Consider the following 259,813-nt stretch of genomic DNA (forward strand, 5'->3'; position numbering starts at 1 on the left):
CGCTTGACCAGACTCCTACTGTTCTGAAGGTGTTCTGGCCAGGTGGTACTAAACAACGCTTGACCAGACTCCTACTGTTCTGAAGGTGTTCTGGCCAGGTGGTACTAAACAACGCTTGACCAGACTCCTACTGTTCTGAAGGTGTTCTGGCCAGGTGGTACTAAACAACGCTTGACCAGACTCCTACTGTTCTGAAGGTGTTCTGGCCAGGTGGTACTAGACAACGCTTGACCAGACTCCTACTGTTCTGAAGGTGTTCTGGCCAGGTGGTACTAAACAACGCTTGACCAGACTCCTACTGTTCTGAAGGTGTTCTGGCCAGGTGGTACTAAACAACGCTTGACCAGACTCCTACTGTTCTGAAGGTGTTCTGGCCAGGTGGTACTAAACAACGCTTGACCAGACTCCTACTGTTCTGAAGGTGTTCTGGCCAGGTGGTACTAGATACCCCCATATCATTTCCCAGACCACGCAGCATAATGTGCCGTTAAAACGTGGCTCTGGCATTTCGTAACCCAAACAGAAGACGAAGGTAGGAAAACAAACCATTAAGAGAGACTAAAGCAGATGTATCTTTGGCTCAGTTAGAGGGACCTACCAATATCCCTTCATGAGATCAAACTGACGATTTTGTATTTGTATTTATTAAGGATCCTCATTAGCTGCAGCTACTCTTCCTGGGGTTTATTATGGATCCCCATTAGTTCCTGCCAAGGCAGCAGCTCCTCTTCCTGGGGTTTATTATGGATCCCCATTAGTTCCTGCCAAGGCAGCAGCTACTCTTCCTGGGGTTTATTATGGATCCCCATTAGTTCCTGTCAAGGCAGCAGCTACTCTTCCTGGGGTTTATTATGGATCCCCATTAGTTCCTGTCAAGGCAGCAGCTACTCTTCCTGGGGTTTATTATGGATCCCCATTAGTTCCTGCCAAGGCAGCAGCTACTCTTCCTGGGGTTTATTAGGGATCCCCATTAGTTCCTGCCAAGGCAGTAGCTACTCTTCCTGGGGTTTATTATGGATCCCCATTAGTTCCTGTCAAGGCAGCAGCTACTCTTCCTGGGGTTTATTATGGATCCCCATTAGTTCCTGCCAAGGCAGCAGCTACTCTTCCTGGGGTTTATTAGGGATCCCCATTAGTTCCTGCCAAGGCAGTAGCTACTCTTCCTGGGGTTTATTATGGATCCCCATTAGTTCCTGTCAAGGCAGCAGCTACTCTTCCTGGGGTTTATTATGGATCCCCATTAGTTCCTGCCAAGGCAGCAGCTACTCTTCCTGGGGTTTATTATGGATCCCCATTAGTTCCTGCCAAGGCAGCAGCTACTCTTCCTGGGGTTTATTATGGGTCCCCATTAGTTCCTGCCAAGGCAGCAGCTACTCTTCCTGGGGTTTATTATGGATCCCCATTAGTTCCTGCCAAGGCAGCAGCTACTCTTCCTGGGGTTTATTATGGATCCCCATTAGTTCCTGTTGCCAAGGCAGCAGCTACTCTTCCTGGGGTTTATTATGGATTCCCATTAGTTCCTGCCAAGGCAGCAGCTACTCTTCCTGGGGTTTATTATGGATCCCCATTAGTTCCTGTTGCCAAGGCAGCAGCTACTCTTCCTGGGGTTTATTATGGATCCCCATTAGTTCCTGTCAAGGAGGCAGCTACTCTTCCTGGGGTTTATTATGGATCCCCATTAGTTCCTGTCAAGGCAGCAGCTACTCTTCCTGGGGTTTATTATGGATCCCCATTAGTTCCTGTCAAGGAGGCAGCTACTCTTCCTGGGGTTTATTATGGATCCCCATTAGTTCCTGTCAAGGCAGCAGCTACTCTTCCTGGGGTTTATTATGGATCCCCATTAGTTCCTGCCAAAGCAGCAGCTACTCTTCCTGGGGTTTATTATGGATCCCCATTAGTTCCTGTCAAGGCAGCAGCTACTTTTCCTGGGGTTTATTATGGATCCCCATTAGTTCCTGCCAAGGCAGCAGCTACTCTTCCTGGGGTTTATTATGGATCCCCATTAGTTCCTGTTGCCAAGGCAGCAGCTACTCTTCCTGGGGTTTGTCATGGTTCCCCATTAGTTCCTGCCAAGGCAGCAGCTACTTTCCCTGGGGTCCAGCTAAATTAAGTCAGTTCATACAATTTTAAAACATTACAATACATTCCCCAGGCCCCTACTCCACCACTACCACATACCTACAGTACTAAATCCATGTGTATGTATAGTGCGTATGTTATCGTCCGTGTGTTTTTGTGTGTGTGTGTGTGTGTGTGTGTGTGTGTCTGTTTGTGTTGCTTCACAATCCCTGCTGTTCCATAAGGTGTTTTTTAATCTGCTTTTTTTAATCAAATTTTACTGCTGCATCAGTTACTTGATGTGGAATAGAGTTCCATGTAGTCATGGCTCTATGTAGTACTGTGGAATAGAGTTCCATGTAGTCATGGCTCTATGTAGTACTGTGGAATAGAGTTCCATGTAGTCATGGCTCTGTGTAGTACTGTGGAATAGAGTTCCATGTAGTCATGGCTCTATGTAGTACTGTGGAATAGAGTTCCATGTAGTCATGGCTCTGTGTAGTACTGTGGAATAGAGTTCCATGTAGTCATGGCTCTATGTAGTACTGTGGAATAGAGTTCCATGTAGTCATGGCTCTGTGTAGTACTGTGGAATAGAGTTCCATGTAGTCATGGCTCTGTGTAGTACTGTGGAATAGAGTTCCATGTAGTCATGGCTCTATGTAGTACTGTGGAATAGAGTTCCATGTAGTCATGGCTCTATGTAGTACTGTGGAATAGAGTTCCATGTAGTCATGGCTCTATGTAGTACTGTGAGCATCCCATAGTCTGTTCTGAACTTGGGGACTGTGAAGAGACCTCTTGTGGCATGTCTTGTGGAGTATGCATGGGTGTCTGAGCTGTGTGCCAGTAGTTTAAACAGACAGCTCTGTGCATTCAACATGTCAATACCGCTCATAAATAAAAGCAGTGATGAAGTCAATCTCTCCTCCACTTTCAGCCAAGAGAGAATGCATATCATTAACATTAGCTCTCAGTGGGTTTTGTGATGAATGAGCCATCTGGAGCTGAATGGTGTTTGACCAGATTCAATGCTCTTTCACAGTAAACAAATTGACAACAGACTTTCAGCACGCTGATAGGGAAGGACATTCAACAAGCACAGCACCTACACAAATGACTGATGATTGGCTGAGAGAAATTGATCAATACATATTGTTGATTTCATTCATGTACTGTTTGTAACTACCCTGGTAGGTTGATTGATAACCTGAACCAGGCTGCAGGCACTGGTTACAGTTTGAAGCTCTCTCTTAAGTAGGCAGTCAGATGAGAGCCAGTCAATATTTAACATCACCCAGAAAGTATACCTCTCTGTTGAGATCACATACACTATCAAGCATACTGACTGTTAGCACTTGGTGGTCTATAGCAGCTTCCCACCAGAATGGGCTTTATGTGAGGCAGATGAACCTGTAGCCATATTACTTCAACAGTTTTTAACATGAGATCCTCTCTAATATTTACAGGAATGTGGTTCAGAATATAAACAGCAACACCTCCAGCTTTGGCATTTCTGTCTTTTCTGTAGATGTTATAACCATGTATTGCTAGCACTGTATCAAAGGTATTATCTATGTGAGTTACAGAGATAGTCAGATTATGAATGTCATCTGTTACAAGCAAGTTATTGATTTCATGAACCTTGTATCTAAAGCTACATATGTTAACGTGGGCTATTTCTAACACTTTTCTGGGATGCTTGATTGTTTTTCTTGCTTTACTGGGAAGCTTCGTAGAGGTAGACATGCTCAGGTTATTTTTATTAGTGCAGGGTGAGATGCACACTGTGGACTTCCTGCTAGGGCACACCACATCAGTGCTAGCAGCATAACTCTGGTTCATAGGTATATGATTACTGTATAAAACAGCTGTAGGATCAGCAGAGGCATTCATGGAGGTAAGAGGGACAGAAATCAGGTTACTTACATTGCGTCTTCTAACGCCTCTGGGATAATGTACATTTGCTGAATAATTATGATGACTCAGCGACACAATGGTGGGGATTAACAGAGCTGGGCTTGGGTCATTGATCAGTCGTGTCTCAACGCGGCCTAATAATGCTGTGAAAGGATCCAGGAACCCAAATTATTTGGGTGGATCCCATCCTCCGTATATAAAATAAGCTTTGTTACCAGAAGGAATTTAAATTGTCAGTAAATGTCACACCCACAGAGCTACAACAGTCTGGTAGCCAGTTATAGAGGGATAAACGTCTGCTGTAATGTTCAATAGTCTGGTAGCCAGTTATAGAGGGATAAACGTCTGCTGTAATGTTCAATAGTCTCGTAGCCAGTTATAGAGGGATAAACGTCTGCTGTAATGTTCAATAGTCTGGTAGACAGTTATAGAGGGATAAACGTCTGCTGTAATGTTCAATAGTCTCGTAGCCAGTTATAGAGGGATAAACGTCTGCTGTAATGTTCAATAGTCTCGTAGCCAGTTATAGAGGGATAAACGTCTGCTGTAATGTTCAATAGTCTCGTAGCCAGTTATAGAGGGATAAACGTCTGCTGTAATGTTCAATAGTCTCGTAGCCAGTTATAGAAGGATAAACGTCTGCTGTAATGTTCAATAGTCTGGTAGCCAGTTATAGAGGGATAAACGTCTGCTGTAATGTTCAATAGTCTGGTAGACAGTTATAGAGGGATAAACGTCTGCTGTAATGTTCAATAGTCTGGTAGCCAGTTATAGAGGGATAAACGTCTGCTGTAATGTTCAATAGTCTGGTAGCCAGTTATAGAGGGATAAACGTCTGCTGTAATGTTCAATAGTCTCGTAGCCAGTTATAGAGGGATAAACGTCTGCTGTAATGTTCAATAGTCTCGTAGCCAGTTATAGAGGGATAAACGTCTGCTGTAATGTTCAATAGTCTCGTAGCCAGTTATAGAGGGATAAACGTCTGCTGTAATGTTCAATAGTCTCGTAGCCAGTTATAGAGGGATAAACGTCTGCTGTAATGTTCAATAGTCTGGTAGCCAGTTATAGAGGGATAAACGTCTGCTGTAATGTTCAATAGTCTGGTAGCCAGTTATAGAGGGATAAACGTCTGCTGTAATGTTCAATAGTCTGGTAGCCAGTTATAGAGGGATAAACGTCTGCTGTAATGTTCAATAGTCTGGTAGACAGTTATAGAGGGATAAACGTCTGCTGTAATGTTCAATGCCACGATTTAGCGAGGGCAGGGGGACAGATATTATGAGGCATTTGTTGGTGACAAGTAGAGACCCAATCAGTTATTTCAAAACCATATTCTGCTGTTCTGACCTGCCCTTCATAATGCCATTCGACCCCACATGAACCATGACAGTGTCAGCCCCAGGTGACTCTCTGATCCAGAAAGTGGTGGTTCAGGCTGTGTGCAGGACACAACAGCCAGAGGGACAGAGCTCTGATCCAGAGAGTGGTGGTTCAGGCTGTGTGCAGGACACAACAGCCAAAAGGACAGAGCTCTGATCCAGAGAGTGGTGGTCCAGGCTGTACCCAGGCAGTTGACTGACTAGGCCAGGGAGAGGTAGCTGGAGGGCCATCCACAGCCATGGAGGGAACACCCAAGCCCCCGGCAGAAGACAGCTGGTACAGGGCCTCAAAATGCGATTTGCACGTCTTATTAAGTCTGGAAGCGGGAGAAGAAGGCAGGGGGCCGAGAAAATGTAAACAGTACTTTCAGGTGTCAGGCAAAATGTAACCAGTACTTTCAGGTGTCAGGGTAAATGTAACCAGTACTTTCAGGTGTCAGGGTAAATGTAACCAGTACTTTCAGGTGTCAGGGTAATTGTAACCAGTACTTTCAGGTGTCAGAGAAAATGTAACCAGTACTTTCAGGTGTCAGGGTAAATGTAACCAGTACTTTCAGGTGTCAGGGAAAATGTAACCAGTACTTTCAGGTGTCAGAGAAAATGTAACCAGTACTTTCAGGTGTCAGGGAAAATGTAACCAGTACTTTCAGGTGCCAGGGAAAATGTAACCAGTACTTTCAGGTGTCAGAGAAAATGTAACCAGTACTTTCAGGTATCAGAGAAAATGTAAACAGTACTTTCAGGTATCAGAGAAAATGTAACCAGTACTTTCAGGTGTCAGGATACATGTAACCAGTACTTTCAGGTGTCAGGGAAAATGTAACCAGTACTTTCAGGTGTCAGGGCAAATGTAACCAGTACTTTCAGGTGTCAGGGAAAATGTAACCAGTACTTTCAGGTGTCAGAGAAAATGTAACCAGTACTTTCAGGTATCAGAGAAAATGTAACCAGTACTTTCAGGTGTCATAGCAAATGTAACCAGTACTTTCAGGTGTCAGGGAAAATTTAACCAGTACTTTCGGGTGTCAGGGAAAATGTAACCAGTACTTTCAGGTGTCAGAGAAAATGTAACCAGTACTTTCAGGTATCAGAGAAAATGTAACCAGTACTTTCAGGTGTCAGGGAAAATGTAACCAGTTATTTCAGGTGTCAGGGAAAATGTAACCAGTACTTTCAGGTGTCAGAGAAAATGTAACCAGTACTTTCAGGTGTCAGGGCAAATGTAACCAGTACTTTCAGGTGTCAGAGCAAATGTAACCAGTACTTTCAGGTGTCAGAGAAAATGTAACCAGTACTTTCAGGTGTCAGGGAAAATGTAACCAGTACTTTCAGGTGTCAGGGTAAATGTAACCAGTACTTTTGGGTGTCAGGGAAAATGTAACCAGTACTTTCAGGTGTCAGGGAAAATGTAACCAGTACTTTCAGGTGTCAGGGAAAATGTAACCAGTACTTTCAGGTGTCTGGGAAAATGTAACCAGTACTTTCAGGTGTCAGGGGAAATGTAACCAGTACTTTCAGGTGTCAGGATACATGTAACCAGTACTTTCAGGTGTCAGGGAAAATGTAACCAGTACTTTCAGGTGTCAGGGAAAATGTAACCAGTACTTTCAGGTGTCAGGGAAAATGTAACCAGTACTTTCAGGTGTCAGGGAAAATGTAACCAGTACTTTCAGGTGTCAGGGAAAATGTATGGAGTAAAAAGTACATTATTTTCTTTAGGAATGTAGTGTAGTAAAATAAAAAATATTCAAAAATAAAAATAGTTAAGTAGAGTTACAACAAAAAACAACTTAAGTAGTAGAGGTCGATCTCTATTACGTAGTACTTAGAGTCATTTTACTTGAGTATTTTACTGCTCTTGGTATACAGACGCCAGTGATGACTTTCACTTTAGCGGTGATAAATTCAATTCTTTGAGGAAAAGATTATGATTATTAGAAAGCAAATTACGGACTCCTCTTTAAATCTACGTATTCCTTCAAAGCTCAGTTGTCCTGAGTCTGCACAACTCTGCCAGGACCTAGGATCAAGAGAGACGCTCAAGTGTTTTAGTACTATATCTCTTGACACAATGATGAAAATAATCATGGCCTCTAAACCTTCAAGCTGCATACTGGACCCTATTCCAACTAAACTACTGAAAGAGCTGCTTCCTGTGCTTGGCCCTCCTATGTTGAACATAATAAACGGCTCTCTATCCACCGGATGTGTACCAAACTCACTAAAAGTGGCAGTAATAAAGCCTCTCCTGACAAAGCCAAACCTTGACCCAGAAAATATAAAAAACTATCGGCCTATATCGAATCTTCCATTCCTCTCAACATTTTTAGAAAAGGCTGTTGCGCAGCAACTCACTGCTTTCCTGAAGACAAACAATGTATACAAAATGCTTCAGTCTGGTTTCAGACCCCATCATAGCACTGAGACTGCACTTGTGAAGGTGGTAAAGTACATTTTAATGGCATCGGACTGAGGCTCTGCATCTGTCCTCGTGCTCCTAGACCTTAGTGCTGCTTTTGATACCATCGATCACCACATTCTTTTGGAGAGATTGGAAACCCAAATTGGTCTACACGGACAAGTTCTGGCCTGGTTTAGATCTTATCTGTCGGAAAGATATCAGTTTGTCTCTGTGAATGGTTTGTCCTCTGACAAATCAACTGTAAATTTCGGTGTTCCTCAAGGTTCCGTTTTAGGACCACTATTGTTTTCACTATATATTTTACCTCTTGGGGATGTTATTCGAAAACATAATGTTAACTTTCACTGCTATGCGGATGACACGCAGCTGTACATTTCAATGAAACATGGTGAAGCCCCAAAATTGCCCTTGCTAGAAGCATGTGTTTCAGACATAAGGAAGTGGATGGCTGCAAACTTTCTATTTTTAAACTCGGACAAAACAGAGATGCTTGTTCTAGGTCCCAAGAAACAAAGAGATCTTCTGTTGAATCTGACAATTAATCTTAATGGTTGTACAGTCGTCTCAAATAAAACTGTGAAGGACCTCGGCTTTACTCTGGACCCTGATCTCTCTTTTGAAGAACATATCAAGATCATTTCAAGGACAGCTTTTTTCCATCTACGTAACATTGCAAAAATCAGAAACTTTCTGTCCAAAAATGATGCAGAAAAATGTATCCATGCTTTTGTAACTTCTAGGTTAGACTACTGCAATGCTCTACTTTCCGGCTACCTGGATAAAGAACTAAATAAACTTCAGTTAGTGCTAAATACGGCTGCTAGAATCCTGACTAGAACCACAAAATTTGATCATATTACTCCAGTGCTAGCCTCCCTACACTGGCTTCCTGTCAAAGCAAGGGCTGATTTCAAGGTTTTACTGCTAACCTACAAAGCATTACATGGGCTTGCTCCTACCTATCTCTCTGATTTGGTCCTGCCGTACATACCTACACGTACGCTACGGTCACAAGACGCAGGCCTCCTAATTGTCCCTAGAATTTCTAAGCAAACAGCTGGAGGCAGGGCTTTCTCCTATAGAGCTCCATTTTTATGGAACGGTCTGCCTACCCATGTCAGAGACGCAAACTCGGTCTCAACCTTTAAGTCTTTACTGAAGACTCATCTCTTCAGTGGGTCATATGATTGAGTGTAGTCTGGCCCAGGAGTGGGAAGGTGAACGGAAAGGCTCTGGAGCAACGAACCGCCCTTGCTGTCTCTGCCTGGCCGGTTCCCCTCTTTCCACTGGGATTCTCTGCCTCTAACCCTATTACAGGTGCTGAGTCACTGGCTTACTGGGGCTCTCTCATGCCGTCCCTGGAAGGGGTGCGTCACCTGAGTGGGTTGATTCACTGATGTGGTCATCCTGTCTGGGTTGGCGCCCCCCCTTGGGTTGTGCCATGGCGGAGATCTTTGTGGGCTATACTCAGCCTTGTCTCAGGATGGTAAGTTGGTGGTTGAAGATATCCCTCTAGTGGTGTGGGGGCTGTGCTTTGGCAAAGTGGGTGGGGTTATATCCTTCCTGTTTGGCCCTGTCCGGGGGTGTCCTCGGATGGGGCCACAGTGTCTCCTGACCCCTCCTGTCGCAGCCTCCAGTATTTATGCTGCAGTAGTTTATGTGCCGGGGGGCTAGGGTCAGTTTGTTATATCTGGAGTACTTCTCCTGTCCTATTCGGTGTCCTGTGTGAATCTAAGTGTGCGTTCTCTAATTCTCTCCTTCTCTCTTTCTTTCTCTCTCTCGGAGGACCTGAGCCCTAGGACCATGCCCCAGGAATACCTGACATGATGACTCCTTGCTGTCCCCAGTCCACCTGACCGTGCTGCTGCTCCAGTTTCAACTGTTCTGCCTTATTATTATTCGACCATACTGGTCATTTATGAACATTTGAACATCTTGGCCATGTTCTGTTATAATCTCCACCCGGCACAGCCAGAAGAGGACTGGCCACCCCACATAGCCTGGTTCCTCTCTAGGTTTCTTCCTAGGTTTTTGGCCTTTCTAGGGAGTTTTTCCTAGCCACCGTGCTTCTACACCTGCATTGCTTGCTGTTTGGGGTTTTAGGCTGGGTTTCTGTACAGCACTTTGAGATATCAGCTGATGTACGAAGGGCTATATAAATACATTTGATTTGATTTGATTTGATGTAGGAGCAGATTATATACAGACACCAGTAATGTAGGAGCAGATTGTATACAGACACCAGTGATGTAGGAGCAGATTATATACAGACACCAGTGATATAGGAGCAGATTATATACAGACACCAGTGATATAGGAGCAGATTATATACAGACACCAGTGATGTAGGAGCAGATTATATACAGACACCAGTGATATAGGAGCAGATTATATACAGACACCAGTGATGTAGGAGCAGATTGTGTACAGACACCAGTGATGTAGGAGCAGATTATATACAGACACCAGTGATGTAGGAGCAGATTGTGTACAGACACCAGTGATGTAGGAGCAGATTATATACAGACACCAGTGATGTAGGAGCAGATTATATACAGACACCAGTGATGTAGGAGCAGATTATATACAGACACCAGTGATGTAGGAGCAGATTATATACAGACACCAGTGATATAGGAGCAGATTATATACAGACACCAGTGATGTAGGAGCAGATTATATACAGACACCAGTGATGTAGGAGCAGATTATATACAGACGTCAGTGATGTAGGAGCAGATTATATACAGACACCAGTGATGTAGGAGCAGATTATATACAGACGTCAGTGATGTAGGAGCAGATTATATACAGACACCAGTGATGTAGGAGCAGATTATATACAGACACCAGTGATATAGGAGCAGATTATATACAGACACCAGTGATGTAGGAGCAGATTATATACAGACACCAGTGATGTAGGAGCAGATTATATACAGACACCAGTGATGTAGAAGCAGATTATATACAGACACCAGTGATGTAGGAGCAGATTGTATACAGACACCAGTGATGTAGGAGCAGATTATATACAGACACCAGTGATATAGGAGCAGATTATATACAGACACCAGTGATATAGGAGCAGATTGTATACAGACACCAGTGATGTAGGAGCAGATTATATACAGACACCAGTGATGTAGGAGCAGATTATATACAGACACCAGTGATGTAGGAGCAGATTATATACAGACACCAGTGATGTAGGAGCAGATTATATACAGACACCAGTGATGTAGGAGCAGATTATATACAGACACCAGTGATGTAGGAGCAGATTATATACAGACACCAGTGATGTAGGAGCAGATTATATACAGACACCAGTGATGTAGGAGCAGATTATATACAGACACCAGTGATGTAGGAGCAGATTATATACAGACACCAGTGATGTAGGAGCAGATTATATACAGACACCAGTGATGTAGGAGCAGATTGTATACAGACACCAGTGATGTAGGAGCAGATTGTGTACAGACACCAGTGATGTAGGAGCAGATTGTATACAGACACCAGTGATGTAGGAGGAGATTGTATACAGACACCAGTGATGTAGGAGCAGATTATATACAGACACCAGTGATGTAGGAGCAGATTATATACAGACGCCAGTGATATAGGAGCAGATTGTATACAGACACCAGTGATGTAGGAGCAGATTATATACAGACACCAGTGATGTAGGAGCAGATTATATACAGACGCCAGTGATATAGGAGCAGATTGTATACAGACACCAGTGATGTAGGAGCAGATTATATACAGACACCAGTGATGTAGGAGCAGATTATATACAGACACCAGTGATGTAGGAGCAGATTATATACAGACGCCAGTGATGTAGGAGCAGATTATATACAGACACCAGTGATGTAGGAGCAGATTGTATACAGACACCAGTGATATATGAGCAGATTATATACAGACACCAGTGATATATGAGCAGATTGTGTAACCCTACACGGCCACCATGTCTAGCATCCAGTGGGGTTCTTTTGAAAAGAATAATCACTGTAAGGCTAAATCATATTTAATAAACCTGACTATCTGACTCCATTTAATAAACCTGACTCCATTTAATAAACCTGACTATCTGACTCCATTTAATAAACCCGACTATCTGACTCCATTTAATAAACCTGACTATCTGACTCCATTTAATAAACCTGACTATCTGACTCCACTTAATAAACCTGACTATCTGACTCCATTTAATAAACCTGACTCCATTTAATAAACCTGACTATCTGACTCCACTTAATAAACCTGACTATCTGACTCCATTTAATAAACCCGACTCCATTTAATAAACCTGACTATCTGACTCCACTTAATAAACCTGGCTATCTGACTCCATTTAATAAACCTGACTATCTGACTCCATTTAATAAACCTGACTATCTGACTCCATTTAATAAACCTGACTATCTGACTCCATTTAATAAACCTGACTATCTGACTCCACTTAATAAACCTGACTATCTGACTCCATTTAATAAACCTGACTCCATTTAATAAACCTGACTATCTGACTCCATTTAATAAACCTGACTATCCGACTCCACTTAATAAACCTGACTATCTGACTCCATTTAATAAACCTGACTATCTGACTCCATTTAATAAACCTGACTATCTGACTCCACTTAATAAACCTGACTATCTGACTCCATTTAATAAACCTGACTATCTGACTCCATTTAATAAACCTGACTATCTGACTCCATTTAATAAACCTGACTATCTGACTCCATTTAATAAACCTGACTATCTGACTCCACTTAATAAACCTGACTATCTGACTCCATTTAATAAACCTGACTCCATTTAATAAACCTGACTATCTGACTCCATTTAATAAACCTGACTATCCGACTCCACTTAATAAACCTGACTATCTGACTCCATTTAATAAACCTGACTATCTGACTCCATTTAATAAACCTGACTATCCGACTCCACTTAATAAACCTGACTATCTGACTCCATTTAATAAACCTGACTCCATTTAATAAACCTGACTATCTGACTCCATTTAATAAACCTGACTCCATTTAATAAACCTGACTATCTGACTCCATTTAATAGTATAGTAAAACCATGTGCAATCAAGACTGACTAAGATCAAGAAATGGTCACGAGGAGAAAATATCTAATCAAATTAATTAAATCAGACCATAGTAACACCAGCCATAATGCAACATAGTAAGCCGTAAAACTCTGTTTACCTGAGTCATGTCCTCTGATATCTCCACTGAGGGGATCTCTCTGCTGTGCAGGCCAATGGGAGTGGTAGTGTGTTCACTACAGTGTCCCGTGTGGTCCTGCAGCTCCATGTCCTCTGTCCCTGACCCCCCTCCAGCAGAAGCAGCTCTCAGCACATGGCTCTCCTCTGACAGGTCCTCCTCCTCATAAGGAGCAGCACTGGGTTCACTACACACCGACTCCTGGGACGTCCAGTCAGCCTGGTCCACCGGGACACTCAGTCTGTTTAGAGCAGCGTCGCTCCCAGCACTCCCAGCCGTGTTAACGGTGTGAGAGCTAGCACCTCCTACCTGCCTTCTGTCTCCAACAGTCTTAATGGTGGGAGTGTTGGGGCTGCTGTAGGTCTGGTAGTCCTGCTGGGCCAGGGAGGAGGTGGGGGTGATGTCTGGGACAGAGGAACTCATCCTGTGGTTTAAGACATGTTCTGGACACACCTCAGTCTTACTGGTGTTCTTCCTGCCCCGTCGGAGGGTAGAGAGGAGGGGCTGGGCGCGATGCCGCAGGTGGGACAACACACCGGACTTCTTAGAAGGGGAGTCCATGGTGATGAGCAGGAAGAGGAGGAGAGGGTGTTGATAGTGCTCTGAGGTCTATCTAGGGTTTAACATCCATCACTGAAAGCTGTGAAATAGAGAGACAGGAAGACACAATTAGACTGAAACCAAACTGTGAACTGTATGTTGGTCATCATTACCACAATCACATTTTCACTGGTTAGTAGCTAACTATGAAAACTATCTACCGACTAAGACTGAGGAGCAGAGAAGGACTTGATTATTAGATCAAATACAAGGTCATGTTTTACATTAGATCTAGTTCTATGACTGCATTCACAATGAGATGAGGGTGTTCAGCAGACTAAACCTAATAGACTGTATTGGCTGTCGTTCATGTGACATCACAGCAGTCTGGCCCCTGGATATTCTTCCTTCCTTTCACATGTAAACTATATGTGTGTCATCATCCCACCACTGACAGCAGTCCCAATAGTTCCCTATTACAGTAGTCAAACTAGAAAGACAAAGTACAATAGATGAATCAGTTGATAAGAGCTCAATTTAATATGGTGCTAACCTCTACCTCTAGTCTGAAATCACTACTGTATACTGCTAACCTGCTAACATCTAGCCTGATATCACTGCTGCATGCTGCTAACCTGCTAACATCTAGCCTGATACCACTGCTGCATGTTGCTAACCTCTACCTCTAGTCTGAAATCACTGCTGTATACTGCTAACCTGCTAACATCTAGCCTGATATCACTGCTGCATGCTGCTAACCTGCTAACATCTAGCCTGATACCACTGCTGCATGCTGCTAACCTGCTAACATCTAGCCTGATACCACTGCTGCAGGCTGCTAACCTCTACCTCTAGTCTGAAATCACTGCTGTATGCTGCTAACCTGCTAACATCTAGCCTGATATCACTGCTGTATGCTGCTAACCTGCTAACATCTAGCCTGATATCACTGCTGCATGCTGCTAACCTGCTAACATCTAGCCTGATATCACTGCTGTATGCTGCTAACCTGCTAACATCTAGCCTGATATCACTGCTGTATGCTGCTAACCTGCTAACATCTAGCCTGATATCACTGCTGTATGCTGCTAACCTGCTAACATCTAGCCTGATATCACTGCTGTATGCTGCTAACCTGCTAACATCTAGCCTGATACCACTGCTGTATGCTGCTAACCTGCTAACATCTAGCCTGATATCACTGCTGCATGCTGCTAACCTGCTAAAATCTAGCCTGATATCACTGCTGTATGCTGCTAACCTGCTAACATCTAGCCTGATATCACTGCTGCATGCTGCTAACCTGCTAAAATCTAGCCTGATATCACTGCTGTATGCTGCTAACCTGCTAAAATCTAGCCTGATATCACTGCTGTATGCTGCTAACCTGCTAACATCTAGCCTGATATCACTGCTGTATGCTGCTAACCTGCTAAAATCTAGCCTGATATCACTGCTGTATGCTGCTAACCTGCTAACATCTAACCTGATATCACTGCTGTATGCTGCTAACCTGCTAACATCTAGCCTGATATCACTGCTGTATGCTGCTAACCTGCTAAAATCTAGCCTGATATCACTGCTGTATGCAGCTAACCTGCTAACATCTAGCCTGATATCACTGCTGTATCCTGCTAACCTGCTAACATCTAGCCTGATAACTGTAATCTGAATAAAGGGAAAAAGGCCATTCTTGAACATGGGGTGAGACATTCTTTCTGATTTTCTAGAGAAGCAGCTTGGATTTAAGTATAACTTCTGTATGACTGAAGCTTTTAGTGAGAGGTCTAATGCTTTAATATTTAATCATTTCTGCCCTCCGAATTCATATTCATTATATAAATAGGCCTGTTAAATTTTGTCTGGCTTGATGTTCCAAATAAAATTGATTAAAAAAAAACTGTTCGCTAGGTGTAGGCAAGACCATAAGCAAATAGGTAAACTGGGATATGACTAAAGAGTTAATTAGGGTAAACTGGGACATGACATATTATTTACCTTTCCATGGTAGCCTGATCTTATCTATGTTAGCTAACTTTCTATCAAAATGTATTGGAGTCAGATCATTTATTTATTTCAGGATATGTATACCGGGTATATCCACATCACCATCAGACCATTGTATTGGTAAACTACACAGTAATGTTAAAGTTGTATTTTTTGTGATCCAAAACGTAATATTTTGGTTTTAATCCAGAGAGGTTAGAAAAAGTATCTAGATCCTATATGAGGCTGTGGAGGGATTCTAATTCTATAAGTATCTAGATCCTCGTTGAGGCTGTGGAGGGATTCTAATTCTATAAGTATCTAGATCCTCTATGAGGCTGTGGAGGGATTCTAATTCTATAAGTATCTAGATCCTCTATGAGGCTGTGGAGGGATTCTAATTCTATAAGTATCTAGATCCTCTATGAGGCTGTGGAGGGATTCTAATTCTATAAGTATCTAGATCCTCTATGAGGCTGTGGAGGGATTCTAATTCTATAAGTATCTAGATCCTCTATGAGGCTGTGGAGGGATTCTAATTCTATAAGTATCTAGATCCTCTATGAGGCTGTGGAGGGATTCTAATTCTATAAGTATCTAGATCCTCTATGAGCCTGTGGAGGGATTCTAATTCTATAAGTATCTAGATCCTCTATGAGGCTGTGGAGGGATTCTAATTCTATAAGTATCTAGATCCTCTATGAGGCTGTGGATTTAAAAGAAAACATGAATCATCAGCGTACAGTGACACCTTTGTTTTTCAGCCCTGCATTTCTAATCCTTTGATATTATTTTTTGGATCTAATTTTAATAGGTAACATTGCGATGGCCATAATAAATAGATATGCTGATCGTGGACAACCTTGTTTAACTCCACTTGACAGTTTAAAACTTTCTGAGAAGCAGCCATTATTTACTACTTTACACCAATAGTAACTATACAGGATTTAATTGCATGGCCTCTAAAGGCACATTTAAAAGTATCCCATAAAATAAGGGGATCTGCTGTACCTATGTTATGTCTGAAAAATGCTAATACGTGTTATGAATGTGTTAATATACTATAAATGTGCTATGAATGTGTTAATAAATGTGTTATTGTTAATAAATGTGTTATGAATGTGTTAATAAATATACTATGAATGTGCTATGAATGTGTTAATAAATGTGTTATGAATGTGTTATGAATGTGTTCATGAATGTGTTATGAATGTGTTAATAAATGTGTTATGAATGTGTTAATGAATGTGTTATGAATGTGTTATGAATGTGTTAATAAATGTGTTATGAATGTGTTATGAATGTGTTAATGTGTTATGAATGTGTTATGAATGTGTTATGAATGTGTTATGAATGTGTTAATGTGTTATGAATGTGTTATGAATGTGTTATGAATGTGTTATGAATGTGTTAATAAATGTGTTATGAATGTGTTATGAATGTGTTAATAAATGTGTTATGAATGTGTTATGAATGTGTTATGAATGTGTTATGAATGTGTTATGAATGTGTTAATGTTAATAAATGTGTTATGAATGTGTCAGTGTGTTATGAATGTGTGAATGTGTTATGAATGTGTGAATGTGTTATGAATGTGTGAATGTGTTATGAATGTGTGAATGTGTTATGAATGTGTTATGAATGTGTTAATGTTATGAATGTGTTAGTGTTATGAATGTGTGAATGTGTTATGAATGTGTTATGAATGTGTTAATGTGTTATGAATGTGTTAATATGTTGTGAATGTGTTATGAATGTGTTAATGTGTTATGAATGTGTTAATGTGTTATGAATGTGTGAATGTGTTATGAATGTGTGAATGTGTTAATGTGTTATGAATGTGTTATGAATGTGTTAATGTTATGAATGTGTTAGTGTTATGAATGTGTCAGTGTGTTATGAATGTGTTAATGTGTTATGAATGTGTGAATGTGTTCTGAATGTGTGAATGTGTGAATGTGTTAATGTGTTATGAATGTGTGAATGTGTTATGAATGTGTGAATGTGTTAATGTGTTATGAATGTGTGAATGTGTTCTGAATGTGTGAATGTGTTATGAATGTGTGAATGTGTTAATGTGTTATGAATGTGTGAATGTGTTAATGTGTTATGAATGTGTTAATGTGTTATGAATGTGTTAATGTGTTATGAATGTGTGAATGTGTTAATGTGTTATGAATAGCCTAAGGACTATTAGTCAAGCAGTCAGCAGCAACATTCATATGGAAATGTACTGAGAATTAAACTGAGGAAGATTTATGTGATTGGCAGCAATCCCAGATGATGAATGTTGACATGCACTGACATGATGACATCTCAACACCAGAGAGACTAGAGCAGAGCTAGATCCTGCCACAAAGAGTAGAGCTTCTACGGATCAGAGAAACAGGATAGGCCGACTGTTTTTATATCAGAAGAACATCTTCTGTTTTAACTCTAAGAAATATAAAACAACTCAATTCATCCAATCAGGAAACACTGAGCAGAGACTAGACCTTCCATCATAGAAACAATATACTGTTTTATGTCCAAAAAACATTTCCACTTTTTTTGCAAATAAAATAATGAAATTCCTCATATTTGAAATGCTTAAATACATATAAATACAAAATCCATTCCCAAGTATTGAGTCCAAGAACATTTGAATCTAGATCAAGTTTATGATAACAACTGGCTGACATGAAGTGACACACCTCCTGTGTCTACATGGCTAGGCCTGGCCCCAGCCCCGGCCCTGAGTAATCTGCTGTGTCCTTGTGGACAGTGGAACACCTAGACTGCTCCCAAATGGAACCCTATTCCCTGTATAGTGCACTACTTTTAACCAGAGCCCATAGTGCACTACATAGTGAATAGAGTGTCATTTGGGGTTAGCCTGAAATAAGGGTCTTCGTTCCATTTCACCAGTATTCCTATATACACTGAGAACACAATGAATGATACAGTGCAGGAGCATTCATACTGCTGTTGTTAGTGTTACATTCTGCTAGATCTCCTTTATGTGTGTAATCTCAACATTCATACTGCTGTTGTTAGTGTTACATTCTGCTAGATCTCCTTTATGTGTGTAATCTCAACATTCATACTGCTGTTGTTAGTGTTACATTCTGCTAGATCTCCTTTATGTGTGTAATCTCAACATTCATACTGCTGTTGTTAGTGTTACATTCTGCTAGATCTCCTTTATGTGTGTAATCTCAACATTCATACTGCTGTTGTTAGTGTTACATTCTGCTAGATCTCCTTTATGTGTGTAATCTCAACATTCATACTGCTGTTGTTAGTGTAACATTCTGCTAGATCTCCTTTATGTGTGTAATCTCAACATTCATACTGCTGTTGTTAGTGTTACATTCTGCTAGATCTCCTTTATGTGTGTAATCTCAACATTCATACTGCTGTTGTTAGTGTTACATTCTGCTAGATCTCCTTTATGTGTGTAATCTCAACATTCATACTGCTGTTGTTAGTGTTACATTCTGCTAGATCTCCTTTATGTGTGTAATCTCAACATTCATACTGCTGTTGTTAGTGTTACATTCTGCTAGATCTCCTTTATGTGTGTAATCTCAACATTCATGCTGCTGTTGTTAGTGTAACATTCTGCTAGATCTCCTTTATGTGTGTAATCTCAACATTCATGCTGCTGTTGTTAGTGTTACATTCTGCTAGATCTCCTTTATGTGTGTAATCTCAACATTCATACTGCTGTTGTTAGTGTTACATTCTGCTAGATCTCCTTTATGTGTGTAATCTCAACATTCATACTGCTGTTGTTAGTGTTACATTCTGCTAGATCTCCTTTATGTGTGTAATCTCAACATTCATACTGCTGTTGTTAGTGTTACATTCTGCTAGATCTCCTTTATGTGTGTAATCTCAACATTCATACTGCTGTTGTTAGTGTTACATTCTGCTAGATCTCCTTTATGTGTGTAATCTCAACATTCATACTGCTGTTGTTAGTGTTACATTCTGCTAGATCTCCTTTATGTGTGTAATCTCAACATTCATACTGCTGTTGTTAGTGTTACATTCTGCTAGATCTCCTTTATGTGTGTAATCTCAACATTCATACTGCTGTTGTTAGTGTTACATTCTGCTAGATCTCCTTTATGTGTGTAATCTCAACATTCATACTGCTGTTGTTAGTGTTACATTCTGCTAGATCTCCTTTATGTGTGTAATCTCAACATTCATACTGCTGTTGTTAGTGTTACATTCTGCTAGATCTCCTTTATGTGTGTAATCTCAACATTCATACTGCTGTTGTTAGTGTTACATTCTGCTAGATCTCCTTTATGTGTGTAATCTCAACATTCATGCTGCTGTTGTTAGTGTTACATTCTGCTAGATCTCCTTTATGTGTGTAATCTCAACATTCATGCTACCTTTGTCACAGCCCAGAAGCTACTTAAATATTAGCCATGTATCAATAAAGAAATGTCTAACACTTCGGGCCTTCCATTAAAATGGAACCAGTGTTTCATGAACCTTATCCGTCTTCTGATAAACAAACAGCTAGAGTTCTAGTTTGACAAAAGGGCAACTTAATGTGAAGTGTTTATCCTTTGGCAAAAGCCTGGTCCCAGATCTGTGTCTGTTATTACCAACTCCACTTCTCATTGGACAAACATGACAATTTCATCAGTGGTGGAAAAAGTTCTCAATTGTAAAGATACCTTTATAGAAAATGACTCAAGTAAAAGTTAGTCACCCAGTAAAATTCTACTTGAGTAAAGGTCTAAAAGTATTTGGTTTTATATATACTTTAGTATCATAAAAAAACAGGTAGACCAGTTGAGAACAAGTTCTCATTTACAACCGCGACCTGGCCAAGATAAAGCAAAGCAGTGTGACACAGACAACAACACAGAGTTACACATGGAATAAACAAACGTACAGTCAATAACACAATAGAAAAAGTTTAAATACAGTGTGTGCAAATGGCATGAGGAGGTAAGGCAATAAATAGGCCATAGTAGAGAAGTAATTACAATTTAGCAAATTAACACTGGAGTGATAGATGAGCAGATGATGATGTGCAAGCAGAAATACTAGTGTTCAAAATAGCAGAAAAGTAAATAAAAACAATATGGGGATGAGGTAGTTGGATGGGCTATTTACAGATGGGCTATTTACAGATGGGCTGTGTACAGCTGCAGTGATCTGTGAGCTGATCTGACAGCTGATGCTTAAAGTTAGTGAGGGAGATACGAGTCTCCAACTTCAGCGATTTTTGCAGTTCGTTCCTGTCATTGGCAGCAGAGAACTGGAAGGAAAGGCGGCCAAAGGAGGTGTTGGCTTTGGGGATGACCTATGCTGCTATGGTGACCAGTGGTAAAAAAATAACTTCAAATTCCTTATATTAAGCAAACCAGATGGGACAATGTTCTCGTTTTTTGTTGAAGGACAGCAGGGGCTCCAACACTCAGACATAATTTACAAACAAGGCATGTTCTCTTTAGTGAGTCCTCCAGATCAGAGGCAGTAGGGATGACCAGGGATGTACTCTGTTTAGTGAGTCCTCCAGATCAGAGGCAGTAGGGATGACCAGGGATGTTCTCTGTTTAGTGAGTCCTCCAGATCAGAGGCAGTAGGGATGTCCAGGGATGTTCTCTGTTTAGTGAGTCCTCCAGATCAGAGGTAGTAGGGATGTCCAGGGATGTTCTCTGTTTAGTGAGTCCTCCAGATCAGAGGCAGTAGGGATGACCAGGGATGTGCTCTGTTTAGTGAGTCCTCCAGATCAGAGGCAGTAGGGATGACCAGGCATGTTCTCTTTAGTGAGTCCTCCAGATCAGAGGCAGTAGGGATGATCAGGGATGTTCTCTGTTTAGTGAGTCCTCCAGATCAGAGGCAGTAGGGATGACCAGGGATGTTCTCTGTTTAGTGAGTCCTCCAGATCAGAGGCAGTAGGGATGTCCAGGGATGTTCTCTGTTTAGTGAGTCCTCCAGATCAGAGGTAGTAGGGATGTCCAGGGATGTTCTCTGTTTAGTGAGTCCTCCAGATCAGAGGCAGTAGGGATGACCAGGGATGTGCTCTGTTTAGTGAGTCCTCCAGATCAGAGGCAGTAGGGATGACCAGGCATGTTCTCTTTAGTGAGTCCTCCAGATCAGAGGCAGTAGGGATGATCAGGGATGTTCTCTGTTTAGTGAGTCCTCCAGATCAGAGGCAGTAGGGATGACCAGGGATGTTCTCTGTTTAGTGAGTCCTCCAGATCAGAGGCAGTAGGGATGTCCAGGGATGTTCTCTGTTTAGTGAGTCCTCCAGATCAGAGGTAGTAGGGATGTCCAGGGATGTTCTCTGTTTAGTGAGTCCTCCAGATCAGAGGCAGTAGGGATGACCAGGGATGTGCTCTGTTTAGTGAGTCCTCCAGATCAGAGGCAGTAGGGATGACCAGGGATGTTCTCTTTAGTGAGTCCTCCAGATCAGAGGCAGTAGGGATGACCAGGGATGTTCTCTGTTTAGTGAGTCCTCCAGATCAGAGGCAGTAGGGATGACAAGGGATGTTCTCTGTTTAGTGAGTCTGCCAGATCAGAGGCAGTAGGGATGACCAGGGATGTTCTCTGTTTAGTGAGTCCTCCAGATCAGAGGCAGTAGGGATGACAAGGGATGTTCTCTGTTTAGTGAGTCTGCCAGATCAGAGGCAGTAGGGATGACCAGGGATGTTCTCTGTTTAGTGAGTCCTCCAGATCAGAGGCAGTAGGGATGACCAGGGATGTTCTCTGTTTAGTGAGTCCTCCAGATCAGAGGCAGTAGGGATGACCAGGGATGTTCTCTGTTTAGTGAGTCCTCCAGATCAGAGGCAGTAGGGATGACCAGGGATGTTCTCTGTTTAGTGAGTCCTCCAGATCAGAGGCAGTAGGGATGTCCAGGGATGTTCTCTGTTTAGTGAGTCCTCCAGATCAGAGGCAGTAGGGATGACCAGGGATGTTCTCTGTTTAGTGAGTCCGCCAGATCAGAGGCAGTAGGGATGACCAGGGATGTTCTCTGTTTAGTGAGTCCTCCAGATCAGAGGCAGTAGGGATAACCAGGCATGTTCTCTGTTTAGTGAGTCCTCCAGATCAGAGGCAGTAGGGATGACCAGGGATGTTCTCTGTTTAGTGAGTCCTCCAGATCAGAGGCAGTAGGGATGACCAGGGATGTTCTCTGTTTAGTGAGTCCTCCAGATCAGAGGCAGTAGGGATGTCCAGGGATGTTCTCTGTTTAGTGAGTCCTCCAGATCAGAGGCAGTAGGGATGACCAGGGATGTTCTCTGTTTAGTGAGTCCTCCAGATCAGAGGCAGTAGGGATGACCAGGGATGTTCTCTTGATAAGTGTGTGAATTAGACCATTTTCCTGTCAAAATGTAACAAGTACTTTTGGGTGTCAGGTAAAATGTACGGAGTAAAAAGCACATTCTATTTAGGAATATAGTGAATTAAAAGTAAAAGTTGGCAGAAATATGAATAGTAAAGTACAGAAACTCCAAAAAGCAGTAACAGACTGGCATCGAGGCTTCCTTTCAGAACAGAGGGACTGTTTCATTATATCTGTATTAGCATCACAATACTTCTGAGACAGGAAGTCTTATCCCTAGTGTGTTTGAACTTAGATGCCTTGAACAACAGCTTTCCTGGGATCATCTGGGAGCATTGTCATGTCCAGTCTCTTCACCACATGATGGAGAAAGTAAAGTCCTACTTTACAGCACAATCAAATGGACAGTAAAAGGACATGCCTGACAGCCATACACAGCAGGAACATAATCCACTGTAATCCCTGTAGAGTAGCGGGACCAGGCAGCTTCTATTATCTGAGCTGAGAGCTGTACTGTAGGGTATTACAGACCCTGTGCCCTGCTAGGACAGCACCTGCCCACTGCACCCCAGCTGCGGTTAGTCTCCAGAGAAAACAACCACTGGTCATTAAGCCTCTTATTCAGCCTCTGGGTTTATGATGCTCTTCAAATGGCACCCGATTCCCTACAGTCTTAGAACAAAAGATAAAAACTACAACCTAAAAGGATTATTCATCTGTCCCCATAGAACCCTTTCAAGAACCCTTGCAAGTAGAATTGTTTTGGGTTCCATGTAGAACCCTGTCCACAGAGGAACCCTGTCCACAGAGGGTTCTACATGGAACCCAAAATAGTTCTACCTGGAACCAAAAAGGGTTCTCCTAATGGGACAGCCAAAGAACCCTTTTGGATCCCTTTTCTCTAAGAGTGTATATGTCTCCTGACTCTGGTAACTATGAGGTAGGGGTCAGATGTCAGATCTGTCTCCTGACTCTGGTATCTATGAGGTAGGGGTCAGATGTCAGCTCTGTCTCCTGACTCTGGTATCTATGAGGTAGGGGTCAGATGTCAGATCTGTCTCCTTACTCTGGTATCTATGAGGTAGGGGTCAGATGTCAGCTCTGTCTCCTGACTCTGGTAACTATGAGGTAGGGGTTAGCTCTGTCTCCTGACTCTGGTATCTATGAGGTAGAGGTCAGATGTCAGCTCTGTCTCCTGACTCTGGTATCTATGAGGTAGGGGTCAGATGTCAGCTCTGTCTCCTGGCTCTGGTATCTATGAGGTAGGGGTCAGATGCCAGTACTGTCTCTGGTATCTATGAGGTAGGGGTCAGATGCCAGTACTGTCTCTGGTTTCTATGAGGTAGGGGTCAGATGTCAGCTCTGTCTCCTGGCTCTGGTATCTATGAGGTAGGGGTCAGATGCCAGTACTGTCTCTGGTATCTATGAGGTAGGGGTCAGATGTCAGCTCTGTCTCCTGGCTCTGGTATCTATGAGGTAGGGGTCAGATGCCAGTACTGTCTCTGGTATATATGAGGTAGGGGTCAGATGCCAGTACTGTCTCTGGTATCTATGAGGTAGAGGTCAGATGTCAGCTCTGTCTCCTGACTCTGGTATCTATGAGGTAGGGGTCGGAGGTCAGCTCTGTCTCCTGACTCTGGTATCTATGAGGTAGGGGTCAGATGTCAGCTCTGTCTCCTGACTCTGGTATCTATGAGGTAGGGGTCAGATGTCAGCTCTGTCTCCTGACTCTGGTATCTATGAGGTAGGGGTCAGATGTCAGATCTGTCTCCTGACTCTGGTATCTATGAGGTAGGGGTCAGATGTCAGCTCTGTCTCCTGGCTCTGGTATCTATGAGGTAGGGGTCAGATGCCAGCACTGTCTCTGGTATCTATGAGGTAGGGGTCAGATGCCAGTACTGTCTCTGGTTTCTATGAGGTAGGGGTCAGATGTCAGCTCTGTCTCCTGGCTCTGGTATCTATGAGGTAGGGGGTCAGATGTCAGCTCTGTCAGATGTCCAGGTCCAGACATACCTGATAATCTACTAGTGGATCATAATGACAGCGGGTCCAATATGTGTCCATCTTAATCTCCTCTTTTCTTTAGTGTCACTTCAGAGAGAATGTCTGCTTGGAAGAAATCAGTTTCCTGTTAATCCAGGACGCAGGGCGAGGGCTCTGACCCAGATGAGGGGATTAGAGGAGGAGGAATAAAATGTTGACAGAAACATAGAATAAAAGAGTGTGATGGATAGAGGGGAGGATGATGTTAGAGAGAGATTGGGACGGACAGGAGACTAGTGAAGGTGGGACTGACTGTGACCTCTATCCTGATCTGAATGCCAAATGGCACCAAATTCCCTAGTGCACTATTTTTGATCAGGGCTTGTAGGGGTCAGAAGTAGTCACTGTATTGGGAGTATGCTGTCATTTGGGCCACCTGCCTGTTCTGCTGTCAGATAACAGTCAGTCAACTCCAGACTGGTAATAATATCATCATACCATCCAACAATGCCTGAAAGGAAGTTGCAACATCCTCTACACATGCATTACAGTTGGAAGTAGCTAGTGACGAATGTAATGTAAAACGATCTCTTAACAATGCCAACACTGATCAACAAAATGGATGTCCATGGAAATTAAATTAACAATAATTACCTACATAAATACTACGTACATTTCTATACTGATTGACAGGTTTTACGCTACTACAGTGATCGCAGATCTTATAAATGCGGCCAGAAATATAGCTAAATGTTTAACAGTCTTTAATAATCATAATGACTATCTGACAGCAGTTCAACCATTAAGCTAACTGACAGCAGTATTCAGTTCAGTCACTAAGCTAACTGACAGCAGTATTCAGTTCAGTCATTAAGCTAACTGACAGCAGTATTCAGTTCAGTCATTAAGCTAACTGACAGCAGGATTCAGTTCAGTCATTAAGCTAACTGGCAGCAGTATTCAGTTCAGTCATTAAGCTAACTGACAGCAGTATTCAGTTCAGTCAGTAAGCTAACTGACAGCAGTATTCAGTTCAGTCAGTAAGCTAACTGACAGCAGTATTCAGTTCAGTCAGTAAGCTAACTGACAGCAGTATTCAGTTCAGTCAGTAAGCTAACTGACAGCAGTATTCAGTTCAGTCACTAAGCTAATTGACAGCAGTACTCAGTTCAGTCACTAAGCTGACAGCAGTATTCAGTTCAGTCATTAAGCTAACTGACAGCAGTATTCAGTTCAGTCATTAAGCTAACTGACAGCAGTATTCAGTTCAGTCACTAAGCTAATTGACAGCAGTACTCAGTTCAGTCACTAAGCTGACAGCAGTATTCAGTTCAGTCATTAAGCTAACTGACAGCAGTATTCAGTTCAGTCATTAAGCTAACTGACAGCAATATTCAGTTCAGCCATTAAGCTAACTGACAGCAGTATTCAGTTCAGTCACTAAGCTAACTGACAGCAGTATTCAGTTCGGTCACTAAGCTAACTGACAGCAGTATTCAGTTCAGTCAGTAAGCTAACTGACAGCAGTATTCAGTTCAGTCATTAAGCTAACTGACAGCAGTATTCAGTTCAGTCACTAAGCTAACTGACAGCAGTATTCAGTTCAGTCATTAAGCTAACTGACAGCAGTATTCAGTTCAGTCATTAAGCTAACTGACAGCAGTATTCAGTTCAGTCATTAAGCTGGCAGCAGTATTCAGTTCAGTCATTAAGCTAACTGACGGCAGTATTCAGTTCAGTCACTAAGCTAACTGACAGCAGTATTCAGTTCAGTCACTAAGCTAACTGACAGCAGTATTCAGTTCAGTCATTAAGCTAACTGACAGCAGTATTCAGTTCAGTCATTAAGCTGGCAGCAGTATTCAGTTCAGTCATTAAGCTAACTGACAGCAGTATTCAGTTCAGTCATTAAGCTAACTGACAGCAGTATTCAGTTCAGTCACTAAGCTAACTGACAGCAGTATTCAGTTCAGTCACTAAGCTAACTGACAGCAGTATTCAGTTCAGTCAGTAAGCTAACTGACAGCAGTACTCAGTTCAGTCACTAAGCTAACTGACAGCAGTATTCAGTTCAGTCAGTAAGCTAACTGACAGCAGTACTCAGTTCAGTCATTAAGCTAACTGACAGCTTAATGACTGAACTGAATACTGCTGTCAGCTTAATGACTGAACTGAATACTGCTGCCAGTTAGCTTAGTGACTGAACTGAATACTGCTGTCAGTTAGCAGTACTCAGTTCAGTCATTAAGCTAACTGACAGCAGTATTCAGTTCAGTCAGTAAGCTAACTGGCAGCAGTATTTAGTTCAGTCATTAAGCTAACTGACAGCAGTATTCAGTTCAGTCATTAAGCTAACTGACAGCAGTATTCAGTTCAGTCATTAAGCTGGCAGCAGTATTCAGTTCAGTCATTAAGCTAACTGACAGCAGTATTCAGTTCAGTCACTAAGCTAACTGCCAGCAGTATTCAGTTCAGTCATTAAGCTAACTGCCAGCAGTATTCAGTTCAGTCACTAAGCTAACTGACAGTAGTATTCAGTTCAGTCACTAAGCTAACTACCAGCAGTATTCAGTTCAGTCAGTAAGCTAACTGCCAGCAGGATTCAGTTCTGTCAGTAAGGAACTGCCAACTACTGGGGTCAGTTTTGGTGCAGAGAGAGTCTTTATGGCTGACGGCTTAACTACCATCACACAACAACTCCTATCATCACAACACTGTCCCTCACTATTAGCCAGGCTGGCCAGAGCAGAGAGGGAATGTACCTCCCTAATGACACCCTATTCCCTATAGAGTGCACTACTTTTCACCAGGGCCTACAGGGCTCAGGTCAAATATAGTGCACTATATAGGGAATATAGTCCCATTTGGGATGCAGACAGAGAGAGAGAGAGGGAGAGGGAGAGCTATCTACACTAATCCTGACAAACGGCTGCTCTATCATCCGTCCGTCCTGCAGAGTAGAGGCAGGGTGAGACGACAGTACAGTTGGCCCTGAACATCTGTCTCATTATGAAGGCAGTGTGTTGTGGCCATGCTGAGACCACACTAGACCACAGGGACGCCCTGCGTCCCAATAGGCATCCTATTCGCTATATAGTGCACTACGTTTGACCAGAGTGGTAGTAGTAGTACACTACATTGGGAATAGGGTTCAATTTGGGACAGAGAAGGGACAGGGAGAAAGCTAGCTAGCTAGCACCCTAGGCATATCAGCCCACCACACAGAGAGCAGGAGAGAACAGGACAAGGGTCAGAGTTCACACAGGGTCAGCACACCTTCTCTAGGCAGATCATCCCACCACACAGAGAGGACAGGAGAAAACAGGACATGGGTCAGAGTTCACACAGGGTCAGCACACCTTCTCTAGGCAGATCAGCCCACCACACAGAGAGAACAGGACAAGGGTCAGAGTTCACACAGGGTCAGCACACCTTCTCTAGGCAGATCAGCCGACCACACAGAAAAAACAGGACAAGGGTCAGAGTTCACACAGGGTCAGCACACCTTCTCTATGACCATACAGATAAATAAACAGATGAATGTTGACCTGGTGGACCTTGTTCACTGCCAAAAGCCCCAGTCCGAATGTACACATCTAATCTCCAGTGACTTCTCTAACTACATCATGCTTTAATGGGTTTCCTCGTGTGAGACTACTGTCTCCACAGGGATGAAGCCAGTCTGAGTTCACTACAAACAAGGGCTGTGAAATAGGGTTCATTTGATGTCACAACACTGTCTAATGTTATTGTAGGCTGTGGCTAGATGAGGTGTGCTAGCAGTGCTGGTCTAAAACACGCTATAGAGTCCAGACATTTGTAATGGGAGGACCTCGTCAATAACGGAGTCATTTTGATAGGAAATTCCTGTATGTGCCAAACCCCAACCCTGTATGAGTCCAACCCCAACCCTGTATGAGCCCAACCCCAACCCTGTATGAGCCCACCCCAACCCTGTATGAGCCCAACCCCAACCCTGTATGAGCCCAACCCCAACCCTGTATGAGCCCAACCCCAACCCTGTATGAGCCCAACCCCAACCCTGTATGAGCCCAACCATAACCCTGTATGAGTCCAACCCCACAAACCTGTATGAGTCCAACCCCAACCCTGTATGAGTCCAACCCCAACCCTGTATGAGCCCAACCCCAACCCTGTATGAGCCCAACCCCAACCCTGTATGAGCCCAACCCCAACCCTGTATGAGCCCACCCCAACCCTGTATGAGCCCAACCCCAACCCTGTATGAGCCCAACCCCAACCCTGTATGAGCCCAACCCTAACCCTGTATGAGCAAAACCACAACCCTGTATGAGCAAAACCACAACCCTGTATGAGTCCAACCACAACCCTGTATGAGCAAAACCACAACCCTGTATGAGCAAAACCACAACCCTGTATGAGTCCAACCCTAACCCTGTATGAGTCCAACCCTGTATGAGCCCAACCCTGTATGAACCCAAACCCAACCCTGTATGAGTCCAACCCTAACCCTGTATGAGCCCAAACCCTAACCCTGTATGAGCAAAACCACAACCCTGTATGAGCCCAACCCTAACCCTGTATGAGCCCAACCCTAACCCTGTATGAGCCCAACCCTGTATGAGCCCAAACCCAACCCTGTATGAGCCCAAACCCAACCCTGTATGAGCCCAAACCAGTATGAGCCAAACCCCAACCCTGTATGAGCCCAACCCTGTATGAGTCCAACCCTAACCCTGTATGAGCACAACCTTAACCCTGTATGAGCACAACCCTAACCCTGTATGAGCACAACCCTTTATGAGCACAACCCAGTGTGAGTCCAACTCTAACCCTGTATGAGTCCAACCCTAACCCTGTATGAGCCCAACCCTAACCCTGTATGAGCCCAACCACAACCCTGTACGAGTCCAAACCCAACCTTGTATGAGTCCAACCCTAACCCTATATGAGCCCAACCCCAACCCTGTATGAGCCCAACCCCAACCCTGTATGAGCCCAACCCCAAATGAGCCCAACCCCAACCCTGCATGAGCCCAACCCCAACCCTGTATGAGCCCAAGCCTAACCCTGTATGAGCCCAACCCTAACCCTGTATGAGTCAACACTAACCCTGTATGAGTCCAACCCCAACCCTGTATGAGTCCAACCCTAACCCTGTATGAGTCCAACCACAACCCTGTATGACTCCAACCCTAACCCTGTATGAACACAACCCTGTATGCGCCCAACCCTGTATGAGCCCAACCCTGTATGAGTCCAACCCTAACCCTGTATGAGCCCAACCCTAACCCTGTATGAGCCCAACCCTAACCCTGTATGAGCCTAAACCCAACCTTGTATGAGCCCAACCCTAACCAGGTATGAGTCCAACCCTAACCCTGTATGAGTCCAACGCTAACCCTGTATGAGCACAACCCTAACCCTGTATGAGCACAACCCTTTATGAGCACAACCCAGTGTGAGTCCAACCCTAACCCTGTATGAGCCCAACCCTAACCCTGTATGAGCCCAAACCCTAACCCTGTATGAGTCCAATCCCAACCCTGTATGAGCCCAACCCTAACCCTCTATGAGCCCAACCCTAACCCTGTATGAGTCCAACCCTAACCCTGTATGAGTCCAACCCTAACCCTGTATGAGCCCAACCACAACCCTGTATGAGTCCAAACCTAACCCTGTAGGAGCACAACCCTGTATGCGCCTAACCCTGTATGAGCCCAACCCTGTATGAGTCCAACCCTAACCCTGTATGAGCAAAACCACAACCCTGTATGAGCCCAACCCTAACCCTGTACGAGCCCAACCCTGTATGAACCCAAACCCAACCCTGTATGAGCCCAAACCCAACCCTGTATGAGCCCAACCCAGTATGAGCCCAACCCCAACCCTGTATGAGCCCAACCCTAACCCTGTATGAACACAACCCTGTATGCGCCCAACCCTGTATGAGCCCAACCCTGTATGAGTCCAACCCTAACCCTGTATGAGCCCAACCCTAACCCTGTATGAGCCCAACCACAACCCTGTATGAGCCCAAACCCAACCTTGTATGAGCCCAACCCTAACCCGGTATGAGTCCAACCCTAACCCTGTATGAGTCCAACCCTAACCCTGTATGAGCACAACCCTAAGCCTGTATGAGCACAACCCTAAGCCTGTATGAGCACAACCCTTTATGAGCACAACCCTAAGCCTGTATGAGCACAACCCTTTATGAGCACAACCAGGTGTGAGTCCAACCCTAACCCTGTATGAGCCCAACCCTAACCCTGTATGAGCCCAAACCCTAACCCTGTATGAGTCCAATCCCAACCCTGTATGAGCCCAACCCTAACCCTCTATGAGCCCAACCCTAACCCTGTATGAGTCCAACCCTAACCCTGTATGAGTCCAACCCTAACCCTGTATGAGCCCAACCACAACCCTGTATGAGTCCAAACCTAACCCTGTAGGAGCACAACCCTGTATTTTTTTTTATTTATTTAACCTTTATTTAACCAGGCAAGTCAGTTAAGAACAAATTCTTATTTTCAATGACGGCCTGGGAACAGTGGGTTAACTGCCTGTTCAGGGGCAGAACGACAGATTTGTACCTTGTCAGCTCGGGGGTTTGAACTCACAACCTTCCGGTTACTAGTCCAACACTCTAACCACTAGGCTACCCTGCCGCCCCTGTATGCGCCTAACCCTGTATGAGCCCAACCCTGTATGAGTCCAACCCTAACCCTGTATGAGCAAAACCACAACCCTGTATGAGCCCAACCCTAACCCTGTACGAGCCCAACCCTGTATGAACCCAAACCCAACCCTGTATGAGCCCAAACCCAACCCTGTATGAGCCCAACCCAGTATGAGCCCAACCCCAACCCTGTATGAGCCCAACCCTAACCCTGTATGAACACAACCCTGTATGCGCCCAACCCTGTATGAGCCCAACCCTGTATGAGTCCAACCCTAACCCTGTATGAGCCCAACCCTAACCCTGTATGAGCCCAACCACAACCCTGTATGAGCCCAAACCCAACCTTGTATGAGCCCAACCCTAACCCGGTATGAGTCCAACCCTAACCCTGTATGAGTCCAACCCTAACCCTGTATGAGCACAACCCTAACCCTGTATGAGCACAACCCTAAGCCTGTATGAGCACAACCCTTTATGAGCACAACCCTAAGCCTGTATGAGCACAACCCTTTATGAGCACAACCAGGTGTGAGTCCAACCCTAACCCTGTATGAGCCCAACCCTAACCCTGTATGAGCCCAACCCTAACCCTGTACGAGCCCAACCACAACCCTGTACGAGTCCAAACCCAACCTCGTATGAGTCCAAACCTAACCCTATATGAGCCCAACCCCAACCCTGTATGAGCCCAACCCCAACCCTGTATGAGCCCAACCCCAAATGAGCCCAACCCCAAATGAGCCCAACCCCAACCCTGTATGAGCCCAACCCCAACCCTGTATGAGCCCAACCCCAAATGAGCCCAACCCTGTATGAGCCCAACCCCAACCCTGTATGAGCCCAACCCTAACCCTGTATGAGTCCAACCCTAACCCTGTATGAGTCCAACCCTAACCCTGTATGAGTCCAAACCCAACCCTGTATGAGTCCAAACCTAACCCTGTATGAGTCCAACCACAACCCTGTATGACTCCAACCCTAACCCTGTATGAACACAACCCTGTATGAGTCCAACCCTAACCCTGTATGAGCCCAACCCTAACCCTGTATGAGCCCAACCCTAACCCTGTATGAGCCTAAACCCAACCTTGTATGAGCCCAACCCTAACCGGGTATGAGTCCAACCCTAACCCTGTATGAGTCCAACGCTAACCCTGTATGAGCACAACCCTAACCCTGTATGAGCACAACCCTTTATGAGCACAACCCAGTGTGAGTCCAACCCTAACCCTGTATGAGCCCAACCCTAACCCTGTATGAGCCCAAACCCTAACCCTGTATGAGTCCAACCCCAACCCTGTATGAGCCCAACCCTAACCCTCTATGAGCCCAACCCTAACCCTGTATGAGTCCAACCCTAACCCTGTATGAGTCCAACCCTAACCCTGTATGAGCCCAACCACAACCCTGTATGAGTCCAAACCTAACCCTGTAGGAGCACAACCCTGTATGCGCCTAACCCTGTATGAGCCCAACCCTGTATGAGTCCAACCCTAACCCTGTATGAGCAAAACCACAACCCTGTATGAGCCCAACCCTAACCCTGTACGAGCCCAACCCTGTATGAACCCAAACCCAACCCTGTATGAGCCCAAACCCAACCCTGTATGAGCCCAACCCAGTATGAGCCCAACCCCAACCCTGTATGAGCCCAACCCTAACCCTGTATGAACACAACCCTGTATGCGCCCAACCCTGTATGAGTCCAACCCTAACCCTGTATGAGCCCAACCCTAACCCTGTATGAGCCCAACCCTAACCCTGTATGAGCCTAAACCCAACCTTGTATGAGCCCAACCCTAACCGGGTATGAGTCCAACCCTAACCCTGTATGAGTCCAACGCTAACCCTGTATGAGCACAACCCTAACCCTGTATGAGCACAACCCTTTATGAGCACAACCCAGTGTGAGTCCAACCCTAACCCTGTATGAGCCCAACCCTAACCCTGTATGAGCCCAAACCCTAACCCTGTATGAGTCCAATCCCAACCCTGTATGAGCCCAACCCTAACCCTCTATGAGCCCAACCCTAACCCTGTATGAGTCCAACCCTAACCCTGTATGAGCCCAACCACAACCCTGTATGAGTCCAAACCTAACCCTGTAGGAGCACAACCCTGTATGCGCCTAACCCTGTATGAGCCCAACCCTGTATGAGTCCAACCCTAACCCTGTATGAGCAAAACCACAACCCTGTATGAGCCCAACCCTAACCCTGTACGAGCCCAACCCTGTATGAACCCAAACCCAACCCTGTATGAGCCCAAACCCAACCCTGTATGAGCCCAACCCAGTATGAGCCCAACCCCAACCCTGTATGAGCCCAACCCTAACCCTGTATGAACACAACCCTGTATGCGCCCAACCCTGTATGAGCCCAACCCTGTATGAGTCCAACCCTAACCCTGTATGAGCCCAACCCTAACCCTGTATGAGCCCAACCACAACCCTGTATGAGCCCAAACCCAACCTTGTATGAGCCCAACCCTAACCCGGTATGAGTCCAACCCTAACCCTGTATGAGTCCAACCCTAACCCTGTATGAGCACAACCCTAAGCCTGTATGAGCACAACCCTAAGCCTGTATGAGCACAACCCTTTATGAGCACAACCCTAAGCCTGTATGAGCACAACCCTTTATGAGCACAACCAGGTGTGAGTCCAACCCTAACCCTGTATGAGCCCAACCCTAACCCTGTATGAGCCCAACCCTAACCCTGTACGAGCCCAACCACAACCCTGTACGAGTCCAAACCCAACCTCGTATGAGTCCAACCCTAACCCTATATGAGCCCAACCCCAACCCTGTATGAGCCCAACCCCAACCCTGTATGAGCCCAACCCCAAATGAGCCCAACCCCAAATGAGCCCAACCCCAACCCTGTATGAGCCCAACCCCAACCCTGTATGAGCCCAACCCCAAATGAGCCCAACCCTGTATGAGCCCAACCCCAACCCTGTATGAGCCCAACCCTAACCCTGTATGAGTCCAACCCTAACCCTGTATGAGTCCAACCCTAACCCTGTATGAGTCCAAACCCAACCCTGTATGAGTCCAAACCTAACCCTGTATGAGTCCAACCACAACCCTGTATGACTCCAACCCTAACCCTGTATGAACACAACCCTGTATGAGTCCAACCCTAACCCTGTATGAGCCCAACCCTAACCCTGTATGAGCCCAACCCTAACCCTGTATGAGCCTAAACCCAACCTTGTATGAGCCCAACCCTAACCGGGTATGAGTCCAACCCTAACCCTGTATGAGTCCAACGCTAACCCTGTATGAGCACAACCCTAACCCTGTATGAGCACAACCCTTTATGAGCACAACCCAGTGTGAGTCCAACCCTAACCCTGTATGAGCCCAACCCTAACCCTGTATGAGCCCAAACCCTAACCCTGTATGAGTCCAACCCCAACCCTGTATGAGCCCAACCCTAACCCTCTATGAGCCCAACCCTAACCCTGTATGAGTCCAACCCTAACCCTGTATGAGTCCAACCCTAACCCTGTATGAGCCCAACCACAACCCTGTATGAGTCCAAACCTAACCCTGTAGGAGCACAACCCTGTATGCGCCTAACCCTGTATGAGCCCAACCCTGTATGAGTCCAACCCTAACCCTGTATGAGCAAAACCACAACCCTGTATGAGCCCAACCCTAACCCTGTACGAGCCCAACCCTGTATGAACCCAAACCCAACCCTGTATGAGCCCAAACCAAACCCTGTATGAGCCCAACCCAGTATGAGCCCAACCCCAACCCTGTATGAGCCCAACCCTAACCCTGTATGAACACAACCCTGTATGCGCCCAACCCTGTATGAGCCCAACCCTGTATGAGCCCAACCCTAACCCTGTATGAGCCCAACCCTAACCCTGTATGAGCCCAACCACAACCCTGTATGAGCCCAAACCCAACCTTGTATGAGCCCAACCCTAACCCGGTATGAGTCCAACCCTAACCCTGTATGAGTCCAACCCTAACCCTGTATGAGCACAACCCTAACCCTGTATGAGCACAACCCTAAGCCTGTATGAGCACAACCCTAAGCCTGTATGAGCACAACCAGGTGTGAGTCCAACCCTAACCCTGTATGAGCCCAACCCTAACCCTGTATGAGCCCAACCCTAACCCTGTATGAGCCCAACCCTAACCCTGTACGAGCCCAACCACAACCCTGTACGAGTCCAAACCCAACCTCGTATGAGTCCAACCCTAACCCTATATGAGCCCAACCCCAACCCTGTATGAGCCCAACCCCAACCCTGTATGAGCCCAACCCCAAATGAGCCCAACCCCAAATGAGCCCAACCCCAACCCTGTATGAGCCCAACCCCAACCCTGTATGAGCCCAACCCTAACCCTGTATGAGTCCAACCCTAACCCTGTATGAGTCCAACCCTAACCCTGTATGAGTCCAAACCCAACCCTGTATGAGTCCAAACCTAACCCTGTATGAGTCCAACCACAACCCTGTATGAACACAACCCTAACCCTGTATGAACACAACCCTGTATGCGCCCAACCCTGTATGAGCACAACCCTGTATGAGCCCAACCCTAACCCTGTATGAGCCCAACCCTAACCCTGTATGAGCCCACCCACAACCCTGTATGAGCCTAAACCCAACCTTGTATGAGCCCAACCCTAACCCGGTATGAGTCCAACCCTAACCCTGTATGAGTCCAACCCTAACCCTGTATGAGCACAACCCTAACCCTGTATGAGCACAACCCTAACCCTGTATGAGCACAACCCTTTATGAGCACAACCCAGTGTGAGCCCAACCCTAACCCTGTATGAGCCCAACCCTAACCCTGTATGAGCCCAACCACAACCCTGTACGAGTTCAAACCCAACCTTGTATGAGTCCAACCCTAACCCTGTATGAGCCCAACCCTAACCCTATATGAGCCCAACCCTGTATGAGTCCAACCCTAACCCTGTATGAGTCCAACCCTAACCCTGTATGAGCCCAACCCTAACCCTGTATGAGCCCAACCCTAAACCTGTATGAGCCCAACCACAACCCTGTACGAGTCCAAACCCAACCTTGTATGAGTCCAACCCTAACCCTGTATGAGCCCAACCCTAACAATGTATGAGCCCAAGCCTGTATGAGTCCAACCCTAACCCTGTATGAGTCCAACCCTAATCCTGTATGAGCCCAACCCTGAATGAGCCCAACCCTTTATGAGCCCGAGCCCAACCCTGTATGAGCATAACCCTGTATGAGTCCAACCCTGTATGAGTCCAAGCCTGTATGAGCCCAACCCTTTCTGAGCAAAACCCCAACCCTGTATGAGCCCAACCCCAACCCTGTATGAGCAAAACCCCAACCCTGTATGAGCTCAACCCCAACCCTGTATGAGCCCAACCCCAACCCTGTATGAGCCCAACCCCAACCCTGTATGAGCCCAACCTCAACCCTGTATGAGCCCAACCCTAACCCTGTATGAGCCCAACCCTAACCCTGTATGAGCCCAACCACAACCCTGTACGAGCCCAACCACAACCCTGTACGAGTCCAAACCCAACCTTGTATGAGCCCAACCCTAACCCTGTATGAGCCCAACCCTAACCCTATATGAGCCCAACCCTAACCCTATATGAGCCCAACCCTAACCCTATATGAGCCCAAACCCAACCCTGTATGAGCCCAACCCCAACCCTGTATGAGCCCAACCCCAACCCTATATGAGCCCAACCCCAACCCTGTATGAGCCCAACCCCAACCCTGTATGAGCCCAACCCCAACCCTGTATGAGCCCAACCCCAACCCTGTATGAGCCCAACCCTAACAATGTATGAGCCCAAGCCTGTATGAGTCCAACCCTAACCCTGTATGAGTCCAACCCTAATCCTGTATGAGCCCAACCCTGAATGAGCCCAACCCTTTATGAGCCCGAGCCCAACCCTGTATGAGCATAACCCTGTATGAGTCCAACCCTGTATGAGCCCAACCCTGTATGAGTCCAACCCTGTATGAGCCCAACCCTAACCCTATATGAGCCCAACCCTAACCCTATATGAGCCCAACCCCAACCCTGTATGAGCCCAACCCCAACCCTGTATGAGCCCAACCCCAACCCTGTATGAGCCCAACCCCAACCCTGTATGAGCCCAACCCCAACCCTGTATGAGCTCAACCCTAACAATGTATGAGCCCAAGCCTGTATGAGTCCAACCCTAACCCTGTATGAGTCCAACCCTAATCCTGTATGAGCCCAACCCTGAATGAGCCCAACCCTTTATGAGCCCGAGCCCAACCCTGTATGAGCATAACCCTGTATGAGTCCAACCCTGTATGAGCCCAACCCTGTATGAGTCCAACCCTGTATGAGCCCAACCCTGTATGAGCAAAACCCCAACCCTGTATGAGCCCAACCCCAACCCTGTATGAGCAAAACCCCAAACCTGTATGAGCCCAACCCCAACCCTGTATGAGCCCAACCTCAACCCTGTATGAGCCCAACCTCAACCCTGTATGACGTATGGTAATACCACCACAACAAGGACGGAGACGTTTGGTAAAACCACCACAACAAGGACTGAGACGTATGGTAATACCACCACAACAAGGACTGAGACGTATAGTAATACCACCACAACAAGGACTGAGACGTATGGTAATAACACCAAAACAAGGACTGAGACGTATGGTAATACCACTACAACAAGGACTGAGACGTATGGTAAAACCACCACAACAAGGACTGAGACGTATGGTAATAACACCAAAACAAGGACTGAGACGTATGGTAATACCACCACAACAAGGACCGAGATGTATGTATCAACCACCACAACAAGGACCGAGACGTATGATAATACCACCACAACAAGGACCGAGACCTATGGTAATACCACCACAACAAAGACCAGGACGTATGGTAACACCACCACAACAAGGACTGAGACGTATGTATCAACCACCACAACAAGGACTGAGGCGTATGTATCAACCAGCACAACTAGGACTGAGCCGCATGGTAATACCACCACAACAAGGACTGAGATGTACGGTAATAACACTGAATGTGACTAACACCACTACAGCATTAGATGGTAGTAACACCACTACAGCATTAGATGGTAATAACACCACTACAGCATTAGATGGTAATAACACCACGACAGCATTAGATGGTAATAACACCACTACAGCATTAGATGGTAATAACACCACTACAGCATTAGATGGTAGTAACACCACTACAGCATTAGATGGTAATAACACCACTACAGCATTAGATGGTAGTAACACCACTACAGCATTAGATGGTAATAACACCACTACATCATTAGATGGTAATAACACCACTACAGCATTAGATGGTAATAACACCACTACAGCATTAGATGGTAATACCACCACTACAGCATTAGATGGTAATAACACCACTACAGCATTAGATGGTAATAACACCACTACAGCATTAGATGGTAGTAACACCACTACAGCATTAGATGGTAGTAACACCACTACAGCATTAGATCGTAATAACACCACTACAGCATTAGATGGTAATAACACCACTACAGCATTAGATGGTAATAACACCACTACAGCATTAGATGGTAGTAACACCACTACAGCATTAGACGGTAATAACACCACTACAGCATTAGATGGTAATAACACCACTACAGCATTAGATGGTAATAACACCACTACAGCATTAGATGGTAATAACACCACTACAGCATTAGATGGTAATAACACCACTACAGCATTAGACGGTAATAACACCACTACAGCATTAGATGGTAGTAACACCACTACAGCATTAGACGGTAGTAACACCACTACAGCATTAGACGGTAATAACACCACTACAGCATTAGACGGTAATAACACCACTACAGCATTAGATGGTAATAACACCACTACAGCATTAGATGGTAATAACACCACTACAGCATTAGATGGTAATAACACCACTACAGCATTAGATGGTAATAACACCACTACAGCATTAGATGGTAATAACACCACGACAGCATTAGATGGTAATAACACCACTACAGCATTAGACGGTAATAACGTCACTACAGCATTAGATGGTAATAACGCCACTACAGCATTAGATGGTAATAACGCCACTACAGCATTAGATGGTAATAACACCACTACAGCATTAGACGGTAATAACACCACTACAGCATTAGACGGTAATAACACCACTACAGCATTAGATGGTAATAACACCACTACAGCATTAGATGGTAATAACACCACTACAGCATTAGATGGTAATAACACCACTACAGCATTAGACTGTAATAACACCACTACAGCATTAGATGGTAGTAACACCACTACAGCATTAGATGGTAATAACACCACTACAGCATTAGATGGTAATAACACCACTACAGCATTAGATGGTAATAACACCACTACAGCATTAGACGGTAGTAACACCACTACAGCATTAGACGGTAATAACACCACTACAGCATTAGACGGTAATAACACCACTACAGCATTAGATTGTAATAACACCACTACAGCATTAGATGGTAATAACACCACTACAACATTAGATGGTAATAACACCACTACAGCATTATATGGTAATAACACCACTACAGCATTAGACAGTAATAACACCACTACAGCATTAGATGGTAATAACACCACTACAGCATTAGATGGTAATAACACCACGACAGCATTAGATGGTAATAACACCACTACAGCATTAGACGGTAATAACACCACTACAGCATTAGACGGTAATAACACCACTACAGCATTAGACGGTAATAACACCACTACAGCATTAGACGGTAATAACACCACGACAGCATTAGACGGTAATAACACCACGACAGCATTAGATGGTAATAACACCACTACAGCATTAGATGGTAATAACACCACTACAGCATTAGATGGTAATAACACCACTACAGCATTAGATGGTAGTAACACCACTACAGCATTAGATGGTAGTAACACCACTACAGCATTAGATGGTAATAACACCACTACAGCATTAGATGGTAATAACACCACTACAGCATTAGATGGTAATAACACCACTACAGCATTAGATGGTAGTAACACCACGACAGCATTAGATGGTAATAACACCACTACAGCATTAGATGGTAATAACACCACTACAGCATGAGATGGTAATAACACCACTACAGCATTAGATGGTAATAACACCACTACAGCATTAGATGGTAATAACACCACTACAGCATTAGATGGTAATAACACCACTACAGCATTAGATGGTAATAACACCACTACAGCATTAGATGGTAATAACACCACAACAGCATTAGATGGTAATAACACCACTACAGCATTAGATGGTAATAACACCACTACAGCATTAGATGGTAATAACACCACTACAGCATTAGATGGTAGTAACACCACTACAGCATTAGATGGTAATAACACCACTACAGCATTAGATGGTAATAACACCACTACAGCATTAGATGGTAATAACACCACTACAGCATTAGATGGTAATAACACCACTACAGCATTAGATGGTAGTAACACCACTACAAATAACACCACTACAGAATTAGATGGTAATAACACCACTACAGCATTAGATGGTAATAACACCACTACAGCATTAGACGGTAATAACACCACTACAGCATTAGACGGTAATAACACCACTACAGCATGAGATGGTAATAACACCACTACAGCATTAGATGGTAATAACACCACTACAGCATTAGATGGTAATAACACCATTACAGCATTAGATGGTAATAACACCACTACAGCATTAGATGGTAATAACACCACTACAGCATTAGATGGTAATAACACCACTACAGCATTAGATGGTAATAACACCACGACAGCATTAGATGGTAATAACACCACGACAGCATTAGATGGTAATAACACCACTACAGCATTAGATGGTAATAACACCACTACAGCATTAGATGGTAATAACACCACAACAGCATTAGATGGTAATAACACCACTACAGCATTAGATGGTAATAACACCACTACAGCATTAGATGGTAATAACACCACTACAGCATTAGATGGTAATAACACCACTACAGCATTAGATGGTAATAACACAACAACAGCATTAGATGGTAATAACACCACTACAGCATTAGATGGTAGTAACACCACTACAGCATTAGATGGTAATAACACCACTACAGCATTAGATGGTAATAACACCACAACAGCATTAGATGGTAGTAACACCACTACAGCATTAGATGGTAATAACACCACTACAGCATTAGACGGTAATAACACCACTACAGCATTAGATGGTAATAACACCACAACAGCATTAGATGGTAATAACACCACTACAGCATTAGATGGTAGTAACACCACTACAGCATTAGATGGTATCAACACCACTACAGCATTAGATGGTAATAACACCACAACAGCATTAGATGGTAATAACACCACAACAGCATTAGATGGTAATAACACCACTACAGCATTAGATGGTATCAACACCACTACAGCATTAGATGGTAATAACACCACTACAGCATTAGATGGTAATAACACCACAACAGCATTAGATGGTAATAACACCACTACAGCATTAGATGGTAATAACACCACTACAGCATTAGATGGTAATAACACCACAACAGCATTAGATGGTAATAACACTACTACAGCATTAGATGGTAATAACACCACTACAGCATTAGATGGTAATAACACCACTACAGCATTAGATGGTAATAACACCACTACAGCATTAGATGGTAATAACACCACTACAGCATTAGATGGTAATAACACCACAACAGCATTAGATGGTAGTAACACCACTACAGCATTAGATGGTAATAACACCACTACAGCATTAGACGGTAATAACACCACTACAGCATTAGATGGTAATAACACCACAACAGCATTAGATGGTAATAACACCACTACAGCATTAGATGGTAGTAACACCACTACAGCATTAGATGGTATCAACACCACTACAGCATTAGATGGTAATAACACCACAACAGCATTAGATGGTAATAACACCACAACAGCATTAGATGGTAATAACACCACTACAGCATTAGATGGTATCAACACCACTACAGCATTAGATGGTAATAACACCACTACAGCATTAGATGGTAATAACACCACAACAGCATTAGATGGTAATAACACCACTACAGCATTAGATGGTAATAACACCACTACAGCATTAGATGGTAATAACACCACAACAGCATTAGATGGTAATAACACTACTACAGCATTAGATGGTAATAACACCACTACAGCATTAGATGGTAATAACACCACTACAGCATTAGATGGTAATAACACCACTACAGCATTAGATGGTAATAACACCACTACAGCATTAGATGGTAATAACACCACTACAGCATTAGATGGTAACAACACCACTACAGCATTAGATGGTAATAACACCACTACAGCATTAGATGGTAGTAACACCACTACAGCATTAGATGGTAATAACACCACTACAGCATTAGATGGTATCAACACCACTACAGCATTAGATGGTAATAACACCACTACAGCATTAGATGGTAATAACACCACTACAGCATTAGATGGTAATAACACCACTACAGCATTAGATGGTAATAGCACCACTACAGCATTAGATGGTAATAACACCACTACAGCATTAGATGGTAATAACACCACTACAGCATTAGATGGTAATAACACCACTACAGCATTAGATGGTAATAACACCACAACAGCATTAGATGGTAATAACACCACTACAGCATTAGATGGTAGTAACACCACTACAGCATTAGATGGTAATAACACCACTACAGCATTAGATGGTAATAACACCACTACAGCATTAGATGGTAGTAACACCACTACAGCATTAGATGGTAATAACACCACTACAGCATTAGATGGTAATAACACCACTACAGCATTAGATGGTAATAACACCACTACAGCATTAGACGGTAATAACACCACTACAGCATTAGATGGTAATAACACCACTACAGCATTAGATGGTAATAACACCACTACAGCATTAGATGGTAATAACACCACTACAGCATTAGATGCTAATAACACCACTACAGCATTAGATGGTAATAACACCACTACAGCATTAGACGGTAATAACACCACTACAGCATTAGATGGTAATAACACCACTACAGCATTAGATGGTAATAACACCACTACAGCATTAGATGGTAATAACACCACTACAGCATTAGACGGTAATAACACCACTACAGCATTAGATGGTAATAACACCACTACAGCATTAGACGGTAATAACACAACTACAGCATTAGATGGTAATAACACCACTACAGCATTAGATGGTAATAACACCACTACAGCATTAGACGGTAATAACACCACTACAGCATTAGACGGTAATAACACCACTACAGCATTAGATGGTAATAACACCACTACAGCATTAGATGGTAATAACACCACTACAGCATTAGATGGTAATAACACCACTACAGCATTAGATGGTAATAACACCACAACAGCATTAGATGGTAATAACACCACTACAGCATTAGATGGTAATAACACCACTACAGCATTAGATGGTAATAACACCACTACAGCATTAGACGGTAATAACACCACTACAGCATTAGATGGTAATAACACCACTACAGCATTAGATGGTAATAACACCACTACAGCATTAGATGGTAGTAACACCACTACAGCATTAGATGGTAATAACACCACTACAGCATTAGACGGTAATAACACCACTACAGCATTAGATGGTAATAACACCACTACAGCATTAGATGGTAATAACACCACTACAGCATTAGATGGTAATAACACCACAGCAGCATTAGATGGTAATAACACCACTACAGCATTAGATGGTAATAAGTACTTTGAATTTTAACAAAATGAAGTGCTTTATAAATAACATTTGATTGATTGAATAAGATGTTAACTTAAGAATTGTGGAATCGATGCTAGAAGTGCTTAAGGCTGTTCCGTTGAGTTGACACTACAGACGTTGAGCAACAGTCCAAACATGTCCTGTCAAAGAGGCATTTCTTGATCAATGTGTGTTCCTGTTCAGTGTTTAGACAGAGCTAGCTGCTGCCTGCTGGTTTAGGTATTTAGGAAACAGGACAGAGAGCATCATGGGAAAGTTAGCAGTTAACTTTCATCTCATATATGGCACCTTTCTGCCATCACGTCGCCTTAATTGAACATCCACAGACTTAAACATATTGTAAAATGTTTTGAATTATTTTTACAACAGATTTGAATCATAGAAGATTAAAGTGTGTTTGCTTGGTCCTTCATTACTTGTTGATTGCTTAACATTGTGTTTTAGAGCACTTTCCATAGACTCATGGGACAGTTACCAGATACCTAGAAAAAGGAACATGATACATTATATGATTTTATGGCAGATGCTAGATGCCATATGAGAATCTACATGACATGATTTTATGACAGGTGCCATATGAGAATCTACATGACATGATTTTATGACAGATGCTAGATGCCATATGAGAATCTACATGACATGATTTTATGGCAGATGCTAGATGCCATATGAGAATCTACATGACATGATTTTATGGCAGATGCTAGGTGCCATATGAGAATCTACATTACATGACTTTATGGCAGATGCTAGATGCCATATGAGAATCTACATGACATGATTTTATGGCAGATGCCATATGAGAATCTACATGACATGATTTTATGGCAGATGCCATATGAGAATCTACATGACATGATTTTATGGCAGATGCCATATGAGAATCTACATGACATGATTTTATGGCAGATGCTAGATGCCATATGAGAATCTACATGACATGATTTTATGGCAGATGCCATATGAGAATCTACATGACATGATTTTATGGCAGATGCCATATGAGAATCTACATGACATGATTTTATGGCAGATGCCATATGAGAATCTACATGACATGATTTTATGGCAGGTGCCATATGAGAATCTACATGACATGATTTTATGGCAGGTGTGCTTGTTTGGTCTGTTGAAGTATTTCCATACACACCAATGTGTTTACACTTTGTTTAAACACCCATGCTGGTATTTTGTCATGATGCACTTCAGAATTGATAAACCTGTTTTAGGGAGGATACCCGTTTCGAATTCTTCACAATCACATTCCTAAATTCCAAACACGACTTCGGCATTTAAATGAAATACAGGCTACATGGTATAAAAGTACAGTAGTTCTGACAACTTTTACAGCACATTGTTGAAGTCGACAACGTCACCAAGTTCACACCTGTACTGGACAGACTCGTGGAGGGCAACTCCAGACAGGTAACTTGACAATCATAAACGCGACCTGTAAAATAAAGTAACATCCCAGAATTTACCTTGATCTCCGTTGCTAAAAACATTCTCAAACGTCTCTATCCCATGCACGTCAAGGTTGGGGGATAGGTTTGTTGAAGCGAGAAACACGTCACATCTGCAATCTCCTTTAGCGTAGCGGTACTTCTGAACAAACGACGGGACTTCCTCGTCGAACACGGGAGCGCGCTATGAAAAGGAGCGCGCAGTGGCTTAAAGGGCGGTGGCGCAAACAGGTCCATGTTTGGCCGACGTTTAGAATAGGGGTGTATTCACTAGGAACCTTCTTTTACGGCTGCTGCGTAACCGTTACCAAACCGAAACAAACGGGTTGGGACCCACCTGAAGTTGTCCAATAGAAACTCTGGTTTTCATTGCGAAAGTTTTAGCAGCTGTTTACTATGATGTCGAATAGATCTCCTGGTGTGTATTCATGTTTGCCAAGGGAAGCCCCAAAACATGTACCCAGAAAATAAACATAATGTCTTTCTTCTCTATGCGTTTCATAATTTTCCTTCAAATTGGCTAGAGGCAGAATGTTTACCATCAGAGAAAGCATCAGAGCGAGCGAAACAGCACCCCTCGGTCTCTGTATGTATAGGCCATCTATCTGATGCTGTCTGGTCAGTGAAACAGCACCCCTCTGTCTCTGTATGTAAAGGCCATCTATCTGATGCTGTCTGGTCAGTGAAACAGCACCCCTCTGTCTCTGTATGTATAGGTCATCTATCTGATGCTGTCTGGTCAGTGAAACAGCACCCCTCTGTCTCTGTATGTAAAGGCCATCTATCTGATGCTGTCTGGTCAGTGAAACAGCACCCCTCTGTCTCTGTATGTATAGGTCATCTATCTGATGCTGTCTGGTCAGTGAAACAGCACCCCTCTGTCTCTGTTTGTATAGGTCATCTATCTGATGCTGTCTGGTCAGTGAAACAGCACCCCTCTGTCTCTGTATGTAAAGGCCATCTATCTGATGCTGTCTGGTCAGTGAAACAGCACCCCTCTGTCTCTATGTAAAGGCCATCTATCTGATGCTGTCTGGTCAGTGAAACAGCACCCCTCTGTCTCTGTTTGTAAAGGCCATCTATCTGATGCTGTCTGGTCAGTGAAACAGCACCCCTCTATCTCTGTTTGTAAAGGCCATCTATCTGATGCTGTCTGGTCAGTGAAACAGCACCCCTCTGTCTCTGTTTGTAAAGGCCATCTATCTGATGCTGTCTGGTCAGTGAAACAGCACCCCTCTATCTGATGCTGTCTGGTGAGTGAAAGCTTCCAGTATTTCTGCTGCAGTAGTTTGTGTGTCGGGGGCTAGGGTCAGTTTATTATATCTGGAGTACTTCTCCTGTCCTATTCGGTGTCCTGTGTGAATTTAAGTGTGCTCTCTCGAATTCTCTCTTTCTTTCTTTCTCTCTCTCGGAGGACCTGAGCCCTAGGACCATGCCTCAGGACTACCTGACATGATGACTCCTTGCTGTCCCCAGTCCACCTGGCCGTGCTGCTGCTCCAGTTTCAACTGTTCTGCCTTATTATTATTCGACCATGCTGGTCATTTATGAACATTTGAACATCTTGACCATGTTCTGTTATAATCTCCACCCGGCACAGCCAGAAGAGGACTGGCCACCCCACATAGCCTGGTTCCTCTCTAGGTTTCTTCCTAGGTTTTGGCCTTTCTAGGGAGTTTTTCCTAGCCACCGTGCTTCTACACCTGCATTGCTTGCTGTTTGGGGTTTTAGGCTGGGTTTCTGTACAGCACTTTGAGATATCAGCTGATGTACGAAGGGCTATATAAATACATTTGATTTGATTTGATTGAAACAGCACCCCTCTGTCTCTGTATGTAAAGGCCATCTATCTGATGCTGTCTGGTCAGTGAAACAGCACCCCTCTGTCTCTGTACGTAAAGGCCATCTATCTGATGCTGTCTGGTCAGTGAAACAGCACCCCTCTGTCTCTGTATGTAAAGGCCATCTATCTGATGCTGTCTGGTCAGTGAAACAGCTCCCCTCTATCTGATGCTGTCTGGTCAGTGAAACAGCTCCCCTCTATCTGATGCTGTCCGGTCAGAAAGAGTATGACATTGTTGCCGCCCGTAGCATTGAACGCAAGGCACGCCAGCGAGCATTTTGGCCTCCCTTGATAAAAAAAACATATAATAATAGCCAATCAGCATTGAGCTAAATTGAGTGAGCTGAACTGTGAATCGTCCTGGAGCACCAATAGAAAGTAGAAAGGGAAGCCAGTCTGGTTTTGGCTTCACTCCAATCAAATCACATCGAGAGCAAAACCAAACTGACAGAAACAACTGGAGTTGTTGCTTCTCGCACCAGAGTGGAGCAGCAGTCTAACCCCCCTGTTGGGGTCAGTGAGATGTAACATATTGTCTTTCTATTGGCGACCTGTTGGGGTCAGTGAGTTGTAACATATTGTCTACCTATTGGAGACCTGTTGGGGTCAGAGAGTTGTAACATATTGTCCTGTTGGGGTCAGTGAGTTGTAACATATTGTCTACCTATTGGAGACCTGTTGGGGTCAGAGAGTTGTAACATATTGTCTACCTATTGGAGACCTGTTGGGGTCAGAGAGTTGTAACATATTGGGGTCAGTGAGTTGTAACATATTGTCTATCTATTGGAGACCTGTTGGGGGCAGTGAGTTGTAACATAGTCTACCTATTGGAGACCTGTTGGGGTCAGTGAGTTGTAACATATTGACCTGTTGGGGTCAGTGAGTTGTAACATGTTGTCCTGTTGGGGTCAGTGAGTTGTAACATATTGTCTACCTATTGGAGACCTGTTGGGGTCAGTGTGTTGTAACATATTGACCTGTTGGGGTCAGTGAGTTGTAACATATTGTCCTGTTGGGGTCAGTGAGTTGGAACATATTGTCCTGTTGGGGTCAGTGAGTTGTAACATATTGTCCTGTTGGGGTCAGTGTGTTGTAACATATTGTCCTGTTGGGGTCAGTGAGTTGTAACATATTGTCCTGTTGGGGTCAGTGAGTTGTAACATATTGTCCTGTTGGGGTCAGTGAGTTGTAACATATTGTCCTTTTGGGGTCAGTGAGTTGTAACATATTGTCCTGTTGGGGTCAGTGAGTTGTAACATATTGTCCTTTTGGGGTCAGTGAGTTGTAACATATTGTCTACCTATTGGAGACCTGTTGGGGTCAGTGAGTTGTAACATATTGTCCTGTTGGGGTCAGTGAGTTGTAACATATTGTCCTGTTGGGGTCAGTGAGTTGGAACATATTGTCCTGTTGGGGTCAGTGAGTTGTAACATATTGTCCTGTTGGGGTCAGTGAGTTGTAACATATTGTCTACCTATTGAGGTCAGTGAGTTGTAACATATTGTCCTGTTGGGGTCAGTGAGTTGTAACATATTGTCTACCTATTGAGGTCAGTGAGTTGTAACATTTTTGTCTACCTATTGGAGACCTGTTGGGGTCAGTGAGTTGTAACATATTGTCCTGTTGGGGTCAGTAGGTTGTAACATATTGTCTACCTATTGGAGACCTGTTGGGGTCAGTGAGTTGTAACATATTGTCCTGTTGGGGTCAGTGGGTTGTAACATATTGTCCTGTTGGGGTCAGTGAGTTGCAACATATTGTCCTGTTGGGGTCAGTGAGTTGTAACATATTGTCTACCTATTGGAGACCTGTTGGGGTCAGTGAGTTGCAACATATTGTCCTGTTGGGGTCAGTGAGTTGTAACATATTGTCTATCTATTGGAGACCTGTTGGGGTCAATGAGTTGTAACATATTGTCCTGTTGGGGTCAATGAGTTGTAATATATTGTCCTGTTGGGGTCAGTGTGTTGTAACATATTGTCCTGTTGGGGTCAATGAGTTGTAATATATTGTCCTGTTGGGGTCAGTGTGTTGTAACATATTGTCCTGTTGGGGTCAGTGAGTTGTAACATATTGTCTATCTATTGGAGACCTGTTGGGGTCAGTGAGTTGTAACATATTGTCCTGTTGGGGTCAGAGAGTTGTAACATATTGTCCTGTTGGTGTCAGTGAGTTGTAACATTTTGTCCTGTTGGGGTCAGTGAGTTGTAACATATTGTCCTGTTGGGGTCAGTGAGTTGTAACATATTGTCCTGTTGGGGTCAGAGAGTTGTAACATATTGTCCTGTTGGGGTCAGAGAGTTGTAACATGTTGTCCTGTTGGGGTCAGTGAGTTGTAACATGTTGGGGTCAGTGAGTTGTAACATATTGTCCTGTTGGGGTCAGTGAGTTGTAACATATTGTCTATCTATTGGAGACCTGTTGGGGTCAGTGAGTTGTAACATATTGCCTACCTATTGGAGACCTGTTGGGGTCAGTGAGTTGTAACATATTGTCCTGTTGGGGTCAATGAGTTGTAACATATTGTCTATCTATTGGAAACCTGTTGAGGTCAGTGAGTTGTAACATATTGTCTATCTATTGGAGACCTGTTGGGGTCAGTAAGTTGTAACATATTGACCTGTTGGGGTCAGTGAGTTGTAACATATTGTCCTGTTGGGGTCAGTGAGTTGTAACATATTGACCTGTTGGGGTCAGTGAGTTGTAACATATTGTCCTGTTGGGGTCAGTGAGTTGTAACATATTGTCCTGTTGGTGTCAGTGAGTTGTAACATTTTGTCCTGTTGGGGTCAGTGAGTTGTAACATATTGTCCTGTTGGGGTCAGTGAGTTGTAACATATTGTCCTGTTGGGGTCAGAGAGTTGTAACATATTGTCCTGTTGGTGTCAGTGAGTTGTAACATTTTGTCCTGTTGGGGTCAGTGAGTTGTAACATATTGTCCTGTTGGGGTCAGTGAGTTGTAACATATTGTCCTGTTGGGGTCAGAGAGTTGTAACATATTGTCCTGTTGGGGTCAGAGAGTTGTAACATGTTGTCCTGTTGGGGTCAGTGAGTTGTAACATGTTGGGGTCAGTGAGTTGTAACATATTGTCCTGTTGGGGTCAGTGAGTTGTAACATATTGTCTATCTATTGGAGACCTGTTGGGGTCAGTGAGTTGTAACATATTGCCTACCTATTGGAGACCTGTTGGGGTCAGTGAGTTGTAACATATTGTCCTGTTGGGGTCAATGAGTTGTAACATATTGTCTATCTATTGGAAACCTGTTGAGGTCAGTGAGTTGTAACATATTGTCTATCTATTGGAGACCTGTTGGGGTCAGTAAGTTGTAACATATTGACCTGTTGGGGTCAGTGAGTTGTAACATATTGTCCTGTTGGGGTCAGTGAGTTGTAACATATTGACCTGTTGGGGTCAGTGAGTTGTAACATATTGTCCTGTTGGGGTCAGTGAGTTGTAACATATTGTCCTGTTGGGGTCAGTGAGTTGTAACATATTGTCCTGTTGGGGTCAGTGAGTTGTAACATATTGTCCTGTTGGGGTCAGTGAGTTGTAACATATTGACCTGTTGGGGTCAGTGAGTTGTAACATATTGTCCTGTTGGGGTCAGTGAGTTGTAACATATTGACCTGTTGGGGTCAGTGAGTTGTAACATATTGTCCTGTTGGGGTCAGTGAGTTGTAACATATTGTCCTGTTGGGGTCAGTGAGTTGTAACATATTGTCCTGTTGGGGTCAGTGAGTTGTAACATATTGTCCTGTTGGGGTCAGTGAGTTGTAACATATTGTCTACCTATTGGAGACCTGTTGGGGTCAGTGAGTTGTAACATATTGACCTGTTGGGGTCAGTGAGTTGTAACATATTGTCCTGTTGGGGTCAGTGAGTTGTAACATATTGTCCTGTTGGGGTCAGTGAGTTGTAACATATTGTCCTGTTGGGGTCAGTGAGTTGTAACATATTGTCCTGTTGGGGTCAGTGAGTTGTAACATATTGACCTGTTGGGGTCAGTGAGTTGTAACATATTGACCTGTTGGGGTCAGTGAGTTGTAACATATTGTCCTGTTGGGGTCAGTGAGTTGTAACATATTGTCCTGTTGGGGTCAGTGAGTTGTAACATATTGTCCTGTTGGGGTCAGTGAGTTGTAACATATTGACCTGTTGGGGTCAGTGAGTTGTAACATATTGACCTGTTGGGGTCAGTGTGTTGTAACATATTGTCCTGTTGGGGTCAGTGAGTTGTAACATATTGTCCTGTTGGGGTCAGTGAGTTGTAACATATTGTCTTTCTATTGGAGACCTGTTGGGGTCAGTGAGTTGTAACATATTGTCCTGTTGGGGTCAGTGAGTTGTAACATATTGTCCTGTTGGGGTCAGTGAGTTGTAACATATTGTCCTGTTGGGGTCAGTGAGTTGTAACATATTGACCTGTTGGGGTCAGTGGGTTGTAACATATTGTCCTGTTGGGGTCAGTGAGTTGTAACATATTGTCCTGTTGGGGTCAGTGAGTTGTAACATATTGTCCTGTTGGGGTCAGTGAGTTGTAACATATTGACCTGTTGGGGTCAGTGGGTTGTAACATATTGTCCTGTTGGGGTCAGTGAGTTGTAACATATTGTCCTGTTGGGGTCAGTGAGTTGTAATATATTGACCTGTTGGGGTCAGTGAGTTGTAACATATTGTCCTGTTGGGGTCAGTGAGTTGTAACATGTTGACATGTTGGGGTCAGTGAGTTGTAACATATTGTCTACCTATTGGAGACCTGTTGGGGTCAGTAAGTTGTAACATATTGACCTGTTGGGGTCAGTAAGTTGTAACATATTGACCTGTTGGGGTCAGTAAGTTGTAACATATTGTCCTGTTGGGGTCAGTGAGTTGTAACATATTGTCCTGTTGGGGTCAGTGGGTTGTAACATATTGTCTACCTATTGGAGACCTGTTGGGGTCAGTAAGTTGTAACATATTGTCCTGTTGGGGTCAGTGAGTTGTAACATATTGTCTACCTATTGGAGACCTGTTGGGGTCAGTAAGTTGTAACATATTGACCTGTTGGGGTCAGTGAGTTGTAACATATTGTCCTGTTGGGGTCAGTGAGTTGTAACATATTGTCCTGTTGGGGTCAGTGAGTTGTAACATATTGACCTGTTGGGGTCAGTGAGTTGTAACATATTGTCCTGTTGGGGTCAGTGAGTTGTAACATATTGTCTACCTATTGGAGACCTGTTGGGGTCAGTAAGTTGTAACATATTGACCTGTTGGGGTCAGTGAGTTGTAACATATTGTCCTGTTGGGGTCAGTGAGTTGTAACATATTGTCTACCTATTGGAGACCTGTTGGGGTCAGTGTGTTGTAACATATTGACCTGTTGGGGTCAGTGAGTTGTAACATATTGTCCTGTTGGGGTCAGTGGGTTGTAACATATTGGCCTGTTGGGGTCAGTGTGTTGTAACATATTGTCCTGTTGGGGTCAGTGAGTTGTAACATATTGACCTGTTGGGGTCAGTGAGTTGTAACATATTGACCTGTTGGGGTCAGTGAGTTGTAACATATTGACCTGTTGGGGTCAGTGAGTTGTAACATATTGTCCTTTTGGGGTCAGTGAGTTGTAACATATTGTCCTGTTGGGGTCAGTGAGTTGTAACATATTGTCCTGTTGGGGTCAGTGAGTTGTAACATATTGACCTGTTGGGGTCAGTGAGTTGTAACATATTGTCATTTTGGGGTCAGTGAGTTGTAACATATTGTCCTGTTGGGGTCAGTGAGTTGGAACATATTGACCTGTTGGGGTCAGTGAGTTGTAACATATTGTCCTGTTGGGGTCAATGAGTTGTAACATATTGACCTGTTGGGGTCAGTGAGTTGTAACATATTGTCCTGTTGGGGTCAGTGTGTTGTAACATATTGGCCTGTTGGGGTCAGTGAGTTGTAACATATTGTCCTGTTGGGGTCAGTGAGTTGTAACATATTGTCCTGTTGGGGTCAGTGAGTTGTAACATATTGGCCTGTTGGGGTCAGTGAGTTGTAACATATTGTCCTGTTGGGGTCAGTGAGTTGTAACATATTGTCTACCTATTGGAGACCTGTTGGGGTCAGTGAGTTGTAACATAGTCTACCTATTGGAGACCTGTTGGGGTCAGTGAGTTGTAACATAGTCTACCTATTGGAGACCTGTTGGGGTCAGTGAGTTGTAACATATTGTCCTGTTGGGGTCAGAGAGTTGTAACATATTGTCCTGTTGGGGTCAGTGAGTTGTAACATATCGTCTATCTACTTATCTTTTTCTAGTCTTGGTCTTGACTCCGTCCCTAAATCCTCATCCCCTTCCGGTCTGTCTTGACACCGTCTCAACCCACTCGCGGTCTCTGTCTCACAGTCTCCATCTTGCCCCCCTTGTGGTCACTGGCTTGACACCGTCTCGCCCCCCTCGTGGTCTCTGGCTTGACACCGTCTCGCCCCCCTCGTGGTCTCTGTCTTGACACCGTCTCGCCCCCCTCGTGGTCTCTGTCTTGACACAGTCTCGACCCCCTCGTGGTCTCTGTCTTGACACAGTCTCGACCCCCTCGTGGTCTCTGTCTTGACACAGTCTCGCCCCCCTTGTGGTCTCTGTCTTGACACCGTCTCGCCTCCCTCGTGGTCTCTGTCTTGACACCGTCTCGCCCCCCTCGTGGTCTCTGTCTTGACACAGTCTCACCCCCCTCATGGTCTCTGTCTTGACACCGTCTCGCCCCCCTCGTGGTCTCTGTCGTGACACCGTCTCGCCCCCCTCGTGGTCTCTGTCGTGACACCTTCTCGCCCCCCTCGTGGTCTCTGTCGTGACACCGTCTCGCCCCCCTCATGGTCTCTGTCTTGACACCGTCTCGCCCCCTCGTGGTCTCTGTCTTGACACCGTCTCGCCCCCCTCGTGGTCTCTGTCTTGACACAGTCTCGTCCCCCTCGTGGTCTCTGTCTTGACACCGTCTCGCCCCCCTCGTGGTCTCTGTCTTGACACCGTCTCGCCCCCCTCGTGGTCTCTGTCTTGACACAGTCTCGACCCCCTCGTGGTCTCTGTATTGACACCGCCTCGCCCCCCCTCGAGGGCTCTGACTTGGTCTCGCTTTAGGTGGTCTCGAACAGAACAGAAACCATTGATTGTTGAAAAAAATTAATTAGAGATGCATCATGAGTTCAACTGTTCTCCAACCCTGGTCTAAAACAGATTAAACCCTCCAACCCTGGTCTAAAACAGATTAAACCCTTCAACCCTGGTCTAAAACAGATTACACCCTCCAACCCTGGTCTAAAACAGATTACACCCTCCAACCCTGGTCTAAAACAGATTAAACCCTCTAACCCTGGTCTAAAACAGATTAAACCCTTCAACCCTGGTCTAAAACAGATTACACACTCCAACCCTGGTCTAAAACAGATTAAACCCTTCAACCCTGGTCTAAAACAGATTACACCATTCAACCCTGGTCTAAAACAGATTACACCCTCCAACCCTGGTCTAAAAACAGATTACACCCTCCAACCCTGGTCTAAAAACAGATTACACCCTCCAACCCTGGTCTAAAACAGATTAAACCCTTCAACCCTGGTCTAAAACAGATTACACCATTCAACCCTGGTCTAAAACAGATTACACCCTCCAACCCTGGTCTAAAAACAGATTACACCCTCCAACCCTGGTCTAAAACAGATTAAACCCTTCAACCCTGGTCTAAAACAGATTACACCCTCCAACCCTGGTCTAAAACAGATTACGCCCTCCAACCCTGGTCTAAAACAGATTAAACCCTTCAACCCTGGTCTAAAACAGATTAAACCCTTCAACCCTGGTCTAAAACAGATTACACCATTCAACCCTGGTCTAAAACAGATTACACCCTCCAACCCAGGTCTAAAACAGATTACACCCTTCAACCCAGGTCTAAAACAGATTAAACCCTTCAACCCAGGTCTAAAACAGATTACACCCTTCAACCCTGGTCTAAAACAGATTAAACCCTTCAACCCTGGTCTAAAACAGATTACACCATTCCGTAGAGGCACTGAATACAACCGTCAGAGAGATAGAGATGCGATCATTCTACCTCTGAACTAAACTGGAACCTTCCATTTGCAATGAGGATTCTACTTAACTATCAAGTTAAACATTGTTTATTGGCAAAATGTCAGACATTAAAATAAAAGTAATTGATTACAAATTATACAATATAGTAATCATATTCACAGTTATAACAATGTTATAATAATAACTATCTAACAATGTAATAAACAATAGAAAGCCAAACAAATAAAGTGGCAATAGACCCAATCCTCATCTAGACATCTTGCTGCTGGTTTTATAATCCAATGTCACTTACTGGTTGTGTCTCAAGATGCATCTTATTCCCTACACAGTGCACTACTTTAGACCAGGGCCCATGGGAGAAAGGGGGCCATTTGGGATGAGGCAAATTATAATTTTGTTCACCATTCCTCTTGAGTTGTGAGATTCAGACATTCATGGCGGAGTCTCAACCCTCGACAGAACCCTGGCGGGGTCTCAACCCTCGACAGAACCCTGGCGGAGTCTCAACCCTCGACAGAACCCTGGCGGAGTCTCAACCCTCGACAGAACCCTGGCGGAGTCTCAACCCTCGACAGAACCCTGGCGGAGTCTCAACCCTCGATAGAACCCTGGCGGAGTCTCAACCCTCGACAGAACCCTGGCGGAGTCTCAACCCTCGACAGAACCCTGGCGGAGTCTCAAACCTCGACAGAACCCTGGCGGAGTCTCAACCCTCGACAGAACCCTGGCGGAGTCTCAACCCTCGACAGAACCCTGGCGGAGTCTCAACCCTCGACAGAACCCTGGCGGAGTCTCAACCCTCGACAGAACCCTGGCGGAGTCTCAACCCTCGACAGAACCCTGGCGGAGTCTCAACCCTCGACAGAACCCTGGCGGAGTCTCAACCCTCGACAGAACCCTGGCGGAGTCTCAACCCTCGACAGAACCCTGGCGGAGTCTCTCAGTCCGTCTAGCCAAGACAGAGAGTCTGCTGCCTCCTATCCCAGTCTCTCAGTCCGTCTAGCCAAGACAGAGAGTCTGCTGCCTCCTATCCCAGTCTCTCAGTCCGTCTAGCCAAGACAGAGAGTAAGCTGCCTCCTATCCCAGTCTCTCAGTCCGTCTAGCCAAGACAGAGAGTCTGCTGCCTCCTATCCCAGTCTCTCAGTCCGTCTAGCCAAGACAGAGAGTCTGCTGCCTCCTATCCCAGTCTCTCAGTCCGTCTAGCCAAGACAGAGAGTCTGCTGCATGGACCTACAGCCGGGATTGGCAAGTCTGGTCCGGTAGGGCCCAAACACTTCTGTTATGAGCTTCAGTTCCTTTGGTTTTCAGCTAAAGAACCAAAGCGTTGCTTTGAGTCACAATCAAACTGAATGGAAACAAAGTTAGTTTTAAATCCTTCATTAACATTCAGGTTACCAGACTGTTTCAGACGTTAACCTTTTTTTGCAAAATAAAAAAATATTTTACCCTCAAAGACCAATTTTGTAAAGTTTAAAGACTTGTTAGAGGTCTGAGAGTCTGATGTGTCTACAGGAAAAGAAACGCCCAATAACTAAATGTGTCTATTATCTTGTCAAAGTCCTTCAGGCTGGAGTGGGGGGGCAACACACCTACCAGTATTACATATTTAGAACAGGTTTAGAACAAATATCATGCGATACGGCCGAACTGACATTCTTCAAACACTTTTTGTCAACCAGTGTCATGTAAAAATCCATAGAAATGATCAGAATAGATTCTCCTCTACAAAGACAAAAACACTCGGCACTTCTTGTTATTGTGATGCGTCTGTCAGGTGGACGTTTGGCTGGTGAACAGAGCAGCTAGTTCACACCAGTAAATACCGACACGCTCTGAGTTGTTGCTGGAACAAACTGAAACCAGAAACAAACCATTAGTAGAATGATGCTGTATTTAGAGATGTTAGTCGTTGGACAGTAGATGATATGTCAAGATGTGGATTATTAATACCAATATTGTCCGTCTTTCAATTGGACCGTCCATGCCCATTACAGACTGCTGGACTGGTCACAGGCTGCTGAGGCTCTGCATGTCCTCATGAGACCTTTCAATTGGACCGTCCATGCCCATTACAGACTGCTGGACTGGTCACAGGCTGCTGAGGCTCTGCATGTCCTCATGAGACCTTCAGTTCCTCATGTCCACCAGTCCAGAGGCAATGCATGTCCTCCTGAGATGGTCAGTTCCTCATGTCCACCAGTCCAGAGGCTATGCATGTCCTCCTGAGATGGTCAGTTCCTCATGTCCACCAGTCCAGAGGCTATGCAAGTCCTCCTGAGACGTTCAGGACTCCCACAGTCCTTCATCCATCCTTCATTCATTCATCCAGGAGACCAGAGGAGGAGATGATGACCGAAGGGGAGAGGAAGAGGTGGAGGCACCATGATGTCATTGCTGCAGATCAAATGTCTGAACACACTGACTGGAACAGCAGTAGGCCACGAAACTCACTGTGGTTCTGGATACGGAGACAGTGAGAGAGAGTGTGAGAGGAAAGAGCAGAGGGAGACAGAGAGAGAGAGCACATAGAGAGTGTGAGAGGAAAGAGCAGAGAGAGACACAGAGAGAGAGAGACATTGAGAGTGTTAGAGGAAAGAGCAGAGAGAGAGAGAGCACAGAGAGAGAGCACAGAGAGAGAGCACAGAGAGAGAGAGAGAGCACAGAGAGAGAGAACACAGAGAGAGAGAGAGCAGAGAGAGAGAGAGAGCACAGAGAGAGAGAGTGTGAGAGGAAAGAGCAGAGAGAGACAGAGAGAGAGACAGTGAGAGTGTGAGAGGAAAGAGCAGAGAGAGAGAGAGAGAGAGCAGCGAGAGAGCAGAGAGAGAGATGAAAGAGCAGAGAGCGACAGAGAGAGAGAGAGAGAGAGAGAGAGAGAGAGAGAGAGAGGAAAGAGCAGAGAGATTGAAGAGAGGGAGAGCAGGGTAGGGCAGAGAGAGAGAGAGAGCGAGAGAGAGAGAGGAAAGAGCAGAGAGAGGAAAGAGCAGAGAGAGAGAGAGAGAGGAAAGAGCACAGAGAGAGAAAGACAGAGAGAGAGAGACAGAGAGTGTGAGAGGAAAGAGCAGAGACAGAGAGAGAGAGACAGAGAGAGAGAGAGAGAGACAGAGAGAGAGAGAGAGAGACAGAGAGAGAGAGAGAGAGAGAGAGAGGGGAAAGAGCAGAGAGAGAGGAAAGAGCAGAGAGAGAGAGAGAGAGAGGAAAGAGCACAGAGAGAGAGAGACAGAGAGAGAGAGACAGAGAGAGAGAGAGAGAGAGACAGAGAGAGAGACAGAGAGTGTGAGAGGAAAGAGCAGAGAGAGAGAGAGAGAGAGAGAGAGAGAGAGAGAGAGAGAGAGAGGAAAGAGCAGAGAGAGAGAGGAAAGAGCAGAGAGAGAGAGGAAAGAGCACAGAGAGAGAGGGGAAAGAGCACAGAGAGAGAGAGACATAGAGAGAGAGACAGAGAGAGAGAGACAGAGAGAGAGAGACAGAGACAGAGAGAGAGCAGGGTAGGGCAGGGAGAGAGGAGAGAGAGAGAGAGGAAAGAGCAGAGAGATTGAAGAGAGGGAGAGCAGGGTAGGACAGAGAGAGAGGAGAGGGACTATTAGAGGGACTGGAGTAAAGTAGTGGTCCTATGAGACCTTCAGGTTTAGGGTCAGGGGTGGTTAGGTGTCAGGGGTGGTTAGGGGTCAGGGGTGGTTAGGTGTCAGGGGTGGTTAGGGGTCAGGGGTGGTTAGGGGTCAAGGGTGGTTAAGGGTCAAGGGTGGTTAGGGGTCAGGGGTGGTTAGGGGTCAGGGGTGGTTAGGGGTCAGGGGTGGTTGGGGTCAGGGGTGGTTGGGGTCAGGGGTGGTTAGGGGTCAGGGGTGGTTAGGGGTTAGGGGTGGATAGGGTCAGTTGGGGTCAAAGGTTGTTAGTTTCAGGGGTGGTTGGGGTCAGGGGTGGTTAGGGGTCAGGGGTGGTTAGGGGTCAGGGGTGGTTGGGGGTCAGGGGTGGTTGGGGGTCAGGGGTGGTTGGGGGTCAGGGGTGGTTAGGGGTCAGGGGTGGTTAGGGGTCAGGGGTGGTTAGGGGTCAGTTGGGGTCAAGGGTCGTTAGTTTCAGGGGTGGTTGGGGTCAGGGGTGGTTGGGGGTCAGAGGTGGGTAGGGTCAGGGTTAGCTACCTGCGGTGTACCCCAGCCAGAGCGGTCTCTCTGAGAGGGAACAGTTTGGGGTAGATGATGGTAAACATGGGCTGACTGCAGCGGTGACAATGTCCCAGGGGGCATTGGAGCAGGTCCAGAAGGCTTCTGGGTAACAGGAAGGGGGGCAGCAGACTCCGCTCTGAGAGACCAACAGGGAGAGAGAGAGAGGATAAAGAGAGGAGGAATATATTGACTGATTTTCCTCTATTTCTCCATTAAGGTTCTCTTTAACCACGTGGGACAGAGGGAGATTTAATGTCACATCATTATGACCAGGGGCCCCTCCATTCTCTTTAACCACCTGGGACAGAGGGAGATTTAATGTCACATCATTATGACCAGGGGTCCCACCATTCTCTTTAACCACCTGGGACAGAGGGAGATTTAATGTCACATCATTATGACCAGGGGCCCCACCATTCTCTTTAACCACCTGGGACAGAGGGAGATTTAATGTCACATCATTATGACCAGTGGTCCCACCATTCTCTTTAACAACCTGGGACAGAGGGAGATTTAATGTCACATCATTATGACCAGGGGTCCCACCATTCTCTTTAACCACCTGGGACAGAGGGAGATTTAATGTCACATCATTATGACCAGGGGCCCCACCATTCTCTTTAACCACCTGGGACAGAGGGAGATTTAATGTCACATCATTATGACCAGGGGCCCCACCATTCTCTTTAACCACCTGGGACAGAGGGAGATTTAATGTCACATCATTATGACCAGGGGCCCCACCATTCTCTTTAACCACCTGGGACAGAGGGAGATTTAATGTCACATCATTATGACCAGGGGTCCCACCATTCTCTTTAACCACCTGGGACAGAGGGAGATTTAATGTCACATCATTATGACCAGGGGCCCCACCATTCTCTTTAACCACCTGGGACAGAGGGAGATTTAATGTCACATCATTATGACCAGGGGCCCCACCATTCTCTTTAACCACCTGGGACAGAGGGAGATTTAATGTCACATCATTATGACCAGGGGTCCCACCATTCTCTTTAACCACCTGGGACAGAGGGAGATTTAATGTCACATCATTATGACCAGGGGTCCCACCATTCTCTTTAACCACCTGGGACAGGGGGAGATTTAATGTCACATCATTATGACCAGGGGTCCCACCATTCTCTTTAACCACCTGGGACAGAGGGAGATTTAATGTCACATCATTATGACCAGGGGCCCCACCATTCTCTTTAACCACCTGGGACAGAGGGAGATTTAATGTCACATCATTATGACCAGGGGCCCCACCATTCTCTTTAACCACCTGGGACAGAGGGAGATTTAATGTCACATCATTATGACCAGGGGCCCCACCATTCTCTTTAACCACCTGGGACAGAGGGAGATTTAATGTCACATCATTATGACCAGGGGCCCCACCATTCTCTTTAACCACCTGGGACAGAGGGAGATTTAATGTCACATCATTATGACCAGGGGTCCCACCATTCTCTTTAACCACCTGGGACAGAGGGAGATTTAATGTCACATCATTATGACCAGGGGCCCCACCATTCTCTTTAACCACCTGGGACAGAGGGAGATTTAATGTCACATCATTATGACCAGGGGCCCCACCATTCTCTTTAACCACCTGGGACACCTGGGCAATCTCAACCACACTGCACAATGCCCTAACCCATCTGGACAAGAGGAATACCTATGTGAGAATGCTGTTCATCGACTACAGCTCGGCATTCAACACCATAGTACCCTCCAAGCTCGTCATCAAGCTCGAGACCCTGGGTCTCGACCCCGCCCTGTGCAACTGGGTACTGGACTTCCTGACGGGCCGCCCCCAGGTGGTGAGGGTAGGCAACAACATCTCCTCCCCGCTGATCCTCAACACTGGGGCCCCACAAGGTTGCGTTCTGAGCCCTCTCCTGTACTCCCTGTTCACCCACGACTGCGTGGCCACGCACGCCTCCAACTCAATCATCAAGTTTGCGGACGACACAACAGTGGTAGGCTTGATTACCAACAACGATGAGACGGCCTACAGGGAGGAGGTGAGGGCCCTCGGAGTGTGGTGTCAGGAAAACAACCTCACACTCAACGTCAACAAAACTAAGGAGATGATTGTGGACTTCAGGAAACAGCAGAGGAAACACCCCCCTATCCACATCGATGGAACAGTAGTGGAGAGGGTAGCAAGTTTTAAGTTCCTCGGCATACACATCACAGACAAACTGAATTGGTCCACTCACACAGACAGCATCGTGAAGAAGGCGCAGCAGCGCCTCTTCAACCTCAGGAGGCTGAAGAAATTCGGCTTGTCACCAAAAGCACTCACAAACTTCTACAGATGCACAATCGAGAGCATCCTGGCGGGCTGTATCACCGCCTGGTATGGCAACTGCACCGCCCTCAACCGTAAGGCTCTCCAGAGGGTAGTGAGGTCTGCACAACGCATCACCGGGGGCAAACTACCTGCCCTCCAGGACACCTACACCACCCGATGTCACAGGAAGGCCATAAAGATCATCAAGGACATCAACCACCCGAGCCACTGCCTGTTCACCCCGCTATCATCCAGAAGGCGAGGTCAGTACAGGTGCATCAAAGCTGGGACCGAGAGACTGAAAAACAGCTTCTATCTCAAGGCCATCAGACTGTTAAACAGCCACCACTAACACTGAGTGGCTGCTGCCAACACACTGACACTGACTCAACTCCAGCCACTTTAATAATGGGAATTGATGGGAAATGATGTAAATATATCACTAGCCACTTTAAACAATGCTACCTTATATAATGTTACTTACCCTACATTATTCATCTCATATGCATACGTATATACTGTACTCTATATCATCGACGGTATCCTTATGTAATACATGTATCACTAGCCACTTTATACTATACTATGCCACTTTGTTTACATACTCATCTCATTTGTACATACTGTACCCGATACCATCTACTGTATCTTGCCTATGCTGCTCTGTACCATCACTCATTCATATATCCTTATGTACATATTCTTTATCCCCTTACACTGTGTACAAGACAGTAGTTTTGGAATTGTTAGTTAGATTACTTGTTATTACTGCATTGTCGGAACTAGAAGCACAAGCATTTCGCTACACTCGCATTAACATCTGCTAACCATGTGTATGTGACAAATAAAATTTGATTTGATTTGATTTGATTTGGACAGAGGGAGATTTAATGTCACATCATTATGACCAGGGGTCCCACCATTCTCTTTAACCACCTGGGACAGAGGGAGATTTAATGTCACATCATTATGACCAGGGGCCCCACCATTCTCTTTAACCACCTGGGACAGAGGGAGATTTAATGTCACATCATTATGACCAGGGGTCCCACCATTCTCTTTAACCACCTGGGACAGAGGGAGATTTAATGTCACATCATTATGACCGTTACACCATCAACCATTCAATGTGCTAGACCATCCAGTCATTCAACTTTAACCTTAAAGTTGAAAAAATAATGACAGTGGCATTGTTGTAGTCAGACAGACCACAGCAGTAGCAGGATGCCTGGGGGTTAGTGACAGACCACAGCAGGATGCCTGGGGTTAGTGACAGACCACAGTAGGATGCCTGGGGTTAGTGACAGACCACAGCAGTAGCAGGATGCCTGGGGTTGGTGACAGACCACAGCAGGATGCCTGGGGGTTAGTGACAGACCACAGCAGTAGCAGGATGCCTGGGGTTAGTGACATACCACATCAGTAGCAGGATGCCTGGGGGTTAGTGACAGACCACATCAGGATGCCTGGGGGTTAGTGACAGACCACAGCAGTAGCAGGATGCCTGAGGTTAGTGACAGACCACATCAGTAGCAGGATGCCTGGGGTTAGTGACAGACCACATCAGTAGCAGGATGCCTGGGGTTAGTGACAGACCACAGCAGGATGCCTGGGGGTTAGTGACAGACCACAGCAGGATGCCTGGGGTTAGTGACAGACCACAGCAGGGTGCCTGGGGTTAGTGACATACCACAGCAGGATGCCTGGGGGTTAATGACAGATCACAGCAGGATGCCTGGGGGTTAGTGACAGACCACAGCAGTAGCAGGATGCCTGGGGGTTAGTGACAGACCACAGCAGGATGCCTGGGGTTAGTGACAGACCACAGCAGGATGCCTGGGGTTAGTGACAGACCACAGCAGGGTGCCTGGGGTTAGTGACAGACCACAGCGGTAGCAGGATGCCTGGGGTTGGTGACAGACCACAGCAGGATGCCTGGGGTTAGTGACAGACCACAGCAGTAGCAGGATGCCTGGGGTTGGTGACAGACCACAGCAGGATGCCTGGGGGTTAGTGACAGACCACAGCAGTAGCAGGATGCCTGGGGTTAGTGACATACCACATCAGTAGCAGGATGCCTGGGGGTTAGTGACAGACCACAGCAGTAGCAGGATGCCTGGGGGTTAGTGACATACCACAGCAGTAGCAGGATGCCTGTGGGTTAGTGACATACCACAGCAGGATGCCTGGGGGTTAGTGACAGACCACAGCAGTAGCAGGATGCCTGGGGTTGGTGACAGACCACAGCAGGATGCCTGGGGTTAGTGACAGACCACAGCAGTAGCAGGATGCCTGGGGGTTAGTGACAGACCACAGCAGGATGCCTGGGGGTTAGTGACAGACCACAGCAGGATGCCTGGGGTTAGTGACAGACCACAGCAGGGTGCCTGGGGTTAGTGACAGACCACAGCAGGGTGCCTGGGGTTAGTGACAGACCACAGCGGTAGCAGGATGCCTGGGGTTGGTGACAGACCACAGCAGGATGCCTGGGGTTAGTGACAGACCACAGCAGTAGCAGGATGCCTGGGGTTGGTGACAGACCACAGCAGGATGCCTGGGGGTTAGTGACAGACCACAGCAGTAGCAGGATGCCTGGGGTTAGTGACATACCACATCAGTAGCAGGATGCCTGGGGGTTAGTGACAGACCACAGCAGTAGCAGGATGCCTGGGGGTTAGTGACATACCACAGCAGTAGCAGGATGCCTGTGGGTTAGTGACATACCACAGCAGGATGCCTGGGGGTTAGTGACAGACCACAGCAGTAGCAGGATGCCTGGGGTTGGTGACAGACCACAGCAGGATGCCTGGGGTTAGTGACAGACCACAGCAGTAGCAGGATGCCTGGGGTTAGTGACAGACCACAGCAGGATGCCTGGGGGTTAGTGACAGACCACAGCAGGATGCCTGGGGGTTAGTGACAGACCACAGCAGGATGCCTGGGGTTAGTGACAGACCACAGCAGGGTGCCTGGGGTTAGTGACAGACCACAGCAGGGTGCCTGGGGTTAGTGACAGACCACAGCAGGATGCCTGGGGTTAGTGACATACCACAGCAGTAGCAGGATGCCTGTGGGTTAGTGACAGACCACATCAGGATGCCTGGGGGTTAGTGACAGACCACAGCAGTAGCAGGATGCCTGGGGTTGGTGACAGACCACAGCAGGATGCCTGGGGTTAGTGACAGACCACAGCAGTAGCAGGATGCCTGGGGTTGGTGACAGACCACAGCAGGATGCCTGGGGGTTAGTGACAGACCACAGCAGTAGCAGGATGCCTGGGGTTAGTGACATACCACATAAGTAGCAGGATGCCTGGGGGTTAGTGACAGACCACAGCAGTAGCAGGATGCCTGGGGGTTAGTGACATACCACAGCAGTAGCAGGATGCCTGTGGGTTAGTGACATACCACAGCAGGATGCCTGGGGGTTAGTGACAGACCACAGCAGTAGCAGGATGCCTGGGGTTGGTGACAGACCACAGCAGGATGCCTGGGGTTAGTGACAGACCACATCAGGATGCCTGGGGGTTAGTGACAGACAACAGCAGTAGCAGGATGCCTGGGGTTAGTGACAGACCACAGCAGTAGCAGGAGGCCTGGGGTTAGTGACAGACCACAGCAGTAGCAGGATGCCTGGGGGTTAGTGACAGACCACAGCAGGATGTCTGGGGGTTAGTGACAGACCACAGCAGGATGCCTGGGGCTTAGTGACAGACCACAGCAGTAGCAGGATGCCTGGGGGTTAGTGACAGACCACAGCATGATGCCTGGGGTTAGTGACAGACCACAGCAGGATGCCTGGGGGTTAGTGACAGACCACAGCAGGATGCCTGGGGGTTAGTGACAGACCACAGCAGGATGCTTTGGGGTTAGTGACAGACCACAGCAGTAGCAGGATGCCTGGGTGTTGGTGACAGCCACAGACGGATGCCTTGGGGATTGGTGACAAACCACAGCAGGAAGCCTGGGGGTTGGTGACAGACCACAGCAGGATGCCTGGGGGTTAGTGACAGACCACAGCAGGATGCCTGGGGGTTAGTGACAGACCACAGCAGGATGCCTGGCGGTTAGTGACAGACCACAGCAGGATGCCTGGGGGTTAGTGACAGACCACAGCAGGATGCCTGGGGGTTAGTGACAGACCACAGCAGTAGCAGGATGCCTGGGGTTGGTGACAGACCACAGCAGGATGCCTGGGGTTAGTGACAGACCACAGCAGTAGCAGGATGCCTGGGGTTGGTGACAGACCACAGCAGGATGCCTGGGGGTTAGTGACAGACAACAGCAGTAGCAGGATGCCTGGGGTTAGTGACAGACCACAGCAGGATGCCTGGGGGTTAGTGACAGACCACAGCAGGATGCCTGGGGCTTAGTGACAGACCACAGCAGTAGCAGGATGCCTGGGGTTAGTGACAGACCACAGCAGTAGCAGGATGCCTGGGGGTTAGTGACAGACCACAGCAGGATGCCTGGGGGTTAGTGACAGACCACAGCAGGATGCCTGGGGCTTAGTGACAGACCACAGCAGTAGCAGGATGCCTGGGGTTAGTGACAGACCACAGCATGATGCCTGGGGTTAGTGACAGACCACAGCAGGATGCCTGGGGGTTAGTGACAGACCACAGCAGGATGCCTGGGGGTTAGTGACAGACCACAGCAGGATGCCTGGGGGTTAGTGACAGACCACAGCAGTAGCAGGATGCCTGGGTGTTGGTGACAGCCACAGCAGGATGCCTTGGGGATTGGTGACAAACCACAGCAGGAAGCCTGGGGGTTGGTGACAGACCACAGCAGGATGCCTGGGGGTTAGTGACAGACCACAGCAGGATGCCTGGGGGTTAGTGACAGACCACAGCAGGATGCCTGGGGGTTAGTGACAGACCACAGCAGGATGCCTGGGGGTTAGTGACAGACCACAGCAGGATGCCTGGGGGTTAGTGACAGATCACAGCAGTAGCAGGATGCCTGGGGTTAGTGACAGACCACAGCAGGATGTCTGGGGGTTAGTGACAGACCACAGCAGGATGTCTGGGGGTCCGTGACAGATCACAGCAGTAGCAGGATGCCTGGGGGTTAGTGACATACCACAGCAGTAGCAGGATGCCTGGGGTTAGTGACAGACCACAGCAGGATGCCTGGGGTTAGTGACAGACCACAGCAGTAGCAGGATGCCTGGGGTTAGTGACAAACCACAGCAGTAGCAGGATGCCTGGGGTTAGTGACAGACCACAGCAGTAGCAGGATGCCTGGGGGTTAGTGACATACCACAGCAGTAGCAGGATGCCTGTGGGTTAGTGACATACCACAGCAGTAGCAGGATGCCTGGGGGTTAGTGACAGACCACAGCAGGATGCCTGGGGTTAGTGACAGACCACAGCAGTAGCAGGATGCCTGGGGTTAGTGACAGACCACAGCAGTAGCAGGAGGCCTGGGGTTAGTGACAGACCACAGCAGTAGCAGGATGCCTGGGGGTTAGTGACAGACCACAGCAGTAGCAGGATGCCGGGGGTTAGTGACAGACCACAGCAGTAGCAGGATGCCTGGGGTTAGTGACAGACCACAGCAGGATGCCTGGGGGTTAGTGACAGACCACAGCAGTAGCAGGATGCCTGGGGGTTAGTGACAGACCACAGCAGTAGCAGGATGCCTGGGGGTTAGTGACAGACCACAGCAGGATGCCTGGGTGTTAGTGACAGACCACAGCAGGATGCCTGGGGTTAGTGACATACCACAGCAGGATGCCTGGGGTTAGTGACAGACCACAGCAGGATGCCTGGGGGTTAGTGACAGACCACAGCAGTAGCAGGATGCCTGGGGGATCGTGACAGACCACAGCAGGATGCCTGGGGGTTAGTGACAGACCACAGCAGGATGCCTGGGGGTTCCTGACAGACCACAGCAGGATGCCTGGGGGTTAGTGACAGACCACAGCAGTAGCAGGATGCCTGGGGTTAGTGACAGACCACAGCAGGATGCCTGGGGTTAGTGACAGACCACAGCAATAGCAGGATGCCTGGGGTTAGTGACAAACCACAGCAGTAGCAGGATGCCTGGGGTTAGTGACAGACCACAGCAGTAGCAGGATGCCTGGGGTTGGTGACAGACCACAGCAGTAGCAGGATGCCTGGGCGTTAGTGACAGACCACATCAGGATGCCTGGGGGTTAGTGACAGACCACAGCAATAGCAGGATGCCTGGGGTTAGTGACAGACCACAGCAATAGCAGGATGCCTGGGGTTAGTGACAAACCACAGCAGTAGCAGGATGCCTGGGGTTAGTGACAGACCACAGCAGTAGCAGGATGCCTGGGGGTTAGTGACAGACCACAGCAGTAGCAGGATGCCTGGGCGTTAGTGACAGACCACATCAGGATGCCTGGGGGTTAGTGACAGACCACAGCAGTAGCAGAATGCCTGGGGGTTAGTGACAGACTAAAGCAGGATGCCTGGGGGTTACTGACAGACCACAGCAGTAGCTGGATGCCTGGGGTTGCAGTGATGTGATAGAATGGCGCCGGAGGGGATAACCAGAAGCCATGGATTACAAAGCAACATCCACACTGAGCTAAAGGCTAGAGCTGACGCTTTAAAGGAGCAGGACACAAATCTGGACACTTATAAGAAATCCCGCTATGCCCTCCGACGAACCATCAATCCAGCAAAGTGTCAATACTGGACTAAGATGGAATCCTACTACACCGGCATTGATGCTTGTTGGATGTGGCAGGGCTTGCAAACTATCATGGATTACAAAGGGAAACCCAGCCAAGAGCTGCCCAGTGACGCAAACTAACTAACTAACTAAATGCCTTCTGTGCTCGCTTTGAGGCAACACTGAATCATGCATGAGAGCACAAGCTGTTCCGGACGACCGTGTGATCATGCTCCATGTATCCGATTCCGTATCCGATGTGAGTATAATTTCAGTGTGTAATGTATCAATTCTGAGTGTGAAAGTACTATGTGTCTCCCCCCAAATGGCACCCTATTCTCTAAAAAGCAGTCCACTATATAGGAAATAGGGAGCCATTTGGGGCAGAGACCATATTCTATATTATCCCAGAGCTGATGAACTCTTCATTGTCTTCACATTCATCCCCATCAGGATGGAATCTGCTCAATGTCATATTAGAATGCTTCAAATGTTCCGTAGCTGAATTTGGCGTTCCCCCAGGCTCGGTGCTAAGACCCCTATAATTATTCTCCCAGCTGTACAGCATCTCTATGGTGTGATGAATTAAAGGACACCATGCCTCTATGGTGTGATGAATTAAAGGACACTTCATGTCTCTATGGCGGGATGAATTAAACGACACTTCATGTCTCTATGGTGTGATGAATTAAAGGACACTTCATGTCTCTATGGTGGGATGAATTAAAGGACACTTCATGTCTCTATGGTGTGATGAATTAAAGGACACTTCATGTCTCTATGGTGTGATGAATTAAAGGACACTTCATGTCTCTATGGTGTGATGAATTAAAGGACACTTCATGTCTCTATGGTGGGATGAATTAAACGACACTTCATGTCCTGAAATATCAGAAGACCCAAGAGGATCTGTGTGTGTAGCTGTATCCGTGTCTCTCCTCACCTCTGATTGGCTGTCGCCCGTACATGCTGTGCAGGGCCCTCATGGCGAGCTCCTCCAGGGGGCCCACTCGCTCCGTCTCTGAGCCTATAGCTTTCACCTCAGCAGGCAAAGGGAGAGACACATCTCCCAGAGACAGAGACAGAGGCTGGGGCACCCGGTCAGACACCTGCCCTGGCAGACCACACCTGGAGAGAGACAGAGAGAGACAGACAGGTTAGACAGACCACACCTGGAGAGAGACAGAGAGAGACAGACAGGTTAGACAGACCACACATGGAGAGAGACAGAGAGAGAGAGACAGACAGAGAGACATACAGACAGGTTAGACAGACAGACGTCAATGTCTGAGACTCAAATCCAAATTCTGCTATAATACATTAATAGACATAGATTTATCCAATTAAGAAAAAGGTCAGTAAGCAATGAAATGCTGAAGAAATGATATTCATCCACAAAGAAGCTGAGGAAAGGGATGGAGATGTGTCCTTATCCACTGCAGCCAATCACCTTGTACAGATATAAGGGTTAGGGGCTGTCCTTACCCACTGCAGCCAATCACCTTGTACAGATATAAGGGTTAGGGGCTGTCCTTACCCACTGCAGCCAATCACCTTGTACAGATATAAGGGTTAGGGGCTGTCCTTATCCACTGCAGCCAATCACCTTGTACAGATATAAGGGTTAGGGGCTGTCCTTATCCACTGCAGCCAATCACCGTGTACAGATATAAGGGTTAGGGGCTGTCCTTATCCGCTGCAGCCAATCACCTTGTACAGATATAAGGGTTAGGGGCTGTCCTTATCCACTGCAGCCAATCACCGTGTACAGATATAAGGGTTAGGGGCTGTCCTTATCCGCTGCAGCCAATCACCTTGTACAGATATAAGGGTTAGGGGCTGTCCTTACCCACTGCAACCAATCACCTTGTACAGATATAAGGGTTAGGGGCTGTCCTTACCCACTGCAGCCAATCACCTTGTACAGATATAAGGGTTAGGGGCTGTCCTTATCCACTGCAGCCAATCACCTTGTACAGATATAAGGGTTAGGGGCTGTCCTTATCCACTGCAGCCAATCACCTTGTACAGATATAAGGGTTAGGGGCTGTCCTTACCCACTGCAGCCAATCACCTTGTACAGATATAAGGGTTAGGGGCTGTCCTTATCCGCTGCAGCCAATCACCTTGTACAGATATAAGGGTTAGGGGCTGTCCTTACCCACTGCAGCCAATCACCGTGTACAGATATAAGGGTTAGGGGCTGTCCTTATCCGCTGCAGCCAATCACCTTGTACAGATATAAGGGTTAGGGGCTGTCCTTACCCACTGCAGCCAATCACCTTGTACAGATATAAGGGTTAGGGGCTGTCCTTATCCACTGCAGCCAATCACCTTGTACAGATATAAGGGTTAGGGGCTGTCCTTACCCACTGCAGCCAATCACCGTGTACAGATAACAATATTATCAGATATAAGGATTAGGGGCTGTCCTTACCCGCTGCAGCCAATCACCTTGTTGTACAGGTATGAAGGAAGGCCTTTGAGGTGGACGTTGTTGTCAACAAACACAAACTGCAGCTCTCTGGAACGACCCAAATCTGGAACACACCCCCACAATATTATCAGTCACCCCCACAATATTATCAGACAGGCACCCCCACAATATTATCAGACAGTCACCCCCCACAATATTATCAGACAGTCACCCCCCACAATATTATCAGACAGTCACCCCCACAATATTATCAGACAGTCACCCCCACAATATTATCAGACAAGAACATCTATCATTATCAGACAGTCACATCTATCAGACAGGCACATCTATCAGACAGGCACATCTATCAGACAGTCACATCTATCAGACAGTCACATCTATCAGACAGGCACATCTATCATTATCAGACAGTCACATCTATCAGACAGGCACATCTATCAGACAGGCACATCTATCATTATCAGACAGGCACATCTATCAGACAGGCACATCTATCAGACAGGCACATCTATCAGACAGGCACATCTATCAGACAGGCACATCAGACAGGCACATCTATCAGACAGGCACATCTATCAGACAGGCACATCTATCAGACAGGCACATCTATCAGACAGGCACATCTATCATTATCAGACAGTCACATCTATCAGACAGGCACATCTATCAGACAGGCACATCTATCAGACAGGCACATCTATCAGACAGGCACATCTATCAGACAGGCACATCTATCAGACAGGCACATCTATCAGACAGGCACATCTATCAGACAGGCACATCTATCAGACAGGCACATCTATCAGACAGTCACATCTATCAGAGAGGCACATCTATCAGACAGGCACATCTATCAGACAGGCACATCTATCAGACAGGCACATCTATCATCTATCAGACAGGCACAACTATCAGACAGGCACATCTATCAGACAGGCACATCTATCAGACAGGCACATCTATCAGACAGGCACATCTATCAGACAGGCACATCTATCAGACAGGCACATCTATCAGACAGGCATGTAGGTACATCTAGATGTATCATCTATCAGACAGGCCTCGGTAATCCCTGACTGGTCTAACTACTACAGTGGCACATGGTAGGGCCATGGGAGAGCCACGCGCCCCTACACCTGAGCTAGGACTAGCCCAGTAAAACACACAGCCTCCCTGGCTGGCTGCCCATACCTCCCTGGCTGGCTGGCTGCCCATACCTCCCTGGCTGGCTGGCTGCCCATACCTCCCTGGCTGGCTGGCTTCCCATACCTCCCTGGCTGGCTGGCTGCCCATACCTCCCTGGCTGGCTGGCTGCCCATACCTCCCTGGCTGGCTGGCTGCCCATACCTCCCTGGCTGGCTGTCTGCCCATAGCTCCCTGGCTGGCTGTCTGCCCATACCCCCCTGACTGGCTGTCTGCCCATACCCCCCTGGCTGGCTGTCTGCCCATACCTCCCTGGCTGGCTGGCTGATGACTGAGCTCTGGCCAAGCAAAACATACAGTGTGAGCAGGTGGGTCTGGACAGGGGTGATGTTGTGGATGTTTGTCTGGAGATAGGGCTATGGGCAGGTGGGTCTGGACAGGGGTGATGTTGTGGATGTTTGTCTGGAGATAGAGCTGTGGGCAGGTGGGTCTGGACAGGGGTGATGTTGTGGATGTTTGTCTGGAGATAGAGCTGTGGGCAGGTGGGTCTGGACAGGGGTGATGTTGTGGATGTTTGTCTGGAGATAGGGCTGTGGGCAGGTGGGTCTGGACAGGGGTGATGTTGTGGGTGTTTGTCTGGAGATAGGGCTGTGGGCAGGTGGGTCTGGACAGGGGTGATGTTGTGGATGTTTGTCTGGAGATAGGGCTGTGGGCAGGTGGGTCTGGACAGGGGTGATGTTGTGGATGTTTGTCTGGAGATAGGGCTGTGGGCAGGTGGGTCTGGACAGGGGTGATGTTGTGGATGTTTGTCTGGAGATAGGGCTGTGGGCAGGTGGGTCTGGACAGGGGTGATGTTGTGGGTGTTTGTCTGGAGATAGGGCTGTGGGCAGGTGGGTCTGGACAGGGGTGATGTTGTGGATGTTTGTCTGGAGATAGGGCTGTGGGCAGGTGGGTCTGGACAGGGGTGATGTTGTGGATGTTTGTCTGGAGATAGGGCTGTGGGCAGGTGGGTCTGGACAGGGGTGATGTTGTGGATGTTTGTCTGGAGATAGGGCTGTGGGCAGGTGGGTCTGGACAGGGGTGATGTTGTGGATGTTTGTCTGGAGATAGGGCTGTGGGCAGGTGGGTCTGGACAGGGGTGATGTTGTGGATGTTTGTTTGGTAGAGAGGTGAGTTGGTTAACAGCCATACTGAGCTGGTTGAGGCTGTGGTGAACTCTGACCTCATACTAACCTAGGGGTAGAGAGGTGAGTTGGTTAACAGCCATACTGAGCTGGTTGAGGCTGTGGTGAACTCTGACCCCATACTAACCTAGGGGTAGAGAGGTGAGTTGGTTAACAGCCATACTGAGCTGGTTGAGGCTGTGGTGAACTCTGACCCCATACTAACCTAGGGGTAGAGAGGTGAGTTGGTTAACAGCCATACTGAGCTGGTTGAGGCTGTGGTGAACTCTGACCCCATACTAACCTAGGGGTAGAGAGGTGAGTTGGTTAGCAGCATTACTGAGTTGTTTGAGGCTGTGGTGACCTCTGACCCCATACTAACCTAGGGGTAGAGAGGTGAGTTGGTTAGCAGCCATACTGAGCTCGTTGAGGCTGTGGAGCTGGCAGAGCTGTCTGGGGAAGCTGGTCAGGTTGTTCCTGTCAGCAGTGAGACACTGGAGAGACAGACACTGGTGCAGCCGCTCTGGGAGACACACCAACACATTCCTACTGACATCCAGGGTCTCTAGGTCACACAGGGCTCCAATCTCTGTGTGAGAGAGAAATGAAAGAGGTCACATAGGGCTCCAATCTCAGTTAGGAGACAGAGAGAGAGAGACAGAGAGACAGAGAGACAGAGAGACAGAGAGAGAGAGAGAGAGAGAGAGAGAGAGAGAGAGAGAGAGAGAGAGAGAGAGAGAGAGAGAGAGAGAGAGAGAGAGAGAGAGAGAGAGAGAGACAGAGAGAGACACAGAGAGAGACACAGAGAGAGAGAGAGACACACAGAGATGTTCATTATCTATGCATAGTCAATTTACCCCTACCTACATGTGCAAATGACCTCAAACTGTACCCCCGCACATTGACTCGGTACCGGTACACCCTGTATATAGCCTCCACATTGACTCTGTACCGGTACCCCCTGTATATAGCCTCCACATTGACTCTGTACCGGTAACCCCTGTATATAGACTCCACATTGACTCTGTACCGGTAGCCCCTGTATATAGCCTCCACATTGACTCTGTACCGGTACCCCCTGTATATAGTCTCCACATTGACTCTGTACCGTAACACCCTGTATATAGCCTCCACATTGACTCTGTACCGGTACACCCTGTATATAGCCTCCACATTGACTCTGTACCGGTACCCCCTGTATATAGCCTCCACATTGACTCTGTACCGGTACCCCCTGTATATAGTCTCCACATTGACTCTGTACCAGTACCCCCTGTATATAGCCTCCACATTGACTCTGTACCGGTACCCCCTGTATATAGCCTCCACATTGACTCTGTACCGGTACCCCCTGTATATAGCCTCCACATTGACTCTGTACCGGTAGCCCCTGTATATAGCCTCCACATTGACTCTGTACCGGTACCCCCTGTATATAGCCTCCACATTGACTCTGTACCGGTACCCCCTGTATATAGCCTCCACATTGACTCTGTACCGGTACCCCCTGTATATAGCCTCCACATTGACTCTGTACCGGTACCCCCTGTATATAGCCTCCACATTGACTCTGTACCGGTACCCCCTGTATATAGCCTCCACATTGACTCTGTACCGGTACACCCTGTATATAGCCTCCACATTGACTCTGTACCGGTACCCCTGTATATAGCCTCCACATTGACTCTGTACTGGTACACCCTGTATATAGTCTCCACATTGACTCGGTACCGGTACCTAGAGGCAGGTATTTCAGCTGGTTGTTGGCCAGTCTTACCTGGAGGCAGGTATTTCAGCTGGTTGTTGGCCAGTCTTACCTGGAGGCAGGTATTTCAGCTGGTTGTTGGTCAGTCTTACCTGGAGGCAGGTATTTCAGCTGGTTGTTGGCCAGTCTCAGGTGTCGTAAGGACCTCAGCCTGCCGATCTCTGGACAGATGACTTGCAGAGCGTTGTCACTCAGGTCTAAAGACTGCAGCCTGGACAGGTTACCTATAGCTGAGGACAGGACAGGTTACCTATAGCTGAGGACAGGACAGGTTACCTATAGCTGAGGACAGGACAGGTTACCTATAGCTGAGGACAGGACAGGTTACCTATAGCTGAGGACAGGACAGGTTACCTATAGCTGAGGACAGGACAGGTTACCTATAGCGGAGGACAGGTTACCTATAGCTGAGGACAGGACAGGTTACCTATAGCTGAGGACAGGTTACCTATAGCTGAGGACAGGACAGGTTACCTATAGCTGAGGACAGGGCAGGTTACCTATAGCTGAGGACAGGTTACCTATAGCTGAGGACAGGTTACCTATAGCTGAGGACAGGTTACCTATAGCTGAGGACAGGTTACCTATAGCTGAGGACAGGTTACCTATAGCTGAGGACAGGTTACCTATAGCTGAGGACAGGTTACCTATAGCTGAGGACAGGTTACCTATAGCTGACGGCAGGTTACCTATAGCTGAGGACAGGACAGGTTACCTATAGCTGAGGACAGGACAGGTTACCTATAGCTGAGGACAGGACAGGTTACCTATAGCTGAGGACAGGTTACCTATAGCTGAGGACAGGACAGGTTACCTATAGCTGAGGACAGGTTACCTATAGCTGAGGACAGGTTACCTATAGCTGAGGACAGGTTACCTATAGCTGAGGACAGGTTACCTATAGCTGAGGACAGGTTACCTATAGCTGAGGACAAGACAGGTTACCTATAGCTGAGGACAGGACAGGTTACCTATAGCTGAGGACAAGACAGGTTACCTATAGCTGAGGACAGGTTACCTATAGCTGAGGACATGACAGCTTACCTATAGCTGAGGACAGGTTACCTATAGCTGAGGACAAGACAGGTTACCTATAGCTGAGGACAGGACAGCTTACCTATAGCTGAGGACAAGACAGCTTACCTATAGCTGAGGACAAGACAGGTTACCTATAGCTGAGGACACGACAGGTTACCTATAGCTGAGGACAAGACAGGTTACCTATAGCTGAGGACAAGACTGGTTACCTATAGCTGAGGACAAGACAGGTTACCTATAGCTGAGGACAGGACAGCTTACCTAAAGCTGAGGACAAGACAGCTTACCTATAGCTGAGGACAGGTTACCTATAGCTGAGGACAGGTTACCTATAGCTGAGGACAAGACAGGTTACCTATAGCTGAGGACAGGTTACCTATAGCTGAGGACAGGTTACCTATAGCTGAGGACAGGTTACCTATAGCTGAGGACAGGTTACCTATAGCTGAGGACAGGTTACCTATAGCTGAGGACAGGTTACCTATAGCTGAGGACAGGTTACCTATAGCTGAGGACAGGTTACCTATAGCTGAGGACAGGTTACCTATAGCTGAGGACAGGACAGGTTACCTATAGCTGAGGACAAGACAGGTTACCTATAGCTGAGGACAAGACAGGTTACCTATAGCTGAGGACAAGACAGGTTACCTATAGCTGAGGACAGCTTACCTATAGCTGAGGACAAGACAGGTTACCTATAGCTGAGGACAAGACAGGTTACCTATAGCTGAGGACAGCTTACCTATAGCTGAGGACAGGTTACCTATAGCTGAGGACAGGTTACCTATAGCTGAGGACAAGACAGGTTACCTATAGCTGAGGACAAGACTGGTTACCTATAGCTGAGGACAGCTTACCTATAGCTGAGGACAGGTTACCTATAGCTGAGGACAGGTTACCTATAGCTGAGGACAGGTTACCTATAGCTGAGGACAGGTTACCTATAGCTGAGGACAAGACAGGTTACCTATAGCTGAGGACAAGACAGGTTACCTATAGCTGAGGACAAGACAGGTTACCTATAGCTGAGGACAAGACAGGTTACCTCTAGCTGAGGACAAGACAGGTTACCTCTAGCTGAGGACAAGACAGGTTACCTCTAGCTGAGGACAAGACAGGTTACCTATAGTTGAGGACAAGACAGGTTACCTATAGCTGAGGACAAGACAGCTTACCTATAGCTGAGGACAGGTTACCTATCGCTGAGGACAGGTTACCTATAGCTGAGGACAGGACAGGTTACCTATAGCTGAGGACATGTTACCTATAGCTGAGAACAGGTTACCTATAGCTGAGGACAGGACAGGTTACCTATAGCTGAGGACATGTTACCTTTGGCTGAGAACAGGTTACCTATCGCTGAGGACAGGTTACCTATAGCTGAGGACAAGAAAGGTTACCTATAGCTGAGGACAAGACAGCTTACCTATAGCTGAGGACAGGTTACCTATCGCTGAGGACAGGTTACCTATAGCTGAGGACAGGACAGGTTACCTATAGCTGAGGACATGTTACCTATAGCTGAGGACAGCTTACCTATAGCTGAGGACAAGACAGGTTACCTATAGCTGAGGACAAGACAGGTTACCTATAGCTGAGGACAGCTTACCTATAGCTGAGGACAGGTTACCTATAGCTGAGGACAGGTTACCTATAGCTGAGGACAGGTTACCTATAGCTGAGGACAGGCTACCTATAGCTGAGGACAAGACAGGTTACCTATAGCTGAGGACAAGACAGGTTACCTATAGCTGAGGACAAGACTGGTTACCTATAGCTGAGGACAGCTTACCTATAGCTGAGGACAGGTTACCTATAGCTGAGGACAGGTTACCTATAGCTGAGGACAAGACAGGTTACCTATAGCTGAGGACAAGACAGGTTACCTATAGCTGAGGACAAGACAGGTTACCTATAGCTGAGGACAAGACAGGTTACCTCTAGCGGAGGACAAGACAGGTTACCTCTAGCTGAGGACAAGACAGGTTACCTCTAGCTGAGGACAAGACAGGTTACCTATAGCTGAGGACAAGACAGGTTACCTATAGCTGAGGACAAGACAGCTTACCTATAGCTGAGGACAGGTTACCTATCGCTGAGGACAGGTTACCTATAGCTGAGGACAGGACAGGTTACCTATAGCTGAGGACATGTTACCTATAGCTGAGAACAGGTTACCTATAGCTGAGGACAGGTTACCTATAGCTGAGGACAGGCTACCTATAGCGGAGGACAGGTTACCTATAGCGGAGGACAAGACAGGTTACCTATAGCTGAGGACAGGTTACCTATAGCGGAGGACAGGACAGGTTACCTATAGCTGAGGACAGGTTACCTATAGCTGAGGACAGGTTACCTATAGCTGAGGACAGGTTACCTATAGCTGAGGACAGGTTACCTATAGCTGAGGACATGTTACCTATAGCTGAGGACAAGACAGGTTACCTATAGCTGAGGACAGGTTACCTATAGCTGAGGACAGGTTACCTATAGCTGAGGACAGGTTACCTATAGCTGAGGACAGATTACCTATAGCTGAGGACAGGTTACCTATAGCTGAGGACAGGTTACCTATAGCTGAGGACAGGTTACCTATAGCAGAGGACAGGACAGGTTACCTATAGCGGAGGACAGGTTACCTATAGCTGAGGACAGGTTACCTATAGCTGAGGACAGGTTACCTATAGCGGAGGACAGGACAGGTTACCTATAGCTGAGGACAGGTTACCTATAGCTGAGGACAAGACAGGTTACCTATAGCTGAGGACAAGACAGGTTACCTATAGCTGAGGACAGGACAGGTTACCTATAGCTGACGACAAGACAGGTTACCTATAGCTGAGGACAAGACAGGTTACCTATCGCCGAGGACAAGACAGGTTACCTATAGCTGAGGACAGATTACCTATAGCTGAGGACAGGTTACCTATCGCTGAGGACAGCAACTCTTCCTGGGGTTTATTATGGATCCCCATTAGTTCCTGCCACGGCAGCAGATACTCTTCCTGGGGTTTATTATGGATCCCCATTAGTTCCTGCCAAGGCAGCAGCTACTCTTCCTGGGGTTTATTATGATCCCCATTAGTTCCTACCAAGGCAGCAGCTACTCTTCCTGGGGTTTATTATGGATCCCCATTAGTTCCTGCCAAGGCAGCAGCTACTCTTCCTGGGGTTTATTATGGATCCCCATTAGTTCCTGTCAAGGCAGCAGCTACTCTTCCTGGGGTTTATTATGATCCCCATTAGTTCCTACCAAGGCAGCAGCTACTCTTCCTGGGGTTTATTATGGATCCCCATTAGTTCCTGCCAAGGCAGAAGCTACTCTTCCTGGGGTTTATTATGTATCCCCATTAGTTCCTGCCAAGGCAGCAGCTACTCTTCCTGGGGTTTATTATGGATCCCCATTAGTTCCTGCCAAGGCAGCAGCAACTCTTCCTGGGGTTTATTATGGATCCCCATTAGTTCCTGCCAAGGCAGCAGCTACTCTTCCTGGGGTTTATTATAGTTCCCCATTAGTTCCTGCCAAGGCAGCAGCTACTCTTCCTGGGGTTTATTATGGTTCCCCATTAGTTCCTGCCAAGGCAGCAGCTACTCTTCCTGGGGTTTATTATGGTTCCCCATTAGTTCCTGCCAAGGCAGCAGCTACTCTTCCTGGGGTTTATTATGGTTCCCCATTAGTTCCTGCCAAGGCAGCAGTTACTCTTCCAGCAAAATTAAGGCTTAAATTGCTTTTATTTTTTTTAAACCTTACATTTCACAACACATTAAGTGTGTTCCCTTGGACCACTCCTCTACTACAACATATCTAAAATACAAAATCTGTGTGTACGTGTGTGTATAGTGCCTATGTTTTGGTGTGTTTGTATGCACATGTCTGTGCCTGTGTTTGTGTTGCTTCACAGTCCCTGCTGTTCAATAAGGTGCATTGTTTTATATGATTCTACTGCTGCATCAGTTACTTGATGTGGAATAGAGTTCCATGTAGTCATGGCTCTATGTAGTACTGTGGAATAGAGTTCCATGTAGTCATGGCTCTATGTTGTACTGTGGAATAGAGTTCCATGTAGTCATGGCTCTATGTAGTACTGACAAGGTGTTGAATGTAAGTAACTCAGTATAATAGTATCAGCCTCTACTAAATGACTGAAGATCATTGAGAAATCACCTTCAGGAACACAGGTTATATTGTTGGAATGCAGATACCTTGAAGAGACAAAGAGCAATGACACTTTAAAAGATTGACAAGTGTCAACAAGTAAAAAGTAACAAACATGTGAAAGACCACCACGGTTGATTACTTTCCCAGAATATAATGCATCTGTAACTGTAGTGCCATCTAGTGGACGCATGCAAACTGCTGGTCCAACAGTTCCTATGCATTCCTGCCCGATGTCTTTCCTACAGTAAGAAAATATGCTTTTATACACTTGGAGCTCTATTAAGTTGGGGCACTTCTATACTCACAGATCTATTAAATAGGGGCGCTTCTATACTTACAGCTCTATTAAGTTGGGGCACTTCTATACTCACAGATCTATTAAATAGGGGCGCTTCTATACTTACAGATCTATTAAATAGGGGAGCTTCTATACTTACAGCTCTATTAAGTTGGGGAGCTTCTATACTTACAGCTCTATTAAGTTGGGGAGCTTCTATACTTACAGCTCTATTAGGTTGGGGAGCTTCTATACTTACAGCTCTATTAAGTTGGGGAGCTTCTATACTTACAGCTCTATTAAGTTGGGGAGCTTCTATAATTACAGATCTATTAAGTTGGGGAGCTTCTATAATTACAGATCTATTAAATAGGGGAGCTTCTATACTTACAGCTCTATTAAGTTGGGGAGCTTCTATACTTACAGCTCTATTAAATAGGGGAGCTTCTATACTTACAGCTCTATTAAGTTGGGGAGCTTCTGTGCTAGATTATCCGGCTGCAGAAAGGAGAGAAAGCATATTTTTAGAACACAGACCACAATGCAAATTATAGAAAACTGGCATCACTAAGAGCCAGGCTAAAGAATGAGAGTTACCACACATAAATACTGGATCTAAACTATGCCGGACAGACACCTAGCTCTGGTCCAAGGTGTTACGTAACAGCCTGGTCCAGAGACCACACCAGTCCGTACCAGCGTGGTGAGAGAGTTCTGGACCAGAGACCCCACCAGTCCGTACCAGCGTGGTGAGAGAGTTCTGGACCAGAGACCCTACCAGTCCGTACCAGCGTGGTGAGAGAGTTCCTCTTCATATAAAGCCTCTGTAGGAACTGTAGTCCTTCATCTTTCAGCAGCTCGACCGGAAAGTTGTTCAGGTTCCTGTAGTTGAGGAACAGGTTGAATCAAGGCTAGCACATATAACTTACATTTAACACATAGTAACATGCCTTAATAAAACACACCTGTAGTTGAGGAACAGGTTCTTGTGACGCTCCTGCTTGGCCATGCAGATCGCCTCCTGCAGCTCAGACGCCATGGCAACAAGGAAGCACCGTCACTTCCTGTACCTTTCCGGGTCTTCTATCTGAACCACCGCTACACCTTAAAGAGGAAAATAAACAGGAAAACAACGCAGAGATGTTCCCATAATCAGACTGGGACCACGATGCATTGGCAAAGTATAACGCCTACGTGTGCAATAGTTAGATACAATAAAACAATGTTTTATTCATAAATCAGACATACAGCTTGGTTGAATGTCCAAAACATACCTTAGGAAAGATGCTAGCTAGCTAGTAACGTTAGCTAGTTCTACCAGCAGTATCTTCGGTCCTACTGTACTGTTACTTGCGAGCTAACGTTAGCATAACAGTAACGTTGTTATATGCCATGCAGAGCAAGCTAACGTTAGCTGCGAGCACTTGGGTCTTCCTTGGCAATGTGTGCAAAACAAACAGTTAACTTATGTAACTAGCTAGCTAGCCATGTATGGACAATTAAAACTAACATTATCAAACGTTTCAAAACAGTAGCTGGCTTCTTTGAAAGCAAATCTCCAAGTGAACTGCTTATTCATGTCAAACTGTTAGCTTAGCTACTTCCTTTACCTTCTTGCAGAAGCAATGTTTGTAAAGCCTAACGTCCCTGTGGGCACGTCTTGATATTTTATCAACAGACTTAAAAGTCAACGGCGACGTCATTGACTGGAGCCCGGATGTGAGTTGTTTGCCGGTTGTTGTAGTTTTTGAGGCATCGTAACGATTCTAGCTTTAGCGACACGGGGGCGCTCTTCCACCAGAACCAAATGCACCATACATTAGTATCTTTGAGTATCTCTGGATCGTCTCAGAACATGTATAGTGGCATACTGAATTAAGCATATCAGGTACAGCAAGAGTTCCCAAACTTTTTCACTCAGGCCCCCCTTCCAGCATTGGGGAACATCCTTTTGCTTATAATATACACTACCGGTCAAAAGTTTTAAAACACCTCTTCATTCAAGGGTTTTTCTTATTTTTACTTTTTGTAGAATAATAGTGAAGACATCAAAACTATGAAATAACACATGGAATCATGTAGTAAACAAAAGTTTCGACACAAATCAAAAAGTATTTTATATTTTAGTTTCTTCAAATAGCAAACCTTTGCCTGGATGACAGCTTTGCCCACTCTTGGCATTCTCTCAACCAGCTTCATAAGGTGCCTGGAATGCATTTAAATTAACAGCTGTGTCTTTCAGTTATTTTTGTAATTGTTTTCCTTAATGTGTTTGAGCCAATCAGTTGTGTGTTTGAGCCAATCAGTTGTGTTGTGACAAGGTAGGGTTGGTATACAGAAGATAGCCCTATTTGGTAAAAGATCAAGTCCATATTATGGCAAGAACAGCTCAAATAAGCAAAGAGAAACAACAGTCCATCATTACTTTAAGACATGAAGGTCAGTCAATACAGAACATTGAAAGTTTCTTCAAATGCAGTTGCAAAAACCATCATTCAATATGATGAAACGGGCTCTCATGAGGACCGCCACAGGAATGGAAGACCCAGAGTTACCTCTGCTGCAGAGGATACGTTCATTAGAGTTACCAGCCTCAGAAATTGCAGCCAAATAAATGCATCACTGATTCAAGTAAGAGACACATCAACTGTTTAGAGGAGACTGTGTGAATCAGGCCTTCATGGTTGAATTGCTGCAAAGAAACCACTACTAGAGAACACCAATAAGAAGTGTCACTTGGGCCAAGAAACACGAGCAATGGACATTAGACCGGTTGAAATGTGTCCTTTGGTCTGGAGTCCAAATTGGAGATTTTTGGTTCCAACCGCCGTGTTTTTGTGAGACGCGGTGTGGGTGAACGGATGATCTCCGCATGTGTAGTTCCCACCGTAAAGCATGGAGGTGGTGTGATGGTGTGCGGGTGCTTTGCTGGTGACACTGTCTGTGATTTATTTAGAATTCAAGGCACATAACCAACATGGCTACAACAGCATTCTGCAGTGATAAGCCCAAACCAGATGGCATGGCGTAGTGGGACTATCATTTGTTTTTCAACAGGATAATGACCCAACACCTCCAGGCTGTGTAAGGGCTATTTTACCAAAAAGGAGAGTGATGGAGTGCTGCATCAGATGACCTGGCCTCCATAACCCTCCGACCTCAAACACATTGAGATGGTTTAGGATGAGTCGGACCGCAGAGTGAAGGAAAAGCAGCCAACAAGTGCTCAGCATATGTGGGAACTCCTTCAAGACTGTTGTAAATCAATTACAGGTGAAGCTGGATGAGAGAATGCCAAGAGTGTGCAAAGCTGTCATCAAGGCAAAGGGTTGCTAACCTGAACTAGGCTGCAGGCACTGGTTATCGTTTTAAGCTTTTTCTTGAGTGGGCAGCTTGATGAAAGCCATGTGCCTTTTACTGAGGAGTGCCTTCCATCTAGCCACTCTACCATAAAGGCCTGATTGGTGAAGTGCTGCAGAGATGGTTGTCCTTCTGGAAGATTCTACCATCTCCACAGAAGAACTCTAGAGCTCTGTCAGAGTGACCATTTGGTTATTGGTCACCTCCCTGGCCAAGGCCCTTCTCCCAATTCTGAATTTGGCTGGGCGGCCAGCTCTAGGAAGAGTCTTGGTGGTTTCAACTTCGTCCATTTAAGAATGATGGAGGCGGGCCTCCCAGGTGGTGCAGTGGTCTATGGCACTAAGCTTAGCTGTGCCACCAGAGATTCTGGGTTTGAGCCCAGGCTCTGTCGCAGCCGGCCGCGACCGGGAGGTCCATGGGGCGACGCGCAATTGTCCCAGCGTCGTCCGGGTTAGGGAGGGTTTGGCCGGAAGGGATATCTTTGTCTCATCGCGCACTAGCGACTCCTGTGGCGGGCCGGGCGCAGTGCACGCTGATCAGGTCGCCAGGTGTACAGTGTTTCCTCCTACACATTGGTGCGGCTGGCTTCCAGGTTGGATGGGCATTGTGTCAAGAAGCAGTGCAGCTAGGTTGGGTTGTGTTTCGGAGGATGTATGGCTCTCGACCTTCGCCTCTCCTGAGTCCGTACGGGAGTTGCAGCGATGAGACAAGACTAACTATCAATTGGAAACCACGAAATTGGGGAGAATAAAAAAAAATTAAAAATGGAGGCCACTGATTTCTTGGGGACCTTCAATGCTGCAGAATTGTTTCGGTACCCTTCCCCAGATCTGTGCCTCAACACAATCCTGTCTTGGAGGACAATTCCTTTGACCTCCTGGCTTGGTTTTTGCTCTGAAATTCACTGTTAACTGTGGGACCTTATGTAGACAGGTGTGTGCCTTTCCAAATCATGTCCAATCAATTGAATTTACCTCAGGTGATCTCCAATCAAGTTGTAGAAACATCTGAAGGATGATCGATGGAAACAGGATGCACCTGAGATCAATTTAGAGTCTCATAGCAAAGGGTCCAAATACTTATGTAAATAAGATATTTCTGGTTTTTAATAAATTAGCAAACATGTCTAAAAAACTGTTTTATCTTTGTCATTATGGGGAGTTGTGTGTAGATTGCTGAGAAAATGGTTTAATTTAATCAATTTTAGAAAAAGGCTGTAATTTAACAATATGTGGAAAAAGTCAAGGGGTCTGAATACATTCTGAATGCACTGTAGGTCCTGGATGACAGGAAGCTTTGACCCAGTGATGTACTGGGCCATACACACTACCCTCTGTAGCGCCAAACAATCGGATGCCAAGCAGTTGCCATACCAGGCGATGATGCAATCGGTCAGGATGCTCTCGATGGTGCAGCTGTAGAAGTTTGAGGATCTGGGGAACCATGCCAAATCTTTTCAGTCTCCTGAGGGGGAAAGGTATTGTTGTGCCCTCTTCGCGACTGCCTTAGTATGTTTGGACCATGAGTTTGTTGGTGATGTGGACACCAAGGAACTTAAAGATCTCAACCTGCTACACTACAGCACCGTCAATGTGAAAGGGGCGTGTTCGGCCCTCCTTTTCCTGTAGTCCACGATCATCTCCTTTGTCTTGCTCACGCTGAGGGAGAGGTTGTTGTCCTGGCACCACACTGCCAGGTCTCTCACCCCTATAGGCTGTTTCATCCTTGTCGATGATCAGGCCTACCACTTGTCGTAAGCAAACTTAATGGTGTTGGAGTCGTGCTTTCCACACAGTCGTGGGTGAACAGGGAATACAGGAGGGGACTAAGCACGCACCCTGAGGGGCCCCCGGGTTGAGGATTAGCGTGGCAGGGATGTTGTTGCCTGTATTGACGTGGCAGATGTGTTGTTACCTACCCTTACCACATGGGAGGCGGCCCGTCAGGAAGTCCTTGATCCAGTTGCAGGGGGAGGTGTTTAGTCCCAGGGTCCTTAGCTTAGTGATGAGTTGTGTGGGCACTATGGTGTTGATCGCTGAGCTGTAGTCAATGAATATCATGCTCACATACAGTGGCAAGAAAAGTATGTGAACCCTTTGGAATTACCTGGATTTCTGCATAAATTGGTACATTTTTTATCTGACCATCTACGTCAGAACAGACACACAGTGTGCTTAAACTAATAACACGCAAATTCTTGTATTTTTCTTGTCTATATTGAATACATTCACAGTGTAGGTTGGAAAAAGTATGTGAACCCTTAGGCTAATGACTTCTTCAAAAGCTACTTGGAGTCATGGGTCAGCTAACCTGGAGTCCAATCAATGAGACGAGATGTTGGTTAGAGTTACCCTGCCCTATACAAAACACTCACAAAATTTGAGTTTGCTATTCACAAGAAGCATTGCCTGATGTGAACCATGCCTCGAACAAAAGATACCTCAGAAGACCTAAGATTAAGAATTATTGACTTACATAAAGCTGGAAAGGGTTACAAAAGTGTCTCTAAAAGCCTTGATGTTCATCAGTTCACGGTAAGACAAATGGTCTATAAATGGAGAAAGTTCAGCACTGTTGCTACTCTTCCTAGGACTGGCCATCCTGCAAAGATGACTGCAAGAGCACAGCGCAGAAGGCCCAATGAGGTTAAGAAGAATCCTAGTGTCAGCTGAAGATTTAGACATATCTGGAACATGCTATCATCTCTGTTGACGAGTCTACGATACGTAAAACACTAAACAAGGATGGTGTTCATGGGAGGACACCACGGAAGAAGCCACTACTGTCCAAAAACAAAGTTTGCAAAAGAGCACCTGGATGTTCCACAGCGCTACTGGCAAATATTCTGTGGACAGATGAAACTAAAGTTGAGTTGTTTGGAAGGAACAAACACTATGTGTGGAGAAAAAAAGGCACAGCACAGCACACCAACATAAAAACCTCATCCCAACTGTAAAGTATGGTGGAGGGAGCATCATGGTTTGGGGCTGCTTTGCTGCCTCAGGGTCTGGACAGCTTGCTATCGTCAACAGAAAAATGAATTCCCAAGTTTATCAATACATTTTGCAGGAGAATGTAAGGCTATCCGTCTGCCAATTGAAGCGCAACAGAAGTTGGGTGATGCAGCAGGACAACGACCCAAAACACGGAAGTAAATCAACAACAGGATGGCTTCAACAGAAGAAAATACGCCTTCTGGAGTGACCCAGTCCTGACCTCAACCCGATTGAGATGCTGTGGCATAACCTCAAGAGAACGGTTCACACCAGACATCCCAAGAATATTGCTGAACTGAAACAGTTTTGTAAAGAGGAATGGTCCAAAATTCCTCCTGACCGTTGTGCAGGTCTGATCCGCAACTACAAAAAAACATTTGGTTGAGGTTATTGGTTCCAAAAGGAGGGTCAACCAGTTATTAAATCCAAGGGTTCACATACTTTTCCCACCCTGCACTGTGAATGTTTACACGGTGTGTAATCAATAGACATGAAAACGTATAATTGTGTTATTAGTTTAAGCAGACTGTTTGTCTATTGTTGTGACTTAGATGAAGATCAGATCACATGTTATGACCAATTTAAGCAGATATCCAGGTCATTCCAAAGGGTGCCCATGCTTATTCTTGACACCGTAGATGTTCCTTTTGTCCGGGTGGGAAAAGGGCAATGTGGAATGCGATTGAGATTGCGTCATCTGTGGATCTGTTGGGGCGGTATGCGAATTGGAGTGGGTCTAAGGTTTCTGGGATGATGGTGTTGATGTGAGCCATGACCAGCCTTTCAAAGCACTTCATGGCTACTGACGTAAGTACTATGGGGCTGTAGTCATTTAGGCAGGTTACCTTCGCTTTCTTGGGCACAGGGACTATGGTGGTCTGTTTGAAACATGTAGGTATTACAGACTCGGTCAGGGAGAGGTTGAAAATGTCAGTGAAGACACTTGCCAGTTGGTCAGCACATGCTTGGAGTACACGTCCTGGTAATCTGTCTGGCCCCGCTGACTTGTGAATGGTGACCTGTTTAAAATGTCTTGCTCACATCTGCTACGGAGAGCATGATCACACAGTTTTTGCTTGCAGGAATCAGGAGGAGGATAGAATTATGGTCAGATTTGCCAAATGGAGGGAGAGCTTTGTATGTGTCTCGGTGTGTGGGGTAAAGATGGTCTAGAGTTTTTCCCTCTGGTTGCACATTTGACATGCTGGTAGAAATGAGGTCAAACTGATTTAAGTTTCCCTGCATTAAAGTCCCCGGCCACTAGGAGCGCTGCTTCTGGATGAGCATTTTCTTGTTTGCTTATGGCCATATACAGCTCGGACTTAGTGCCAGCATCGGTTTGTGGTGGTAGATGGGGGTAGAGTAATGGGGGTAGATGTGGCAGTAGCAGCTCATTATTTGATCTAGTATGGGGGGTAGATGTGGCAGCTCATTATTTGATCTAGTAATGGGGGTAGATGTGGCAGTAGCAGCTCATTATTTGATCTAGTATGGGGGATAGATGTGGCAGCTCATTATTTGATCTAGTATGGGGGATAGATGTGGCAGTAGCAGCTCATTATTTGATCTAGTAATGGGGGTAGATGTGGCAGCTCATTATTTGATCTAGTAATGGGGGTAGATGTGGCAGTAGCAGCTCATTATTTGATCTAGTAATGGGGGTAGATGTGGCAGCTCATTATTTGATCTAGTAATGGGGGTAGATGTGGCAGCTCATTATTTGATCTAGTAATGGGGGTAGATGTGGCAGTAGCAGCTCATTATTTGATCTAGTAATGGGGGTAGATGTGGCAGCTCATTATTTGATCTAGTAATGGGGGTAGATGTGGCAGCTCATTATTTGATCTAGTAATGGGGGTAGATGTGGCAGCTCATTATTTGATCTAGTAATGGGGGTAGATGTGGCAGCTCATTATTTGATCTAGTAATGGGGGTAGATGTGGCAGCTCATTATTTGATCTAGTAATGGGGGTAGATGTGGCAGCTCATTATTTGATCTAGTAATGGGGGTAGATGTGGCAGTAGCAGCTCATTATTTGATCTAGTAATGGGGGTAGATGTGGCAGCTCATTATTTGATCTAGTAATGGGGGTAGATGTGGCAGCTCATTATTTGATCTAGTAATGGGGGTAGATGTGGCAGTAGCAGCTCATTATTTGATCTAGTAATGGGGGTAGATGTGGCAGCTCATTATTTGATCTAGTAATGGGGGTAGATGTGGCAGCTCATTATTTGATCTAGTAATGGGGGTAGATGTGGCAGCTCATTATTTGATCTAGTAATGGGGGTAGATGTGGCAGCTCATTATTTGATCTAGTAATGGGGGTAGATGTGGCAGCTCATTATTTGATCTAGTAATGGGGGTAGATGTGGCAGTAGCAGCTCATTATTTGATCTAGTAATGGGGGTAGATGTGGCAGCTCATTATTTGATCTAGTAATGGGGGTAGATGTGGCAGCTCATTATTTGATCAGTAATGGGGGTAGATATGGCAGCTCATTATTTGATCCAGTAATGGGGGGGATATGTCAGTATCTCTTTCCTTCATTAAGGACTGGGGGGGGGGGGGGGGGTCTTTCTCTGTCCTTCATTCAGGAAAGACAACAGTTAGGAATACCGTCACTAAACCTCTAAGAAACTAAAACAAAAAGCCATCTTTCCGGCAAAAACAACAATGTATTGGTGAAAACAAATGTAAGGCTTTGGACAATATGTGGCAAAACAGCATATCTTTATGAGTTAAAGAGAAACAATGATGTTTCATATGAATGAATTGTTTGAGAAATACAACAAGCATAAGAACAAATGGACTGTAATGGGAACGAGAGTAAAACAATCAACCTGAACGATTCATTTTTATATAGATATATTATAACCACAAGAAAAATAAAGAATTAAATAGCAGCTTCTGTACAGACAATTACTTAGAAGAACATAAACAGTGATGTGTATGAACATGTTCTGAGGTCTAACTACACCAAATATACAAAAGTATGTGGACACCCCTTCAAATGAGTGGATTCAGCTCATTTCAGCCACACCCGTTGCTGACATGTATAAAATTCACCACACAGCCATGCAATCTCCATAGCACAACATTGGCAGTAGCATGGCCCTTACTGAAGAGCTCAGTGACTTTCAACGTGGCACCGTCATAGGATGCCACCTTTCCAACAAGTCAGTTAGTAAAATATCTTCCCTGCTAGAGCTGCCCCGGTCAACAGTAAGTGCTGTTATTGTGAGGTGGGAACATATAGGAGCAACAACGGCTCAGCCACGAAGTGGTAGGCCACACCAGCTCACAGAATGGGACCGGCGAGTGCTGAAGCAGGTAGCGCGTTTAAAAACACTCAGTACCGAGTTCCAAACTGCCTCTGGAAGCAACGTCAGCACAAGAACTGTTGGTCGGGAGCATCATGAAATGGGTTTCCATGGCTGAGCAGCCGCACACAAGCCTAAGATCACCATTCACAATGCCAAGTGTTGGCTGGAGTGGTGTAAAGCTCACCGCCATTGAACTCTGGAGCAGTGGAAACGCTTTCTCTGGAGTGATTAATCACACTTCACCATCTGGCAGTTCGACAGACGAATCTGGGTTTGGCCGATGCCAGGTAACGCTACCTGCTCGAATGCATAGTGCCAACTGTAAAGTTTGGTGGAGGAGGAATAACAGTCTGGGGCTGTTTTTCATGGTTCGGGGTAAGGCCCTTAGTTCCAGTGAACAGAAATCTTAATGCTACAGCATACAATGACATTCTAGATGATTATGTGCTTCCAACTTTATGGTAACAGTTTGGGGGAAGGCCCTTTCCTGTTTCAGCATGACAAAGCCCCCGTGCACAAAGTGAGGTCCATACAGAAATGGTTTGTTGAGATCGATGTGGAAGAACTTGACCGGTCTGCGCAGAGCCCTGACCTCAATCCCATTGGGATGCCGACTGCTAGCCAGGCCTAATCGCCCAACATCAGTGCCCGACCTCACTAATGCTCTTGTGGCTGAATGGAAGCAAGTCCCAGCAGCAATGTACCAACATCTAGTGGAAAGCCTTCGCAGAAGAGTGGAGGCTGTTATAGCAGCAATGTTCCAACATCTAGTGGAAAGCCTTCCCAGAAGAGTGGAGGCTGTTATAGCAGCAATGTTCCAACATCTAGTGGAAAGACTTCCAAGAAGAGTGGAGGCTGTTATAGCAGCAGAAGGGGGACCAACTCCATATTAATGCCCATCATTTTGAAATGAGATGTTTGACGAGTTCGTGTCCACATACTGTTGGTGATGTAGTGAACAACTGTAAGAGCAATGGAGAAATGTTCTAAATCTTAGAGCAGAGACTACAGTGTAAATATATACCTGCTGTGTACAGCAATGTCTCCCTCCCTTCATACTACTGGACTGGAGACAACTCCTGTCTGTCCCTACTCCCTCCATACTACTGGACTGGAGCCATACATCCGGTCAGAGAAACTAAGCATATGGAGCCATACATCCGGTCAGAGAAACTAAGCATATGGAGCCATACATCCGGTCAGATGAACTAAGCATATGGAGCCATACATCCGGTCAGATGAACTAAGCATATGGAGCCATACATCCGGTCAGAGGAACTAAGCATATGGAGCCATACATCCGGTCAGAGAAACTAAGCATATGGAGCCATACATCCGGTCAGAGAAACTAAGCATATGGAGCCATACATCCGGTCAGAGAAACTAAGCATATGGAGCCATACATCCGGTCAGATGAACTAAGCATATGGAGCCATACATCCGGGCAGAGGAACTAAGCATATGGAGCCATACATCCGGTCAGATGAACTAAGCATATGGAGCCATACATCCGGTCAGATGAACTAAGCATATGGAGCCATACATCCGGTCAGATGAACTAAGCATATGGAGCCATACATCCGGTCAGAGGAACTAAGCATATGGAGCCATACATCCGGTCAGATGAACTAAGCATATGGAGCCATACATCCGGTCAGATGAACTAAGCATATGGAGCCATACATCCGGTCAGAGGAACTAAGCATATGGAGCCATACATCCGGTCAGAGAAACTAAGCATATGGAGCCATACATCCGGTCAGAGAAACTAAGCATATGGAGCCATACATCCGGTCAGATGAACTAAGCATATGGAGCCATACATCCGGTCAGATGAACTAAGCATATGGAGCCATACATCCGGTCAGAGGAACTAAGCATATGGAGCCATACATCCGGTCAGAGGAACTAAGAAGGGAACTGAAGGACTGGATAAAACAACCTCCCATTGATCACAATCCTTTAAGATACTAAATAATTTAGTCATGTCTTGTAGGCTTAGGAGACGACAAGTAGTTTACGCAAATGTCAGAATGATTCCTGTCAATCACAGACAAGACAAAAGGAGAAGACGTAGTTCACACTAGTGTCAGAATGATTCCTGTCAATCACAGACAAGACAAAAGGGAGAAGACGTAGTTTACACTAGTGTCAGAATGATTCCTGTCAATCACAGACAAGACAAAAGGGAGAAGACGTAGTTCACACTAGTGTCAGAATGATTCCTGTCAATCACAGACAAGACAAAGGGAGAAGACGTAGTTTACACTAGTGTCAGAATGATTCCTGTCAATCACAGACAAGACAAAAGGGAGAAGACGTAGTTCACACTAGTGTCAGAATGATTCCTGTCAATCACAGACAAGACAAAAGGGAGAAGACGTAGTTCACACTAGTGTCAGAATGATTCCTGTCAATCACAGACAAGACAAAAGGGAGAAGACGTAGTTTACACTAGTGTCAGAATGATTCCTGTCAATCACAGACAAGACAAAAGGGAGAAGACGTAGTTCACACTAGTGTCAGAATGATTCCTGTCAATCACAGACAAGACAAAAGGGAGAAGACGTAGTTCACACCAGACAACTAACCATCATCAGTGATGACCATCTTGTCCCAGTCCAACAGAGAGGATCATGTCTGTCCATCCACTGATATACAACACAGACACAGAGACAGACAGCGCTTGACCGTTGACGTGGCGTCCAGACAGAAGATTTAACATTTACCTCACAATAATAATAATGCCCCCCAATATTACACAGTGAGCCAACCAACCATCACGTCTCCATTTGGGGATATTTAGAAAAACTAATAGAAAACACACTATATATATATATAGTGTACCATCTCAGTACCTGTATAAAGTTTAGAACACCTACTCATTCCAGGGTTCTAGAACACCTACTCATTCCAGGGTTCTAGAACACCTACTCATTCCAGGGTTCTAGAACACCTACTCATTCCAGGGGTTTTCTTTATTTGTACTATTTTCTACATTGTAGAATAATAGTGAAGACATCAACACTATGAAATAACACAAATGGAATCATGTCGTAACCCAAAAAAGAGAAAGAGTTCAAAATATATTTTCATTTTGAGATTCTTCAAATAGCCACCCTTTTGCCTTGATGACAGCTTTGCATTCTCTCAACCAGCTTTATGAGGTTATCACCTGGAATGCATTTTAATTAACAGGTGTGCCTTGTTAAAAGTTATTTTTGTGGAATTTCTTTCCTTCTTTATGCGTTTGAGCCAATCAGTTGTGTGTTTGAGCCAATCAGTTGTGTGTTTGAGCCAATCCGTTGTTTGTTTGAGCCAATCAGTTGTGTTGTGACAAGGTAGGGTTGGTATACAGAAGATAGCCCTATTTGGTAAAAGACCAAGTCCATATTATGGCAAGAACAGCTCAAATAAGCAAAGAGAAATGACAGTCCATCATTAATTTAAGGCATGAAGGTCAGTCAATATGGAACATGTCAAGAACTTTGAAAGTTTCTTCAAGTGCAGTCACAAAAACCATCAAGCGCTATGATGAATCTGGTTATCATGAGGACCGCCACAGGAAAGGAAGACCCAGAGTTACCTCAGCTGCAGAGGATAAGTTCATTAAAGTTACCAGCCTCACTAACAGACACATCTCAACATCAACTGTTTAGAGGAGACTGTGAATCAGGACTTCATGGTTGAATTGCTGCAAAGAAACCACTACTAAAGGACACCAATAGGAAGAAGAGACTTGCTTAGGCCAAGAAACACGACCAATGGACATTAGACCGGTGGAAATCTGTCCTTTGGTCTGATGAGTCCAAATTTGAGATTTTTGGTTCCAACAGCCGTGTCTTTGTGCGATGCAGAGTAGATGAACAGATGATCTCCGCATGTGTGGTTCCCACCGTGAAGCATGGAGGTGGTGTGATGTATTCTGCAGCGATATGCCATCCCATCTGGTTTGGGCTTAGTGGGACTATCATTTGTTTTTCAAAAGGACAATGACCCAACACACCTCCAGGCTGTGTAAGGGCTATATGACCAAGGAGAGTGATGGAGTGCTGCATCAGATGACCTGGCCTCCACAATCACCCGACCTCAACCCAATTGAGATGGTTTGGGATGAGTTGGACCACAGAGTGAAGGAAAAGCAGCCAACAAGTGCTCAGCATATGTGGGAACTCCTTCAAGACTGTTGGAAAAGCATTCCTCATGAAGCTGCTTGAGAGAATGCCAAGAGTGCAAAGCTGTCATCAAGGCAAAGGGTGGCTATCATGAAGAATCTCAAATATATTTTGATTTGCTTAACACTTTTTTATTTTTGTTTGTTTTTGATGTCTTCACTATTATTCTACAATGTAGAAAATAGTAAACATTAAGAAAAACCCTTGAATGAGTAGGTGTGTCCAAACTTTTGACTGGTAGCGGTAACCAGAAACCTTCCTGAACAACGGACTTGCGTTTTATATATAAAGGTAGCTGGGCCTAAAGGACTATATGTAAAAAAAAAAAAACGTTGTTCAGGTTGTGGGTCAGGGTCCTCCCAGCAGGCCTCAGCAGGAGGTGCTTTATATCAATGTCAATACAATAACAGAATGAAAAAGTAGGAGTCCCACCACAGAGGAGTCCCACCACAGAGGAGTCCCACCACAGAGGAGTCCCACCACAGAGGAGTCCCACCACAGAGGAGTCCCACCACAGAGGAGTCCCACCACAGAGGAAGTCCACCACAGAGGAGTCCCACCACAGAGGAGTCCCACCACAGAGGAGTCCCACCACAGAGGAGTCCCACCACAGAGGAAGTCCACCACAGAGGAGTCCCACCACAGAGGAGTCCCACCACAGAGGAGTCCCACCACAGAGGAGTCCCACCACAGAGGAGTCCCACCACAGAGGAGTCCCACCACAAAGGAGTCCACCAAGCTCTTTAGAAAAGAGGGATGAGGGATGGAGAGAGGTCCACTAGGATCAGCAGGCCGAGGACTGTGGGAGGGGCATGGCACGTTCCTTCTTCCTCACTCCGTTCATGTGTGCGTAGGGCGGTGAGTCATTGAAGGCTGGTCGCAGCAGGACCTGGGCGACCGCCTCGGGGCCGTTGGACTCCACCTGTTCTGACGCCCCTGAGCTCTGGGCTGAGGAGGGGCCAGGGGCCACTCGGGAGCAGCAGGCCTGGCTGGTGGCCACGAGGGCTGGGGAGCAGGGAGACGAGGGAGCCTGGGGCTGAACCTGCCCAGAGGACGGGGCTGAAGGGGGGGTGGAGCCCAGCGTTAATGGACCGTCGGGGGCCGTGGAGGCTGATGTCTGTTGGGAGGGGGGAGGAGGGGGCTGGTTGGGCAGGGCGGACCCGGAGGTGGTGGGGGGGCAGGGGATGGGGGGCCGTGAAGAGGCAGCTGGGCCTAAAGGAACATTCTTCATGTTTTCTACCTCCATGTCTAACTCCTCTGTGTCCGGAAGCTTGTTCTCTTCGCTGTAAAAGAAACTCATCTCTCTGAACGGTGGCTCCAGCTCCTCCTTGATGCTGTTAATGATCTCCAGAAACGACGGACGCATCTTAGGGTTGTACTGCCAACACATACGCATTAACTCAAACCTGGTAGGAGAGAGAGAGAGCGAAGTTAGATATTATCTAATGGGTTATACTGCCAACACATTAACTCAAACCTGGTAGCTAATGGGTTGTACTGCCAACACATACGCATTAACTCAAACCTGGTAGGAGAGAGAGAGAGAAGTTAGATATTATCTAATGGGTTATACTGCCAACGCATTAACTCAAACCTGGTAGGAGAGAGAGAGAGCGAAGTTAGATATTATCTAATGGGTTATACTGCCAACACATTAACTCAAACCTGGTAGCTAATGGGTTGTACTGCCAACACATTAACTCAAACCTGGTAGGAGAGAGAGAGAGAAGTTAGATATTATCTAATGGGTTGTACTGCCAACACATTAACTCAAACCTGGTAGGAGAGAGAGAGAGAAGTTAGATATTATCTAATGGGTTGTACTGCCAACACATTAACTCAAACCTGGTAGGAGAGAGAGAGAAGTTAGATATTATCTAATGGGTGCAGGCAGTAGTTCTTTCAATTCAAGCACCAAAACAGTTCACGTTCCATATCTATACATGTCCACACAAGTGTGTGTGTGTGTGTGTGTGTGTGTGTGTGTGTGTGTGTGTGTGTGTGTGTACAGTAATACTTGTTTTCCAGATAGGGTTGTTTGTGAAGCATTTAAAGTGATGTTATATTTCCCCCTCTGGTCAATAGATGGCAGTATACTAGACATTACATCCTCCAGTCAATAGATGGCAGTATACTAGACATTACAGCCTCCAGTCAATAGATGGCAGTATACTAGACATTACAGCCTCCAGTCAATAGATGGCAGTATACTAGACATTACATCCTCCAGTCAATAGATGGCAGTATACTAGACATTACATCCTCCAGTCTATAGATGGCAGTATACTAGACATTACAGCCTCCAGTCAATAGATGGCAGTATACTAGACATTACAGCCTCCAGTCTATAGATGGCAGTATACTAGACATTACATCCTCCAGTCAATAGATGGCAGTATACTAGACATTACATCCTCCAGTCAATAGATGGTAGTATACTAGACATTACAGCCTCCAGTCAATAGATGGCAGTATACTAGACATTACAGCCTCCAGTCTATAGATGGCAGTATACTAGACATTACATCCTCCAGTCAATAGATGGCAGTATACTAGACATTACATCCTCCAGTCAATAGATGGCAGTATACTAGACATTACAGCCTCCAGTCAATAGATGGCAGTATACTAGACATTACAGCCTCCAGTCAATAGATGGCAGTATACTAGACATTACATCCTCCAGTCAATAGATGGCAGTATACTAGACATTACAGCCTCCAGTCAATAGATGGCAGTATACTAGACATTACAGCCTCCAGTCAATAGATGGCAGTATACTAGACATTACAGCCTCCAGTCAATAGATGGCAGTATATTAGACATTACAGCCTCCAGTCAATAGATGGCAGTATACTAGACATTACAGCCTCCAGTCAATAGATGGCAGTATACTAGACATTACAGCCTCCAGTCAATAGATGGCAGTATACTAGACATTACAGCCTCCAGTCAATAGATGGCAGTATACTAGACATTACAGCCTCCAGTCAATAGATGGTAGTATACTAGACATTACAGCCTCCAGTCAATAGATGGCAGTATACTAGACATTACATCCTCCAGTCAATAGATGGCAGTATACTAGACATTACAGCCTCCAGTCAATAGATGGCAGTATACTAGACATTACAGCCTCCAGTCAATAGAGCAAAGCCCCAATCTGATGAAACCTAACAGGCTGAACAGGCTACCGGACTGGCAGAGCCCCAAGCTGCTGAAACCTAACAGGCTACCAGACTGGCAGAGCCCCAAGCTGCTGAAACCTAACAGACTACCGGACTGGCAGAGCCCCATGCTGCTGAAACCTAACAGGCTGAACAGACTACCGGACTGGCAGACCCCCAAAGAGAAGGCACAGGGAGAAGGAGGTGGTCCAGGGAGAGGAGGAGGTCCAGGGAGAGGAGGTGGTCCAGGGAGAGAAGGAGGTCCAGGGAGAGAAGGAGGAGGTCCAGGGAGAGAAGGAGGTGGTCCAGGGAGAGAAGGAGGTCCAGGGAGAGAAGGAGGTGGTCCAGGGAGAGGAGGAGGTGGAGGTCCAGGGAGAGGAGGAGGTGGAGGTCCAGGGAGAGGAGGAGGAGGAGGTCCAGGGAGAGGAGGAGGAGGTCCAGGGAGAGGAGGAGGTCCAGGGAGAGAAGGAGGAGGAGGTCCAGGGAGAGGAGGAGGAGGTCCAGGGAGAGGAGGAGGTCCAGGGAGAGAAGGAGGTCCAGGGAGAGAAGGAGGAGGTCCAGGGAGAGAAGGAGGAGGTCCAGGGAGAGAAGGAGGTCCAGGGAGAGAAGGAGGAGGTCCAGGGAGAGAAGGAGGTGGTCCAGGGAGAGAAGGAGGTCCAGGGAGAGAAGGAGGTCCAGGGAGAGGAGGAGGAGGAGGAGGTCCAGGGAGAGAAGGAGGTGGTCCAGGGAGAGAAGGAGGTGGTCCAGGGAGAGAAGGAGGTGGTCCAGGGAGAGAAGGAGGTGGTCCAGGGAGAGGAGGAGGTGGAGGTCCAGGGAGAGGAGGAGGTGGAGGTCCAGGGAGAGGAGGAGGAGGTCCAGGGAGAGAAGGAGGTCCAGGGAGAGGAGGTGGTGGTCCAGGGAGAGGAGGAGGAGGAGGTCCAGGGAGAGGAGAAGGAGGTCCAGGGAGAGAAGGAGGTCCAGGGAGAGAAGGAGGTCCAGGGAGAGGAGATGGTGGTCCAGGGAGAGAAGGAGGTCCAGGGAGAGAAGGAGGTGGTGGTCCAGGGAGAGAAGGAGGTCCAGGGAGAGTAGATGCTGGTGGTGGTCCAGGGAGAAGAGGTGGTCCAGGGAGAGGGGGAGGTGGTGGTCCAGGGAGAGAAGGAGGTCCAGGGAGAGAAGGAGGTCCAGGGAGAGAAGGAGGTGGTGGTCCAGGGAGAGAAGGAGGTCCAGGGAGAGGAGATGGTGGTGGTGGTCCAGGGAGAAGAGGTGGTCCAGGGAGAGGGGGAGGTGGTGGTCCAGGGAGAGAAGGAGGTCCAGGGAGAGAAGGAGGTCCAGGGAGAGGGGGAGGAGGTGGTCCAGGGAGAGAAGGAGGTCCAGGGAGAGAAGGAGGTCCAGGGAGAGAAGGAGGTCCAGGGAGAGGAGATGGTGGTGGTGGTCCAGGGAGAAGAGGTGGTCCGGGGAGAGGGGGAGGAGGTGGTGGTCCAGGGAGAGGAGATGGTGGTGGTGGTCCAGGGAGAAGAGGTGGTCCAGGGAGAAGAGGTGGTCCAGGGAGAGGGGGAGGTGGTGGTCCAGGGAGAAGAGGTGGTCCAGGGAGAAGAGGTGGTCCAGGGAGAGGGGGAGGTGGTGGTCCAGGGAGAAGAGGTGGTCCAGGGAGAAGAGGTGGTCCAGGGAGAGGGGGAGGTGGTGGTCCAGGGAGAAGAGGTGGTCCAGGGAGAAGAGGTGGTCCAGGGAGAGGGGGAGGTGGTGGTCCAGGGAGAAGAGGTGGTCCAGGGAGAGGGGGAGGAGGTGGTCCAGGGAGAGGAGATGGTGGTGGTGGTCCAGGGAGAAGAGGTGGTCCAGGGAGAGGAGGAGGAGGTGGTCCAGGGAGAAGAGGTGGTCCAGGGAGAGGGGGAGGAGGTGGTCCAGGGAGAAGAGGTGGTCCAGGGAGAAGAGGTGGTCCAGGGAGAGGGGGAGGAGGTGGTCCAGGGAGAAGAGGTGGTCCAGGGAGAGGAGGAGGAGGTGGTCCAGGGAGAAGAGGTGGTCCAGGGAGAGGGGGAGGAGGTGGTCCAGGGAATATACTGTACACACGCACCAATCTAATTCCACAAAATTATGCAAAGTAACCTACATACCGATAAGCCTGACCGGTCAAATATATTTCCATCGAATGGTATTTCCATCAATGGACTAAAAAACATTATTTCGCAAAAGGATTTTTCTTCCCCCGGACAATTGGCCAGCACCAATTTTATTTATCGGCTTTTCAATTTTTTGGGGCAAAAATCCAGATATACCGGGCTAACGGACACCCAGGTGTGTGTGTGCGTGTGTAACTCACAGCATGTCAGGGCAGTTGTCTGGTTTGTCTAGCAGTCCTCCATCCATAACGAAGTGCAGCACCTGCTCATTGGACATCCCCTGGTAGGGCTGCTCTGCTAGTGTGGCTATCTCCCATAACACCACCCCAAAAGACCTGCAGAGAGAGAGGAGACAGGGTTATACACCCTACACACCCTAACCCTATACACCATGACCCTACACACCCTATACACCATGACAACATGACCCTACACACCCTACACACCATGACCCTAAACACCCTACACACCATGACCCTACACACCATGACCCTACACACCATGACCCTACACACCCTACACACCATGACCCTATAAAACCTACACACCATGACACTATACACCCTGACCCTATACACCCTACACATCCAGACCCTACACACCCTGACCCTACACACCATGACCCTACACACCATGACCCTACACACCATGACCCTACACACCCTGACCCTACACACCATGACCCTACACACCATGACCCTACACACCATGACCCTACACACCCTACACACCATGACACTACACACCTGCCCCTATACACCATGACACTACACACCTGCCCCTATACACCATGACACTATACACCATGACCCTACACACCATGACACTACACACCATGACCCTACACACCATGACACTACACACCATTACACTACACACCATGACCCTACACACCATGACCCTACACACCATGACCCTATACACCCTACACACCCAGACCCTATATACCCTGAAACTATACACCTTAATCCTACATACCCTATGCACCCTGAAACTTTACACCCTAAACCTACACACCCTAACCCTACATATCCTATATACCATGACCCTATACACCCTACACACCATGACCCTATACACCCTACACACCCAGACCCTATATACCCTGAAACTATACACCTTAATCCTACATACCCTATGCACCCTAAAACTTTACACCCTAAACCTACACACCCTAACCCTACATATCCTATATACCATGACCCTATACACCTTAACCCTACATACCCTATACACCCTGAAACTTTACACCCTAAACCTACATATCCTATACACCCTGACCCTACACACCCTATACACCATGACCCTATACACCCATCACACCCTGATCCTACACACACTGACCCTACACACCCTGATCCCACACACACTGACCCTACACACACTGACCCTATACACCATGGCCCTACACACCATGACCCTACACACCCTGACCCTATACACCATGACCCTACACACATGACTCTACACACCCTGACCCTATACACCAAGACCCTACACACCATGACCCTAAACACCCTACACACCATGACCCTACACACCATGACCCTACACACCCTACACACCATGACCCTATAAAACCTACACACCATGACACTATACACCATGACCCTACACACCATGACCCTATACAACCTACACACCATGACCCTACACACCATGACCCTACACACCATGACACTATACAGCATGACCCTATACACCATGACCCTATACACCCTACACACCCAGACCCTATATACCCTGAAACTATACACCTTAATCCTACATACCCTATGCACCCTAAAACTTTACACCCTAAACCTACACACCCTAACCCTACATATCCTATATACCATGACCCTATACACCTTAACCCTACATACCCTATACACCCTGAAACTTTACACCCTAAACCTACATATCCTATACACCCTGACCCTACACACCCTATACACCATGACCCTATACACACATCACACCCTGATCCCACACACACTGACCCTACACACACTGACCCTATACACCATGACCCTACACACCATGACCCTAACACCCTACACACCATGACCCTACACACCCTGACCCTATACACCCTACAAACCCTGACCCTATACACCATGACCCTACACACCCTACACACCATGACACTATACACCCTGACCCTACACACCATGACACTATACACCCTGACCCTATACACCCTACACACCCTGACCCAATACACCATGACCCTACACACCCTACACACCATGACACTATACACCCTGACCCTACACACCATGACACTATACACCCTGACCCTACACACCATGACACTATACACCCTGACTCTACACACCATGACCCTACACACCATGACCCTACACATCCAGACCCTATACACCCTGAAACTATACACCCTAACCCTACATACCCTATACACACCCTAAACCTACACACCCTGACCCTACATAGCATTACACTATACACCCTAACCCTACATATCCTATACACCCGGACCCTACACACCATATACACCATGACCCTACACACCCTGAACCTATACACTATGACACTATACACCCTGACCCTATACACCCTGACCCTACACACCCTATACAAACTATACACCCAGACCCTACACACCATGACCCTAGGAGGGGTGTCCTCGGATGGGGCCACAGTGTCTCCTGACCCCTCCTGTCTCAGCCTCCAGTATTTATGCTGCAGTAGTTTATGTGTCGGGGGGCTAGGGGCTAGGGTCAGTACTTCTCCTGTCCTATTCGGTGTCCTGTGTGAATCTAAGTGTGCGTTCTCTAATTCTCTCCTTCTCTCTTTCTTTCTCTCGGAGGACCTGAGCCCTAGGACCATGCCCCAGGACTACCTGACATGATGACTCCTTGCTGTCCCCAGTCCACCTGGCCGTGCTGCTGCTCCAGTTTCAACTGTTCTGCCTTATTATTATTCGACCATGCTGGTCATTTATGAACATTTGAACATCTTGGCCATGTTCTGTTATAATCTCCACCCGGCACAGCCAGAAGAGGACTGGCCACCCCACATAGCCTGGTTCCTCTCTAGGTTTCTTCCTAGGTTTTGGCCTTTCTAGGGAGTTTTTCCTAGCCACCGTGCTTCTACACCTGCATTGCTTGCTGTTTGGGGTTTTAGGCTGGGTTTCTGTACAGCACTTTGAGATATCAGCTGATGTACGAAGGGCTATATAAATACATTTGATTTGATTTGATATACACCATGACCCTACACACCCTGTACACCATGACCCTGTACACCATGACCCTACACACCCTGTACACCATGACCCTGTACACCATGACCCTACACACCCTATACACCATGACCATACACACCATGACCCTTTACACACCATGACCCTATACACCCTGACCCTATACACCATGACCCTATACACCCTGACCCTACACACCATGACCCTACACACCATGACCCTATACACCATGACCCTATACACCCTGACCCTGCACACCCTATACACCCTGACCCTATACACCATGACCCTACACACTACACATCATGACCCTTTACACCCTACACACCATGACCCTATACACCCTATACACCCTGACCCTATACACCCTGACCCTACACACCCTATACACACCCAATACACCCTGACACTATACACCATACACCCTGACCCAACACATCATGACACTACACACCCTATACACCCTGACCCTATACACCATGACCCTATACACCATGACCCTACACAGCATGACCACCATATACAGCATGACTCTACACACCATGACCCTATACACCATGACCCTGTACACCATGACCCTGTACACCATAGCACTACACATGCTATAAAACATTACTCTATACACCATGACCACCATATACAGCATGACTCTACACACCATGACCCTATACACCATGACCCTGTACACCATGACCCTATACACCATGACCCTATACACCATGACCCTACACAGCATGACCACCATATACAGCATGACTCTACACACCATGACCCTATACACCACGACCCTATACACCATGACCCTATACACCCTGACCCTACACACCCTATACACACCCAATACACCCTGACACTACACATCATGACACTACACACCCTATACACCCTGACCCTATACACCCTGACCCTATACACCCTGACCCTATACACCATGACCCTATACACCCTGACCCTATACACCCTGACCCTATACACCCTGACCCTATACACCCTGACCCTACACACCCTGACACTATACACCATAAACCCTGACCCTACACATCATGACACTACACACCCTATACACCCTGACCCTATACACCATGACCCTATACACCCTGACCCTATACACCCTGACCCTATACACCCTGACCCTACACACCCTATACACCCTGACCCTATACACCATGACCCTATACACCATGACCCATGACCCTATACACCATGACCACCATATATTTACACCATGACTCTATACACCATGACCCTATACACCATGACCCTATACACCATGACCCTATACACCATAGCACTACACATGCTATAAACCATGACTCGATACACCCTACACACCATGACCCTACACACCCTGACCCTACACACCCTATACACGCTGACCCTACACACCCTATACACGCTGACCCTAAACACCCTACACACCATGACCCTACACACCCTATACACCCTACACACTATACACCATACACCCTGACCCTACACACGTGTGTGTGTGTGTGTGTGTGTGTGTGTGTGTGTGAGAGAGAGGAAGTGTGTGTGATCAGAGGTGTATGCGTGTATTTTCTGGGTCCGCTCTGTAATCTGGCCAGGGAGAGTGTCGCGTCGTAGTGTCGGGTCGTTTCCTTCTCACAAGAAACAATCAGCATTAAGAGGACCGTTAAAGCCACCCACTCCCCTATTGGTCCCCCCAGACTCCCCCTCCCCAGTCCTCAAGCCCTGGAGGACATGAAGAAAAGAGGATAAATGTAGAGAAGTTACTAGAGGAGAGGAGTAATATAGAGGAGTTACTGGAGGAGAGGAGTAATGCAGAGGAGTTACTGGAGGAGAGGAGTAATGTAGAGGAGTTACTGGAGGAGAGGAGTAATGCAGAGGAGTTACTGGAGGAGAGGAGTAATGTAGAGGAGTTACTGGAGGAGAGGAGTAATGTAGAGAAGTTACTGGAGGAGAGGAGTAATGCAGAGGAGTTACTGGAGGAGTAATGTAGAGATGTTACTGGAGGAGAGGAGTAATGTAGAGGAGTTACTGGAGGACAGGAGTAATGTAGAGGAGTTACTGGAGGAGAGGAGTAATGTAGAGGAGTTACTGGAGGAGAGGAGTAATGCAGAGGAGTTACTGGAGGAGAGGAGTAATGCAGAGGAGTTACTGGAGGAGAGGAGTAATGTAGAGGAGTTACTGGAGGACAGGAGTAATGTAGAGGAGTTACTGGAGGACAGGAGTAATGTAGAGGAGTTACTGGAGGAGAGGAGTAATATAGAGAAGATACTGGAGGAGAGGAGTAATGTAGAGGAGTTACTGGAGGAGAGGAGTAATGCAGAGGAGTTACTGGAGGAGAGGAGTAATGTAGAGGAGTTACTGGAGGAGAGGAGTAATGTAGAGAAGTTACTGGAGGAGAGGAGTAATGCAGAGGAGTTACTGGAGGAGAGGAGTAATGCAGAGGAGTTACTGGAGGAGAGGAGTAATGTAGAGGAGTTACTTGAGGACAGGAGTAATGTAGAGGAGTAATGTAGAGAAGTTACTGGAGGAGAGGAGTAATGTAGAGGAGTTACTGGAGGAGAGGAGTAATGTAGAGAAGTTACTGGAGGAGAGGAGTAATGCAGAGGAGTTACTGGAGGAGTAATGTAGAGATGTTACTGGAGGAGAGGAGTAATGTAGAGGAGTTACTGGAGGACAGGAGTAATGTAGAGGAGTTACTGGAGGAGAGGAGTAATATAGAGGAGTTACTGGAGGAGAGGAGTAATGCAGAGGAGTTACTGGAGGAGAGGAGTAATGCAGAGGAGTTACTGGAGGAGAGGAGTAATGTAGAGGAGTTACTGGAGGACAGGAGTAATGTAGAGGAGTTACTGGAGGACAGGAGTAATGTAGAGGAGTTACTGGAGGAGAGGAGTAATATAGAGAAGATACTGGAGGAGAGGAGTAATGTAGAGGAGTTACTGGAGGAGAGGAGTAATGCAGAGGAGTTACTGGAGGAGAGGAGTAATGTAGAGGAGTTACTGGAGGAGAGGAGTAATGTAGAGAAGTTACTGGAGGAGAGGAGTAATGCAGAGGAGTTACTGGAGGAGAGGAGTAATGCAGAGGAGTTACTGGAGGAGAGGAGTAATGTAGAGGAGTTACTTGAGGACAGGAGTAATGTAGAGGAGTAATGTAGAGAAGTTACTGGAGGAGAGGAGTAATGTAGAGGAGTTACTGGAGGACAGGAGTAATGTAGAGGAGTTACTGGAGGAGAGGAGTAATGCAGAGGAGTTACTGGAGGAGTAATGTAGAGGAGTTACTGGAGGAGAGGAGTAATGTAGAGGAGTTACTGGAGGAGAGGAGTAATATAGAGGAGTTACTGGAGGAGAGGAGTAATGCAGAGGAGTTACTGGAGGAGAGGAGTAATGTAGAGGAGTTACTGGAGGAGAGGAGTAATATAGAGGAGTTACTGGAGGAGAGGAGTAATATAGAGGAGTTACTGGAGGAGAGGAGTAATGTAGAGGAGTTACTGGAGGAGAGGAGTAATGTAGAGGAGTTACTGGAGGAGAGGAGTAATGTAGAGGAGTTACTGGAGGAGAGGAGTAATATAGAGGAGTTACTGGAGGAGAGGAGTAATATAGAGGAGTTACTGGAGGAGAGGAGTAATGTAGAGGAGTTACTGGGGGAGAGGAGTAATGTAGAGGAGTTACTGGGGGAGAGGAGTAATATAGAGGAGTTACTGGAGGAGAGGAGTAATGTAGAGGAGTTACTGGGGGAGAGGAGTAATATAGAGGAGTTACTGGAGGAGAGGAGTAATGTAGAGAAGATATATTTACTGTAGTGTGCTGTAGTAGTGTACTGTTTATATAAACGGTAGTGAGACGTACTGGCCAGCTCTGCTCTAAACAGACAGACAGAAGCTGGAATGGGACTTGTGTTCCACTCCCTCTCAAAACATCAGGCTAAATGGCTTCCCAAGAGGGGACAAATGGAGAGAGGGGTTCAGGCTCTTCTACAAGGTTGGCTCCATTCCTTTTAAATGTAGTCCCTCCTGGAAGTGAAATAAATTGCTCCATCCTCATTGAAATGAGAAGGTGAATGGTTGAATGGTGCAGTTACCAGACATCAGAGGTGGTGGTGAACACTCCATCTTTAAGGGACTCGGGGGACATCCATCGGACCGGCAGCAACCCCTTTCCTCCTTTACGGTAGTAGTCTGTCTCATAGATGTCTCTGGTCATACCAAAATCTACTCACACACAGGGAAGAAAGACTTAACATGCACGTAGAAAAACACTGTCCACATCAATATACGAGGCTAAATTACAAGTCTAATAGAATTGTAATTCTTTAGTAGGAAGTCTGTCTGTTCTTACCACCTATCTTGACGGTGTAGTCGTCTGCCACCATACAGTTCCTGGCGGCCAGGTCTCTGTGGACAAACTTGTTAGCGTTGAGATAAGACATCCCGTCAGCTATCTCCCCAGCCATCTGAATAATCTTCTTCAGAGGAGGGAGGTTGAGACTGTAGGACTGGGACGGCTGTCGGGAGGAGAGAGAGGAGGTTAGAGTCCATCTGAATAATCTCCTTTAGAGGAGGGAGGTTGAGATTGTAGGACTGGGACGGCTGTAGGGGAGGAGAGAGAGGAGGTTAGAGTCCATCTGAATAATCTCCTTTAGAGGAGGGAGGTTGAGACTGTAGGACTGGGACAGCTGTAGGGGAGGAGAGGAGAGAGAGGAGGTTAGAGTCCATCTGAATAATCTCCTTTAGAGGAGGGAGGTTGAGACTGTAGGACTGGGACGGCTGTAGGGGAGGAGAGAGAGGAGGTTAGAGTCCATCTGAATAATCTCCTTTAGAGGAGGGAGGTTGAGACTGTAGGACTGGGACGGCTGTCGGGAGGAGAGAGGAGAGAGAGGAGGTTAGAGTCCATCTGAATAATCTTCTTCAGAGGAGGGAGGTTGAGACTGTAGGACTGGGGCGGCTGTCGGGAGGAGAGAGGAGAGAGAGGAGGTTAGAGTCCATCTGAATAATCTTCTTCAGAGGAGGGAGGTTGAGACTGTAGGACTGGGACGGCTGTTGGGAGGAGAGAGAGGAGGTCAGAGTCCATCTGAATAATCTTCTTCAGAGGAGGGAGGTTGAGACTGTAGGACTGGGACAGCTGTAGGGGAGGAGAGGAGAGAAAGGAGGTTAGAGTCCATCTGAATAATCTCCTTTAGAGGAGGGAGGTTGAGACTGTAGGACTGGGACGGCTGTAGGGGAGGAGAGAGAGGAGGTTAGAGTCCATGTGGGAGCTGAGGTGGGTACGGTAGAGGACAGAATAGGAAGGTTCAGGTCGGGAGATCGGATGAGGTATTGAAGGGTTAGGGTGTAGAGTAGGGCTAGGTAATGTAAGGGCCTGTCACGCAATGGCGTCGGAGGGGATGGCTGCCGGTTTACAGGCTCCTAAGCAATTTTGTGTTTTTTCGCATTGTTTGTAACTTATTTTGAGAATAATGTTGATGCTACCGTCTCGTAAGACCGGAAAGAGCTTCTGGATAGCAGAACAGTAATTACTCACCTCAAACTGGACAAAGATCTTTAATTTAATGAGTCGGACGCGAAGGATATACTGTTTCTCCCAGACCAGGCCCAAATCCCTGTCACTCGCGTGAAGAAAAGATGGAGATACAGGGGATGTAGTTCAGGGTGCCTTGTGAGGATTCGTAAGCGAGTGGGTAACCCGCCTCCACCGTCCTTTCTATTAGCGAACGTAAAATCTCTGGAGAATAAACTGGATAAACTCTGTTCAAGATTGTCCTACCAACAGGACATTAAAAACTGTAATATCTTATGTTTCACCGAGGCGTGGCTGAATGACGACACTGATAAGGATAATATTCAGTGTGCTGGGTTTTCCGTGCATCAGCAGGACAGAACAGCTTAGTCTGGTAAGACGAGGGGTGGTGTGTGTCTACTTGTCAATTACAGCTGGTGCGCGATGTCTAATATTACGGAAGTCTCGAGATATTACTCACCAGAAGTAGAGTTTCTTTTTACATTGTTTTTATTGACCTTTATTTAACCAGGTAGGCCAGTTGAGAACAAATTCTCATTTACAACTGCGACCTGGTCAAGATAAAGCAAAGCAGTTCGACACAGACAACACGGAGTTACACATGGGATACACAGGACAGTCAATAACGCAATAGGAAAAAATATATACACTGCTCAAAAAAAATAAAGGGAACACTAAAATAACACATCCTAGATCTGAATGAATGAAATATTCTTATTAAATACTTTTTTTCTTTACATGTGCTGAATGTGCTGACAACAAAATCACACAAAAATTATCAATGGAAATCAAATTTATCAACCCATGGAGGTCTGGATTTGGAGTCACTCAAAATTAAAGTGGCTAACCACACTACAGGCTGATCCAACTTTGATGTAATGTCCTTAAAACAAGTCAAAATGAGGCTCAGTAGTGTGTGTGGCCTCCACGTGCCTGTATGGCCTCCCTACAACGCCTGGGCATGCTCCTGATGAGGTGGCGGATGGTCTCCTGAGGGATCTCCTCCCAGACCTGGACTAAAGCATCCGCTAACTCCTGGACAGTCTGTGGTAGAACGTGGAGTTGGTGGATGGAGCGAGACATGATGTCCCAGATGTGCTCAATTGGATTCAGGTCTGGGGAACGGGCGGGCCAGTCCATAGCATCAATGCCTTCCTCTTGCAGGAACTGCTGACACACTCCAGCCACATGAGGTCTAGCATAGTCTTGCATTAGGAGGAACCCAGGGCCAACCGCACCAGCATATGGTCTCACAAGGGGTCTGAGGATCTCATCTCGGTACCTAATGGCAGTCAGGCTACCTCTGGCGAGCACATGGAGGGCTGTGCGGCCCCCCAAAGAAATGCCACCCCACACCATGACTGACCCACCGCCAAACCGGTCATGCTGGAGGATGTTGCAGGCAGCAGAACGTTCTCCAGACTGTCACGTCTGTCACATGTGCTCAGTGTGAACCTGCTTTCATCTGTGAAGAGCACAGGGCGCCAGTGGCGAATTTGCCAATCTTGGTGATCTCTGGCAAATGTCAAACGTCCTGCACGGTGTTGGGCTGTAAGCACAACCCCCACCTGTGGACGTCGGGCCCTCATACCACCCTCATGGAGTCTGTTTCTGACCGTTTGAGCAGACACATGCACATTTGTGGCCTGCTGGAGGTAATTTTGCAGGACTCTGGCAGTGCTCCTCCTGCTCCTCCTTGCACAAAGGCAGAGGTAGAGGTCCTGCTGCTGGGTTGTTGCCCTCCTACGGCCTCCTCAACGTCTCCTGATGTACTGGCCTGTCTCCTGGTAGCGCCTCCATGCTCTGGACACTACGCTGACAGACACAGCAAACCTTCTTGTCACAGCTCGCATTGATGTGCCGTCCTGGATGAGCTGCACTACCTGAGCCACTTGTGTGGGTTGTAGACTCCGTCTCATGCTACCACTAGAGTGAAAGCACCACCAGCATTCAAAAGTGACCAAAACATCAGCCAGGAAGCATAGGAACTGAGAAGTGGTCTGTGGTCCCCACCTGCAGAACCACTCCTTTATTGGGGGTGTCTTGCTAATTGCCTATAATTTCCACCTGTTGTCTATTCCATTTGCACAACAGCATGTGAAATTTATTGTCAATCAGTGTTGATTCCTAAGTGGACAGTTTGATTTCACAGAAATGTGATTGACTTGGAGTTACATTGTGTTGTTTAAGTGTTCCCTTTATTTTTTTGAGCAGTGTATATACATTGTGTGCAAATGAGGTAAGATTAGGGAGGTAAGGCAATAAATAGGCTGTAGTAGCGAAGTAATTACAATTTAGCAATTACACACTGGAGTGATAGATGTGCAGAAGATGAATGTGCAAGTAGAGACACTGCAAAGGAGCAAAATAAAATAAATAACAATATGGGGATGAGGTAGTTGGATGGGCTATTTACAGATGGGCTATTTACAGATGGGCTATGTACAGGTGCAGTGATCCGTGAGCTGATCTGACAGCTGGTGCTTAACGTTAGTGAGGGAGATATGAGTCTCCAGCTTCAGTGATTTTTGCAATTCGCTCCAGTCATTGGCAGCAGAGAACTGGAAGGAAAGATGACCAAAGGAGGAATTGGCTTTGGGGGTGACCAGTGAAATATACCTGCTGGAGTGCGTGCTACGGGTGGGAGCTGCTATGGTGACCAGTGAGCTGAGATAAGGTCAGGCTTTACCTAGCAGAGACTTATAGATGACCTGGACCCAGTGGGTTTGGCGACGAATATGAAGCGAGGGGCAGCCAACGAGAGCATACAGGTTGCAGTGGTGGGTAATATATGGGGCTTTGGTGACAAAACGGATGGCACTGTGATTACTCAGCAAATTGGATGCAGTCAGTGTTGGAAGTTATTTTATAAATGACATCGCCAAAGTCAAGGATCGGTAGAATAGTCAGTTTTACGAGGGTATGTTTAGCAGACCAGAAACCTAGGTATTTGTAGTTGTCCACATATTCTAAGTCAGAACCGTCCAGAGTAGTGATGCTTGACGGGCGGGCAGCGATCGGTTGAAGAGCATGCATTTAGTTTTACTTGTATTTAAGAGCAGTTGGAGGCCACGGAAGGAGAGTTGTATGGCATCTGGAGGGTAGTTAACACAGTGTCCAAAGAAGGGCCAGATGTATACAGAAGTATACAATAGTACATCATGATAAACTGTTGACCACACTTTCGAGTCGTCTATTTACCACCACAAACCGATACTGGCATTAAGACCACACTCAATGAGCTGGATAAGGCCACTCAACCAGCTGGATAAGGCCACTCAACCAGCTGGATAAGGCCACTCAACCAGCTGGATAAGGCCACTCAACCAGCTGGATAAGGCCACTCAACCAGCTGGATAAGGCCACTCAACCAGCTGGATAAGGCCACTCAACCAGCTGTATAAAGCCATAAGCAAACAAGAAAATGCTCATCCAGAAGCAGCGCTCCTAGTGGCCGGGAACTTTAATGCAGACGAACTTAAACCAGTTTGACCTCATTTCTATCAGTATATTAAGTGTGCAACCAGAGGGAAAAACTCTAGATCATCTTTACCCCACACACCGAGACACATACAAAGCTCTCCCTCGCCCTGCATTTGGCAAATCTGACCATAATTCCTGCTTACAAGCAAAAACTAAAGCAGGAAGTACCAGTGACTCACTCAATACGGAAGTGGTCAGATGACCCAGATGCTACGCTACAGGACTGTTTTGCTAGCACAGACTGGAATATGTTCAGGGATTCATCCAATGGCATTGAGGAGTATACCAACGCAGTCACCGGCTTCATCAATAAGAGCATCGACGACGTTGTCCCCAGTGACCGTACGTACATATCCCAACTAGAAGCCATGGATTACAGGCAACATCCGCACCGAGCTAAAAGCTAGAGCTGCTGCTTTCAAGGAGCGGGACACTAATCCGGATGCTTATAAGAAATCCGGATATGCCCTCAGACGAACCACCAAACAGGCAAAGAGTCAATACAGGACTAAGACTGAATCCTACTATACCAGCTGACGCTCGTCGAATGTGGGGCGATTACGGACTACAAAGGGAAACCCAGCCGCGAGCTGCCCAGTGAAGCGTGCCTACCAGACCATTAAAATGCCTTTTATTCTCGCTTCGAGGCAAGCAACACTGAAGCATGCATTAGAGCACCAGTTGTTCCGGACAACTGTGTGATCACGCTCTCCGTAGCCAATGTGAGCAAAACCTTTAAACAGGTCAACATTCACAAGTCCGCGGGGCCAGACAGATTACTCGGATGTGTACTCAGAGCATACATGGACCAACTGGCAAGTGTCTTCACTGACATTCACCTGCCTGCCTAAATGACTACCGCCCCGTAGCACTCACATCGACAGCCATGAAGTGTATTGAAAGGCTGGTCATGGCTCACGTCAACACCATCATCCCACTCCAATTTGCATACCTCCCTAACAGATCCACAGATGACACAATCTCAATTTCCACACTGCACTTTCACACGTGGACAAAAGGAACACTTACGTGAGAAGTCAACACCATAGTTCCCACAAAGCTCATCACTAAGCTAAGGACCGTGGGACTAAACACCTCCCTCTGCAACTGGATCCTGGACTTCCTGACGGGCTGCCCCCAGGTGGTAAGGGTAGGAAACAACACATCTGCCACGCTGATCCTCAACACGGGCGCCCCACAGGGGTGCGTGCTTAGCACCTCCTGTTTAGTCCCACACGACTCGAACGCCATCATTAAGTTTGCTGACGACAACAGTGGTAGGCCTGATTACAGACAACGATGAGACAGCCTATAGGGAGGAGGTCAGAGACCTTGCAGTGTGGTGCCAGGATAACAACCTCTCCCTCAATGTGAGCCAGACAAAGGCTAAAGGACCTCTACACCAGGCTCCCTGCCACCCAGGACCTCTACACCAGGCTCCCTGCCACCCAGGACCTCTACACCAGGCTCCCTGCCACCCAGGACCTCTACACCAGTCTCCCTGCCACCCAGGACCTCTACATCAGGCTCCCTGCCACCCAGGACCTCTACACCAGGCTCCCTGCCACCCAGGACCTCTACACCAGGCTCCCTGCCACCCAGGACCTCTATACCAGGCTCCCTGCCACCCAGGACCTCTATATTAGGCGGTGTCAGAGGAAGGCCCATATTTTTTGAAAACTCCAGTCACCCAAGATCAAGACTGTTCTCTCTGCTACAGCACGTTACTGGAGCGCCAAGTCTAGGTCCAAAAGGCTCCTTAACCCCAAGCCATAAGACTGCTGAACAACTAATCAAAATGACCGCCCAGACTATTTACATTATATTTTGTTAACTATTTATTGAACAGCATTGTTGGTTAAGGGCTTGTAAGTAAGCATTTCAAGGTAAGGTTGTTCAGCGCATGTGATAAATACAATTGTATTATTTTTAGTGACCTCAGGCGGTAGGGGTTAGGATGAGGGGTTAGGGGTCAGGATGAGGGAACAGGATGAGGGGTAAATAACTAAGTAAGTCTTTAGCCCAAAGTTACCTCAGGTGACTAGGTGGTAGGGGTCAGGATGAGGGGTTAGGGGTCAGAATGAGGGATAGGTAACTTACATCTTTAGCCCGTAGTGACCTCAGGTGGCTCTTCAGATCTCCTTTAGTCATCAGCTCCATGATGACCAAGGTGGGCTGGCCCTGAGAAACCACACCCAGCAGACGCACCTGCACGAATCACAGCACACAAATGACATCAGTGGTCAGAGCCCACATCCTGAACTGACAATCAGTGGGCTCCTTATTTGTTCACAGGAACATAAGACATGACAGGGGGTGTGGAGTATCAAGGTAGACATTTAGACAGTACAGGGGGAGTGGAGAATCAGGTCAACATTTAGACAGGACAGGGGGGGTGTGGAGTATCAAGGTCAACATTTAGACAGGACAGGGGGTGTGGACAGGACAGGGGGTGTGGAGTATCAGGTCAACATTTAGACAGGACAGGGAATGTGGAGTTTCAGGTCAACATTTAGACAGGGGGTGTGGAGCATCAGGTCAACATTTAGACAGGGGGTGTGGAGTATCAGGTCAACATTTAGACAGGACAGGGGGTGTGGAGTATCAGGTCAACATTTAGACAGGACAGGGGGGGTGTGGAGTATCAGGTCAACATTTAGACAGGACAGTAAGTGTGGAGTATCAGGTCAACATTTAGACAGGACAGGGGGTGTGGAGTATCAGGTCAACATTTAGACAGGACAGGGGGGGTGTGGAGTATCAGGTCAACATTTAGACAGGACAGTAAGTGTGGAGTATCAGGTCAACATTTAGACAGGACAGGGGGGGTGTGGAGTATCAGGTCAACATTTAGACAGGACAGGGGGTGTGGAGTATCAGGTCAACATTTAGACAGGTCAGGGGTGTGTGGAGTATCAGGTCAACATTTAGACAGGACAGGGGGGGTGTGGAGTATCAGGTCAACATTTAGACAGGACAGGGGGTGTGGAGTATCAGGTCAACATTTAGACAGGACAAGGGGGTGTGGACAGGACAGGGGGGGTGGAGTATCAGGTCAACATTTAGACAGGACAGGGGGTGTGGAGCATCAGGTCAACATTTAGACAGGACAGGGGGTGTGGACAGGACAGGGGGGGTGGAGTATCAGGTCAACATTTAGACAGGACAGGGGGTGTGGACAGGACAGGGGGGGTGGAGTATCAGGTCAACATTTAGACAGGACAAGGGGGTGTGGACAGGACAGGGGGTGTGGAGTATCAGGTCAACATTTAGACAGGACAGGGGGTGTGGAGTATCAGGTCAACATTTAGACAGGACAGGGGGTGTGGAGCATCAGGTCAACATTTAGACAGGACAGGGGGTGTGGAGTTATAGGTCAACATTTAGACAGGACAGGGGTAGTTGAGTATCAGGTCAACATTTAGACAGGACAGGGGGGGTGTGGAGTATCAAGTCAACATTTAAACAGGACAGGGGGTGTGGAGTATCAGGTCAACATTTAGACAGGACAGGGGGGTGTGTGGACAGGACAGGCGGTGTGGAGTATCAGGTCAACATTTAGACAGGACAGGGGGTGTGGACAGGACAGGGGGGGTGGAGTATCAGGTCAACATTTAGACAGGACAGGGGGTGTGGAGCATCAGGTCAACATTTAGACAGGACAAGGGGGTGTGGACAGGACAGGGGGTGTGGAGTATCAGGTCAACATTTAGACAGGACAGGGGGTGTGGAGTATCAGGTCAACATTTAGACAGGACAGGGGGTGTGGAGCATCAGGTCAACATTTAGACAGGACAGGGGGTGTGGAGTTATAGGTCAACATTTAGACAGGACAGGGGTAGTTGAGTATCAGGTCAACATTTAGACAGGACAGGGGGGGTGTGGAGTATCAAGTCAACATTTAAACAGGACAGGGGGTGTGGAGTATCAGGTCAACATTTAGACAGGACAGGGGGTGTGGAGTATTAAAGTCCACATTTAGACAGGACAGGGGGTGTGGAGTATCAGGTCAACATTTAGACAGGACAGGGGGTGTGGAGTATCAGGTCAACATTTTGACAGGACAGGGGGGGTGTGGAGTATCAGGTCAACATTTAGACAGGACAGGGGGTGTGGACAGGACAGGGGGTGTGGAGTATCAGGTCAACATTTAGACAGGACAGGGGGTGTGGAGTATCAGGTCAACATTTAGACAGGACAGGGGGGTGTGGAGTATCAGGTCAACATTTAGACAGGACAGGGGGGGTGTGGAGTATCAGGTCAACATTTAGACAGGACAGGGGGGTGTGGAGTATCAGGTCAACGTTTAGACAGGACAGTGAGTGTGGAGTATCAGGTCAACATTTAGACAGGACAGGGGGGGTGTGGAGTATCAGGTCAACATTTAGACAGGACAGTGAGTGTGGAGTATCAGGTCAACATTTAGACAGGACAGGGTGTGTGGAGTATCAGGTCAACATTTAGACAGGACAGGGGGTGTGGAGTATCAGGTCAACATTTAGACAGGACAGGGGGTGTGGAGTATCAGGTCAACATTTAGACAGGACAGGGGGGTGTGGAGTATCAGGTCAACATTTAGACAGTACAGGGGGGTGTGGAGTATCAGGTCAACATTTAGACAGGACAGGGGGGGTGTGGAGTATCAGGTCAACATTTAGACAATACAGGGTGTGTGGAGTATCAGGTCAACATTTAGACAGGACAGTGAGTGTGGAGTATCAGGTCAACATTTAGACAGGACAGGGGGTGTGGAGTATCAGGTCAACATTTAGACAGGACAGGGGGGTGTGGAGTATCAGGTCAACATTTAGACAGGGGGTGTGGAGTATCAGGTCAACATTTAGACAGGACACGATGTGGAGTTTCAGGTCAACATTTAGACAGGACAGGATGTGGAGTATCAGGTCAACATTTAGACAGGACAGGGGGTGTGGAGTATCAGGTCAACATTTAGACAGGACAGGTGAACAGGACAGGGGGTGTGGAGCATCAGGTCAACATTTAGACAGGACAGGGGGTGTGGAGTATCAGGTCAACATTTAGACAGGACAGGGGGGGTGTGGAGTATCAGGTCAACATTTAGACAGGACAGGGGGTGTGGAGTATCAGGTCAACATTTAGACAGGACAGGGGGTGTGGAGTATCAGGTCAACATTTAGACAGGACAGGGGGGGGTGTGGAGTATCAGGTCAACATTTAGACAGGACAGTGAGTGTGGAGTATCAGGTCAACATTTAGACAGGACAGGGGGTGTGGAGTATCAGGTCAACATTTAGACAGGACAGGGGGTGTGGAGTATCAGGTCAACATTTAGACAGGACAGGGGGGTGTGGAGTATCAGGTCAACATTTAGACAGTACAGGGGGTGTGGAGTATCAGGTCAACATTTAGACAGGACAGGGGGGTGTGGAGTATCAGGTCAACATTTAGACAGGACAGGGGGTGTGGAGTATCAGGTCAACATTTAGACAGGGCAGGGGGTGTGGAGTATCAGGTCAACATTTAGACAGTACAGGGGGTGTGGAGTATCAGGTCAACATTTAGACAGGACAGGGGGTGTGGAGTATCAGGTCAACATTTAGACAGTACAGGGGGTGTGGAGTATCAGGACAACATTTAGACAGGACAGGGGGTGTGGAGTATCAGGTCAACATTTAGACAGGACAGGGGGGTGTGGAGTATCAGGTCAACATTTAGACAGGGGGTGTGGAGTATCAGGTCAACATTTAGACAGGACAGGATGTGGAGTTTCAGGTCAACATTTAGACAGGACAGGATGTGGAGTATCAGGTCAACATTTAGACAGGACAGGGGGTGTGGAGTATCAGGTCAACATTTAGACAGGACAGGGGGGGTGTGGAGTATCAGGTCAACATTTAGACAGGACAGGGGGGGTGGACAGGACAGGGGGTGTGGAGCATCAGGTCAACATTTAGACAGGACAGGGGGGTTGGACAGGACAGGGGGGGGTGGAGTATCAGGTATTATTGCCTTATGTCTCAATGTATCTGTCCGCTGTGTTTTCGTGTCCTACCACACTGTGTGTGTGTGTGTCCTGTGTCGTACCACACTGTGTGTGTGTGTGTGTGTGTCCTGTGTCGTACCACACTGTGTGTTTGTGTGTGTGTGTGTCCTGTGTCGTACCACACTGTGTGTGTGTGTGTCCTGTGTCGTACCACACTGTGTGTGTGTGTGTGTGTCCTGTGTCGTACCACACTGTGTGTGTGTGTGTCCTGTGTCGTACCATACTGTGTGTGTGTGTGTCCTGTGTCGTACCATACTGTGTGTGTGTGTGTGTGTGTGTGTGTGTGTGTGTGTGTGTCTTACCACGTGATGACAGTTGAACTCCTTCATGACAGAAGCTTCATTGAGGAACTCTATTCTCTCTCTCATGCTGGCAGACTCGTTCACCGTCTTAATGGCCACACACGTCTCTGGCTCGTCCTTGACTACTCCCTTAGCAACGCCCTCGTACACCATGCCAAACGACCCCTGACCCAGCTCTCTGTTCATCGTGATCTTCTCCCTCAACACCTCCCATTCATCTGGTATATACACTGGAGGAGAGGAGAGGGTTAACAGACAACTATATCACAGTACCACACAGCCTGACCCTGACGACCTATCAGGTGATATGGTCACTACAGGTACTTCCTCTCTGTCTCTATCAGGTGATATGGTCACTACAGGTACTTACTCTCTGCAGCGCTGAAGTATTCAGGGTTGACTGATGCATACAGAACTCCATTCCCCAGTCTGTCACTGTTCCTGTAGACACACACACACACAGGGTTAGCAGAGTTAAACAGCATCCCAAACGGCACCCTATTCCCCATATGTACTGCTCTGTGGGGTCTGGTCTAAAGTAGTGCATTATATAGGGAATAGGGTGTCATAGGGCTCTAGTCTAAAGTAATGCACTATATAGGGAATAGGGTGCCATAGGGCTCTGGTTTAAAGTAGTGCATTATATACGGAATAGGGTGCCATAGGGCTCTGGTCTAATGTGGTGCACTATATAGGGAATAGGGTGCCATAGGGCTCTGGTCTAAAGTAGTGCACTATATAGGGAATAGGGTGCCATAGGGCTCTGGTTTAAAGTAGTGCATTATATACGGAATAGGGTGCCATAGGGCTCTGGTCTAATGTGGTGCACTATATAGGGAATAGGGTGCCATAGGGCTCTGGTCTAAAGTAGTGCACTATATAGGGAATAGGGTGCCATAGGGCTCTGGTCTAAAGTAGTACACTATATAGGGAATAGGGTGCCAGAAGTCTCTGTTCTTAAGTAGTGCACTATATAATGACAGCCCACCTCTAACTACCTAGAGACAGCCTGTCATTTACTAAAGAACCTTACAGACAGACACACAGACGTACTTCTTCCTGTTGATGATGGTGAACGTGGCCAGGAGACAGATGATCAGGACTGCTACCATGGGAACAAAGATCATGATGTAGAGAGAGTTCTCATAACCTGTTGGACCAGGAGAGACCCATTAAACACACACTGGTGTTAACTAACTAACCTGGTGGACCCATTAAACACACACTGGTGTTAACTAACTAACTAACCTGGAGGACACATTAAATACACACTGGTGTTAACTAACATGTGATAAGGTATTATATACACACTGGTGTTAACTAACTAACTAACATGTGATAAGGTATTATATACAGACTGGTGTTAACTAACTAACTAACATGTGATAAGGTATTATATACAGACTGGTATTAACTAACTAACTAACTAACATGTGATAAGGTATTATATACACACTGGTGTTAACTAACATGTGATAAGGTATTATATACACACTGGTGTTAACTAACTAACATGTGATAAGGTATTATATACACACTGGTATTAACTAACTAACATGTGATAAGGTATTATATACACACTGGTATTAACTAACTAACATGTGATAAGGTATTATATACACACTGGTATTAACTAACATGTGATAAGGTATTATATACACACTGGTGTTAACTAACATGTGATAAGGTATTATATACACACTGGTATTAACTAACTAACTAACTAACTAACATGTGATAAGGTATTATATACAGACTGGTGTTAACTAACTAACTAACATGTGATAAGGTATCATATACACACTGGTATTAACTAACTAACTAACTAACTAACATGTGATAAGTTATTTTATACACACTGGTGTTAACTAACATGTGATAAGGTATTATATACACACTGGTATTAACTAACATGTGATAAGGTATTATATACACACTGGTATTAACTAACTAACTAACTAACTAACTAACATGTGATAAGGTATTAAATACACACTGGTATTAACTAACATGTGATAAGGTATTATATACACACTGGTATTAACTAACATGTGATAAGGTATTATATACACACTGGTGTTAACTAACTAACTAACTAACATGTGATAAGGTATTATATACACACTGGTGTTAACTAACTAACTAACATGTGATAAGGTATTATATACACATTGGTGTTAACTAACTAACTAACTAACATGTGATAAGGTATAATATACACACTGGTATTAACTAACTAACATGTGATAAGGTATTATATACACACTGGTGTTAACTAACTAACTAACATGTGATAAGGTATTATATACACATTGGTGTTAACTAACTAACTAACTAACTAACATGTGATAAGGTATAATATACACACTGGTATTAACTACCTAACATGTGATAAGGTATTATATACACACTGGTGTTAACTAACTAACTAACATGTGATAAGGTATTATATACACACTGGTATTAACTAACTAACTAACTAACATGTGATAAGGTATTACATACACACTGGTATTAACTAACATGTGATAAGGTATTACATACACACTGGTATTAACTAACTAACATGTGATAAGGTATTATATACACACTGGTGTTAACTAACTAACTAACTAACATGTGATAAGGTATTATATACAGACTGGTGTTAACTAACATGTGATAAGGTATTATGTACACACTGGTATTAACTAACATGTGATAAGGTATTATATACACACTGGTGTTAACTAACTAACATGTGATAAGGTATAATATACACACTGGTATTAACTAACTAACTAACTAATATGTGATAAGGTATTATATACAGACTGGTGTTAATTAACTAACTAACTAACTAACATGTGATAAGGTATAATATACAGAATGGTGTTAACTAACTAACTAACATGTGATAAGGTATTATATACAGACTGGTGTTAACTAACTAACTAACTAACTAACATGTGATAAGGTATTATATACACACTGGTATTAACTAACTAACTAACTAACATGTGATAAGGTAAAATACAGACTGGTGTTAACTAACTAACTAACTAACATGTGATAAGGTATTATATACACACTGGTGTTAACTAACTAACTAACATGTGATAAGGTATTATATACACACTGGTATTAACTAACATGTGATAAGGTATTAAATACACACTGGTATTAACTAACTAACATGTGATAAGGTATTATATACAGAATGGTGTTAACTAACTAACTAACTAACATGTGATAAGGTATTACATACAGACTGGTGTTAACTAACATGTGATAAGGTATTATATACACACTGGTATTAACTAACATGTGATAAGGTATTATATACAGACTGGTATTAACTAACACGTGATAAGGTATTATATACACACTGGTATTAACTAACTAACTAACTAACTAACATGTGATAAGGTATTAAATACACACTGGTATTAACTAACATGTGATAAGGTATTATATACACACTGGTATTAACTAACATGTGATAAGGTATTATATACACACTGGTGTTAACTAACTAACTAACTAACATGTGATAAGGTATTATATACAGACTGGTGTTAACTAACTAACTAACTAACATGTGATAAGGTATTATATACACACTGGTGTTAACTAACTAACTAACATGTGATAAGGTATTATATACACATTGGTGTTAACTAACTAACTAACTAACATGTGATAAGGTATAATATACACACTGGTATTAACTAACTAACATGTGATAAGGTATTATATACACACTGGTATTAACTAACTAACTAACTAACATGTGATAAGGTATTACATACACACTGGTATTAACTAACATGTGATAAGGTATTATATACACACTGGTATTAACTAACTAACATGTGATAAGGTATTATATACACACTGGTGTTAACTAACTAACTAACTAACATGTTTTTTTATTTATTTATTTTTTTTATTTTTATTTCACCTTTATTTAACCAGGTAGGCTAGTTGAGAACAAGTTCTCATTTGCAACTGCGACCTGGCCAAGATAAGGCATAGCAGTGTGAACAGACAACACAGAGTTACACATGGAGTAAACAATTAACAAGTCAATAACACAGTAGAAAAAAGGGGAGTCTATATATACATTGTGTGCAAAAGGCATGAGAAGGTAGGCAAATAATTACAATTATGCAGATTAACACTGGAGTGATAAATGATCAGATGGTTATGTACAGGTAGTAGAGATTGGTGTGCAAAAGAGCAGAAAAATAAAAATAAATAAATAAAAACAGTATGGGGATGAGGTAGGTGAAAATGGGTGGGCTATTTACCAATAGACTATGTACAGCTGCAGCGATCGGTTAGCTGCTCGGATAGCAGATGTTTGAAGTTGGTGAGGGAGATAAAAGTCTCCAACTTCAGCGATTTTTGCAATTCGTTCCAGTCACAGGCAGCAGAGAACTGGAACGAAAGGCGGCCAAATGAGGTGTTGGCTTTAGGGATGATCAGTGAGATACACCTGCTGGAGCGCGTGCTACGGATGGGTGTTGCCATCGTAACCAGTGAACTGAGATAAGGCGGAGCTTTACCTAGCATGGACTTGTAGATGACCTGGAGCCAGTGGGTCTGGCGACGAATATGTAGCGAGGGCCAGCCGACTAGAGCATACAAGTCGCAGTGGTGGGTGGTATAAGGTGCTTTAGTGACAAAACGGATGGCACTGTGATAAACTGCATCCAGTTTGCTGAGTAGAGTGTTGGAAGCAATTTTGTAGATGACGTCGCCGAAGTCGAGGATCGGTAGGATAGTCAGTTTTACTAGGGTAAGTTTGGCGGCGTGAGTGAAGGAGGCTTTGTTGCGGAATAGAAAGCCGACTCTTGATTTGATTTTCGATTGGAGATGTTTGATATGGGTCTGGAAGGAGAGTTTAGAGTCTAGCCAGACACCTAGGTACTTATAGATGTCCACATATTCAAGGTCGGAACCATCCAGGGTGGTGATGCTGGTCAGGCGTGCGGGTGCAGGCAGCGAACGGTTGAAAAGCATGCATTTGGTTTTACTAGCGTTTAAGAGCAGTTGGAGGCCACGGAAGGAGTGCTGTATGGCATTGAAGCTCGTTTGGAGGTTAGATAGCACAGTGTCCAAGGACGGGCCGGAAGTATATAGAATGGTGTCGTCTGCGTAGAGGTGGATCAGGGAATCGCCCGCAGCATGAGAAACATCATTGATATATACAGAGAAAAGAGTCGGCCCGAGAATTGAACCCTGTGGCACCCCCATAGAGACTGCCAGAGGACCGGACAGCATGCCCTCCGATTTGACACACTGAACTCTGTCTGCAAAGTAATTGGTGAACCAGGCAAGGCAGTCATCCGAAAAACCGAGGCTACTGAGTCTGCCGATAAGAATACGGTGATTGACAGAGTCGAAAGCCTTGGCAAGGTCTATGAAGACGGCTGCACAGTACTGTCTTTTATCGATGGCGGTTATGATATCGTTTAGTACCTTGAGCGTGGCTGAGGTACACCCGTGACCGGCTCGGAAACCAGATTGCACAGCGGAGAAGGTACGGTGGGATTCAAGATGGTCAGTGACCTGTTTGTTGACTTGGCTTTCGAAGACCTTAGATAGGCAGGGCAGGATGGATATAGGTCTGTAACAGTTTGGGTCCAGGGTGTCGCCCCCTTTGAAGAGGGGGATGACTGCGGCAGCTTTCCAATCCTTGGGGATCTCAGACGATATGAAAGAGAGGTTGAACAGGCTGGTAATAGGGGTTGCGACAATGGCGGCGGATAGTTTCAGGAATAGAGGGTCCAGATTGTCCAGCCCAGCTGATTTGTACGGGTCCAGGTTTTGCAGCTCTTTCAGGACATCTGCTATCTGGATTTGGGTAAAGGAGAACCTGGAGAGGCTTGGGCGAGTAGCTGCGGGGGGGGGGGAGCTGTTGTCCGAGGTTGGAGTAGCCAGGCGGAAGGCATGGCCAGCCGTTGAGAAATGCTTGTTGAAGTTTTCGATAATCATGGATTTATCGGTGGTGACCATGTTACCTAGTCTCAGTGCAGTGGGCAGCTGGGAGGAGGTGCTCTTGTTCTCCATGGACTTCACAGTGTCCCAGAACTTTTTGGAGTTGGAGCTACAGGATGCAAACTTCTGCCTGAAGAAGTTGGCTTTAGCTTTCCTGACTGACTGTGTGTATTGGTTCCTGACTTCCCTGAACAGTTGCATATCGCGGGGACTATTCGATGTTAGCGCAGTCCGCCACAGGATGTATTTGTGCTGGTCGAGGGCAGTCAGGTCTGGAGTGAACCAGGGGCTATATCTGTTCTTAGTTCTGCATTTTTTGAACGGAGCATGCTTATCTAAAATGGTGAGGAAGTTACTTTTAAAGAAAGACCAGGCATCCTCAACTGACGGGATGAGGTCAATGTCCTTCCAGGATACCCGGGCCAGGTCGATTAGAAAGGCCTGCTCACAGAAGTGTTTTAGGGAGCGTTTGACAGTGATGAGGGGTGGTCGTTTGACTGCGGCTCCGTAGCGGATACAGGCAATGAGGCAGTGATCGCTGAGATCCTGGTTGTAGACAGCGGAGGTGTATTTGGAGGGCCAGTTGGTCAGGATGACGTCAATGAGGGTGCCCTTGTTTACAGAGTTAGGGTTGTACCTGGTGGGTTCCTTGATGATTTGAGTGAGATTGAGGGCATCTAGCTTAGATTGTAGGACTGCCGGGGTGTTAAGCATATCCCAGTTTAGGTCACCTAACAGAACAAACTCTGAAGCTAGATGGGGGGCGATCAATTCACAAATGGTGTCCAGGGCACAGCTGGGAGCTGAGGGGGGTCGGTAGCAGGCGGCAACAGTGAGAGACTTATTTCTGGAGAGAGTAATTTTCAAAATTAGTAGTTCGAACTGTTTGGGTATGGACCTGGAGAGTATGACATTACTTTGCAGGCTATCTCTGCAGTAGACTGCAACTCCTCCCCCTTTGGCAGTTCTATCTTGACGGAAGATGTTATAGTTGGGTATGGAAATCTCAGAATTTTTGGTGGCCTTCCTGAGCCAGGATTCAGACACGGCAAGGACATCAGGGTTAGCAGAGTGTGCTAGAGCAGTGAGTAAGACACACTTAGGGAGGAGGCTTCTGATGTTGACATGCATGAAACCAAGGCTTTTTCGATCACAGAAGTCAACAAATGAGGGTGCCTGGGGACATGCAGGGCCTGGGTTTACCTCCACATCACCCGCGGAACAGAGAAGGAGTAGTATGAGGGTGCGGCTGAAGGCTATCAAAACTGGTCGCCTAGGGCGTTGGGGACAGAGAATAAGAGGAGCAGGTTTCTGGGCATGGTAGAATATATTCAGGGCATAATGCGCAAACAGGGGTATGGTGGGGTGCGGGTACAGCGGAGGTAAGCCCAGGCACTGGGTGATGATGAGAGAGGTTGTATCTCTGGACATGCTGGTTGTAATGGGTGAGGTCACCGCATGTGTGGGGGGTGGGACAAAGGAGGTATCAGGGGTATAAAGAGTGGAACTAGGGGCTCCATTGTAAACTAAAACAATGATAACTAACCTGCACAACAGTATACAAGGCATATTGACATTTGAGAGAGACATACAGCAAGGCATACAGTAATCACAGGTGTTGAATTGGGAGAGCTAGCTAAAACAGTAGGTGAGACAACAACAGCTAATCAGCTAGCACAACAACAGCAGGTAGAATGGCGATAGATTAGGCAGAGAGGGTCGGATTAACTACACACAGAGCCTAAGTGCGGCTGGGGCCGACAGATAAAACATAAACAAGCAGAATGGATTACCGTGAATTAATGGACAGTCCAGCCTGCATCAGCTATGTAGCCAAGTGATCAGTGTCCAAGGGGCAGCGGTGGATGGGGCAGGGAAGCTGGACTGGCGAGTGTTATCCAGGTTAGAAAACTAACAATGACTAAATAGCTTGTAGCCAGTTAGCTGGTTAGCTTCTGAAGGTTCTTGAGTGTGTTCTAAAAATGTAAAGATAATAGCGGTTCCGTATCACATTGGGTGAGGCAGGTTACCGGAAGGTATAAACAAATTAAAAATCGAAAAGGGATAGAAAGTAAATATGGGTTCAGTGAGTGTTTGGGACGCGGCGATTCAGATGGTTAGCAGGCCTGTGCTAACAAGCTAACAGTTAGTAGACGGTGCTAAACACGGTAGCAGTTAGCGGACCGGGCTAAACAAGCTAGCAGTTAGCAGGCCGAATTTGCAAGCAAGGAGATAGCAAGGGCTAGAGAGTTAGCCTTTGGGGACGTCGCGATGGGGGGAGTCTGTTTATTCCTCTTCATGCGGTGACATCAATGGACCGGTCGTGGGTCTGGATATTGTAGCCCAGGAGCTCAAAATGTTCCGTTTGCGATGGGAATCCGGGGGTGAAAAATAAAATAAAAGATAGGTCCGTTATGCTCTGGTTAGAGTCGCGTTGTTCGAACTGGCGAGAGCTTTCCGAGCTAAAGGTTAGCTGATGACCGGTTAGCTGACCGGTTAGCTGAAGACCGCTAGCAATGTTTTGCTGAAGCTGGTAGTTAGTTGGCTAGTTGGCTAGCTTCAGTTGAGGGGTTCCAGATCCGAAGTAAATATAAATACTTTAGGAAAAAAGCTACGTTGGGTGAGGCGGGTTGCAGGAGAGTATTTAGAAGAAGTTGAGGTTCAGCAAAAAGTTTTAAAGATATGTGAAGAAAAAAAACGAAAACGAAACGAAAACAAACGATATATACAAGGAACACGACAACACCTTATCACAACATGACAACACGTCCTACTGCTACGCCATCTTGATAAGGTATTATATACACACTGGTATTAACTAACATGTGATAAGGTATTATATACAGACTGGTGTTAACTAACATGTGATAAGGTATTATATACACACTGGTGTTAACTAACATGTGATAAGGTATTATATACACACTGGTGTTAACTAACTAACATGTGATAAGGTATTATATACACACTGGTATTAACTAACATGTGATAAGGTATTATATACAGACTGGTGTTAACTAACATGTGATAAGGTATTATATACACACTGGTGTTAACTAACTAACATGTGATAAGGTATTATATACACACTGGTATTAACTAACATGTGATAAGGTATTACATACACACTGGTATTAACTAACATGTGATAAGGTATTATATACAGACTGGTGTTAACTAACATGTGATAAGGTATTATATACACACTGGTATTAACTAACTAACATGTGATAAGGTATAATATACACACTGGTATTAACTAACTAACTAACTAACATGTGATAAGGTATTATATACAGACTGGTGTTAACTAACTAACTAACTAACTAACTAACTAACATGTGATAAGGTATAATATACAGACTGGTGTTAACTAACTAACTAACATGTGATAAGGTATTATATACAGACTGGTGTTAACTAACTAACTAACATGTGATAAGGTATTATATACACACTGGTATTAACTAACTAACTAAGTAACATGTGATAAGGTATTATATACAGACTGGTGTTAACTAACTAACTAACTAACATGTGATAAGGTATTATATACACACTGGTATTAACTAACTAACTAACTAACATGTGATAAGGTATTATATACACACTGGTGTTAACTAACTAACATGTGATAAGGTATTATATACACACTGGTATTAACTAACATGTGATAAGGTATTATATACACACTGGTGTTAACTAACATGTGATAAGGTATTATATACACACTGGTATTAACTAACTAACTAACATGTGATAAGGTATTATATACAGACTGGTGTTAACTAACTAACTAACATGTGATAAGGTATTATATACAGACTGGTGTTAACTAACTAACTAACATGTGATAAGGTATTATATACACACTGGTATTAACTAACTAACTAACATGTGATAAGGTATTATATACAGACTGGTGTTAACTAACTAACTAACATGTGATAAGGTATTATATACAGACTGGTGTTAACTAACTAACTAACTAACATGTGATAAGGTATAATATACACACTGGTATTAACTAACATGTGATAAGGTATTATATACACACTGGTGTTAACTAACTAACTAACTAACTAACATGTGATAAGGTATAATATACACACTGGTGTTAACTAACTAACTAACTAACATGTGATAAGGTATTATATACAGACTGGTGTTAACTAACTAACTAACTAACTAACATGTGATAAGGTATAATATACACACTGGTGTTAACTAACTAACTAACTAACATGTGATAAGGTATAATATACACACTGGTGTTAACTAACATGTGATAAGGTATTATATACACACTGGTATTAACTAACTAACTAACTAACATGTGATAAGGTATTATATACACACTGGTGTTAACTAACATGTGATAAGGTATTATATACACACTGGTGTTAACTAACATGTGATAAGGTATTATATACACACTGGTATTAACTAACTAACTAACTAACATGTGATAAGGTATTATATACACACTGGTGTTAACTAACTAACATGTGATAAGGTATTATATACACACTGGTGTTAACTAACTAACTAACTAACATGTGATAAGGTATTATATACACACTGGTATTAACTAACATGTGATAAGGTATTATATACACACTGGTATTAACTAACATGTGATAAGGTATTATATACACACTGGTATTAACTAACTAACATGTGATAAGGTATTATATACACACTGGTATTAACTAACTAACATGTGATAAGGTATTATATACACACTGGTATTAACTAACATGTGATAAGGTATTATATACACACTGGTGTTAACTAACATGTGATAAGGTATTATATACACACTGGTATTAACTAACTAACTAACTAACTAACATGTGATAAGGTATTATATACAGACTGGTGTTAACTAACTAACTAACATGTGATAAGGTATCATATACACACTGGTATTAACTAACTAACTAACTAACTAACATGTGATAAGTTATTATATACACACTGGTGTTAACTAACATGTGATAAGGTATTATATACACACTGGTATTAACTAACATGTGATAAGGTATTATATACACACTGGTATTAACTAACTAACTAACTAACTAACTAACATGTGATAAGGTATTAAATACACACTGGTATTAACTAACATGTGATAAGGTATTATATACACACTGGTATTAACTAACATGTGATAAGGTATTATATACACACTGGTGTTAACTAACTAACTAACTAACACGTGATAAGGTATTATATACAGACTGGTGTTAACTAACTAACTAACTAACATGTGATAAGGTATTATATACACACTGGTGTTAACTAACTAACTAACATGTGATAAGGTATTATATACACATTGGTGTTAACTAACTAACTAACTAACATGTGATAAGGTATAATATACACACTGGTATTAACTAACTAACATGTGATAAGGTATTATATACACACTGGTGTTAACTAACTAACTAACATGTGATAAGGTATTATATACACATTGGTGTTAACTAACTAACTAACTAACTAACATGTGATAAGGTATAATATACACACTGGTATTAACTAACTAACATGTGATAAGGTATTATATACACACTGGTGTTAACTAACTAACTAACATGTGATAAGGTATTATATACACACTGGTATTAACTAACTAACTAACTAACATGTGATAAGGTATTATATACAGACTGGTGTTAACTAACTAACTAACTAACATGTGATAAGGTATAATATACACACTGGTATTAACTAACATGTGATAAGGTATTATATACACACTGGTGTTAACTAACTAACTAACTAACTAACATGTGATAAGGTATAATATACACACTGGTGTTAACTAACTAACTAACTAACATGTGATAAGGTATTATATACAGACTGGTGTTAACTAACTAACTAACTAACTAACATGTGATAAGGTATAATATACACACTGGTGTTAACTAACTAACTAACTAACATGTGATAAGGTATAATATACACACTGGTATTAACTAACATGTGATAAGGTATTATATACACACTGGTGTTAACTAACATGTGATAAGGTATTATATACACACTGGTATTAACTAACTAACTAACTAACATGTGATAAGGTATTATATACACACTGGTGTTAACTAACTAACATGTGATAAGGTATTATATACACACTGGTGTTAACTAACTAACATGTGATAAGGTATTATATATACACTGGTGTTAACTAACTAACATGTGATAAGGTATTACATACAGACTGGTATTAACTAACTAACTAACTAACATGTGATAAGGTATTATATACAGACTGGTGTTAACTAACTAACATGTGATAAGGTATTACATACAGACTGGTATTAACTAACTAACTAACTAACATGTGATAAGGTATTATATACACACTGGTATTAACTAACATGTGATAAGGTATTATATACACACTGGTATTAACTAACATGTGATGAGGTATTATATACACACTGGTGTTAACTAACTAACATGTGATAAGGTATTACATACAGACTGGTGTTAACTAACTAACTAACATGTGATAAGGTATTATATACAGACTGGTGTTAACTAACTAACTAACATGTGATAAGTTATTATATACAGACTGGTGTTAACTAACTAACTAACATGTGATAAGGTATTATATACAGACTGGTGTTAACTAACTAACTAACATGTGATAAGGTATAATATACACACTGGTATTAACTAACTAACATGTGATAAGGTATTATATACACACTGGTATTAACTAACATGTGATAAGGTATTATATACACACTGGTGTTAACTAACTAACTAACTAACATGTGATAAGGTATTATATACAGACTGGTGTTAACTAACTAACTAACATGTGATAAGGTATTATATACACACTGGTATTAACTAACTAACATGTGATAAGGTATTATATACACACTGGTATTAACTAACATGTGATAAGGTATTATATACACACTGGTGTTAACTAACTAACTAACTAACATGTGATAAGGTATTATATACACACTGGTGTTAACTAACTAACTAACTAACATGTGATAAGGTATTATATACACACTGGTGTTAACTAACTAACATGTGATAAGGTATTATATATACACACTGGTATTAACTAACTAACATGTGATAAGGTATTATATACACACTGGTATTAACTAACTAACATGTGATAAGGTATTATATACACACTGGTATTAACTAACTAACATGTGATAAGGTATTATATACACACTGGTATTAACTAACTAACATGTGATAAGGTATTATATACACACTGGTATTAACTAACTAACATGTGATAAGGTATTATATACACACTGGTGTTAACTAACATCTGATAAGGTATTATATACACACTGGTATTAACTAACTAACTAACTAACTAACATGTGATAAGGTATTATATACACACTGGTATTAACTAACTAACATGTGATAAGGTATTATATACACACTGGTGTTAACTAACATGTGATAAGGTATTATATACACACTGGTGTTAACTAACTAACTAACTAACTAACATGTGATAAGGTATTATATACACACTGGTATTAACTAACTAACATCTGATAAGGTATTATATACACACTGGTATTAACTAACTAACTAACTAACTAACATGTGATAAGGTATTATATACACACTGGTATTAACTAACTAACATGTGATAAGGTATTATATACACACTGGTATTAACTAACTAACATGTGATAAGGTATTATATACACACTGGTGTTAACTAACATCTGATAAGGTATTATATACACACTGGTATTAACTAACTAACTAACTAACTAACATGTGATAAGGTATTATATACACACTGGTGTTAACTAACTAACATGTGATAAGGTATAATATACACACTGGTATTAACTAACTAACATGTGATAAGGTATTATATACACACTGGTGTTAACTAACATCTGATAAGGTATTATATACACACTGGTATTAACTAACTAACATGTGATAAGGTATTATATACACACTGGTATTAACTAACTAACATGTGATAAGGTATTATATACACACTGGTATTAACTAACTAACATGTGATAAGGTATTATATACACACTGGTATTAACTAACTAACATCTGATAAGGTATTATATACACACTGGTATTAACTAACTAACATGTGATAAGGTATTATATACACACTGGTATTAACTAACTAACATGTGATAAGGTATTATATACACACTGGTATTAACTAACTAACATGTGATAAGGTATTATATACACACTGGTATTAACTAACTAACATCTGATAAGGTATTATATACACACTGGTATTAACTAACTAACTAACTAACATGTGATAAGGTATTATATACACACTGGTATTAACTAACTAACATGTGATAAGGTATTATATACACACTGGTATTAACTAACTAACATCTGATAAGGTATCATATACACACTGGTATTAACTAACTAACTAACTAACATGTGATAAGGTATTACATACACACTGGTATTAACTAACTAACTAACTAACATGTGATAAGGTATTACATACACACTGGTGTTAACTAACATGTGATAAGGTATCATATACACACTGGTATTAACTAACTAACTAACTAACATGTGATAAGGTATTACATACACACTGGTATTAACTAACATGCGATAAGGTATTATATACACACTGGTGTTAACTAACTAACATGTGATAAGGTATTATATACACACTGGTGTTAACTAACTAACATGTGATAAGGTATTATATACACACTGGTGTTAACTAACATGTGATAAGGTATTACATACACACTGGTATTAACTAACTAACATGTGATAAGGTATTATATACAGACTGGTGTTAACTAACTAACTAACATGTGATAAGGTATTATATACACACTGGTGTTAACTAACTAACATGTGATAAGGTATTATATACACACTGGTGTTAACTAACATGTGATAAGGTATTATATACACACTGGTGTTAACTAACTAACTAACTAACTAACATGTGATAAGGTATTATATACACACTGGTGTTAACTAACTAACATGTGATAAGGTATTATATACACACTGGTGTTAACTAACATGTGATAAGGTATTATATACACACTGGTGTTAACTAACTAACTAACTAACTAACATGTGATAAGGTATTACATACACACTGGTGTTAACTAACATGATAAGGTGTTACTGTTGTATGACAGTGAATTCCCCCATGAGAGACGTAGTTATGTAGTGTTGAATAGTGGATGATGATGAGATCTTACGCTGGGCCTGTACCACATAGAAGGAGATGGGTTCAGTCCAGGATCCGTTGCCAGCCAGGGAGGTGGCTCTGACCCGGGCAGAGTAGTTACCAGGTCCAAGGTTACTGAGCCTGGCACCATGCTGCTCTCGATACAGCTGGCGAGACACACACTCATGCTTCTCTGACTGGACAGACAGAAAAACACGCTGTTAAGACTCCTGCTTCTACAACGCGGCTGCAGGTAGTTAGTTAACTCTCCACTGAGCAGCTGTCCTGCATCACACCAACATTACTGGGTTACCCCCCCCCCATTACAATGTCAACGATCAGTCATCATCCTCACCACCAACATTACTGGGTTACCCCCCCCATTACAATGTCAACGATCAGTCATCATCCTCACCACCAACATTACTGGGTTACCCCCCCATACAATGTCAACGATCAGTCACCATCCTCACCACCAACATTACTGGGTTACCCCCCCATTACAATGTCAACGATCAGTCATCATCCTCACCACCAACATTACTGGGTTACCCCCCCCCCATTACAATGTCACCGATCAGTCACCATCCTCACCACCAACATTACTGGGTTACCCCCCCATTACAATGTCAACGATCAGTCATCATCCTCACCACCAACATTACTGGGTTACCCCCCCCCCATACAATGTCAACGATCAGTCATCATCCTCACCACCAACATTACTGGGTTACCCCCCCATTACAATGTCAACGATCAGTCATCATCCTCACCACCAACATTACTGGGTTACCCCCCCATTACAATGTCAACGATCAGTCATCATCCTCACCACCAACATTACTGGGTTAAACCCCCCCATCACAATGTCAACGATCAGTCATCATCCTCACCACCAACATTACTGGGTTACCCCCCCCCCCCCCCATACAATGTCAACGATCAGTCATCATCCTCACCACCAACATTACTGGGTTACCCCCCCCCCATACAATGTCAACGATCAGTCATCATCCTCACCACCAACATTACTGGGTTAAACCCCCCCATCACAATGTCAACGATCAGTCATCATCCTCACCACCAACATTACTGGGTTACACCCCCCCCCATACAATGTCAACGATCAGTCATCATCCTCACCACCAACATTACTGGGTTACACCCCCCCCCCATACAATGTCAACGATCAGTCATCATCCTCACCACCAACATTACTGGGTTACCCCCCCCCCCCCCCCCATACAATGTCAACGATCAGTCATCATCCTCACCACCAACATTACTGGGTTAAACCCCCCCATCACAATGTCAACGATCAGTCATCATCCTCACCACCAACATTACTGGGTTACACCCCCCCCCCCATACAATGTCAACGATCAGTCATCATCCTCACCACCAACATTACTGGGTTACACCCCCCCCCCCCCCATACAATGTCAATGATCAGTCATCATCCTCACAACCATTGAGGAAGGGAGCAGTGGAGAGGTGTGTCTCTTACCTCAGTGCCCAGTCTGAACTTGATCTCATACATGAGGATGAGTGCGTTGGGGGACGAGGGTTCAGGCCAGCGGAGGAACACAGAATCATCCTCTCCAGTCCAGATCACTGGGCCTGGGATGTCATCCGCCTTCTCTGTTGGTACGAGACATGACAACATGTTACATATGGACCACACCAGAGGGGTTTACTATGAAGCAAGCTAAATCTCCTCAGGTTTTAATAAAGTTAACCAGCTTCAGTTAGCTTCACATTCCTGAGGGGTTTACTATGAAGCAAGCTAAATCTCCTCAGGCTTTAATAAAGTTACCCAGCTTCAGTTCAACAGCTTCAGTTAGCTTCACATTCCTGAGGGGTTTACTATGAAGCAAGCTAAATCTCCTCAGGCTTTAAAAAAGTTACCCAGCTTCAGTTAGATTCACATTCCTGAGGGGTTTACTATGAAGCAAGCTAAATCTCCTCAGGCTTTAATAAAGTTCACCAGCTTCAGTTAGCTTCACATTCCATCTCAGGCTTCATCCGTACTATGATGGTGGATATTGCTCGTCCCACTACCGGATAGCAACAGTCGAACGCCCAACTCTTCATTGAGACAATGCTGAAACACCAATCCATGTGCGGGCGAGTCAGTGCCACATTTTCATTTTTGCCGAAATAAAAAAAAATGGGTGAAAAGTAACTTTTGCAAATTCAGCGAGCTATGGTGTGAAATAGGCTGATATTTCTGTTATTACATATTAATGCAGTCTTGCACGATCACCTAGCTCTTTCCCAGCTCCTATCCATAACATGACTGTATTAAATCAAACTGAAGCTCCACTGTGCAGTAAGTTTCAAATGTGGGGATATTTACAGAGAGCAGAGGGGGAAGAACAGAGGAGGAACAGCAGCATGTGTTCACAGAGCAGAGGGGGGAAAGAACAGAGGAGGAACAGCAGCATGTGTACACAGAGCAGAGGGGGGAAGAACAGAGGAGGAACAGCAGCATGTGTTCACAGAGCAGAGGGGGGAAAGAACAGAGGAGGAACAGCAGCATGTGTTCACAGAGCAGAGGGGGGAAGAACAGAGGAGGAACAGCAGCATGTGTTTGGCCCTGTCCGGGGGTGTCCTCGGATGGGGCCACAGTGTCTCCTGACCCCTCCTGTCTCAGCCTCAAGTATTTATGCTGCAGTAGTTTATGTGTCGGGGGGATAGGGTCAGTTTGTTATATCTGGAGTACTTATCCTGTCCTATTCGGTGTCCTGTGTGAATCTAAGTGTGTGTTCTCTAATTCTCTCCTTCTCTCTTTCTTTCTCTCTCTCGGAGGACCTGAGCCCTAGGACCATACCCCAGGAATACCTGACATGATGACTCCTTGCTGTCCCCAGTCCACCTGGCCGTGCTGCTGCTCCAGTTTCAACTGTTCTGCCTTATTATTATTCGACCAAGCTGGTCATTTATGAACATTTGAACATCTTGGCCATGTTCTGTTATAATCTCCACCCGGCACAGCCAGAAGAGGACTGGCCGCCCCACATAGCCTGGTTCCTCTCTAGGTTTCTTCCTAGGTTTTGGCCTTTCTAGAGAGTTTTTCCTAGCCACCGTGCTTCTACACCTGCATTGCTTGCTGTTTGGGGTTTTAGGCTGGGTTTCTGTACAGCACTTTGAGATATCAGCTGATGTACGAAGGGCTATATAAATACATTTGATTTGATTTGATGTGTTCACAGAGCAGAGGGGGGAAGAACAGAGGAGGAACAGCAGCATGTCAGACTCAATGACCGCCACAACAGACTCGATGACCGCCACAACAGACTCGATGACCGCCACAACAGACTCGATGACCGCCACAACAGACTCGATGACAGCCACAACAGACTCGATGACAGCCACAACAGACTCGATGACAGCCACAACAGACTCAATGACAGCCACAACAGACTCAAATGACAGCCACAACAGACTCAATGACAGCCACAACAGACTCAATGACAGCCACAACAGACTCAATGACAGCCACAACAGACTCAATGACAGCCACAACAGACTCAATGACAGCCACAACAGACTCAATGACAGCCACAACAGACTCAATGACAGCCACAACAGACTCAATGACCACCACAACAGACTCAATGACCACCACAACAGACTCGATGACAGCCACAACAGACTCGATGACAGCCACAACAGACAACAGACTCGATGACAGCCACAACAGACAACAGACTCGATGACAGCCACAACAGACAACAGACTCGATGACAGCCACAACAGACAACAGACTCGATGACAGCCACAACAGACAACAGACTCAATGACAGCCACAACAGACTCAATGACAGCCACAAGACTCGATGACAGTGGTCATGCTGTTTGTGTGTGGCTGCTATGACAGTGATCATGCTGTTTGTGTGTGGCTGCTATGACAGGGGTCATGCTGTTTGTATATGGCTGCTATGACAGTGGTCATGCTGTTTGTATATGGCTGCTATGACAGTGGTCATGCTGTTTGTATGTGGCTGCTATGACAGTGGTCATGCTGTTTGTGTGTGGCTGCTATGACAGTGATCATGCTGTTTGTATGTGGCTGCTATGACAGTGATCATGCTGTTTGTGTGTGGCTGCTATGACAGGGGTCATGCTGTTTGTATATGGCTGCTATGACAGTGGTCATGCTGTTTGTATGTGGCTGCTATGACAGTGGTCATGCTGTTTGTATGTGGCTGCTATGACAGTGATCATGCTGTTTGTATGTGGCTGCTATGACAGTGATCATGCTGTTTGTATATGGCTGCTATGACAGTGATCATGCTGTTTGTATGTGGCTGCTATGACAGTGATCATGCTGTTTGTATGTGGCTGCTATGACAGTGATCATGCTGTTTGTATGTGGCTGCTATGACAGTGATCATGCTGTTTGTATGTGGCTGCTATGACAGTGATCATGCTGTTTGTATGTGGCTGCTATGACAGTGATCATGCTGTTTGTATGTGGCTGCTATGACAGTGATCATGCTGTTTGTATGTGGCTGCTATGACAGTGATCATGCTGTTTGTATGTGGCTGCTATGACAGTGATCATGCTGTTTGTATGTGGCTGCTATGACAGTGATCATGCTGTTTGTATGTGGCTGCTATGACAGTGATCATGCTGTTTGTATGTGGCTGCTATGACAGTGATCATGCTGTTTGTATGTGGCTGCTATGACAGTGATCATGCTGTTTGTATGTGGCTGCTATGACAGTGATCATGCTGTTTGTATGTGGCTGCTATGACAGTGATCATGCTGTTTGTATGTGGCTGCTATGACAGTGATCATGCTGTTTGTATGTGGCTGCTATGACAGTGATCATGCTGTTTGTATGTGGCTGCTATGACAGTGATCATGCTGTTTGTATGTGGCTGCTATGACAGTGATCATGCTGTTTGTATGTGGCTGCTATGACAGTGATCATGCTGTTTGTATGTGGCTGCTATGACAGTGGTCATGCTGTTTGTATGTGATCAGGGGTGAATTCATTCCGCCGATTCTGATTAATAACATTTCTTAAACGGAAGCAAATGGAATGAAATGGGGATAAACATAGCTGAGATTTGTCCAATAGAAACTCTGGTTTGCGAAAGATTACACCCTAGATCAGCTAGATGCAGGCCAGAGTGAGCAAGGTGGGTTTCACCGTGATCCCTTTCATTTATCTCTAGACCTGGGCACCTACGTTGTAAACTTTCATTCACAGGCCAGGTTGTAGCAACCTCATGATGGGTACAGGGAAAATTAGAGTATCAATGTTAAATGGGGGGGGGGGGGGGGGGTCTTTCTCTCCACCCCATGGACTATTGGGGAATGGTCTTTCAGACTAGGGCCTTTCTCTCTCTGAACATGCTTAGAATGAGGTCTTGTATTTATCAGTATGGATCTCCATTAGTTCCTGCCAAGGCAGCAGCTACTCTTCCTGGGGTTTATTATGGATCCCCATTAGTTCCTGCCAAGGCAGCAGCTACTCTTCCTGGGGTTTATTATGGATCCCCATTAGTTCCTGCCAAGGCAGCAGCTACTCTTCCTGGGGTTTATTATGGATCCCCATTAGTTCCTGCCAAGGCAGCAGCTACTCTTCCAGGGGTTTATTATGGATCCCCATTAGTTCCTGCCAAGGCAGCAGCTACTCTTCCTGGGGTTTATTATGGGTCCCCATTAGTTCCTGTCAAGGCAGCAGCTACTCTTCCTGGGGTTTATTATGGATCCCCATTAGTTCCTGTCAAGGCAGCAGCTACTCTTCCTGGGGTTTATTATGGATCCCCATTAGTTCCTGCCCTGAGTTAGCCTTCCCTGGAGCAGGTTAGTTCTGAATGCAGGATAGTGGAGTTAGCCCTGAGTTAGCCAGCCCTGGAGCAGGTTAGTTCTGAATGCAGGATAGTGGAGTTAGCCCTGAGTTAGCCTGCCCCGGAGCAGGTTAGTTCTGAATGCAGGATAGTGGAGTTAGCCCTGAGTTAGCCTGCCCCGGAGCAGGTTAGTTCTGAATGCAGGATAGTGGAGTTAGCCCTGAGTTAGCCTGCCCCGGAGCAGGTTAGTTCTGAATGCAGGATAGTGGAGTTAGCCCTGAGTTAGCCTGCCCCGGAGCAGGTTAGTTCTGAATGCAGGATAGTGGAGTTAGCCCTGAGTTAGCCAGCCCTGGAGCAGGTTAGTTCTGAATGATTGGTTGTCATAGAAATGTACCTGGCTAAAAGTTGAGCCACTTTCGAACGACCAGTTATCCCGAGTTGAATTCTGAGTTGACCAAAGTTACCTCACTAACCCCTCAAACCTGCTTCGTAGGATACCCCTCAAACATGCTTCGTAGGATACCCCTCAAACCTGCTTCGTAGGATACCCCTCAAACCTGCTTCGTAGGATACCCCTCAAACCTGCTTCGTAGGATACCCCTCAAACCTGCTTCGTAGGATACCCCTCAAACCTGCTTCATAGGATACCCCTCAAACCTGCTTCGTAGGATACCCCTCAAACCTGCTTCGTAGGATACCCCTCAAACCTGCTTCATAGGATACCCCTCAAACCTGCTTCGTAGGATACCCCTCAAACCTGCTTCGTAGGATACCCCTCAAACCTGCTTCATAGGATACCCCTCAAACCTGCTTCATAGGATACCCCTCAAACCTGCTTCATAGGACTCAGTTCCAATGAACATATGTTAAATCAGTGTCAGTCATAAAATCTTCTAGTGGCGATGACAATATATGACATGATAACACACATGAATTCACCTCACGCAAACAAGAAAAGTGTCAGGCATCAAGACGAACTCTGCAGTGGTGAGTAACTTAACTGGTACTATGGGAATGTTTAGTTTCAACCAACGCTCTACTGTATAATGAAAGAGAGACGAGGGAGCAGTACGAACCTGCAGGTTTGGTCCTGGAGAAGACGAACTCTGCAGTGGTGAGTAACTTAACTGGTACTATGGGAATGTTTAGTTTCAACCAACGCTCTACTGTATAATGAAAGAGAGACGAGGGAGCAGTACAAACCTGCAGGTTTGGTCCTGGAGAAGACGAACTCTGCAGTGGTGAGTAACTTAACTGGTACTATGGGAATGTTTAGTTTCAACCAACGCTCTACTGTATAATGAAAGAGAGACGAGGGAGCAGTACGAACCTGCAGGTTTGGTCCTGGAGAAGACGAACTCTGCAGTGGTGAGTAACTTAACTGGTACTATGGGAATGTTTAGTTTCAACCAACGCTCTACTGTATAATGAAAGAGAGACGATGGAGCAGTACGAACCTGCAGGTTTGGTCCTGGAGAAGATGAACTCTGCAGTGGTGAGTAACTTAACTGGTACTATGGGAATGTTTAGTTTCAACCAACGCTCTACTGTATAATGAAAGAGAGACGAGGGAGCAGTACGAACCTGCAGGTTTGGTCCTGGAGAAGACGAACTCTGCAGTGGTGAGTAACTTAACTGGTACTATGGGAATGTTTAGTTTCAACCAACGCTCTACTGTATAATGAAAGAGAGACGAGGGAGCAGTACGAACCTGCAGGTTTGGTCCTGGAGAAGACGAACTCTGCAGTGGTGAGTAACTTAACTGGTACTATGGGAATGTTTAGTTTCAACCAACGCTCTACTGTATAATGAAAGAGAGACGAGGGAGCAGTACGAACCTGCAGGTTTGGTCCTGGAGAAGACGAACTCTGCAGTGGTGAGTAACTTAACTGGTACTATGGGAATGTTTAGTTTCAACCAACGCTCTACTGTATAATGAAAGAGAGACGAGGGAGCAGTACAAACCTGCAGGTTTGGTCCTGGAGAAGACGAACTCTGCAGTGGTGAGTAACTTAACTGGTACTATGGGAATGTTTAGTTTCAACCAACGCTCTACTGTATAATGAAAGAGAGACGAGGGAGCAGTACGAACCTGCAGGTTTGGTCCTGGAGAAGACGAACTCTGCAGTGGTGAGTAACTTAACTGGTACTATGGGAATGTTTAGTTTCAACCAACGCTCTACTGTATAATGAAAGAGAGACGAGGGAGCAGTACGAACCTGCAGGTTTGGTCCTGGAGAAGACGAACTCTGCAGTGGTGAGTAACTTAACTGGTACTATAGGAATGTTTAGTTTCAACCAACGCTCTACTGTATAATGAAAGAGAGACGAGGGAGCAGTACGAACCTGCAGGTTTGGTCCTGGAGAAGACGAACTCTGCAGTGGTGAGTAACTTAACTGGTACTATGGGAATGTTTAGTTTCAACCAACGCTCTACTGTATAATGAAAGAGAGACGAGGGAGCAGTACGAACCTGCAGGTTTGGTCCTGGAGAAGACGAACTCTGCAGTGGTGAGTAACTTAACTGGTACTATGGGAATGTTTAGTTTCAACCAACGCTCTACTGTATAATGAAAGAGAGACGAGGGAGCAGTACGAACCTGCAGGTTTGGTCCTGGAGAAGACGAACTCTGCAGTGGTGAGTAACTTAACTGGTACTATGGGAATGTTTAGTTTCAACCAACGCTCTACTGTATAATGAAAGAGAGACGATGGAGCAGTACGAACCTGCAGGTTTGGTCCTGGAGAAGACGAACTCTGCAGTGGTGAGTAACTTAACTGGTACTATGGGAATGTTTAGTTTCAACCAACGCTCTACTGTATAATGAAAGAGAGACGAGGGAGCAGTACGAACCTGCAGGTTTGGTCCTGGAGAAGACGAACTCTGCAGTGGTGAGTAACTTAACTGGTACTATGGGAATGTTTAGTTTCAACCAACGCTCTACTGTATAATGAAAGAGAGACGAGGGAGCAGTACGAACCTGCAGGTTTGGTCCTGGAGAAGACAAACTCTGCAGTGGTGAGTAACTTAACTGGTACTATGGGAATGTTTAGTTTCAACCAACGCTCTACTGTATAATGAAAGAGAGACGAGGGAGCAGTACGAACCTGCAGGTTTGGTCCTGGAGAAGACGAACTCTGCAGTGGTGAGTAACTTAACTGGTACTATGGGAATGTTTAGTTTCAACCAACGCTCTACTGTATAATGAAAGAGAGACGAGGGAGCAGTACAAACCTGCAGGTTTGGTCCTGGAGAAGACGAACTCTGCAGTGGTGAGTAACTTAACTGGTACTATGGGAATGTTTAGTTTCAACCAACGCTCTACTGTATAATGAAAGAGAGACGAGGGAGCAGTACGAACCTGCAGGTTTGGTCCTGGAGAAGACGAACTCTGCAGTGGTGAGTAACTTAACTGGTACTATGGGAATGTTTAGTTTCAACCAACGCTCTACTGTATAATGAAAGAGAGACGAGGGAGCAGTACGAACCTGCAGGTTTGGTCCTGGAGAAGACGAACTCTGCCGCGCTGCAGCGTTTCACCTGTTGGTTACAGGCGTGGATGTCGATCCGGTAAACCGTGAACGGCTGCAGACCGGATATCTGCAGCTCCCGCTCGCTGACTGCCCACTCTACGAAGTCATACTCCCTGTCCGCTAACTCCGCCTCTGTAGCGTTGGCCCAAAGGTCAGGTGACGTGGCGTTAGGGTAGGTGGTCACACCACGGTGGATGGTACGGTTAGCCACGCCAAATAGATCCCGACGGCGCCGGTCTGGAGGTCTGGAGGAGAGGGAGAGAGAGCAGAGGGATGTGGGAGTGACAATCACAGTCGTACAAACACTAACAATACACTAGTCAACAAATAACCTGTGTGGTGGAATCCTTTCAAACACGGCTTGGATTTTCAGCAGTAGAGAGGATTGTTCAGTTAGAATCTCCCTCCCTCTATTACACTGATCCAGTCGGTCCTGTTGCTTCAGGGGATCTCCTCTGTTCATGTGTTCCATGACTATTCCAGATGGACTCCTCTACATTTCCAGTCAGACGACACCAGATCCAGTCAGACGACCGACACCAGATCCAGTCAGACGACCGACACCAGATCCAGTCAGACGACCGACACCAGATCCAGTCAGACGACCGACACCAGATCCAGTCAGACGACCGACACCAGATCCAGTCAGACAACCGACACCAGATCCAGTCAGACGACCGACACCAGATCCAGTCAGACGACCGACACCAGATCCAGTCAGACGACCGACACCAGATCCAGTCAGACGACCGACACCAGATCCAATCAGACGACCGACACCAGATCCAGTCAGACGACACCAGATCCAGTCAGACGACATCAGATCCAGGGTGTCTGGCGGGGAGCTGCCGTGGTTCTCTTCCTCCCCTCCCTTTTTTTCCATTGCTCTCTCTGTAAATCCTGACGTTTCTCTCACTAGGGTGCTTCCCTATAGACATGTTCCAGTAGAGCTGACCAGGGCTGTTTGACTGGCTGGGGAACAGACTGACACAGACACACCTATCCTCTGAGCAGCCTGACAGAACTCTGGCTGGGGAACAGACAGACACAGACAAACCTATCCTCTGAGCAGCCTGACAGAACTCTGGCTGGGGAACAGACAGACACAGACAAACCTATCCTCTGAGCAGCCTGACAGAACTCTGGCTGGGGAACAGACAGACAGACACAGACAAATCTATCCTCTGAGCAGCCTGACAGAACTCTGGCTGGGGAACAGACAGACAGACACAGACAAATCTATCCTCTGAGCAGCCTGACAGAACTCTGGCTGGGGAACAGACAGACAGACACAGACAAATCTATCCTCTGAGCAGCCTGACAGAACTCTGGCTGGGGAACAGAGACGGACACAGACAAACCTATCCTCTGAGCAGCCTGACAGAACTCTGGCTGGGGAACAGACAGACAGACACAGACAAACCTATCCTCTGAGCAGCCTGACAGAACTCTGGCTGGGGAACAGACAGACAGACAACCTATCCTCTGAGCAGCCTGACAGAACTCTGGCTGGGGAACAGAGACGGACACAGACAAACCTATCCTCTGAGCAGCCTGACAGAACTCTGGCTGGGGAACAGACAGACAGACACCCTATCCTCTGAGCAGCCTGACAGAACTCTGGCTGGGGAACAGACAGACACAGACAAACCTATCCTCTGAGCAGCCTGACAGAACTCTGGCTGGGGAACAGACAGACAGACACAGACAAGCCTATCCTCTGAGCAGCCTGACAGAACTCTGGCTGGGGAACAGACAGACAGACACACAGGCCGGATCTCCTGGACAGTATTTCTATGAGAGTCAGACCATGAACAAACTAACTTCACCAGATGGAGATGGGAATATTAGACTAACCAGATGGAGATGGGTATATTAGACTAACCAGATGGAGATGGGTATATTAGACTCACCAGATGGTATATTAGACTAACCAGATGGTATATTAGACTAACCAGATGGTATATTAGACTAACCAGATGGTAAATTAGACTAACCAGATGGTATATTAGACTAACCAGATGGAGATGGTATATTAGACTAACCAGATGGTATATTAGACTAACCAGATGGTAAATTAGACTAACCAGATGGTATATTAGACTAACCAGATGGTATATTAGACTAACCAGATGGTATATTAGACTAACCAGATGGTATATTAGACTAACCAGATGGTACATTAGACTAACCAGATGGTATATTAGACTAACCAGATGGTTGGTATATTAGACTAACCAGATGGTTGGTATATTAGACTAACCAGATGGTTGGTATATTAGACTAACCATATGGTATATTAGACTCACCAGATGGTATATTAGACTAACCAGATGGTATATTAGACTAACCAGATGGTAAATTAGACTAACCAGATGGTATATTAGACTAACCAGATGGTATATTAGACTAACCAGATGGTATATTAGACTCACCAGATTGTATATTAGACTAACCAGATGGTATATTAGACTCACCAGATGGTATATTAGACTAACCAGATGGTATATTAGACTAACCAGATGGTATATTAAACTAACCAGATGGTTGGTATATTAGACTAACCAGATGGTATATTAGACTAACCAGATGGTATATTAGACTAACCAGATGGTATATTAGACTAACCAGATGGTATATTAGACTAACCAGATGGTACATTAGACTAACCAGATGGTATATTAGACTAACCAGATGGTTGGTATATTAGACTAACCAGATGGTTGGTATATTAGACTAACCAGATGGTTGGTATATTAGACTAACCATATGGTATATTAGACTCACCAGATGGTATATTAGACTAACCAGATGGTATATTAGACTAACCAGATGGTATATTAGACTAACCAGATGGTATATTAGACTAACCAGATGGTTGGTATATTAGACTAACCAGATGGTATATTAGACTAACCAGATGGTTGGTATATTAGACTAACCAGATGGTATATTAGACTAACCAGATGGTATATTAGACTAACCAGATGGTTGGTATATTAGACTAACCAGACAGTATATTAGACTAACCAGATGGTATATTAGACTAACCAGATGGTATATTAGACTAACCAGATGGTATATTAGACTAACCAGATGGTTGGTATATTAGACTAACCAGATGGTATATTAGACTAACCAGATGGTATATTAGACTAACCAGATGGTATATTAGACTAACCAGATGGTAAATTAGACTAACCAGATGGTATATTAGACTAACCAGATGGTTGGTATATTAGACTAACCAGATGGAGATGGGTATATTAGACTAACCAGATGGAGATGGGTATATTAGACTCACCAGATGGTATATTAGACTAACCAGATGGTATATTAGACTAACCAGATGGTATATTAGACTAACCAGATGGTAAATTAGACTAACCAGATGGTATATTAGACTAACCAGATGGAGATGGTATATTAGACTAACCAGATGGTATATTAGACTAACCAGATGGTAAATTAGACTAACCAGATGGTATATTAGACTAACCAGATGGTATATTAGACTAACCAGATGGTATATTAGACTAACCAGATGGTTGGTATATTAGACTAACCAGATGGTATATTAGACTAACCAGATGGTATATTAGACTAACCAGATGGTATATTAGACTAACCAGATGGTATATTAGACTAACCAGATGGTAAATTAGACTAACCAGATGGTTGGTATATTAGACTAACCAGATGGTTGGTATATTAGACTAACCAGATGGTAAATTAGACTAACCAGATGGTTGGTATATTAGACTAACCAGATGGTATATTAGACTAACCAGATGGTATATTAGACTAACCAGATGGTAAATTAGACTAACCAGATGGTAAATTAGACTAACCAGACGGTAAATTAGGCATGCAGTCCCCCACCCTGAGACGGGCTGTCCGTCCCCCACCCTGAGACGGGCCGTCCGTCCCCCACCCTGAGACGGGCTGTCCGTCCCCCACCCTGAGACGGGCTGTCCGTCCCCCACCCTGAGCATTGATTCATCATCAGAGGCTGTAGAGAAACCAGATTTATAATTAACCGGTTTCTGAGTTATTTATGCAAGGAAAAATAATCCCGTTAAATCTCAGTAACCGGGTTCACGCCAGTCAACCGTACTGCGTAATGATCATGATATTTAATCAGCTTCTTGATATACCACACCTGTCAGGTAGATGGATTATCTTGGCAAAGGAGAAATGCTCACTAACAGGGATTTAAACATATTTGTGCACAGAATTTGAGAGGAATAATCTTTTTGTGAGTATGGAACATTTCTGGGATCTTTTATTTCAGCTCATGAAACATGGGACCAACACTTTACATGTCGCGTTTATATTTTTGTTCGGTATAAATGGCCATTTGTTCAACAAGACTGCTCATATTTGTCTTCCATTTCAGAATATTTAGGTGGTGTCCTACTGGATCCTACCCAGGTGTGTGTTACGGCCTGTGATCTGCTTACCTGGGGGTAAAGATAGAGTTGTGTAAGACGTTCTCCCCAGGTGTGTGTGTGTGTGTGTTACGGCCTGTGATCTGCTTACCTGGGGGTAAAGATAGAGTTGTGTAAGACGTTCTCCCCAGGTGTGTGTGTGTGTTACGGCCTGTGATCTGCTTACCTGGGGGTAAAGATAGAGTTGTGTAAGACGTTCTCCCCAGGTGTGTGTGTGTGTTACGGCCTGTGATCTGCTTACCTGGGGGTAAAGATAGAGTTGTGTAAGACGTTCTCCCCAGGTGTGTGTGTGTGTGTGTTACGGCCTGTGATCTGCTTACCTGGGGGTAAAGATAGAGTTGTGTAAGACGTTCTCCCCAGGTGTGTGTGTGTGTGTGTTACGGCCTGTGATCTGCTTACCTGGGGGTAAAGATAGAGTTGTGTAAGACGTCCTCCTCAGGTGTGTGTGTGTGTGTGTTACGGCCTGTGATCTGCTTACCTGGGGGTAAAGATAGAGTTGTGTAAGACGTTCTCCCCAGGTGTGTGTGTGTGTGTGTTACGGCCTGTGATCTGCTTACCTGGGGGTAAAGATAGAGTTGTGTAAGACGTTCTCCCCAGGTGTGTGTGTGTGTTACGGCCTGTGATCTGCTTACCTGGGGGTAAAGATAGAGTTGTGTAAGACGTTCTCCCCAGGTGTGTGTGTGTGTTACGGCCTGTGATCTGCTTACCTGGGGGTAAAGATAGAGTTGTGTAAAAAGTTCTCAAAGACTTTTCTGTATGAAGCGTCAGCTGCCTCTGCCTCCAGGTCTCCTACAGATTTAGGACAGGGACAGCATGGCCCCTTGTCCCCCCCACCAACGTCTGGTTTAGTAGGTTTCAGGTCCTCCTCCATGTCAGTCAACCCGGTAGCAGCTATACGGACCGGGATCTTCAGTTCTGAGGAGAGACAAAGAGAGGAGGGGTTATGGTGGAGGGGTTAGGGTGGAGGGGTTAGGGTGGAGGGGTCAGGGTGTAGGGGTCAGGGTGGAGGGGTCAGGGTGTAGGGGTCAGGGTGGAGGGGTCAGGGTGTATGGGTCAGGGTGTATGAGTCAGGGTGTATGAGTCAGGGTGGAGGGGTCAGGGTGTAGGGGTCAGGGTGTAGGGGTCAGGGTGGAGGGGTCAGGGTGGAGGGGTCAGGGTGTATGAGTCAGGGTGTATGAGTCAGGGTGTATGAGTCAGGGTGTAGGGGTCAGGGTGTAGGGGTCAGGGTGTAGGGGTCAGGGTGGAGGGGTCAGGGTGGAGGGGTCAGGGTGGAGGGGTCAGGGTGTATGGGTCAGGGTGTATGGGTCAGGGTGGAGGGGTCAGGGTGTAGGGGTCAGGGTGTAGGGGTCAGGGTGGAGGGGTCAGGGTGGAGGGGTCAGGGTGGAGGGGTCAGGGTGGAGGGGTCAGGGTGGAGGGGTCAGGGTGGAGGGGTCAGGGTGGAGGGGTCAGGGTGGAGGGGTCAGGGTGTAGGGGTCAGGGTGGAGGGGTCAGGGTGGAGGGGTCAGGGTGGAGGGGTCAGGGTGGAGGGGTCAGGGTGTAGGGGTCAGGGTGTAGGGGTCAGGGTGGAGGGGTCAGGGTGTAGGGGTCAGGGTGGAGGGGTCAGGGTGTATGGGTCAGGGTGTATGGGTCAGGGTGTATGAGTCAGGGTGGAGGGGTCAGGGTGTAGGGGTCAGGGTGTAGGGGTCAGGGTGGAGGGGTCAGGGTGTATGAGTCAGGGTGTAGGGGTCAGGGTGTAGGGGTCAGGGTGTAGGGGTCAGGGTGTAGGGGTCAGGGTGGAGGGGTCAGGGTGGAGGGGTCAGGGTGTATGAGTCAGGGTGTAGGGGTCAGGGTGTAGGGGTCAGGGTGGAGGGGTCAGGGTGGAGGGGTCAGGGTGGAGGGGTCAGGGTGTATGAGTCAGGGTGTATGAGTCAGGGTGTATGAGTCAGGGTGTAGGGGTCAGGGTGGAGGGGTCAGGGTGGAGGGGTCAGGGTGGAGGGGTCAGGGTGGAGGGGTCAGGGTGGAGGGGTCAGGGTGTATGGGTCAGGGTGGAGGGGTCAGGGTGTAGGGGTCAGGGTGTAGGGGTCAGGGTGTAGGGGTTATGGTGGAGGGGTCAGGGTGTAGGGGTCAGGGTGGAGGGGTCAGGGTACTGACCTTTAGAGCAGTAGTTGTGTTGGTATAGCTCTCTGTCTTCAGCCTGTTGCTGCCAGCGGACCAGGTAATAGGTGTGGTTCCCGTTGGGGGAGGCAGGGGGAGACCAGCGGACCACCAGGTTGGTAGAGGAGTTAGAGTATGTTCTCACATCCAGGGGCATGGACGGCTCTACAGGAAACAGATTATAACAGTTCTCACATCCAGGGGCATGGACGGCTCTACAGGAAACAGATTATAACAGTTCTCACATCCAGGGACATGGACGGCTCTACAGGAAACAGATTATAACAGTTCTCACATCCAGGGGCATGGACGGCTCTACAGGAAACAGAAAGATTTAAAGATGGTAACTAGGCCTTGTGACAGTACTTCCTAGAGCTCTGCTACCCAACCCCCCATATTATACATCAGGTCTGTTCTTAATCAATAAACCCTACACCCTAACCCCTACACCCTAACCCCTCCACCCTAACCCCTCCACCCTAACCCCTCCACCCTAACCACTACACCCTAACCACTACACCCTAACCCCTACACCCTAACCCCTCCACCCTAACCACTACACCCTGCACCCTAACCCCTACACCCCTGTCCTTTACCTGAGGGGCTGGTTCTGATGTAGACTACTTCACTCTTGGCTCCCAGGATGTCTAACCCCTCCACCCTAACCCCTAAACCCTCCACCCTAACACCCCCACCCTAACCCCTCCACCCCTGTCCTTTACCTGAGAGGCTGGTTCTGATGTAGACTACTTCACTCTTGGCTCCCAGGATGTCTAACCCCTCACCCCTAACCCCTACACCCCACACCCCTGTCCTTTACCTGAGGGGCTGGTTCTGATGTAGACTACTTCACTCTTGGCTCCCAGGATGTCTAACCCCTCCACCCTAACCCCTCCACCCCTGTCCTTTACCTGAGGGGCTGGTTCTGATGTAGACTACTTCACTCTTGGCTCCCAGGATGTCTAACCCCTCACCCCTAACCCCTACACCCCACACCCCTGTCCTTTACCTGAGGGGCTGGTTCTGATGTAGACTACTTCACTCTTGGCTCCCAAGATGTCTAACCCCTCCACCCTAACCCCTCCACCCCTGTCCTTTACCTGAGGGGCTGGTTCTGATGTAGACTACTTCACTCTTGGCTCCCAGGATGTGTCTATCCTCTGCCACCAGAGTGATGGCCTTGACGTAGATGGCGTACTGGGTCCAGGGCTTGAGAGGCGACAGTAGAACCCCCGGGTCAGAATTCTTCTCCTGGGGAAGGTCCACGTCCACCATGTTCCAACTGTTGGAGCCACAACCGTCCTGGCCGTCAAACTCTGTGATGTTCTGGTACGCACTGGAGGAGAGGGAGACGCATGGGTTAGAGGATATAGAGAAAGTAGAGGCAGACTGATGGGTTAGTGGATATAGAGGAAGTAGAGGCAGACTGATGGGTTAGACGATATAGAGGAAGCAGAGGCAAACTGATGGGTTAGAGGATATAGAGGAAGCAGAGGCAGACTGATGGGTTAGAGGATATAGAGGCAGACTGATGGGTTAGAGGATATAGAGGAAGTAGAGCCAGACTGATGGGTTAGGGTTAGAGGATATAGAGGAAGTAGAGAGACTGATGGGTTAGAGGATATAGAGGAAGTAGAGGAAGTAGAGAGAGACTGATGGGTTAGAGGATGTTCTAGGATATAGAGGAAGTAGAGAAAGACTGATGGGTTAGGGGATATAGAGGATGTACAGACAGACTGATGGTTAAGAGGATATAGAGGAAGTAGAGCCAGACTGATGGGTTAGGGGATATAGAGGATATAGAGGAAGTAGAGACAGACTGATGGGTCAGAGGATATAGAGGAAGTAGAGGCTGACTGATGGGTTAGGGGATATAGAGGATATAGAGGAAGTAGAGCCAGACTGATGGGTTAGGGGATATAGAGGATATAGAGGAAGTAGAGCCAGACTGATGGGTTAGGGGATATAGAGGAAGTAGAGACAGACTGATGGGTTAGGGGATATAGAGGATATAGAGGAAGTAGAGCCAGACTGATGGGTTAGGGGATATAGAGGATATAGAGGAAGTAGAGCCAGACTGATGGTTAGAGGATATAGAGGAATTAGAGACAGACTGATGGGTTAGGGGATAGAGGAAGTAGAGACAGACTGATGGGTTAGAGGATATAGAGGAAGTAGAGAGAGACTGATGGGTTAGAGGATATAGAGGAAGTACAGACAGACTGATGGGTTAGAGGATATAGAGGAAGTACAGACAGACTGATGGGTTAGAGGATATAGAGGAAGTAGAGACAGACTGATGGGTTAGGGATTATATAGAGAAAGTAGAGACAGACTGATGGGTTAGAGGATATAGAGGAAGTAAAGACAGACTGATGGGTTAGGTGATGTTCTAGGATATAGAGGAAGTAGAGAGACTGATGGGTTAGAGGATATAGAGGAAGTACAGAGAGACTGATGGGTTAGGGGATATAGAGGAAGTAGAGACAGACTGATGGGTTAGGGTTAGATATAGATGAAGTAGAGTGATGGGTTAGAGGATGTTCTAGGATATAGAGGAAGTACAGACAGACTGATGGGTTAGAGAATGTTCTAGGATATAGAGGAAGTAGAGAGACTGATGGGTTAGAGGATATAGAGGAAGTAGAGAGAGACTGATGGGTTAGAGGATATAGAGGAAGTAGAGACAGACTGATGGGTTAGAGGATATAGTGGAAGTACAGACAGACTGATGGGTTAGGGTTAGATATAGAGGAAGTAGAGTGATGGGTTAGAGGATATAGAGGAAGTACAGACAGACTGATGGGTTAGGGTTAGATATAGAGGAAGTAGAGTGATGGGTTAGAGGATGTTCTAGGATATAGAGGAAGTACAGACAGACTGACTGTAGAGTAACTTACGCCTCCTTGTAGTATAGTATGAATGAGATGAGGTCTCTATAGTCTGGGGGTCTGTAGCGCTGCCAGGTCACTTTGATACGGTTAGACATCGTACTGTTGGACTTGAACCGCAAGATCTTACTCTCACCTGGTGAACACAACCAATCACACAATTTACACAGCCTGTTCACCTGGCAACCAATCACAACCAGTCAGCTCACCTGGAGAATACAACCAATCACAACGATCAGCCCTAATCCTACAGGTGCTTAGAAACATCTCATCAAACCAGCCTATTACATTGTCTCGGTGTTGAGATCAAACCAGCACATTACATTGTCTCAGTGTTGAGATCAAACCAGCACATTACATTGTCTCAGTGTTGAGATCAAACCAGCCCATTACATTGTCTCAGTGTTGAGATCAAACCAGCCCATTACATTGTCTCAGTGTTGAGATCAAACCAGCCCATTGCATTGTCTCAGTGGTGAGATCAAACCAGCCCATTACATTGTCTCAGTGTTGAGATCAAACCAGCCCATCACATTGTCTCAGTGGTGAGATCAAACCAGCCCATTACATTGTCTCAGTGTTGAGATCAAACCAGCCCATTACACTGTCTAAGTGGTGAGAGCAGGAAAAGTAGAACTTGTTTGTTTCCAGAGTTTGCTGTTGAGGGCAATACGGTGTGGGCTGAACCATGCAGTACACAACTATTTCTTCAACGAATGGACATGGCTGAAACATTTATTTATTTGACTTTTTTTTTAACTAGGCAAGTCAGTTATGAACAAATTCTAATTTTTCTTCCTGCATTGATCAGGGGCAGAACGACATATTTTTACCTTGTCAGCTCGGGGATTTGATCTAGCAACCCTTCAGTTACTGGCCCAATGCTCTAACCACTAGGCTACCTGCCACTCCACATGCAGTACACAGCTATTGTTTCAATGAATGGACATGGCTGAACCATGCAGTATATACTATGAAATGACATGTGTATGGAATCACGTAGTAAACAAAAAAGTGTTAAACTGATCAAAATATATTTCAAATTCTTCAAAGAAGCCACCCTTTGCCTTGATGACAGCTTGGCACACTCTGGCATTCTCTCAACCAGCTTCACAATGTAGTCACTTGGAATGCATTTCAATTAACAGGTGTGCCTTGTTAAAATGCTAATTTGTGTCATTTCTTTCCTTCTCAATGCATTTGAGCCAATCAGTTGTGTTGTGACAAGGTAGGGGTGATATACAGAAGATATCCCTATTTCCTAAAAGAACAAGTCCACATTATCAAAAGAACAACTCAAATAAGCAAAGAGAAACGACAGTCAATCGGAACATTTCAAGAACTTTGAAAGTTTCTTCAAGTGCAGTCGCAAAAACCATCAAGTGCTATGATGAAACTGTCTCTCATGAGGACCGCCACAGGAAAGGAAGACCCAGCGTTACCTCTGCTGCCGAGGATAAGTTCATTAGCGTTGACTGCACCTCAGATTGCAGCCCAGTTCAAGTAACAAAAACATCTCAACATCAACTGTTCAGAGGAGACTGTGTGAATCAGGACTTCATGATCGAATTGCTGCAGAGAAACCACTACTAAAGGACACCAATAAGAAAAAGACTTGCTTGGGCCAAGGAACATGACCAATGGACATTAGACCGGTGGAAATCTGTCCTTTGGTCTGATGAGTCCAAATTTGAGATTTTTGGTTCCAACCGCCATGTCTTTGTGCGATGCAGAGTAGGTGAACGGATGATCTCTGCATGTGTGGTTCCCACCGTGAAGCATGGAGTAGGAGGTGTGATGTCTTTGTGCGATGCAGAGTAGGTGAACGGATGATCTCTGCATGTGTAGTTTCCATCGTGAAGCATGGAGTAGGTGGTGTGATGGTGTGGGGATGCTTTGCTGGTGACACTGATTTAGTTAGAATAAACCAGCATGGCTACCACAGCATTCTGCAGCGATATGCCATCCCATCTGGTTTGCGCTTAGTGGGACTATTATTTGTTTTTCAACAGGACAATGACCCAACACACCTTCAGGCTGTGTAAGGACTATTTGACCAAGAAGGAGAGTGATGGAGTGCTGCATCAGATGACCTGGCCTCCACAATCACCTGACCTCAACCCAATTGATATGGTTTGGGATGAGTTGGACCACAGAGTGAAGGAAAAAAAGCCAACAAGTGCTCAGCATATGTGGGAACTCCTTCAAGACCGTTGGAAAAGTATTCCTCATGAAGCTGGTTGAGAGAATGCCAAGAGTGTGCTAAGCTGTCATCAAGGCAAAGGGTGGCTACTTTGAAGAATCTAAAATCTAAAATCTATATTTTGATTTGTTGAACTTTTTTAGTTACTTCATAATTGCATATGTGTTATTTCATAGTTTGGATGTTTTCACTAATGTAGAAAATAGCAAAACTAAAAAAGAAAACTTGAATGGGTAGTTGTCCAAACTTGACTGGTACTGCCATGTAGTAACTAAAAAGGTTTAATATAAAGTATAGTATTATAGAGATGTATAGTGTAGTACAGTATAATATAAAGTACAGGATCATAGAGCTGTATAGTACAGTATATTATAAAGTAAAGCATCATAGAGCTGTTTAATATAAAGTTTCATAGAGCTGTACAGTATAATATATTGCAGCTGTATAGTCTAGTATAGTATAATATAAAGTATTGTATCATAGAGCTGTTTAATATAAAGTTTCATAGAGCTGTATAGTATAATATATTGCAGCTGTATAGTCTAGTATAGTATAATATAAAGTATTGTATCATAGAGCTGTTTAATATAAAGTTTCATAGAGCTGTATAGTATAATATCAAGTATAATATATTGCAGCTGTATAGTCTAGTATAGTATAAAGTAAAGTATCAGAGCTGTATGCTACAGTATAATATAAAGTATAATATCAGAGCAGTATAGTATAATATAAAGTATAGTATGATAGAGCTGTTTAATATAAAGTATAGTATCATAGAGCTGTATATTAAATTATAATATAAAGTAAAGTATCAGAGCTGTAGATTATAGTATAAAGTATAGTATCATAGAGCTGTATAGTATAGAGCTGTTAAATATAACGTATGGTATCATAGAGCTGTTAAATATAAAGTATAGTATCATAGAGCTGTTAAATATAAAGTATAGTATAATGGAGCTGTATAGTACAGTATAATATCATAGAGCTGTATAGTACAGTATAATATCATAGAGCTGTATAGTACAGTATAATATCATAGAGCTGTATAGTACAGTATAATATCATAGAGCAGTATAGTACAGTATAATATCATAGAGCTGTATAGTACAGTATAATATCAGAGCTGTACAGTATAATATCATAGAGCTGTATAGTACAGTATAATATCATAGAGCTGTATAGTACAGTATAATATCATAGAGCTGTACAGTATAATATCATAGAGCTGTACAGTATAATATCATAGAGCTGTATAGTACAGTATAATATCATAGAGCTGTACAGTACAGTATAATATCATAGAGCTGTATAGTACAGTATAATATCATAGAGCTGTACAGTACAGTATAATATCATAGAGCTGTACAGTATAATATCATAGAGCTGTATAGTACAGTATAATATCATAGAGCTGTACAGTACAGTATAATATCATAGAGCTGTATAGTACAGTATAATATCATAGAGCTGTATAGTACAGTATAATATCATAGAGCTGTATAGTACAGTATAATATCATAGAGCCGTACAGTACAGTATAATATCATAGAGCTGTACAGTATAATATCATAGAGCTGTATAGTACAGTATAATATCATAGAGCTGTATAGTACAGTATAATATCATAGAGCTGTATAGTACAGTATAATATCATAGAGCAGTATAGTACAGTATAATATCATAGAGCTGTATAGTACAGTATAATATCAGAGCTGTACAGTATAATATCATAGAGCTGTATAGTACAGTATAATATCATAGAGCTGTATAGTACAGTATAATATCATAGAGCTGTACAGTATAATATCATAGAGCTGTACAGTATAATATCATAGAGCTGTATAGTACAGTATAATATCATAGAGCTGTACAGTACAGTATAATATCATAGAGCTGTATAGTACAGTATAATATCATAGAGCTGTACAGTACAGTATAATATCATAGAGCTGTACAGTATAATATCATAGAGCTGTATAGTACAGTATAATATCATAGAGCTGTACAGTACAGTATAATATCATAGAGCTGTATAGTACAGTATAATATCATAGAGCTGTATAGTACAGTATAATATCATAGAGCTGTATAGTACAGTATAATATCATAGAGCTGTACAGTACAGTATAATATCATAGAGCTGTATAGTACAGTATAATATCATAGAGCTGTACAGTATAATATCATAGAGCTGTATAGTACAGTATAATATCATAGAGCTGTATAGTACAGTATAATATCAGAGCTGTACAGTATAATATCATAGAGCTGTATAGTACAGTATAATATCATAGAGCTGTACAGTACAGTATAATATCATAGAGCTGTATAGTACAGTATAATATCATAGAGCTGTATAGTACAGTATAATATCAGAGCTGTACAGTATAATATCATAGAGCTGTATAGTACAGTATAATATCATAGAGCTGTACAGTACAGTATAATATCATAGAGCTGTATAGTACAGTATAATATCATAGAGCTGTACAGTACAGTATAATATCATAGAGCTGTACAGTATAATATCATAGAGCTGTATAGTACAGTATAATATCATAGAGCTGTACAGTACAGTATAATATCATAGAGCTGTATAGTACAGTATAATATCATAGAGCTGTATAGTACAGTATAATATCATAGAGCTGTATAGTACAGTATAATATCATAGAGCTGTACAGTACAGTATAATATCATAGAGCTGTATAGTACAGTATAATATCATAGAGCTGTATAGTACAGTATAATATCATAGAGCTGTACAGTATAATATCATAGAGCTGTATAGTACAGTATAATATCATAGAGCTGTATAGTACAGTATAATATCATAGAGCTGTACAGTATAATATCATAGAGCTGTACAGTATAATATCATAGAGCTGTACAGTATAATATCATAGAGCTGTACAGTATAATATCATAGAGCTGTACAGTATAATATCATAGAGCTGTATAGTACAGTATAATATCATAGAGCTGTACAGTATAATATCATAAAGCTGTACAGTATAATATCATAGAGCTGTACAGTATAATATCATAGAGCTGTATAGTACAGTATAATATCATAGAGCTGTACAGTATAATATCATAGAGCTGTACAGTATAATATCATAGAGCTGTACAGTATAATATCATAGAGCTGTATAGTACAGTATAATATCATAGAGCTGTACAGTATAATATCATAGAGCTGTATAGTACAGTATAATATCATAGAGCTGTACAGTATAATATCATAGAGCTGTATAGTACAGTATAATATCATAGAGCTGTACAGTATAATATCATAGAGCTGTATAGTACAGTATAATATCATAGAGCTGTACAGTACAGTATAATATCATAGAGCTGTACAGTATAATATCATAGAGCTGTATAGTACAGTATAATATCATAGAGCTGTACAGTATAATATCATAGAGCTGTACAGTATAATATCATAGAGCTGTATAGTACAGTATAATATCATAGAGCTGTATTGTACAGTATAATATCATAGAGCTGTACAGTATAGTATAATATCATAGAGCTGTATAGTACAGTATAATATCATAGAGCCGTACAGTACAGTATAATATCATAGAGCTGTACAGTATAATATCATAGAGCTGTACAGTATAATATCATAGAGCTGTACAGTATAATATCATAGAGCTGTATAGTACAGTATAATATCATAGAGCTGTACAGTATAGTATAATATCATAGAGCTGTATAGTACAGTATAATATCATAGAGCTGTACAGTATAGTATAATATCATAGAGCTGTACAGTACAGTATAATATCATAGAGCTGTACAGTATAGTATAATATCATAGAGCTGTATAGTACAGTATAATATCATAGAGCTGTATAGTACAGTATAATATCATAGAGCCGTACAGTATAATATCATAGAGCTGTACAGTACAGTATAATATCATAGAGCCGTACAGTGCAGTATAATATAAATAAAGTATCGTACAGCTTGCTCGGTCTCCGTTGTTCCTGAAGTCGTCCTCCTCAAACTTCTCTGTGATGCCCGTCCTCTGCCACATCTTCCGGATCTCCGACATGCAGAGTTTAGGGTTGGATCGGAAGAACAGTTTCCCGGCCCGGATGGTCAGGTTGTGCTGGGTCCAATCCCACAAGAACTGGAGGTGCTGATTGTCTACTGCATGGAAAGCATACATGCTGAGGGGATTGAGGGGGGCGGAGAGGAGGAACAGAGGAGAGAGGAGAGAGAGGTGGGGAGGGAGAGAGAGGAGAGAGAGGTGGGGAGGGAGAGAGAGGAGAGAGAGGTGGGGAGGGAGAGAGAGGAGAGAGAGGTGGGGAGGGAGAGGTGTGGAGGGAGAGAGAGGAGAGAGAGGTGGGGAGGGAGAGAGAGGAGAGAAGAGGAGAGAGGTGGGGAGAGAGAGAGAGAGGAGAGAAGAGGGAGAGAGGTGGGGAGGGAGAGAGAGGAGAGAGGACAGAGAGAGGTGGGGAGGGAGAGAGGTGGGGAGGGAGAGAGAGGTGGGGAGGAAGAGAGAGGTGGGGAGGAAGAGAGAGGTGGGGAGGAAGAGAGAGGTGGGGAGGAAGAGAGAGGTGGGGAGGGAGAGAGAGGTGGGGAGGGAGAGAGAGGTGGGGAGGGAGAGAGAGGTGGGGAGGGAGAGAGAGGTGGTGAGGGGGAGAGAGAGGTGGGGAGGGAGAGAGAGGTGGGGAGGGAGAGAGAGGTGGGGAGGGAGAGAGAGGTGGGGAGGGAGAGAGAGGTGGGGAGGGAGAAAGAGAGAGGAGAGAGGTGGGGAGGTAGAGGGAGGTAGAGAGAGGTGGAGGTGAGGAGGGAGAGAGAGGTGGGGAGGTAGAGAGAGAGAGAGGTAGAGGGAGGAGAGATGGGGAGGGAGAAGGGAGGAGAAAGAACAGGGAGTCACCAACAGTAAACAGAAATATCCTCTCAGTCTGATGGTCCCCACCACACTAACCCTGCAGTCTGATGGTCTCCACCACACTAACCCTGCAGTCTGATGGTCTCCACCACACTAACCCTGCAGTCTGATGGTCCCCACCACACTAACCCTGCAGTCTGATGGTCCCCACCACACTAACCCTGCAGTCTGATGGTCTCCACCACACTAACCCTGCAGTCTGATGATCCCCACCACACTAACCCTGCAGTCTGATGGTCCCCACACTAACCCTACAGTCTGATGGTCCCCACCACACTAACCCTGCAGTCTGATGGTCCCCACAACACTAACCCTGCAGTCTGATGGTCCCCACCACACTAACCCTGCAGTCTGATGGTCCCCACCACACTAACCCTGCAGTCTGATGGTCCCCACCACACTAACCCTGCAGTCTGATGGTCCCCGCCACACTAACCCTGCAGTCTGATGGTCCCCGCCACACTAACCCTGCAGTCTGATGGTCCCCACCACACTAACCCTGCAGTCTGATGGTCCCCACCACACTAACCCTGCAGTCTGATGGTCCCCACCACACTAACCCTGCAGTCTGATGGTCCCCACCACACTAACCCTGCAGTCTGATGGTCCCCGCCACACTAACCCTGCAGTCTGATGGTCCCCACCACACTAACCCTGCAGTCTGATGGTCTCCACCACACTAACCCTGCAGTCTGATGGTCTCCACCACACTAACCATGCAGTCTGATGGTCCCCACCACACTAACCCTGCAGTCTGATGGTCCCCACCACACTAACCCTGCAGTCTGATGGTCTCCACCACACTAACCCTGCAGTCTGATGGTCTCCACCACACTAACCCTGCAGTCTGATGGTCTCCACCACACTAACCCTGCAGTCTGATGGTCTCCACCACACTAACCCTGCAGTCTGATGGTCTCCACCACACTAACCCTGCAGTCTGATGGTCTCCACCACACTAACCCTGCAGTCTGATGATCTCCACCACACTAACCCTGCAGTCTGATGGTCTCCACCACACTAACCCTCAGTCTGCTTTCACCCTTTGTGATTAGATGATTATTATAATATTACTGCATCCTGCCTGTCCAGACCAGTACCAGAGGAGATGGACAGATTTTAACAGGGCCAAACGGAGAGAAGACAGAGAAAATGAGAGAGGAGAAGGGGCAGATTTTAACAGGGCCAAACGGAGAGAAGACAGAGAAAATGAGAGAGGAGAAGGGGCAGATTTTAACAGGGCCAAATGGAGAGAAGACAGAGAAAATGAGAGAGGAGAAGGGGCAGATTTTAACAGGGCCAAACGGAGAGAAGACAGAGAAAATGAGAGAGGAGAAGGGACAGATTTTAATAGGGCCAAATGGAGAGAAGACAGAGAAAATGAGAGGCAGATTTTAACAGGGCCAAACGGAGAGAAGACAGAGAAAATGAGAGAGGCAGATTTTAACAGGGCCAAACGGAGAGAAGACAGAGAAAATGAGGAGAGGGGCAGATTTTAACAGGGCCAAACGGAGAGAAGACAAAGAAAATGAGAGAGGAGATGGGCAGATTTTAACAGGGCCAAATGGAGAGAAGACAGAGAAAATGAGAGAGGAGAGGGTCAGTAGAACAACACAACTTTAACCACTTTAGTTCCGTGAGGACTCAGGAATGGCAGGAATGCAGTGAGCCTTGGAGCAGATAACTTTCTAATCAGAGAGAGAGAGACAAGGCCGAGGGGAAGTGGAGAGGGGGAGGACGGGTGAGGAGAGGTGGGGGTTTAGGCCAAGGCCCTCTCGTGACCACGGATGCCATTTTTGAAAACGTTCCGATCGCTCCGTGAGGTAGAGGTGGCCCATTAGCGAGAGCAACGAAGGAGCAGACAAAGCAAGGTCAGACTATCTAGGCCTGCCCTGGCAGATCCATCTCATCCAAACCACCACAACACATGTTGCTGCTGTGGTTTACAGTTGAATCAGAGGCAATATTACGACAGCAACAACGTATTTATTTAACCTTTATTTTACAAGTTGAGAACACATTCTACCTGGGGAATAGTTACAGGGGAGAGGAGGGGGATGAATGAACCAATTGGAAGCTGGGGATGATTAGGTGACTTATATTATGAGAGCCAGATTGAGAATTTAGCCAGAATACCGGGATTAACACCCCTACTATTACAATAAGTGCCATGGGATCTTTAGTGACCACAGAGTCAAGACACCCGTCTAACATCCCATCCGAAAGATGGCAACCCTACACAGGGCAATGTCCCCAATCACTGCCCTGGGGCATTGGGAAAGAGTGCCTCCTACTGGCCCTCCAACATCACTTCCAGCAGCATCTGGTCTCCCATCCAGGGACTGACCAGGACCAACCCTGCTGAGCTTCAGAAGCAAGCCAGCAGTGGTATGCAGGGTGGTATGCTGCTGCCTAACATAGTGGGATGCAGGGTGGTATGCTGCTGCCTAACAGTGGGATGCAGGGTGGTATGCTGCTGCCTAACATAGTGGGATGCAGGGTGGTATGCTGCTGCCTAACATAGTGGGATGCAGGGTGGTTGCTGCTGCCTAACATAGTGGGATGCAGGGTGGTATGCTGCTGCCTAACATAGTGGGATAAAGGGTGGTAGGCTGCTGCCTAACATAGTGGGATAAAGGGTGGTAGGCTGCTGCCTAACATAGTGGGATGCAGGGTGGTATGCTGCTGCCTAACAGTGGGATGCAGGGTGGTTGCTGCTGCCTAACATAGTGGGATGCAGGGTGGTATGCTGCTGCCTAACAGTGGGATGCAGGGTGGTATGCTGCTGCCTAACATAGTGGGATGCAGGGTGGTTGCTGCTGCCTAACATAGTGGGATGCAGGGTGGTATGCTGCTGCCTAACATAGTGGGATAAAGGGTGGTAGGCTGCTGCCTAACATAGTGGGATGCAGGGTGGTATGCTGCTGCCTAACAGTGGGATGCAGGGTGGTATGCTGCTGCCTAACATAGTGGGATGCAGGGTGGTATGCTGCTGCCTAACAGTGGGATGCAGGGTGGTATGCTGCTGCCTAACATAGTGGGATGCAGGGTGGTATGCTGCTGCCTAACATAGTGGGATGCAGGGTGGTATGCTGCTGCCTAACAGTGGGATGCAGGGTGGTTTGCTGCTGCCTAACAGTGGGGTGCAGGGTGGTTTGCTGCTGCCTAACAGTGGGATGCAGGGTGGTTTGCTGCTGCCTAACAGTGGGATGCAGGGTGGTATGCTGCTGCCTAACAGTGGGATGCAGGGTGGTAAAATGCAGATGTATTAAACACCTGACAGGATCTTTTAATGTGTATGACTGAGCCATTGTTAATGAAACTCTCAGACAACAGCAGAGGACAGTGTTTTTTATGTAGGTGAAAGGGAATACTGTTTCGGTCCACACCAACCCTATAGCTCCATATTGTGATAGAATAGCCATGCAGAGACAGTTGTAATACGGACAACCTACGCAGAGGAACCTCTCCTAGCATTCCCCTACAAACACCACTCAATACGCTACCTGATTACCATGGCAACGCATAACGCCACATCGACGGAGAGAGAGAGAGTGAAAGAGGAAATTCCTCAAAACAAACCATTAAAAGATGAAAAGGCAAAAGAACCAAGCAGATAAGCTGACAGTAGAGGGGCGAGGAGCTGGTCCTGATCCTGCTTTACAAAGCTGACAGAATGTAGAGGGGTGGGGAGCTGGTCCTGATCCTCCTTTACAAAGCTGACAGTAGAGGGGCGAGGAGCTGGTCCTGATCCTGCTTTACAAAGCTGACAGAATGTAGAGGGGTGGGGAGCTGGTCCTGATCCTCCTTTACAAAGCTGACAGAATGTAGAGGGGCGAGGAGCTGGTCCTGATCCTCCTTTACAAAGCTGACAGAATGTAGAGGGGTGGGGAGCTGGTCCTGATCCTCCTTTACAAAGCTGACAGAATGTAGAGGGGTGGGGAGCTGGTCCTGATCCTCCTTTACAAAGCTGACAGAATGTAGAGGGGCGAGGAGCTGGTCCTGATCCTCCTTTACAAAGCTGACAGAATGTAGAGGGGTGGGGAGCTGGTCCTGATCCTCCTTTACAAAGCTGACAGAATGTAGAGGGGTGGGGAGCTGGTCCTGATCCTCCTTTACAAAGCTGACAGAATGTAGAGGGGTGGGGAGCCGGTCCTGATCCTCCTTTACAAAGCTGACAGTAGAGGGGTGGGGAGCTGGTCCTGATCCTCCTTTACAAAGCTGACAGAATGTAGAGGGGTGGGGAGCTGGTCCTGATCCTCCTTTACAAAGCTGACAGAATGTAGAGGGGCGAGGAGCTGGTCCTGATCCTCCTTTACAAAGCTGACAGAATGTAGAGGGGTGGGGAGCTGGTCCTGATCCTCCTTTACAAAGCTGACAGAATGTAGAGAGGTGGGGAGCTGGTCCTGGTCCTCCTTTACAAAGCTGACAGAATGTAGAGGGGTGGGGAGCTGGTCCTGATCCTCCTTTACAAAGCTGACAGAATGTAGAGGGGTGGGGAGCTGGTCCTGATCCTCCTTTACAAAGCTGACAGAATGTAGAGGGGTGGGGAGCTGGTCCTGATCCTCCTTTACAAAGCTGACAGAATGTAGAGGGGCGAGGAGCTGGTCCTGATCCTCCTTTACAAAGCTGACAGAATGTAGAGGGGTGGGGAGCTGGTCCTGATCCTCCTTTACAAAGCTGACAGAATGTAGAGGGGTGGGGAGCTGGTCCTGATCCTCCTTTACAAAGCTGACAGAATGTAGAGGGGTGGGGAGCTGGTCCTGATCCTCCTTTACAAAGCTGACAGTAGAGGGGTGGGGAGCTGGTCCTGATCCTCCTTTACAAAGCTGACAGAATGTAGAGAGGTGGGGAGCTGGTCCTGGTCCTCCTTTACAAAGCTGACAGAATGTAGAGGGGTGGGGAGCTGGTCCTGATCCTCCTTTACAAAGCTGACAGAATGTAGAGGGGTGGGGAGCTGGTCCTGATCCTCCTTTACAAAGCTGACAGAATGTAGAGGGGTGGGGAGCTGGTCCTGATCCTCCTTTACAAAGCTGACAGAATGTAGAGGGGCGAGGAGCTGGTCCTGATCCTCCATTACAAAGCTGACAGAATGTAGAGGGGTGGGGAGCTGGTCCTGATCCTCCTTTACAAAGCTGACAGAATGTAGAGGGGTGGGGAGCTGGTCCTGATCCTCCTTTACAAAGCTGACAGAATGTAGAGGGGTGGGGAGCTGGTCCTGATCCTCCTTTACAAAGCTGACAGTAGAGGGGTGGGGAGCTGGTCCTGATCCTCCTTTACAAAGCTGACAGAATGTAGAGGGGTGGGGAGCTGGTCCTGATCCTCCTTTACAAAGCTGACAGAATGTAGAGGGGCGAGGAGCTGGTCCTGATCCTCCTTTACAAAGCTGACAGAATGTAGAGGGGCGAGGAGCTGGTCCTGATCCTCCTTTACAAAGCTGACAGAATGTAGAGGGGTGGGGAGCTGGTCCTGATCCTCCTTTACAAAGCTGACAGAATGTAGAGGGGTGGGGAGCTGGTCCTGATCCTCCTTTACAAAGCTGACAGAATGTAGAGGGGTGGGGAGCCGGTCCTGATCCTCCTTTACAAAGCTGACAGTAGAGGGGTGGGGAGCTGGTCCTGATCCTCCTTTACAAAGCTGACAGAATGTAGAGGGGTGGGGAGCTGGTCCTGATCCTCCTTTACAAAGCTGACAGAATGTAGAGGGGCGAGGAGCTGGTCCTGATCCTCCTTTACAAAGCTGACAGAATGTAGAGGGGTGGGGAGCTGGTCCTGATCCTCCTTTACAAAGCTGACAGAATGTAGAGAGGTGGGGAGCTGGTCCTGGTCCTCCTTTACAAAGCTGACAGAATGTAGAGGGGTGGGGAGCTGGTCCTGATCCTCCTTTACAAAGCTGACAGAATGTAGAGGGGTGGGGAGCTGGTCCTGATCCTCCTTTACAAAGCTGACAGAATGTAGAGGGGTGGGGAGCTGGTCCTGATCCTCCTTTACAAAGCTGACAGAATGTAGAGGGGCGAGGAGCTGGTCCTGATCCTCCTTTACAAAGCTGACAGAATGTAGAGGGGTGGGGAGCTGGTCCTGATCCTCCTTTACAAAGCTGACAGAATGTAGAGGGGTGGGGAGCTGGTCCTGATCCTCCTTTACAAAGCTGACAGAATGTAGAGGGGTGGGGAGCTGGTCCTGATCCTCCTTTACAAAGCTGACAGTAGAGGGGTGGGGAGCTGGTCCTGATCCTCCTTTACAAAGCTGACAGAATGTAGAGAGGTGGGGAGCTGGTCCTGGTCCTCCTTTACAAAGCTGACAGAATGTAGAGGGGTGGGGAGCTGGTCCTGATCCTCCTTTACAAAGCTGACAGAATGTAGAGGGGTGGGGAGCTGGTCCTGATCCTCCTTTACAAAGCTGACAGAATGTAGAGGGGTGGGGAGCTGGTCCTGATCCTCCTTTACAAAGCTGACAGAATGTAGAGGGGCGAGGAGCTGGTCCTGATCCTCCTTTACAAAGCTGACAGAATGTAGAGGGGTGGGGAGCTGGTCCTGATCCTCCTTTACAAAGCTGACAGAATGTAGAGGGGTGGGGAGCTGGTCCTGATCCTCCTTTACAAAGCTGACAGAATGTAGAGGGGTGGGGAGCTGGTCCTGATCCTCCTTTACAAAGCTGACAGTAGAGGGGTGGGGAGCTGGTCCTGATCCTCCTTTACAAAGCTGACAGAATGTAGAGGGGTGGGGAGCTGGTCCTGATCCTCCTTTACAAAGCTGACAGAATGTAGAGGGGCGAGGAGCTGGTCCTGATCCTCCTTTACAAAGCTGACAGAATGTAGAGGGGTGGGGAGCTGGTCCTGATCCTCCTTTACAAAGCTGACAGAATGTAGAGGGGCGAGGAGCTGGTCCTGATCCTCCTTTACAAAGCTGACAGTAGAGGGGTGGGGAGCTGGTCCTGATCCTCCTTTACAAAGCTGACAGAATGTAGAGGGGTGGGGAGCTGGTCCTGATCCTCCTTTACAAAGCTGACAGAATGTAGAGGGGCGAGGAGCTGGTCCTGATCCTCCTTTACAAAGCTGACAGAATGTAGAGGGGTGGGGAGCTGGTCCTGATCCTCCTTTACAAAGCTGACAGTAGAGGGGTGGGGAGCTGGTCCTGATCCTCCTTTACAAAGCTGACAGAATGTAGAGGGGCGAGGAGCTGGTCCTGATCCTCCTTTACAAAGCTGACAGAATGTAGAGGGGTGGGGAGCTGGTCCTGATCCTCATTTACAAAGCTGACAGAATGTAGAGGGGTGGGGAGCTGGTCCTGATCCTCCTTTACAAAGCTGACAGAATGTAGAGGGGTGGGGAGCTGGTCCTGATCCTCCTTTACAAAGCTGACAGAATGTAGGGGGGTGGGGAGCTGGTCCTGATCCTCCTTTACAAAGCTGACAGAATGTAGAGGGGTGGGGAGCTGGTCCTGATCCTCCTTTACAAAGCTGACAGAATGTAGAGGGGTGGGGAGCTGGTCCTGATCCTCCTTTACAAAGCTGACAGAATGTAGAGGGGTGGGGAGCTGGTCCTCCTTTACAAAGCTGACAGAATGTAGAGGGGTGGGGAGCTGGTCCTCCTTTACAAAGCTGCCAGAATGTAGAGGGGTGGGGAGCTGGTCCTGGTCCTCCTTTACAAAGCTGACAGAATGTAGAGGGGTGGGGAGCTGGTCCTGATCCTCCTTTACAAAGCTGACAGAATGTAGAGGGGTGGGGAGCTGGTCCTGATCCTCCTTTACAAAGCTGACAGAATGTAGAGGGGTGGGGACAGGAACTAATGGGGCAACAGGAACTAATGGGGATCCATAATAAACCCCAGGAAGAGTAGCTGCTGCCTTGGCAACAGGAACTAATGGGGATCCATAATAAACCCCAGGAAGAGTAGCTGCTGCCTTGGCAGGAACTAATGGGGATCCATAATAAACCCCAGGAAGAGTAGCTGCTGCCTTGGCAGGAACTAATGGGGATCCATAATAAACCCCAGGAAGAGTAGCTGCTGCCTTGGCAACAGGAACTAATGGGGATCCATAATAAACCCCAGGAAGAGTAGCTGCTGCCTTGACAGGAACTAATGGGGATCCATAATAAACCCCAGGAAGAGGAGGAAGAGGAGGAGGAGGAGGGAGGGGGTGGTGGTAGAAGTAGCGGTATTAGTAGTAGTAGTAGTAGTAGTAGTGGTAGTAGTAGCAGTAGTAGTAGTAGCAGTAGTAGTAGTAGTAGTAGCTGGGGGAACGAGGATGAGGATGAATGAGGATGAGGATGAATGAGGATCCATAATAATGTGGTAACATACTCGTCCATCAGATCCTCTCCATTGATGTAGCGGAGGCTCTTGAGGAAGGACAGGGAGCCCAGCGTCTGAGAGTGTCTGATTCTCACGTAGCCAGTCACTGTCTGGATCAATCCCATGAAACTCTCCAGCTCAGACACTATGTTCTCTAGAGGAGGGGAGGAGAGGAGTTAGGTTAGGATTGTTGCCTGTCACTGTTCTCTAGAGGAGGAGACAGAGAAAGGAGTTTGGATCGTTGCCTCTCACTGTTCTCTAGAGGAGGAGAGGAGACAGAGACAGGAGTTTGGAATGTTGCCTCTCACTGTTCTCTAGAGGAGGAGACAGAGAAAGGAGTTAGGATCGTTGCCTCTCACTGTTCTCTAGAGGAGGAGACAGAGACAGGAGTTTGGATCGTTGCCTCTCACTGTTCTCTAGAGGAGGAGACAGAGAAAGGAGTTAGGATCGTTGCCTCTCACTGTTCTCTAGAGGAGGAGACAGAGACAGGAGTTTGGATCGTTGCCTCTCACTGTTCTCTAGAGGAGGAGACAGAGAAAGGAGTTTGGATCGTTGCCTCTCACTGTTCTCTAGAGGAGACAGAAAGGAGTTAGGATCGTTGCCTCTCACTGTTCTCTAGAGGAGGAGACAGAGAAAGGAGTTAGGATCGTTGCCTCTCACTGTTCTCTAGAGGAGGAGACAGAGACAGGAGTTTGGATCGTTGCCTCTCACTGTTCTCTAGAGGAGGAGACAGAGAAAGGAGTTTGGATCGTTGCCTCTCACTGTTCTCTAGAGGAGACAGAAAGGAGTTAGGATCGTTGCCTCTCACTGTTCTCTAGAGGAGGAGACAGAGAAAGGAGTTAGGATCGTTGCCTCTCACTGTTCCCTAGGATAACAGGTAGTGATATATAACTGTACTATAACAAGTAGTGATATACAGTGCCTTGCGAAAGTATTCGGCCCCCTTGAACTTTGCGACCTTTTGCCACATTTCAGGCTTCAAACATAAAGATATAAAACTGTATTTTTTCAACAACAAGTGGGACACAATCATGAAGTGGAACGACATTTATTGGATATTTCAAACTTTTTTAACAAATCAAAAACTGAAAAATTGGGTGTGCAAAATGATTCAGCCCCCTTAAGTTAATACTTTGTAGCGCCACCTTTTGCTGCGATTACAGCTGTAAGTCGCTTGGGGTATGTCTCTATCAGTTTTGCACATCGAGAGACTGACATTTTTTCCCATTCCTCCTTGCAAAACAGCTCGAACTCAGTGAGGTTGGATGGAGAGCATTTGTGAACAGCAGTTTTCAGTTCTTTCCACAGATTCAAGTCTGGACTTTGACTTGGCCATTCTAACACCTGGATATGTTTATTTTTTAACCATTCCATTGTAGATTTTGCTTTATGTTTTGGATCATTCTCTTGTTGGAAGACAAATCTCCGTCCCAGTCTCAGGTCTTTTGCAGACTCCATCAGGTTTTCTTCCAGAATGGTCCTGTATTTAGCTCCATCCATCTTCCCATCAATTTTAACCATCTTCCCTGTACCTGCTGAAGAAAAGCAGGCCCAAACCATGATGCTGCCACCACCATGTTTGACAGTGGGGATGGTGTGTTCAGCTGTGTTGCTTTTCCGCCAAACATAACGTTTTGCATTGTTGCCAAAAAGTTCAATTTTGGTTTCATCTGACCAGAGCACCTTCTTCCACATGTTTGGTGTGTCTCCCAGGTGGCTTGTGGCAAACTTTAAACAACACTTTTTATGGATATCTTTAAGAAATGGCTTTCTTCTTGCCACTCTTCCATAAAGGCCAGATTTGTGCAATATAAGACTGATTGTTGTACTATGGACAGAGTCTCCCACCTCAGCTGTAGATCTCTGCAGTTCATCCAGAGTGATCATGGGCCTCTTGGCTGCATCTCTGATCAGTCTTCTCCTTGTATGAGCTGAAAGTTTAGAGGGACGGCCAGGTCTTGGTAGATTTGCAGTGGTCTGATACTCCTTCCATTTCAATATTATCGCTTGCACAGTGCTCCTTGGGATGTTTAAAGCTTGGGAAATCTTTTTGTATCCAAATCCGGCTTTAAACTTCTTCACAACAGTATCTCGGACCTGCCTGGTGTGTTCCTTGTTCTTCATGATGCTCTCTGCGCTTTTAACGGACCTCTGACACTATCACAGTGCAGGTGCATTTATACGGAGACTTGATTACACACAGGTGGATTGTATTTATCATCATTAGTCATTTAGGTCAACATTGGATCATTCAGAGATCCTCACTGAACTTCTGGAGAGAGTTTGCTGCACTGAAAGTAAAGGGGCTGAATAATTTTGCACGCCCAATTTTTCAGTTTTTGATTTGTTAACCTCTTGGATCTCTAGGGGCGCTATTTCATTTTTGGATAAAAAACGTTCCCGTTTTAAGCGCAATATTTTGTCACGAAAAGATGCTCGACTATGCATATTATTGACCGTTTTGGAAAGAAAACACTCTGAAGTTTCAGAATCTGCAAAGATATTGTCTGTAAGTGCCCCAGAACTCATTCTACAGGTGAAACCAAGATGATACGTCAACCAGGAAATGAGCAGAATCTCTGAGGCTCTGTTTTCCATTGTCTCCTTATATGGCTGTGATTGCGCAAGGAATGAGCCTACACTTTCTGTCGTTTCCCCAAGGTGTTTGCAGCATTGTGACGTATTTGTAGGCATATCATTGGAAGATTGACCATAAGAGACTACATTTTCCAAGTGTCCGCCTGGTGTCCCTGCGTCGAAATTGGAGCGCAAAGCCAGGTCCAATTATTTTTCCATTTGAGAGCAAGGAGAAACCAGGCTTCCACGAAGGATATATCATCGAAGAGATATGTGGAAAAACACCTTGAGGATTGATTCTAAACCACGTTTGCCATGTTTCAGTCGATATTATGGAGTTAATTTGGAAAAAAGTTCGCGTTTTGAGGGCTGAATTTTTTTTTTTTTTTTTTTTTTTTTTTTTTTTGGTAGCCAAATGTGATGTACAAAACGGAGCTATTTCTAATACACAAATAATCTTTTTGGAAAAACTGAGCATCTGCTATCTAACTGAGAGTCTCCTCATTGAAAACATCAGAAGTTCTTCAAAGGTAAGTTATTTTATTTGAAGGCTTTACTTGTTTTTGTGATAGTTGCCTGCTAAATGCTAATGCTAATGCTAATGCTAAATGCTACGCTAGCTAGCTACTGTTACACAAATGATTGTTTTCCTATGGTTGAAAAGCATATTTTGAAAATCTGAGATGACAGTGTTGTTAACAAAAGGCTAAGCTTGAGAGATAGCATATTTATTTCATTTCATTTGCGATTTTCATGAATAGTTAACGTTGCGTTATGGTAATGAGCTTAGGTCTATAAATAGAATCCCGGATCCGGGTTTGGTCGTCGCAACAGGTTAAAAAAGTTTGAAATATCCAATAAATGTCGTTCCACTTCATGATTGTGTCCCACTTGTTGTTGATTCTTCACAAAAAAAATACAGTTTTATATCTTTATGTTTGAAGCCTGAAATGTGGCAAAAGGTCGCAAAGTTCAAGGGGGCCGAATACTTTCGCAAGGCACTGTATAACTGTACTATAACAGGTAGTGATATATAACTGTACTATAACAGGTAGTGATATATAACTGTACTATAACAGGCAGTGATATATAACTGTACTATAACAGGTATATAACTGTACTATAACAGGTAGTGATATATAACTGTACTATAACAGGTATATAACTGTACTATAACAGGCAGTGATATATAACTGTACTATAACAGGTAGTGATATATAACTGTACTATAACAGGCAGTGATATATAACTGTACTATAACAGGTATATAACTGTACTATAACAGGTAGTGATATATAACTGTACTATAACAGGTATATAACTGTACTATAACAGGCAGTGATATATAACTGTACTATAACAGGCAGTGATATATAACTGTACTATAACAGGTAGTGATATATAACTGTACTATAACAGGCAGTGATATATAACTGTACTATAACAGGTAGTGATATATAACTGTACTATAACAGGCAGTGATATATAACTGTACTATAACAGGTACTTACGTCCTCTACGGATGTTGATTTGTAGGTTGCCCTTGACGACGGTACATCCCTTCAGAGACTGGGCCGCGTCCACGGAGTCAATGACCTTCTCATCACAGATCTTATCACATAGCCCGTCACACGCACTGCAGAACATACTGGAGATGGGGGAGAGTGGGAGAGGAACAGTCAGACAGACATAAAACATACCAAGGTATACTGAACAAAAATATAAACGCAATCAACCATTTCAAATATTCTACTGAGTTACAGTTCATAAGGAAATCAGTGTAATAAATTCATTAGGTCCTAATCTATGGATTTCACAGGACTGGGAATACAGATATGCATCTGTTGGTCAAAGATAACTGTTTAAAACAGATAGGGGTGTGGATCAGAAAACCTGTCAGTATCTGGTGTGACCACCGTTTGCCTCGTGCAGCGCGACACATCTCCTTGACAGAGTTAAAAAATATATATATATTTCACCTTTATTTAACCAGGTAGGCTAGTTGAGAACAAGTTCTCATTTACAACTGCGACCTGGCCAAGATAAAGCATAGCAATTCGACACCTACAACAACACAGAGTTACACATGGAATAAACAAAACATACAGTCAATAATACAGTAGAACAAAAGAAAACAAAAAGTCTATATACAGTGAGTGCAAATGAGGTAAGTTAAGGAAATAGGCCATGGTGGCGAAGTAATTACAATATAGCAATTAAACACTGGAATGGTAGATCGGCAGAAGATGAATGTGCAGGTAGAGATACTGGGGTGCAAAGGAGCAAAATAAAAAAATAAAAAAATACCAGTATGGGGATGAGGTAGGTAGATAGATGGGCTGTTTACAGATGGGCTATGAACAGGTGCAGTGATCTGTGAGCTGCTCTGACAGCTGGTGCTTAAAGCTAGTGAGAGAGATATGAGTCTCCAGCTTCACAGATTTTTTCAATTCGTTCCAGTCATGGGCAGCAGAGAACTGGAAGGAAAGACGACCAAAGGAGGAATTGGCTTTGGGGGTGACTAGTGAGAGCGTACAGGTCGCAATGGTGGGTAGTGTATAGGGCTTTGGTGACAAAACGGATGGCACTGTGATAGACTGCATCCAGTTTGTTGAGTAGAGTGTTGGAGGCTATTTTATAGATGACATCGCCGAAGTCGAGGATCGGTAGGATGGTCAGTTTTACGAGGGTATGTTTGGCAGCATGAGTTGATCAGGATCTCGTCGTGGTATCTCTGCGCATTCAATTTACCCATACCATAACCCCACCGCCACCATGGGGCACTATGTTCACATCAGCAAACTGCTCGCACACACCTTGTCTGCCATCTGCCCGGTACAGTTCCAACCGGGATTCATCCCGGAAGAGCACACGTCTCCAGCGTGCCAGTGGCCATCGAAGGTGAGCATTTGCCCACTGAAGTCGGTTACGGCGACGAATACACCGACGAATACTCCATCCGCTGTGCCTTCAACCGGCCTCCGTCGGAGCAGACGCTCCTACTAGCCCCGGGATACTAACCTTAAACGCTGTGTCACCCGCGTGCTAGCGTAGTGGCGGCTTCCCTGTTCCATCTACTGCTGCCCCCTGGACACTAGGATCACTTGGCTACATAGCTGATGCCTGCTGGACTATCCATTAATCACGGTACTCCATTCTGTTTATTTATGTTTTGTCTGTCGGTCCCAGACGCGAACTCAGGCTCTGTGTGTAGTTAATTCGACCCTCTCTGCCTAGTCATCGCCATTTTACCTGCTGTTGTTGTGCTAGCTGATTAGCTGTTGTTGTCTCACCTGTTGTTTTAGCTAGCTCTCCCAATCAACACCTGCGTTTACTGTATGCCTCGCTGTATGTCTCTCTCAAATGTCAATATGCCTTGTATACTGTTGTTCAGGTTAGTTATCATTGTTTTAGTTTACAATGGAGCCCCTAGTTCCACTCTTCATACCTCTGATACCTCCTTTGTCTCACCTCCCACACATGCGGTGACCTCACCGATTATAACCAGAATGTCCAGAGATACAACCTCTCTTATCATCACCCAGCGCCTGGGCTTACCTCCGCTGTACCCGCACCCCACCATACCCGTCTGCACATTATGCCCTGAATATATTCTACCATGCCCAGAAATCTGCTCCTTTTATTCTTTGTCCCCAACGCTCTAGGCGACCAGTTTTGATAGCCTTTAGCCGCACCCTCATCCTACTCCTCCGTTCCAGGCCCTGCATGTCCCCAGGCACCCTCATTTGTTGACTTCTGTGATCGAAAAAGCCTTGGTTTCATGCATGTCAACATCAGAAGCCTCCTCCCTAAGTTTGTTTTACTCACTGCTTTAGCACACTCTGCCAACCCTGATGTCCTTGCCGTGTCTGAATCCTGGCTCAGGAAGGCCACCAAAAATTAGGAGATTTCCATACCCAACTATAACACTTTCCGTCAAGATAGAACTGCCAAAGGGGGAGGAGTTGCAGTCTACTGCAGAGATAGCCTGCAAAGTAATGTCATACTTTCCAGGTCTATACCCAAACAGATCGAACTTCTAATTTAAAAAATGTATCTCTCCAGAAATACGTCTCTCACTGTTGCCGCCTGCTCCAGACCCCCCTCAGCTCCCAGCTGTGCCCTGGACACCATTTGTGAATTGATCACCCCCCATCTAGCTTCAGAGTTTGCTCTGTTAGGTGACCTAAACTGTGATATGCTTAACACCGCGGCAGTCCTACAATCTAAGCTAGATGCCCTCAATCTCACACAAATCATCAAGGAACCCACCAGGTACAACCCTAACTCTGTAAACAAGGGCACCCTCATTGACGTCATCCTGACCAACTGGCCCTCCAAATACACCTCCGCTGTCTACATTCAGGATCTCAGCGATCACTGCGTCATTGCCTGTATCCGCTACGGGTCCGAGGTCAAACGACCACCCCTCATCACTGTCAAACGCTCCCTAAAACACTTCTGCGAGCAGGCCTTTCTAATCGACCTGGCCCAGGTATCCTGGAAGGATATTGACCTCATCCCGTCAGTTGAGGACACCTGGGTATTCTTTAAAAGTAACTTCCTCACCATCTTAGATAAGAATGTTCCATTCAAAAAATGCAGAACTAAGAACAGATATAGCCCCTGGTTCACTCCAGACCGGACTGCCCTCGACCAGCACAAAAACATCCTGTGGCGGAGTGCAATAGCATCGAATAGTCCCCGCGATATGCAACGGTTCAGGGAAGTCCGGAACCAATACACGCAGTCAGTCAGGAAAGCAAAGGCCAGATTTTTCAAGACGCAATTTGCATCCTGTAGCTCTAACTCCAAAAAGTTCTGGGACGCTATCTAGTCCATGGAGAACAAGAGCACCTCCTCCCAGCTGCCCACTGCAGGTAACACGGTCACCACCGATAAATCCATGATAATCGAAAACTTCAACAAGCATTTCTCAACGGCTAGCCATGCCTTCTTCCTGGCTACTCCAACCTCGGCCAACAGCTCCCCCCCCCCCCCCCCCGCAGCTACTTGTCCAAGCCTCCCCAGCTTCTCCTTTACCCAAATCCAGATAGCAGATGTTCTGAAAGAGCTGCAAAACCTGGACCCATACAAATTAGCTGGGCTTGACAATCTGGACCCTCTATTTCTGAAACTATCCGCCGGCATTGTCGCAACCCCTATTACCAGCCTGTTCAACCTCTCTTTCGTATCGTCTGAGATCCCCAAGGATTGGAAAGCTGCCGCGGTCATCCCCCTCTTCGAAGGGGGAGACACCCTGGACCCAAACTGTTACAGACCTAAATCCATCCTGCCCTGCCTATCTAAGGTCTTCGAAAGCCAAGTGAACAAACAGATCACTGACCATCTCGAATCCCACCGTACCTTCTCCGCTGTGCAATCTGGTTTCCGAGCCGGTCACAGGTGCACCTCAGCCACGCTCAAGGTACTAAACGATATCATAACCGCCATCGATAAAAGACAGTACTGTGCAGCCGTCTTCATCGACCAGGCCAAGGCTTTCGACTCTGTCAATCACCATATTCTTATCGGCAGACTCAGTAGCCTCGGTTTTTCTAATGACTGCCTTGCCTGGTTCACCAACTACTTTGCAGACAGAGATCAGTGTGTCAAATCGGAGGGCATGTTGTCCGGTCCTCTGGCAGTCACTATGGGGGTGCCACAGGGTTCAATTCTCGGGCCGACTCTTTTCTCTGTATATATCAATGATGTGGGGTTATATCCTTCCTGTTTGGCCCTGTCCGGGGGTGTCCTTGAATGGGGCCACAGTGTCTCCTGACCCCTCCTGTCTCAGCCTCCAGTATTTATGCTGCTGTAGTTTATGTGTCGGGGGGCTAGGGTCAGTTTGTTATATCTGGAGTACTTCTCCTGTCCTATTCGGTGTCCTGTGTGAATTTAAGTGTGCTCTCTCTAATTCTCTCTTTCTCTCTCTCTCGGAGGACCTGAGCCCTAGGACCATGCCTCAGGACTACCTGACATGATGACTCCTTGCTGTCCCCAGTCCACCTGGCCGTGCTGCTGCTCCAGTTTCAACTGTTCTGCCTTATTATTATTGGACCATGCTGGTTATTTATGAACATTTGAATATCTTGGCCATGTTCTGTTATAATCTCCATGCGGCACAGCCAGAAGAGGACTGGCCACCCCACATAGCCCGGTTCCTCTCTAGGTTTCTTCCTAGGTTTTGGCCTTTCTAGGGAGTTTTTCCTAGCCACCGTGCTTCTACACCTGCATTGCTTGCTGTTTGGGGTTTTAGGCTGGGTTTCTGTACAGCACTTTGAGATATCAGCTGATGTACGAAGGGCTATATAAAATAAATTTGATTTGATGTTGCTCTTGCTGCGGGCGATTCCCTGATCCACCTCTACGCAGACGACACCATTCTGTATACTTCTGGCCCTTCCTTGCATACTGTGCTATCTAACCTCCAAACAAGCTACAATGCCATACAACACTCCTTCCGTGGCCTCCAACTGCTCTTAAACGCTAAAACCAAATGCGTGCTTTTCAACTGTTCGCTGCCTGCACGCCCGACTAGCATCACCACACTGGATGGTTCCGACCTAGAATATGTGGAGATCTATAAGTACCTAGGTGTCTGGCTAGACTGTAAACTCTCCTTCCAGACTCATATCAAACATCTAAAATCAAATCTAGAGTCGGTTTTCTATTTCGCAACAAAGCCTCCTTCACTCACGCCGCCAAACTTACAATAGTAAAATTTACTATCCTACCGATCCTCGACTTCGGCGATGTCGTCTACAAAATAGCTTCCAATACTCTACTCAGCAAACTGGATGCAGTTTATCACAGTGCCATCCGTTTTGTTACAAAAGCACCTTATACCACCCACCAGTGCGAGCTGTATGCTCTAGTCGGCTGGCCCTCGCTACATATTCGTCGCCAGACCCACTGGCTCCAGGTCATCTACAAGTCCATGCTAGGTAAAGCTCCGCCTTATCTCAGTTCACTGGTCATGATGGCAACACCTATCCGTAGCACTCGCTCCAGCAGGTGTATCTCACTGATCATCCCTAAAGCCAACGCCTCATTTGGCCGCCTTTCCTTCCAGTTCTCTGCTGCCTGTGACTGGAACGAATTGCAAAAATCGCTGAAGTTGGAGACCTTTATCACCCTCACCAACTTTAAACATCTGCTATCTGAGCAGCTAGCCGATCGCTGCAGCTGTACATAGTCCATCGGTAAATAGCCCACCCAATTTACCTACCTCATCCCCATACTGTTTTTATTTATTTACTTTTCTGCTCTTTTGCACACCAGTATCTCTACTTGCACATGACCATCTGACCATTTATCACTCCGGTGTTAATCTGCTAAATTGTAATTATTCGCCTACCTCCTCATGCCTTTTGCACACAATGTATATAGACTCTCTTTTTTTCTACTGTGTTATTGACTTATTTATTGTTTACTCCATGTGTAACTGTGTTGTTGTCTTTTCACACTGCTAATGCTTTATCTTGGCCAGGTCACAGGTGTAAATGAGAACTTGTTCTCAACTACCTGGTTAAATAAAGGCGAAATAAAAAAAATAAAAAAAATGTTCTGAGCAAGGAACTTAAACGTTAGCTTTCTTACATGGCACATATTGCACTTTTACTTTCTTCTCCAACACTTTGTTTTTGCATTATTTAAACCAAATTGAACATGTTTCATTATTTATGTGTGGCTAAATTGATGTTATGATGTATTATATTAAGTTAAAATAAGTGTTCATTCAGTATTGCTGTAATTGTCATTATTACAAATTAAAATCATTAAATTAAATTTAAAAAAAATATTTATTAAAAAAAAAAAAAAAATATTATTAATATATATATATATATATATATTTTTTTATCGGTATCGGCTTTTTTAGGGACCTCCAATAATCGGCATCGGCATTGAAAAATCATAATCAGTCGACCTCTAGCTAGCACAGACTGGAATATGTCCCGGGATTCTTCCAATGGCATGGAGTACCCCATATAGGTCACTGGCTTCATCAGTACATACAGCAACCAGAAGCCATGGATTACAGGCAACATCCACACTGAGCTAGAGGATAGAGCTGCCGCTTTCAAGGAGCGGGACACTAATCTGAATGCTTATAAGAAATCCCGCTATGCCCTCCGACAAACCATCAAACAGGCAAAGCGTCAACACAGGACTAAGATCAATTCGCACTACACAGGCTCCGATGTGGCAGGGCTTGCAAACTATTACTGACTACAAAGGGAAGCCCAGCTGCGAGCTCCCCAGTAACACAAGCCTACCAGACGAACTAACTTACTTCTATGCTCGCGTCGAGGCAAGCAACACTGAAGAATGCATGAGAGCGTCAGCTGTTCCGGACGACTGTGTGATCACTCTCTCCATAGCCAATGTGAGTAAGACCTTTAAAACAGGGCAACATTCACAAGGCCGCAGGGCCAGACAGATTACCAGGACGTGTACTCCGAGCATGCGTTGACCAACTGGCAAGTGTCTTCACGGACATTTTCAACCTCTCCCTGTCGGAGACAGTAACCAACATGTTTCAAGCAGACCACCATAGTCCCTGTGCCCAAGAACACCAAGGTAACCTGTCTGTAGCCATAAAGTGCTTCAAAGGCTGGTCATGGCTCACATCAACACAATTGTCCCAGAAAACCTAGACACACACCAATTTGCATACCACCCCAACAGATCCACAGATGATGCAATCTCAATTGCACTCCACACTGCCTATCCCACCTGGGCAAAAGGAACACCTACGTGAGAATGATATTCATTGACCACAGCTCAGCGTTCAACACCATAGTGCCCTCAAAGCACATCACCAACTAAACACCTCCCTCTGCAACTGGATCAAAACAAATGGACTTCCTGACGGGCCGCCCCCAGGTGGTGAGGGTCGCACCCAGGTGGTAAGGGTAGGTAACAACACATCTGCCACACTGATCCTCAACACTGGGGCCCCTCAGGGGTGCGTGCTCAGACCCCTCCTGTACACCCTGTTCACCCATGATTGAGTGGCCAGGCATGACTCCAACACCATCATTAAGTTTGCTGACGACACAACAGTGGTAGGCCTGATCACCGACTACAACGAAACAGCATATAGGGAGGAGGTCAGAGACCTGGCAGTGTGGTGCCAGGACAACAACCTCTCCCTCAACGTGATCAAGACAAAAGGAGACGATTGTGGACGACAGGAAAACGAGGACAGAGCAAACCCCCATTCTCATCGACGGGGCTATAGTGGAGCAGGTTGAGAGCTTTAAATTCTACCCCCTCCTTTTTCGAACATTCTGTTAAAAATCGCGTAACTTTTCAGCGTCCTGCTACTCATGCCAGGAATATAGTATATGCATATGATTAGTATGTGTGGATAGAAAACACTCTGAAGTTTCTAAAACTGGTTAAATCACGGCTGTGACTATAACAGATCGTGTGTTTCATTGAAAAACGCAAGAAAAACTGCTCTCTGAAAGCTAAAAATAATTTCCATAAGTCACTTCCATGAGTTGTTAAAAGAGGACAAAATTTAATATCGACCTGCATGCAATTCATACAAATTCCACACGATGTCGCCATTGTCGTCATTTTCAATTGAATTATTTGTTGGAAAATCCATCTGACTTCCGTTTCTTCCAGTCTTCACCCGGATGTTGTTAATGTGGACATTGGCAGCCATTGATTTGCAAACGAGGAGCTATTGAATATACATCGCCCTGTAATCATTTTGATAGATTATAAACGTTTACTAATACCTAAAGTTGGATTACAAAAGGATTTTGAAGTGTTTTGTGAAAGTTCATCGTCGACTTTTTTAATTTAAAAAAATTACGCAGCGTTTAAAAACAATGTTTTTTTCTGAATGACACAGCTTCTATAGAAAGCTATTTTGGGTATATATGGACCGATTTAAACGAAAAAAAGACCCAATAGTGATGTTTATGGGGCATATAGGAGTGCCAAGAAAGAAGCTCGTCAAAGGTAATGAATGTTTTATATTTTATTTCTGCGTTTTGTGCTGCGTCGGATAAGCAGAGTCTTTGTTTACGTCGCATTCAGGCATTTTCAGGTGGTGCATGCTATCAGATAATAGCTTCTCATGCTTTCGCCGAAAAGCATTTTAAAAATCTGACTTGTTGGCTAGGTTCACAACGAGTGTAGCTTTAATTCAATACCCTGCTTGTGAATTTTGATCAAGGTTTGAGTTTTAACGAGTACATTTAGCATTTAGCGTAGCGCATTTGCATTTCCAGGTGTCTACTTGAGACATCTGCGTCTCAAGTATAGTCAAGAAGTTAAGCTCCTTGCTGTCCACATCACCAATAACCTATCATGGTCCAAACATACCAAGACAGTAGTGAAGAAGGTAAGACAAAACCTATTCCCACTCAGGAGACTGAAAAGATTTAGCATTGGTACTCAGATCCCCAAAAGGTTCTACAGCTGCACCATCAAGAGCATCCTGACTGGTTGCATCACCGCCTGGTATGGCAACGGCGCGGCCTCCGACCGCAAGGCACTACAGAAGGTAGTGCGTACGGAACAGTACATCACTGGGGCCAAGCTTCCTGTCATCCAGGACCTCTATACCAGGCGGTGTCAGAGGAAGGCCCAAAAAATTGCCAAAAACTTCAGTCACCCAAGACAGACTGTTCTTTCTGCTACCGCACGGCAAGCAGTACCGGAGCGCCAAGTCTAGGTCCACGAGGCTTCTAAACACCTTCCACCCCCAGCCATAAGACTCCTGAACATCTAATCATATGGTTACCCGGACTATTTGCATTGCCCCCCCCCACCACAATTCTTACCCTGCTGCTACTCTGTTTATTATCTATGCATAGTCACTTTAACCCTACCTACATGTACATATTACCTCAACCTGTGCCCCCGCACACTGACTCTATACCCCCTGTATATAGCCTCGGTACTGTTATTTTATTGTTGCTTTTTAATTGTTATTTTTCATTTCTTTTTTTAATTCAGATTATTTTAGTAAATACTTTAACACTTATTTTTCTTAAAACTGCATTTTTTTAAGGGCTTGTAAGTAAGCATTTAACTGTCATGTCTACACCTGTTGAACTCGGCGCATGTGACAAATAACATTTGATTTGATGAGCAGCACAACACATGTATCGTCTAAGGACTCAGACTAAGGAGTTGATCCCACAGGTCTGAATGACAAGTATTGGAGAAAGCCATAGCTATATAACAGCCTCTGTCTCCATCTGCTGGACAGTTTGAAGAAGACAAACCCACTCACCTCTTGCTCTTGTTGCGTGTGAATCCAGAAGGACAGTCAGACATGCACTCTCTTCTGTGAATGACGAAGCGGTCGAAGTCGGGCAGGTGGACGCTGGAGCAGAAGTCCAGGGTGACGCAGCGCCAGCCTTCAAACTTATAGGTATCGGGGGGGCAGTCTGGAACGCAACGCCCCTCGTGGTAGTAGTGGAGACAGGCAGCGCAAGACGAATCAGTGTTAGGTTCAGTACAGCTACCCAGACACTGGCCATGACAACATTCACCATCCCACGTACACGCATGACACTTATCAGGACACACTAGAGAGAGAGAGAGAAAGAGAGAGACAGAGAGAGAAGTCAGTTAATGACTTGACATAGGGAATTCGTACCCATTAATACCATTTCCATCTTTGGATAAAAAAAAAATATTATTCAGCACAACTTCGGTACAGCAAATCCCCATATTGTATGGGACACTGAAATGTACTTTTAGAGGCCATTCAATACAATACTCATCATTAAAACAAAAACAGTTTAGGTCAAAAGAGATGAGATCTATAGAAAGGAATAGAGGAAGTTCATGGTAATGGAATAAATATTGAATCTTCAACATAGAAATGCGAAACGAATTGAGAGAAACTCGTTACAAATGATGGAGTCATACATGATTCATCAAACTATATTTTGAAAGAGGAAGCAACATTTAAGCATATGTTTTGTCTCAAGCATTTCCACTGAATTATGTTAACTAAAGATTTCTTTCCAAATAATAATAATAATAATAATAATAATACTGTAAAATGAATACAGAAAGACCAGTGTGAAGGCCAACTTACAGAAGGGTAACTGAAGCAATAAAATATTTTCAGTCTGGAAAAACACCAGGGCTTGATTGTATACCAGTAGAGGTATATCAGACCTTTCATGTACTCAAAAGATCCAATATTAGTATGTTATAATTACGCTAAATTTTCAGGTACTCAACAAGGACTGATTTCATTACTACTAAAACAGGACCCAGGTGGTAAGTATAAAGATCCAGTCCATTTAAAAAACAAACATCACAACTTCAACGCTGTGATGCGAAAATCCTGGTGAAATGCATATAGCACAGAATAAAAAAGGTTTCACCACATATTATTGTTCATCCTGATCAGACAGATGCTAAATTGGAGATAATATAAGACAATTCATTGAAACAATTGAACATTAAAACATCAAAGACAAAAGGCCTGGTCTTCATAGCAGATTTTGAAAGGCGTTTGATAAAGTATGACTAGAATGTATTTACAAATGCCTGGATTAGTTTAATTTCGGTGAATCTCATACAATGGGTTAAAGTTAGGTCCAGCAACCCCAGATATAAAATAACATAATGGTTTCTTCTCAGAAAGTATTGAGCTTTTAAGAGGAGTAAAACAAGGCTGTCCATTGTCTCCATATCTATTTATTATTATTATTATTATGGCCATTGAAATTTAAATCCAACAAGTACATCAAGGGGTTAGAAATCCAGGGGATAAAAACAAAAATGTGTTGATGTTGAATGTTGATGACTCAAGTTTTTTTTTCTTAAGTCCGCAATCTGGATCCCTGCACAGTCTCATTGAAGATCTTGATCTTGATGAATTTTATAGCCTCTAAGGATTGGTTCTCCAGTAGATTAAGAAAAGCTCATCCTTTATTAAAAAATGTAATAATTTACAACTTCTCATTTCCCACTAATTTTCCCACTAATTTTTTTTTTTTATTTTTTTTTTTAGTATCGCCCTTTCTTAAACAAGTCAAACAAAGCTGGTTACAATTTCAGTTTTATCCTCTAGAAAAGATAGAACGAACAAATGTTATGGTTACGGGTCGGGTTAGGCATGTATCATGAATTACGTGATCCTAACCGAATGTGTTTTTTTTGTTTGATTTTTGCAACATATTTTTGAGCTTATCCTGTACATAATGTGTCTGCTACCGTCTCTTAAGACCCAAAATAACTTCTGGGCATCAGAACAGCGATTACTCACCACGAACCGTTGAGGCTTTTTATTTCCTTAACTTCTTGGTGACAGGGGGCAGTATTTTCACGTCCGGATTAAATGCATGCCCAAATTCAACTGCCTGCTACTCATCCCCAGATGATAAGATGTGCATAGTATTAGTAGACTTGGATAGAAAACACTCTGAAGTTTCTAAAACTGTTTGAATCATGTCTGTGAGTATAACAGAGTATAACAGAACTTATTTAGCAGGCGAAACCCCGAGGACAAACCATTCAGATTTTTGTTTTGTTTTTGAGGTCACTCTTTTCAATGGGTTTTCATTGGGAATCCGGATTTCTAAGGGACCTTCTTGCAGTTCCTACCGCTTCCACTGGATGTCACCAGTCTATAGAAATTGGTTGAGGTTTTTCCTTTGTGTAATGAAGAAGTAGCCCTGTTCAAAACGAGGGTCACTTCAAGTGTACTGCTAGATAGAGAAGCGTGACCAGAAAGCTAGCTACAGTTTGTTTTCCTCCTGTATTGAACACAGATCATCCCGTCTTCAATTTTATCAATTATTTACGTAAAAAAATACCTAAATACCAAACGAGCCAAATAAATGGACATTTTAGATATATATCGACAGAATTAATCGAACAAAAGGACCAATTGTGATGTTTATGGAACATATTGGAGTGCCAACAAAAGAAGCTCAAAGGTAAGGCATGATTTATATTTTTATTTCTGCATTTTGTGTCGCGCCTGCAGGGTTGAAATATGTTTTCTCTCTTTGTTTACGGAGGTGCTACCCTTAGATAATAGCATTGTTTGCTTTCGCCAAAAAGCCTTTTTGAAATGGGACATGTTGGCTGGATTCACAACAAGTGTAGCTTTAATTTGGTATCTTACATGTGTGATTTCATGAAAGTTTGATTTTTATAGTCATTTATTTGAATTTGGCGCTTTGCATTGTCACTGGCTTTTGGCCAGGTGGGATGCTAGCGTCACACATATCCCAGAGAGGTTTCTTTAACGAGTTTGACAAGCCTGACGTGAATGACATACTGCTTTCCCGGGAGCAGGCCCAAATCCCTGTCATTTGCGTGAAGAGAAGACGAGGATGGAGATCGGCCTACCTTCTAAGGAAGTCCTGAGGTTTTGCTCGCCTGAGGTAGAGTATCTCATGATAAGCTGTAGACCACACTATCTGTATTTTTCATAGCTGTCTACATACCACCACAGACCGATGCTGGCACTAAGACCGCACTCAATGGGCTGTATTCCACACTAAGCAAACAGGAAAATGCTCATCCAGGCAGCACTCCTAGTGGCCGGGGACTTTAATGCAGGGAAACTTAAATCCGTTTTACCAAATTTCTATCACCATGTTAAATGTACAACTAGAGGTAAAACAACTCTAGACCACCTGTACTCCACACAGAGACAACAAACAAAGCTCTCCCTCGCCCTACAGTCGGCAAATCTGACCATAATTCTATCCTCCCGATTCCTGCTTACAAGCTAAAATTAAAGCAGGAAGCACCAGTGACTCGGTCAATAAAAAAGTGGTCAGATGAAGCAGATGCTACACTACAGGACAGACGCAACAGACGCACTGAGCTAGAGGCTAGAGCTGCTGCTTTCGAGGAGCAGGACTCTAACCCGGAAGTTCATAAGAAATCCCGCTGCGCCCCCCGACGAACCATCAAACAGGCAAAGCGTCAATACAGGACTACGATCGAATCGTACTACACCGGCTCCGACGCTCGTCGGCAGGGCTTGCAAACCATTACAGACTACAAAGGGAAGCACAGCCGAGAGCTGCCCAGTGACACGAGCTCAACAACATGAGAGCGCCAGTTGTTCCGGACGACTGTGTGATCAAGCTCTCCATAGCCGATGTGAGTAAGACCTTTAAACAGGTCAACATTCACAAAGCCGTGGGGCCAGATGGATTACCAGAACATGTACTCTGACCAACTGGCAAGTGTCTTCACTGACATGTTCAACCTCTCCCTCACGAGTCTGCAACACCTACAAGTTTCAAGCAGAAACCCACACTCTCATCGACGGGGCTGTAGTGGAGCAGGTTGAGAGCGTCAAGTTCCTTGGTGTCCACTTCACTAACAAACTAACATGGTCCAAGCTAGGGTTGCAAAATTCTGGGAACTTTCAATAAAATGACCTAGTTTTCGAGAAATCCTGGTTGGAGGATGCCGAATTTCCAGTTGATTCCCTTTCTGATTCCGAGATTCCTTCAACCAAGATTTTGGGAAAACCAGGGAATTTATTTGCAACCCCAGTCCAAGCACACCAAGACAGTCGTGATGAGGGCACAACAAAACCTATTTCCCATCAGGACACTGAAAAGACTTGTACGGCTCAGTACATCACTGGGGCCAAGCTTCCTGTCATCCAGGACCTCTATACAGGCGGTGTCAGTGGAAGGCCCTAAAAATGGTCAAAGACTACAGCCACCCTAGTCATAGGCTGTTCTCTCTGCTACTGCACGGCAAGCGGTACCGGAGCGCCAAGTCTAGGTCCAAGAGGAATCTAAACAGCGTCTACCCCAAAGACATAGGACTCCTGAACATCTAATGAAATAGCTACCCAGACTATTTGCAATGCCCCCCCCCTCCTCTTTTACACCGCTGCTACTCTCCGTTATTATATATGCATAGTCACTTTAATAACTCTACCTACATGTACATATTACCTCAACTAACCGGTGCCCCCACACATTGACTCGGTACCCCCCTGTATATAGTCTCGTTATTGTTATTTTACTGCTGCTCTTTAATTACCTTCAGACAAAATGGCATAAATAGAAACGTATACCACTTCCATTTGAGGACACACATTTTGACAGCTGCGCCATACAGATTGCAAAAAAAATGGGAAGAGATTTTCGATGTGCCAATTCCACGTGGAATGAATGAACTGGTACAAAAAAAACAACACTTGATTCAATACTTCGAGTTCTTCAATTTAAATTAAATTATATAAAATTCTCTTACATTCTTTTACAAATTAAGATCTGGAAGTTAAGGGTTTAAACACTGTTTCCCATGCTTGTTCAATGAACCATAAACAATGAATGAACATGCACCTGTGGAACGGTCATTAAGACACTAACAGCTTACAGGCAATTAAGGTCACAGTTATGAAAACTTAGGACACTAAAGAGGCCTTTCTACTGACTCTGGTAAAACACCAAAGAAAAGATGCCCAGGGTCCCTGCTCATCTGCGTGGAGGCATGAGGACTGCAGCTGTGGCCAGGAGACAGGATGGACAGCTGATCGTCTTCATAGTGGCTGACCACGTGTAACAACACCTGAACAGGATCAGTACATCCAAACATCACACCTGCGGGACAGGTACAGGATGGCAACAACAACTGCCCGAGTTACACCAGGAACGCACAATCCCTCCATCAGTGCTCAGACTGTCCGTAATAGGCTGAGAGAGGCTGGACTGAGGGCCTGTTGTAAAGGCAGGTCCTCACCAGCAACAACGTTGCCTATGGGCACAAACCCGTCGTCACTGGACCAGATAGGACTGGCAAAAAGTGCTCTTCTAACGAGACACGATTTGGTGTCTCACCAGGGGTGATGGTCGGATTCGTGATTAGCGTCGAAGGAATAAGCGTTACACCGAGGCCTGTACTCCGGAGCGGGGTCGATTTGGAGGTGGAGGGTCTGTCATGGTCTGGGGCGGTGAGTCACAGCATCATCGGACTGAGCTAGTTGCCATTGCAGGCAATCTCAACGCTGTGCATTACAGGGAAGACACCTTCATGTGGTACCTTTCCTGCAGGTTCATCCTGACATGACCCTCCAGCATGACAACGCCACCAGCCATACTGCTCGTTATGTGCGTGATTTCCTGCAAGACAGGAATGTCACTGTTCTGCCATGGCCAGCGAAGAGCCCGGATCTGAATCCCATTGAGCACGCCTGGGACCTGTTGGATCGGAGGGTGAGGGCTAGGACCATTGCACCCAGAAATGTCTGGGAACTTGCAGGTGCCTTGGTGGAAGAGTGGGGTAACATCTCACAGCAAGAACTAGCAAATCTGGTGCAATCCATGAGGAGGAGATCCACTGCAGAACTTAATGCAGCTGGTGGCCACACCAGATACTGACTGTTACTTTTGATTTTGAACCCCACCCCCTTTGTTCAGGGACACATTATTCAATTTCTGTTAGTCACGTGTCTGTGGAACTTGTTCAGTTTATGTCTCAGTTGTTGAATCTTGTTGTGTTCATACAAATATTTACACGTCAACTTTTCTGAAAATAAATGCAGTTGACAGTGAGAGGACATTTATTTTTTTGCTGAGTTTGTATGGGGCGTACAACAATCGCAGCTCTGTAGATTTTGCCTGGAAGAGACAGAATCACTAGATCATTTATTCTGGTATTGCCCCTATGCAGCTTGTTTCTAGTCACAGGTTCAGGAATGGTTAAAGAAATAAAAATAAATCACAACGTGCACTTAAAGTTCACGTAGAAAATAGTAAAAATAAATCACAACGTGCACTTAAAGTTCATGTAGAAAATAGTCAAAATAAATCACAACGTGCACTTAAAGTTCACGTAGAAAATAGTAAAAATAAAAATAAAAAATACTTTCATGAGTAGGTGTGTCCAAACGTTGACTGGTACTAATAAAAATATAATTTCTATTTATTTTTAGGGTTTTGAAAATTCTCCCACGACCCCATTTTCATATCAGGTGACCCCACATGGGGCCGTGACTCCTAGCTTGAGAACCCCTGCGCTAGAGTTTGGACAATGGCGTGAGATCTAGGTGTTCCAGAGTCTAGTTGAAGTGTGAACTGTGAGCTGGTTGACTGGTTCCTCTGGGGACAGGCAGCACGGTGCTGGTTTCTCTCTGTATATCATTATCTGCTGTGTCATCTCCCTGGACTGTGGGAACTCACCTGAGGTCATCACTTTCTACCTGCTGGAAACAGTCTGTCATGCTACCTGTCACCTCTACATCAGGGGAGAGAAGGCAGAGAGAGGCCTTACAGCACAGCACTCAGAGGCCAGGTAGAGTGAGAGAAGGAGTGAGGATGGGGTCAGAGAAGGGGTGGTACACTATAAATCAAATCAAATCAAATTTTATTTGTCACATACACATGGTTAGCAGATGTTAGTGCGAGTGTAGCGAAATGCTTGTGCTTCTAGTTCCGACAATGCAGTAATAACAAGTAATCTAACTAACAATTCCAAAACTACTGTCTTGTACACAGTGTAAGGGGATAAAGAATATGTACATAAGGATATATGAATGAGTGATGGTACAGAGCAGCATAGGCAAGATACAGTAGATGGTATCGAGTGCAGTATATACATATGAGATGAGTATGTAAACAAAGTGGCATAGTTAAAGTGGCTAGTGATACATGTATTACATAAGGATACAGTCGATGATATAGAGTACAGTATATACGTATGCATATGAGATGAATAATGTAGGGTAAGTAACATTTATATAAGGTAGCATTGTTTAAAGTGGCTAGTGATATATTTACGTCCTTTCCCATCAATTCCCATTATTAAAGTGGCTGGAGTTGGCAATGGGTTTGGCATGGCTCTGGTCCAAACGCTTTGGTCCAAAGTAATGCAGCATTTGGGACTGGGCCAGGGGACCAGACATGGCAGAGGGGGTCAGGAACACCATTTGGGACTGGGCCAGGGGACCAGACATGGCAGATGGGTCAGGAACACCATTTGGGACTGGGCCAGGGGACCAGACATGGCAGATGGGTCAGGAACACCATTTGGGACTGGGCCAGGGGACCAGACATGGCAGAAGGGGTCAGGAATACCATTTGGGACTGGGCCAGGGGACCAGACAAGGCAGTGGGATGGCAGGAACAGGCTCTTCCACAACACCAATACTGTCACACACACACAGTCAGAGTAGCACTGCTGCTGTCATGAAGCCTGGGGGATGGCACAGGCTGTACCCACACCCCCTCCACCCAACACAAACACACCAAATAATGCTGCGGAGCAGGGTACTGCCCAGGGAAAGGAGGATAAAGGGCATCCGTCTAGACATGGTGATGTGACAACACCAGAGAGACGGAGGAGACCAGACAGTCAGCTACAGATAACAATCTTTACTTTAAGAGCCAACTGCAGAGCTGTTTCTAATGACAACTACTGCCGAGCTGTTTCTAATGACAACTACTGCAGAGCTGTTTCTAATGACAACTACTGCAGAGCTGTTTCTAATGACAACTACTGCAGAGCTGTTTCTAATGACAACTACTGCAGAGCTGTTTCTAATGACAACTACTGCAGAGCTGTTTCTAATGACAACTACTGCCGAGCTGTTTCTAATGACAACTACTGCCAAGCTGTGTCTAATGACAACTACTGCAGAGCTGTTTCTAATGACAACTACTATTCTACTGCAGAGCTGTGTCTAATGACAACTACTATTCTACTGAAGAGCTGTTTCTAATGACAACTACTGCAGAGCTGTGTCTAATGACAACTACTATTCTACTGAAGAGCTGTTTCTAATGACAACTACTGCCAAGCTGTGTCTAATGACAACTACTGCAGAGCTGTTTCTAATGACAACTACTGCAGAGCTGTTTCTAATGACAACTACTATTCTACTGAAGAGCTGTTTCTAATGACAACTACTGCCAAGCTGTGTCTAATGACAACTACTGCAGAGCTGTTTCTAATGACAACTACTGCAGAGCTGTTTCTAATGACAACTACTGCAGAGCTGTTTCTAATGACAACTACTGCCAAGCTGTGTCTAATGACAACTACTGCCAAGCTGTGTCTAATGACAACTACTGCCAAGCTGTGTCTAATGACAACTACTGCAGAGCTGTTTCTAATGACAACTACTGCCGAGCTGTTTCTAATGACAACTACTGAAGAGCTGTTTCTAATGACAACTACTGCAGAGCTGTTTCTAATGACAACTACTGCAGAGCTGTTTCTAATGACAACTACTGCAGAGCTGTGTCTAATGACAACTACTGCAGAGCTGTTTCTAATGACAACTACTGCAGAGCTGTTTCTAATGACAACTACTGCAGAGCTGTGTCTAATGACAACTACTGCAGAGCTGTTTCTAATGACAACTACTATTCTACTGCAGAGCTGTTTCTAATGACAACTACTGCAGAGCTGTGTCTAATGACAACTACTGCAGAGCTGTTTCTAATGACAACTACTGCAGAGCTGTTTCTAATGACAACTACTGCCGAGCTGTGTCTAATGACAACTACTGCCAAGCTGTGTCTAATGACAACTACTGCCAAGCTGTGTCTAATGACAACTACTATTCTACTGCCAAGCTGTGTCTAATGACAACTACTATTCTACTGCCAAGCTGTTTCTAATGACAACTACTGCAGAGCTGTGTCTAATGACAACTACTATTCTACTGCCAAGCTGTGTCTAATGACAACTACTATTCTACTGCCAAGCTGTGTCTAATGACAACTACTATTCTACTGCCAAGCTGTTTCTAATGACAACTACTGCAGAGCTGTGTCTAATGACAACTACTATTCTACTGCCAAGCTGTGTCTAATGACAACTACTATTCTACTGCCAAGCTGTGTCTAATGACAACTACTATTCTACTGCCAAGCTGTTTCTAATGACAACTACTATTCTACTGCCAAGCTGTTTCTAATGACAACTACTGCAGAGCTGTGTCTAATGACAACTACTATTCTACTGCCAAGCTGTGTCTAATGACAACTACTATTCTACTGCCAAGCTGTTTCTAATGACAACTACTGCAGAGCTGTGTCTAATGACAACTACTATTCTACTGCCAAGCTGTTTCTAATGACAACTACTGCCGAGCTGTTTCTAATGACAACTACTGCCAAGCTGTGTCTAATGACAACTACTGCCAAGCTGTTTCTAATGACAACTACTGCCGAGCTGTTTCTAATGACAACTACTGCCAAGCTGTGTCTAATGACAACTACTGCCGAGCTGTTTCTAATGACAACTACTGCCAAGCTGTGTCTAATGACAACTACTGCCAAGCTGTTTCTAATGACAACTACTGCCGAGCTGTTTCTAATGACAACTACTGCCAAGCTGTGTCTAATGACAACTACTGCAGAGCTGTTTCTAATGACAACTACTGCCGAGCTGTTTCTAATGACAACTACTGCCAAGCTGTGTCTAATGACAACTACTGCCGAGCTGTTTCTAATGACAACTACTGCCAAGCTGTGTCTAATGACAACTACTGCAGAGCTGTGTCTAATGACAACTACTGCCAAGCTGTTTCTAATGACAACTACTGCAGAGCTGTGTCTAATGACAACTACTGCCGAGCTGTTTCTAATGACAACTACTATTCTACTGAAGAGCTGTTTCTAATGACAACTACTGCCAAGCTGTGTCTAATGACAACTACTGCAGAGCTGTTTCTAATGACAACTACTGCAGAGCTGTTTCTAATGACAACTACTATTCTACTGAAGAGCTGTTTCTAATGACAACTACTGCCAAGCTGTGTCTAATGACAACTACTGCAGAGCTGTTTCTAATGACAACTACTGCAGAGCTGTTTCTAATGACAACTACTGCAGAGCTGTTTCTAATGACAACTACTGCCAAGCTGTGTCTAATGACAACTACTGCCAAGCTGTGTCTAATGACAACTACTGCCAAGCTGTGTCTAATGACAACTACTGCAGAGCTGTTTCTAATGACAACTACTGCCGAGCTGTTTCTAATGACAACTACTGAAGAGCTGTTTCTAATGACAACTACTGCAGAGCTGTTTCTAATGACAACTACTGCAGAGCTGTTTCTAATGACAACTACTGCAGAGCTGTGTCTAATGACAACTACTGCAGAGCTGTTTCTAATGACAACTACTGCAGAGCTGTTTCTAATGACAACTACTGCAGAGCTGTGTCTAATGACAACTACTGCAGAGCTGTTTCTAATGACAACTACTATTCTACTGCAGAGCTGTTTCTAATGACAACTACTGCAGAGCTGTGTCTAATGACAACTACTGCAGAGCTGTTTCTAATGACAACTACTGCTGAGCTGTTTCTAATGACAACTACTGCCGAGCTGTGTCTAATGACAACTACTGCCAAGCTGTGTCTAATGACAACTACTGCCAAGCTGTGTCTAATGACAACTACTATTCTACTGCCAAGCTGTGTCTAATGACAACTACTATTCTACTGCCAAGCTGTTTCTAATGACAACTACTGCAGAGCTGTGTCTAATGACAACTACTATTCTACTGCCAAGCTGTGTCTAATGACAACTACTATTCTACTGCCAAGCTGTGTCTAATGACAACTACTATTCTACTGCCAAGCTGTTTCTAATGACAACTACTGCAGAGCTGTGTCTAATGACAACTACTATTCTACTGCCAAGCTGTGTCTAATGACAACTACTATTCTACTGCCAAGCTGTGTCTAATGACAACTACTATTCTACTGCCAAGCTGTTTCTAATGACAACTACTATTCTACTGCCAAGCTGTTTCTAATGACAACTACTGCAGAGCTGTGTCTAATGACAACTACTATTCTACTGCCAAGCTGTGTCTAATGACAACTACTATTCTACTGCCAAGCTGTTTCTAATGACAACTACTGCAGAGCTGTGTCTAATGACAACTACTATTCTACTGCCAAGCTGTTTCTAATGACAACTACTGCCGAGCTGTTTCTAATGACAACTACTGCCAAGCTGTGTCTAATGACAACTACTGCCAAGCTGTTTCTAATGACAACTACTGCCGAGCTGTTTCTAATGACAACTACTGCCAAGCTGTGTCTAATGACAACTACTGCCGAGCTGTTTCTAATGACAACTACTGCCAAGCTGTGTCTAATGACAACTACTGCCAAGCTGTTTCTAATGACAACTACTGCCGAGCTGTTTCTAATGACAACTACTGCCAAGCTGTGTCTAATGACAACTACTGCAGAGCTGTTTCTAATGACAACTACTGCCGAGCTGTTTCTAATGACAACTACTGCCAAGCTGTGTCTAATGACAACTACTGCCGAGCTGTTTCTAATGACAACTACTGCCAAGCTGTGTCTAATGACAACTACTGCAGAGCTGTGTCTAATGACAACTACTGCCAAGCTGTTTCTAATGACAACTACTGCAGAGCTGTGTCTAATGACAACTACTGCCGAGCTGTTTCTAATGACAACTACTGCCAAGCTGTTTCTAATGACAACTACTGCCAAGCTGTTTCTAATGACAACTACTGCAGAGCTGTGTCTAATGACAACTACTGCCAAGCTGTTTCTAATGACAACTACTGCCGAGCTGTGTCTAATGACAACTACTGCAGAGCTGTGTCTAATGACAACTACTGCCGAGCTGTTTCTAATGACAACTACTGCCGAGCTGTTTCTAATGACAACTACTGCCGAGCTGTTTCTAATGACAACTACTATTCTACTGCAGAGCTGTGTCTAATGACAACTACTATTCTACTGAAGAGCTGTTTCTAATGACAACTACTGCAGAGCTGTGTCTAATGACAACTACTATTCTACTGAAGAGCTGTTTCTAATGACAACTACTGCCAAGCTGTGTCTAATGACAACTACTGCAGAGCTGTTTCTAATGACAACTACTGCAGAGCTGTTTCTAATGACAACTACTATTCTACTGAAGAGCTGTTTCTAATGACAACTACTGCCAAGCTGTGTCTAATGACAACTACTGCAGAGCTGTTTCTAATGACAACTACTGCAGAGCTGTTTCTAATGACAACTACTGCAGAGCTGTTTCTAATGACAACTACTGCCAAGCTGTGTCTAATGACAACTACTGCCAAGCTGTGTCTAATGACAACTACTGCCAAGCTGTGTCTAATGACAACTACTGCAGAGCTGTTTCTAATGACAACTACTGCCGAGCTGTTTCTAATGACAACTACTGAAGAGCTGTTTCTAATGACAACTACTGCAGAGCTGTTTCTAATGACAACTACTGCAGAGCTGTTTCTAATGACAACTACTGCAGAGCTGTGTCTAATGACAACTACTGCAGAGCTGTTTCTAATGACAACTACTGCAGAGCTGTTTCTAATGACAACTACTGCAGAGCTGTGTCTAATGACAACTACTGCAGAGCTGTTTCTAATGACAACTACTATTCTACTGCAGAGCTGTTTCTAATGACAACTACTGCAGAGCTGTGTCTAATGACAACTACTGCAGAGCTGTTTCTAATGACAACTACTGCAGAGCTGTTTCTAATGACAACTACTGCCGAGCTGTGTCTAATGACAACTACTGCCAAGCTGTGTCTAATGACAACTACTGCCAAGCTGTGTCTAATGACAACTACTATTCTACTGCCAAGCTGTGTCTAATGACAACTACTATTCTACTGCCAAGCTGTTTCTAATGACAACTACTGCAGAGCTGTGTCTAATGACAACTACTATTCTACTGCCAAGCTGTGTCTAATGACAACTACTATTCTACTGCCAAGCTGTGTCTAATGACAACTACTATTCTACTGCCAATCTGTTTCTAATGACAACTACTGCAGAGCTGTGTCTAATGACAACTACTATTCTACTGCCAAGCTGTGTCTAATGACAACTACTATTCTACTGCCAAGCTGTGTCTAATGACAACTACTATTCTACTGCCAAGCTGTTTCTAATGACAACTACTATTCTACTGCCAAGCTGTTTCTAATGACAACTACTGCAGAGCTGTGTCTAATGACAACTACTATTCTACTGCCAAGCTGTGTCTAATGACAACTACTATTCTACTGCCAAGCTGTTTCTAATGACAACTACTGCAGAGCTGTGTCTAATGACAACTACTATTCTACTGCCAAGCTGTTTCTAATGACAACTACTGCCGAGCTGTTTCTAATGACAACTACTGCCAAGCTGTGTCTAATGACAACTACTGCCAAGCTGTTTCTAATGACAACTACTGCCGAGCTGTTTCTAATGACAACTACTGCCAAGCTGTGTCTAATGACAACTACTGCCGAGCTGTTTCTAATGACAACTACTGCCAAGCTGTGTCTAATGACAACTACTGCCAAGCTGTTTCTAATGACAACTACTGCCGAGCTGTTTCTAATGACAACTACTGCCAAGCTGTGTCTAATGACAACTACTGCAGAGCTGTTTCTAATGACAACTACTGCCGAGCTGTTTCTAATGACAACTACTGCCAAGCTGTGTCTAATGACAACTACTGCCGAGCTGTTTCTAATGACAACTACTGCCAAGCTGTGTCTAATGACAACTACTGCAGAGCTGTGTCTAATGACAACTACTGCCAAGCTGTTTCTAATGACAACTACTGCAGAGCTGTGTCTAATGACAACTACTGCCGAGCTGTTTCTAATGACAACTACTGCCAAGCTGTTTCTAATGACAACTACTGCCAAGCTGTTTCTAATGACAACTACTGCAGAGCTGTGTCTAATGACAACTACTGCCAAGCTGTTTCTAATGACAACTACTGCCGAGCTGTGTCTAATGACAACTACTGCAGAGCTGTGTCTAATGACAACTACTGCCGAGCTGTTTCTAATGACAACTACTGCCGAGCTGTTTCTAATGACAACTACTATTCTACTGCCGAGCTGTTTCTAATGACAACTACTGCCGAGCTGTTTCTAATGACAACTACTGCCGAGCTGTTTCTAATGACAACTACTATTCTACTGCCAAGCTGTTTCTAATGACAACTACTGCCAAGCTGTGTCTAATGACAACTACTGCAGAGCTGTGTCTAATGACAACTACTGCCAAGCTGTTTCTAATGACAACTACTGCAGAGCTGTTTCTAATGACAACTACTGCAGAGCTGTTTCTAATGACAACTACTGCAGAGCTGTGTCTAATGACGACTACTATTCTACTGCCAAGCTGTTTCTAATGACAACTACTGCCGAGCTGTTTCTAATGACAACTACTGCCAAGCTGTGTCTAATGACAACTACTGCCAAGCTGTTTCTAATGACAACTACTGCCGAGCTGTTTCTAATGACAACTACTGCCAAGCTGTGTCTAATGACAACTACTGCCGAGCTGTTTCTAATGACAACTACTGCCAAGCTGTGTCTAATGACAACTACTGCCAAGCTGTTTCTAATGACAACTACTGCCGAGCTGTTTCTAATGACAACTACTGCCAAGCTGTGTCTAATGACAACTACTGCAGAGCTGTTTCTAATGACAACTACTGCCGAGCTGTTTCTAATGACAACTACTGCCAAGCTGTGTCTAATGACAACTACTGCCGAGCTGTTTCTAATGACAACTACTGCCAAGCTGTGTCTAATGACAACTACTGCAGAGCTGTGTCTAATGACAACCACTGCCAAGCTGTTTCTAATGACAACTACTGCAGAGCTGTGTCTAATGACAACTACTGCCGAGCTGTTTCTAATGACAACTACTGCCAAGCTGTTTCTAATGACAACTACTGCCAAGCTGTTTCTAATGACAACTACTGCAGAGCTGTGTCTAATGACAACTACTGCCAAGCTGTTTCTAATGACAACTACTGCCGAGCTGTGTCTAATGACAACTACTGCAGAGCTGTGTCTAATGACAACTACTGCCGAGCTGTTTCTAATGACAACTACTGCCGAGCTGTTTCTAATGACAACTACTGCCGAGCTGTTTCTAATGACAACTACTATTCTACTGCCAAGCTGTTTCTAATGACAACTACTGCCGAGCTGTTTCTAATGACAACTACTATTCTACTGCCGAGCTGTTTCTAATGACAACTACTGCCGAGCTGTTTCTAATGACAACTACTGCCGAGCTGTTTCTAATGACAACTACTATTCTACTGCCGAGCTGTTTCTAATGACAACTACTATTCTACTGCCAAGCTGTTTCTAATGACAACTACTGCCAAGCTGTGTCTAATGACAACTACTGCCAAGCTGTTTCTAATGACAACTACTGCAGAGCTGTTTCTAATGACAACTACTGCAGAGCTGTGTCTAATGACAACTACTGCCAAGCTGTGTCTAATGACAACTACTGCCAAACTGTGTCTAATGACAACTACTGCCAAGCTGTGTTGTCATTAGAAACAGCTTGGCAGTAGTTGTCATTAGAAACAGTTCTGCAGTAGAATAGTAGTTGTCATTAGAAACAGCTTGGCAGTAGTTGTCATTAGAAACAGCTCGGCAGTAGTTGTCATTAGAAACAGCTTGGCAGTAGTTGTCATTAGAAACAGCTCTGCAGTAGAATAGTAGTTGTCATTAGAAACAGCTTGGCAGTAGTTGTCATTAGAAACAGCTCGGCAGTAGTTGTCATTAGAAACAGCTTGGCAGTAGTTGTCATTAGAAACAGCTTGGCAGTAGAATAGTAGTTGTCATTAGAAACAGCTTGGCAGTAGTTGTCATTAGAAACAGCTTGGCAGTAGTTGTCATTAGAAACAGCTTGGCAGTAGTTGTCATTAGAAACAGCTCTTCAGTAGTTGTCATTAGAAACAGCTCTGCAGTAGTTGTCATTAGAAACAGCTTGGCAGTAGTTGTCATTAGAAACAGCTCTGCAGTAGTTGTCATTAGACACAGCTTGGCAGTAGAATAGTAGTTGTCATTAGAAACAGCTCTGCAGTAGTTGTCATTAGAAACAGCTTGGCAGTAGTTGTCATTAGAAACAGCTCTGCAGTAGTTGTCATTAGAAACAGCTCTGCAGTAGTTGTCATTAGAAACAGCTCGGCAGTAGTTGTCATTAGAAACAGCTTGGCAGTAGTTGTCATTAGAAACAGCTCGGCAGTAGTTGTCATTAGAAACAGCTTGGAAGTAGTTGTCATTAGAAACAGCTTGGCAGTAGTTGTCATTAGAAACAGCTTGGCAGTAGTTGTCATTAGAAACAGCTCTTCAGTAGTTGTCATTAGAAACAGCTCTGCAGTAGTTGTCATTAGAAACAGCTTGGCAGTAGTTGTCATTAGAAACAGCTCTGCAGTAGTTGTCATTAGACACAGCTTGGCAGTAGAATAGTAGTTGTCATTAGAAACAGCTCTGCAGTAGTTGTCATTAGAAACAGCTCTGCAGTAGTTGTCATTAGAAACAGCTCTGCAGTAGTTGTCATTAGAAACAGCTCGGCAGTAGTTGTCATTAGAAACAGCTTGGCAGTAGTTGTCATTAGAAACAGCTCTGCAGTAGTTGTCATTAGAAACAGCTTGGCAGTAGTTGTCATTAGAAACAGCTCTGCAGTAGTTGTCATTAGACACAGCTTGGCAGTAGAATAGTAGTTGTCATTAGAAACAGCTCTGCAGTAGTTGTCATTAGACACAGCTTGGCAGTAGTTGTCATTAGAAACAGCTTGGCAGTAGAATAGTAGTTGTCATTAGAAACAGCTTGGCAGTAGTTGTCATTAGAAACAGCTCTGCAGTAGTTGTCATTAGAAACAGCTCTGCAGTAGTTGTCATTAGAAACAGCTCGGCAGTAGTTGTCATTAGAAACAGCTTGGCAGTAGTTGTCATTAGAAACAGCTCGGCAGTAGTTGTCATTAGAAACAGCTTGGCAGTAGTTGTCATTAGAAACAGCTCTGCAGTAGAATAGTAGTTGTCATTAGAAACAGCTCTGCAGTAGAATAGTAGTTGTCATTAGAAACAGCTTGGCAGTAGAATAGTAGTTGTCATTAGAAACAGCTCGGCAGTAGTTGTCATTAGAAACAGCTCGGCAGTAGTTGTCATTAGAAACAGCTCGGCAGTAGTTGTCATTAGACACAGCTTGGCAGTAGAATAGTAGTTGTCATTAGACACAGCTCGGCAGTAGTTGTCATTAGACACAGCTTGGCAGTAGTTGTCATTAGAAACAGCTTGGCAGTAGTTGTCATTAGAAACAGCTCGGCAGTAGTTGTCATTAGAAACAGCTTGGCAGTAGTTGTCATTAGACACAGCTCTGCAGTAGTTGTCATTAGAAACAGCTCTGCAGTAGTTGTCATTAGACACAGCTCGGCAGTAGTTGTCATTAGACACAGCTTGGCAGTAGTTGTCATTAGAAACAGCTTGGCAGTAGTTGTCATTAGACACAGCTCGGCAGTAGTTGTCATTAGACACAGCTCGGCAGTAGTTGTCATTAGAAACAGCTCTGCAGTAGTTGTCATTAGACACAGCTCGGCAGTAGTTGTCATTAGACACAGCTTGGCAGTAGTTGTCATTAGACACAGCTTGGCAGTAGTTGTCATTAGAAACAGCTCTGCAGTAGTTGTCATTAGACACAGCTTGGCAGTAGTTGTCATTAGACACAGCTCTGCAGTAGTTGTCATTAGACACAGCTCTGCAGTAGTTGTCATTAGACACAGCTTGGCAGTAGTTGTCATTAGACACAGCTTGGCAGTAGTTGTCATTAGACACAGCTTGGCAGTAGTTGTCATTAGACACAGCTCTGCAGTAGTTGTCATTAGAAACAGCTCTGCAGTAGTTGTCATTAGAAACAGCTCTGCAGTAGTTGTCATTAGAAACAGCTTTGCAGTAGTTGTCATTAGAAACAGCTCTGCAGTAGTTGTCATTAGACACAGCTCGGCAGTAGTTGTCATTAGACACAGCTTGGCATTAGTTGTCATTAGACACAGCTTGGCAGTAGTTGTCATTAGACACAGCTTGGCAGTAGTTGTCATTAGACACAGCTCTGCAGTAGTTGTCATTAGAAACAGCTCTGCAGTAGTTGTCATTAGACACAGCTTGGCAGTAGTTGTCATTAGAAACAGCTCGGCAGTAGAATAGTAGTTGTCATTAGACACAGCTCGGCAGTAGTTGTCATTAGACACAGCTTGGCAGTAGTTGTCATTAGACACAGCTTGGCAGTAGTTGTCATTAGACACAGCTCTGCAGTAGTTGTCATTAGACACAGCTTGGCAGTAGTTGTCATTAGAAACAGCTCGGCAGTAGAATAGTAGTTGTCATTAGACACAGCTCGGCAGTAGTTGTCATTAGACACAGCTTGGCAGTAGTTGTCATTAGACACAGCTTGGCAGTAGTTGTCATTAGAAACAGCTTGGCAGTAGAATAGTAGTTGTCATTAGACACAGCTCGGCAGTAGTTGTCATTAGACACAGCTCTGCAGTAGTTGTCATTAGAAACAGCTCTGCAGTAGTTGTCATTAGACACAGCTTGGCAGTAGTTGTCATTAGAAACAGCTCTGCAGTAGTTGTCATTAGAAACAGCTCTGCAGTAGTTATCATTAGAAACAGCTCTGCAGTAGTTGTCATTAGACACAGCTTGGCAGTAGTTGTCATTAGAAACAGCTCTGCAGTAGTTGTCATTAGAAACAGCTCGGCAGTAGTTGTCATTAGAAACAGCTCGGCAGTAGTTGTCATTAGACACAGCTCTGCAGTAGTTGTCATTAGACACAGCTCGGCAGTAGTTGTCATTAGAAACAGCTCTGCAGTAGTTGTCATTAGACACAGCTCGGCAGTAGTTGTCATTAGAAACAGCTCTGCAGCAGTTGTCATTAGAAACAGCTCTGCAGTAGTTGTCATTAGACACAGCTTGGCAGTAGTTGTCATTAGAAACAGCTCGGCAGTAGAATAGTAGTTGTCATTAGACACAGCTCGGCAGTAGTTGTCATTAGACACAGCTTGGCAGTAGTTGTCATTAGACACAGCTTGGCAGTAGTTGTCATTAGAAACAGCTCGGCAGTAGAATAGTAGTTGTCATTTGCCATTTCAAGGACAGCTTTTTTCCATCTACGTAACATTGCAAAAATCAGGAACTTTCTGTCCAAAAATGATGCAGAAAAATTAATCCATGCTTTTGTCACTTCCAGGTTAGACTACTGCAATGCTCTACTTTCCGGCTACCCGGATAAAGCACTAAATAAACTTCAGTTAGTGCTAAATACGGCTGCTAGAATCCTGACTAGAACCAAAAAATTTGATCATATTACTCCAGTGCTAGCCTCTCTACACTGGCTTCCTGTCAAAGCAAGGGCTGATTTCAAGGTTTTACTGCTAACCTACAAAGCATTACATGGGCTTGCTCCTATCTATCTCTCTGATTTGGTCCTGCCGTACATACCTACACGTACGCTACGGTCACAAGACGCAGGCCTCCTAATTGTCCCTAGAATTTTTAAGCAAACAGCTGGAGGCAGGGCTTTCTCCTATAGAGCTCCATTTTTATGGAACGGTCTGCCTACCCATGTCAGAGACGCAAACTCGGTCTCAACCTTTAAGTCTCTACTGAAGACTCATCTCTTCAGTGGGTCATATGATTGAGTGTAGTCTGGCCCAGGAGTGGGAGGGTGAACGGAAAGGCTCTGGAGCAACGAACCACCCTTGCTGTCTCTGCCTGGCCGGTTCCCCTCTTTCCACTGGGATTCTCTGCCTCTAACCCTATTACAGGGGCTGAGTCACTGGCTTTACTGGGGCTCTCTCATGCCGTCCCTGGAGGGGGTGCGTCACCTGAGTGGGTTGAGTCACTGATGTGGTCATCCTGTCTGGGTTGGCGCCCCCCCCCCCCCCCTTAAGTTATGCCGTGGCGGAGGTCTTTGTGGGCTATACTCAGCCTTGTCTCAGGATGGTATGTTGGTGGTTGAAGATATCCCTCTAGTGGTGTGGGGGCTGTGCTTTGGCAAAGTGGGTGGGGTTATATCCTTCCTGTTTGGCCCTGTCCGGGGGTGTCCTCGGAGTGGGCCACAGTGTCTCCTGACCCCTCCTGTCTCAGCCTCCAGTATTTATGCTGCAGTAGTTTATGTGTCGGGGGGCTAGGGTCAGTTTGTTATATCTGGAGTACTTCTCCTGTCCTATTCGGTGTCCTGTGTGAATCTAAGTGTGCGTTCTCTAATTCTCTCCTTCTCTCTTTCTCTCTCTCGGAGGACCTGAGCCCTAGGACCATGCCCCAGGACTACCTGACATGATGACTCCTTGCTGTCCCCAGTCCACCTGGCTGTGCTGCTGCTCCAGTTTCAACTGTTCTGCCTTATTATTATTCGACCATGCTGATCATTTATGAACATTTGAACATCTTGGCCATGTTCTGTTATAATCTCCACCCGGCACAGCCAGAAGAGGACTGGCCATCCCACATATGCTCTCTCTAATTCTCTCTTTCTTTCTCTCTCTCGGAGGACCTGAGCCCTAGGACCATGCCCCAGGAATACCTGACATGATGACTCCTTGCTGTCCCCAGTCCACCTGACTGTGCTGCTGCTCCAGTTTCAACTATTCTGCCTTATTATTATTCGACCATGCTGGTCATTTATGAACATTTGAACATCTTGACCATGTTTTGTTATAATCTCCACCCGGCACAGCCAGAAGAGGACTGGCCACCCCACATAGCCTGGTTCCTCTCTAGGTTTCTTCCTAGGTTTTGGCCTTTCTAGGGAGTTTTTCCTAGCCACCGTGATTCTTCACCTGCATTGCTTGCTGTTTGGGGTTTTAGGCTGGGTTTCTGTACAGCACTTTGAGATATCAGCTGATGTACGAAGGGCTATATAAAATAAATTTGATTGAAATTTGATTGATACTGCCGAGCTGTTTCTAATGACAACTACTGCCAAGCTGTTTCTAATGACAACTACTGCCAAGCTGTTTCTAATGACAACTACTATTCTACTGCAGAGCTGTTTCTAATGACAACTACTGCCAAGCTGTTTCTAATGACAACTACTGCCGAGCTGTTTCTAATGACAACTACTGCCAAGCTGTTTCTAATGACAACTACTGCCGAGCTGTTTCTAATGACAACTACTGCAGAGCTGTTTCTAATGACAAATACTGCAGAGCTGTTTCTAATGACAACTACTGCCAAGCTGTTTCTAATGACAACTACTGCAGAGCTGTTTCTAATGACAACTACTGCAGAGCTGTTTCTAATGACAACTACTGCCAAGCTGTTTCTAATGACAACTACTGCAGAGCTGTTTCTAATGACAACTACTGAAGAGCTGTTTCTAATGACAACTACTGCCAAGCTGTTTCTAATGACAACTACTGCCAAGCTGTTTCTAATGACAACTACTGCCGAGCTGTTTCTAATGACAACTACTGCCAAGCTGTTTCTAATGACAACTACTGCAGAGCTGTTTCTAATGACAACTACTGAAGAGCTGTGTCTAATGACAACTACTGCCAAGCTGTGTCTAATGACAACTACTGCCAAGCTGTGTCTAATGACAACTACTGCCGAGCTGTGTCTAATGACAACTACTATTCTACTGCCGAGCTGTTTCTAATGACAACTACTGCCAAGCTGTGTCTAATGACAACTACTGCAGAGCTGTTTCTAATGACAACTACTGCAGAGCTGTGTCTAATGACAACTACTGCCAAGCTGTGTCTAATGACAACTACTGCCAAGCTGTGTCTAATGACAACTACTGCCAAGCTGTGTCTAATGACAACTACTGCCGAGCTGTGTCTAATGACAACTACTGCAGAGCTGTTTCTAATGACAACTACTGCAAAGCTGTTTCTAATGACAACTACTGCAGAGCTGTTTCTAATGACAACTACTGCAGAGCTGTTTCTAATGACAACTACTGCAGAGCTGTGTCTAATGACAACTACTGCCAAGCTGTGTCTAATGACAACTACTGCCAAGCTGTGTCTAATGACAACTACTGCCAAGCTGTGTCTAATGACAACTACTGCAGAGCTGTGTCTAATGACAACTACTGCAGAGCTGTGTCTAATGACAACTACTGCCAAGCTGTGTCTAATGACAACTACTGCAGAGCTGTTTCTAATGACAACTACTGCCAAGCTGTGTCTAATGACAACTACTGCCAAGCTGTGTCTAATGACAACTACTGCCGAGCTGTGTCTAATGACAACTACTGCAGAGCTGTTTCTAATGACAACTACTGCCGAGCTGTGTCTAATGACAACTACTGCCGAGCTGTGTCTAATGACAACTACTGCCAAGCTGTTTCTAATGACAACTACTGCCAAGCTGTGTCTAATGACAACTACTGCCGAGCTGTGTCTAATGACAACTACTGCAGAGCTGTTTCTAATGACAACTACTGCAGAGCTGTGTCTAATGACAACTACTGCCAAGCTGTTTCTAATGACAACTACTGCCGAGCTGTTTCTAATGACAACTACTGCCAAGCTGTTTCTAATGACAACTACTGCCAAGCTATGTCTAATGACAACTACTGCCAAGCTGTTTCTAATGACAACTACTGCCAAGCTGTTTCTAATGACAACTACTATTCTACTGCAGAGCTGTTTCTAATGACAACTACTGCCGAGCTGTGTCTAATGACAACTACTATTCTACTGCCAAGCTGTGTCTAATGACAACTACTGCCGAGCTGTTTCTAATGACAACTACTGCCGAGCTGTTTCTAATGACAACTACTGCCGAGCTGTTTCTAATGACAACTACTATTCTACTGCCAAGCTGTTTCTAATGACAACTACTGCCAAGCTGTGTCTAATGACAACTACTGCCGAGCTGTTTCTAATGACAACTACTATTCCACTGCCGAGCTGTTTCTAATGACAACTACTGCCAAGCTGTTTCTAATGACAACTACTGCCAAGCTGTGTCTAATGACAACTACTGCCGAGCTGTTTCTAATGACAACTACTATTCTACTGCAGAGCTGTTTCTAATGACAACTACTATTCTACTGCAGAGCTGTTTCTAATGACAACTACTGCCAAGCTGTTTCTAATGACAACTACTGCCGAGCTGTTTCTAAAGACAACTACTGCCAAGCTGTTTCTAATGACAACTACTGCCGAGCTGTTTCTAATGACAACTACTGCAGAGCTGTTTCTAATGACAACTACTGCAGAGCTGTTTCTAATGACAACTACTGCCAAGCTGTTTCTAATGACAACTACTGCAGAGCTGTTTCTAATGACAACTACTATTCTACTGCCAAGCTGTGTCTAATGACAACTACTGCAGAGCTGTTTCTAATGACAACTACTGCCAAGCTGTTTCTAATGACAACTACTGCAGAGCTGTTTCTAATGACAACTACTGAAGAGCTGTTTCTAATGACAACTACTGCCAAGCTGTTTCTAATGACAACTACTGCCAAGCTGTTTCTAATGACAACTACTGCCAAGCTGTTTCTAATGACAACTACTGCCGAGCTGTTTCTAATGACAACTACTGCCAAGCTGTTTCTAATGACAACTACTGCCGAGCTGTTTCTAATGACAACTACTGCAGAGCTGTTTCTAATGACAACTACTGCAGAGCTGTTTCTAATGACAACTACTGCCAAGCTGTTTCTAATGACAACTACTGCAGAGCTGTTTCTAATGACAACTACTATTCTACTGCCAAGCTGTGTCTAATGACAACTACTGCAGAGCTGTTTCTAATGACAACTACTGCCAAGCTGTTTCTAATGACAACTACTGCAGAGCTGTTTCTAATGACAACTACTGAAGAGCTGTTTCTAATGACAACTACTGCCAAGCTGTTTCTAATGACAACTACTGCCAAGCTGTTTCTAATGACAACTACTGCCAAGCTGTTTCTAATGACAACTACTATTCTACTGCCAAGCTGTTTCTAATGACAACTACTGCCAAGCTGTTTCTAATGACAACTACTGCCGAGCTGTTTCTAATGACAACTACTGCCAAGCTGTTTCTAATGACAACTACTATTCGTCTGCAGAGCTGTTTCTAATGACAACTACTGCCAAGCTGTTTCTAATGACAACTACTGCCGAGCTGTTTCTAATGACAACTACTGCCAAGCTGTTTCTAATGACAACTACTGCCAAGCTGTTTCTAATGACAACTACTATTCTACTGCAGAACTGTTTCTAATGACAACTACTGCCAAGCTGTTTCTAATGACAACTACTGCCGAGCTGTTTCTAATGACAACTACTGCCAAGCTGTTTCTAATGACAACTACTGCCAAGCTGTTTCTAATGACAACTACTATTCTACTGCAGAGCTGTTTCTAATGACAACTACTGCCAAGCTGTTTCTAATGACAACTACTGCCGAGCTGTTTCTAATGACAACTACTGCCAAGCTGTTTCTAATGACAACTACTGCCGAGCTGTTTCTAATGACAACTACTGCAGAGCTGTTTCTAATGACAAATACTGCAGAGCTGTTTCTAATGACAACTACTGCCAAGCTGTTTCTAATGACAACTACTGCAGAGCTGTTTCTAATGACAACTACTGCAGAGCTGTTTCTAATGACAACTACTGCCAAGCTGTTTCTAATGACAACTACTGCAGAGCTGTTTCTAATGACAACTACTGAAGAGCTGTTTCTAATGACAACTACTGCCAAGCTGTTTCTAATGACAACTACTGCCAAGCTGTTTCTAATGACAACTACTGCCGAGCTGTTTCTAATGACAACTACTGCCAAGCTGTTTCTAATGACAACTACTGCAGAGCTGTTTCTAATGACAACTACTGAAGAGCTGTTTCTAATGACAACTACTGCCAAGCTGTTTCTAATGACAACTACTGCCAAGCTGTTTCTAATGACAACTACTGCCAAGCTGTTTCTAATGACAACTACTATTCTACTGCCAAGCTGTTTCTAATGACAACTACTGCCGAGCTGTTTCTAATGACAACTACTATTCTACTGCAGAGCTGTTTCTAATGACAACTACTATTCTACTGCAGAGCTGTTTCTAATGACAACTACTGCCAAGCTGTTTCTAATGACAACTACTGCAGAGCTGTTTCTAATGACAACTACTGAAGAGCTGTTTCTAATGACAACTACTGCCAAGCTGTTTCTAATGACAACTACTGCCAAGCTGTTTCTAATGACAACTACTGCCAAGCTGTTTCTAATGACAACTACTATTCTACTGCCAAGCTGTTTCTAATGACAACTACTGCCGAACTGTTTCTAATGACAACTACTATTCTACTGCAGAGCTGTTTCTAATGACAACTACTATTCTACTGCCAAGCTGTTTCTAATGACAACTACTATTCTACTGCCAAGCTGTGTCTAATGACAACTACTGCAGAGCTGTTTCTAATGACAACTACTGCAGAGCTGTTTCTAATGACAACTACTGCCGAGCTGTTTCTAATGACAACTACTGCCAAGCTGTGTCTAATGACAACTACTATTCTACTGCAGAGCTGTTTCTAATGACAACTACTGCAGAGCTGTGTCTAATGACAACTACTGCAGAGCTGTGTCTAATGACAACTACTGCCAAGCTGTGTCTAATGACAACTACTGCAGAGCTGTGTCTAATGACAACTACTGCCAAGCTGTTTCTAATGACAACTACTGCAGAGCTGTTTCTAATGACAACTACTGCCAAGCTGTTTCTAATGACAACTACTGCCGAGCTGTTTCTAATGACAACTACTATTCTACTGCAGAGCTGTGTCTAATGACAACTACTGCCGAGCTGTTTCTAATGACAACTACTGCAGAGCTGTTTCTAATGACAACTACTGCCAAGCTGTTTCTAATGACAACTACTGCCAAGCTGTTTCTAATGACAACTACTGCAGAGCTGTTTCTAATGACAACTACTGCCAAGCTGTGTCTAATGACAACTACTGCAGAGCTGTTTCTAATGACAACTACTGCAGAGCTGTTTCTAATGACAACTACTGCAGAGCTGTTTCTAATGACAACTACTGCCGAGCTGTTTCTAATGACAACTACTGCCAAGCTGTTTCTAATGACAACTACTGCCGAGCTGTGTCTAATGACAACTACTGCCAAGCTGTTTCTAATGACAACTACTGCCAAGCTGTTTCTAATGACAACTACTGCAGAGCTGTTTCTAATGACAACTACTGCAGAGCTGTTTCTAATGACAACTACTGCCGAGCTGTTTCTAATGACAACTACTGCCAAGCTGTGTCTAATGACAACTACTGCCAAGCTGTTTCTAATGACAACTACTGCCAAGCTGTGTCTAATGACAACTACTGCCAAGCTGTGTCTAATGACAACTACTGCCAAGCTGTTTCTAATGACAACTACTGCCAAGCTGTGTCTAATGACAACTACTGCCAAGCTGTTTCTAATGACAACTACTGCCAAGCTGTGTCTAATGACAACTACTGCCAAGCTGTGTCTAATGACAACTACTGCCAAGCTGTTTCTAATGACAACTACTATTCTACTGCCAAGCTGTGTCTAATGACAACTACTGCCAAGCTGTGTCTAATGACAACTACTGCCAAGCTGTGTCTAATGACAACTACTATTCTACTGCCAAGCTGTTTCTAATGACAACTACTGCCAAGCTGTGTCTAATGACAACTACTGCCAAGCTGTGTCTAATGACAACTACTGCCGAGCTGTTTCTAATGACAACTACTGACTGCCAAGCTGTTTCTAATGACAACTACTGCCAAGCTGTTTCTAATGACAACTACTGCCAAGCTGTGTCTAATGACAACTACTATTCTACTGCCAAGCTGTTTCTAATGACAACTACTGCCAAGCTGTTTCTAATGACAACTACTGCCAAGCTGTGTCTAATGACAACTACTATTCTACCGCCAAGCTGTTTCTAATGACAACTACTGCCAAGCTGTGTCTAATGACAACTACTGCCAAGCTGTTTCTAATGACAACTACTATTCTACTGCCAAGCTGTGTCTAATGACAACTACTGCCAAGCTGTGTCTAATGACAACTACTATTCTACTGTCAAGCTGTGTCTAATGACAACTACTGCCAAGCTGTGTCTAATGACAACTACTATTCTACTGCCAAGCTGTGTCTAATGACAACTACTTCCAAGCTGTGTCTAATGACAACTACTATTCTACTGTCAAGCTGTGTCTAATGACAACTACTGCCAAGCTGTGTCTAATTACAACTACTGCCAAGCTGTGTCTTATGCCAACTACTGCGAAGTTATTTCTAATGATAACTACTAGCCCACTGCCAAGGTATTTCTAATGTGAATTATTGAGGGACCACTGTAGAGCTAACTTAATATGAATCTGTAGAGATCCACCTGGAGGTAAATACTATTCAAATATTGATATTATAATAATTACCATAATATTCATAAGGACAACAGAATCTGAAGGTTGCCAATAAAGGTCCATTGTTCTGGCTACATGTTATGCTCTCTGGTCAAAGGTGAGGTTCAGTATAATTGGATAGCTGCTAAAAGTATCACTACTCATTTACCCCTCCCCAGACAGACTAAACAAACACCACGGAGCCTAGTAGCACCGTCTAGTATCACCAGTCCTTTACCCCTCCCCAGACAGACTAAACAAACACCACGGAGCCTAGTAGCACCGTCTAGTATCACCAGTCCTTTACCCCTACCCAGACAGACTAAACAAACAACACGGAGCCTAGTAGCACCGTCTAGTATCACCAGTCCTGTACCCCTCCCCAGACAGACACGAGGCTAGTAGCACCGTCTAGTATCACCAGTCCTTTACCCCTCCCCAGACAGACACCAGAGGCTAGTAGCACCGTCTAGTATCACCAGTCCTTTACCCCTCCCCAGACAAACACCAGAGGCTAGTAGCACCGTCTAGTATCACTAGTCCTTTACCCCTCCCCAGACAGACACCGGAGGCTAGTAGCACCGTCTAGTATCACTAGTCCTTTACCCCTCCCCAAACAGACTAAACAAACACCACGGAGGCTAGTAGCACCGTCTAGTATCACCAGTCATTTACCCCTCCCCAGACAGACACCAGAGGCTAGTAGCACCGTCTAGTATCACTAGTCCTTTACCCCTCCCCAGACAGACACCGGAGGCTAGTAGCACCGTCTAGTATCACTAGTCCTTTACCCCTCCCCAGACAGACACCGGAGGCTAGTAGCACCGTCTAGTATCACTAGTCCTTTACCCCTCCCCAGACAGACGAAACAAACACCACGGAGGCTAGTAGCACCGTCTAGTATCACCGGTCCTTTACCCCTCCCCAGACAGACACCAGAGGCTAGTAGCACCGTCTAGTATCACTAGTCCTTTACCCCTCCCCAAACAGACTAAACAAACACCACGGAGGCTAGTAGCACCGTCTAGTATCACCAGTCCTTTACCCCTCCCCAGACAGACACCGGAGGCTAGTAGCACCGTCTAGTATCACCAGTCCTTTACCCCTCCCCAGACAGACACCAGAGGCTAGTAGCACCGTCTAGTATCACCAGTCCTGTACCCCTCCCCAGACAGACACGAGGCTAGTAGCACCGTCTAGTATCACTAGTCCTTTACCCCTGCCCAGACAGACACCCGAGTCTAGTAGCACCATCTATTTAGTCTGTAGAAACAGCGAAAGAGAGCCACAGAGAGCCAGAGCGAGTTAACGCCCTCCCAAACCGACTAGCTGACACCCTTCCAAACCGACCAGCTGACACCCTCCCAAACCGACCAGCTGACACCGTCCCAAACCGACCAGCTGACACCCTCCCAAACCAACCAGCTGACACCCTCCCAAACCAACCAGCTGACACCCTCCCAAACCAACCAGCTGACACCCTCCCAAACCAACCAGCTGACACCCTCCCAAACCAACCAGCTGACACCCTCCCAAACCAACCAGCTGACACCCTCCCAAACCGACCAGCTGACACCCTTCCAAACCGACCAGCTGACACCCTCCCAAACCGACCAGCTGACACCCTCCCAAACCGACCAGCTGACACCCTCCCAAACCGACCAGCTGACACCCTCCCAAACCAACCAGCTGACACCCTCCCAAACCAACCAGCTGACACCCTCCCAAACCAACCAGCTGACACCCTCCCAAACCAACCAGCTGACACCCTCCCAAACCAACCAGCTGACACCCTCCCAAACCAACCAGCTGACACCCTCCCAAACCAACCAGCTGACACCCTCCCAAACCAACCAGTTGACACCCTCCCAAACCAACCAGTTGACACCCTCCCAAACCAACCCTATCAGATGCTCAGCATGCTCTGCTCAAACCTAATGGTATGGTCCTAAACCACACAAACACTGGAAACTATGTAAAATATTTGTTTTCCAATCCCATCCTGGAATATACAAGGTCTGAGGTCATCTGTCTGAGACCTAAAGAGCAGGAGCCCAGACTTCATCAAAGAAATTGGAAATACAGGCATTGACATCCTACAACAAACATGGTATAGAGGAGACGGACCCACTGGTTGCCCTATAGGTTACAGAGAGCTGGTAGTCCCATCCACCACACTACCAGGTGTGAAACATGGTATAGAGGATATGGACCCACTGGTTGCCCCCTAGGTTACCGAGAGCTGGTAGTCCCATCCACCACACTACCAGGTGTGAAACAGGGAAGCGACTCAGTGCTCATTTGGTATAGAGCAGACCTAACTCACTCCATTAAATTAATCCAAACAGGAACATTATAGGAACATTAATAAGGAACTGATCTCATAGAAAAATGTCCTGTATGCTACCTATATCCCCCACTAGAATCCCCATGCTTTAACTTCTTGGATATAGGGGGCGCTATTTTAATTTTTGGATGAAAAACGTTCCCGTTTTAAACAAGATATTTTGTCACGAAAAGATGCTCGACAATGCATATAACAGCAATGGAAAGAAAACACTGACGTTTCCAAAACTGCAAAGATACTGTCTGTGAGTGGCACAGAACTGGTGTTACAGAAAAAAAACAGATAAAAATCCAATCAGGAAGTGCCGCATTTTTTGAAACCGCCTCATGGCAATGACTCCTTATATGGCTGTGAAGGAGCTAGGAGTCAGCTTACATTTTCCCCAAGGTGTCTTCAGCATTGTGACGTATTTGTAGGCATATCATTGGAAGATTGACCATAAAAGACTACATCTACCAGGTGGTCGCTTGGTGTCCTCCGTCGCAATTATTGCGTAATCTCCAGCTGCAGTATTTTTCAGTTTTCTTCTGATGAGAAGGCAACTGCCACCACTGGTAGATTATCGAATAGATATGTGAAAAACACCTTGAGGACTGATTCTAAACAACGTTTGCCATGTTTCTGTCGATATTATGGAGCTAATTTGGAAAAAAGTTTGGAGTTGTAAGTGACTGCATTTTCCAGTGTTTTTCTTAGCCAAACGTGATGAACAAAACGGAGCCATTTCTCTTACACAAATAATCTTTTTGGAAAAAATGAACATTTGCTATCTAACTGAGTCTCGTCATTGAAAACATCCAAAGTTCTTAAATGATTTTATTTGAATGCTTTTCTTGTTTTTGTGAAAATGTTGCCTGCTGAATGCTAGGCTTAATGCTATGCTAGGCTATCAATACTCTTACACAAATGCTTGTGTAGCTTTGGTTGAAAAGCATATTTTGAAAATCTGAGATGACAGTGTTGTTAACAAAAGGCTAAGCTTGTGTTTGAATATAATTAATTTCATTTCATTTGCGATTTTCATGAATAGGAAACATTGCGTTATGGTAATGAGCTTGAGGCTATGATTACGCTCCCGGATAAGGGATTGCTCGACGCTAGAGGTTAATGAAGACTGATTTCCCCCTCCAGGATAGAGAAGCTATCATTTCCAGGCCCAGGGACGTGTACCCGTCTGTGGAGACCTAAATACCAGAACTGGACAAGAACCTGACATCCTCAGCACACAGGGGGACAAACACCTACCTGGAGGTGACAGCATTCCTTCCCACATATGCCCCCCTAGACACAACTACGACAAAACAACCAACAAAAATGGGTCACAACTCCTGCAGCTCTGTAACACGCTGGGTCTGTACATAGTCAATGGTAGGCTTCAAGGGGACTCCTATGGTAGGTACACCTATAGCTCATCTCTTGGCAGTAGTACTGTAGATTACTTTATCACTGACCTCAACCCAGAGTCTCTCAGAGCGTTCACAGTCAGCCCACTAACCTCAACCTAGAGTCTCTCAGAGCGTTCAGTCAGCCCACTAACACATAGTCAACGGTAGGCTTCGAGGGGACTCCTATGGTAGGTACACCTATAGCTCATCTCTTGGCAGTAGTACTGTAGATTACTTTATCACTGACCTCAACCCAGAGTCTTTCAAGGCGTTCAGTCAGCCCACTGACACCTCTATCAGATCACTGCAAAATCACATCTACTTGAAAAGAGCAATACTGAATCATGAGGCGCCAAAGGAACTGAAAGGAACGTTCCATTGCAATAGTAAGGCGTAAACCTGTCAGTAGAAAACCTAAACAGTATTTTTGACCCGTTTCAGGAAGCTAGGTGTATGTCACACGTCTCTACTTCACAGGAGAGGTATTTGAATGATTTCTTTATCAACATGGGCAGATATGCCTTCTGGAACATATTAACTTTCATGTGCCTTAATAACAAACGTGACCCCATCTGTAAATACAAGTGTTAAATTATAAGCCTAGTTGGTTTAGCCATGGAAAAATACAGGAACCTTCCCGCTAGCCATGATTGGCTGACATAGCGAGATGAGTTTGGATTGGTCTGCCATGTAGCGTACTTCTGTCTATAGCATGAGCCGCTCAGTATGTGTAGATAATCCTTTCTAATCCCAACTTTGTCTTTTTTTAAGATCCCATGAAGAACTGAAAAAGTGTTGCATCGCTGCCTTGAAGTAAATAGCGCTATCAACAAAGATCAGTTGGAAAAGATTGAGACAAACTACTTTCTAGAGGACGATCGTGCCATGCGGACTCTGAAAATGAATCAGACGATGTGGAAATCCCTTATTTAGGTCAAAACATTTCTCACTGAACCAGACAGTGTAGATTCTTCCCAATCACTTCCATCAGAAGAAACGGCGATCAACAGTGTTGATCACGGAAGAAGTTGACCACGTTTTGAAATCAGTGGAATGCCCAGTGGAAGCAGAGTGATGATTCCCAGATACAGGAGAGAGTGGTGAATATTTGTAGTTTGTAAGTAAAAACTACCAGTCAACTTGTGCAATACATTAGGAGATAAAGTAGATCACATTCTGCATTTCACCTGTCACATTATGAAGCTTGCCGTAGTTCCCCAGGACAGTTGAGCCAGTCACATTATTAAGCTTACCGTAGTTCCCAAGGACAGTAGAGCCAGTCACATTATGAAGCGTACCGTAGTTCCCCAGGACAGTTGAGCCTGTCACATTATGAAGCGTACCGTAGTTCCCCAGGACAGTTGAGCCTGTCACATTATGAAGCTTACCGTAGTTCCCCAGGACAGTTGAGCCAGTCACATTATGAAGCTTACCGTAGTTCCCCAGGACAGTTGAGCCTGTCACATTATGAAGCGTACCGTAGTTCCCCCGGACAGTTGAGCCAGTCACATTATGAAGCTTACCGTAGTTCCCCAGGACAGTTGAGCCAGTCACATTATGAAGCTTACCGTAGTTCCCCATGACAGTTGAGCCAGTCACATTATGAAGCTTACCGTAGTTCCCCAGGACAGTTGAGCCTGTCACATTATGAAGCTTACCGTAGTTCCCCAGGACAGTTGAGCCAGTCACATTATGAAGCTTACCGTAGTTCCCCAGGACAGTTGAGCCTGTCACATTATGAAGCGTACCGTAGTTCCCCCGGACAGTTGAGCCAGTCACATTATGAAGCTTACCGTAGTTCCCCAGGACAGTTGAGCCAGTCACATTATGAAGCGTACCGTAGTTCCCCCGGACAGTTGAGCCAGTCACATTATGAAGCTTACCGTAGTTCCCCAGGACAGTTGAGCCAGTCACATTATGAAGCTTACCGTAGTTCCCCAGGACAGTTGAGCCAGTCACATTATGAAGCTTACCGTAGTTCCCCAGGACAGTTGAGCCTGTCACATTATGAAGCTTACCGTAGTTCCCCAGGACATTTGAGCCAGTCACCTTATGAAGCTTACCGTAGTTCCCAAGGACAGTTGAGCCAGTCACATTATGAAGCTTGCCGTAGTTCCCCAAGACAGTTGAGCCAGTCACATTATGAAGCTTACCGTAGTTCCCCAGGACAGTTGAGCCTGTCACATTATGAAGCGTACCGTAGTTCCCCAGGACAGTTGAGCCAGTCACATTATGAAGCTTACCGTAGTTCCCCAGGACAGTTGAGCCTGTCACATTATGAAGCTTACCGTAGTTCCTTCCCAAGGACAGTTGAGCCTGTCACATTATGAAGCTTACCGTAGTTCCTTCCCCAGGACAGTTGAGCCTGTCACATTATGAAGCTTACCGTAGTTCCCCAGGACAGTTGAGCCAGTAACATTATGAAGCTTACCGTAGTTCCCCAGGTTGAGCCTGTCACATTATGAAGCTTACCGTAGTTCCCCAGGACAGTTGAGCCTGTCACATTATGAAGCTTACCGTAGTTCCCCAGGACAGTTGAGCCAGTCACATTATGAAGCTTACCGTAGTTCCGCAGGACAGTTGAGCCTGTCACATTATGAAGCTTACCGTAGTTCCCCAGGACAGTTGAGCCTGTCACATTATGAAGCGTACCGTAGTTCCCCAGGACAGTTGAGCCAGTCACATTATGAAGCTTACCGTAGTTCCCCAGGACAGTTGAGCCAGTCACATTATGAAGCTTACCGTAGTTCCTTCCCCAGGACAGTTGAGCCTGTCACATTATGAAGCTTACCGTAGTTCCCCAGGACAGTTGAGCCAGTCACATTATGAAGCTTACCGTAGTTCCCCAGGACAGTTGAGCCTGTCACATTATGAAGCGTACCGTAGTTCCCCCGGACAGTTGAGCCAGTCACATTATGAAGCTTACCGTAGTTCCCCAGGACAGTTGAGCCAGTCACATTATGAAGCTTACCGTAGTTCCCCAGGACAGTTGAGCCAGTCACATTATGAAGCTTACCGTAGTTCCCCAGGACAGTTGAGCCTGTCACATTATGAAGCTTACCGTAGTTCCCCAGGACAGTTGAGCCAGTCACATTATGAAGCTTACCGTAGTTCCCCAGGACAGTTGAGCCTGTCACATTATGAAGCGTACCGTAGTTCCCCCGGACAGTTGAGCCAGTCACATTATGAAGCTTACCGTAGTTCCCCAGGACAGTTGAGCCAGTCACATTATGAAGCTTACCGTAGTTCCCCAGGACAGTTGAGCCAGTCACATTATGAAGCTTACCGTAGTTCCCCAGGACAGTTGAGCCTGTCACATTATGAAGCTTACCGTAGTTCCCCAGGACATTTGAGCCAGTCACCTTATGAAGCTTACCGTAGTTCCCCAGGACAGTTGAGCCTGTCACATTATGAAGCTTACCGTAGTTCCCCAGGACAGTTGAGCCTGTCACATTATGAAGCTTACCGTAGTTCCTTCCCCAGGACAGTTGAGCCTGTCACATTATGAAGCTTACCGTAGTTCCTTCCCCAGGACAGTTGAGCCTGTCACATTATGAAGCTTACCGTAGTTCCCCAGGACAGTTGAGCCAGTAACATTATGAAGCTTACCGTAGTTCCCCAGGACAGTTGAGCCTGTCACATTATGAAGCTTACCGTAGTTCCCCAGGACAGTTGAGCCTGTCACATTATGAAGCTTACCGTAGTTCCCCAGGACAGTTGAGCCAGTCACATTATGAAGCTTACCGTAGTTCCGCAGGACAGTTGAGCCTGTCACATTATGAAGCGTACCGTAGTTCCCCAGGACAGTTGAGCCAGTCACATTATGAAGCTTACCGTAGTTCCCCAGGACAGTTGAGCCTGTCACATTATGAAGCGTACCGTAGTTCCCCAGGACAGTTGAGCCAGTCACATTATGAAGCTTACCGTAGTTCCCCAGGACAGTTGAGCCAGTCACATTATGAAGCTTACCGTAGTTCCCCAGGACAGTTGAGCCAGTCACATTATGAAGCTTACCGTAGTTCCCCAGGACAGTTGAGCCAGTCACCTTATGAAGCTTACCGTAGTTCCCCAGGACAGTTGAGCCAGTCACATTATGAAGCTTGCCGTAGTTCCCCAAGACAGTTGAGCCAGTCACATTATGAAGCTTACCGTAGTTCCCCAGGACAGTTGAGCCAGTCACATTATGAAGCTTACCGTAGTTCCCCAGGACAGTTGAGCCAGTCACATTATGAAGCTTACCGTAGTTCCCCAGGACAGTTGAGCCAGTCACATTATGAAGCTTACCGTAGTTCCCCAGGACAGTTGAGCCAGTCACATTATGAAGCTTACCGTAGTTCCCCAGGACAGTTGAGCCAGTCACATTATGAAGCTTACCGTAGTTCCCCAGGACAGTTGAGCCAGTCACATTATGAAGCTTACCGTAGTTCCGCAGGACAGTTGAGCCTTTCACATTATGAAGCTTACCGTAGTTCCCCAGGACAGTTGAGCCAGTCACATTATGAAGCTTACCGTAGTTCCCCAGGACAGTTGAGCCTGTCACATTATGAAGCGTACCGTAGTTCCCCAGGACAGTTGAGCCAGTCACATTATGAAGCTTACCGTAGTTCCCCAGGACAGTTGAGCCAGTCACATTATGAAGCTTACCGTAGTTCCCCAGGACAGTTGAGCCAGTCACATTATGAAGCTTACCGTAGTTCCCCAGGACAGTTGAGCCAGTCACCTTATGAAGCTTACCGTAGTTCCCCAGGACAGTTGAGCCAGTCACATTATGAAGCTTGCCGTAGTTCCCCAAGACAGTTGAGCCAGTCACATTATGAAGCTTACCGTAGTTCCCCAGGACAGTTGAGCCAGTCACATTATGAAGCTTACCGTAGTTCCCCAGGACAGTTGAGCCAGTCACATTATGAAGCTTACCGTAGTTCCCCAGGACAGTTGAGCCAGTCACATTATGAAGCTTACCGTAGTTCCCCAGGACAGTTGAGCCAGTCACATTATGAAGCTTACCGTAGTTCCCCAGGACAGTTGAGCCAGTCACATTATGAAGCTTACCGTAGTTCCCCAGGACAGTTGAGCCTGTCACATTATGAAGCTTACCGTAGTTCCCCAGGACAGTTGAGCGGGTTCGTGTTTTATACCGCGTATTGACAGGGGTCGCGTTTTATACCGGGTCTTGACAGGGGTCGCGTTTTATACCCGGTTTTGACAGGGGTTGCGTTTTATACCGGGTATTGACCAGGGGTCGTGTTTTATACCGCGTATTGACAGGGGTCGCGTTTTATACCCGGTATTGACAGGGGTCGCGTTTTATACCCGGTATTGACAGGGGTCGCGTTTTATACCCGGTATTGACAGGGGTCGCGTTTTATACCCGGTATTGACAGGGGTCGCGTTTTATACCGGGTATTGACCAGGGGTCAATGGCCAACCCTTATAGCCTGGTTCCTCTCTAGGTTACTTCATAGGTTTTGGCCTTTCTAGGGAGTTTTTCCTAGCCACTGTGCACACCTGCATTGCTTGCTGTTTGGGGTTTTAGGCTGGGTTTCTGTACTGTACAACACTTTGAGATATCAGCTGATGTAAGAAGGGCTTTATAAATACATGTGATTGATTGATGTACGTGCAACTACAGTTTTCCGTCACAGAAAATACATGTTTCATTTCTTTTTTTTTTTGGAGTGTAAAGTGTTGGTCCCATGTTTCATGAGCTGAAATAAAAGATCTCAGAAATGTTACATAACGCTCAAAGGGCTTATTTCTCTCAAATTCTGTGCACAAATTGTTTTACATCCCCGTTAATGAGCATGTCTTTGCCAAGACAATCCATGCATCTGACAGGTGTGGCATATCAAGAAGCTGATCAATCAGCATGATCATTACACAGGTGCACCTTGTGCTGGGGACAATAAAGGGCAGAAGAAAAATATCAACTGGCAAATTCTCTACAACGACGGAGATGGCTTGTGCTAGAGAAATGAACATTCAATTATCTGGCAACAGCTCTGGTGGACATTCATGCCAATTACACACTCCCTCAACTTGAGACATCTGTGTTTTTTTTTGTGACACAACTGCAGATTTTAGAATGGTGTACTATGGGGTGGTCAGGTAGAGATATTACTCATTTGGTTTGCAGAGACAAAGAGACTGTTCTAGCATCTTCAAAGTGCACAGAGGCACAAATATTTTTTCATTATCCATTTTGGGGGGGGGGGGGGGGCGACGGCAATCGTTTTGCCGTGGCTCAGCACCACAGCGGAAACACTGATCCCCCCCCGTCCCCTCCACTGTTTTCACACACATTCTTGTAGAATGAGAATGGTCCCTGTAACTCCTCCTTCCTACCCTAGTCAGTCGTCCGTCGTTCCTACCCTAGCTAGTCTTCCGTCAACCCTACCCTAGCTAGTCGTCCGTCATCCCTACCCTAGCTAGTCATCCGTCAGCCCTACCCTAGCTAGTCATCCGTCATCCCTACCCTAGCTAGTCATCCGTCAGCCCTACCCTAGCTAGTCATCCGTTATCCCTACCCTAGCTAGTCATCCGTCATCCCTACCCTAGCTTGTCATCCGTCACCCCTACCCTAGCTAGTCATCCGTCAGCCCTACCCTAGCTAGTCATCCCTCCTACCCTAGTCCTCCGCCATCCCTACCCTAGCTAGTCATCCGTCATCCCTCCTCCTACCCTAGCTAGTCATCCGTTATCCCTACCCTAGCTAGTTATCCGTCATCCCTACCCTAGCTAGTCATCCACTTCCTCTACTTACCCTCTTAGAGACGCTCTTAGAGACTTACCCAGAAAGACTCAACTGTAATTGTCGTCAGTCGTCCCTACCCTGGCTAGACGTCCCTACCCTGGCTAGTTGTCCCCACGCTGGCTAGTTGTCCCCACGCTGGCTAGTTGTCCCATCCCTGGCTAGTTGTCCCCACCATGGCTAGTTGTCCCCACGCTGGCTAGTCGTCCCCACCCTGGCTAGTCGTCCCCACCCTGGCTAGTCGTCCCCACCCTGGCTAGTTGTCCCCACGCTGGCTAGTCGTCCTTACCCTGGCTAGTCATCCACTTCTTCTACTTACCCTCTTAGAAACGCTCTTAGAGACTTACCCAGAAAGACTCAACTGTAATTGTTGTCAGTCGTCCCTACCCTGGCTAGTCGTCCCTACCCTGGCTAGTCGTCCCTACCCTGGCTAGTCGTCCCCACCCTGGCTAGTCGTCCCCACCCTGGCTAGTCGTCCCCACCCTGGCTAGTCGTCCCCACCCTGGCTAGTCGTCCCCACCCTGGCTAGTCGTCCCCACCCTGGCTAGTCGTCCCCACCCTGGCTAGTCTAGTCGTCAGTCGTCTTTCTGGGTAAGTCTCTAGTCGTCCCATCCCTGGCTAATCGTCCCCACCCTGGCTAGTCGTCCCCACCCTGGCTAGTCGTCAGTCGTCTTTCTGGGTAAGTCTCTAGTCGTCCCTACCCTGGCTAGTCGTCCCCATCCTGGCTAGTCGTTAGTCGTCCCTAACCTGGCTAGTCGTCCCTACCCTGGCTAGTTGTTAGTCGTCCCCACCCTGGCTAGTCGTCCCCACCCTGGCTAGTCGTCCCCACCCTGGCTAGTCATCCACTTCCTCCACTTACTCTCTTAGAGACGCTCTTAGAGACTTACCCAGAAAGACTCAACTGTAATGGCTGCTAGTCGTCCCTACCCTGGCTAGTTGTCCCTACCCTGGCAAGTTGTCCCTACCCTGGCTAGTTGTTCCTACCCTGGCTAGTGGTCCACTTCCTCTACTTACTCTCTTAGAGATGCTCTTAGAGACTTACCCAGAAAGACTCAACTGTAATTGCTGCCAAAGGTGATTCGAACATGGGTGTGAATAATTTGAGATATTTCTGTATTATTTCATATTCAATACATTTGCAACTATTTTTAAAAACATGTTTTCACTGTGATTGTGTGTAGACAGGTAAACACTTCATTTAAAATCTATTTTGAATTCAGGCTGTAACAACAAAATGTGGAATAAGTCGAGGGGTATGAATACCTTCTGAAGACTCTGTATCTGGCTGTGACCTCCCTCTCTCCCCCCTCTCTGAGAGGAAATATTGTGAATATTTCAGATGGTTCCCGGCAGTTCTATATCCAACAGACAAAACACTGGTCTATAGACTTTGTGTGCCAGAAATAATACGATGAGGCAAAGCTAGACCAGACAGTGGTGACATCAGGTCAGTATTTTTTGGCATGTGAAATGTAAACAGCAGTTTAAAGAAAGCTACAAGTGGTTGTTGGATGGGAGGGAGGTGAGGCAGCGTAGCGGAATAGAGATGAGAGGTCAGACTGTGTGTGTGTGTGTGTGTGTGTGTGTGTGTGTGTGTGTGTGTGCGTGCGTGCGTGCGTGCGTGCGTGTTGCACGGTATATAAAAAGGTCCATCATTTGATTCTAAAAAGCGGTTCAGTACTCCTTTAGAGCATCGAGTCTGTATCGGCGATTGGAGGGATGGGCATTTGAAATCATTTCACTATTCGAACAACATCATGAAAATCCGGGTTCGTCGAAGTACATGCAAACAAAATGAAACTGTTTAACCTTGGGAAATGGCTTGCTATGCAGCCGCGAGACTTGGGAACTGGCTTGCTATGCAGCCGTGAGACTTGGGAACTGGTTTGCTATGCAGCCGTGAGACTTGGGAACTGGCTTGCTTATGCAGCCGTGAGACTTGGGAACTGGTTTGCTATGCAGCCGTGAGACTTGGGAACTGGCTTGCTTATGCAGCCGTGAGACTTGGGAACTGGTTTGCTATGCAGCCGTGAGACTTGGGAAATGGCTTGCTATGCAGCCGCGAGACTTGGGAACTGGCTTGCTATGCAGCCGTGAGACTTGGGAACTGGTTTGCTATGCAGCCGTGAGACTTGGGAACTGGCTTGCTTATGCAGCCGTGAGACTTGGGAACTGGCTTGCTTATGCAGCCGCGAGACTTGGGAACTGGTTTGCTATGCAGCCGTGAGACTTGGGAACTGGCTTGCTATGCAGCCGTGAGACTTGGGAACTGGTTTGCTATGCAGCCGTGAGACTTGGGAACTGGCTTGCTATGCAGCCGTGAGACTTGGGAACTGGCTTGCTATGCAGCCGTGAGACTTGGGAACTGGCTTGCTTATGCAGCCGCGAGACTTGGGAACTGGTTTGCTATGCAGCCGTGAGACTTGGGAACTGGCTTGCTATGCAGCCGTGAGACTTGGGAACTGGCTTGCTATGCAGCCGCGAGACTTGGGTGCCGCTTGCTTGCAGCAGTGAGACTTGGGTGCCGCTTGCTTGCAGCAGTGAGATTGGCAGGGGCCTGAGAGTCTTAGACAGGAGGGAGAAAGAGAGAGAAGCTACCGATTGGTCCATCAATAAGAACAAACGTCTGAAGCCCATTTAGACTACTACTGTATGTATATATGGGTTCACAGCAGAAAGACTACTACTGTATGTGTTTATGGGTTCACAGCAGAAAGACTACTACTGTATGTATATATGGGTTAACAGCAGAAAGACTACTACTGTATGTATATATGGGTTCACAGCAGAAAGACTACTACTGTATGTATTTATGGGTTCACAGCAGAAAGACTACTACTGTATGTATATATGGGTTCACAGCAGAAAGACTACTACTGTATGTGTTTATGGGTTCACAGCAGAAAGACTACTACTGTATGTGTTTATGGGTTCACAGCAGAAAGACTACTACTGTATGTATATATGGGTTAACAGCAGAAAGACTACTACTGTATGTATATATGGGTTGACAGCAGAAAGACTACTACTGTATGTATTTATGGGTTCACAGCAGAAAGACTACTACTGTATGTATTTATGGGTTCACAGCAGAAAGACTACTACTGTATGTATATATGGGTTCACAGCAGAAAGACTACTACTGTATGTATTTATGGGTTCACAGCAGAAAGACTACTACTGTATGTGTTTATGGGTTCACAGCAGAAAGACTACTACTGTATGTATTTATGGGTTCACAGCAGAAAGACTACTACTGTATGTATATATGGGTTCACAGCAGAAAGACTACTACTGTATGTATATATGGGTTCACAGCAGAAAGACTACTACTGTATGTGTTTATGGGTTCACAGCAGAAAGACTACTACTGTATGTATATATGGGTTCACAGCAGAAAGACTACTACTGTGTGTATTTATGGGTTCACAGCAGAAAGACTACTACTGTATGTATATATGGGTTCACAGCAGAAAGACTACTACTGTATGTATATATGGGTTCACAGCAGAAAGACTACTACTGTATGTATTTATGGGTTCACAGCAGAAAGACTACTACTGTATGTATATATGGGTTCACAGCAGAAAGACTACTACTGTATGTATTTATGGGTTCACAGCAGAAAGACTACTACTGTATGTATTTATGGGTTCACAGCAGAAAGACTACTACTGTATGTATATATGGGTTCACAGCAGAAAGACTACTACTGTATGTATTTATGGGTTCACAGCAGAAAGACTACTACTGTATGTGTTTATGGGTTCACAGCAGAAAGACTACTACTGTATGTATATATGGGTTAACAGCAGAAAGACTACTACTGTGTGTATTTATGGGTTCACAGCAGAAAGACTACTACTGTATGTATATATGGGTTCACAGCAGAAAGACTACTACTGTATGTATATATGGGTTCACAGCAGAAAGACTACTACTGTATGTATTTATGGGTTAACCTACTGTATGTATTTATGGGTTAACCTACTGTATGTATTTATGGGTTAACCTACTGTATGTATTTATGGGTTCACAGCAGAAAGACTACTACTGTATGTATTTATGGGTTCAAAGCAGAAAGACTACTACTGTGTGTGTTTATGGGTTAACAGCAGAAAGACTACTACTGTGTGTGTTTATGGGTTCACAGCAGAAAGACTACTACTGTATGTATATATGGGTTCACAGCAGAGAGACTACTACTGTATGTATTTATGGGTTAACAGCAGAAAGACTACTACTGTATGTGTTTATGGGTTCACAGCAGAAAGACTACTACTGTGTGTGTTTATGGGTTCACAGCAGAAAGACTACTACTGTGTGTGTTTATGGGTTCACAGCAGAAAGACTACTACTGTATGTATATATGGGTTCACAGCAGAAAGACTACTACTGTATGTATTTATGGGTTCACAGCAGAAAGACTACTACTGTATGTATTTATGGGTTAACCTACTGTATGTATTTATGGGTTCACAGCAGAAAGACTACTACTGTATGTATTTATGGGTTCACAGCAGAAAGACTACTACTGTATGTGTTTATGGGTTCACAGCAGAAAGACTACTACTGTATGTATTTATGGGTTAACAGCAGAAAGACTACTACTGTATGTATATATGGGTTCACAGCAGAAAGACTACTACTGTGTGTGTTTATGGGTTAACAGCAGAAAGACTACTACTGTATGTATTTATGGGTTCACAGCAGAAAGACTACTACTGTATGTATATATGGGTTAACAGCAGAAAGACTACTACTGTATGTATTTATGGGTTCACAGCAGAAAGACTACTACTGTATGTATTTATGGGTTAACAGCAGAAAGACTACTACTGTATGTATTTATGGGTTCACAGCAGAAAGACTACTACTGTATGTATATATGGGTTCACAGCAGAAAGACTACTACTGTATGTATATATGGGTTCACAGCAGAAAGACTACTACTGTATGTGTTTATGGGTTCACAGCAGAAAGACTACTACTGTATGTATTTATGGGTTCACAGCAGAAAGACTACTACTGTATGTATATATGGGTTCACAGCAGAAAGACTACTACTGTATGTATATATGGGTTCACAGCAGAAAGACTACTACTGTATGTATATATGGGTTCACAGCAGAAAGACTACTACTGTATGTGTTTATGGGTTCACAGCAGAAAGACTACTACTGTATGTATTTATGGGTTAACAGCAGAAAGACTACTACTGTATGTATATATGGGTTCACAGCAGAAAGACTACTACTGTATGTATATATGGGTTAACAGCAGAAAGACTACTACTGTATGTATATATGGGTTCACAGCAGAAAGACTACTACTGTATGTGTTTATGGGTTCACAGCAGAAAGACTACTACTGTATGTATATATGGGTTCACAGCAGAAAGACTACTACTGTATGTATTTATGGGTTCACAGCAGAAAGACTACTACTGTATGTATATATGGGTTAACAGCAGAAAGACTACTACTGTATGTATTTATGGGTTCACAGCAGAAAGACTACTACTGTATGTATATATGGGTTCACAGCAGAAAGACTACTACTGTATGTGTTTATGGGTTCACAGCAGAAAGACTACTACTGTATGTATTTATGGGTTCACAGCAGAAAGACTACTACTGTATGTATATATGGGTTAACAGCAGAAAGACTACTACTGTATGTATTTATGGGTTCACAGCAGAAAGACTACTACTGTATGTATATATGGGTTCACAGCAGAAAGACTACTACTGTATGTGTTTATGGGTTAACAGCAGAAAGACTACTACTGTGTGTATTTATGGGTTCACAGCAGAAAGACTACTACTGTATGTATTTATGGGTTCACAGCAGAAAGACTACTACTGTATGTATATATGGGTTAACAGCAGAAAGACTACTACTGTATGTATTTATGGGTTAACAGCAGAAAGACTACTACTGTATGTATATATGGGTTAACAGCAGAAAGACTACTACTGTATGTATTTATGGGTTCACAGCAGAAAGACTACTACTGTATGTATATATGGGTTCACAGCAGAAAGACTACTACTGTATGTGTTTATGGGTTCACAGCAGAAAGACTACTACTGTATGTATTTATGGGTTCACAGCAGAAAGACTACTACTGTATGTATATATGGGTTCACAGCAGAAAGACTACTACTGTATGTATTTATGGGTTCACAGCAGAAAGACTACTACTGTATGTATTTATGGGTTAACCTACTGTATGTATTTATGGGTTCACAGCAGAAAGACTACTACTGTATGTATTTATGGGTTCACAGCAGAAAGACTACTACTGTATGTGTTTATGGGTTCACAGCAGAAAGACTACTACTGTATGTATTTATGGGTTAACAGCAGAAAGACTACTACTGTATGTATATATGGGTTCACAGCAGAAAGACTACTACTGTGTGTGTTTATGGGTTAACAGCAGAAAGACTACTACTGTATGTATTTATGGGTTCACAGCAGAAAGACTACTACTGTATGTATATATGGGTTAACAGCAGAAAGACTACTACTGTATGTATTTATGGGTTCACAGCAGAAAGACTACTACTGTATGTATTTATGGGTTAACAGCAGAAAGACTACTACTGTATGTATTTATGGGTTCACAGCAGAAAGACTACTACTGTATGTGTTTATGGGTTCACAGCAGAAAGACTACTACTGTATGTATTTATGGGTTCACAGCAGAAAGACTACTACTGTATGTATATATGGGTTCACAGCAGAAAGACTACTACTGTATGTATATATGGGTTAACAGCAGAAAGACTACTACTGTATGTGTTTATGGGTTAACAGCAGAAAGACTACTACTGTATGTATATATGGGTTCACAGCAGAAAGACTACTACTGTATGTATATATGGGTTCACAGCAGAAAGACTACTACTGTATGTATTTATGGGTTCACAGCAGAAAGACTACTACTGTATGTATTTATGGGTTCACAGCAGAAAGACTACTACTGTATGTATTTATGGGTTCACAGCAGAAAGACTACTACTGTGTGTATTTATGGGTTCACAGCAGAAAGACTACTACTGTATGTATATATGGGTTAACAGCAGAAAGACTACTACTGTATGTGTTTATGGGTTAACAGCAGAAAGACTACTACTGTGTGTATATATGGGTTAACAGCAGAAAGACTACTACTGTATGTATATATGGGTTCACAGCAGAAAGACTACTACTGTATGTATATATGGGTTCACAGCAGAAAGACTACTACTGTATGTGTTTATGGGTTCACAGCAGAAAGACTACTACTGTATGTATTTATGGGTTCACAGCAGAAAGACTACTACTGTATGTGTTTATGGGTTCACAGCAGAAAGACTACTACTGTATGTATTTATGGGTTCACAGCAGAAAGACTACTACTGTATGTATATATGGGTTAACAGCAGAAAGACTACTACTGTATGTGTTTATGGGTTCACAGCAGAAAGACTACTACTGTATGTGTTTATGGGTTAACAGCAGAAAGACTACTACTGTATGTATATATGGGTTCACAGCAGAAAGACTACTACTGTATGTATATATGGGTTAACAGCAGAAAGACTACTACTGTGTGTATTTATGGGTTCACAGCAGAAAGACTACTACTGTATGTATATATGGGTTAACAGCAGAAAGACTACTACTGTGTGTATATATGGGTTAACAGCAGAAAGACTACTACTGTGTGTATATATGGGTTCACAGCAGAAAGACTACTACTGTATGTATTTATGGGTTCACAGCAGAAAGACTACTACTGTATGTATATATGGGTTCACAGCAGAAAGACTACTACTGTATGTATATATGGGTTAACAGCAGAAAGACTACTACTGTGTGTATTTATGGGTTCACAGCAGAAAGACTACTACTGTATGTGTTTATGGGTTAACCTACTGTATGTATTTATGGGTTCACAGCAGAAAGACTACTACTGTATGTATATATGGGTTCACAGCAGAAAGACTACTACTGTATGTATTTATGGGTTCACAGCAGAAAGACTACTACTGTATGTGTTTATGGGTTCACAGCAGAAAGACTACTACTGTATGTATATATGGGTTCACAGCAGAAAGACTACTACTGTATGTATTTATGGGTTCACAGCAGAAAGACTACTACTGTGTGTATTTATGGGTTCACAGCAGAAAGACTACTACTGTATGTATATATGGGTTCACAGCAGAAAGACTACTACTGTATGTATTTATGGGTTAACAGCAGAAAGACTACTACTGTATGTGTTTATGGGTTGACAGCAGAAAGACTACTACTGTATGTATATATGGGTTCACAGCAGAAAGACTACTACTGTATGTATTTATGGGTTCACAGCAGAAAGACTACTACTGTATGTATATATGGGTTCACAGCAGAAAGACTACTACTGTGTGTATTTATGGGTTCACAGCAGAAAGACTACTACTGTATGTATTTATGGGTTAACAGCAGAAAGACTACTACTGTATGTATATATGGGTTCACAGCAGAAAGACTACTACTGTATGTATATATGGGTTCACAGCAGAAAGACTACTACTGTATGTATATATGGGTTCACAGCAGAAAGACTACTACTGTATGTATTTATGGGTTCACAGCAGAGAGACTACTACTGTATGTATATATGGGTTCACAGCAGAAAGACTACTACTGTATGTGTTTATGGGTTCACAGCAGAAAGACTACTACTGTATGTATATATGGGTTCACAGCAGAAAGACTACTACTGTATGTATATATGGGTTAACAGCAGAAAGACTACTACTGTATGTATTTATGGGTTAACAGCAGAAAGACTACTACTGTATGTATTTATGGGTTCACAGCAGAAAGACTACTACTGTATGTATTTATGGGTTCACAGCAGAAAGACTACTACTGTATGTATATATGGGTTCACAGCAGAAAGACTACTACTGTATGTATATATGGGTTCACAGCAGAAAGACTACTACTGTATGTATTTATGGGTTCACAGCAGAAAGACTACTACTGTATGTATTTATGGGTTCACAGCAGAAAGACTACTACTGTATGTATATATGGGTTCACAGCAGAAAGACTACTACTGTATGTATATATGGGTTCACAGCAGAAAGACTACTACTGTATGTATTTATGGGTTCACAGCAGAAAGACTACTACTGTATGTATTAATGGGTTCACAGCAGAAAGACTACTACTGTATGTATTTATGGGTTCACAGCAGAAAGACTACTACTGTATGTATTTATGGGTTAACAGCAGAAAGACTACATTCAAAGTGTGTTGTCAGTATATCCTTGTGTAATAATGTTACATACATCATTTAGACAAAGCCTTTTCACTGTTAAAATAAGCATGAGATTTTTTTTATTTAAAAAAATATATACTCTCACAAGTATTTGAATACTAACGTCCGTTTGGATATTTGAATACTGTACAAACCGTGCCCATCCCTAAATCAGCCCCTTTATAGTAGGATGAGCCTTGTCCACTTCCTAATTCACTGCTACAGCTGTCTGGCCTGCATTAGCTCCCCTCTCATGCTGCACAAACAAGTTAACACACTTAAATAACACAACACTGCATGTGGAAATGTTGAACTTTTCACAAAACAAAGTCCTTTATCTCCCTCACCCCCACCCCTTGTCTGGTTTCCACTAGATTCCACAGCCACAAAGTCAGATTCCACAGCCACAGTCAGAGTCAGATTCCACAGCCACAAAGTCAGATTCCACAGCCACAAAGTCAGATTCCACAGCCACAAAGTAAGATTCCACAGCCACAAAGTCAGATTCCACAGCCACAAAGTCAGATTCCACAGCCACAAAGTCAGATTCCACAGCCACAAAGTCAGATTCCACAGCCACAAAGTCAGATTCCACAGCCACAAAGTCAGATTCCACAGCCACAAAGTCAGATTCCACAGCCACAAAGTCAGTCTTCCACAGCCACAAAGTCAGATTCCACAGCCAAAGTCAGAATCCACAGCCACATTCTGCCTCGCGAAAGACGCCATTACTTTCTTAAAGAGACAGCGCACACATTTATAAAAAAAGAAGCTCCTTGAATTGAATTGATTGCTTTTTCTACGCTCCTGCTCTCCCTCTGTTTCCGATTTAACTAGATGTTTGCTCCCTGCAGTGGCACCGAGGTGTCAAGTGGATGGGATCACTTCATTAGTTACTGTGTCCACAGAGAGGAAGCTTTCCTCCTCACACCAACACTACAGACACGACAGCGAGTCTAGCAGGAGTGGGAACTATGGACGGGATTCTTCAATTAAGTGTTTGTCATTTAACGAGAAACATCTTAGTTAGATGTAAAATTGCGAGACTAAGACCTGAGGCAGTGTTACTGGCTGTTGTTGCTACGGCGTCTCGAAAGGGGAAAACCGTAATATTGACACTATCTGTTTTTTCAAGCCAAGCTCTTTTAAAGGAGAAGACAAGCAGACACTGGTTTGGCTGCTAGCAGCAGTAGAACCTAGTCTGAGTGTATCTCACAAGACGCAGGCCTCCTAATTGTCCCCAGAATTTCTAAGCAAACAGCTGGAGGCAGGGCTTTCTCCTATAGAGCTCCATTTTTATGGAACGGTCTGCCTACCCATGTCAGAGACGCAAACTCGGTCTCAACCTTTAAGTCTCTACTGAAGACTCATCTCTTCAGTGGGTCATATGATTGAGTGTAGTCTGGCCCAGGAGTGGGAAGGTGAACGGAAAGGCTCTGGAGCAACGAACCGCCCTTGCTGTCTCTGCCTGGCCGGTTCCCCTCTTTCCACTGGGATTCTCTGCCTCTAACCCTATTACAGGGGCTGAGTCACTGGCTTACTGGGGCTCTCTCATGCTGTCCCTGGAGGGGGTGCGTCACCTGAGTGGGTTGATTCACTGATGTGGTCATCCTGTCTGGGTTGGCGCCCCCCCCCCCCCCCCCCCCTTGGGTTGTGCCGTGGCGGAGGTCTTTGTGGGCTATACTCAGCCTTGTCTCAGGATGGTAAGTTGGTGGTTGAAGATATCCCTCTAGTGGTGTGGGGGCTGTGCTTTGGCAAAGTGGGTGGGGTTATATCCTTCCTGTTTGGCCCTGTCCGGGGGTGTCCTCGGATGGGGCCACAGTGTCTCCTGACCCCTCCTGTCTCAGCCTCCAGTATTTATGCTGCAGTAGTTTATGTGTCGGGGGGCTAGGGTCAGTTTGTTATATCTGGAGTACTTCTCCTGTCCTATTCGGTGTCCTGTGTGAATTTAAGTGTGCGTTCTCTAATTCTCTCTCTCGGAGGACCTGAGCCCTAGGACCATGCCCCAGGACTACCTGACAAGATGACTCCTTGCTGTCACCAGTCCACCTGGCCGTGCTGCTGCTCCAGTTTCTTTCAACTGTTCTGCCTTATTATTATTCGACCATGCTGGTCATTTATGAACATTTGAACATCTTGGCCATGTTCTGTTATAATCTCCACCCGGCACAGCCAGAAGAGGACTGGCCATCCCACATATGCTCTCTCTAATTCTCTCTTTCTTTCTCTCTCTCGGAGGACCTGAGCCCTAGGACCATGCCCCAGGAATACCTGACATGATGACTCCTTGCTGTCCCCAGTCCACCTGACTGTGCTGCTGCTCCAGTTTCAACTGTTCTGCCTTATTATTATTCGACCATGCTGGTCATTTATGAACATTTGAACATCTTGGCCATGTTCTGTTATAATCTCCACCCGGCACAGCCAGAAGAGGACTGGCCACCCCACATAGCCTGGTTCCTCTCTAGGTTTCTTCCTAGGTTTTGGCCTTTCTAGGGAGTTTTTCCTAGCCACCGTGCTTCTACACCTGCATTGCTTGCTGTTTGGGGTTTTAGGCTGGGTTTCTGTACAGCACTTTGAGATATCAGCTGATGTACGAAGGGCTATATAAATAAATTTGATTTGATTTGATCTTTAGGCTCCTGTTAGGAGAAGACAAGCAGACGCTGGTTTGGCTGCTAGGAGCAGTAGAACCTAGTCTGAGGGTACCTTTAGGCTCATGACAGGTTGCAGTTAGCTGGAGGACAGACACCCTGTCAGGCAGGCCGTGGTTTGGCTGCTAGGAGCAGTAGAACCTAGTCTGAGGGTACCTTAGGCTCATGACAGGTTGCAGTTAGCTGGAGGACAGACACCCTGTCAGGCAGGCCGTGGTTTGTTTAGTGGATGCCGGGATGGAGTTGAGAGGTGACTAGTTTAAATTGTTTTTCCTACCTTGTCAGGACATTGTTGTAAATTGTTAGGACATTGGCAGAACAGAGAGGGTGACTGTGATAGGGCGGCAGAACAGAGCGGGTGACTGTGATAGGGCGGCAGAACAGAGCGGGTGACTGTGATAGGGCGGCAGAACAGAGCGGGTGACTGTGATAGGGCGGCAGAACAGAGCGGGTGACTGTGATAGGGCGGCAGAACAGAGCGGGTGACTGTGATAGGGCGGCAGAACAGAGCGGGTGACTGTGATAGGGCGGCAGAACAGAGCGGGTGACTGTGATAGGGCGGCAGAACAGAGCGGGTGACTGTGATAGGGCGGCAGAACAGAGCGGGTGACTGTGATAGGGCGGCAGAACAGAGCGGGTGACTGTGATAGGGCGGCAGAACAGAACAGGTGACTGTGATAGGGCAGCAGAACAGAGAGGGTGACTGGAAGACAGTAACAGCCTACCAGTAGTTCTGTGAGAGAGAGAGACATAAGGGGAGAAAGAGGCTTGTTTCCAATACTACTTTGGTGCCTGTAATTGATTATGGTGATATCTTGTACTTTATGCCTGTGATGTCATTACATATGGCGGCTGAGATTCGTTACGAACTCCAAAGCTCTCACACGTCACCTTCTACATGGGAGTGGCCTACCTTACCTCCTCAGAGGTTAAATCATTGGTAACTTTTTATTTGTAAGGCCATATTGAGACATCTCCCATTTTACTAGTGTAACTAAACAACAATATAAAAACACAGCATGTAAAGTGTTGGTCCCATGTGTCATGAGCTGAAATAAAAGATCACAGAAATGTTCCATACGTACAAAAGGCTTATTTTGCTAAAATTTTGTGCGCACATTTATTTACATCCCTGTTAGTGAGCATTTCTCCTTTGCCAAGATAATCCATCCACCTGACAGGTGTGGCATATCAAGAAGCTGAATAAATATCATGATCATTACACAGGTGAACCTTGTGCTGATGACAATAAAAGGCCACTCTAAAATGTGCAGTTTTGTCACACAACACAATGTCACAAATGTCTCAAGTTGAGGGAGCGTTGCAATTGGCATGCTGACTGCAGGAATGTCCATCGGAGCAGTTGCCAGAAAATGTCATGTTAATTTCTCAACCATAAGGCAGTACATCCAACTGGCCTCACAACCACAGACCATGTGACCACGCCAGCCCAGGACCTTCTCATCTGGCCTCACAACCACAGACCATGTGACCACGCCAGCCCAGGACCTCCACATCTGGCCTCACAACCACAGACCATGTGACCACGCCAGCCCAGGACCTCAGACCATGTGACCACGCCAGCCCAGGACCTCCACATCTGGCCTCACAACCACAGACCATGTGACCACGCCAGCCCAGGACCTCTACATCTGGCCTCACAACCAGACCATGTGACCACGCCAGCCCAGGACCTCCACATCTGGCCTCACAACCACAGACCATGTGACCACGCCAGCCCAGGACCTTCAGATCTGGCCTCACAACCACAAACCATGTGACCACGCCAGCCCAGGACCTCTACATCTGGTCTCACAACCACAGACCATGTGACCACGCCAGCCCAGGACCTCAGACCATGTGACCACGCCAGCCCAGGACCTTCTCATCTAATTCACCTGAGACCAGCCACCCGGACTGCTGATGAAACTCTGGGTTTGCACAACCGAAATACTTCTGCACAAACTGTCAGAAACCGTCTCAGGGAAGCTCATCTGGATCACCAGGATCTTAACCTGACTGCAGTTTGGCATCGTAACTAGTGACGCACCGATAAAAAACTCTTTGGCCGATATAGAGTTCTTCCTTGCCAAAAAAAAACGATACCGATACCCGATATAAAAATTTAAAAAATGGTGGCCTTGTAAGCATTCTAGTACAGTTAAATAGTTAACACACACACACACAGCTGTCCAAGGCACTGCATCTCAGTGCAAGAGGCGTCACTACAGTCCCTGGTTCGAATCCAGGAGGTATCACATCCGGCCATGATTGGGAGTCCCATAGGGCGGCGCACAATTGGCCCAGCGTCGTCCGGGCCGTCATTGTAAATACGAATTTGTTCTTAACGGACTTGCCTAGTTAAATAAAAGGACACACCGCACACACACACCAAAAAGTTATTTTGTTTGCATTTACGTATGTTGCCATTACCAGTAAAACAAATCAAAACCTATTTCTTTCACTCACTTGCTGTGCTGTTTCGTTTGTTCAGTCGTTCCATTCTCAACCAGGAGTAGACAAGCAGACGCTGGTTTGGCTGCTAGGAGCAGTAGAACCTAGTCTGAGGGTATCTTTATGCTCCTGTTAGGAGAAGACAAGCAGATGCTGGTTTGGCTGCTAGGGGCAGTAGAACCTAGTCTGAGTGTATCTTTAGGCTCCTGTTAGGAGAAGACAAGCAGACGCTGGTTTGGCTGCTAGCAGCAGTAGAACCTAGTCTGAGTGTATCTTTAGGCTCCTGTTAGGAGAAGACAAGCAGACGCTGGTTTGGCTGCTAGCAGCAGTAGAACCTAGTCTGAGTGTATCTTTAAGCTCCTGTTAGGAGAAGACAAGCAGACGCTGGTTTGGCTGCTAGCAGCAGTAGAACCTAGTCTGAGTGTATCTTTAGGCTCCTGTTAGGAGAAGACAAGCAGACGCTGGTTTGGCTGCTAGGAGCAGTAGAACCTAGTCTGAGTGTATCTTTAGGCTCCTGTTAGGAGAAGACAAGCAGACGCTGGTTTGGCTGCTAGCAGCAGTAGAACCTAGTCTGAGTGTATCTTTAGGCTCCTGTTAGGAGAAGACAAGCAGACGCTGGTTTGGCTGCTAGCAGCAGTAGAACCTAGTCTGAGTGTATCTTTAGGCTCCTGTTAAGAGAAGACAAGCAGACGCTGGTTTGGCTGCTAGGAGCAGTAGAACCTAATCTGAGGGTACCTTTAGGCTCATGACAGGTTGCAGTTAGCTGGAGGACAGACACCCTGTCAGGCAGGCCGTGGTTTGGCTGCTAAGAGCAGTAGAACCTAGTCTGAGGGTACCTTAGGCTCATGACAGGTTGCAGTTAGCTGGAGGACAGACACCCTGTCAGGCAGGCTGTGGTTTGGCTGCTAGGAGCAGTAGAACCTAGTCTGTATTCCCAGTCATGTGAAATCCATAGATTAGGACCTAATGAATTTATTAAACTGATTTCCTTATGAACTGTAACTCAGTAGAATATTTGAAATTATTGCATGTAGCGTTTATATTTTTTGATCAGTGTACATTGTCCAGCAGACAAATGAAAACGTATCACCTGTGCTGACATGACTGTTCTGTTGACCCACTCGGCCCATACAGAGTGAGGTAAAATAAGCTATTCAGTTCTCTGCTTGGAACAAACTTCCAAAAGGTCCTGAAATGACAGGATCCCTTTCAATAAGATTAAACAACATGATAAATGAAGTGGGGGGCTGTCAATGTCCTGACCCCTAGTTGCACCACACTTTCCCAAACCATCTTCCTGTTAAATGTTTTCTGTGTTTGATGTTGCAAATGTATCTTAAATTGCTGCTATTCTGGCCAGGTCTCTCTTTAGTAGAATCTCAAATGATACTAACCTGGTCAAATAACAGTTAGATTTGATCGATAGAGAGGAGGGGGGGGGGGGGGTCACCTGTTCCAATCGATCGGTCAAATTTATTTGCATTGTATTTTTCCATATACACACACCCTGTTTTTTAATAAAATCACCTGCAAGCATTGAGCTTGTCTGATGCTTTAAGCTTATGGTTTGATGAAATAAGACAAATGCCTCAAGAGGGTGCCAGAGATCTAGATAGAGAAATGTTAAATAAATAAATATATATTAAACTTTACCTGACCCAACTTGTCTCCTCCCGCTCCTGCTGGAATTTGCATATTCTGCTATTACTCGCCTGAAGTTACCGGTAATAGGCTACACGAGGAGTCGGCAACCTTTCATGTTGAATGCCAATTTATCTTACCATTTCTACCAATCAGTGGGCGTGCCAGTTATGGTTTTCATATTACAATTGTGAAACATGTATTTAATTTATAATAACGTCTTCATATATTAAAATCACTGTCATGTGGTTAATCAAAATTCTATTCAAATCTGAATTAAAATGATACAAATCTAAAAAAGTAATTATATTGCCATTTCCAACTATGTCAAAATAGCCTTCATAAAGCCAACAAATAAAAACATTGCAGCCTGCATGTAGAAAATATACTGACAAAAATGAATATCCTATAAATCACATTGGTTACATATGGCCTGTCTGCAACGAACTTAAAACATTGTATCAACTATGAACTTGGGTCCGGCCCGAAGCTTGTGTTAGCGAACTTGCAACATGTATAAAATATTCTGGGCCCTCAGAGTTTCCGGTGGCCCCAAGACGCAGCGATCAGGCCGGTTCCACCAAGCTACCACAATACTATCCTGGTGGACCCGAGACGCAGCGTTGCCTCAGTGAACGGTCCTTGCTATCCAGGATCTTTGGGACGACCCTACCCAATTGAAATTGACATTTAAAATGGTTAAGGTTAGGTGAAGGTTAAGGTTTAGGATGGTGACGTCCCAAGGATCCCGGATAGCACTATACCTCAGTAAACAGTGTCAAGTCCTTTCCCACAGCTAGTTAGCCAGCTAGATGGGGGAGCGAAACATGAATTTGTCCCTGACAAGTGACAACCCATACATCAAAACGTAGCTACGAAACAAACGTTGTAACATGCTGTGTTTTGTTAGTGTCTCTGAAAACATTTAGATGACAGACCTTGAGGAGTACTTTGCAAAGAGCAAATACACTTCCGTTCAGAAGTTTGGGGTCACTTACAAATGTCCTCGTTTTTGAAGGAAAAGCACATTTGTCCATTAAAATAACCTCAAATTGATCAGAAATACAGTGTAGACATTGTCAATGTTGTAAATGACTATTGGAGCTGGAAACGGCTGATTTTTAATGGAATATCTACATAGATGTACAGAGGCTCATTATCAGCAACCATCACTCCTGTGTTCCAATGGCACATTGTGTTAGCTAATCCAAGTTTATCATTTTAAAAGGCTAATTGATCATTAGAAAACCCTTTTGTAATTGTTAGCACAGCGGAAAACTGTTTGTCTGATTAAAGAAGAAGCAATAAAACTGGCCTTGAGACAAGTTGAGTATCCGGAGCATCAGCATTTGTGGGTTCGATTACAGGTTCAAAATGGCCAGAAACCAAGCACTTTCTTCTGAAACTCATCAGTCTATTCTTGTTCTGAGAAATGAAGGCTATTCCATGCGAGAAATTGCCAAGAAACTGAAGATATCGTACAACGCTGTGTACTACTCCCTTCACAAAACAGCGCAAACTGGCTCTAACCAGAATAGAATGTTCTCTGTTGTTTTATATATGCCATTAGGGTACTGAAGCAGACATCCTCTACCAGTGACAATGGCTGAATATCAACTGCAATCGTTTCTGTAATCAGCGCTGTGATTTTCTCCCTTATCACACTGCTGTCAGCAACAGGTTGGGTCTCACGGTGCCTCTCTCATCACTGCCCCTGTATGGTCCCTGTATCTCAGTTCCATCTCATCACCTTCTCATTTAACATCTCATCACTGCCCCTGTACGGTCCCTGTAGCTCAGTTCCACCTTATCACTGCCCCTGTACGGTCCCTGTAGCTCAGTTCCACCTCATCACCTTCTCATTTAACGTTTCAGTCCACATCTCATCACTGCCCCTGTACGGTCCCTGTAGCTCAGTTCCACCTCATCACTGCCCCTGTACGGTCCCTGTAGCTCAGTTCCACCTCATCACCTTCTCATTTAACGTCTCAGTCCGCATCTCATCACCTTCTCATTTAACATCTCAGTCTGCATCTCATCACCTTCTCATTTAACATCTCAGTCTGCATCTCATCACCTTCTCATTTAACGTCTCAGTCCGCATCTCATCACCTTCTCATTTAACGTCTCAGTCCGCATCTCATCACCTTCTCATTTAAACGTCTCAGTCCACATCTCATCACCTTCTCATTTAACATCTCAGTCCGCATCTCATCACCTTCTCATTTAACGTCTCAGTCCACATCTCATCACCTTCTCATTTAACATCTCATCACCTTCTCATTTAACATCTCAGTCCACATCTCATCACCTTCTCATTTAACATCAGTCCACATCTCATCACCTTCTCATTTAACATCTCAGTCCACATCTCATCACCTTCTCATTTAACATCTCAGTCCACATCTCATCACCTTCTCATTTAACATCTCAGTCCACATCTCATCACCTTCTCATTTAACATCTCAGTCCGCATCTCATCACCTTCTCATTTAACGTCTCAGTCCACATCTCATCGCCTTCTCATTTAACGTCTCAGTCCACATCTCATCACCTTCTCATTTAACATCTCAGTCCGCATCTCATCACCTTCTCATTTAACATCTCAGTCCACATCTCATCACCTTCTCATTTAACATCTCAGTCCGCATCTCATCACCTTCTCATTTAACATCTCAGTCCGCATCATCACCTTCTCATTTAACATCTCAGTCCACATCTCATCACCTTCTCATTGAACGTCTCAAAGTATTGTCATAACGGGCTTAGCTTCTGTCATTCCCAGTCTCACTCTGCCATTTTAGACGATGGCGTTCGGAGGGCATTATATCAAATCATTTAAAAGATGCATATGTCCTCCGATTAACATTACAGCATTGTTGCATTTTTTATTTAAATGTAACGTTTATTTAACCAGGCAAGTCAGTTAAGAACAAATTGTCATTTACACTGACGACCTACGACCTGCATTAGGATGTTTATTTTCTCCTTAATGACGATCGGGACTTGATAGTTGTGTGATAACTGCACTGTGAATTACATTTTGTTACAATTACATCTCATTTTTCATTTATGGATTTTTTCCCCCGTAATTTTAAAGACCCCAATGTCTTATTAACGTTGACAGCCCTAATGGCCAGGGCCCATTTCCGCCAGGGCCCATTTCCGCCAGGGCCCATTTCTGCCAGGGCCCATTTCTGCCAGGGCCCATTTCCGCCAGGGCCCATTTCCGCCAGGGCCCATTTCCGTCACTTCATTGAGCTGGCAAGCTTCAGTCTGCTCAGCACCCACCGTAGAAGCAGTAACAGTCAGTTCACTCTCCTGTCTGACTGGTGTACTGTCATTGGGCGATAGTGTTCAGGTTTGCTCTACCACGCCAAGGCAAGATATGTTTACAGTCATGTAAAGTGCGCCCTCTTCAGGACAAATATAAATTATTGAGCATTTCCTCAGAAATCTTATAGTCGGTCCTTATAAATCGGACGATAATATCAGCTTTATATAAACATACACATGGCAAGTTCCTCTCAAAACCTTCCCACTTAGCATGTTGAAATAAACAAGCAACAAGCCGTTTGACTTGAGAAAATATCGAGCTCAATGTGAACCAAACCATCAGCTAGCCACACTCATTCAAACAGCGGACGAGGATGGATTGAAACCCTGAGACTGTTCCTACCTTTCTGGCAGTGGTTAGAGGTCCAGCAGCGACAGTTGAAGTTGTCGTTGAAGTTGGTCTTGATGCATCGACGGCTGTCCTCCATGATGCCTGGACACACGTCCCCACACTCCTTACTCTGTTTATTCCCCGCTATGAAGTTATTAAACTCAGCATCCATGATAAGAGACCAGTCAATAGAGTCCAGATAGCAGAGCTCAGGGTTCTTCTCGATCCGGATGGCTCCTCTAGTGATGTTCTGGAGGCTGTAGAGGCCGATGTCCTTCAGAGAAGTCATCTCAAAGATCACCAGGGCGTAATTATAAAAGAGATTTCGCCCTCGGATCACCGTGAGGTTAGGGAACAGGGTGGACAGGGAGTCCAGGCCCGAGACTCTGAATAAAAATTAAATCAAAACTTTGTTTAAAGTGCTTTTTTTTTTTAAAGCAGCAACACACTTCTACATGAAAACAGCATAAAAGAGATTAAAGAAAAACAAGCAGGAATAATCAAAAAGAAGAATAAAATAATAGTGAAATCATTGAGAGGTGGAAGCTGTGTATCTGACCCGCTAACCTGAACAGCAGCAAGTAGTCAGTGATCATGGTGAGTTTGGGGAAGGAGAGCGAGCGGAACACTTCCTGGTTGAGGTTGTAGTTCTTGTCTCCTATTAGGAGGATCTGGAGGTAACCCTCGACGATCGTACAGTTCTCCAGGCGACGGAACTCACTGATGTCGTTACCAATGTCAATGCTGGGACCACAAACTGGAGAGAGAGAGAGAGAGAGAAACAATGGAAGAGACTTAAATGTACTTTTCAATTTCATCTAAAGCCCAATAAAAGCCTTGTAGAGAGCTAGAGAAACAGACTTAGTCTAACATAATGGTTGCTTTCCTGCTAGGGTTTGAAATAATTTCACTACTCTTAATAATATCATACATTTATCAGTTTTCCAGATATTGGAAATACATGTTGTTTTTTTACATAAGAGAAGGTTACTTAAGGCAACAAATGTAAGGACGGCGGTTGGTCGGGATGGACGTATAATGCGAACGTCTAGCAACCCAGAGGTTGGTGGTTCGAATCTCATCACAGACAATTTAACAACTACTTACTATGTTTTTACTACTTACTATGTTAGTTAACCCTTCCCCTAACCTGACTCATAACCAACGTTAGCCACATAGCTAACGCTAGCCACAACTAATTGGAATTCGTAACTTAAGGCATTCAAGAAAATGGATAACATATTGTACTTTTTGCAAATGTGTAACATCATACGAATTTCGTTACTTCCACAAATGAATACGAAACGTAACACATTATACTAAACAGAAACTCAGTTTTCCAGAATAATAGGACATGTGGAGAGAGCAGGTTGTCCCTGTAGGTACATTACATTCAGCTAACAATGGTTGTCTAAAGGTAGAACAAGATCAACTATTGGGAGGAAAGAGGAGCATTAAGACAACGTAGCAAATATATATATATATATATATATATATACAGTATTGCATTTATCAATTTAGTTAGCTAGTCGTTACCTGGAAAACGGTGATAAAACCACTTACTTTCTCCATGTGCGGGCCGAGGGCAGGTCGCGGAGACACACAGCAGCAGACCACAGAACAAGGTCAACGGATCCGTTTCTGTACCAGACTTCATTCCGGTAAAAGAAACTTCCTCCCAGCGTCAGAAACAAACAACGGGAATGACCCCAATTAATTAATGCTCCCAATATGGTCGCTTCTCAGGCCACACAAATAAAGGCCAAGAACGTGGACCAAAATGAACACGTCCCTGACTTGTATTCCTAAATGTTGAGTTCTCGGTACCGTCGGTGTTAGTACCGTCAGTATCGGTACCGTCGGCAGCCAGCCGATGCGATCTCCCGGACTAACAGACGTCGTCTTCTCCTGTGTTGAGGAATGTCTGGAGTCCACTGCGGGGTGGGTTGAATCCAGCAGGAAAACAAGGCTGTCTGGTCTCTCTATCATAGAATTACCCGTCGACGTCGGGTTGAGACAGACAACCTCCCAGGGATGTATGAAATGTTACAGAGAAACAGCCATGTCGAGCAGTTGACAATCCGCATCTTCCGACTCCATTTCTTCAAAACCAAAATGCCACTTTGTTCGCTTGAATGCGCTGTTCACCAGGCGGGGAGAAAGTCCTCCAACGTGGACGGGAGAGCAGGCTTGGTTCGGGGTTTGGTGGCGGTATACTTTAGTTAGCACATGAATGGGAAAAGGAGCCCTCCCGGAGTGAGACACATGATGTTTGATCCAAAATATCCGTCAGGACGAAAAAGGATTCAACAACTGCAGCCCCCGGTGTCTCCCTCCTCCGTCTTCACCCGCCGCTCATACAGACACACTAACAACTGAATCCATTTTCAGCACGCAGAAACGGGATTATTTCAATATCGTCAGTGTTCGTTCAGATTCCGACCCTTGTAGTATCCATTAGAAGCCGTTTTCTCGTCTCTTACAACGTCAGTCAGCGGCTCCGGTTGTGGGATCACGGCTCAGTGGGATGGACTCAGCGCTGTAAACAAGGCTGGATGTTTCTGTCAGCCACACACCGTAGACTGCTACGTCCTACTAGGCTGGAAGGAAAACCTGGACACAATCCAGGAGTGGCTTTGTTTTTCCTCTCACAGATGCTCACCAGCTTGGAGTCCTAAAAAACGGAAATGACTTACCTCTGGATTGTTCAGTCATTGCTATGGAGAAAGTTCATTGGGAAACAGGGTTTTGGGATAAACGTCGAAAAGAAGGTCTGAGATTAACACAGGCTTAGGAGATATTATACGTCTTTTTCTATGAGATAATATCATACCACTTTATATAATGTTTACATACCCTACATTACTCATCTCATATGTATATACTGTACTCTATACCATCTACTGCATCTTGCCTATGCCGTTCTGTACCATCACTCATCTCATGTGTATATACTGTACTCTATACCATCTACTGCATCTTGCCTATGCCGTTCGGCCATCGCTCATCCATTTATTTATATGTACATATTCTTCAATCATTCCTTTACACTTGTGTGTGTATAAAGTAGTATGAAGTAGTTGTGAAATTGTTAGGTTAGATTACTCGTTGGTTATTACTGCATGGTCGGAACTAGAAGCACAAATATTTCGCTACACTCGCATTAACATCTGCTAACCATGTGTATGTGACCAATACAATTAGATTGCATTTGATTTGTACGACCTTTATGAATTAAGAAGACTTTATGTGCTTTTTTTTATTACATAAATGCTTAAAAATGAACAAAATGTGAATTCTCATTGAACAAGATTATCATTGAACAAAACATATAAGATATCCTGAGCCTGTGCTTAGCTTACCACAGATCTTATTTTCAGCTTTTATCCAAAATCCCTACAAAAACTAACCCTGGTGGAGTTAGTGCCTGTTTCTCTCTGGGCTCAGCACCATACATTATGACAAAAACTAACCCTGGTGGAGTTAGTGCCTGTTTCTCTCTGGGCTCAGCCCCATACATTATGATAAAAACTAACCCTGGTGGAGTTAGTGTCTGTTTCTCTCTGGGCTCAGTACCATACATTATGATAAAAACTAACCCTGGTGGAGTTAGTGTCTGTTTCTCTCTGGGCTCAGTACCATACATTATGATAAAAACTAACCCTGGTGGAGTTAGTGTCTGTTTCTCTCTGGGCTCAGTACCATACATTATGATAAAAACTAACCCTGGTGGAGTTAGTGTCTGTTTCTCTCTGGGCTCAGTACCATACATTATGATAAAAACTAACCCTGGTGGAGTTAGTGTCTGTTTCTCTCTGGGCTCAGCCCCATACATTATGATAAAAACTAACCCTGGTGGAGTTAGTGCCTGTTTCTCTCTCGGCTCAGCCCCATACATTATGATAAAAACTAACCCTGGTGGAGTTAGTGTCTGTTTCTCTCTGGGCTCAGCACCATACATTATGATAAAAACTAACCCTGGTGGAGTTAGTGCCTGTTTCTCTCTGGGCTCAGCACCATACATTATGATAAAAACTAACCCTGGTGGAGTTAGTGCCTGTTTCTCTCTGGGCTCAGCACCATACATTATGATAAAAACTAACCCTGGTGGAGTTAGTGTCTGTTTCTCTCTGGGCTCAGTACCATACATTATGATAAAAACTAACCCTGGTGGAGTTAGTGCCTGTTTCTCTCTGGGCTCAGCTAACCCTGGTGGAGTTAGTGCCTGTTTCTCTCTGGGCTCAGCCCCATACATTATGATAAAAACTAACCCTGGTGGAGTTAGTGTCTGTTTCTCTCTGGGCTCAGTACCATACATTATGATAAAAACTAACCCTGGTGGAGTTAGTGTCTGTTTCTCTCTGGGCTCAGCACCATACATTATGATAAAAACTAACCCTGGTGGAGTTAGTGTCTGTTTCTCTCTGGGCTCAGCACCATACACTATGATAAAAACTAACCCTGGTGGAGTTAGTGTCTGTTTCTCTCTGGGCTCAGTACCATACACTATGATAAAAACTAACCCTGGTGGAGTTAGTGTCTGTTTCTCTCTGGGCTCAGTACCATACATTATGATAAAAACTAACCCTGGTGGAGTTAGTGTCTGTTTCTCTCTGGGCTCAGTACCATACATTATGATAAAAACTAACCCTGGTGGAGTTAGTGCCTGTTTCTCTCTGGGCTCAGCTAACCCTGGTGGAGTTAGTGCCTGTTTCTCTCTGGGCTCAGCACCATACATTATGATAAAAACTAACCCTGGTGGAGTTAGTGCCTGTTTCTCTCTGGGCTCAGCTAACCCTGGTGGAGTTAGTGCCTGTTTCTCTCTGGGCTCAGCACCATACATTATGATAAAAACTAACCCTGGTGGAGTTAGTGTCTGTTTCTCTCTGGGCTCAGCACCATACATTATGATAAAAACTAACCCTGGTGGAGTTAGTGCCTGTTTCTCTCTGGGCTCAGCACCATACATTATGATAAAAACTAACCCTGGTGGAGTTAGTGCCTGTTTCTCTCTGGGCTCAGCTAACCCTGGTGGAGTTAGTGCCTGTTTCTCTCTGGGCTCAGCTAACCCTGGTGGAGTTAGTGCCTGTTTCTCTCTGGGCTCAGCACCATACATTATGATAAAAACTAACCCTGGTGGAGTTAGTGCCTGTTTCTCTCTGGGCTCAGCTAACCCTGGTGGAGTTAGTGCCTGTTTCTCTCTGGGCTCAGCACCATACATTATGATAAAAACTAACCCTGGTGGAGTTAGTGTCTGTTTCTCTCTGGGCTCAGCTAACCCTGGTGGAGTTAGTGCCTGTTTCTCTCTGGGCTCAGCACCATACATTATGATAAAAACTAACCCTGGTGGAGTTAGTGCCTGTTTCTCTCTCGGCTCAGTACCATACATTATGATAAAAACTAACCCTGGTGGAGTTAGTGTCTGTTTCTCTCTGGGCTCAGCACCATACATTATGATAAAAACTAACCCTGGTGGAGTTAGTGTCTGTTTCTCTCTGGGCTCAGCACCATACATTATGATAAAAACTAACCCTGGTGGAGTTAGTGTCTGTTTCTCTCTGGGCTCAGCACCATACATTATGATAAAAACTAACCCTGGTGGAGTTAGTGCCTGTTTCTCTCTGGGCTCAGCTAACCCTGGTGGAGTTAGTGCCTGTTTCTCTCTGGGCTCAGCTAACCCTGGTGGAGTTAGTGCCTGTTTCTCTCTGGGCTCAGCACCATACATTATGATAAAAACTAACCCTGGTGGAGTTAGTGTCTGTTTCTCTCTGGGCTCAGCACCATACATTATGATAAAAACTAACCCTGGTGGAGTTAGTGTCTGTTTCTCTCTGGGCTCAGCACCATACATTATGATAAAAACTAACCCTGGTGGAGTTAGTGCCTGTTTCTCTCTGGGCTCAGCACCATACATTATGATAAAAAACAATGATCTAACGAGTATAAATATGACCGTTCTAACCAGCTACATATTGATTTAGAACTGGCCGATATGGACAGAAATCCTTAGCGCCTTGAATTGCCTTGAATTGGTGCGATAAGGATAAATAGAACAATCCCTTTGGAACATTCATCTGCACCACAGTTTCTTCCCCCAGTTATCTTCTAAACTAGTACTACTAGTTTGATGGTTGTGACAATCAATTGTTCCAATAATAATCACCCATATTAGCAAACTTCTTTCATTTCAAATGTCACGTTTCTCTAGTAGCCTAGAGGCCATACTAGAGGCTACTTATCATAATGAACGATATCAGCAAAATGCCTGCGATAAGTGATCGGTATGGTCGGTGTCGATCATTTTCAGCTGCATTCCACATTTTCCAACACGGTAGTTAGTATCCATTCAGTCATACATTCAGTCCTTGAGTTGTCTTGACCATCCAAGGACTGAATTGGATTCTTAGTATTGACCGTGGCATGGCCTAGGGATGAGCATGAGTAATGGAGTACTCAAACGAATGCCAGAACTCACTCTTTAACCAGACTAGAGATCAGTTGGGTTTTTTAGACTGGTAAACTATTTTGTGGAATGTGGTTTGTGGCTGCCTGAACAGGCAAGTTATATTTTGTCTGGAATTGTTTAATTTGCTTTGACTCTAGTGTTCCATTAGTACATGTGCATTTGCAGGGAACAAGGAAAAATAAACCAGGCCAAGCATTAGTTCTTCTCCTTAAATTCATTTTCTCCTCCTGGTCTCGCTCACTCAATTGCGTTCAAACCACTCCCTCTACACACGTGTTCTTAATGCCCACACAAGCTCCTGCTAGGCCGACAGAAATAAAGGCCTATAAAAACACTGCTATAAAATGTATCTAACTGACAGGATAAACAAGCTGCATTCCTTGCCAAATCACAACAGTTTTATCACAAATAAATGTAAAAAGTGGACTGGTTGATTGAAGTAAGGAAATAAGTGTTCCGTCAATAAGCTGCTGTTTTGGAGTAGTTGCGTCCCATCTATTTTTCCTCCTAGGCTATTATGAGAACTGCTAGTAACATTTACAACAGGCTAACCTAGGCTATAACCCCCCCTAAACATAGACTATAACCCCCCTAAACATAGACTATAACCCCCTAAACATAGACTATAGCCCCCTCTACACATAGACTATAACCCCCCCTAAACATAGACTATAACCCCCCTAAACATAGACTATAACCCCCCTAAACATAGACTATAACCCCCCTAAACATAGACTATAACCCCCCCTAAACATAGACTATAACCCTCCCTAAACATAGACTATAACCCCCCCCTAAACATAGACTATAACCCCCCTAAACATAGACTATAACCCCCCTAAACATAGACTATAACCCCCCCTAAACATAGACTATAACCCCCCTAAACATAGACTATAACCCCCCTAAACATAGACTATAACCCTCCCTAAACATAGACTATAACCCCCCCTAAACATAGACTATAACCCCCCTAAACATAGACTATAACCCCCCTAAACATAGACTATAACCCTCCCTAAACATAGACTATAACCCCCCCTAAACATAGACTATAACCCCTATTAAACATAGACTATAACCCCCCTAAACATAGACTATAACCCCCTCTACACATAGACTATAACCCCCCTAAACATAGACTATAACCCCCCCTAAACATAGACTATAACCCCCTAAACATAGACTATAACCCCCTCTACACATAGACTATAACCCCCCTAAACATAGACTATAACCCCCCTAAACATAGACTATAACCCCCCCTAAACATAGACTATAACCCCCCCTAAACATAGACTATAACCCCCCCTAAACATAGACTATAACCCCCTAAACATAGACTATAACCCCCCTAAACATAGACAGGTTCCACACTGAAAACAAAACATTAGTTAGATGAAGACCGAGCATATGTTCATGAGAATCATTAAGCCGAGGCCTACTCACCAGACAGATGTCCTGGCCATAATTCATCACCATGCAGTGGTCAATGTGGAATTGTTCATACATTTAGACAATTCAGAAAAACAGACAGAATAAACTAAATTGAACGTCTCGAAAAGAAGACAGATTTTGGTTAGTTTGAGATTCTTCAAAGTAGCCACCCTTTGCCTTGATGACAGCTTTGCACTCTCTTGGCATTCTCTCAACCAGCTTCATGTGGTAGTCACCTGGAATGCATTTCAGTTTAAAAGAAAATGTATGTGGAATTTATTTTCTTCTGAATGCGTTTGAGCCAATCAGTTGTGTTGTGACAAGGTAAGGTTGGTATACAGCAGGGCAGCAGGGTAGCCTAGTGGTTAGAGCGTTGGACTAGTAACCGGAAGGTTGCAAGTTCAAATCCCAGAGCTGACAAGGTACAAATCTGTCGTTCTGAGGATAAGGACAAGGATAAGTTCATTAGAGTTACCAGCCTCAGATTGCAGCCCAAATAAATGCTTCACAGAGTTCAAGTAACAGACACATCTAAACATCAACTATTCAGAGGAGACTGTGTGAATCAGGCCTTGATGGTGACACTGTCTTTGATTTATTTAGAATTCAAGGGACACTCAAGGGACCTTACACAGCATTCTGCAGCGATACGCCATCCCATCTGGTTTGCGCTTAGTGGGACTATAATTTGTTTTTCAACAGGACTTAGCATCCATGCTGTGTAAGGACTATTTGACCAAGAAGGAGAGTGATGGAGTGCTGCATCAGATGACCTGGCCTCCACAATCACCCGACCTCAATCCAACTGAGATGGTTTGGGATGAATTGAACCGCAGAGTGAAGGAAAAGCAGCCAACAAGTGCTCAGCATATGTGGAAACTCCTTCAAGACCATTGGAAAAGTATTCCAGGTGAAGCTGGTTGAGAGAATGCCAAGAGTGTGCAAAGCTGTCATCAAGGCAATGGGTGGCTTTGAAGAATCTCAAAAATAAAATACATTTTGATTTGTTTAACACTTTTTGGTTACTACATGATACCATCTGTGTTATTTCATAGTTTTGATGTCTTCAACATTATTCTACAATGTAGAACAGAGTCAGCATAAAGAAAAACCCTTGAATGGGTAGGTGTTCTAGAACCCTTGAATGGGTAGGTGTTCTAGAACCCTTGAATGGGTAGGTGTTCTAGAACCCTTGAATGAGTCGGTGTGTCCAAACTGTTGACTGGTGCTGTTTATGGGATGATTTGTTGTCTGTGATGTTTATGATGAATTAGGGATTCATTCATTGTTGTCTGTAATGGTTATGATAAATTAGGGATTCATTCATTGTTGTCTGTAATGGTTATGATAAATTAGGGATTCATTCATTGTTGTCTGTAATGGTTATGATAAATTAGGGATTCATTCATTGTTGTCTGTAATGGTTATGATAAATTAGGGATTCATTCATTGTTGTCTGTAATGGTTATGATAAATTAGGGATTCATTCATTGTTGTCTGTAATGGTTATGATAAATTAGGGATTCATTCATTGTTGTCTGTAATGGTTATGATAAATTAGGCGTTGTTGTGCGCTGTTGCCATATATAGATGAATACATCCATATTTGTTTCCATTGCAGGCCGTTTTGTAGTTGTGTTTTAGTTTTCCCATTGGGGTACTCGAACAGTCAAAACATTTAAATTGCCCGTCATTAGCATGGACAACCACAGAGACTTCTAACAGAAATCAATGATGGACGCTAGAAACTGCAACCAGAAACCAACCAGAATCCAACCAGATGTGTTCTAGCTTCATTCTGTCAGATATACTCATCAGAATCACTTTGAATAGTAGCCTGTAGTTGTTTGGCACTTCTTTACACCAGAACAGTGTTGCTGCAATGATCCCAAGGTTCTAATCAAATGGCTGCCCAGACTATTTGCATTGACCCTCCCCCTTTTACACCGCTGCTACTCTCTGTTGTTATCATGTATACAGTCACTTTAATAACTCTACCTACATGTACATATTACCTCAACTAACCGGTGTCTCCACATTGACTCTGTACCAGTACCCCCTGTATATAGCCTCCACATTGACTCTGTACCGGTACCCCCTGTATATAGCCTCCACATTGACTCTGTACCGGTACCCCCTGTATATAGCCTCCACATTGACTCTGTACCGGTACCCCCTGTATATAGCCTCCACATTGACTCTGTACCGGTACCCCCTGTATATAGCCTCCACATTGACTCTGTACCGGTACCCCCTGTATATAGCCTCCACATTGACTCTGTACCGTAATACCCTGTATATAGCCTCCACATTGACTCTGTACCGGTACCCCCTGTATATAGTCTCCACATTGACTCTGTACCGGTACCCCCTGTATATAGCCTCCACATTGACTCTGTACCGGTACCCCCTGTATATAGCCTCCACATTGACTCTGTACCGGTACCCCCAGTATATAGCCTCCACATTGACTCTGTACCGGTGCCCCCTGTATATAGCCTCCACATTGACTCTGTACCGGTACCCCCTGTATATAGCCTCCACATTGACTCTGTACCGGTACCCCCTGTATATAGCCTCCACATTGACTCTGTACCGGTACCCCCTGTATATAGCCTCCACATTGACTCTGTACCAGTACCCCCTGTATATAGCCTCCACATTGACTCTGTACCGGTGTCCCCCTGTATATAGCCTCCACATTGACTCTGTACCGGTACCCCCTGTATATAGCCTCCACATTGACTCTGTACCGGTGTCCCCCTGTATATAGCCTCCACATTGACTCTGTACCGGTACCCCCTGTATATAGTCTCCACATTGACTCTGTACCGGTGTCCCCCTGTATATAGCCTCCACATTGACTTTGTACCGGTACCCCCTGTATATAGCCTCCACATTGACTCTGTACCGGTACCCCCTGTATATAGCCTCCACATTGACTCTGTACCGGTACCCCCTGTATATAGCCTCCACATTGACTCTGTACCGGTACCCCCTGTATATAGCCTCCACATTGACTCTGTACCTTAACACCCTGTATATAGCCTCCACATTGACTCTGTACCGGTACCCCCTGTATATAGTCTCCACATTGACTCTGTACCGGTACCCCCTGTATATAGCCTCCACATTGACTCTGTACCTTAACACCCTGTATATAGCCTCCACATTGACTCTGTACCGGTGCCCCCTGTATATAGTCTCCACATTGACTCTGTACCGGTACCCCCTGTATATAGCCTCCACATTGACTCTGTACCGTAATACCCTGTATTTAGCCTCCACATTGACTCTGTACCGGTACCCCCTGTATATAGTCTCCACATTGACTCTGTACCGTAACACCCTGTATATAGCCTCCACATTGACTCTGTACCGGTGCCCCCTGTATATAGCCTCCACATTGACCCTGTACCGGTACCCCCTGTATATAGCCTCCACATTGACTCTGTACCGTAATACCCTGTATATAGTCTCCACATTGACTCTGTACCGGTGCCCCCTGTATATAGCCTCCACATTGACTCTGTACCAGTACCCCCTGTATATAGCCTCCACATTGACTCTGTACCGGTACCCTCTGTATATAGCCTCCACATTGACTCTGTACCAGTACCCCCTGTATATAGCCTCCACATTGACTCTGTACCAGTACCCCCTATATATAGCCTCCACATTGACTCTGTACCGGTACCCCCTGTATATAGCCTCCACATTGACTCTGTACCAGTACCCCCTGTATATAGTCTCGCTATTGTTATGTCACTGCTGCTCTTTAACTACTTGTAACTTTTATTTCTTATTCTTATCCGTATTTTTTAAAACTGTATTGTTGGTTAGGGGCTCATAAGTCAGCATTTCACTGTAAAGGCAACACCTGTTGTAATCGGCGCATGCGACTCTATACAGTTTGATTTGATTTGGTGGTGGTGTTTCTTCAAGTGTAACTAACATCAATGTCGCCACCTAGTGTCATGAGACTGTACTCACCATGCCTGGCTGGCTGCACAGAGTCATGCACCCACGGTGTATAATGAATGCACTTATAAAACACAGAGTAGACACACTGTAACTAATGATGAAAACCTTTAGATTGAATATATATTTATCTATATTGCATGTTTTAGTGTTTTTAATAGATATATTTTCTCCAAACAAGTCAAATTCTGAAAAATCTGAATTTGATTGTTTGAAGAAACATGTAGTGGAGAACAGGGTTCGTTTGTGTTCTCTGAGATGCTTGATACATACGGCCCTCGGACCATTACCAGGAACAAGTTCTATTCTCAGTGGTGACAAAGTGACTGATTAGTCGGATGCTTCCATTCTACTTGATGGTTAAGTAGATTTACAGTCCTCGTAGGTTTAAGACCAACCGATGCAGAACCTTATCCAAACCCATCCCACCTCATTACATTGGGATCTATCTTGTTTAATTACCCTGATAAACAGAACCTTATCCAAACCCAACCCAGGTGGTGAGGCGAGGCGAGGAAGAGAGGAGAGGAGAGGAGAGGAGAGGAGAGGAGAGGAGAGGAGAGGAGAGGAGAGGAGAGGAGAGGAGAGGAGAGGAGAGGAGAGGGTCAGGGTCTGTTGATGGTCTGTTCTAGAACACTGTGAAAGAGGAAGAGAGGAGAGGGTCAGTGTCAGGGTCTGTTGACGGTCTGTTGATGGTCTGTTCTAGAACACTGTGAAAGAGGAAGAGAGGAGATGAGGACAGGGTCAGGGTCTGTTGATGGTCTGTTCTAGAACACTGTGAAAGAGGAAGAGAGGAGAGGAGGACAGGGTCAGGGTCTGTTGATGGTCTGTTCTAGAACACTGTGAAAGAGGAAGAGAGGAGAGGGTCAGTGTCATGGTCTGTTGATGGTCTGATGATGGTCTGTTGATGGTCTGTTGATGGTCTGTTGAGGGTCTGTTGATGGTCTGTTCTAGAACACTGTGAAAGAGGAAGTGAGGAGAGGAGGACAGGGTCAGGGTCTGTTGATGGTCTGTTCTAGAACACTGAGGAAGAGAGGAGAGGAGGACAGGGTCAGGGTCTGTTGATGGTCTGTTTATGGTCTGTTGGTGGTCTGTTCTAGAACACTGTGAAAGAGGAAGAGAGGAGATGAGGACAGGGTCAGGGTCTGCTGATGGTCTGTTGATGGTCTATTCTAGAACACTGAGGAAGAGAGGAGAGGAGGACAGGGTCAGGGTCTGTTGATGGTCTGTTTATGGTCTGTTGGTGGTCTGTTCTAGAACACTGTGAAAGAGGAAGAGAGGAGATGAGGACAGGGTCAGGGTCTGCTGATGGTCTGTTGATGGTCTGTTAATGGTCTGTTGATGGTCTGTTCTAGATCACTATGAAAGAGGAAGAGAGGAGAGGAGGACAGGGTCAGGGTCTGCTGATGGTCTGTTGATGGTCTGTTGACATGGTCTGTTCTAGAACACTGTGAAAGAGGAAGAGAGGAGATGAGGACAGGGTCAGGGTCAGGGTCTGCTGATGGTCTGTTGACATGGTCTGTTCTAGAACACTGTGAAAGAGGAAGAGAGGAGATGAGGACAGGGTCAGGGTCAGTGTCTGTTGATGGTCTGCTGATGGTCTGTTGATGGTCTGTTGATGGTCTGTTCTAGAACACTGTGAAAGAGGAAGAGAGGAGATGAGGACAGGGTCAGGGTCTGCTGATGGTCTGTTGATGGTCTGTTGATGGTCTGTTCTAGAACACTGTGAAAGAGGAAGAGAGGAGATGAGGACAGGGTCAGGGTCTGTTGATGGTCTGTTCTAGAACACTGAGGAAGAGAGGAGATGAGGACAGGGTCAGGGTCTGTTGATGGTCTGTTAATGGTCTGTTCTAGATCACTATGAAAGAGGAAGAGAGGAGAGGAGGACAGGGTCAGGGTCTGTTGATGGTCTGTTCTAGAACACTGTGAAAGAGGAAGCCAGTCAGATGAAACCCAGGATGCGTCCCAAATGCCACCCTATTCCCTACATAGTGCACTACCAGGGGGCAGTGGTAAACGTAGTGCAACACATAGAGAATGGGGTCCCATTAGGGGCACAGTGCCAGTGGACTGTAGAAGAGTCCCTGACAGTTGGAATTACCCCCATCAATGTAACTCTCTTTCATCAGCCCAGAGAGAGAGGAACACAAAGACCTGAACATTACCTCAACTCTGGCAAGCACAGCTCACATTCCTACAATCACCACAGAAACAAACAAACATTAAGGGTGTATCCCAAACAGCACCCCCAGGGCCCACAGGGCTCCTGTCAAAAGGAGTGCACTATAAAGGGTACAAGGTTCCATTGGAACACACCCTAAAACACTCCCACTGACCACCCAAGACTACCCTGTACCGTGTGTCACCAACAATCCTTCAACAGAGTACAGTCTGTACCCGCATGAGGCATTGGCATATACATGTTTGCGAACTTTTAAATTCATGATATTTAGCCATTGATTCTTGTAGAGTAGAACTTACTAATGCCTCATGAGTTTAATTCAACTGTTGTTCACCATCAGAACCTAAAATATAAGCTAGTTTCACTGGATATGTTAGGCTGTTTACGCTGCATAACATGTAGAAGTTCTTATGTTTAGATGAGCTGACTGTTGAATACGCCCATTTGTATAAGTTGGTTTGTTGTTGTTAGAACTGCAGGTTTCTTCAGCTGACTATCAGAGAGACAGTGACCACCCACTAACCAGCATAGTGAGTCACTAAGCGTCTGTACCAGCATGACCCCCCCTCTGTCCACTGAATGTCATGCCTGTCAACTTGCATTTGTTAAATCCTCATAAAGCGTGTCCATAAAGGCAGCCGGTTGGCCAGGCCCACCTACCTTGACCGTCTCTGATGCTCTCCTTCTCCTGGGCCACTCATGTTGAAGTAACCCTATTTGTGTTCCAAATGGAACCCTATTCCCTATATAGTGCACTACTTTAGACCAGAGCCCTATGGCACTATATTCCCTATATAGTGCACTACTTTAGACCAGAGCCCTATAGAACCCTATTCCCTATATAGTGCACTACTTTAGACCAGAGCCTATAGGGCTATCTAGGGAATAGGATGAAGTTTGGAATGCAGTCCCTGATTACTACCAGCAGGTCACACATGGTAATGAGCATCTGTTTGTTGTTAACTATGTGCCCATTCAGGAGGAAGGGCATTTTGAGAGGAAGTAATGGATGATGATGTGTAAGAAGGTCTGGGACTTCTAAAGCTCTAATGATGGACTCTAAATGTTGAAAACAGGAAGAGCTGGAGCTTCTAAAGCGCTAATGATGGACTCTAAATGTTGAAAACAGGAAGAGCTGTGGCTTCAAATGCGCTAATGATGGACTCTAAATGTTGAAAACAGGAAGAGCTGTGGCTTTAAAGGCGCTAATGATGGACTCTAAATGTTGAAAACAGGAAGAGCTGGAGCTTCTAAATCACTAATGATGGACTCTAAATGTTGAAAACAGGAAGAGCTGGAGCTTCTAAAGCACTAATGATGGACTCTAAATGTTGAAAACAGGAAGAGCTGGAGCTTCTAAAGCGCTAATGATGGACTCTAAATGTTGAAAACAGGAAGAGCTGGAGCTTCTAAATCACTAATGATGGACTCTAAATGTTGAAAACAGAAAGCGCTGGTGTTTCTAAAGCGCTAATGATGGACTCTAAATGTTGAAAACAGGAAGGGCTGGGGCTTCTAAAGCACTAATGATAGACTCTAAATTTGCAGTGCTGTAACCACGGCTACAGACCAACCACAGATCTGACCTGCAGTGGTGTAACCACGGCTACAGACCTACCACAGATCTGACTTGCAGTGCTGTAACCACGGCTACAGACCTACAACCGATCTGACTTGCAGTGGTGTAACCACGGCTACAGACCTACCACAGATCTGACTTGCAGTGCTGTAACCACGGCTACAGACCTACCACAGATCTGACTTGCAGTGCTGTAACCACGGCTACAGACCTACAACCGATCTGACTTGCAGTGGTGTAACCACGGCTACAGACCTACCACAGATCTGACTTGCAGTGCTGTAACCACGGCTACAGACCTACCACAGATCTGATTTGCAGTGCTGTAACCACGGCTACAGACCTACCACAGATCTGACTTGCAGTGCTGTAACCACGGCTACAGACCTACAACAGACCTGACTTGACTGTAACTGGAGAGTGTGGTGTATTCAGAACAGTAACGTTATATTCCTTTATGTTGGTGTTGGTGTATTCAGGACAGTAACGTTATATTCCTATATGTTGGTGTATTCAGGACAGTAACGTTATATTCCTTTATGTTGGTGTTGGTGTATTCAGGACAGTAACGTTATATTCCTATATGTTGGTGTATTCAGGACAGTAACGTTAAATTCCTTTATGTTGGTGTTGGTGTATTCAGGACAGTAACGTTATATTCCTATATGTTGGTGTGGTGTATTCAGGACAGTAATGTTATATTCCTATATGTTGGTGTATTCAGGACAGTAATGTTATATTCCTCTATGTTGGTGTATTCAGAACAGTAACGTTATATTCCTTTATGTTGGTGTTGGTGTATTCAGGACAGTAACGTTATATTCCTATATGTTGGTGTGGTGTATTCAGGACAGTAATGTTATATTCCTATATGTTGGTGTATTCAGGACAGTAACGTTATATTCCTTTATGTTGGTGTTGGTGTATTCAGGACAGTAACGTTATATTCCTATATGTTGGTGTATTCAGGACAGTAACGTTAAATTCCTTTATGTTGGTGTTGGTGTATTCAGGACAGTAACGTTATATTCCTATATGTTGGTGTATTCAGGACAGTAACGTTATATTCCTATATGTTGGTGTGGTGTATTCAGGACAGTAATGTTATATTCCTATATGTTGGTGTGGTGTATTCAGGACAGTAACGTTATATTCCTATATGTTGGTGTGGTTATTCATGCGTCTCAATAAACTAGAACCTCAATGCATTATTTCCCCCAATTACTCCCAATTCACATTTCCAATTTCCCAGCCTGACACAGCCTACCCTAATGGGCCTGGCGTCCCACCCTGACACAGCCTACCCTAATGGGCCTGGCGTCCCACCCTGACACAGCCTACCCTAACGGGCCTGGCGTCCCACCCCGACACAGCCTACCCTAATGGGCCTGGTGTCCCACCCTGACACAGCCTACCCTAATGGGCCTGGCGTCCCACCCTGACACATCCTACCCTAACGGGCCTGGCGTCCCACCCCGACACAGGCTACCCAAACGGGCCTGGTGTCCCACCCTGACACAGCCTACCCTAACAGGCCTGGCGTCCCAACCCGACACAGCCTACCCTAACGGGCCTGGCGTCCCAACCTGACACAGCCTACCCTAACACAGCCCACCCTGACACAGCCTACCCTAACACAGCCCACCCTGACACAGCCTACCCTAACACAGCCTACCCTAACACAGCCCACCCTGACACAGCCTACCCTGACACAGCCTACCCTAACACAGCCTACCCTGACACAGCCCACCCTGACACAGCCTACCCTAACACAGCCTACCCTAACACAGCCCACCCTGACACAGCCTACCCTGACACAGCCTACCCTAACACAGCCCACCCTGACACAGCCTACCCTAACACAGCCCACCCTGACACAGCCTACCCTGACACAGCCTACCCTGACACAGCCTACCCTAACACAGCCTACCCTAACACCGCCTACCCTGACAACGCCTACCCTGACCCAGCCCACCCTGACACAGCCTACCCTGACACAGCCTACCCTGACACAGCCCACCCTGACACAGCTTACCCTGACACAGCCAACCCTAACACAGCCTACTCTGACACAGCCTACCCTAACGGGCCCGGCGTCACACCCTGACACAGCCAACCCTGACACAGCCCACCCTGACACCGCCTACCCTGACACAGTCTACCCTGACACAGCCCACCCTGACACAGCCTACCCTGACAAAGCCAACCCTAACACAGCCTACCCTGACAGAGCCTACCCTAACGGGCCCGGTGTCCCACCCTGACACAGCCAACCCTGACACAGCCCACCCTGACACAGTCTACCCTAACACAGCCCACCCTGACACAGTCTACCCTAACACAGCCCACCCTGACACAGCCCACTCTGACACAGCCTACCCTGACACAGCCCACCCTGACACAGTCTACCCTAACACAGCCCACCCTGAAACAGCCCACCCTGACACAGCCTACCCTGACACAGCCCACCCTGACACAGTCTACCCTAACACAGCCCACCCTGACACAGTCTACACTAACACAGCCCACCCTGACACAGCCCACCCTGACACAGCCTACCCTGACACAGCCCACCCTGACACAGTCTACCCTAACACAGCCCACCCTGACACAGTCTACCCTAACACAGCCCACCCTGACACAGCCCACCCTGACACAGTCTACCCTAACACAGCCCACCCTGACACAGTCTACCCTAACACAGCCCACCCTGAAACAGCCCACCCTGACACAGCCTACCCTGACACAGCCCACCCTGACACAGTCTACCCTAACACAGCCCACCCTGACACAGTCTACACTAACACAGCCCACCCTGACACAGCCCACCCTGACACAGCCTACCCTGACACAGCCCACCCTGACACAGTCTACCCTAACACAGCCCACCCTAACACAGCCCACCCTGACACAGCCTACCCTAACGGGCCTGGCGTCCCACCCTGACACAGCCTACCCTAACACAGCCTACCCTAACACAGCCCACCCTGACACAGCCTACCCTAACACAGCCTACCCTAACAAAGCCCACCCTGACACAGCCTACCCTAACGGGCCTGGCGTCTCACCCTGACACAGCCTACCCTAACGGGCCCGGCGTCTCAGCCAACAGTCACTATAGGCTGAAGATCCCAGGCAGGGCTACAGCAACCTCCAGAGAGGGTCAGGCTCTCGGGCTTTATGGTTGTGTGGTTTGGGTGTCCTCGGCACCCCTGGTGGGCCCCCGTGTTGATGGTCAGCATGGCGGATGTGTTGTTGCGTACCCTCACGGCCTGACGGCGGCCCGTCAGGAAGTCCAGAATCCAGTTGCGGAGGGAGGTGTTCCTTCCCAGGGTCCTGAACTATGTGATGAGCTTGTGGGGCACTATGGTGTTGAACGCTGAACTGTAGTAAATGAACAGCATTCTCACATAGGTGTTCTTAGGCACGAGGACTATGGTGGTGAGCTTGAAGCACGTTGGTATGACAGACCAGGTCAGGGATAGGTTGAAATTGTCAGTGAAGACACTTGCCAGCTGGTCAGTGCATTACGTAGAAACACTGGATTTTCATCTGTTCTTTTCCCCAGGTGAAGCTGGTTGAGAGAACGCCAAGATAATGCCAAGCTGTCATCAAGGCAAAGGGCGGCTACTTTGAAGAATATAAAATATATGTTGATTTGTTTAACACTTTTTTGGTTACTACATGATTCCATATGTGTTTTTTTCATAGTTTTGATGTCTTCACTATTATTCTACAATGTAGAAAATAGTAAACATAAAGACAAACCCTGGAATGAGTCCAAACTGTTGACTGGTGCTGTAAGTAGGACACGTGACATCCCTTACACTATTGGAGGTGTGTTCAGGTTGCTATGTGTAACAGGGTTGAGACAGACATCCCTTTGAGGAAAAACACCTTCTATTGGAGGTGTGTTCAGGTTGCTATGTGAAAAACACCTTCTATTGGAGGTGTGTTCAGGTTGCTATGTGTAACAGGGTTGAAACAGACATCCCTTTGAGGAAAAACACCTTCTACTGGAGGTGTGTTCAGGTTGCTATGTGTAACAGGGTTGAAACAGACATCCCTTTGAGGAAAAACACCTTCTATTGGAGGTGTGTTCAGGTTGCTATGTGTAACAGGGTTGAAACAGACATCCCTTTGAGGAAAAACACCTTCTACTGGAGGTGTGTTCAGGTTGCTATGTGAAAAACACCTTCTATTGGAGGTGTGTTCAGGTTGCTATGTGTAACAGGGTTGAGACAGACATCCCTTTGAGGAAAAACACCTTCT

At 45.2% G+C, this 259,813-nt stretch overlaps 3 protein-coding genes across 9 annotated transcripts in view; all 3 read right to left on the bottom strand.

Moving 5' to 3' along the window:
- Positions 1–46,109, bottom strand: part of LOC110508817 (multiple C2 and transmembrane domain-containing protein 2-like) — a 109,609-nt gene extending 63,500 nt beyond the window's left edge. Inside the window, exons 1-2 of one of the 2 annotated variants that reach the window (XM_036981714.1) lie at positions 45,911–46,109; positions 13,017–13,674 (exon numbers count right to left, since the gene is read on the bottom strand). In XM_036981714.1, coding sequence (XP_036837609.1) covers positions 13,017–13,595 — 579 coding nt within the window. In that variant the 5' untranslated portion in view covers positions 13,596–13,674; positions 45,911–46,109. The remainder of the gene's footprint in view (positions 1–13,016; positions 13,675–45,910) is intronic. The other variant, XM_036981713.1, reaches the window with a different exon arrangement.
- Positions 46,110–55,854: 9,745 nt separating this feature from the next.
- LOC110511741 (leucine-rich repeat-containing protein 28) lies at positions 55,855–82,589 on the bottom strand. 4 transcript variants are annotated; one of them, XR_005052380.1, is made up of 12 exons: positions 82,153–82,589; positions 81,844–81,982; positions 81,667–81,760; positions 81,336–81,376; positions 80,608–80,645; positions 75,497–75,634; positions 74,022–74,228; positions 71,331–71,433; positions 69,837–70,021; positions 59,915–60,074; positions 57,910–58,242; positions 55,855–57,828 (listed from the first exon to the last, which is right to left on the bottom strand). XR_005052380.1 is itself a non-coding variant. In XM_036981715.1 (11 exons), exons 2-11 carry the CDS (start codon positions 81,915–81,917, stop codon positions 58,173–58,175), a joined length of 1,110 nt encoding a protein of 369 aa, XP_036837610.1. In that variant the 5' UTR covers positions 81,918–81,982; positions 82,153–82,589; the 3' UTR covers positions 55,855–58,172. The 4 variants fall into 4 exon arrangements, 2 of the variants coding, with proteins under 2 accessions (XP_036837610.1, XP_036837611.1); XR_005052381.1 differs by having other exon boundaries at positions 55,855–57,747; positions 57,829–58,242; XM_036981715.1 differs by having other exon boundaries at positions 55,855–58,242.
- A 12,260-nt stretch (positions 82,590–94,849) lies between these two features.
- On the bottom strand, positions 94,850–242,613 carry LOC110518867 (insulin-like growth factor 1 receptor). Of its 3 annotated transcripts, XM_036981717.1 has the most exons (22): positions 241,460–242,613; positions 240,464–240,653; positions 239,909–240,282; positions 181,795–182,092; positions 172,040–172,176; positions 167,961–168,105; positions 158,723–158,931; positions 152,554–152,680; positions 150,754–150,989; positions 149,651–149,818; positions 148,228–148,435; positions 143,025–143,314; positions 135,234–135,367; positions 133,758–133,923; positions 119,566–119,662; positions 118,883–118,953; positions 118,513–118,742; positions 114,286–114,393; positions 107,524–107,689; positions 107,267–107,396; positions 100,194–100,328; positions 94,850–96,139 (listed from the first exon to the last, which is right to left on the bottom strand). In XM_036981717.1, exons 1-22 carry the CDS (start codon positions 241,551–241,553, stop codon positions 95,518–95,520), a joined length of 4,335 nt encoding a protein of 1,444 aa, XP_036837612.1. In that variant the 5' UTR covers positions 241,554–242,613; the 3' UTR covers positions 94,850–95,517. The 3 variants fall into 3 exon arrangements, with proteins under 3 accessions (XP_036837612.1, XP_036837614.1, XP_036837613.1); XM_036981719.1 differs by lacking the exons at positions 94,850–96,139; positions 100,194–100,328; positions 107,267–107,396; positions 107,524–107,689 and adding an exon at positions 107,773–108,221 and having other exon boundaries at positions 241,460–242,612; XM_036981718.1 differs by lacking the exons at positions 94,850–96,139; positions 100,194–100,328; positions 107,267–107,396; positions 107,524–107,689 and adding an exon at positions 108,230–108,397 and having other exon boundaries at positions 241,460–242,612.
- Positions 242,614–259,813: the final 17,200 nt, after the last annotated feature.

Source organism: Oncorhynchus mykiss, chromosome 6, assembly GCF_013265735.2.
Source record: "Oncorhynchus mykiss isolate Arlee chromosome 6, USDA_OmykA_1.1, whole genome shotgun sequence".
NCBI lineage: Eukaryota > Metazoa > Chordata > Actinopteri > Salmoniformes > Salmonidae > Oncorhynchus > Oncorhynchus mykiss.

Bases quoted from the DNA above. Each gene is read 5' to 3' on its own strand.
- LOC110511741 (XM_036981715.1), bottom strand. From the start codon at position 81,917: ATGGCGTCTGAGCTGCAGGAGGCGATCTGCATGGCCAAGCAGGAGCGT. The intron at 74,229-75,496 runs GTAAGACTGACC...TCTCTCACACAG, and splicing joins GCTGAAATACCTGCCTCCAG to AGATTGGAGCCCTGTGTGAC. The intron at 71,434-74,021 runs GTTAGTATGGGG...GGTGTGTTCCAG, and splicing joins ACTCACCTCTCTACCCCTAG to ATTTGGGTCGTTCCAGAGAG.
- LOC110518867 (XM_036981717.1), bottom strand. From the start codon at position 241,553: ATGAAGTCTGGTACAGAAACGGATCCGTTGACCTTGTTCTGTGGTCTG. The intron at 182,093-239,908 runs GTAGGAACAGTC...CTCTCTCTCTAG, and splicing joins CTCTAACCACTGCCAGAAAG to TGTGTCCTGATAAGTGTCAT. The intron at 149,819-150,753 runs GTAAAGGACAGG...TGTTTCCTGTAG, and splicing joins CATCAGAACCAGCCCCTCAG to AGCCGTCCATGCCCCTGGAT.